Genomic DNA, 288,358 nt, shown 5'->3' with positions numbered 1-288,358 from the left:
CTCCAGAACTGTGTGAGAATAAACTTCTGTTGTTTTGAGCCATCGAGTTTGTGGCAATTTGTTATAACAGCCACAGGAAACTAAGCCTAATAGCTAGGGAATGGCCACGCCAGGATTCGAACCCTAGCAGCCTTCCAATTTCTAGCTTTACAGATGTGCCTTAACTCTTTTTTTTTTTTTTTTTTTGTCATCTGTCAATCCTAGTCCTGCAAGAAGGTAGATAAGATTGCTTAAAAAACAAACTCTGATAGGTCAGCTGGCTGTTGCGCTGTTAGTCTTTGCTGGGGGACCAGGCTCTCCTTAAGATGGTTTCTCCTCCTGCAGCTGGCTAGCCCAGGTTTGTTCTCATGGTGGCTATCCAGAGTTCCAACAGAGAGGGGAGAAATGAAGAAGACTCTTGAAGCCTAGGTTGGAAGCAGGCACAGCATCACTTCCCTTGGATTCCAGTGGTCAGAGCAAGTATCAAGGCCAAGCCCAGATTCAGATCATGTGGAAATAAACTCACACTGCAAAGGGCTCAGATGCAGGAAGGTCATTAATTACGGCATCAATGTGAGAAAACTACCCTAGTCTCTACCTCCAGATCTAGAAGTGGGAAGGCAACGCAGGCCTGACCGATATGAGCTAGAGAAAGAAGTGAAGGGACTTGCATCTGACCTTAATAAGGCCAACCAGAGTTAGTCCCAGAGTCTCCTTCTGCTGGCATCGCCAAGCTGCCAGGGCATAAGGACTGCTAAGGCTATCTTGACACAAAACAGGGAGAGGCTGCCTGAGGGAGAAGCCAATACAAAGGAAAGCATTGCTTAGAGAGAGAAGTGAGTCCTGGCAACATCCATGGAGCCCCTGGATCCTGCCATTCCTGAAGCTGTTTTTCTTCCCAGTTCCCTGAAGCCAGGATTTCCCACCACTGGACTTTCCCTGCTTGAGCCATTAAATTATTGTTATTATTATTGTCAATCAGGTAGAGAGAGAGAGAAAGAGTTTTTCCTTTTGGGATCAAGTGCCATGGTCAATTGGAGCACAGATGCCTCTGAATCTTGCCTTATGACCAGGAATGGGAATACACAGTTAATAGGAGCAGAGAAAAGGCAGGCCTCGAAGTTGAACATCCTGGAATCTAATGCTGCCTCCGTTACTTGCAAGCTCCACAATGTTGGTTAAGGGAGTCCTGATTCTTTCCATCCAGAATGGTTATGAGGATTCAAGGAGCTTGCGTACCTATACGGCTTTGTGCAGAAGGGACACTCACTAAATGACATTTCCTAACCTTGACCTCTCTCCTCGGAGCTCAGTTTCCCTGTTACGAAAGTGGTGTTCAGGCAGAAGCTTCTTGAAGAGGAGCAGAGGAAGGTGGGAAACTGATCAATGGAGTTTGTCCCTGAAATACCCCAGGGGAAGCCTGTCTTGCCTAAATAGACAGTTTAAATGATTAGCCTGGCTTAAGATTTTGTATTTCTTCCAGTGTGAGGGCTCATGACCAACATCATACCATGGACACAGAACAGTAGCAGGGACTTTTGTGGTTTTTATTAAATGCCACACCCGTGTGTACATATGTCCCTTAAAGGAAACTGAGACTCAGAGAAGTTAAGTGACCTGCCTGAGGTCACATAGTGGCAAAGCCAAGATGTAAACCCAGGTTCTCTGGCTCCAGCATGTCTCTTGCTCCTAATCACTGAACTAGATGACATCCATGGAAAATGTAAAAGGCTCATTTTTCTTTGCATATCTGAGTTCAGAGTAAGGAAAAGTTCAACTCCAACACACCAGCATATCTATGTAAACAGACCCTTAATTTTTGTGTGCAGGAAGGAGCATTCCAGGACTTATAAACTAGCTACGCTTGGGCTGCTTCCAGGTCTGGACATATTTTATTTGGTCCACACAGCGTCTTACATATCGGAAAAAATGCACATTGGAAAAATAAGCCTTTCCTCCACTAGCTTCTCTTAAAAACCATAGGGCTGGAGCCGAGCAGTGAGGTTGGATTTGAAGGCAGAGTCTGTCCACTGTAGGGGGAGGGTGGGAAGGAGGCTTCGACCCCTGAATACAGCTCAGTCTGAGGCAGTTTCCTGCGCCCTGGGGAGACCCCATCCGGGTCCTGGGTTCCCCAGGAGGCGGCCATTCACTCCAACAGGGAGAACAATGCCCTCCTGTTCCCCTGCCAGCCTGGAGTCCTGGGAGTGAAGAGAGGCAGCCTGGGCCTCTGACTGGAGCCCAGACTCCACCATTCCCGGTTCTGTGGCCTTGCCTTCTGTCTGGGCTTCCCATTCCTCATCTGTAAAATGGGCACACAGCCATCCCTGCCCAGCTTTCAACCCTCCCACCCCACTTTCTGACCCGCCTTTGGGGGATCATCCTTCCCACCTTGTTTGGTTGACCATCAAGGTCTGTGGGTGGGCACATGACCCAAACATGGCCAATCAGACTTTCTCGTGGGAGAATCAGAAACTGAAGGGGAACGAATGCTGAGATTGGAAACAGCTGGAGCCCCGAAGACCTGGCCGCTGGTTCCTGCTCCCCATACCCCTGGCTCCTGCTCCCCGTGTTCCCGGAGCTGCTTGTTCCTGTTCTTTCCAAGTCCCAGCTGGTCAACTTTTCCTTCCAATACCTCGTCCCCACCTTTTCTTTTTCTTAAATTAGCCAGGGTTGGTTTCTGAGGCTTGAACAAACCCAAGTACTCTGCCTGATGCCAGCATGGCAATTTCTGCTTCTAAAGCTGGTATGAGGGTCAAATGCTATGCACTAGAGTATAAACTGTGAAGTGCCATCCACACATGAGGAATTGTCCAGGCACTGGCACATCGCAGTTATGAACTTGGGCCTCAGAATCAGAATCTGATTCCCAGCTCCACCCCTTTCTTGCTGTGTGACCTCGGGCTGCTTGCTTCCCCTCTTTGAGCCTCAGTTTCCTCACCTGGAAAGTGGAGATGATACTGGTATTAAGACCAGCTATATATTTTGTGGGTACCAGAGTAAAGTAAAATCATGGGGACCCTTGTTCAAAAATAATTAAGAATTTCAAGCTGGTGACAGGAGAGCGCTAAGCCGAGCATGAGGCCATTCTGGGTGCAGGGGCCTATGTGAGCACCCAGGTTGCATGTCCATGAAGCTGGCCCTGACTGCATAGAGCTTGCTGCGAATGGGGCATCTTATCCAGGCTGGGCAAGGAGTGGAAAGCTGTGTCACTCTAATTCATATCTGGTTGCCTCCCAGAAAGCCCTGGAGAAGGTTTACAAAATGAGAATGTAATAAGGTTTCATCCACTAAGCACCAAGTATGAAACAAGTACTTCACATACCACTTTATTCAGCTTCAGAATGGAGAACTTTCTTCTATTGCAAGTGACAGAAACTCAACCCAAATTGGCTCAAACAAGCAAACAAAAATAATTTAATGGTTCATGTGGTCAGGAGCATTCTGGCTTCAGGCATGGCTGAATCCGGGGGTTCAAATGATATCTCAAGAAACTGTATTTCCCTATCTCTTGGTTCTGCTGCCCTGTAAGTCGGTTTCATTCTCAGACATGCTGTCTCCAGGCAGAGGCAAAAGTGGTCCCCCAGTATCCTGCCAGGTCAGAAATCACAGGCAGAAGGTCCTTCTGATCACCAAATAAATGGTTAGGGAGACAGAGAACTCTCTCCAGTGTGTCTGGTATTAGTGGAGGGAGGTTGGGAGGCTGTGAAAATAATGCTAATAGCCCACATTTATCCAAGGCTTTCCATACTTCCAGAGATTAACTCTTTTCATCCTTACAACCAACTCCATTTGACACCTGGGGAAACAAAGGCACAGATAAGCAATATGCCTGAGGCCTTTTAAGTGGGAGGGAGGGTGCCAGGCTTTGAGTTCACATAGTCTGGCCTTGGAGCCCAGGCTCTCTCACTCTAGCCCTCTGTGGACATGCAGGACATGTAGACATCTGGGCTATGTGACTGCCTGTGCATCAGAGTTTGGAGCTGTGAACCATGAGCGTGGCTGAACATCCACCAAAGATTTCTATTTTTTTTTTTTTAAAGCAGTGAAATGTTTGTGTGTTTGAGATGAGATTTTTTTTTCAGACAGCATCTCACTCTGCTGCCCAGGCTGGAGTTCAGTGGCGCAATCTTAGCTCACAACCTCCGCCTCCCAGTTCAAGCGATTCTCCTGCCTCAGCCTCCCAAGTAGCTGGGATTACAGGTGCCTGCCACCATGCTCAGCTAATTTTTGTACTTTTAGTAGAGATGGGGTTTCACCATGTAGGCCAGGCTGGTCTTGAACTCCTGACCTCAGGTGATCCACCTGCCTCGGCCTCTGAAAGTGCTGCGATTATAGGCATGAGCCACCGCGTCTGGCCAAGATGAGATCTAACATGATCTAACATGGAACAGACACAGGAGCTGATGCCTGGTGAAGCGGGGCTGGGGGATTATTGCCCTCTGGGGAGGTGCTGGGGTGGGAGGGAGAGGAATGGAGGTCACACAGGCTTGTTGCATTGCGATCTGAGACTATTGTACTTTTATTCTGCTTTTAAAAAAATTATTGCCGTGTTCTTTGTGGCTTACTAGGTAGCCAGTGTTTGTGGTTCACTATGTTATTTTGACTTTCTATTTCCTTTTTTTTTTCCCTTGGTATTTCAAGAGCTGAGAGAAGTGACTTAAAATGTCCTTGCTCTGTAACCATCTGTTGCTGTGTTATCTGGTGCAAGGATGCTCACACCTTTATTTATTTTTATTTATTTATTTATTTTTTGAGACAGAGTTTTGCTCTGTCGCCCAGGCTAGAGTGCAGTGGCGCAATCTCGGGTCACTGCAACTTCTGTCTCTGGGGTTCAAGCGATTCTCGTGCCTCAGCCTCCCGAGTAGCTGGGATTACAGGTGTGTGCCACCATGCCCGGCTAATTTTTGTACTTTTAATAGAGATGGGGTTTCACTATGTTAGCCAGGGTGGTCTTGAACTCCTGACTTCAAGTGATCTGCCTGCCTCAGCCTCCCAAAGTGCTGGGATTACAGGCATGAGCCACAGCACCCAGCCAATTTTCTTTCTAGTCTTTCTAATGTTTTCTTTATTTCTGTCTCATTTTTTTCCTCTTTTTCCATTTCTGTTAACCATGTCCTTGCTGTATTTTCTGCAGGGCCTATTTCCTTCCCCTCCAATTTTGTCTTCATTTCTGATATTTTTTTTTTCTTTCTACTTCTTTCCTGAGTGCTAACCCTTCATGTTCATTACCTCCTTTTTGCCTGCCTTCTTTTTGAGTTCTTCAGTTTCCTTGTTGTCCTCCTTCATAGAGGTAGTTGCTCCATTCAGTTCTCCTAAGATGTTTCTTTCTTTCTTTCTTTCAATTTGAGACGGAGTTTCACTAGTTGCCCAGGCTGGAGCGCAATGTCGTGATCTCAGCTCACTGCAACCTCTGCCTCCCACATTCAAGCGATCTCCTGCCTCAGCCTCGAGAGTATCATGTTGACCAGGCTGGCCTTGAACTCCTGACCTCAGGTGATCCACCTGCCTCGGCCTCCCAAAGTGCTGGGATTACAGGCGTGAGCCACCACACCCAGCCTCCATTCAATTCTTTTTTGAATTTATGCCAATATGATTTGGATGTAATTTTCATCCATTTTGTGTTAACACTTTCATCTATTGGTAGATTTTTCTGCTCTTCATAATTTATCATAATATCTTTGTATCAAGGCTTTTACACTTTTTCAAAAGCTTGTCATTGGAAGGGCTTGGTTTTCCTGGGTCAGGTATTTTGCTGATTGCTCCTATGGGTGTAAGGAAGAATTAGGGTAGCTTCCTGGGCTCTGTAACTGTGGCTCTCCTCTGCTGCCATAGAGACAGACTGCTTCCTGCAAATATGTCTTCTCTCTGTAATTCTTCACTATACCTCCTCTGTTTCTCTGAACCAAATGAGATCCAGGAGAGCTTCTGCTGCTAATCGTATTCACCCAAGCTTCTACATTCATTTTTATAAAGAAGGAACATAACTTTCATCTCATGGCAAGCCCTCATCCCTAGGAAGTGTAGTTTTGCTGATGCTTTCTGAGATTTGCTATCACTGAGCCCACTCACCACTCCCATGTGGCTTCTGCCCTGTCTTAGCTGCTTCACACGTACTCTGAAGCCGATGAATTATATGTCTCTCCTGGCTTTGCTAAAAATGGAGTTTGTGGTTTGGTTTTGTATATTTGTTTTTCCATTATTCTTGATGCTCTGGTATAATTTCTAGAAGGAGAGGGTAAATGTGGCCTTAGGCAGCCATTTTTCTACCCCCACTATCTAACTGGATCCTCTTTAGTAACTCCGAGACATAATAAGCAAAGCAGCTATGACTGCCGTTCCATTTTCAAGATGAGAAGCCAGAAGTTCTGAGGTTCTTGGGGTGCTTCAGGGTGGCAGGAGCATCAGCACTCAGGGTCTGTCTGGGTGACAGATCAACATGGGTCTCTTTTCTCCTTGCCTTCCATGCTAGGCTGGCTCTCAGGCAGGACAGCAGGGAGTTGAGGAGACTGAGGTCTGACTTCATCATTTTTTCCACTACAAAGTGCCAAGGCAGCTGGTTGGGAGCCGTGAGGCCACCTGTCCCCCGTCCTGGGAAAACCAAAGGATGAGAAGCTTGCTGGAGTCCCTCTCCTGTAGCACCCACTACCTCTGGCAGATAGCCTGGGAAGAGGGGCAAGACCACTCCAGAACATCCTCTCACAGGCTAAGACAAGGTCTAGGTGGAATTAGCCTGGGAACGCTGAACGAAAGGCCACCTAGCCCAGCCATGTTTGCATCTGGGTAGCTGCCCCACCTCTGGGCTCTTAGCCAAGCACATTGCCTACATAATCCTGGCATTCCTGGGGAAGGATGCTGGAGGATGGCTCCCCTGCAGCTGACATCCTTGCACTTTAGAGACCTTCAAATCTCCAAAGGCCCAGGCCTGTGCAAATTCTTAGAGACAGTCAGCAGCAAGGCCTGGATGGCAGAAAAGAGGTCATTTCTTCCAACCCTCTGCCTCTGATTCAGACCTGCTTTCTCTTCATGTATAAAAAAGACCAAGTGAAGAGGTTTTCTGTCTTTCATTTCTTCGGTAAAATTCTTGATAAAGAGGCCTGCACAGTGCTGGCAAATAAATACTTGGTAATATGTGCTGAAAGAATTATGCTTCATCTCTTTTGTTGTTGTTGCTGTTGCTGCTGCTGCTGTGTTGTTGTTGTTGCTAAGACAGGGTCTCACTCCGTCGCTCAGGCTGGAGTGCAGTGGCACAATCTTGGCTCACTGCAACCTCTACCTCCTGGGTTCAAGCCATCCTCCCACCTCAGCCTCCTGAGTAGCTGGAATTACAGGCACACGCCACCATTCCTGGCTAATTTTTGTATTTTTATTAGAGACGGGGTTTCACCATGTTGGCCAGGCTGGTCTTGAACTCCTGACCTCAAGTGATCCACCCATCTCAGCCTCCCAAAGTGCTGGGATTACAGGCATGAGCCACTGCGCCCAGCCTTGCTTCATCTCTCTTTTCTTTCTTTTTTTTTTTTTGAGACAGAGTTTCACTCTTTTGCCCAGGCTGAAGTGCAGTGGCATGATCAACCCCCGCCCTTCTGGTTTCACATGATTTTCTGGCCTCAGCCTCCTGAGTAGCTGGGATTACAGGTGCCCACTACTACACCCAGCTAATTTTTGTATTTTTTAGTAGAGACGGGGTTTCACCATGTTGGCCAGGCTGGTCTTGAACTCCTGACCTCATGATCCTCCTGCCTCAGCCTCCCAAAGTGTTGGGATTACAGGCGTGAGCCAGTGCAGCCGGCCTAGCATCATCTCTTTTGTTAAGTGCCTACTGCATGCACTAGACACAAGATCTTCTTGAATTCGTCCAACCACCATGGGAGGGGGGCCTTGTCGTCATCATCCTCTTGTACAGATGTACCAAGGCTCCAAGAGTAGAAAGCAGCCTATTCTAATTTAACTGGTACAAAGAACATTCAACCAAAAGGATTCTAAAAAGTTCAGAGATAAAGTATACATTAGTCAATTCTTGTTGCTTAAGAAGATCTCAAAATCTCCATGACTTGTAACAACACGTACATTTTTCTTCTTCGGACCTCTGCAGGTCAGCTAGGGGTTCTCTACTTCAGGCTGCAGGTTGAGCTCAGGTTTGCCCTGTGGGTCATGGTTCAAGGCAGAAACCAAGGTCAAGGGGAAATATGTGATTCCTCGTGAAACCTCTGCTCAGAACTGGCAACTGGTCATTTCTTCATCCTCCACTGGTCAAATTGAGTCACAGGCCCGAGTCCACCATCACTGAGTCAGGGAGATACTATTCTCTGCTCTTAGTGGGAGGCACCGCAACCCTGCAGCCAAGGGCGTGAATGTCTAATTCTGATACAGGGAGTGGGTAAAAATTGGAGACTATGATCTAATCTACTGCAGCACAGCTCCAGGGGTGGCTAATTAATTGTGTGACTTAGCAAAGATTCTCCTCAGGCTCCAAGGTGGCTGCCACAGCTCTGACCCATTCTCTGACCACTCACACGCTACGCTGAGGTGTGGTGATAGCGTGACCAACCTTCCTGGTTTACCCAGGACCGAGAGGTTTCCCAGGATGCGGGGCTCTCAATGCTAAAACTGAGAAAGTCTGGGAAAACCAGGACGCGTGGGTCACTTGACGTGTGTAGCAGATTGTTTCTGAATGTTTGGGGGTGACTGGGGCAACATGTGAGTGTGTGTGTGAGAGTAGTGCATGTGTGTGTGTGAGTGTGTACGTATATGAGTGTATGTGTGGTGTTATTCCACAGCCAAGACAGCAAACAACTAAACACTCAGTATGACACATCACCAATAGAAATGGTCATTTATTGGCTCCTAATTCCATGGAGGATGTCACACTGGGACAGGCCCCCAATCTGTGCTCATGTCGGTCTGGTCTTTGCCCCCTCTTTCAGGCTGCCCCCTAAAACTCTGTTGTCCTTCCTTAATTCTACAGAGCAATTTTGTTCAACATCCCAACTCCAAACCTATTTTGCATACCCCAAATGTTTAAACCACTGGCCCTTGGCACAACTAGACTGCAGGGCTAAAAATCAGGGGGCAGGTGTGTGCTGTTGGTCTATGCAGCGTTTTAAAATAATTGGAGCCATTATTTCTGGCTTCTCTTGAGTCTAAAGATCTGGCCACACTAGGCATGTATTTCTACGTGGCTTTAGTTGGCTGGTACTGCCAAGAAGCTGCTTCCTTTTGGATGGGGCAGCCCTCTCTAGTTTTCCACTGTTCCCATCCCTCCCTGTTGCCTTCCTGATATGACTGGCTCACTTCATTCATTTGCAATACTTGCTCGAAGACTTGAGTTTACCACTCTCTCTTTCGCAGCACAAAAACACCAGAAACGTTGCAGTTTGGGTCTCTCCTTCCCCTCCACCTCTCAACCTCGTTTAGCTTCTATAAGTGGAAGAATTTATTCTTGCATTGTTCCAATTTTAGATGGCAGCTGTGCTTCCTTTCGTGGCTGCAGCAGCCATGAAAACACACCTCTCGGACCTCCCTTGGTGGAGCCTGATTGACAGATATGCCACGCTTCCCAGGGTTTGCTCCTAGCCAATCACTGGGGGAAGCAGACTTGTTCTTGGGAGACATAGGACTCCTCAGGAGGCTCAAGGACAACCTGTTAGCCTTGAACTAACTTTCTTTCTTTCTTTCTTTCTTTCTTTCTTTCTTTCTTTCTTTCTTTCTTTCTTTCTTTCTTCCTTCCTTCTTTCCTTCCTTCCTTCCTTTCCTTTCTTTCCTTCCTTCTTTCCTTCTTTCCTTCCTTCCTTCCTTCCTTCCTTCCTTCCTTCCTTCCTTCCTTCCTTCCTTCCTTCCTTCCTTCCTTTCTCTCTTTCTTTTGACAGAGTCACTCTGTCACCCAGGCTGGAGTATAGTGGTGCAGTCTCGGCTCACTGCAACCTCTGCCTCCTGGGTTCAAGCAATTCTCCTACCTCAGCCTCCCAAGTAGCTGAGATTATAGGTGCCAGCCACCACGCCTGGCTAATTTTTTGTATTTTTAATAGAGACGGGGTTTTCACCTTATTGCCCAGGCTGGTCTTGAACTTCTGACCTCAAGTGATCCACCCACCTCAGCCTCCCAAAGTGCTGGGATTACAGACATGAGCCACTGTACCCGGCCAGACTTGACCTTTCTAAGAATGCACTGCAGCCCATGGTCCCTTCTTTCCTCTGTCCCTTCCTTCCATTTGTCCTCCTTTCTGTCCCTTTCTCCCAGCCCTCTCTGGCTCCCTCTTCATTTTACTCCCTGGCACTCCCTCAATAAGCCTTTAGTATATCTCATCTCATCTTGGCTCTCCTGGAGGACCTGCTCATAACAGATTTGGAAAAATCAAAAGGTAGAGAAAGAGAGGGCTTCCAGGCAGGTAAACAGCATGAGCAAAGGTGTGGAGGTGGGAAGGCCCAGGGTGTGTTTGCAGCACCGGGGAGTAAGTTAGCTTGTCCTAAGAAGCCATCAAATTCCCATGCTCTAGCTTATCAAAGGAAGTACTATGCGACCTTGGGTGAAGTGACTCTTTCTGGACCTTGATTTCACCATCTGCGAATTCAGAATAATTTTACTACCCATTTTATAGGTTCTTTGTGGGGAATAAATAAATTATTATGAAAAAGTGTTTCAGATGGCTTAAGTTACTAACTAAAGTTAGAACTATTGTTACAAAAAAAAAATTTAAAATTGCCCCTCTCTGTTGGTACTGGTTTTTAGCCTTGAAGAAGGCAATACACATAATATTTTCCTTTCCGGACACAGTTTATTTGTAGCCTTTAGGATGCAGACATGAATCAGACCTGATCCTTGGAAGAGAGAAAGCAGGGGTGTAGGGTAGAAGGGCTCCCTTTCCCAGGCAAAATTCCCTGTGTTCTAATTGGGTTGGGTCTTGACATTACTCTCACAACCCCACAGTGGCCACGGAAGAGAGCAGAGGCTTGGTGAGATGGGAGAGTTGCCTAGATGTCTTGTTTCTACTGGTCAGTGAACATCTGAACACACTGAGGCTCCTACAGGGAAATGTCTGGATGTTCGTCCCTGGGAGAATAAATTTTCCCGGGGGTCCAGTTTCCCTTCCCCAGAGGAGCTTCCCTTCCCCAGAGGAGGGCTTAGGTGGCACACTTGGAAGCTCTCTCGGTGGCTCCCTGCTATCACCACTACCAGCAACATGCCCATTGCACAAGTAAAGTAGTTGAGGCTCACAGATTAAGCGACTTGCTTAGGTTTATATGGAAAGCAAAACTTGCTTTTCAAATCCTTGCGTATTCCAGCCCTTTTGCCATGGGCTAGAGGGGTCTTCCTTGGGATGGTCTTCCCTCATCTTCATTCTGAGGCCATATCAGCTCTGTCCTCAGCAGGGTCCTTTCAGTCCTCCTGGGGCAGGGGAATTTGGAATTTCTGCTATTTTTCAAGGCCTGCCTGTTCCTCCAAGATGCCATAGGCAGAGGGTTGGATGTCCTGTCAGCCTGATAAACATAGAAAGCTTACACAGTAAGCAAAGTAAAAATAATAAAACAAAGCAACACTTTTGAATTCTCGCATGGGCCAGTCCTGCAGAGGTGCTCCGGATGCATCATTGCCTCATTTGGTCCTCCCTTCAGCCATATCTAGAAGGCGTCTCAGTTGGGAATGTCTTTGGCTGCAAGTATTAGAAAAATCTGACTCATGGCGTCCTAGCACAGACGTGTGGTTAGCTCATTAAATGAGAAATCTATAGGCAGGTGGTTCCAGGGATGGTGATTCCGCAGCTCTGGTTTGGGGCTCTGCAGTTTTCTTGGCCTTCCCTCATAACACTACAGGCCCCCTCAGCTCCCCCACTAATCACATTCCCACACAATTGCCCCCAAAGCAGAAGAGAAGGCAAATAGGAAGGAAACACATTTTTCTAGAAGCCCGCAACAGATATCTGGAAGGTGCCCACCTCAGGACAAATCACTAGCAAAGGTGGATTTCCTGGACCAGCTCAGACCCATGGCGGGTCATTCTCTGGGAAGGGGGCCTGGCCACCTTCCTAAACATATGCCGACTCCTGAACAAATCCAGGAAGAACCAGAGGCTCACATTCATCTCCCTTTGGTGTGTGAGCAGCTGCCTCTCCTTCCCTGGGAGGATTTTGTCTATGGGTTGAGAAGGGAAGAGAGTATCTGGAAGAGATATTTGTATTGAGGTGATATTGGTCTGCACTGAAGCCAGGGGTGGGGAGTAGAAGAACTAATATTTATTGAGCACCTATTGTATACCAGACCCTGTGCTGGGTGATTTTATTCTCTTTTCATTTAATTCAGTTCTCAAAGCAGCCCCATGAGGAAGGAACTGTTCTTCCCATTTTTCAGATGGAAAAATTGAAACCAAGCCTGATCACAGATAATGGAGAGGAGCGGAACTGGTATAAGCGCTAATTGCGGTTAACTTTCCCTGATGCTCATGGTGTGACAGGCACTCACATAGGTGTGCCCCGTGGACTAGGTCGTTTGTTCCTGACCTCAACTCCATGAGGTTCTCTTTTCCCCATTCTGTCAATGAGGAACCTCAGCTTAGGGAGGTGGAGCAGTCTGCCTGGGGTCACAAAGCTGAGGATCGGCCAAGCCCAGCTGTGAACCCCACTGCTAGCAGACAGCCCTTTGGAGCTCCCCAAATTTGGAGAAAATCCTCTGGACCCATTCTATGGCCTTCTTGGGATTGTTGGCTTCTCTGGCAGATAAGCTGGAAAAATAAACAAGAGGATCAGAAAACTCCTTTTGCCTCCTGCTGTTCTGAATCTGCTGAGGCCACAAGGGGGTCATCCAGCTGCCTTGACAGCCAACATTAAGCAGGCAAATGAGTGAATCTTGAATATGATAGCAGGACATGTGAAGTACTGCCAGAAAAAAAAACTATCAAAAAAACAAACAAAAATCAGTAAGAGGAGATGACTGTTTTAGACCAAGTGGCCAAAGACAGCTTCTCTGCAGTGACAGCTGAGCAGAGACAGAGGGACCGGGGACGTGGTGGAAAGAGCAGGCTGTGCGAAGAATGCTCCGAACAGAGGGAACAGCACGTGCAAAGGCCCTGCAGTGGGACCTCTAGGGAAAGATGCGGAGATCAGTGTGGCTGGAGCAGAGTGGGTGAGGAAGAGAGTCGGGGGCATGGGGTCAGGGAGGTAAAGGTGAGAAGGGGCTGATCATGCTGGTTCTTGAAGGGCCTTGTCAGGACCCTGGCTGATAAGGATGGAAGCCAGGAGACCAGGAGGAGCAACAGCTTCTCCAGAGCTCTGCTGGGACTACGGAATGAAACGTGCCTAAGCTCACCCGGCACTGAATGGGTGGATACGGGACTAGAACAAGACCTCCTGGGTCTTACCTCCAGGTTCAGCCCATGGTTTCATAAAACTTAGTGTGCCAAGCACTCAACAGTTTGTGATTCCTTTTAGTGTCAAGCTCTCATCACTTCCTCACAACAGCCCCAGAGGTAAGCACAACTCTGCCCTCCCTGTTTCCAGATAATGAGGCGAGCTCAGAGAGGTTGAGCTACCTGCCCAAGGCTTCCCAGGGTGGGAATGGGGATGGTGGGGGCAGGGGCATGGAGTGAGGCTGGATTGACCCCCAGTTCTCATCAGCACCCTGGGGTGGTACCTTGCAGAGCCGCGGGCACAGGGGGCTGGCACCCCAAGCACCAGGTAGCGATGACAATGGCCACCACATCCGGAGGCCCTAACGTGCACCAGGTAGAGGGTGCATACTTCACGGGCACTATCTGTCCCCAAAGCAGGTGAGGATGAGGGGACTGCCTGAGACACCCTTGTACCCCCTGCCCAGTAGTTACTGAAGATACTATAGGCGATATAATCCAGACCAGCCCTCCCAGCCCAGACCACAGAATGGAAAACTCCAGGTCCCCAGCACGCCTGGGGTGGGGGATGGGGTGAGGAGGAGCCTTGGGGGGTTTCCTCTGTCTAGGTGGAATGTGGAATGTGGTGGGAAAGCTCCTCCTGACCCCCTTACACTCCTCCTCCATGTTCGTCCCCTCCCACCACATTTTCTCCTCCCACTGTGCCCCCTCCTCCCCATACCTCCTTGGCTGTTTCCCCATCCTCCCTCCGTCTTCCCACATTCCCTCCTCTTCCCTTCCCCAAAAGTCCTCTCCCATCTTCCCCATCCCTCTTCCCTCCCCACATATAATCTCTTCCTTCCTGTACATCCTCTCCCTCTCCCCTCCCTTCCATCACCCCCCAGTCCACCACATCCCCCTCAGTCCCCCATCTATCTCCTTTCCCCTTGATCACTCCCCAGCCCACCACATCCCTTCCGCCCCCTCCCCCTCCCCCTCCTTCTCCCCTCCCCTCCCTCCCACATTTTCCATCCAGGCCTGAGCTGCGGGGAGCGGGGGTTCTCCCAGAGCGCCCCGGGCCGACCCCTGCGGACCTCGGAGGGCCCCATCCCCCACCCCCCCCCACCCCGCCCCAAAGCGGGCTGGGGTGGGCGGAGTGGGAGGGGCGCGGCGGGTGGGGGCGGGGAACTTTACCTGGGAGTGGGCCAGGCCGCCAGCCCCGCCAGCCCCGCCAGCCCCGCCAGCCCCGCCAGCCCCGCCAGCCCCGCGATGGCTTGGGCCGCGCTCCTCGGCCTCCTGGCCGCACTGTTGCTGCTGCTGCTACTGAGCCGCCGCCGCACGCGGTGAGTGTCCTGCTCCGCTCGGCCCCGCCAGACAAAGGGGGCGGCTCCCGCCCGGACTGCAGCCCAAGGGTCTCGGAGCCCGCGGCCCGCCCGGCCCGAGTCCCGCTCCAGTATCCCGGGCAAGGCGAGAGCCTCGGAGGTGGGAGTCCCGGGACCCCGCACCTGGGTGAGGGGGCCAGGCCGTGCTCCCCCTGCCAAGAAGGTGCAAGGTGGGAAGGTGCGGGGTCCGGTAGGTCCCCCGGGGCGAATCGCCCACCGCGACAAGTCCGAGTCTGGCCCTTAGCGCGACGGCAGGGACCTAGGAGGGGGTTTCAGGTGAGGACCGAGGGTTTGTGGGTGGGGAGCCGTGCGGGGACACCCTCTGCGTGGCCCGGGTGGAAGAAGCGCTCTCCACTCTCCAGCCTCTGCCTGCACCCGGCACCCACCTACGCGCTGTCAAACCCTGCCTTGCTTTCGGCAGTCCTATAGGGGTAGCCTCGCTCCTCAACCCATTACACAGATGGGAGTGTTGAGCCAGCGGAGTGTAGAGCCCCTGGGGGATGTCTTGATCATGCCCTGGAACCACCCATCCCGGGATTCCCCGTCTGGAAGAGGGGGGGTCGATGGGCTTAGTAATTTCATTTGCCAGGGAGAAACTGAGGCCTATGAAGTCTCTACCTTCCCCTGAGGTCCCACAGCCTGGACAGAACGGAGCCAGGGTCAGATGTCACAGCCTCCTGGTCCCAAAGGTTTTCCAGCTCCATTGAGCATCAGTGATTTAGGAGAAAAAGTAAAGACAGCTTCAAATCAAGGAGATAGCTGTAGCTCTCCTTTTCATAAAATATTTTTTAAGTTAACTTGAATTGCATAAGGAATAGCTGAATACATTCGACTTAACACAAATATTTATCCTGTTATAGGGAAGACCGAAGCCGCTTAACCCTCCCCCAGCCCCTGAAGTCTAGTCCTCTCTCCCTCTCTGGGCCTCTCCTGTTGCTCAGTCTGGGTAGAACCTTCCATATTTAAAAAAATATACTTTTTAGTTTAGACTAGTTTGGGATTTACAGAAAGTTGCAAAGATAGTACAAAAAGTTCCTGTATTTCTCTCACCCGGTTTTCCCTATTGTTAACATCTTACATTGTTATGGGACATTTGTCGCCACTAAAAACCAACACTGGTCCGTTACTCTTAACTAAACTTCAAACTTCACGGGATTTTATCCAGTTTCCCATTACTGTCCTCTTTTGTTCCAGGATCCGGCCCCAAGTTACCACATTGCCTTTAGTTTTCATACTTCCTCAGTCTCCCAGATGTTTTAAAAATTACTCTTACATAAAAATTACTCTTACATACATAGACATGAGCTTGTAGCTAATACAGAGCCACGTAAGAGAGAGTTAGTTTACATTCGTGTCTGAAAATTCCGGAAACCTTGGGAACTTTTTGATTTTTAAACAATATGGTAGTTGAATTTTCACACAATAAGCTCACTGTATTTTTCTTCAACCTCCAGACATCTTTTCAGCTGAAATTTACAGCTGTGTAGTCAATCATTTGCCTTAAAACAAGAAAAGAAAAAGACAGTGAATAAATGTCTCAGGGAAGAAATGAATTATTTTTCCTGTCAGGCTTTCTCAATACACTGTATAGAAATGTTTTCAGACATTATGTTGCTTGCTGTTTTCACTCCAGATTTTAGTTTTGACATCTGTTGTTTTTGCTACAAGCAGATGTTTTTGCTACAAGGAGATCGAATCCATTCTTTTGATCCTCTCTGGAGTCTTCCATCATGTGAATACGTTATGGGCTCTTTTTTTGTTTGTTTGTTTGAGATGGATCTTCCCTCTTGTTGCCCAGGCTGGAGTGCAATGGCACGATCTCGGCTCACCGCAACCTCTGTCTCCCGGGTTCAAGTGATTCTCCTGCCTCAGCCTCCCCAGTAGCTGGGATTACAGGCATGTGCCACCATGCCCAGCTAATTTTTGTATTTTTAGTAGAGACAGGATTTCTCCATGTTGGCCAGGCTGGTCTCGAACTCCTGACCTCAGGTGATCTGCCCGCCTCGGCCTCCCAAGGTGCTGAGATTACAGGCGTGAGTCACCGCGCCCTGCTGAGCCTTTGATTTTTATACCTGTGGGCACCTTGGAAGGGTCAACAGTGGGTAGTGGGGAGAAGTGTGGGAATGAGGGTCACTGGCAGCTTGAGGGTAGGTGCATGGACCCTGGGGACCCCAGTTTAGATCCCCAGTCTCACTTTCTCCTTCCAGCTCAGCTAGGGACACTCTGGTTATCTCCATTTTACAGAGGAGGAAACAGGCTCAGAAAGGCTAAGCAACTTGCTCAAGGTCTGTCTGGATTAAAACTCTGGGCTGTAAGCATTTTTAGCTTTTACTTTTAGTGATAGGATCTCACACTGTGGCCCAGGCTGGAGTGCAGTGTACAATTATAGCTTACTGGAGCCTTGAACTCCTGGGCTCAGGTGATCCTCTCATCTTAGCCTCCTGAGTAGCTGGGACTACAGGTGTGTGCCACCATGCCCAGTTAATTTTAAAAATTTTGTAGAGATGGCATCTTGCTATGTTGTCCAGGATGGTATCAAACTCAGTTGAAGCGATCCTCCCACCGCAGCCTCCCAAAGTGCTGGAATTACCGGTGTGAACCATCACACCTGGCTTTGCAAGAGTTTTTAATTCACAGGAAGAATGAATTCTCATTCTTCCCACACATTATATTGGTAATCTGAACACTCAAAAGTCTTAGAACCATGTGACTTTTAGATACTAAGAGATGCAACTACAAGCAAAAAATTCTTAAAGAAGGACAATGGCCGGGCTGGCGGATCACGAGGTCGGGAGATCGAGACCATTCTGGCTAACACGGTGAAACCTCATCACTGCTAAAAAAAAAAAAAAAAATACAAAAAAAATTAGCCAGGCGTGGTGGCAGGCGCCTGTAGTCTCAGCTACTCAGGAGACTGAGGCAGGAGAATGGCGTGAACCCAGGAGGCGGAGTTTGCAGTGAGCTGAGATGCGCCACTGCACTCCAGCCTGGGCGACAGAGCGACTCCGTCTCAAAAAAAAAAAAAAAAAAAAGGGCAAACAAGTGAAACAAGTGGGTGACCCTGATGCCGTCTGAATGGTGATTCAGTTTGGGTTAAAATAAGCAAGGCTCTCCAGCTCCCTTGTCTCATTTCTTTATCCTGACCAAGCCTTGAGGTAATTTCCATCACCCTTATCATACAGCTGAGGTTTAAAAAGATGAAGTGACTTTCCCAAGGTCATACAAAAATTATACTCCACATCTAGGCCCCTCCAAAATTCATGCTTATCCCAGTAAGACACCACTACTTCTGGGAGTGAGCAACTCCGTCTTTACCTCTAGAATTTAATTTAAAACTTTTAAATTAGGAAACATTTCAACTATACAGAAAAAGAAAAAGAATACGGTAAGAAGCCCCATGTACCCATACCTTGATTTGACAGTCATTAACATTGTTTAAAAAATATTAGACATAGGCTAGGCACGGTGGCTCACGCCTATAATTCCAGCACTTTGGGAGGCTGAGGCGGGCCGATCACGAGGTCAGGAGATCGAGACCATCCTGGCTAACACGATGAAACCCCGTCTCTACTAAAAATACAGAAAATTAGCCGGGCGTGGTGGCAGGCACCTGTAGTCCCAGCTACTCAGGAGGCTGAGGCAGGAGAATGGCGTGAACCCAGGAGGCAGAGCTTGCAGTGAGCGGAGCTTGCGCCATTGCACTCCAGCCTGGGCAACAGAGCGAGACTCCATCTCAAAAAAAAAAAAAAAATTAGATGTCATGATATTCCACCCTTGAATATTTCAGAATGCATATAAAACTGACAACTACAATTCTATTTTCTTGCCTGAGAATATAAAAAGATAATTCTTAATGTCATGTAGTTCCCAGTTCAAATTCAAATTTCTGCAATTACAGCAAGAATTTTCAAGCCCCATTCAGTGAACATGAGGGTGGTGAGCTGAGAGTTAGGAGTATGGCTTGTGGGCCCCTTGAAACTAATTGATTTGCCTTGTGAGTATCAGAAGCATCCTTCCTGCTTCCCAGGCCTCAGTTTATCTGTACTTCGAGGTGGCTCATGGAGGTGGTCTCTCAAGCCCCAGCCATATCACCAGGCTACTGCATCTCTTTCTTTGGGCTTGTGTGACCACCACAGGGAGCACTGAGAGAGATCTCTTGGTTGGGAGGCTCCTTTTCTGGGGGTCCGGAAGGCATAGTGGCATCAAGCGAGGGTCACTGTGGCCCAGTGGCTGGTCTGGGCCCTTGCAGGATGCAGAATTTGTAGGCACAAATAAATCTGTCTCATTCTAACATGCACTGACCAGAGGTCACCCAACAGTGGTCCGTGACTGGATTCAGCCCTGGATGGGCTGGGTTTGTGCTGTGTGGGACAAGGGGAGAAAATTGGGGGATTCCATACACAAAAATCTAGATTTCCAACTTCTTCTGAAAAATGGGAAGATCTAGCAATACTTTCCTGGGACTCAGTGGTAGCACTCTCTCTAAACCTTGCCACAGTCCCCACTACTCCCTATTGCCTCTCCAGCATGCAGCTACTCTAGTTACCACGGTACTTCCTCTGCTGTTTCTTCCTGTGTTGAGAAATAATTCTGTGAATTTATGTCTATTTCAAAAACCAGAAAACAAAAACTAGGGCAAGGCCATGGGCTTTTTCTGCACAGTGGTAGCAGTGCGGGGCAGGTGTGGAAGAGCATCTGGGAAACCCTGTTAATGGCAGACTGAAAACCCTGGAGGCCTGTGGGTGAGCCCTGGGGGAAGAATGGGTTAAGCAGGTTAAACAGAATTTTGGGTTGCTCCAGCTCAGCTGTGCAACTAAGCCCCCTTTTGTTCCCCATCAAATCCTCCCAGAGCTTAAGGCCCTGCATTGAGTTGAAATGATTGAACAGAGAGGTTGGGCAGTCTACCCAACATTGCACAGCTGAACCATGCCAGCCTCTGCTCTGGACAATCTAGAAGATGGGCTCTGTGTCAAGTGCTTAACCTGCATTGGCTTTCTTAACCCTCTCAGCAACTCTGGGAGGCAGGTGCTGCCCATTGAGCACCGACTGCATACATGATTCATTCAGACCAGGCACTGTTCTGAGTGCTGGAGTGAACAGCACGCCCTCCCTTCATGGCTCTTCCATCTAGTAAGATGCGATATGTCAGGGGGCATGGAGGCGGGTGACATCCCATCCTTGACTCCTTTCCCTGGTTCACAAAGGGTCAAGTGGGAGAGAGATCCAGGGCAGGCGACAGGGGTCAGTGAGTGAGGAATAGGCCGTTTTTAGAGGAACCCACGTGATGGGGCTCCGGTCGGGAATCAGAAAAGATGACTTGGGATCTGACCCAGGGTGGGCAGGAAACCGGCTGTGTGGGCAGGAGCCGGGGATGGAAAAGGTCAGGGCCTACCGCCCTGCCCGCCAGGGCCTGGCAGTACCTAAAAAAAAGTGAGAGTGTCCGTGGGTGGGGCTAGAGCCCACAGTCCGCAAAACAGAGCCTCCTTCGCCCCCGCTGGCTGCAGGCTGAGTCACCCTGGAATGTGGCCACGGCCCGAGTTGGATTGAGGGCCCAAGGCTGGAGGAGCCAACATCAGGGATCAGGCGCCTGGGCTCCGGGCTTCCTGCCTTTGTCTGCGCCTCCTTGGGACTTTTCTGGGGAAAGAGGAAAGCTGCCAGGAATAACACCTGGCTCGCTGGGGAGCTCCGGCCACAGCCAGGAGAAAGGCAGGGAAAGAAAGCCTGCTCCCGCCTGCAAAGATGTTTTAGGAGAAAATTTCAGGGCCTGCATTTGAGTAGGTCTCTGGAATATCTCTGCAAAATGGAGGTGAAAATGCCCACTTAGGGTGACTGGGGGCCAGGGTAGTGTCAAGAGGGTGGGCACTGCAGCCAGACCTGTCTGGATTAGAAACCCAAGTCCTCTATGTTGGACCCTCTGGCATGTGACTTAGCCCTCTGCACCTCAGTTTCCTCCTCTGTAAAATGGGCCTGGCAGTAATAATTGCTTCCTCATAAGGTTAGGGGGAGGATTCATTGAGTCACTGGGATAAAGTCCTCAGTGTGGTGTCTCCCCCACCATCAGGGTTCATTAAATGTTAGCCATTATTTCCAAACAAGGAAACATTTGGAAAATGCCAAGTATAGCTCCTGATGTGTAGTTGGCACTAGGTAAATGGTGCCCAGGAATCTTACTGCTCCTGCTTCTCAGCTGCTCCCCAGCTACTAGGTGCCAGGTGCTCTGTAACTCCCCTCATCCTTGGCACAGCCCAATGCAGTCAGTAGCATTATTGCTTCCATTTTACAGATGAGGAAATAGAGGCATGGAGAAGCTAAGTCACACAGCCAGCAAGAAGCGTGGCTGGGATTTGAAGCCAGGAAGTATGGTGCTAAAGTTTGGGCTCATCATGACCATGCCCTCCTGCCTCTTATGCAAAAATCACTGCTTCTGGGTCCAGTCTGCCAGGCTCTGACCTGGGCTGGAAGGGGACTGCCATGAACCAGTTATTCCAAGGCTACCTGGGCAGCACGACATGTGGAGACTTCAGGAGAAGTGGCCTTAGCCCAGGGGCTCACCAAAAGATGAGGCGCAAGGAAAGGCCCTGCACCTCCTTAGACTCACAGGGCTCAAATTTGCAAGTCTCCTCTTTGACTAGAGAAGCCGGGATGGGCTGGGGGGAGGAGGTAATGGTTGGGAGAGGCACTTCCTAGGCCCTCAAATTTCATCTTTGGTTCTGCTCCCATCTTTCCCAGCCTTGGCCCTCAAATCTGGCCATTTGCTCCTGTCCACCACCTGTCCCACCCTTTGGGTTATACTGGGGGCAGCCAGGTAGAGGGAAAAAGGGAGCAGGAGACAGGGGCAGAGGGAGGTAGAGAGGGAGGGGGTAAGGAGGAAGAGAAGTGGCTGCTTCCCTGAACTGCTGGGTGTGGAACAAAAGGCCCTGTGCTGAAAGTGGGAGACTCAGATGTTAGGTCTGTCTCCCCGGGGACCATGGCCATTGCTTCCACCACATTGCTCTCCTGGGGGGCTCACGGTAGTTCCCTGACACATCTCCTTCCTTTCTCTTGTCTTTCTCTGGTATGACCCTTTAAAGGTGTGATCACATCACTTACTGGCTCCTGCTGCAAACCCTCCAGTGGATCCCTGCCACACGTGGCATAGGAGCCAGACTCCCACCTTGGCCTTGGCCCTCGTGGTCCACAAAGTCATCTCCAGCATCATCGCCTACGTCTCGCCCCCACATTCTCCACTCCAGCCACGCTGGCTCCTGCTGTCTTGAAAACCTCACCGAGCATGCTCCCACCCCAGTACCTTTGCACTTGCTGTTGCCGCTGCCTGTAACACTCTTCTCCCTGCCCCTCCCAGAGCACTCCCTTCACATCCTTCTGGTCTTTGCTCACGTGGCATCTCCTGAGGAGGCCCTCCTTGACCACCTTCTGTAAACTAGCCCCCCTCACTGTCTCACACCACCCTGTTTTCTTTTTTCTTTAATGGAATATAATTCATATCCCATTAAGTTCACCCTTTTGGGCTGGGCATAGTGGCTCATGCCTGTAATCCCAGCACTATGGGAGGCTGAGACAGGGATTGCTTGAGCCCAAGAGTTAAGATCAACCTAGGCAACACATCAAGACCCTGTCTCTATAAAAAAATAGAAAAACAAAGTCAGGTGTGATGGCATGTGCCTATATATAGTGCCAGCTACTCGGGAGGCTGAGGCTGGAGGATTGCGTGAGTCCAGACGTTTGAGGTTATAGTCAACTATGATCATGCCACGGCCCTCCAGCTCCCCTTTTAAAGTGTATAATTCGGCCGGGCATGGTGGCTCACACCTGTAATCCCAGCACTTTGGGAGGCTAAGGCAGATGGATCGCAAGGTCAGGAGTTCAAGACCAGCCTGGCCAAGATAGTGAAACCCATCTCTACTAAAAATACAAAAAATTGGCCGGGCGTGGTGGCGGGTGCCTGTAATCCCAGCTACTCGGCAGGCTGAGGCAGAGAATTGCTTGAACCCAGGAGGTGCAGGTTGCAGTGAGCCAAGATCGCCCCATTGCACTCCAGCCTTGGCGACAGACCAAGATTCCGTCTCGAAAAAAAAAAAAGTGTATAATTCAATAGTTTCTAGTATATCCACCGGGTTGTGCAATCATCACCATCATCTAATTCCAGAATATTTTCATCACCCCTAAAAGAAACCATGTACCCATTAGCAGTCACTCCCCATTTCCCCCTCCTCCAGCCCCGGGCAACCGCTAGTCTACTTTCTGTCTCTATTGATTTCCCAATTCTGGACAGTTCATATAAATGAATTAATACAATATGTGGCCTTTTGTGTCTGGCTTCTTTCACTGGGCTTAATGTTTTTAAGGTTCACCCACATCGTAGCATGAATCAGTACTTCATTCCTTTTTGTGGCTGAGTAACGTTTCGTGGCATTGATACACCACATTCTGTTTATCCGTTCGTCACTCAATGAACACTTGAGTTGTTTTCACTTTTCAGCTATTACGAATAATGCTGCTGTCACCCGAAAGCCCTCCTGATCCACACCCCAAGAGAGGGTTCTTGGATCTCAGGCAAGAAATAATTTAGAGTGAGTTCACAGAGTAACGTGAAAGCAAGTTTATTAAGAAGGTAAAGGAACGAAAGAGTGGCCACACCATAGACAGACCAGGGTGTTTCCGAAGGCAAGAGGAGGAATGTGTCTGCCTTAGTTACAATTCTTCTTGTTTATATAGAAGATAAAAATCATGGGTGAGGTGTGCTCTTCTACCACAAGGGCTGGGGACAAAGGATTGTTACCTAACAATCTTCCATAAGAATCTATATTATTATCTTTAAAGCAAAACTTATTCTTAAACTAAGAAGGCTTTTGTTCATAAAATATCGGGACATCAGGATGTTTCCTGGGTCTGTTAAGTCCTGGATCTGTTAAGTCTTGGGTCTGTTGGGTAAGCATTATTTAACGTGTTCCCTTGATCGTAAACATCCTGCGCTTAAGAATGCCTAGCTTCCTGGCCCAGCATGGTGGTTCACGCGTCTAATCCCAGCACTTGGTGAAGCGGAGGCAGGTGGATCACCTGAGATCAGGAGTTCGAGACCAGCCTGACCAACATGATGAAATCCTGTCTCTACTAAAAATACAAAACTAGCCGGGCATGGTTGTTCATTCCTGTAATCCCAGCTACTTGGGAGGCTGAGGCAGGAGAATCACTTGAACCTGGGAGGCGGAGGTTGCAGTGAGCTGAGATCGCGCCATTGCACTCCAGCCTGGGCAATAAGAGCAAAACTCCATCTCAAAAAAAAAAAAAAAATTGCCTAACTTCTTCTTGGGATTTCAGCCCAGCAGGTCTCAGCCTCATTTTACCCAGCTCCTATTCAACATGGAGTCACTCTGGTTTGAACGCCTCTGACACTGCTTACGAATAATAGTGTATACATTTGTATAAGATCCAACGTTTTCAATTCTTTGGGGTACATTGCTGGGTCTTGTAGTAAGTCTATGCTTGACATTTTGAGGAACTGCCAGACTGCATTCCAAAGCAGCCGCACGATTTTACATTCCCACCAGCAATGTATGAGGGTTCTCATTTCTCCACATCCTTGCTAACACTTATTTTCTTCCCTTTTTTGGTGGTGGGAACAGGGTCTCGTTCTCTTGCTTAGGTTGTAGTCCAGTGGCACAGTCACAGCTCATTATAGCTTCCATCTCCCAGGCTCAAGTGACCCCCAAACTCAGCCTCCTGAGTAGCTGGGACTACAGGTGCACACCACCACACCTGGCTAATTTTTGTATTTTTTGTAGAGACAGGGTCTCACCATGTTGCCCAGGCTGGTCTTGAACTCCTAGGATCAAGAGATCCTCCCACTTTGGCCTCCCAGAGTGTTGGGATTATAGGCATGAGACACCATGCCCAGCCTTATTTTCCTTTTTTAAAACTTTTGTTTTTATTATGGCCATCCTGGTGGGTGAAGTGGTACCTGTAAACCAAAAAGTGTCTGAGACAGGTCTCAATCAATTTAGATGTTTCTTCTTCCAAGGTTAAGGACATGCCCAGTAGAGAGGTCTGTGCCTTTCTCCAAAGACGACTTTGAGGGTTTCAATACTTAAAGGGGGGAAAGGTGGGCTGTAAGAGAAAGAGGGAAGGTATGGTAATCCACATGTCACAAGAGAAAAGGAGCGGGTAGGGCGATAGTCAATGATGTATTTCTCTCATGCACAGTAAATCAGCACTTTACATAAAATAAGGTGAGCATAGAGTAGCTGCCTATGGAGATACTGAAACTTTTATCTGTAGCTATCTGCTTAGGAACAGTAGGAAAGGCAGCTTCTTGCATGACTCAGCTTTCAGTTTAATTTTTTCCTCATGGCAGAGTGAATTGGTGTCCTGAGTTTTTATTTTCCTTTCTCCCCGGTTTTCTTTTCTCCCTGGTTTTCTTTTCTTTTCTTCTTTTCTTTTTCTTTTCTTTCTTCCTACATGTTTTTTGCTCTGCAGCCTCAACCTTCCACACTCAAGCGATCTTCCTGTCTCAGCCTCCCTAGTAGCTGGGACTACAGGCATGTGCTACCATGCTGGGCTAATTTTTTTAATTTTTAGTAGAGACGGGGTCTCACTCTGTTTCCCAGGCTGGTCTTGAACTCCTAGGCTCAAGTGATCCTCCTGTCTCAGGCTCCCAAAGTGCTGGGATTACAGGCATGAACCACCATGTATGCCTGCCCCCCTTTTCTATTTAAGATCTTTTGGAGAAAGCATTTTAGAAGAAAATGAATCTCCGGTCTCAGGTTTTGTCTGATCTCTCATGTCTAGGATGGTTTATTTCTAGACGAATAGGTCCCACATTGTTAGGAAAGCTCAGTTTTAGTAGGCTGTGAAGTCTCACATCGCACAAAGAAAATAAGAGAGAAAGAAAACAGGAAAAAAGGAGGAAGTAAGCAGATAAACAAAAAAGAAAGAACGACCCTGGAAAACTGATAGAGGCCATATTACTCTCAAGTCCATATATCAGTAGGTAGGTATGAAAATGATTTATGCATATAAAGAGATTGCTTTTATTTTCTTCCAAAGTTTAAGTTCAGTTTATAGGGCTTTAAGAAAAGCACAGCTGAACTTTTAGTGATTTCACATCAGGAAAAATGAGGGGAGGAAAAAAAAAAAGAAGGGAAAACATTGAAAACATTCTTTTGGAGACTTGTAGCCAGGAGAATTTTTAGAATTCAGTCCAAATTGTAGAAAATAATAAAAATGGAAAAAGATTAGTCAAGTCTAGACTCTAATAACAGGTGTACTATAGTTAATTTTGAAACATGACTTTTCTCTCTCCAATTCCCCAATTTTATTAAAGACAAAATCATAGTAGGACCAACTTATTTGTAAAATAAGTTTTAGTTCTATTATACTTGGCTTGATTATTTTCATAAAATGCAGCAAGACTGATCATTTGCCATATGAGCTCTCTCTTTTTAAAATTGGCTTTGCTGGAAGCTTTTCCATAAGGAATCTAAGTTTAGACCTTTTTAAAAGCCTCACACCCAGCCAAGGATTTAGCTGTGCCTGCAGATACCTGTATGAACTGAGTGAATTCAGAAAGTGACATTCTTTGCTTTCCACAGGTCAGGACCCTGTAAACGACAGGGTATATGAAGCCAGTTTTTCCAAGGTGCTTTTATTAGCTCTATAGTTCAGCCTTATTTTCTCAAAGTAGTCTGAAAATATGTCATTCCAGTTAAAGCCTTGGTAAAATAACAGTGTCTCCAATTATGCCCTGTTATAAAAGAAAAAAGATACTTATGCAAATAACTACATTGCCATAAATTAAGAATACTCACAAATAGTTTCCAAGTTTTGGAAAAAATAGGTAAAGAGAAAGAAATTCTGTTTTAAATTTTTCTCATGAGAGTATACTTTACTGAATTGTTAAAAGCTATAAATAGCTTAAAAGAAGAGAAAGTTTTCTTGACTCTGTAAAACAAAACAGAAAGAATCAACAAATGTTTCAAACAAAAACTCATAAAAGATTATTTCAATCTCCTGTTAGTTCAGTTCATGCAATTAACTCCTGTTCTGCTCAAGATTGGATTAGCAGTCCTCATGAATACATCAGTTCTCCATGACAGTCCTGGAAGTTTTTCTCTCTATTCCAATGGCACAATCTCTAAGGTTGTCAGAAGCCCATATTTAAGAGTACTCCTCAGAGTTCTATAGCTGATTATAAATCACCTATAAAAAGATCAAACTAAAACAACTGTGGATGACAGAAGTCTTAGAACAGCCATAGTTAAAGACACAATTGACAAGGAAATTTGGTTACTTCTGTGGTATTCAATAGTTTTACATAATAATCATAATTACTACTGATGATGTATACTAAGTCATATCAGAATCACAGGAATCTCATACAATTTTGGAACACATACTCATCTATATAAGCAACTCATTTATATAAATATAATCCAAAGAAGATTAAACACCATTTCATATTTGACAATGCTTCCTGTATGATTTTATTTTACCAAATAAGCCGAATATGTCTCTTTTGGACTTCAGAGGACCTAATGCCAAAAACTTAATGAGGTCAAAAGGACTGAATTGACTATTTTATTTTGGAAAGTTTGTCAAATATAGAAAGTTTAAAACACTTGACATCACAAAATAGAATCACAGGTTATTGTAAAATAAGTCATTTATTTAGCCAAAGGTATAACTCAGAGATTTCAGAAAAAAGGCAAAAACCTTTATTCTTTTTTTTTTCGAGACACTCTCATTTTGTCGCCCAGGTTGGAGTGCAGTGGTGCAATCTTGGCTCACTGCAACCTCCACCTCCCAGGTTCAAGCAACTCTTGTGCCTCAGACTCCCGACTAGCTGGGATTATAGGCACCTGCCACCACACCCAGCCATTTTTTTTGTATTTTTAGTAGAAACGGGGTTTCACCATGTTGGCCAGGCTGGTCTTGAACTCCTGACCTCAAGTGATCCACCCGCTTCAGCTTCCCAAAGTGCTGGGATTACAGGCATGAGCCACCACACCTGGCCTAAAAACCTTTATTCTTTGAGAGAGGAGACTTAATTTTCCAAATAATAAGCTCTAATAAAGACAGCATGAGGCCAATTAAATCCTGTTTCTCAAATCTTATAAACAAATCTATTAAATTTTAATCATCTTGACCCTAAGATGTAAATTCCATAAACCATTTTCTAAACTTTTATAATTTTTTAAAGGGTGGGATAATGCTTCAAGAAAACCTTGTTAATCTGACACAGGAGCCCAGATGCTGGTCTTGCATCAGTGTGCCTTTGATGTTAATGTTTAATTAATAGAGAAACTCTGAACTAATTTAATCTCTCAGAATCAGCCCTTACAATCTCATATGCCCACCTCTTCCATGATAGTCCCTGGGCCTAGAGGTTGAATAGTTTTCATTTCTGGCTCCATGTCTCACAAATGCAGCTTATTTTGAATGTCATCTCCTCCTAGGTCTGAAGATGATGCTTTAACTGCTGTCAGTGTTTAAGATTTAGCAGGACTCAGTGTCCTTTTTAGACCCAGGAGTCAAAGCCCTGTAACTAAACAGCACCAGGACTTTAAAAACATTACAGAAAGTTACATGGATGTAATAAGCTTCATTAAAAATTTTTTTATATCAGCTTTCCTAGGCAAATCAAAACACAGAACAATTTAGACATATTAAGAAATGCCAGGAGCCCAGAATGTTATATTGGATGAAAACATTTCCTTTAGACCTTTATGATAAAGCATTTTTAGCATCAGGCTACAAGAGTTAGGACCTGAGGGGAAAAATTTATATGAGCTGAGGAAAATGTTGATGGAGAGAATTATTCTCTCAGTCCTTCTCAAAGAGGAGAGAAAGCTGAAAATAGCAAGATGCAATAAAAGTTGAACTTTTGAGTTAAAAAAATTAATATCTCATGTAATGTTATTAACAGTAAAACAACACCTTAAGAAAATTTTGTTCTAACCAATTCTTTAGTGTATTAGTGCATTTTTAATATCAAAACCCAATCTCTAGAAAGACTGTTATAAATAATTTCCTTTTAATTATAGTCAACTTGATCACATAAAATTTTTTTCATAAATTCTTTTTTTATAAACCTTATTATGACTTACACAAACCATTTACAACATGCTTCCTGTTTTATCCTAAACATCTCTCTTTCGTAAACGATCAATCATTTTATTTTAGGACAAAAAATTTTTACAGGATTCTTTCCATATACAATTATTTTTCTTTTAACCTTTCTTGCCAAAGATGCCCCTTTATAATTTTCTTTACATGTCTCTTATTTACTTATTCTTTTTACCGTGTTTAATAAACAACCTTTGAATTAGACAAAACTATTTCCTTTTAATAAGAACACTTTTTTAAGAAAAATGTTTTTCTGTAACTTTTTAAGGAAAAATTGGAAATGACCCAGACATTTAATGGGTATCTATTATTTAATTTAATATCACTTTAGATTCTGAATTATATGACATTTATTTATAAGCATTTATTTCATTACATTTACCTAATTAATTTTTTAAAATAGTTTACCTAGATTACTTATGAAAACTGTGATAGTCACTATTTAAAGTTATTTCCCTGTTAATCATTTTTATAGCTGTGAATTTCAGATGTTTACTTAAGTAAGAACCTTAAAGTTAAATACATGTGTGTTTTTTGTTTTTTTGCCAATAACTCAGGATTTAACTGTTTTCATTAAATGAACAATATTAAATGCCTTATTTATCAAAAAGTTACACAATGATGATTCTCTTTTGGGCTGGATTTATAGCTTCATAATCCTCATGCCAAATTTTGTCACCTTATAATATCTAGCAGAGATAAATATATAACCCCTTGACTAATAAATATAAAACAATAATGTATATTGACAATTCTGAAACCATTTCTAATTTTATTTTACCAATAATTTTAAAACCAGCTTATTTGTTAAAGATTTACTTAAGTCATGTGAGCTTGAAAAACCATTTAGGCTTAAAGTTTCTATTTTTCTGATAAAGTATTTGATTTTTTTCTTGAAGCCAATTTATTAGACCTCTTCTGTATTTTTTTGTAGTGAAACATTATATACAGGACATATAAATACATAGACATATTAGACAGGCAGCAGTAGATCTGATAAGATTCATAAGACCCCTTTTTTTCTCCTATTATAAAGCTCCTGGCTTTTCTTAATATGTCTAAGTTGTTTTATGTTTTTATTTGCCGAGGAAAGCTGATATAAAATAATTTTAAATAAAAGTTATTACCTCCATGTAACTTTCTGTATCGTTTTTAAGTCCTGGTGCTGTTAAGTTATAGGTGTTTGACTCCTGGGTCTAAAAAGGACAACTATCTTAGACTTCCAATTTCTTGATAACCTGTTTCATTACCCTAGGCAATTGTCATCCAGACTTGCATACTAAAGGAACAACTCTTGGGTGAAAATCAGATAGGGAAATGTATATCTCTAAAGAGAGAGAGAGACAGACAGAGAGAGAGAGAGAGAGAAAGAAAGAGGGAGAGAGAGACTGGGTGTGTTAGAGGGAGATGAAAAATGGATGCCAAGCCACAAGCCAAACATAAAACTATAGAAATCTACTGTAGGATTTTATGAGGAGACAAACTTTACTTAGATAGGTAGTTTTAAATTTAGTCTCTGTCTTTTAACTGGACCTCTGAGCTCTGGGCAGAGTCCACACTGAATCCTGGGTCTCCAAAAGGAGAGAGATATCATGAGACTAAGCCATGTAATGCTTTTACAGTGCACTTTGTTACAAAAGCATTTCTCTAAGTGTTTTAACCACTCCCTCTCTTAAACACACAAGAGTAGTTCCTGCAGTAATAGCTATTTTAGTTAATAAAAAAAAAAAGAAATCAGATAACGCAATACAAAAACAATCAGTTTAAGATCTGAGAGGAACTTGTCTTTTTACACTCTTAGGGTTTCATAAGGAAAAACAGAGGTTTCTCCCCAGAAGGAGTCTGGCACCTTCTCTGTTTTCTTTAAGGAATCTCAGGCTGTTAGAAATTATTTTAGGTCCCTTATGCAGCAGAGGGCGGCAAGAGGAAGGAGAGACAGGCAGAAGTAAATGGAGAAAACAGAATTCAGTCGACTGGGAAGAAAATATCTTTTTCTCAAAAAACAAGAACCTAGGAGAGAAAAAAGAAAGCATAAAGGCATACACACACACACACACACACACACACAAACACATACACATGCATACACACATACACACGCATACACACACACGCGCATACACACACACATAAACACACACACATACATAAACACTGCTGACAAAAAGAGTTAAACTCTGTAAAATATTTGAGGAGATTTATTCTGAGCCAAATATGAGTGACCATGGCCTACGACACAGCCTCAGGAGATCCTGATGACATGTGCCCAACGTGGTCAAGGTACAGCTTGGTTTGTACATTTTAGGGAGACAGGAGATATCAATCAAATACATTGACAATATACATTGGTCCAGTCCAGAAAGACAGGACAACTTGATGTGGGGGATGCTTCCAGGTTATAGGTGGATTTTAAAACTTTCTGATTGGCAATTGGTTGCAAGAGTTATTGTCAATAGAAATAAATGTCTGGGTTATAATAAGAGGTTGTGAAGACCAAAGTTTTCTCACGCAGATGAAGCCTCCAGGTAGCAGGCTTCAGAGCGAATAGATGTAAAGGTTTCTTATCAGACTTAAGGTCTGTGTTGATATGAATGCTGGAGGGTATAATGAGTCATGTCTGACCCCCACTTCCCACCACGGCCTGAACCAGTCTTTCAGGTTAAATTTTATTTTATTTTTTTTGAGACGGAGTCTTGCTTTGTCGCCCTGGCTGGAGTGCAATGGAGCAATCTCAGCTCACTGCAACCTCCTCCTCCTGGGTTCAAGCGATTCTCCTGCCTCAGCCTCCCGAGTAACTGGGACTACAGGCGTGCACCACCATGCCTGGCTAATTTTTGTATTTTCAGTAGAGATGACGTTTCACCATGATGGCCGGGCCAGTCTTCAACTCCTGGCCTCAAGTGATCCACCTGCCTTGGCCTCCCAAAGTGCTGGGATTACAGGCGTCAGCCACTGTGCCTGGACTGCACTTTACCATCTACAAAGCAGGAAAAAAAACTTCAAACTTGCCTTCCTTGTTGGAAGTGAGTTGAAACTCCAGAAGGGAGTTACCTGCTCTCCATCGTCATGGAAGCAGGAGAACTTGCCTTCCTTGTTGGAAGCAAGTAATACTCCAGAAAAGGAGTTGTACAACAAAATAAAACTTAGCTCTCAAATTGTAGCTCTCTTAGATCTCAAATTTTCAGAGATTCGGGATTCTCTGCAGTGGGGAGCTCCCAGCCCTACTGGTTTGACCAATGAAGACAGATACCAAGCTGTTACCAAACACCAACAGGAGACTTGTCAAAGGCCAGGGCCACCTCCATGGAGTCCCTTCATGGTCGCCAATTTGTAAACTAAAAAGTATCTAAGCTAGGTCTCAATCAATTTAGATGTTTATTTTACCAAGGTTAAGGACAATGCCAGGGAGAAGAAAAACCACAGAATCACAGAAACAGTCTGTGGTCTGTGCCTTTCTTCAAAGATGACTCTGAGGGTTTCAGTATTTAAAGGGGGAAAAGTGGGCTGGAGGGGAAAGAGGGAGGGAGTGGTCATCCACATGTTACAAGAGAAAAGGAGCAGGTGAGGCAATAGTCCCCGAGTGCTCCATTCAGATTACCTCCCCGACTGCTCCATTCAAAAACACACTCTGCAACCTACACTCTTTATGCCCTTCCTTGCCTTATCAAATGGTGACAAGTGCCATGGCTTCTGTAGGCGACCTGGTGAGCCTCCCCTGGACCTGGGCAGGATCCCCTGGTTGGGCTATGCCTTGGACTTTGGAAAAGATGCCGCCAGCTTCCTCACGAGGATGAAGGAGAAGCACGGTGACATCTTTACTGTAAGTGCCTCTTGTGCCTCAGGGGGGATGGGGATGAGCAGCTGGGCCTCATATCTGGTTTCTGTTGATTCCTTCAACATATGTCCCTATGCCAACCCCCCACCCCCCCATCCAACATCCATGCGAGTGGTCGAGCCAACTTTCTATCCAGCTGCCGGTCCAGCTGCACACTCAACGCTGACCTAACATCATCCCTTCAGTCTCCCTCTTGCTCTTCCCAGCGTGGAGTTATGCAGTCACTCAATATCTATCCAATACTTGTATATCCATGCAGCTGACCTCCATCTACCCATTCCATTTCCATCCGTTCAACATCCATCTTCCCATCCCATTCTTCTGCCTGTCCACCTGGTGTCTACTAAGCATCCTTCCATCCTTATATCTACTCAGCATTCATTCGTCAACCTCCGTCTATCCACTCACCCATCAGTTTTTCCATAGATTCACCTGACATCTGTCAATTCATTTATCCATCTTCTATCCCTTCATGTGTCTGCCCAGATCTACCCAGAGTTCTTCCACTCATGCATCCAACGTTCATCCAACTTTCATCTGTATACAGTTGGCCCCCTGTATCCATGGGTGGGTTCCATATCTCTGGATTCAACCAGCCATGAATTGAAAATATTTGGGGGAAAATGTGTTGGTACTAAACTTTTTTAGACTTTTTTGTTGTAATTCTTCCCGAAAAATATAGTTTAACAACTATTTATTTAGCATTTACATTGTGTTAGGTATTATAAGTAATCTAGAGATGACTTAAAGTATATGGGAGGATGCATGTAGGTTATTTGCAAATATTATGCCATTTTAAATCAAGGACTTGAGCATCCATAGATTTTGGTATCTGCAGGAGGTCCTGGAACCAATCCTCCATGGATACTGAGGGATAACTGGTCAGTTTCCACCAACTTTCATTTTTCTGTTTATCTACGCATCTTTCTGTTCATCTGCCACTATCCACCCAACACTCAGCTATATTCAGTATTCAATGTCTCTCCACTGGATATACATCTATTTATATCTCATCCATCCATCCTTACAACATCTACTCAAACGACCACCACCCACCCACCCACCTTCCATGTATCCTTCCAACTTCCATCCAATCAACATTCGTCCTTCACTTTACCCAGTATCTACCTAGCATTCTCTCATCCATGTACCCAACATTTATTGGTACATTTGGTTTCCAACCAACCTCTAGCTGCCCTTCCATCCATCTTTCCATCCAACGTAGATTCATTGATCTATCCTTCCATTTATCCATCTATCTAACATTCTATCCACAAGTATTTACCCAGCAATTTCCTTCCTTCCTTCCTTCCTTCCTCCCTTCCTTCCTTCCATTCATTTATCCATTCACCAATCCATCCATCTGCCCATTTACCCCTCTACAATCCACCCACTGGAATTTACCCAACAGCATCCATCCATCAATCCATCTATTCATCCATGTATCCATTCATTCTTCCTTCCATCCATCCATCCATCCATCCATCCATTCTTTCACCCATCCGTCCATCCACCCATCCATTCATCCATCTACTTATCCATCCATCCTTCCTTCCATCCATCCATCCATCCATTCTTCCATCCAACCATCCATCCATCCATTCATCCATCCATCCATCCATCCATCCATCCATCCATCCATCCATCCATCCATGATGTGCACAGGATCCATCTGCCGCCTTCTCTCCTGGCTACTGGAGATATGGCAATAACCAAGATAATCATGGCAGATGCTTAAGAGTGAGGTGGTAGAGAACACAGTCTTTGATTTTAAAAAGCCTCAATATTCCCAAATTCCAGTCCTAGCCCTGCCACTTCTCAGCTATGAGATCTTGGGCACATTTCATCTCCTTTCTAAGCCTCACTTTTTCAGCTATAAATGGGTGAGTGATGGTCCCTACCTCACAGGGTGGTAGGTGGTAGTGAGGCATAGATAAGAGAACATAGTGTGTTACTGTCCAGTGGGGCAGTGCCTACATAGTAAGGCCCTGACCACTGAGAGCGGCTGCTGTTCACAGTGACACTCCTCACTCTATCCCTGGCAACTTCCCACAGATACTGGTTGGGGGCAGGTATGTCACCATTCTCCTGGACCCACACTCCTACGACGCGGTGGTGTGGGAGCCTCGCACCAGGCTTGACTTCCATGCCTACGCCATCTTCCTCATGGAGAGGATTTTTGATGTGCAGCTTCCACATTACAGCCCCAGTGATGAAAAGGCCAGGATGAAACCGTGAGTGGCTGGAGATGGCACCTGTGGGAGGGCCAGGGTGGGCGACTCATTTCTACTCATGTGGCCCAAGTTATTCTTGGTTCCAAAGCAATTGTTCAGTAAAGACATTTTGTCTTGAGAACACAAACAGAAACAAAACAAAAAACAACCCAAAAGAATTGGGTGGAAGAAGAACTCTTTGTCTCTCATCTCTGGCGGTGTTTGTTTGTTTGTTTGTTTTTGGAGGCAGCCCTGATTTTAGTAGGAGGAGACCAGGGTTTGGGTCAGCCACACCTAAATTCAAATCCCAGCCCCATCACTCCCTAGCTTTGTGACTTTGGACAAACCTCTTTCCCTCTCTGAGCTTCTATTTCCTCCCCTGTAAAATGAAGGAGAGAGGTGGAATGATGAATATTTCTGAGTCCATACTCTGCCAGGCAGCATGCATTATCTCATTAGTCTTCACAACAATGCTGGAGGCTAAGTAACTTACAGCCCCATTTCATAGATGCAGCCACTGGATCTCAGAGAAGTGACTTGTCTCAAGCCACATAGCCAGAAGTGGTACAGCTCCTGAAACATATGGAGGAATCATTTTATTTTATTTATTTATTTTTGAGACAGAGTCTCTCTCTGTTGCCCAGGCCAGAGTGCAGTGGCATAATCTTGGCTCACTGTAGCCTCCGCCTCCCGGGTTCAGGCGATTCTCCTGCCTCAGCCTCCCAGGTAGCTGGGATTACAGGCACGTGCCACCACACCTGGCTAATTTTTGTATTTTTAGTAGAGACAGGATTTCATCATGTTGTCCAGGCAGGTCTCGAACTCCTGACCTCAGGTGGTCTGCCCGCCTCAGCTTCCCAAAGTGCTGGGATTACAGGCATGAGCCACCATGCCCAGCCACATATGGAGTCATCATATCAATAAGAGAACAGATCAACATGTTTGCTCTGCATTCATTCAGCAGACATCTGAGGACCCATTGTACCCTGGTCATTGCCCTGGATGTAGGGTGTGCAGAACGGTGCCAACCACCATTTGAAGGCAGCTATTATAGGCCAGCTGTCTGATAGGCTCACTTTCATATCTGTGCATTAGCCTAAAGAGGTGGGCATTTTTATCCTTATTTTACAGATGAGGACACTGAGGCTCAGAGAGGTGAAGTGACTTGCTCAAAGTCTACTGCTAGTAAGTGGCAGGACTGGGATTTGAACCCAGGTCCACTGACTTCACAGCGCATTCTCCTTCATCTAAGATACCAAGGCTGATAAGACCCTGTGTCCGCCCCTGCAGAGTTCACACAGTCCAATGGCGATCTTCAGTGATCTGTCTCCAGGAGGAATACCCTCTGGAGGTTAGGAAGAGCATCTAGGAAACTGTGTTTTGCAAGATAGTTAAGGCTGAAGCAAGGCCAGCATGATGAAGTGGATGTTGATGAGACATGATGCCTCCTCTGAACCTTGGCCTGGGGGCAGCTGCTTGGAGCCTGAGTGTCCTGGGTCCTGACATTCCAGGGGGACCCTGGGAGTCCCATTAGCAATAGGAATCCACAGCTCACTGAATCTGCCCCTGCTACCCAGGGAGGATCCCAGTTTCCTTCAGTGTTTGCCTCAGGAATTTTCTGGAATTTCTTACAAGCTGGCGTGATGTCTTCTGGGTACAGCAGCCACATCTGTTGAGGGCTTGTCTCTGCTGAGGACCAGTGCTTGGAGTGGGGTGGGGAGAAGAGCTGGGTCAGGGTCCATTAAAGGCCAGATCCCATGTATTGAGCACTTACAATGTGCCAGGCACCGTGCGGAACCTTTCACATGCATTGTCATACATGAGTCATGAGTCATGTCTGTCGTTTTTCCCACTATGTTCCAACTTGAACATCCCAAACCTTTTCATACCCAGGAGTTCATGGATGCCCTGTGCAAACCCTGCCCTGGTGGATTACCCAGGCACTTCTGGCTTACTCAGTCTAAAGGTGTCCATCCTACTTCCCAAACAGCAGGCATGACAGATCAGGGCCCTGATTGGCACTCTCCCACTGTTCTTGTTGCTGCCACTAGGTGTTGCTGTTGAACATGGGCTGTGCACCGCCCATGGACACCCCAGTTCACTTCCTTTTTGGTCCAGATCCTACACAAGGAGCAGAGAGGCCTTAGACTTACATGCAAGATACCCCTTTCTTGGCTTCTAATCATATCCTCAGTCATGGCTCAGTGTAGGCTCAGTATAGGGGAGCTTCCAGCTTCTGCCACAGTCTTCCAGACGGGGCCTCTCCTCACTCTGTGCAGGTCCACACGATGAGACCAGGTCTCCAGCCCACATCCCTTTTTCCTTGTGTCACTCTCATGTGAGGTCATGTCTTTTTTTTTTTTTTTTTTTTCTTTTTTTAAGACACAGAGTCTCACTCTGTTGCCTAGGCTGGAGTGCAATGGTGTGATCATAGCTCACTGCAGCTTCAAACTCCTGGGCTCAAGCAATCCTCCCCACCTCAGCCTCCTGAGTAGCTGGGACTACAGGCACCTGCTACACATCTGGCTAGTGATTCTTTGTGTATTTATTCTATTTTTGTAAAGGCAGAATCTCACTATGTTGCCCAGGCTGGTCTTGAACTCTTAGACTCAGGCGATCCTCCCACCTCAGCTTCTCGAGTAGCTGAGACTACAGGTGTGAGCCACCACCCCGGCTAATATTTTATTTTTTGTTGACATGGAGTCTCACTATGCTGCCCAGGCTGGTCTTGAACTCATGGACTTAAGTGATTCTCCCACCTCGGCCTCCCAGAGTGCTGGGATTACAGGTGGGAGCCACCATGCCTGGCCAGGGTCACATCTTATTGGCAGTCCTGAGTCAGGGAACACCACAGCTATTCCAACAGATCTTCCTATCTTTAGATTTCAGGGAGAGATGAGTTGCTTTTCAGTTCCTTCTCTTCCAGAACGCTATGGGTCCCTTATCTAAGCTGTGTGCCTTGGGGAGGGACAGACTCTCCTGGTTAAGAATTCAGACGCTGGAGTTGGGCAGACCAGGATTTCAGTCCCGCTTTGGCTGTGTGACCTTGGGCAAGTCACTTTCCTCTCTGTTCCTGAGTTTCTCCATCTGTAAAATGGGTGTCATAATAGTAACTCTTATTCTCAGGTTTTTCTGAAGATGAAATGAGATTAGGCTCAGTACAACAGATGGGAACTATTGTTGACGATGACAGTCATAATAGTATCCTCTTATTTAAGCTACTCTTCCGCAGGACCTCTTTGCCAATGGGGAGCTTGAGCTCTGGGACTCTTAGGTTTGGGGAGGGAGGTGCCTGTAGGTGTGTATTTCCCTTTGGAAGCCAAATTGTCATGCTTTTGTTTCCTGCCTCAGGACTCTCCTCCACAGAGAGCTCCAGGCACTCACAGAAGCCATGTATACCAACCTCCACACAGTGCTGTTGGGCGATGCTACAGAAGTAGGCAGTGGCTGGCACGAGATGGGTCTCCTCGACTTCTCCTACAGCTTCCTGCTCAGGTGAGGCTGTGCAGCCCCCACCCTCCTGCTGGGGCCCGGCACTTTGACCTGTGTCAGCCATGAGCAGTGGCCAAGGGAACCGTGAGGACTCTGTGGGTGGGGGAAGCAATTTGAGACACCCAAAGCAAAGACTGTAGGAAAGACGCCATGCACCAGGGCCCTGGCTGTTCATCTGACCTAGCTCATGAACTGTAAAAGGAGACACTGGCTGGAAATGGGACCTTACAGGTCATTCAGAGAGGAAGTCACAGAGCAAGACTTCAGAGGTCATCTTGTCCTGTGGCTTCCAGACTTTGGGATTTCACAGAACAGAAAACAAAATGTTTGGGAGATCAACTTGGGACCTTAACCTTTTATCCGGTCTTGTAAATGTATGTTAAAAACTGCACGACCGAACGTTCCTTCCTTCAGCAGTGCCGGGCACTAATCCAGGCTCTGGGGATACAGCAGGGAACAGGACAGATGAAGTCCCCAAATTCACATGGCTGACACTCCAGTGGGGGAGGCCGAATTGAGTTATGTCAGAGAGTGATAAACACGATGACAGAGATCCATGGGTGGGGTGACAGCATCTGGGGGGCTTTCTTAGGCTGACTGACGAGGCAGGGTCATGCTCTGGGGGTCTGGCTTCTGAGCCAAGACCTAACTGCAAAGTGCCCACCACGCCAACACTCTAGGCAGGGGAAACAGCAGGTGCAAAGGCCCAGAGGTGGGAGGAAGCTCAGAGAGAGGGCCAGTGTGGCTACAGCATAAAGAGCCAAGGAGGGAAGGTGGACAGGAGGTCAGAGAAGTGGGCAGAAGCAGGCCTCAGGCAGTCGGGAGGTCAGGGAAGGCTTTGGAAATTATGCTGAGTAAGATCGGGTGACATCAGGGGTTTGCACAGGGTCAGGACATGATCTAACTTAGTTTGAAAACCCCCTCTGGCTGCTGGATGGAGGATGGACTGTAAGGGTAAGGAGGGGTGGAGAGGGAGGCAGGAGGACCTAGCAGGAGGCTGCCAGGTGTCACCAAGGTGAGAGAATGGTGGTGGCCCAGGGAGGTGGTGAGAATTTGGGTAGCTTTTGGAGATAGAGTTCACTGGCTCTGCCGGAAGATTTGACTGGGGCAGCGGTGGGGATGGGGGAGCGTGGGCGTGAGTGAGAGGGATAGAGTGGTGTTAACGACAGCTCCCTGATTTTAGTGATGCCCTTAACCAACCAGAATTTAATTTAATTTAAATTTAATTTAAAAAAGGACATTTCAACCCCTCCAAGAAATTAGAGCAACATAGTTCTAGGATAAAGGGCAGTCATTCGTTGACACATATGGGCATGTGGGTATATTTTATGACATGTGTGTGCATATGTGTAGACTCGGTGTGTCTCAGCTCTTTTAATGCTCACAATCGCTCTAGGAGGCTAGGACTTTACATATTCCATTTGACAGATGAGAAAACTGAGACCTGGAGAGCCTGAGTCATTTGCCCAGAGGCCTGTGTTGGGGTCAGGACAGGGCTGGCCCCAGAGTCTGCACTCTCAGCCACAGCTCTCTGCACACGAACAGTCCCCATTCTTTTTGTTTTGCCCTGGGGTGGTGCAAACAGTGTCAAGGGCTGTAATTGGCGTGGGTGATGCTGGTCTGGTCCACCCTGTCATTGTATGATGGGGACTGAGGTCCAGAGAGGGCCAGCTGAAACCACCCAGCAAGTTCACAGTAGTGATCCTCCCAGGTCTCCTGGCTCCTGGGTCCCTGTGCAGACAAAGAAGTCAGAGAGAGGTAGGCTGGGGGGAGGCAGGCTGGGGGGCAGCTGGGTCTGGCTAGGCTCCATGGTACAGCGGCAGGCACAGGGGAATCAGCTCAGGGGGAATCAGACGTAAATCCATACCTGTAACCCGGTAACTGTGTCTTCAGGGCCTGAGGCCTGGGCTGGAGCTCCTGCCCCCTGGCTTGGCAGCTGTAGGCCTTTCCACTGCCATCAATCAGCAGCCCCTGAAATAGAAAGAGAATGGGCCAGTTGGATGGCAGGGACACAGAGGTGAAAGGGGTGCCGGTTCAGGCAGCCCGAACTGTGAGGTGCCACCTCTTACACCCACCAGCCTGGCCTGTGTTGGCCCTGGCCTCACTGAGTCACACCCAAAGTTCTCCTCTGTCCTCACCTTGTAGCCCTGGCCTCCCCTCCTCCCACCTACCTCTCTGCTGCCCCTTGAGCAGGTCAGGCACGCTCTCTCTTTGTGGCCTTTGCTGTTTCTGTTCCCTTGCCTGGGAATGCTGTTCCCCACATGTCTGCGTGGCTCCCACCCCACTTCGTTTAAGCCTTATCGCGAGCGCCACCTGCTCAGAGAGGTCTTTCTTGAGTCCCATTTTCGTGATGGCTCCCTCCCGTGACCCAGCTTGGTTCAGCTTTATTTTTCTTTGTGGCTCTAGCGCCGCCTGTGGGTCGTGTGTGTATTTACATATGGGATTATCCTGTCTTCAGCCATGCTGTTTTGATATGGAGCTGCCGGCTTCGCTTCCACAGAGCAAAACCTTGTGGTCCTCTGGGTTTACTTTTTCTCTTTGTTTTCTTTTCCTTTATTTTATTTTATTTTATTTTAAAGACAAAGTTTTGCTCTTTCGCCCAGGCTGGAGTGCAATAATGGCGCGATCTCTGCTTGCTGCAACCTCCGCCTCCCAGATTCAAACGATTCTCTCGCCTCAGCCTCCTGAGTAGCTGGGACTACAGGTGCCTCCCACCATGCCCAGCTAATTTTTGTATTTTTAGTAGAGAGGGGGTTTCACCATGTTGGCCAAGCTGGTCTCGAACTCCTGACCTCAGGTGATATACCCACCTCGGCATCCCAAAGTGCTAGGATTACAGGCGTGAGCCACCTCTCCCGGCCGGTTTACTTTTTTGGTTTATTTTTAATTGCCTGTTTTGGTAGAAGTATATGTACCAGGAAATGGTTCTCTGAGTTAGCAAAAAACAACAGTGCAAGTGTGATGATAAATGATGACCAGTGTCAACTGCAGTGTCACCGAGACCACAGGGCCTTGGGAGTACCGCAGTGGCCTGGCAAGCACGTGTCTGTCTAAAAGGGGCGGCTGCAACTCTGCTCCTGCTAGGTTTCCAGGTGGGACCGCAGGTCAGCCAGATTCCTTTTTCAAGATGAGATGAGCAGGAAATCCGGATTTTGTGTGAGTTTCCCCAAATGTTTGAAGGAAGGTTTAGTTTGTTTTTAGGAACTCCCTTGATAAAACACATTTGTGGACTGAATCCAGTGTGTGGGCTGCACCTTTACAACTTCTGCCACCACTGTGCAGGTGAGGGACAGAGCAGGGACCACGCAGGCCTCTCTCGGCCCCCACCCACCCTCATTCCTGCTTCCATTCTCTCTTCATCTGGGAAAACCCCTCTCCTGAGAGATCCTGGTCTGTGGTCTTTGTCTGCACAGGGACCGAGGAGCTCAAGGGGAGGGTGAGAGGGTGAGGCCCCGGGGCTTTGGTTGCGTCTCTTTGTTGTGACTCTCTGCTGAGGCAGAGATGACAAAATGAAAGCCTGCAGTTTCCCTCCCAGGACTGAGGTCAGCCCGTTGGGCTGAGGCTGGACTCCTGGGGCATTTAAAGGGGGCTGGAGGTGAAGGCGCGTCCTCTGAGCATGGTCCTGTGTGTGTGCGTGTGCATGTGCGTAAGTGTGCCTCAGAGCACATGAGAGCTCATGCTAGCTCCCATGTCTTTTTCATGTCCCATGTCCCATGTCTTTTTCACACTTGACCAGGCCCTGACCTCCTTCTCAGGCCTCCCAGAGCCCCTCAGATCAAGCACAACCTTCTCACTGCTGCAAATGCCTGCCTTGCGTGGCCAGCCCTGACAGCCCAGGCCCTCCCATCCTCTGCCTCACACCCCGGCTCCAGTGCCTGCACCAGCCACAGCTGGCACCTCTCCCACCAGGCGCGGTTGCATTCTCAGCTCTGGGCCTTTGCACAGGCTGTGCCTGTTGCCTGAACAAGTTCCTCTTCTGCTTCCCCCGATCATCCTGCAGATCTCAGCTCAGACCCTCCCTTCTCTAGGAAGCCTTCCCTGAATCCCTCCCTGGGAGCAGGCATCTCCTCCCCTTCTCTGTGCCCCCATCTCAGCACCGTCCCCTCAAGCTCTCTGCTGCAGCCTCATCAGCCTCCTTGCTGCTCCCCAGCACCGGGCTCCCTCCTGCCCCAGGACATCACACCTGGTGCTTGCTCTGCTTCCTACCCCTCCCTCTGCTCTGCCCATGGCTGACTCCTTCTCAGCCTTCAGCTGTCAGCTTAACACCAGTCCCTCCCTCACCTGGCACCTGACACCACAGCCCCCGCCCTCCCATCCTGCTACCCAGCTTTGTGTCTGACAGTGCCGCGGGGCACCAGCTGGCGCATTATTCATTTTACTCATCCTCTCGTCTGTTGTCTGTCTCCCTGTGCTGAGAGGTCAGCTCCTTGAGGACAGGGATTTTTGTTTTTTTTCACTGCCGACTGTTCGGTGCCCAGAATGGTCTTTGGCGCACAGTAGGATTAGTAGTTGCTCACTGGGTGTATGAATGAAGCTCTTGTGAGTAGCTGTGGCCACACATGAGTGTCCCAGGAGGACCCCTGACCCTCTGTCTGCCGCCCCCAGAGCCGGCTACCTGACTCTTTATGGAATTGAGGCGCTGCCACGCACCCATGAAAGCCAGGCCCAGGACCGCGTCCACTCAGCTGATGTCTTCCACACCTTTCGCCAGCTCGACCGGCTGCTCCCCAAACTGGCCCGTGGCTCCCTGTCAGTGGGTAAGCACCATGGGGGCCCCAGTGGGTGGGGGGGAGGATGGAAAGACCCAGAGGGGGAGCCCAACTCAAGGTAGAGGACCAGAGGCAACACAGGCAGAAAGACATCCAATGCCCAGGGAGGCAGTAAGATCCCCATCACTGGGGGTATGCAAGAGCACAATGGTGGGGAGCCAGGGCTTGGACCAGAGCTTGGGTTCCTGGTGGAAATTCTGATTCAGCACATTTAGAGTGGGGCTGGAGAATCTGTGTGTGTGTGTGTGTTCCTTTTTTTGTTTTAAGGTTTGAGTTGCTTTAAAAGTTTTTACAAGTAGTTCGTGCTGATTATAAAAAATTCAAGCCATATAGAATAATTTACAGGGAAGAATAAAAGAGCACTCCACTTTCTCCCCAGCCTCAGCCCACCACTTCCCTCTACAGAGGCAACCACCATCACTAGCTTGGAGTACATCCTGGGAGCACTTTCTCTAAACAGACACACAGATGTGTGTTATTTTTATTTTTATTTTATTTTTGAAGCTTTTAACTTCTTGTTTTTTATTGAGGTATAATTTATATACAGGAAAGCACACACATCTAAATGCACTGAGAGGCCAGGTGCAGTGGCTCACACCTGTAATCCCAGCAGTTTGGGAGGCTGAGGTGGGCGGATCACTTGAAGTCAGGAGTTCAAGATCAGCTTGGTCAACATGGTGAAACCCCATCTCTACTAAAAATACAAAAATTAGCCAGGCATGGTGGCGGGTGCCTGCATTCCTGGCTACTTGGGAAGCTGAGGCAGAATAGCTTGAACCTGGGAGTTGGAGGTTGCAGTGAGCTGTGATCACGCCACTGCACTCCAGCCTGAGTGACAGAGCCAGACTCTGTCTCAAATAAATAAATAAATAAATAAATAAATAAATAAATAAATGCACTGAGAAGTAGAACTAAACATTTTATGCTCTTTCCCAGCCAGTATTCACCCCGCGAGGTAACCACTGTACTGGTTTCTTTTACCTCCAATTAGTTTTGCCTATTCTTCAACTTCCTAGAAATGGAATCACACAGTATGTGCCCTTTTATGCCTGGCTTCTTTCACTCAACTTAATGTTGGGAGATTCATCCAGGTTGTTGTATGGATCAATAGTCCAGTTTTTATTTATTTTTTGTTTTTTGTCTTAAAAACAATTTTTTTGAGATGGGGTCTTGCTATGTTACCTATACTGGTCTTGAACTCCTGGGCTCAAGCAATCCTCCTGCCTTGGCCTCCCAAAGTGCTGAGATTATGGGAGTGAGCCAGCATGCCTTTTTTTTTTTTTTTTCTGAACCAGGGTCTCATTCTGTCACCCAGCCTGGAGTGCAGTGGTGCGATCTCGGCTCACTGCAGCCTCAATCTCCTGGGATCAAGTGATCCTTCCACCTCAGCTTCTTGAGTAGCTGGGACTACAGGCATGTGCCACTAGGCTTGGCTAATTTTTAAATTTTTTTGTAGAGATGACGTTTCACTATGTTTCCCAGACTGGTCTCCAACTCCTGGGCTCAAGCAATCCTCCCACGTTGGTCTCCCAAAGTGTTGGGATTACAGACGTGAGCCACTGTGCCTGGCCAACAGCTTGTTCTTTTTATTGCTGTATAGTATTTCATTAAAGAAATATGCCACAATTTGTTTATCCATTCCTGGTTGATAGACATTTGAGTAGTCCCCCATTTGGAGCTGTTAGGAAGAGGTTGTTGTGAACATTCTTGTACGTGTCTTTCAGTGCACACGTGCATTTCTCTTAGCTGTTGGCCTGTTTTTTGTTTTGTTTTTGTTTTTGTTTTTTTGAGACAGAGTCTTGCCCTGTTGCCCAGGCTGGAATGCAGCGGCACAATCTCGGCTGGCTGCAACCTCTGCTTCCCGGGGTCAAGCAATTCTCCTGCCTCAGCCTCCTGAGTAGCTGGGATTACAGGCACGCACCACCACGCCTGGTTATTTTTTGTGTTTTTAGTAGAGACAGTGTTTCGCCATGTTGGCCAGGCTGGTCTTAAACTCCTGACCTCAGGAGATCTGCCTGCCTCGGCCTCCCAAAGTGTTGGGATTACAGGCATGAGCCACCACGCCCTGCCTGGCCTGTACTTCTATAACTTAGATATATCACACTAGAAGAATTGTTGTACCGCTTACAGCTTTCACTCAACTCCCTGTCTACAGTATTTCCACATCGATTTGTAAAAATCTACCTCATCTGTTTTTGTGGCTGCAGAGCGTACTCAGTGTTGGTAGAGTGTCCTGGCTGATTCCATGTGCAGGGGCCGTAGGAACCACTGGGCGGCGCCATTCCCTGGGCCATGTGCCCCCAACTTCCCTGATGAGCAGAATCCTCTCAGGCACTTCTTCATAACGTAGGTCCCTCAGCCCCATCCAGGTCCATAGGAATCCAGGTCTCCAGGGGAGAGCTTGGAAAACTGCATGTCTGACAAGTGTCCTGAGAAGGCTGGGAAGTACTGTGTGTGCTGGGCTCAGAGACTTGCAGCAGAGGCCTGGATTTGAATTCCTGCGCTGCTGCTTCCTTGCTGGTGACTCGGAGCAAGTTACTTCTACTTGCCCCAGTTCCTTTCTCTGGAGGGACCGTGGAGGGGAGTGGCTAAGACAGAGTCTGGGCTCTGACGGCTTGAAGAGCTTTACCAGCTCCCCCTCCCAGCATCTGTGTGTTTTCTCTGTGCCTCAGCGATCTCATCTGTAAAATGGGGGGAACAGCAGGATCTTCCTAGAGGGCAGCTGTTAGAATTGGCTGAGGTAACAAGAAAAAGCACTGTGGCCGGGCGCGGAGGCTCATGCCTGTAATCCCAGCACTTTGGGAGGCCGTGACGGGTGAATCACCTAAGGTGAGGAGTTCAAGACCAGCCTGGACAACATGGCGGAACCCTGTCTCTACTAAAAATACAAAAAAATTAGCTGGGCGTGGTGGTGGGCGCCTGTAATCTCAGCTACCCGGGAAGCTGAGGTAGGAGAATTGCTAGAACCCTGCGGGTGGAGGTTGCACTGAGCCGAGATTGTGCCACTGCACTCCAGCCTGGGCGACAGAGCGAGATTCTGTCTCAAAAAAAAAAAAAAAAAGAAAGAAAAGAAAAAAAGAAAAAGCACTGCTTGCTGAGCACTTACTATGTGCCAGATACGAGGTTAAGCATTGTCATAGTCAGTGCTCAAACACTTCATCACCCATTTCCTTTTGCTTATATATTTTTAAAAAGCCAAACTTTAATGCATTATTGATTTGTTTACATTATGAGAGAATCATAATCTTGTGGTTAACAATTCAGAGTTACAGGTTGTATAAAATATAATACCCCTTCTTCCAAGCCCAGCTTCCTGTGAAGCCAATGTTAGCATGGTGGTATTATCCCTTCATGGTATTTTGTATGTTCTCACAACTAGAGACAAATATGCACATCTACAGTGTCTCTGTGTTTACAAAGAAAAATTGTATCTGTTATTTACAACCTGTTTTTAACCTAACAATATAGCTGTACATTCTTCTCTGTTGATATAAACATCTTTTAGAGATATTAGCTGATGCAATTAAACAAGAGAAACCGATTATAGACATCAGAATGGGTAAAGAAGTAAAACTATTCCTATTTGCAGATGATCTGATATTGTACCTGGAGAACCCCAGAAAATCAATAATAAAACAAACTCCAGCAATAAATGAATCCAGCAAAGTAGAAGGATATGAAATTAACATTAAAAATACAAGACATCTGGCCGAGCACGGTGGCTCATGCCTGTAATCTTAGCACTTTGGGAGGCTGAGACAGGTAGATCACTTGAGGTCAGGAGTTTGCGACCAGCCTGGCCAACATGGCGAAACCCCATCTCTACCAAAAATACAAAAAATTAGCCAGGCATGGTGGCAAGCGCCTGTAATCCCACCTACTTGGGAGGCTGAGGTGGGAGGATCACTTGAGCCTGGTGAGACAGAGGTTACAGTGAGCCAAGATCACACCACTGCACTCCAGCCTGGGTGACAGAGCAAGACTCCGTCTCAAAACAAAAACAAAAACAAAAAACCAATACATTTTTTTAGCCCTCACATGGCTGTTTCAGTAGTTAGCCATTTCCCTCTGATAGATGTCAATATTCTATCTTTCTTTCTTTTTGCTTTTATACCATTTCATTGTACTTGTATCTGTTCTACCATCTGGTTATTTCATTTCTCTCTGCCCACTTCTTAGAAGTGGTTTTGCCAGGTCAAAGGCCCTATACATTAAAATTTTTATCTGCTTCTGCCACATCATTTCCAAAACCACAGAGCAATTTATCCGCCTACCTAAAGGGAAGAAATCTGCTCCACCAGATGCCATGAATCTTTCCATTTGTTTGCTAATCTGATGGGCAGAGGTGGGTAACTTATTGTTTTAATTTGCATGTTACCACAACCTTGCCAGCATGCAGTTATCAGCCTTTAAATAACTGCCAATCTGATGGAAAAAAGGACATCTGGCTCTATGTGGCATATCACTGACTACTGTGATGAAACATCTCTGGGTGTGTGTGGTTTTTTTGTTGTTTTGAAACAGAGTCTTGCTCTGTCGCCCAGACTGGAGTGCAGTAGCGAGACCTCGGCTCACTGCAATCTTGACCTCCCAGGCTCAAGCGATCCTCCCAACTCAGCCTCCCAAGTAGCTGGGACTACAGGCACGTGCCACTAAGCCTGGTTAATTTTTGTATTTTTTGTGTTTCAGTAGCCATTTGCATTTCCTGTTTATGAGCCGGCTGTTTGTGTCCTTTATTATCTTTTTAGAGGAACTCATTTGAGCTTATCGAATCTTGCCATCCATGCTGGAAGGTTGTTATTCACATACCCATGTTGCAGTTAAGGAAACTGAGGCTCAGAGAGGTGAGATCACTTGTCATAGACATGCAGCTGGTAGGTGGAAACTTGGTGTGTCTGTCTGCAAAATCCTGTGCATAAAGCACCTGCCACATCCTAGCACTGATTGCTTCCCCAGGAAAAATTGGGTTTCTCCATTACCATTTCCTCCACACAGATGCTCCAGAGGAGTCTGATTAGACGCAGAGGAACTCCCCCCATCACTCTGGGAGCAGCCCTAGGCTGGCTATAGGAAGGATGCATTTCTCAATATAAGCAGCAGGTGGCAATGTGGGACAGCGATTTCTCATCTTAATTGGGACCAGAGGCAAGTGGGCAAAGCAGCCCCCGAACCTTGCTGTGGGGTGCTTGAAGCATTGCAGCCTCTTTTGGCAGAACCTGCTGAAACATAAAATAAAATGCACATTCCTTTGATCCTGTACTTCCACTTCTAGGAATTTATCCTACATAAATGCTTGCACATGTCTACAGATACACAAACATATTCATTGTCACATTGCTTATAATTGCAAATGCTAGAAACAATTTAAAGTCCATCAGTAAGGGCTGATTAAATAAATTATGCATTCATCTAAAGGCCATCTATGCATCTAAAACAGAGTGGGACATACTGGTAGTGAATGAAATCTACTGTTACAAAAAAGAGCAAGCTGCAGGCAGAGGGTATACTGTGTCACTATATATACATACATTATGTATATATACATACATATATATATATGTATGTATGTATGCTTTTGTTTTTGAGACAGTCTTGCTCTGTTGCCCAGGTTGGAGTGCAGTGGCACGATCTCAGCTCACTGCAACCTCTGCCTCCCAGGTTCAAGCAATTCTCCTGCCTCAGCCCCCCGAGTAGCTGGGATTACAAGCACGTACCACCACACCCGGATAATATGTTTGTACTTTTTTAGTAGAGCTGGGGTTTCATCACATTGGCCAGGCTGGTCTTGAACTCCTGACCTCAAGTGATCTGCCTGCTTCAGCCTCCCAAAGTGCTAGGATTACAGGTGTGAGCCACCATACCCGGCCATTTTTAAAAATGTGGGAGTATGTATGGATTTTTGCCTTTGGGAAGGCCGAGAAGGGGTGGAGAGAAAATCATTTTTTACAAGATGTGGATTTGAACTCTTAGATTCTTTATTTTTCTTCTTTTTTTTCTGTATGCATACATTATTCTTCCTTCACTTTTTAAAGTATAAATATATTTTAAAAGAAAGTTAATCCTTTGAGAACCCTTAGGCCATTGAGTCTGGTGTTTCTCATACAGTAGGGAGTTGGGGGCAGGGGACAGTTAAACAGACCCTCTAGCTAAGCATAGTGCTTCTGTCTGGAACATTTATTTTACTAGATTATTTTGGGGGGCTGTTTATTTGAACATTGTTTTGGGGAAAAAGGCATTCTTATATCAAAGAATCACAGAGTCTGCTGCAAAACTCTGATGCATTTCAAAGGTAAAACACAAGACTTTAAAGACATGTGTCTTCTGGGGGCCTCTCTGTACTATGCCCCCAAATCTAGAGGGCCTAGAGGGCTTTCCCAGAAAAAGCTTGAGAAGTACTCAAGTCTGGATCCTCATTTTTTGGATGAGGAGACTGAGGTCCAGAGATGGGCAGGGGCCCAGCCGAGGCTACATAGCATGGGGACTCTGGGATTTAAACCAGATACACCAAGCTGGTTTAAATTGGTGAGCTGCCAATCACCGTGGGCCTGGCAGCTCTGATTCATGGCATCGAGTTATCACACCAATAAGAAATACCTCGTAATAATGGAGAGAATGTAGCAAGCAGCATTTTACAAACTTCTACCGATACCAAGTGTGTTCTGTGTGTGATCTTTCTGAATCCTCCTGACCATCCTATGAGCTAGATGGCCCTCATTTTACACATGGGGGAAACTGAGGCTCAGAGATGCAAAGTGACTTGGCCAAGGTCATCTTGTTAGAAAGGGAAGAGCTGGGATTTCAATGCTCTCTGTCTTCAAACTTTGTGCTCTGTATTTCACAATTTATTGTTGTTTCTTAATTAAAGAAGCAATTCATGAACATGTTCTGCTTGGGCTAATAATTTGCTAACATTCAGTAAGATTTGTTATTTAATAATATAGCGTTTATTAGGTCTGTGTCAGTCATCTCTGTGCTTTAGATGTTAATAATGCATTCGATCTGTATATAACCCTCTGTGGTGGGTACTTTTATTATCCCAATTTACGGGCAAGAAAACTGAGATGCTGAGATGTGACGTGACTTGTTCAAGGTCAGGCACTCTGCTACAGCACTGGGCCTCTTAACTGGGCTCCTCTGACTTTTGTTAAAAAAAAATCAAATATTTCAAAAAGGAAAATTCTCTTTTGACCACATTCCCTCTAAATCTATCCCCAGGTAACTATTGCTATCAGTTTGGTGTTATCCTTCTAGAACAGTGCTGTACATAGACAAATAATGGGAATCACATTTGTAATTTAAAATTTTCTATTAGACACACTAAAAAAGAAAAATAGAAGTGAAATTGATTTTAATAATACATTTTATTTAAGCCAATACATCTAAAATATTACTAGCATTTTAGCATGTAACCAATGTTAAAATTATTGATAAGATATTTTACATTTTGTTTCTCATGCTGACTCTGGAATCCAGTGTCTCCCCTACCCTATATTAAATGTGGCTGCATTCGAGCCAGCCGCATTTCAAATGCTCCATAACTCCCTGGGGCTTGCGGCTACTCTGTTTCCCAGAACAACAGTTGGCCTTTATGCAGACATTAAAATACAGCATGAGGCTGCGCACAGTGGCTCACACCTGTAATCCAGCACTTTGGGAGGCCAAGGCAGGAGAATCACTTTCGTTCAGGAGTTTGAGGCCAGCCTGGGCAATATAGACAGACCTCGTCTCTACAAAATATAATAATAATAATTAGCCAGTTGTGGTGGCTCACGCCTGTAGTCTCAACTACTCAGGAAGCTGAGGTGGGAGGATCACTTGAGCCCAGGAGGTTGAGGGTGCAGTGAACCAGACTATGCCATTGCACTCCACCCTGAGTGACAGAGCAAGACCTTGTCTCAAAAGAAAAAAAACAACAAAAGAGCAAATTGTACTGGAATCCCAAGTAGACAGCAAGCCTCTGTTTTCCCAGTGGGAAGATTTTTTAAATTTTGTCTTTTTTTGATTTTTGGGCAAACTAAATATTGAAATAATTAGGAATGGAAGTAAATAGTTGCATTTCTCCTTATCTGTTTTGTTGAACGTCTAGTGAATTGTATAAATGTGCTGTAACCACTTTGAACATTTGCTTTCTTCCCACGACCACATTTCAGGAGGGGGCTTTATGCAGACTCCCCCTTTAACTACACAGCTTTGCTCATCTGCAGGGCCCCAGGTTGAGCCACCAAGCTCGGTTTTCCAGAATCTTCTCTTCCTCACTCCCATATGCACTGAATTCCTTGAATCTCTACAGTATATGATGTTTCACTGGAAATTATTTTTGGGGGGTTTGCCAGATTTTCTATTATTTTACTTTAAAAATTATTTCACGTGGTTTAAACATTAAAAATATAAAGTAGATTACAAACCACATACCCAATATGGGGTTAACATCCAAAATAGATAAGGAACTCATACAACTCAATACCAAAAATTCCAAATAACAGCTGGGAGCGGTGGCTCACGCCTGTAATCCCAACACTTTGGGAGGCCAAGGTGGGCAGATTACGAGGTCAAGAGATCGAGACCATCCTGGCCAATATGGTGAGACCCTGTCTCTACTAAAAAATACAAAAATTAGCTGGGCGTGGTGGTGCGTGCCTGTAGTCCCAGCTACTCAGGAGGCTGAAGCAGAATTGCTTGAACCCGGGAGGTGGAAGTTGCAGTGAGCCGAGATCACGCCACTGCACTCCAGCCTGGCGACAGAGCGAGACTCTGCCTCAAAAAACCCAAAAATCCAAATAACCTGACTGCAAAATGGACAAAGGACCAGAATAGGCATTTTTCCCAAAGAAGACATACAAACGGAAACAGGTATGAAAAGGTGTTCAACATCACTACTCATTGGGGAAATGCAAATCAAAATCACAAGGAGATATCACCACACACCCGTTAGAAATGTCAAAAGATGACAAATATTGGCAAGGATGTGGAGAAAAGAGAACTCTTTCGCACTGTTGGTGGGAATTTAAATTGGTATAGCCATCATGGAGAACAGTATGGAGGTTCCTAAAAAATCAAAAATAGAGCTACCACATGATCCAGGAATCCCTCTTCTAGGTATATATTCAAAGGAAATGAAATCACTGTCTTGAAGAGATATCTGCACCTCCACTTCATTGCAGCGTTATTCACAACAGCTGAGACATGGAAACAAACTAAGTGTCCATCAGTGCATGAACAGATACAGAGATAGTGGTACAATGGCCCCCTCTTAACCTCAGGGGATATGTTCCAAGACCCCCAGTGGATGCCAGGAACCACGGGTGGTACTGAACCCTGTATATACTGTTTTGTCTTATACATACATAACTATGACAGAGTTTAATTTTTTTTTTTTTTTTGAGACGGAGTTTCGCTCTTGTCTCCCAGGCTGGAATGCAATGGTGCAATCTTGGCTCACCACAACCTCCGCCTCCCAGGTTCAAGCAATTCTCCTGCCTCAGCCTCCTGAGTAGCTGGGATTACAGGCATGTGCCACCACACCCGGCTAATTTTGTATTTTTAGTAGAGACAGGGTTTCTCTGTGTTGGTCATACTGGCCTCGAACTCCCGACCTCAGGTGATCCGCCCATGTCGGCCTTCCAAAGTGCTGGGATTACAGGCGTGAGCCACCACGCCTGGCCTGATAACGTTTAATTTATAAATGAGGCACAGTAAGAGATTAACAACATAATAAAATGAAACCAATTATAACAATATACTGTAATAAAAACAAAATAAGGGTTACTTGAACACAAGTACTACCATACCATGACAGTTGATGTGATAACTGAGACAGTGGCTCCTAAGTGACTAATGGGCAGGTGTGGTCTACAGTGTGGATACACCGGACAGAGGGATGATTCACGTCCCAGGCAAGATGAAGCAGGGTGGCACAAGAGTTCATCATGCTACTCAGAATGGTGTGCGATTTCAAACTTAGGGATTGTTTATGTCTGGAGTTTTTCATTTAATATTCTTGGACCATGGTTGACCATGGGTGATGGAAACCTTGGAAAGTGAAACTGGATAAGACAGGACTGCTGTGTATGTAAATCCACGAAAGAATGTTATTCAGCCATAAAAAGGGAGAAATCCTGCCATTTGTAACAATATAGATGAACTTGGAAGACAATATTGTAAGTGAAATAAGCCAGACACAGAAAATCAAATACTGCATTATGTCATTTATATGTGGGAGCTAAAAAAGTTGAATTCAGAGGAACAGTAGAACAGTGGTTACCAGGGCTCAGGAGGTGGGGAAATGGGGGTGTGTTGGTTGAGGGTATAAACTTTGAGTTATAAAATGAATAAGTTCTGGAGACTTAATATACAAGTATACAATGTATTGTATACTTGAAATTTGCTAAGAGAGTGGATCTTAAGTGTTCTCACCATGCATGCACATGTGAGTGTGCACCTATGTAAGGTGATGGATATGCTAATTAGCTTGATTGCAGCAATCATTTCACACCATATTTGTGTATCAAAACATCATGTTGTACAACTTAAATAAGAATTTTCCTTTGTCAATTATACCTCAGCAAGGCTGGAAAAAAATTAAGTAATAACAGTGGTAAGTCTCCTTCCTTTTCTTGTCACACCCCCTTCCACCAATTCCCACTGCTCATAATTGATTAGTTTTATTAGTTTCAAATGGATCCTTCTAGAGTTCCTTCACACAAGTGCAAGTGAATGTGACTATATTCTTATTTTTCTTTTTTTCCACAAATGCATACTAAACACGTGGTTGCTGGCACTTTGCTTTGTGCTAACAATATATCACAGCAATAGATAACTCTTGGGTAAGGTTTAGTGTGTCCTCTACACTGCTCTAAGGGATATACAAATGTAAACTGATTTGATTCATGATCCAGTCACTGCTATATATATATTTTTTTTGTTTTTGAGACAGAGTCTTGCTTGCTCTGTTGTCCAGCCTGGAGTGCAGTGGTGCAATCTCCGCTCACTGCAACCTCTGCCTCCTGGGTTCAAGCGATTCTCCTGCCCCAGCCTCCTGAGTAGCTGGGACTACAGGCGCCCACCACCATGCTTGGCTAATTTTTGTATTTTTGTATTTTTGTTAGAGATGGGGTTTCACCATGTTGGCCAGGCTGGTCTCGAACTCCTGACCTCAGGTGATCTGCCATCTCGGCCTCCCCAAGTGCTGGGATTACAGGAGTGAGCCACTGCACCCAGCCCACTGCTATATTTTTATCCTGTGTTTTTTGCCAGGCAGGACAGAGCAGGATGGCACAAGATTTCAACACACTACTCAGAACAGCATGTAATTTAAAACTTATGACTGTTTATGCCCGGAATTTTTCATTTAGTATTTTTGGACCATGGTTGACCATGGGTAACTGAAACCTTGGAATTCAAATTCTTTTGTATTTTGAGTATCACTCTGTCACCCAGGCTGGAGTGCAGTGGCTCCATCTCAGCTCACTGCAACCTCCACCTCCCGGGTTCAAGTGATTCTGCTGCCTCAGCCTCCCAAGTAACTGGGATTACAGGTGCCTGCCACCACCCCCAGCTTATCCTTTCTTGTATTTTTAGTAGAGGCGGGGTTTCACCATGTTGGTCAGGCTGGCTTCAAACTCCTGAACTCAAGTGATCTGCCCACCTTGGCCTCCCAAAGTGTTGGGATTACAGGCGTGAGCCACTGCACCCACCCAGAATGCAAATTCTTTGTTATACAACACTATCTTTGACTCATTTTTGCCAAATGACCTTCATATGCCTTTTTAAAAAAATTGTGGTAAAATAATATATAACATAAAATATACTATTTTAACCATTTTAATTGTACAATTCAGTGGCAGTAAATACATTCACAATGTTGTATAACCATGCCATTATCTATTTCCAGAAACTTTTCATGATTCTAAACAAAAGCTTTGTGCCCGTTAAACAATGATTCCCCACCTGCCTTTCCTCCCAGCCCGACATATCTTCTATTCTACTTTCTATTCTACTTTCTGTCGAATAGTATACTTCTATTGTACTTTCTGTCTCTGAATTTCCTGTTCTAGGATTCTCATTATATGAGATTTTGGAGACAGAGTCTCTATCGCCCAGGCTGGAGTGCAGTGTCGCCATCTCAGCTCACTACAATCTCCGCCTCCCGGGTTCAAGCTATTCTTGTGCCTCAGCCTCCTGAGTAGCTGGGATTACAGGTACACACCACCATGCCTGGCTAATTTTTTTTTTTTTTTTTGTATTTTAGTAGAGACAGGGTTTCACCATGTTGCCCATGCTGGTTCTCTAACTCCTGAGCCCAGGAAATCTGCCCACCTTGGCCTCCCAAGGTGCTAGGATTGCAGGCATGAGCCACCATGCCTGGCATATGTGTCAGAATTTCATTCCTTTTTAAGAGTGAATACATTGTGTGTATATACTGCATTCTATTTATCCATTCACCTATCAACCGACATTTGGGTTGTTTCTGCCTTTTGGCTACTGTGAATAATGCTGCCATGAACACTGGTGCACAAGTATCTGTTTGAGTCTCTGGTTTCAGTTCTTTGGGCTATATACCTAGAACTAGAATTACTGGATCATATGGTAATTCTTTAACTTTCTGAGGAACTGCTAAACTCTTTTTCACAGCAACTGCAGTATTTTATATTCCCACCAGCAATGCATAAGGGTTCCAATTTCTCCACGTCCTCACCATCACTTGTTTCCTGTGTTTTAAATAGTAGCCATCCTCATGGTTGTGAATGGTATCACACTGTGGTTTTGATATGCATTTGTCTAATGACTAATGGTGTTGAGCATTGTTTCATGTGTTTATCAGCCATTTGTATCTCTTCTTTGGAGAAATATCTATTCAAGTCCTTTGCCAATTTTCGAATCAGGTTGTTTGTTTTTTATTGTTGTTGAGTCGTAGGAGTTCTTTTATATATTTTGGGTGTTAGACCCTTATCAGATTATTATTTACAAATATTTTCTCACTTTCTGTCAGCTGTCTTTTCATACTGCATTACCTTTTTTGCTTAATTATTCATTGATTGTGCAAATATCGAGTGCCTCCTGTGTACTCAGAACTGCTGTAGGCACAGGGGAAAAGTGGAGAATGGTCCTGCCTTGCTTTTTAAAGTCATCTGTAAACGCCGTGTTTACAGTGATATTCAAGATTGCAGTTGTGTGGTCAGACTTCAAAGAATGCCAGTTATTTCTAAAGCTGTGTTAAATTTCTTTGCCTCTTTTTTTAGCCATCCCATCAGATGATGCTTAGAAGTATCCAGAGTTGGCATCAACTGAGGTGGTTTCAACACTGCCCGCGCCCTGCAGGCCTAAACCTCTGGATGCCCAGTTCCCACGCACGTGATTTTGACATGATCAATCTGGGGTTGGCACCTGGGCATCCAGAGATTTAAGAGCTCCCAGGTAATTCTTCAGAGAGCCTGAAAAGTGGAGAAACATAGGAAGATAATGTATTTCAGTTGAACACTTAAGCTCATTGCTTTACATTGAAATGTCACCCGAAATTGTGACATTCATTTCAATGTAAAACAATGAGCTCAAGTTGAAGTCTAAAAGTTAAACATATTCAGCATATTATTTGAAAATGAAGCCAACATACTTTAAAAAAAAAACATAGCCTACATTTTCGACCCTTTCAAACGCCCTGTGAGGTGCAGCCAGGTTTAGAATAGCTGGTGGGGCGAGTCTTCCTGAAACACGGCTTGTGGTTCAGAAGAGTCAGTGAGGGAGTTTCCAATACTTTGAAACTTCAGAGCAATCCAAAATGACTCTCACTTTTCCAAGGGGTGATTTCGGAGAAAACCAAATTTTATATTTTATGTTTTTGTTTTAAACTTTATATTTGTGCATATAAATAGCATTACCATGGAGCTTTAAAACAATGTATATTAAGGCTCATGTATGGTTCATGAAAATATATTTTTTAAAAAAAAGAAGTAGAAAAGAAAACAATATCTAAATAGTGTCATTCTTCAGTGCCCGGCTTTATCCCCTTACCAGTCTGCCCTTGGGAACTCTCTGTGTCTGTATGTAAAATGTACTAATTCACTTTCACTGCTGTATGTTTCCAGAACATAAACACACCATTGTCTGTTTAATGGTGATTGCACGCTAGTGATCTGTGGGCCAAAGTTGACCTTCAGAGATGCTTCTGTGGTCTGCACAGTGATTAAAAACTTTTTACTTGGATGCTAACCTTAAAAAACATCAGAAGGTTATACATAATTGTCTGGATTATCAGCTTCCTTTGAAAGCACAGGCTCTCTGGCCACGCTGGGGTGTTTCTCTCTCCTGCCGAGGGCTGGTCGGTGGGCTAAGTGCCATGGCCCCTTTCTGGCCCCTCTCTCTTTTACTTGGCCTGCCTTCTCTGGAGTGAGTTGAGTTTGAGACTCCAGCCCAATCTGCCAGTTAGGTTGTTGCTGATGTCTTTCTGTGATTGCTGCTGTGCTGAGCCTGCTCACAGTGGCCTCCTCCTCATGCACATGGGCTGACATTGCTCTGGGGTTGGACCCTGGGGAGGGAGAATGCTGCTCAGTGTTTAGTGTTCCTTCTTCTGCTCTGGAAAGAACTACCATTTATTTAATGCATGATATAGTTTTGCTGTGTCCCCACCCAAATCTCATCTTGAACTGTAGCTCCCATAATTCTCATGTGTTGTGGGAGGGACCCAGTGGGAGATAATTGAATCATGGGGGTGGTTTCCTCCATACTGTTCTCCTTGTAGTGAATAAGTCTCATGAGATCTGATGATTTTGTAAGTGGTTTCTCCTTTTGCTTGGCTTTCATTTTTCTCTTGCTTGCCGCCATGTAAGATGTGCCTTTCACCTTCCACCATGATTATGAGGCCTCCCCAGCCACATGGAACTGTGAGTCCATTAAACCTCTTTTTTAAAAAATAAATAAATAAATTACCCAGTCTCAAGTATGTCTTTGTCAGCAGCATGAAAACAGACTAATACAATGCATATTTATTGAGCACCTGCTACGGGCCGGGTGATGGGGACATAGAGGTGATTGAAATAGATCGGGCTCCCACCTGCAGGAGACAAGACCCCTTGCTTCTTTTTACTGGGGGTAAGACAGATAATAAGCAATTTGGTATTGAAAGGGCTTCCCGCTGTGGGTCTGTCCTGCAGCTTCTTTCCCACAGGAACTCCCCACCCTCAACGAGTGACATTCAGAAGACCCTTGGCCTCATGGGAGGTCATGCCTGGCCAGCCCTGGGTGTGGGATGGTGAATCTGTAACCCCTACTCTCTGTGCTCTGTCCCTGCAGGGGACAAGGACCACATGTGCAGTGTCAAAAGTCGCCTGTGGAAGCTGCTGTCCCCAGCCAGGCTGGCCACGCGGGCCCACCGGAGCAAATGGCTGGAGAGTTACCTGCTGCACCTGGAGGAGATGGGTGTGTCAGAGGAGATGCAGGCACGGGCCCTGGTGCTGCAGCTGTGGGCCACACAGGTGGGTGTGAATGTGCAAGTGGGTGTGTGCAGGTGTGCATGTGTGGTTGCGATATGAACGCATGTGTGTGTGCATGTCTGTGCACCTGTGCAGGTGTGCACATGACTATGCCTGTGTGTGCATGTGTATGTAGGTGTGCATTTGTGAGTGTGTGCTGATGTGAGTGTGGGTGTGTGCACACATACCCACTGCCCAAACCAGTTCCCTGACTTCCTTTACTGTCAAACAGCATCACGAACAGAAACATTCATTCAGTATTCTTTTCTTTTTTTTTCTTTTGAGACAGAGTCTCGCTCTGTTGCCCAGGCTGGAGTGCAGTGGCTCGATCTTGGCTCACTGCAACCTCCGCCTCCCAGGTTCAAGTGATTCTCATGCCTCAGCCTCCCGAGTAGCTGGGACCACAGTTGCCTGCCACCATGCCTGGCTAATTTTTGTATTTTTAGTAGAAATGGGGTTTCACTATGTTGGCCAGGCTGGTCTCAAACTCGACCTCAAGTGATCTGCCTGCCTCGGCCTCTGGAAGTGCTGGGATTACAGGTGTGAGCCACCACGCCCAGCTCCTTTTTGTTTTTTGTTTGTTTGTTTGTTTGTTTTTAAAATTTGGAAAAATGTTAAATTTATAGAAAAGTTTAATAAATAGTTTAATGAACTCCTATATATGCCTCACCTTGATTCCCCAGTTTTAAACATTTTACCACCTTTGCTTTCTCTCTCTCTGTCTCTCTCTCTCTTATGCTCTCTTTTCCCCACTGGGATTATTTTATTGAAATAATTTGGGAATAAGTTGCAGATATCATGCTTTTTTATCCCTAATTGCTTGAGTGTAAGCAAGAACATCTCCTGCATGACCACAGTACAATAACCAATTTCAGGATAATGAGCCCAAATACATGATCATTATCTAATAAACAATCTGTATTCCAGTTTTGCCAGTTGTCTCAATAATGTCCTTTTTGGTTCATCTTGGTCCAGCATCCAATCCAGAATCACACGTTGCATTTAATCATTCTGACTCTTCTGTTTTCTTTTCTTTTAATTTTTTTATTTTTTTGAGATGGAGTCTTGCTCTGTTGCCAGGCTGGAGTGCAGTGGCATAATCTCGGCTCACGGCAACCTCTGCCTCCTGAGTTCAAGCGATTCTCCTGCCTCAGCCTCCTGAATAGCTGGGACTACAGGCGCATGCCACCACATCCAGCTAATTTTTTGTATTTTTAGTACAGATGGGAGTTCACCATGTTGGCCAGGATGGTTTTGATCTTTTAACCTCGTGATCCACCAGCCTCAGCCTCCCAAGGTGCTGAGATTACAGGCATGAGCCACTGCACCCGACCCGTTTTCTTTAATCTGGCACAGTTTCTGTGCATTTCATTGTTTCTCATGACATTTACATTTTTTGAAGTGTGCAGACCAGTTATTTTGAAGAATTGTTTAGAAGTTCCATTGAGACACTGGGCATGGTAGTGTGCACCTGTAGTCCCAGCTAGTCGGGAGGGTGAGGCAAGAGGATTGCTTGAGCCCAGGAGTTTGAGACCAGCCTGGGCAACACAGTGAGATTCCACCTCTTAAAAAAATCCTTTGAGTACTTACCATAGACCTCAAAGATTCTGTATTGTGTCGATTACCTTTTGGGGGGTCAGGGGGAGAGGGGGCAGAGAGTCAAGGAAACATATACAAGGTGATTTTAGATGATGATATGTAGAGTATGAAACAGGGCTGTGAATAGAGAGACTTTCGGGTCTGCTCTAGCTGGGGTGGTCAGGGAGGCCTCCCTGAGATATTTGAGATGAGCCCTGGATGATAAGAAAGCTAGACTCAGAGACTTGGAGAAGATATGGGGATAGAAGATTCCAAATAAGGGAAGCAGCAAGTGCAAAGGCCCTGGGGTTGGATCTTGCAGAGTAGAGTTGGATCACACAGCTGAAGCAGAGTGAGGGAGGGGGCGTGAGACCAAGGGAAGAGGTCACTGAGGGCCTTGTGGGTCCTCATAAATGAGGACTTGGGATTTTTCTGTGGGCGAGATGGGGGCCTAGGAGAGTTCTGAGCAGAGGAGGGACAGGATCTTGGGGGGAAAAGCAAAAACAGGGCAACAAGGAGGAAACTGTGGTGGCAGGGTCAGGTGGTGGCCATGGAGGTGATGAGGACGTGGATAGATTTTGGAAATTTCAGGAAGACAGAGTCAGTGGACTTGGTCATGGACCAGATATTGGAGTGAGAGAAAGATGGTAGCCTTCGATGCTGCACAGCTCCAGGCCTGGTTCCTGCCCTCTCTCCTGATCCCCAAGCCCCATCTTTCTCTTGGCCCCACTTCGACAGTGACAGTTGCACAGGCTGACATTTCTGGGTAATTCCTCTCCCATCGACTTGCAGCTTATTTTTAGTTTCCTCAGAGTCATTAACTGTCTTTGCAGGCAGAGACTGGCAAGGGGTGGGGACTGGGATCAATTGGCAGTTGTCCCCCACATCAGTGCCTAATAACATATTTATGTGCAGAGATGACTTGGAGCTCCAAAGTGTCTCCAGAACCCTCGTGGGAATGACCGGTGTCAGCAAAACTGGATGCTGGCTGAGGGGTTTGAGTGGCAGAAAGTCCAGGGAACAGCCTTTGGCAGGGCCAGGAGAGCTGGGCAGGAGCTGGGGACAAGATGTCCTCTGAGGTTGAGTCGTTGACAGCGTCCAGAATTCAGGCAGGTGGGAAAACTTTTCAAGGGCCTTTTGGGAGCGGAGCCAAGAGGGTACTTGGCCTAGGAGTTTCTGGCACAGGCTCTGTGACCTCCCAGCCTGAGTTTGAATCCTGACTTTGACACTTCCTGGCAAGTCATTCACTTAACCTCTGAGCACCTCGGTTTACTCATCTGTAAAATGGAGATGGTAGCACCCGTTTCAAGACGTGGTTGTGAAGATGAAAGGAGGCAGGAATACATGTGCAATTTTGTAACTGTGCGTTGCAGATAACAAGTGCTCCAGAAACATCTTCAACAAATATTTACAGCACCTACCGTGGGCCAGGCCCCATTCTAGAAGCTGGGGATAGAGCGGTGAGCAAAACAGACAAAAATCCCTGTCCTCAGGGAGCTGGCATTCTGGTGGGAGAAGATAGACAATTAATAAACACATAAGCTGTCATCACAGTGCTTTGGGAAGTTAGAGAGGAACATCATTTGAGGCCTAGAGTTCAAGACCAGCCTGGGCAACATAGCAAGACCCCATCTCTGCAAAAAATACCTTATTTTTTTTGTAGAAAACCTGGGCGTGATGGTGCGCACCTGTAGTCCCAGCTACTTGGGAGGCTGAGGCAGGAGCATTGCTTGAGCCTAGGAGGTCAAGGCTGCAATGAGCCATGATTGTGCCACTGCACTCCAGCTTGGGTGACATAGTGAGACCTTGTCTCAAAAATAAATAAATAAATAAACAAACAAGTAAGCATCTAAAATGTATTAGAAGTCAGGTGCAGTGGCTCACGCCTGTAATCCCAGCACTTTGAGAGGCCAAGGCAGGCAGATAACTTGAGATCAGGAGTTTGAGACCAGCCTGGCCAACGTGATGAAACCCTGACTCTACTAAAAATACAAAAATTAGCCAGGCATGGTCGCACAGGCCCGTAATCCCAGCTACTCAGGAGGCTGAGACATGAGAATCACTTGAACCCGGGAGGTGGAGGTTGCAGTGAGCCGAGACGGCGCCGCTGCACTCCAGCCTGGGCAACAGAGTGAGACTCCATCTCAAAAAAAAAAAAAAAAAAGAGTATTAGAGGGAATGTGTTCTATGGAGAAGAGATGCAGCAGGAAGGCAGGCCCAGGAAGGCCTCACTGGAAGGTGACATCTGAGCAGAGACTGAAGGAAGTGAGGGGTGAACCATGTAAATATATAGAGTGAAGGTTCCCAGGCAGGGAGCAGCAAGTGCAAAGGCCCTGAGGCAGGACTAAGGGTGACATGGTGGGGAGGCAGAGCTGCCGGACCACACAGGTCCCTGTAGGCCATGGGGAGGGCTTTGGCTTTTACTGTGAGTGAGACAGGTGCCTGCTGAGGGCTCTGAGCAGAGGAAGAACCTGGCCTGTCTTTTGCTTTAGAGGGATCATTCTGGCTGCAGCGCTGACAAGAGACTGTAGGGGGTGGGGAAGCAGAGGCAGGGAGAGCAGAGAGGAGGCCATTGCAGGATCCAGACGAGAGGGTGCTGCTGGGCCAGGGTCAGGGGTGGTTAGATTCTGAACATATTCCAAAGTAAAGCCAACAGGATCCGCTGTTGGATGGGACCTTGGGGGAGGCCATCAAGGATGAATCCAGGTTTGGGCCTGAGTGACAGGAAGGATGGCAGAGCCATGGGCAGAAGAGGAAGATGGCGGGAGGAGGAAGTTTCAGGGAGAAGATCGGGGGTTGGGCTTTGGGTATGTTGAATTTGAGATGGAGATGGGGGAGTGGACACCTGGAGAAGAGAGTCTGGAGTTCAAGTTTGAGGTCCAGGCTTGGGAGTTGTCAGCATAGAGGAGTTTAAATCCTCAGGACTGGAGGAGATACTGCAGGCGAGGGTGGGTGAAGAAGGGGGCATCCCTGAGGCTCTCCAATGGTGGGAAGGGTGAGGAGGAGGGGCCAGGAAGGTGGGAGGAGAGCCAGGAGTGGGAAGCTGGGTCAGATGCTGCAGAGAGGCTGAAAAATGGTAGCTGTGATTGCTGCTGTCAGGTCGGAGATGATGAGTCAGGAATAATAATCTCAAAAGATACTGAGCACTTACCCTGGGCCAAGCATCCTGTTGAGCACTTTGCAACCACCATCTCATAGGATCCTCACAACAGCTTCCTGAATCCAGAACCCCTGAACCTGGAATCGAGAGTGATGGAAGGGGCAGTGGGAGTCTCAGGCATCCAGGGAGGACCCTGTGGGCCGAGACCTAAGGTCCAGGCAAGGGGAAGAGGAGGCTGTAAGGGAAGGTGGGGTGGGGTGGTGGGGGGCAGACGGAGGAGAGTTTCCAAACACAGGTCAGGCTTCCCTGCCAGCTCTGAGCCCACTGATGCTGGTAATGCCAGGACTGAAACCATTGATTGACATGATGTCCCTCAGCCCCATCCATCACATCTGATCCTTCTCTTCCTTCCTGATATCTGGCTTGGCCTTCACCCCATCACATCCTCAGCAGCCACAGCCACACATCCCTGGAAATTCCTGGGTGGTCCTGAGAGGTAGGGGAGGGGGCCACGGGAGCTGCTGGGCCTGCACATAACTCCGCTGAGATAGTGATCATCGAGAAGACTCCCTGAGGCATCTGACAACGGAGTAGAAAGCAAAACCACAGTATTGAGAGTCAGACTCGGGTGGAATCTCACCTCTGCCACTAAACTAGTTATGTGACCTCAAACAAGTCACTTTTCTGGGCTTAAGTTTCACCATCTGTAAAGAGGGTTGGTTTTTTGTTTTTTTTTTTTTTTTTGTCTTCAGTAGTTTTATCTTAAAATAATTTTAGATTATAAAAGAGTTGCAAAGATAGTACAGGGGTTCCCAAATACCCTTCACCCAGCTTTCCCTAATGTTACATAACCACAATACATTCATCAAGACTAAGAAATTCACACTGGGACATTGCTAGTAACTAAAGTCTGTACTTTATTCACATTGCCCCAGTTTTTCTACTAATATCCTTTTTCTCTTCCAGGAGCCAATCCACAATCCCACATTGCACTTAGGGCTTTTGTTTGTTTGTTTTAAATAGGCTCTATTTTCACAGCAGGTTTAGGTTCACAACAAAATTGAAGGAAAGGTGCAGGGATCTCCCTCAGCCCCCTTCTCCCAATGCCTCGCCTCTCCATGGCTGGTGTCCCTCAGCAGAGTGGCACATTTGTTACAATTTATGACCTACACTAACACATCATTATCACACTTGGGATATTCTTTTATTCCGTTGGAATCTTCTAAATCATAAAAATTAAAAGAAACACAATCTGTGACCCCCATCCCTCAGGTCTCCCTTCTTCTGCCAGGCTGCTTCCTCAGAGGGTCTCCCCCTGGGGGATGACTACAATGGCCTCCAGTAGCTCTAGGCAACTTAGCAATCCCATGGAGGAGGGCTTCCCTTCCCCTAAATTCTAGCACAGCTCCCAAGCCTGATACTCACTGGCCCAGCCCACGTCATATGCCCCACTCTGCATGGATCACTCAGTGCCTCCGCCTGGGTCCCATGCCCACACTTGAAGTCTGGAAGGATGGGTCAGTCCTGGATGGCCCACATGGACTTAGACTTAAGAGGAGGTGGTTCTTTGAAGGAAAGTGGGGTGCTGTTACCAACGACAAGGAAGCGGATGCAGGCAGGCACGGGCAGCGGAAGTCCCCCACTTCTACTGATGGGCCATGTTGTCAGGAGGCAACAAGAAGGAGCACGTGAATCGCCAAGGGTGTGGTCTGGCCCACAGTCAGTGCCTCCCAGAGGTCAGCCACTGCCATTCACAGGAAAGCTAGAACAGGGGTGGCACTGCTGGGTCATGGCCTTTGGCTGCAGTAGGAAGGAATGAGGACAAACAAGAAGTGTCTTCCTGAGTAAACAGAGGCAAGGCTCCGTGGGTGGAAGCTCAAATTCCAGGGTGGCAAATTCAGGATCTCTTATGGTTGTGTGTACACACACATACACACACACTCACACATCTGTGCAGTTGGGTAAAAGGCGGTCTTGGTCACCTCCCTAACTTGCCACAGCTTTTTCCTGCAGGCAGAGATAGCCAAGCGCCCATGTGTTCCACTCCTGCTTGGTAATTAATGAGCGGTGGCCCCCATCTAACCATCTGGGCCAGATAAAATGGCCTTGGCGCTGAGCTAAGCCAGTGTTGAATTATTTATCATCCGCATTTGCCTGGCTATTTAAGTGATGGACAGCAAGTGACCTTGCTGTGTCAGCTGGACCTGAGGTGCTGGCGGAACTCTCAGAAAGGGCCGGAGGCCCCCCCGACTTGTTTTCAAATCCAGGGGAGGGGCCAGTAGGGGAGGAGTAACCACTTCTGAGCACCTACTATGGGCACAGCACGTGTGGGATTGCTTGCATTCAGCCTCACTGGACCCTTGCGGCCACCCAGGAGGTGGCAATGTTACCCCCAGTGTTGAGACCCAAAGGGGGACGTGACTTGTCCACAGTCACAGAAAGTGGGGAGCTAGGATTTGAACCCACCTCTACCTGGTCTCAGTCCAGGGATCTCCTAGCCCACCTCCCAGGCTGTCTTGGAGCTCCACCTCTAATCCAAAGGGACGCAGATGTTTATTTGACAAATATCAATGAGCCTCCACTATATGCTGGGCAGTGGGTGGCGACCAGGGAGAACTTCGTTTTTCCTTTTCAGTAAAAGGCCTAATAATGGCACCTGCATGATGGAAGTATTGAGCAGAGAAGTGTGATTCCTCCTGGCCTCACGGCCTCACAGGCACTAAAGAGGAAGGCAAAATCTATCTCACCATCACTAATGCTATGGTGCATTTCTTTCCAGCCTTTCCCCATAGGTTTTTCTTCTGTGGTTAAGATCATGCAGCTGTTTTAATCTAACCTTCTATTTGGTTTAATATTGTAACATGAGCATCTCTCATGACATTGTACATCACTATAGAAATGATTTGGATACAGCCTGGGAAACATAGTGAGACCTCATCTTTACAAAAAATAGAAAGATTAGCCAGGCATGGTGGTGCATGCTTGTATCAGCTACTTGGGAGGCTGAAGTAGGAGGATCACTTGAGCCCAGGAGGTGGAGGTTGCAGTGAGCCACGATCATGCCATTGCACTCCAGCCTGGGTGGCTTCTGTTTCACTTAAAATTAGTGTGTCCATTAAAAAATTTTGAACAGTTTAAAAGGTATTTGCAAGGAAAGTCAGCCTCCTTCCTCCCTATCCTCTTGTCTTCCCAGCTTCTGTCCCAAGGTAACCTCAGTTACCCGTTTCTGGTGTCTCTTAGAGATGGTCTGTGCTTCTTTGGGAGGCTGTGGCAGGAGGACTGCTCGAGGCCAGGAGTTTGAGATCAGCTTCGGAAACATAGGGAGACCTCCATCTCTACCGAAAAAAAAAAAAAAAAAAAAAAAACCTAGCTGGGTAGCACATGCCTGTGGCCCCAGCTCCTTGGGAGGCTAAGGCAGAAGGATCACTTGAGCCTAGGAGGTCGAGGCTGCAGTGAGCTATGATTGTGCCACTGCATTCCACCCTGGGTGACAGAGCAAGACCCTGTCTCAAGAAAAAAAAACAGATGGTCTGTACTTCTTCATGTATATTTCTCTTTAAACAAACACACAAATGGCAGCATGCTGAGCCACCACCCTGCACCTTGCGTTTGCATGCTTCTGTGTGTCTTGGCTACAGTCCCACATCAGTACACACAGAGCCAGCTTCTTTTTAATGACTTCCTGCATCAACATCCAATGGATGGATCTTCATTTATCTCATTGATCTCTTATTGATAGACATGAGGTTGTTTCCAGCATTTTTCTATTACATGAGCACCGCAATAATTATCTTTGTGCATATGCCCTTTTGCCCATGTGCAATTATGTCTGTAATGAAATTAGTGGGTAAACATGATATTTAATGATGATTTAATATTCCATTATTATGATTGAATAGGATAGTCACGGCAGACAAAAACCTTCCCCCAAATTGAGATTAGTCGGTATTCTTCCCATATCTGGATCACTAAAGGGTGCCATATACACATTTTAGCCACATACCAAAGAGCTGAGGCTAAAACGTGTATGAAAATGTTCAGCTAAGACTGAAGCCTTGAAACAAGAAATTCCACTCATTTTCCTAAGTGTTTATCTATTGGGAAGTTTAAATAATTTTTATTCATAGCTTTCAGTCATCAGTGATGATTGCAGCTTTGTTTTATACACACACAACACATACACATTTATTCTTCAAGTGACTGATAGAATTTTAAGATACAAAGCATATAGGGAACTTTTTGCTTCCCAAACTACATCAAGAATGATTATATTTGGAAGCAAATCTTTAGATATTGCACCAGTTAGCTATTGTTGCATAACAAACATCCACAACAACTCATCAGCGGCATACACCCATCAGCATTTATTTAACTCACGGGTCTGTGGGTCTGGCTCATTGGAGCAGCTCAGCTCTGTCCATGAGTCTCTCATCCTCCTCTTGGGATCAGTGGGCTTGCCGAGCAAGTGGAAACACAAAGTCTCTCGCGGCTTAGGCGTAGAGTGGCTGTTCCTTCAATTCCACCTCAATCTATTGGCCAAAGCAAGTCCACGGCTGAGCATAAATTCAAAGGGCAGGGGAAATACGCTCTGGCTCTTAAATAGGAGGAACAGCAAATTCACATGGTAAGGAGCGTGGATTCTGGGATTGGGGAAGAATTGGGGCCAACAATGTGATCATTCTCAGATGTGAACGGTCTTAACTGATACACCCTGTTCCTATTACTGACACTGTTTTGCTGATTAGCTATGAAGATTACCTGTGTGACCTAGGATTAGTGACTTTGCACACAGTCAGGGATGCCACGAGTGGCCTTGAAGTAGGTATTTTGGGCCACAGGGCAGTTTTGGCCATGTCCTGAGGCTGGAGATAGACACTGGTCATGCCTGGGTGTTTGGCAGCAGTGGGAGCCCAGGCCTACTGGCCCCTCTGTCTTGGCCCGAGCTGTGTCCCTGGCAGAGAGGAGTCAGCTCTGCCCTCATAATGGCATAACAGGGGCCCTTCTCCTTGCAGGGGAACATGGGTCCCGCTGCCTTCTGGCTCCTGCTCTTCCTTCTCAAGAATCCTGAAGCCCTGGCTGCTGTCCGCGGAGAGCTCGAGAGTATCCTTTGGCAAGCAGAGCAGCCTGTCTCGCAGACGACCACTCTCCCACAGAAGGTTCTAGACAGCACACCTGTGCTTGGTGAGATTGTCAGACCCTCCAAGATAGCCCCTAAGACTGCGTCATCATGGACCCCCAAAGCCCTCCCCAACATGGGCTCCTGTCTTCCAGGGTCCATCAGTGTCCTCCAACCTAGGGTCTCCCTAAGCCTCCTATCTTCACACACCTGGCATCTCCATACTCCAGCCTCAGCTAGGGGTCAAGTGACAGAAAACCTAACTTCAATTGACTAAGGTGAAAAGGTACTTTGAGACATGTCACTAAAAAGCCCAGAGGATTGGCTTCAGGCACAGGTGGATCCATGCACTTTAACAATGTCGTCAGGACTACTCAGTTCCTCTCCACCTCTCAGCCCTGTTTCCCACTGGGTTGGCTCCAGTCTCAGGCTGGCAGTAGCTGTTGGCAGCTCAAGGCTGACTTCCTCCTGGCTCTGTGAGACTCTGAATCTCTTACAACGTTCCCACCAAGAGTCCCAAGACTGTGGCTCATTGGCTTTCTTTGGGTCATGTGTCCATACTGAACCAATCATAGGGCTCAGAGGGATGCTCTGATTGGCCAGTCACAGCCCCATCCCAGGAGTTGAGCATAGAATCAGCAGTCTAACCCCTGAGAATGAGAGAGGGGTGGACCCTAGAGGAAAATCAGGGGCCCGTTTCCAGAAGAGAAATATATGCCGGGCAGACAGGAGCAGAGATTGATGGCCCTACTCTCTCCCCAGCCTTCTGATATCTCCCTAGCTCCCACCTTCCCTCACAACTTCTCTTGGGGTCAGACCTGGATACCCTCATGTTCAAGGGTCTCTGAGGGACCACAGAGACCACATGTCATCATGTGTCCTTTTTCACCTTACTATGTGACTGTGTGGGCGAGGCAGGCACCCTTTCTGAGCCTCTTCATCTTCCTCTGTAAAATAAGAGCTGGGGTTGGCATATGAGCAGGTGAAGGGATAGCCTGCTGACCCTTCCTTGCACCTGCCCCATGCAGATAGCGTGCTGAGTGAGAGCCTCAGGCTTACAGCTGCCCCCTTCATCACCCGCGAGGTTGTGGTGGACCTGGCCATGCCCATGGCAGACGGACGAGAATTCAACCTGCGACGTGGTGACCGCCTCCTCCTCTTCCCCTTCCTGAGCCCCCAGAGAGACCCAGAAATCTACACAGACCCAGAGGTAAATGGCAGGGGCGCCTGGTCATATGAGGTCTGTGGGAGAAAAATTAGTGACTTTGGGATGAGCCAGATCTGAGTGGCAGCCTGGCTCTGCTCTTTGTTTGCTATGTGACATTGCCCAGATTGCTTCACCTCTCTGTGTTTGCTTCCTCACCTGTGAAATGGACCTCATAATAGCACCTGCCTCATGAGATTGATAGGAAGATTAAATGGGATCATGCATAAGCAGATATTGATGGCCCCACTCTCTCCCCAGCCTTCTGATATCTGTTTGGCTCCTACCTTTTTTCACAGCTTCTCTTGGAGTCAGACCCAGATCCCCTCATGTTCAAGGGTCTCTGAGGAACCCTAGAACATGAGGGGATGTTCATTCACACTGAGTGCTTTGTGATAGCTCAGCCATTTTCCTTATTTCAGAATGTTATAATGTCAGTTTTTCAACACTTTTCCCTTGCCCCAGACTTTGAGAAGAAGTAAACTTTCATAATTACTAACAGATTGGGTGCTTACTGTGTGTCAGACCCTAAACTACATGCTCATCTATCCATCCATTCATTCATCTGCCCATCTACTCATGCATCTGTCTATTCATGTATTCATCCATCCATCCACACACTCACCTATCTACCTATCCATTCATCTATCCATCCACCCATCCATTCATCCATCCACCCACCAATTTACCCTTTCATCCACCCATCTACCCATTCATTTATCCATCCAGCCACCCATCCACTCATCTATCCATCCATCCACTCATCTACCCATGCATCCATCTGTCCATTCATCCATTCACAAACTCACCCATCCGTCCATTAATCTATCCATCCACCCATGCATCCATGCATCCATGCATCCATCCATACATCCATCCATCCATCCATCCACATACTCACCCATCTACCCATCCAGTAATCTATCCATCCACCCATCCATCCATCCATCCACCCAAGAAGCTACCCTTTCATCCACCCACCTACCCATGAATCCATCCATCTATCCATCCGTCTGTCCATTCAATCATCTACTCATTTATCCATCCATCCACCCACCCATTTATCTACCCACTCATTCATATGTCCATCCACCCATTCTTCTACTTATCCACCCATCCATCCAACTATCCACCCATCTACTCATCCATCCATCCATTTGTCCATTCATCCATTTATTCATCCATCCACCCATCCACCCATCAATCTACCCATTCATTCACCCATCTACCCATCCATCCATCCACCCCATCTACCCATCCATCCATCCATCCATCCCTCCATTCATCCATCTTTCCATCCACATTTCCATCTCTTAGTCTATCCACTGGTTCATTCACCTATCCTTCCACCCATCTTTCAGTCGGCAGCTACTCCATGCCAAGCTCTGTGCTCAGCTACAACCCTTGCCTTACCACTGTGCAGTGTAACCAAAGCAAATTGGCATTTTCTTTTTAAAACATATTTTAATTTCTTTTATTTTACATTACAAAAGTAATATATATCATAGAATATAAAGAAATACAGAGAAATATATACTTAAATGTAAAAAATATGTATTTCCCTTCCTCTCCAGTTCTACAGAGTTCTCTAACCACGGTTTGGAGTGTGCCTTGCGAATTGTTTTCATGGCTTTACAGGCATACACATAACACATTCACATGCCATGAAAAGATTGGTGTGTGTATAGGATCATGCAATATATACTATTCTGAAACTTGCTTTTTTCATTCAACAACCAATTGTAGAAATTCTTTCCATGTCAGTACACACAAACCTTTTGCCATAATTTTTTAACCAATCCCGTATCAATTGACCTGTATATGGTTTCCAGTTTTTCCCTCTTATAAACATGACTGTCATGAACATCCTCATACATTTTTCTTGGTGTGGGCTTGTTCTGGGAATGGGGTCAGAAAAGGACCTTCTTCCTATTTCAGGTATTTAAATACAACCGATTCCTGAACCCTGACGGATCAGAGAAGAAAGACTTTTACAAGGATGGGAAACGGCTGAAGAATTACAACATGCCCTGGGGGGCGGGGCACAATCACTGCCTGGGGAGGAGTTATGCCGTCAACAGCATCAAACAGTGAGTGGGGGGCCAGGGCAGGGCCAGGGTGGCTCCTGATCCCCTGGTTGGCAGGCGCCCTTCTCTCCTGGGACTGAGGGCTCAGCCAGGAGAATGGTTTGGCAGAGGCTTCACATGGACAGCCCGTGAGCCATCTCTTATTTGTGGTTTTACAACTGTGTGCTTTTATAAATCAGAAGAGCTCGTGTAAAAAAGCCAGATTTCGGATTTCTTTTGAAATAATCAGATCTGGCAGCAGGTTCTTCCCTTCAAGACTAGTGTCCAGATTCCAAATACTGGACATTCCTTTCAGCTGACCGTAGCTACCCGTCTGCAGCTGCTGCCGCATGTTCAGAACTTCGTGTTAGGAACTGGCCGAACTTCACTGTTCCCACTTGGTTATTTTAATGCCTGTGGGGCCGAGAGCCTCATAAATTATCTCCCTTGAACCCCAGGAGCTTTGGCCACCAGGATCACAAACAGATTGGACCAGGGGTTATGACATCTGCCCTGTCCTCCTGTCCAGCCCCTGTGCAATCATAAGCTGGGTTACCTTCTGAGCCTCTGTTTCCTCAACTGTAAAATGAGGGTTCTGATTATAACTACACCCCAGGAGATATGAATTGGATCTTTCTAAGTTCTTAACCCACTGCCTGGCTCATTGTAGGCATTTGAAAAATGTTAATTATTACCATAATTATTAATATCATTATTGTGCATGCATTATGCTAAGTGAGTGGGCACATTACATAAACCTTTAGCCTCAGTTTCCTCAAGAAAATGGAGTCAATTATGAACATAATACAGCTCATATGCATTCCTTAAAATCACCTTGCTGTGTGAAATCATGCAACAAAAACTGCAGGGATTCACGCCTGTAATCCCAGCACTTTGGGAGGCTGAGGTGGGCAGATCATTTGAGGCCAGGAGTTTGACACCAGCCTAGCCAACATGGTGAAACCCCGTCTCTACTAAAAATACAAAAATTGGCCGGGTGTGGTGGAGCGTGCCTGTAATCCCAACTACTCAGGAGGCTGAGGCAGGAGAATCTCTTGAACTCAGGAGGCGGAGATTGCAGTGAGCCAAGATCGCGCCGTTGCACTCCAGCCTGGGCGACAGAGTGAGACTCTGTCTCCAAAAAAAAAAAAAGAAAGAAAGAAAAAACTGCAGGGATTGAGGGAAAAGGGGGACTGGGGCCCAACACTCAAAAACCTCATCAGTGACAAAATAAAAAAAAAAAGAGAGAGAAGAACCCAGTAAAAAAAATGGTAGTAAAGTTTTATACATGTTACCTGGCTAAGAACTATGTAAGTGCTGTAATATCTGTGGCTGTAGATCGATGCTTAGTTGTGTGCATGTGTATATTTTATGGATTTCTGCACACCCAGGTTCAGCTGGGTGCAGTCTTTCATATTCACCTCATGTTTCTCACAAGTGAAATTGCACGTGAGCAAATGTGAAACTTGCATTATATTCAAATGGTGCCCTAATGTATCAATCCTATTGGAACAAATTCACCTGTTCAAAACAAGTGTTAGAGCAGAACCGACTGGCATTCCTACCTCATCAATTTTTTGGACAGATAAAAAGAGATAGCGGGTACTGAATGCTTAGATGGTGCCTAGCGCACAGTGTTCCAATAAATTAGCTAATTTGTTGTTATTTTTATCTCACTGAATTGTCATGACAACCCTGCTGGTCCATCTAAAACTGAGTCTAGACAGGTCAGACCATTTGCCGTGTTCCCAGGAAGTGGAGGTGCAGGAGTTCAAATCCAGGGGTGGGCACAAAACCACCATCCCTTAGAAACTCACCCTCTAGTTTCCTACAGCCTCAGAGCTGGAAGAGACTCAACCTGCCTTTCCCCTCTTTGACCAGATGGGAGAACTGAGACCCAGAGTGGGTAAGAACTTGGCAAGGGCCACATTCCCATAAGCGGCACAGCCCAGATCTGTCCAGAGTGTTAACTCCCCTCTCTCCTCATCTGCCCTCTTCACTCCTTCAGTGAGACAAAAGAATCCCCACCATGTGCTCAGTGCTGCATCGGGCACCTGGGTTGGGGTAGGGAATAGTGGTGGGAAAAGAGTCATAAGATATTCTCCTGACCCTTACGAACATGGGCATTGGTAAGATGAGGCAGGGAGGCAGCAACCGTTGACATCCCCCGTAGGGCTGCCTCCACATTTATGGGGGCACTGATTACATCATAGGCATGGCAGCTGCAAATAGTTATTATGACAGTTTTCCCAGAAGATGGCAGTAGAGAGTGCTTGTTCTTGCAAAGTTGGTCTATTTAGGACAATTTTCTCAGATGGCAGTAAAATGTTTTGAGAGCGATGCCTGTTTCTAATCTCACAAAGACACCTAAGGGTTAGCAGCAGCCCTGGCCAAGATAGACAGTGAGGGTTCCAGGAGTGTGGAGAAAGGCGGGGAAGTGTGTGGGCTGGAGGATCCAGAGGAGTCGCCGTGTTAATCAGCACAGGCTCAGCTCTGCACCTGCCGAGTCTCAGTGGCTTTTACCAACAGAGGTGTAGTTCCACTCACACGGTATCAGCTGTGGGATTGGAGGGCTTCACCACTCTGTGCACAGACTCGGGCCAGGCTCTTTCCCTCTTTCGGCTCCACTGTCTCAATGTGAAGCCTGCATGGCTGCCAGGCAGGAGGGACAGCAGGAGAGCCACACACTGGCTCGCGAATGCTTTGACACAGGAGTGACACAGGCCACTTCTGCACACAGCCCATTCACCAGAACTCATCCACGGGCCTGCCTAACCTTACAGGGGGCTGGCAAATGTGGTGAGCAGCAAATGCGTTTCTTCTACTTCCTCACTCCTCTCCTCACTTTACTCAAAGTTGGAGTCAGACTTAGGAGGCAGCCATGGCTCCCCTGCCTTGTTCCCGATAACCCCCTGCCCTACTCCTCTCCTTCACACCTTCCATGCCATCTCTCTGCAGATTTGTGTTCCTCGTGCTGGTGCACTTGGACTTGGAGCTGATCAACGCAGATGTGGAGATCCCTGAGTTTGACCTCAGCAGGTACGGCTTCGGTCTGATGCAGCCGGAACACGACGTGCCCGTCCGCTACCGCATCCGCCCATGACACAGGGAGCAGATGGATCCACGTGCTCGCCTCTGCCCAGCCTGCCCCAGCCTCCCAGCTTTCTGTGTGCACGGTTGGCCTGGATGCAGGTGCTAGCATTACCACTTCCCTGCTTTTCTCCCAGAAGGCTGGGTCCAGGGGAGGGAAAAGCTAAGAGGGTGAACAAAGAAAAGACATTGAAAGCTCTATGGATTATCCACTGCAAAGTTTTCTTTCCAAAATCAGGCTTTGTCTGCTCCCAACTCACCTCGTTACTCTCACCTCGTGATATCCACAAATGCTATTCAGATAAGGCAGAACTAGGAGTCTTCACTGCTCTGCCCCCAACTCCCGGAGGCGTCACCTTCCTAGTTCTTATAAGCTAGCATGGCCCGGGCCTTATCCAGTCAAAGCAGATGCTGGCCACAGAAAGGCCACTCAGGATGTCCTTTGTGTCCATTGATGTCATTCAGCAGTCAGTCCCCCAATAATCCTTAAACTAGCTAAAACCAAAGGAGTCCCTTAGAAGATCTGCTTCCCTGGGGCCCCATTTGCCAGATTGCCCCATTGCTCACGCTACTTGAGAAAATGCAGGAGAGCTTCCCCCAAGGCTGATGCATTCCCGGTGCAGAACAGGGGCACCCTCCAAACACTGGGCTCTGAGGAGTGGAGTTCTCTGTTCTAGAATGACAGGCACCAGATGGGATGGGCTTTCTCAGTGTCAGCACTCAGGTAGGGAGCTAAGGAAGACACAGCCCAGACAAGATGGCTGGAAGGAGCCAGCCAGGACTCCTTAGACTGGTCAAGCCAAAAAAGAAGGTGCCAATTTCATGCATTCTAGTGCAGAAGCCCCAACTGTGGTCACGATCCAGTCTGCAGACGTGTTTTGTTTGGACTTCACTTAAAAAAATGCCTTAGTTGTTATCATCTTTGGGAGAGTTCATTCAAAATATCCAGCTTCTCTTGAAAACTTGGTATATCTGGCCACACTGGGCTCACATTCCCAAGGGTAACTCTTGGCCAGAGCTGAGTGGCAGCTGCCTCCCTTATGCAGGACATGTGCTCTCAGCTTCACCAGGGTTCTGACCGGGTCTGCTTCTGCATTCACAGCGCCTCCTGGACCTGAAGGCATCTGAGTGTGAGACCCTGTTCTAACTCTTAGAAGTGACATTGTAAGAGGTAGTGGGGACTAGCTAATTGGTCCAACCCAGCCTGAGTGCACCACCCTTTGAACAAATGTATCAGTGATGAAAATTTGCCTTTGCCCCGGCTTGCCTGTAATCCCAGCACTTTGGGAGGCCGAGGTGGGCGGATCACTTGAGGTCGGGAGTTCAAGACCAGCCTAGCCAACATGGCGAAACCCCATCTCTACTAAACATACAAAAATTAGTCAGGTGTGGCGGTGCGTGCCTGTAATCCCAGCTACTCAGGAGGCTGAGGTACCAGAATTGCTTGAACCCAGGAGGTGGAGGTTGCAGTGAGCTGAGACTGCGCCACGGCACTCCAGCCTGGGCGACAGAGCAAGACTCTGTCTCAATAAATAAATAATTAATTAAAATAAAAAACAGCTTGAAGAGAAAAATGGCCTGCAAACCTTTTTTATGATGCTATTTTTATTAATATAAGGTCCTGTTTATTGAGACCCTTTAAATGCCTGCGAGAGACCCTACAGACAGTATGTCTACTCCTCACAGCATCTCTGTGAAGAGAAGGAGGGTTGTGCCCACTTTATAGATGAGAAAACTGAGAGGTGAGGTGACTTGCCTGGGGCCACATAGCTCATAAGCTGTAGAACTCTGCAGGCAGATTTACTGTCCCAGGAGCAAATGCTGGATGAGCAACTCCTGTTCTTTGGGCTCAAGGGGACTGGTGATGGGACAATTCTTCTCGAATTCAGGAGCTGACAGAGCCAGAGGCACCTAAACATGGGTACATCTTGTAAGACACATAATGAGGTCCCTCTAGCTTTAGCTGGAGGGAGATAAAAGAACCCCAGACCTCTGAATGTCCCAGAGGCTAGTCTCTTCTCAGAGCAGCACTGGGGTTTGGGGGCTTCCCTGGGCCTCAGCCTCCAGGCACCCCCAGGAGTCCCAGAGAGACGCTGTGATTGGCAGGAGGCAGGATATCCCCAGGGAAACCCATCTTCACGCCTGGGTGACCCCCACTGCCGCCTCCTTCTTAACTCTGCAGGAAATCAGAGCTGGCAGCCTCCAGTGGGAGGACAGAGCCGGTTTCCGTGGCAACCCTCAGCTGCCTCATCGTGGCTGGGAAGGGAAGGAAGCAAGCCGGCAGAAATAGCTATGGAAGGTCTTGCGCAGGCTGCAACCCTGGTGTGCTGGGGGAAAACCCTTATGACTCCCCCCCTTCCAAATCAGGCTGGGTTGTCACTGAGACTAGATTCTCACCTGCCTTCAAAGAAGGGCCAATTCCCTTTAAAGGTCGCACCTCCTTGGAACCACAGTCATTAGTGAATTACACTCAAGGAAAAGACGTGCTCCCACCAGGCAGCTCCAGCTGTTACCTGAGATACTGAAGTGCAGCTCAGGAGACGATTATTTAAACCTGCCCTTGTTTTAATCGTTATTTTTCTCTTTAAAAAAAATAGAAGCTATAAAGAAAAGAGGGAGAGATGAGTGGGTTAGCTACCTGCTATGCGCTAGTTAGGAAGTTACATGGATGCCATTGTATTTCTTCATCCCTTGCTTAAGAATCAAAATTACTGGACATATGTTAGGAATACCCTTTCTTTCTTTCTTTTTAAGCTCAGTGGCAAGAATGAAATACTCTTTTTTTTTTTTTTTTTGAGATGGAGTCTCGCTCTGCTGCCCAGGCTAGAGTGCAGTGGCGCCATCTTGGCTCACTGCAAGCTTCGCCTCCCGTGTTCACACCATTCTCCTGCCTCAGCCTCCCGAGTAGCTGGGACTACAGGCGCCCGCCACCACACCCGGCTAATTTTTGGATTTTTAGTAGAGATGGGGTTTCACCGTATTAGCCAGGATGGTCTTGATCTCCTGAGCTCGTGATCTGCCCCCCTCGGCCTCCCAAAGTGCTGGGATTACAGGTGTGAGCCACCGCGCCCAGCCAAGAATAAAATACTCTTAAATTGATCTAATGAAGTGTTTCCTTACCATTGTGATTATTGTTACTATTATTTGCTGTATTTTAATATTGTTGTTTACCAAATATTCTCCTTTAAACAGACTCACTTTTTAAAATTTTTTTTTTTTTTTTTGAGACGGAGTTTCGCTCTTATTGACCAGGCTGGAGTGCAATGGCACGATCTCAGCTCACCACAACCTCCACCTCCTGGGTTCAAGCAATGCTCCTGCCTCAGCTTCCCAAGTAGCTGAGATTACAGGCGCACACCACCAAGCCCAGCTGATTTTTGTATTTTTAGTAGAGACGGGGTTTCACCATGTTGGTCAGGCTGGTCTCGAACTCCTGACCTCGTGATTTGCCCGCCTCGGCCTCCCAAAGTGCTAGGATTACAGGCATGAGCCACCATGCCCGGCCTAAACTTTGTTTTTAAAATGAACTTTTTCCCCCCAATTGCTGCCAATAGTGGATAACATGTATCACTCACTGCCAAAAATAGAAAGTGACCATGAAAAATAAATTCGCTGGGGAGGGGGGCTCCATGCTGGTGTGGCCAAGGCTGAGAGCTCTCTCTTCTCTGATACAAAATGAGATAAGCAAGTGTTAGCATTGCCTTAAGGCCACACTGGCATCTCCCTGACCTTCTCCAGGGACAGAAGCAGGAGTAAGTTTCTCATCCCATGGGCGACCAGGGCCATCTCCTCCCACCAGTGGCCCCCACTCACAGGGAGCTGGCAATGCCCTACCTGCCTGTTCTCCAGATGGAGAAACAGGCTCTGAGAGTTCACAGGTCTTGCCCAAAGTCATTGATTTTGATGATTAAAAAGAATAAACACAGTGTTTCCTGAGTAGCAGTGATTGTTATGCCTTGCTATTTTAATAAAGATTCTATTTTCGTATAACATTGTCAAGTGGAAACATGCTGAAATCTATTAAACCATCTTTGTTTGTGGAACTGCCTCTGAGTGTGATTCTGATGGAGGGCATTGGCCGTGCCTGGAATGGTGAGGTCAGCTCTTGGGACAGGAGAGCATAGAGCATCTACTCTGTCCGTTGCTGTGGGCCCAGGCCTCTCACAGACAGAACTGAGTCACACCTTTACCTACCCTCCAAGGCATAGATGAGTATCCCTGTTTTTACAGAGAAAGAAACTGAGGGTCAGAGAGGTGAAGTGGTTTGCCCAAGAACGTGTGGCTAAGAGGTAATAGACCTGGAATTCAAATGCAGGCCCCTCTGCTGCCTGAGACAGTGTTCAGGATCTTTCTTTCAGTGATCCTCCGGCTGGCAGCAGAGGGACTGGGTACCCATTAGAGCAGGGGTCCACAACCCCTGGGCCACGGATCAGTATAGGTCCTTGGCCTATTAGGAAATGGGCTGCACAACAGGAGGTGAATGGTGAGTGAGTGAGCAAAGCTTCATCTATATTTACAGCCACTCCCCATCACTCACATTACTGCCTGAGCTCCACCTCCTGTCAGATCAGTGGCGCCATTAGATTCTCATAGGAGGGCGAACCCTATTGTGAACTGCACAGGCAAGGAATCTAGGTTTTGCACTCCTTATGAGAATCTAATGCCTGGTCATCTATCACTGTCTCCCATCACCCCCAGATGGGACCATCTAGCTGAAGGAAAACAAGCTCAGGGCTCCCACTGATTCTACATTATGGTGAGTTGTATAATTATCTCACTATTTCAAACAATGTAATAATAATATAAATAAAGTGCACAATAAACGTAATGCACTTGAACGATCCTGAAACCATACCCCCCACCGCCACCCCTGGGTCGGTGGAAGAATTGTCTTCTATGAAATCAGTCCCTGGTGCCAAAAAGGTTGGGGACCGCTGCATTAGAGGACTTTGGGGCAGACCCTGGTAACAAGCAGACAACACAAAAGCTCTCTTTAAAATTCACCGGATGCTGCCCATCCTTCGCCAGAATGCATGCATTCATGTTAAAATAAAAAAGAAGGGGTGAAATGGATTAAATAAGCCTTGGAAGAAATAAAAAGGGAAATTTGGTTTTTTCTCTCAAATCTTTGTATAGAAATAATATCCCAGGGCAGATGTGCCTCACGTCAGTTTCCTCATCTGTGAGGAGGTCATGGAGGCACATCAGGTGGGATGGGATTTGGCAGTGTGTGACAGACTTCTCAAAGTAACATAGCAACATGTTATATATTAACATGCTTTCATTCAATACCGCAGGCTTTTTTTTTTTTTTTTTTTTTTTTTTGAGATGGAGTCTTGCTTTGTCTCCCAGGCTGGAGTGCAGTGGTGAGATCTCAGCTCACTGCAACCTCCGCCTCCTGGATTCAAGGGATTCTCCTACCTCAGCCTCCTGAGTAGCTGGGATTATGGGCATGTGCCACTACACCCAGCTAATTTTTGTATTTTTAGTAGAGACAGGGTTTCACCATGTTGGCCAGGCTGGTCTTGAATTCCTGACCTCAGGTGATCTGCCCACCTCGGCCTCCCAAAGTGCTGGGATTACAGGCATGAGCCACCATGCATGGCCACATTTTTTTTTCTCTTTCAAGCAGATACAGGAGGCCAGAGGTGGTGTGACATCTCCACAATCATGAGGTTCCCTCCTTTCTGGACCCTCTAGCATCTGTAACCAGTGGTTTCCACCTCAGGGGCCATAATGGCTGCTTAAGCTCCAGCCATTTTGTCCACATTCCACCCAGCAGGAAAGAGGGTGAAGCAGAGAAAAACCCCTGCATTCATCCCATTGGTAAGAACTCAATCACATGACCACATCTTGCTGGACAGATAGGAGGCTGGGAAATGTAGTCTTTCTCTTCAGGACATCAGTGTGTGCCCTCAGAGGGGTACCGTACCCCAGTTTGAGAAGTGCTGTGTTATGTTTACCAGTCGTGGTCTGAACCACATGGCAGGGCCGGAGGGACAGGGCTTGGCTTCTCTGAGCCACTGACCTAGCCTTTGTTATAGCCCAGGTCCTAGTGATCTGCAGCTCCAAGACATTGGCCTTTCATACCCTTGTACCATTAAAGTCAACAGAAAGACCCAGTGTTTTATTTTGCCAGGTAAGGACATTAAGAAATATATTTACTCCTACTGTCAGCTTATGAAAGGATATTTTAATACCCCTAAAGCAGAAAGGTAGGTTTTATATTGGAATTAACACAACCACTCACTCAAAAGTCTATATTGAATAGCCCAAAAGGTGGAAACAATCCAGATGTCCACCAACTGATAAATGGATAAGCAAAATGTGATGTATCCCCCATTCCAATGGAATAATATTTGTCAATAAAAGGGAATCAAGTACTGACATATGCTACAACACAAATGAGCCTTGAAAATATTATGCTAAGAGAAAGAAGCCAGTCACGAAAGGCCACTTATTATAGGACTGAATGTATATGAAATGTCCCAGAATAGGCAAATCTATAGAGACATGAAGTGGGCTAGTGGTTTCCAGGGATGGGGAAATAGGGAGAAGTAGGGAGTGACCACTAATGAAACCTACTAAAATGGATCACTGTGATGGTTGTGAAACTCGGTGAATGCACTAGTAAATGGGCAATTTTTTTTTTTTTTTTTTTTTGAGACAGAGGTCACACTTTGTCACCCAGGCTGGAGTGCAGTGGTGTGATTTCCGCTCACTGCAACCTCTGCCTCTCAGGTTCTAGCTATCCTCCCACCTCAGCCTCCTGAGTAGCTGGGACTACAGGCCTGAGCCACCATGCCTGCCTGGCTAATTTTTGTTTTTGTATATTTTTGTAGAGGGGGGTTTTGCCATGTTGCCCAGGCTGGTCTCAAACTCCTGGGCTCAAATGATCCTCCCTCCTCAGCCTCACAAAGTGCTAGGATTATAGGTGTGAGCTGCTGTTCCTGGTCATGTGGGCAAATTTTATGATATATGAATTATACCTCAAGAAAGCTGTTATGCACTTTTTAAGTAAATATTTTGAGCACCTCTCATTGTACCAGGCACTGTTCTAGACAACAGGACCCGGCAGTGAGTAACACAGACCAAAAAAATGATACATCCCTGTCTTCACGGCGCTGACATTCTCATGGGAGAAACTGTAAGAAATGAGGCAAATAAGTAAAATATAAAGCAGTTCAAATGGAGATAAGTGCTTTGGAGAAGAATAAAGGAGTCAGGAGATGGGAAGTGAGATTTGAAAGAGAGTGAGCAGGAATGGCCTCCCTGGGGCAGCTTTGAATAGAAACTCGATGGAAATGAGAGGAGCAAACCATTGGGGCATCTGAGGAAAGAATGTTCTGGAGAGATGCAATGGCAAATGTGAAGATGGGAAGCTCTGGGGCAGGTTCTAGGAGCAAGAGGGAGGCAGTGTGTCCAGCAGCCACGGAAGGCTCTGGGCAGAGAAGGGCCATGGTTTAACTTGTATTCTAGCAGGATCCATCTCACCGTGCATGCTGAGGGCTGGGAAGCTGGAGACCAGGGAAGAAGGGACTGCACTAGTCTGGGCAAGGTCTCTGCCCTCATAGATTTCACATTTGGGCAGCAGAGGCCATCCAGTAAAGAAACAAATCAGCATAAATACAGTGTCAGATGCTGAGGACAAGCAAACAGCAGGAGGTGATGGATGCTGACAGGGAGGTGGATGTGCCTGTGGCCTTGGAGGCAGTCAGGAAAAGTCTCCAGGCAGGTGGCTATAGGAGTTGAGATCAAGATGAGAGATAGCAGCTTTGTAAAGAACTAGGGGAAGAACATTCCAGGAGAAAGAGACTACAAATCCAAATAACTCTAAAGAGGCAAGGGGTTTGGTGTGCTGGAGAAAGAGAGCATCCCAGGAAGGCTGTGGCTGAGTGAGGGGGTGGCAGGAGCCACTCTGGGAGCAGACCTTGTCAGGAAGAGGAGGCTGGGCTTTATGCTAAGTGCCCTGGGAAGCCATGAGAGAGTTTAAGTAGGAAAGTAAATCACCATCATCCTTTAAATGGAATCAATTTAGCTTTATACAAATCTCATTCCATTGTCCCTATTTTTTCTCATTCATTTCATGATGGACCAGTGAAAATGCAAACACGTTATTGGTCTGGCATTTGGGAGTCATGGCCGTTTGAGACATGGTTCAGGGTGTGTGTCTGCAAGGATGGGAGGGTGATGAGTTGGGGAAGAGCTGGCAGTGTGCTATCTTATTGCCCCAGGACCTTCCGTGGAGCTTCACAGTGGCCTGGGAGAGACAAGGCAGGTGCACCCATGCTATAGTTAGGATGTTTGACCTTTGCAAACCTCATGTTGAAATTTGATTCCCAGTGTTGGAGGTGTGGTCTAATGGGAGGGGTTTGGGTTATGGGAGTTGATCCCTCAGGAAAGGCCTGGTGCCCTCCCCATGGTAAGAAGTGAGTTCTCACTCTAGTAGTTCCTGCAAGAGCTGGTTGTTGAAAAGAGCCGGTGCCTCCCTTGCCTCTTTCTTGCTTCCTCTCTTGCCATGAGGTCTCTGCACACACGGGCTGCCCTTCCCCTTTCAGCATGAGTGGAAGCAGCCCGAGGCCCTCACCAGAAGCAGATGCCAGTGCCACATCTTGTATAACCTGCAGAACATTGAGCCAAATAAGCCTCTTTTCTCTATAAATTATGCAGCCTTAGGTATTCCTTTATAGCAACACAAATGGACTAAGACAACTCACATCATGCAAATCTGGGAGATTGACCTTTGGGACATCTGGATCCTTGGGATGAACAGGGTCTGTATGTGACTTTATTTCAGGTGTTCTGAGAGCTGACCACTGCAGAAGAGACACTAATTGATTGGCCAACTTCCTCACTAGAAGAAACCCTGGCTTTCTTCAGATATTAGGCAGCCTTGTGCTCAAGAAAATGGGCCCAACCTCCAAATCAAGACAGGGCCAAGCCAAACATGGATATCAGGTTCCCCTTGCCAGTAACTGGGCTAGTGGTGGTCATGTGATCCAGTACTGACCAATGAGATGGCTGGGAAAATCAGTGGGGAGCTTCTGAAATATGGGTGATGTTCCTTCTTCCTCCCTCTCTGGGAGTTGTCATGTGAGAGGCTGAGCATGGCAGCCATTTTGTGATGATGTGGACAAGAGACTCTCACAGAAATCAAACAAGGACCCTGAGACAGCTAGGCTGCTGCTGGGACAGTTCCTGGCATCACCTACTTCTGGATTTTGTGTTAAATGAGACCCATAAATGTCATACCTTTTTTATACTTTACTAAGAAGCCACAGTGGACAAGAGCTTGGGTTCTGAGTAGGCTTAAATCTCTGCTGAGCCACATAATACCAGGGTGATTTGGGGGCATTTCTCTGTGCCCCAGCTTCTTTACCTGTAAAATAGGATAATGGATAATAATACCGTCTCCCTCATAGGGTTCTTGTGAGCATTACATGAGTAAATATTGTCATTCATAGCCAGTGGAAGAAACGGAAAAATGAGTATTGTAGGTTAGTCTCATACAGTTTCCCAGAGGAAAGAGACATTAACTCAGACTATGGGAGGCAGGGAAGGTGATGCTGAATATGGGCTCTGAAAGGTGAATAGGAGTTCACCATGTGGGGTAAAGAAGATGGCTGGGGTTGGAGAAACATTCTAAGCTGTGGAAATAGCAGGAGCAAGGCCACTGTATCAGATATCTCGTGCTGTGTAACAAACAACTCCAAGATGTAGTGACTTAACACAAAACTATTTTATTATTTCTCATGGCTTTGTGGATTGGCGCTTTTGGTTTGCGTTTTGAGATGGAGTCTCACTCTGTTGCCCAGGCTGGAGTGTAGCAGCATGATCTTGGCTCACTGCAACCTCCACCTCCTGGGTTCAAGGAATTCTCCTGCCTCAGCCTCCTGAGTAGCTGGAATTACAGGTGCCTGCCACCACGCTTGGCTAATTTTTGTAATTTTTTTAGTAGAGACGGGGTTTCACCATGTTGGTCAGGCTGGTCTCAAACTCCTGACCTCAGGTGATCCACCCATCTTAGCCTCCCAAAGTGCTGGGATTACAGGCGTGAACCACAGTGCCCAGCCAGGTTGGCACTTTCTAAAAAGCTCATGAGAATGAATAGCTCTCATAAGAACTAATAGAAAGAGAATGGGGCTTATAGCTGGATGGTTCTGCTGCTGCTCTCACTTGGGGGTCTCTCATGCAGCTGCAGTCAGATGTTAGGTGAGGCTGGGATGTCCACGATGACTTCATTCATATGCCTGGTGCCTTGGTAGGGATGGCTGGAAGGCTGCATTCAGCTGTAATATTGGGAGGGCTGAGCCTCTGTCTCTTTCCATGTAATTGCAGGGCTTCTCACTTTCCATGTGGTTTTTCCACGTGGTCCCTTCCGGCAGGGTAGCCTGGCTGCCTACACAGTGGTTCAGAGCTCCCAAGAGCACAAAAGCAGAAGCTTCCCGACCCTTTCAAGGCTTAGGCCTGGAACTGGCATTACTGCCACCACATTCCACTGGTAAATGCAAGTCACAAGGCCAAGCCCAGAGTCAATGTGGAAGTGAGCTGAGCAAAGCATGGATACTGACAGCAGGTTCCCTAGGGACTGGCTATCACTAAGCCAGAGGTTGGAAAGTTTTTGCTGAAATGCAGGAATGTGGAAAGGAGTGGTGGGTAAGGAAGCTGGAGAAACAGGGCAAGGGTCAGAAACTCGTTTCTGTGTCCTACCATCCCCAAGCTTGTGAGAGAGGAGAGGCACTGAGGGAATCTGTGTTAAATGAATGAACGGCCTTTGCCTTATCTTGGGAGTTTGCCCTTTGTCTCAGGCAATGAGTGGTGAAGACTTATAAACAGGGAGTGACATGGTCAGACTTGTGCCTTTAAAAGTCTACCCTAGTAGCTGGGGGGAGGTTGGATTGGAGGAGGGATAAGACTTGGGGAAAGATCAGAGCGGAGGCAGATGAGATCAGGAATGGGTGGAAAAGGGCAATGGAGAGGCAGTAGGAGAGATATCAGTCCCCACAGAGCAGAAGAACTGGATTTTAATGAAACATTATCTTAGGAGGATCAGTTAATTAGCTCTTGATCTCTGTGGCTTTGATTTCCTCCTTTTGCTGACTCGCCTCCTTTCCATCGTGTCTTGGAGTTCCCAGGCTCCTCTGTGGGAAAGAGATATTAGTTTACCTCTAATTGCTCTGCTGGAAGCATGTGCCTCCATCCATCTCCACCCTATGGTGGAGTGGCTTGGTAGGGATGGCTGGAATGCTGCATTCAGCTGTAACACTGGGAGGGCTGAGCTTCTGTCTCTTTCCATGTAATTGCAGGGCTTCTCATTTTCCATGTGCATTTCATCATTGTTTGGCCACAGACCCTGGAAGTCAGTGGCTTTGAAGGTCCAGGCCACAAAGAGGCTCACTGGCTTATCTGTCTTCCTCTGTGGGGACCCTCTGATGGCACTCACCTTTCCTGCCAGGGAGGGAGCCCAAAACAACAAGCTAGGGATTAGCACAGAGCATTACTGCAAATGTTAGGTGGTAGATGGGTGGAGATGGCTGGGTGGGCAGATAGATACATGGATAGAGTAGAAGGGTGGACGGATGGATGACTGGCGAGTGAGTGGTGGATAGATGCATGAATATTTGGGGTGGATGAGGGAGTAGTTGTGTGGGTGGGTGAATGGGCAGATGGATGGGTGGAAAGACAGATGGTGTATGGATGGGTGGATAGATGGATAAATGGACAGGTAGGTGGGTGAGGAGGTAGCAAGATGGATAATGGATAGAATATATGAATGAATGTAAAGAAAGATGGATGAGTAAGTGGGTGAGTGAACGAATAGATGAGTGAGTGGGTAGATGGATGGGTGGGTATGTAGTTGAATAATTTGGTTGCTCAGTATATAGATGGATGAGGGGATGATTAGGTTGATGGATAGGTGACAGGCAAAAGAAAGGAAGGAGAGATGGGTAAATGTTTGGGTTGGTCAGAAAACCAGGCTCAGTCAGGCACACTGGGTATGTGCCTATAATTCCAGATACTTGAGAGGCAGAGGTGGGAGGATCATTTGAACCCAAGAGTGCAAGGCCAGCCTGGGCAACATAGACTCCAACTCTAAAACAAATTTTATTTAATTTAGAAAATGAAAATGAAGAAAGAAAAGAAAACCAAGTTCATCCACTTACCAGGAACTTGGGCCAGGAAACCCAGGGCTTAATAAAGACAATCAGGCTAGGGGAAAATAGAACAGGCACTAGAATCAGACATCTGTTCACTCAAGTATCATCTAACATTTAATAGGTCTTGTTTATATCAGAATATTCAGCCTGAGAGTGAAAGAGCTGGAAAGAATCTTAAATAAGATCAGACGCATGCAAAGCATTTAGAACAGGGCCTGGTATACAGGAAGTGCTCAATCAATGTTAGCTGATATTGTCATTGTTAGCATTGCTACCACTCTTCCCTTAATGAGTACTTACTACTTTTAGGCAAGGTGTGAAACACTTTATATGCATTATCTTTTTACTTCTTTCAGCAACCCTGAGAGGAAGATTCCACCATTATCCTGTTTTTAATCATGATTATGATTATTATTTTGGGGTGTGACAAAAGAGAGATGGGTGAGAAGACTGGAGTCCAAGCTGATGGAAAAATCCCTCAGGCTGCTGGTGCTTTGTCTGGGCAGGGCCACAGCAAAGACCCGTTGTCCTGAGTGACATCGACTCAGAGATGTAATGATTTTCCTTGAGGCTTCGGGTACCCCTATAACCACCCTCATAAAGCAATTATTCTTACCCAGGAATTCATGCGGGAAGGGGGATTAATTAGCCTTGCTCAGTGCCCGGATGTGCCAAAAAACCTGAGTAGGATACTCAGTGGGATTATAAATAAATGATGACAGGTATTATGGAGTCCAAGAGAAAGAAAAAAGCTTGACTTCAAGTGAACACGTCTCTTGCCAGCACCTTTTAAAGGCTATATCACTTGTATTTACATGGACGAATTGGGTTGACTTGACCTCACTCAGCCTCTGAGAAAAATCTGAACACTTCTCAGCAGAAGATATCTGCAGAGAGGATTGAGCAGAAAACATTTTCAGAGGGCCTTGGCCTGGAAGTCGGGTGCTCGGGTGTTGGTACTTGCCTCCCCACTCACTGGCTGACCACTGGGATCCTGTTCCCCTAAATCAGCTTTTTATTTCCCTGTCTTTAAATGAGATGGCTGTACTTGAGATATTTTATTTTTTTATTTTATTTTTGTTTTTTTGAGACAGAGTCTTGTTCTGTCACCCAGGCAGGAGTACAGTGGTGCAATCTCCGCTCACTGCAATCTCAGCCTCCTGGGCTCAAGCGATCCTCCCACCTCAGCCTTCCAAGTAGCTGGGACTACAGGTGCACACCACCACACCTGACTAATTTCTGATTTTTTGTAGAGATGGTGTTTCACCATATTGCCCAGGGCTTAATAAAAAGTGGGCTCAGCCATCCGCCCACTTTGGCCTCCCAAAGTGTTGGGATTACAGATGTGTACCACCACAACTGACCTGTACTTAAGATCTCATTGGGATGGGGTGTCCCTTCTCTAAAGAATATTCTGCTTTTTATTACTCTTTTTGCCTTGTTTCCTATAAGTATATATAAATATATATAGGGCTCAAGTAGATTACAACTGCAGTGGCTCATGCCTGCAATCTCAGCATTTTGGGAAGCTGAGGTGAGCAGATTTCTTGAGCCCAGGAGTTTAAGACCAACCTGGGCAATATGGTGAAACTGCATCTCTATTATTATAAAAATACAAAAATTTTCCAGGCATAGTGGTGTATGCCTGTGATCCCAGCTACTCAGGAGGCTGAGGTGGGAGGATTGCTTGAGCCCAGGAGGTCAAGGCTGCAGTGAGCCGTGATGATGTCACTGTACTCCAGCCTGGGTGACAGAGTGAAACCTTGTCTCAGAAAAAAAAAAAGTAGATTATAACCTTCTCGTCAGTGGAAAGAGGATTATATCAGTTGAGCTCTTTTGGATGTAGATGACACGATGACAACTCAACTTGGCTTAGGTAAAAAGAATTTACGAGCTCACATAACTGGAAAATCCAGAGGCACCCAACTTTCCCCTCTAATGGCTTTATTTCTATGTAGTCTCTCCTCTTATGATGGCAGAAAATTGTTAGAAATGAAGGCTATGTGCCTTCAGATAACTTACAGTCTTTTCATTCAGAAAGTGAAAATTCTAAATCACGCACTGTGCAGAGTCTGGGGAAACAGAGAGAGGCAAGACAACCTCTTTGGAGTCCCTTGGCCTTTGCATGCAAGAAGCACAGACTCACATTTATACCAGGACCAGGCAGGTAACATAAATAAGAAGAGTGAGGCCGGGCACAGTGGCTCACGCCTGTAATCCCAGCACTTTGGGAGACCAAGGAGGGTGGATCACTTGAGGTCAGGAGTTTGAGAACAGCCTGGCCAACATGGTAAAACCCTGTCTCTACTAAAAATACAAAATTAGCCAGGCTTGGTGGCATGTGCCTGTAATCCCAGCTACTTGGGAGGATAAGACGGCAGAATCACTTGAGCCCAGGAGGTGGAGGTTGCAGTGAGCTGAGATCACACCACTGCACTCCAGCCTGGGTGACAGAATAAGACTCCGTCTCAAAAAAAAAAAAAAAAAAAAAAAAAAGAAGTGACTTGAGTGAGGGGCTTTAGGGAAAGGTGGAGATTGTAGCAAACAGGAGAGCATGTCCTGCTTTAAAGGAGCAGCTGTGACTCAAGGGCAGCCACGACTCTGTGCCAGCCATAACTGCCATGCCATGCAAGAATGTGGTTCCAGTGTTAATCAGATCCTTTAATTTTTCAAGTGACGCTGCAAATCCATATTTTATGTAAACTCTTCTGATGTTTCACTGTTGATTACAATTTTAAAAAATACTCTCATGGCCAAACGACACAAGTCCAGAGTTCACCAGCTCATGCCCTCTGCTATTTGGAATAGGGATTGCCTAGAGGGCTGGAACACTGCTTACATACCAGCCATTTCTGGTTTTTTTGGTTTTTTTTCCCCCCCCCGTAACTTTTGCAGAATAGCCATTCTTTTTTTTTTTTTTTTTAAAGATATATACAAATGTCAGTTGAGATACTGAGATCTTAAATGATCTCAGGGGGTTTCCTCATCAAAGCCTTGGAGATGGGGAGGGGCCAATAAGAGAGATCATTGTCAAATTTATTTCTGTATACCTTATCCCAACGAATAGAACTGGATACCCTTTGAGATCAGAGATGTGTCTTATTCATAAGCTTCTTTATTTATTTTTAATTTTTGTGGGTACATAGTAGGTGTATGTATTTATGGAGTACATGAGATGTTTTGATAGAGGCATGCAAAGTGAAATGAGCACGTTATGGAGGATAGGGCATCCATCCCCTCAAGCATTTAGCTTTTGAGTTACAAACAATCCAACTGCATTCTTTATTTTAAAATGTTCACTTAAGTTATTATTGACTATAGTCATCCTCTTGTGCTATCAAATAGTAGGTCTTATTCATTCTTTCTATATTTTTATCCATTAACCATCCCCACCTCCCCCTCCCCAAGCCCTCACTACCCTTCCCAGCCTCTGGCAACCATCCTTCTACTCTCTCTGTCCATGAGTTCAATTGTTTTGATGTTTAAATCCCACCAATAAGTGAGAACATGTGATGTTTGCCTTTCTGTACCTGCTTATTTCACTTAACATAATGCTCTCCAGTTCCACCCATGTTGTTGCAAATGACAGGATCTCATTCTTTTTTATGGCTGAGTAGTACTCCATTGTGTATATGTACTACATTGTCTTTATTCATTCATCTGTTGATGGATGCTTAGGTTACTTCCAAATCTTAGCCATTGTAAACAGTGCTGCAATAAATATAAGAGTGTATATTTCTTTGATATACTAATTTCCCTTTTTGGGAAGTATATATCCAGCAATGGTATTGCTAGGTCATATGGTAGCTCAATTTTTAGTTTCTTGAGAAACCTCCAAACTGTTCCATAAACTTCTTATATGCCCTCAAATAAGAGGGTTTATTTATTCATTCAAAAACATTTATCAAACGTTACTTTGTAATAGGGATTGTGCTGGCCACTGGTGAACAGTATGGCGGACACTGTGGCTGCCCACCCACCTTCTGTCTTAATTTCTTCCTTATTAAAGGAACATGAATTTTGTTAATACAGGAATAAAATCACCCTATGGGGTGAATCCTGTTCCCTTTGCTAGTGATCAGCCTAGGGGTGGCTATATGACCCAGTTCTGGCCAATGAGGTGGTAGGGGAAGTTGATAGTGGGTGGCGGGATTACAAAAAAAGAGAGAGAGAGTGAGAGAAGCAAGAGTTATTTTGGCCATCCTTGTCACCTCCTCCTTCCTGCCTTTGAATATGATTTTATGAAGATTGATGCCTGGCATAACAGCAGCCATTTTGTAGCGATGAGGCAGTAAGCCTGGGCATGAAAAGCCCATACATATAGGGAGGCAGAACAAAAGGGTGGAAGAAACCTGGGTCCTTAATAACAGGGTTGAGCTGCTGAATCAACTTTCATGCCACCCTCCTCTTAACTTTTTATGTGAGATAAGTAAGTATCTGTATTCTTTAAGTCTCTATTATTTAAGCATTCTGTTATATGAGATAAGCAAGACAGACCAGCTCCTACCCTTAGGTAACCTGCAGTTACCAGACAATGAGAGCTGGTGATGACTGAGTGCTTTCTACAAATTCCTTATAATAACCCTGTAAAGCAAGTGCTCTTTTTATTACCACCCTGTATTTCAGATGAGAAAATTGAGGCTCAGAGAGGTTAGGGCACTTGCCCAAGGTCACTGTAAGTAAGTAATAGCACCATTCTGACTCCAGAATCCTTCCTCTGAGCCACAGGTCACACTGCCATCTGAGTCATTTTGCACTGAATCCTTGCTGAGTAAATAAATGGACAAGTAGTCACAACAGGGCTGTTAGCTGAAAAGTGACAGAGTCATTCCCACTGCCTGCACTTGCAAGCTCCAGGCATACCCAGATGTTCTTTATCTGAATCTGGAGCCACACTTTGTAAATATCGGGCCACTAGTGGGGAAGAATCTGAGTGATGTGGAATATCTAGTACTGGCCTTGGGCTTGGGGACCTTTGCCTTCCATTTAATTAATCTAAGGTTTCTCAATCTTGCCACTATTGACATTTGGGCTGGATTTTTTTTTTTTTTTTTTTTTTGAGACAGAGTCTTGCCCGGTCGCCCAGACTGGAGTGCAGTGGCGCAATCTTGGTTCACTGCAGCCTCCACTTCCCAGGTTCAAGGAATTCTCCTGCCTTAGCCTCCTGAATAGCTGGGACTACAGGCATGCGCCACCACACCTGGCTATTTGTATTTTTAGTAGAGACAGGGTTTCACCATGTTGGCCAGGTTAGTCTCAAACTCCTCCTGACCTCAGATGATCTGCCCGCCTCAGCCTCCCAAAGTGCTGGGATTACAGGCATGAGCCACCATGCCCAGCCAAGAATTCTTTATAGTGGGGGGCTGTGCTGAGCATTGCATGGTGTTTAGCAGCATCCCTGGCCCCCACCCACTAGATACCAGTCTCCCATCAGAGACTTGTGGCTGTGAAATTGCCCAGCCATCCTTGCCACTATCATCGAGTCCAAATCTCATTACTTTTGCCCTGGACAATTGGAGAAATCTTATCGTGGGTTTTCCTGCCACCATTTTTTATCCTCAAATACTTCATAGTGCACACCAGCAGCTGGAGCCATCGCCTCAAAACATATCAGTGCATGGGACTTCTTTGCTTAAAACACTACCATGGCTTCCCATCCCAATTAGAAAAAACTCAAACTCCTCCCTTAACCTTGAGAATAAAATCCCAACCAGGCACTGCATGGCTTGGTCTTGGCATCCATCTGTTCTTAGAACACACCAAGCTCATTCCCACCTTAGGACCCTTGCTTGTGCTGTTCCCTTGCCTGTACCTCCTTCCTCAGAACTTCACATGGTTGGCTTTTCCTACCCACAGGTTCTCAGCTTAGACATATTGCCTCCTCCAGGAAGCCTTCCCTGACTACTCTATCTAAAGTTGCTGATGTCTCTCTCAGTTAGGTTCTATCGCTTCCATTTACTTTTTTTCATTGCATTTATCACAAGCAGAATGACTTATTTACTTGATTATTAACTGTATCTCCCACAAGAATATAAGTCCATGAGCGCAGTACTGTCTATTTTATTTACACTGTAGCTACAGTGTCAAGAGTAATGCTTGGTACATAGTAGGTGTTTATTAATGGTTGGTTGAAGAATGGCATTTCCAGACTGGGAAACACCTTTGCCTTCCATCTAACTCATGCAGGGTTTCACAATCTTGCCACTGTTGAGATTTGGGGCAGGAGAATTCTTTACAGTTGGGGCTGTCCTGGGCCATGCATGGTGCTTAGCACCATCCCTGGCCTCTACCCACTAGATGCCAGGACAACCACTCTCTCTCTCCCCTGGAGTTATGACAATCAAAAATATCTCCAGACATTGTAACATATCCCATTTGTTTAACAAACAAACAAACATAATAACATCAAAATATCTGTCTCACTCATTTTTGTGGGGAAATTGCTTTCCTTGGCTTTCCAGCTGATTGGAAGATTGGCCCCAGGTTTCTTTCCAGGGACCTGTCTGTCCACATTTGTATTAATCAGGGTTCCTCAGGGGGACAGAACTAATACGATAGATGTATATATGAAAGGGAGTTTATTAAGGAGAATTGACTCACACAATCACAAGGTGAAGTCCCACAACAGGCTGTCTGCAAATTGAGGAGGAAGGAAGCCAGTAGTGGCTCAGTCCAAGTCCCAAAACCTCAAACGTAGAGTAGCTTACAGTGCAGGCTTCAGTCTGTGGCCAAACACCTGAGAGCCACTGGTGTAAGCCCAAGAGTCCAAAGCCAAAGAACTTGGAGTCCGATGTTCCAGGGCAGGAAGCATCCAGCATGGAAGAAAGATGGAGGCCAGAAGACTCAGCAAGTCAGCTTCTCCCACCTTCTTCTGCCTGCTCTATTTCAGCCACACTGGTGGTTGATTGAATGGTGCCCACCCACATTGAGGGTGGGTCTGCTTCTCCCAGTCCACTGACTCAATTGTTAATCTCCTTTGGCAACACCCTCACAGTCACACCCACGAGCAATACTTTGCATCCTTCAGTCCAATCAAGTTGACACTTAGTATTAACCATGGCGACATTCCTCAGGGGTTTCACTGGGTAGAGGAGCTGTGGGTAGGCTTTGGTGGCAAATTGGTGATCAGGATTAGGAAACGAGTGCAAGGGAAAAGAAACTGTCCCATAACAAACTTACTAAAAAGTTTGTAGAGAGGATTAAAGATCCACAAATAGCCAAGTGTGCCCTAAAAAAGAACAAAGAAGAGAGACAAGGGCTACAGGCACTAAAGCACACTATAAAGCCATGCTAATAAAAACAAGACCACAGTGACATAAGCACAAGAAGCCCAATGGAGCAGAGTGGGGAGTGCAAGAGGCTTCATATGACAAAGGTGGCTCACAGATCAGCTGGGGAAAGGACAAGTTATTTCATACGCAGTTTTCAGAAAACTAGCCAACTATAGGGAATGAATGAAGTTGGCTCCCTACCAAATCTCACACACACACACACACACACACACACACACACACACACACACACACAATCGGTTAAAGACCTAAAGTAAAAAATAAAAATATAAAATTAATAAACAAAACTGTTTGCAACTTAGGGGCAGGGGAGGACTCAAACAAAAACTTTAAAAGCACAAACTATACAGCCAAAAATAGATTATCTTGATCACTTTAAAAAGATTTCTGCTTAATAAAGGACACCGTAGGCAAAGTTAACAGGTAGGTGACAAAGCAGAAGAAGATATTTGCAATGTCTAAAATCCACAAGGGACTTAAAATCTGCATTATACAAAGGAATCCTGCAAATCATCAAGAAAAAACCAGGAATCCTGATAGAAAAATGGGCCACTATGTGCACAGGCAATATTTATACAAGAGAACAATAAGCATATGAAGAGAGTCTCAGACTCATTAGTAATCAGAGAAATGCAAATTTAAATATACTGAGATGTTACCTTGTACGTGTTAGACTGTCAAAACCTACATATCTGGATAATACCAAATGCTGGCTGGGATGTGGAGCTGTAGGAACTCTCAAGCACTGCTGGTGAGATGCAGCCTGGAACAGACATCTGTAGGGAGACTTGGGTGTGCTTAGTTAAATTAAGTGCATACATACTCTGTGATGTGTCAATTCTGAACCTGCAGGAAATGTTTTTTTAAAAAATCATCACCCTGGCTCATAAGCAGACATGTGGGAGGATGCTCGTGGATGCATTCATTGTGGTGGTGGGAGTTGGAAGTCTTCTGGGTGACCACATAGCGGGTGGACAGTGGAAAGGGGACCTGTGTCATCGTGAACAACTGTGCAGCTATTATGAGCAGCAGGCTGGGTGTACCCACAGCAACATGGATGGATCTTAGAGAAAAATAAATAGAATGTGATGTATAACACAAACCATATATGCAAGTTTTAAAGTGCACACAAAACACCAAACACAGTTTTCAAGAACTCATACAAACAAAGCAATATACAGGCCGGGCGCAGTGGCTCACACCTGTAATCCCAACATTTTGGGAGGCCGAGGCAGAAGGTTCACTTGAGCCCAGGAGTTTTAGGTTGCAATGAGCCATGATCATGCCACTGCACTCCAACCTGGATGACAGAGTGAGTCCCGATCTCTAAAAGCAAAAGCAAAAACAAACCCAAACAAAACAATATAAGGTTGACGCATGACAACCATTTCCTATGGGCTAGTGGGAGGGGAATGCAGATAAAAGGGAATTTAAAAATGAAAAAAAAAATACAGAAGAAAAACAAGTAACAAGGTTTTCTGTATGTTCCTGGCCTTGGCAAGAGAGGTGTGTAGCTCCACGAGGACAGGGACCATATAAATTACTCACCCTCAATTCCCAGCACCAACACCCATGCTGAGGCACACAGTAGATGCTCAGTAAACACCTGGAATGATTCCATTAATCAATAAATGAACTGATGGAGAAAGGACTTTTCAGAGAGGCTGCTCTGGTATTTGGATAGCCCGTTGATTTTGGAGTCAAACAAGAGATTCCCATATCTGGTTGTGCCAGCACTTGCCAGCAAGATATTGGGCAAGACACCTTCTCTCGGAGCTTTAGCTTCCACATCTATAAATAACCTCATCTCTTATTTACAGATGTGGAAGCTGATGGATGTTATACCTTCAGAGGACTACTGGTAGTAGGTGCCCAACAAACATGCATCTCCACTCCTTGGTTATATGGAGTAGAGAAGAACCACACTTCTAGGTGTTATTTTAGCTGTACCTGGAAGGCACCGTAATGCCTGCAGTAATGCCTGGAAATTTCACCATTATAGAGTCATTTTTTCCCTCTCATCAGGAAGGATTTATTGCTTTCTGAAACCTCCTGTGGGAATGCCCAGATCTCTGGGGAAAAGTTGCCTTCAACAGATTAGGCTTACAGAGGGGCCAGCTGAGAACCCTTTCTGACCCTAGGAACACCAGACTGAAGCAGGAGGGAATGTGATTGTTCACTGTCTCTCACACCCCAGGTCATTTGCACTTGCTGTTTCCTCCACCTGGAATGCCCTTCCCTCATTCTCCCCACGGCTAGTCCCTTCTTATCTTTCAAGTCTCTATTAATCTCCTCTGAGACACCCTTCCTCACCACCCTGTGTAACACTAGCAGCTTGGTCTCTCTCTTTCCACCCCATCATGATGTTCCATTTCCTTTATAACAATCACCGTAGCCTGAAACTCTCTCTTTAAAAATTTACTTTTTTAGTTACCTGTCTTCCTCCAGTGGTCTACAAGCTCAGAAAGGGGGGCAGGGCCGAATTAGGGCAATAGGTCAGAAGTTTAGGTTTTAGTCTAAAGCAAGGGAAAGTCTTGGGAAGGTTTTAAGCAGATGAGAAACATGGTCCAACATTTCATGGTCCATGAAATGTAGCAGTTGTTTTGGTGGTCACGGGGAGAATGAACTGTAGGAGGCCAAGATGGGAGCCAGGCATGGGAGCCAGGGATGAGGCCAAGATGGGAGCCAAGTTGCAGGGAGGTTGCAGGGAGACAAGATGATGGTACATTGGACAAGTGTCATGATGGTGGAGATGATAAGTGGACAAGTAAAAAATATATAATAATATTATGTGCAACTCTATGGAAATTATGGAAATGAACCCCTTAATTTTAGAAAGGAAGAAAAGGGCCAGAGAGGAACCTGTGTTGGAACACTGTGTCTTGTTCAGTTTTTGTCCTCCAGGGCAGGGGAGCTCACTGCTGTACCCATCCCCGGCACTTTTTTTTTCTTTGCAACAGGGTCTCACTGTGTTATCCAGGCTGAAATGCAGAGGTGCAATCACAGCTTATTGTGGCTTTGACCTCCTGGGCTCAAGTGATCCTCCTGCCTCAGCCTCCTGAGTAGCTGAGACCACAGGTAGGCAGCACCATGCCCAGCTAATTTTTTATTTTTTGGCAGAGACGGGGTCTCACTGTGTTGCCCAGGCTGGTCTCCAACTCCTGGGCTCAAGCCATCCTCCCGCCTCAGTCTTCCAAAGTGCTGAGATTACAGGCATGAGCCACTGTGCCCGGCCCCTGACAGCTATTTACTTATCATGCAGTAGATGAATATTTGAAAGAATAAATGAGTAAACACAAGGCCCATCTGTGGCATCCTTAGAGAACCCTTGCCTGCCTCTCCAGGTACCTCCTCCAGTTTTCATTTCTGGGATTATGTGATGGGTTTTGCCTCCCCCACTGGATGGGGAGCTCCAGGGGGAAGACTTTCCCTTCAGGGAGCCTGGCATTCTGCTTGCACATAGGAAGCTGTCAATAACCAGATGTCCAACTTAACATGAATAAATGAATGAATGAATGAATGAATCACCAGACTATATAAACCAGCTCACTCTTCACCCTGTCTTCCCCATACCTCGCTTTATTTTTCTTCTTAGCGGTTATCACCACCTGCCACATTGCATGTGTACTGATGTGTTCGTTGTCCGCCTCCGCCCCCCACCCCCGACCCCCCGCTAAAATCTAGAATGGAAACTCATGAAAGCAAGGGCTATTTACAGTTCCGATCTGCCCCCTCCCACCCTCTGACCCTTCCTCCTGTTTCATTATTTCCCCCAGCGCTTGTCACCGCCTCATATATCCTTTCGCTTTTTTGTTTATGATCTGTTTCCAACCAGCTCCACGAGGGCCGGATGTTTGTGTTTGGTTCACAGCTGTATCTCAGACGCCTGTCACCGTGCCCTGCACCGCGGCTCGCGCACAGGAGGCGTTCAACCCACGTTGTTGACGGGACGAAGGAAGGCGGGATCGCGAGGCCAGCTGTGCAGGTGGCCTGGGTGGAGAGGGATGCACAGCCACGCGCGTCTCCTTGGCCCGAGCCCGGAGCCCGCCCCCGGCCTCCCCGGCAGGCTGGGCCGGACAGGCAGGAGTTAAGCCGCGCGCGCTTCCGACCCGCAGGTGGCGCCGTCCCGCCTTGGTGCCCGGCTCCGGGCGCTCCGAAGTGCGGGACAGAATAGCAGCGAGCGCGGAGCCGAAGCTCAGCCCCGACTTGTTGATCTCGCCCAGGCAGCCGCCGCCGCCGCCGCGGGAGCAGGAGGAGGAGGAGGTGCCGCGCGGCCGCGGTCCTGCCCCCGCGCCCCCGGCGCCCGCCTGCGTCCCCCGCCTCGGAGAGCGCGCCCCGGCCCCGCGGCGCCTGCAGCCCGGGCGCGTTGCCTGCCCGGCCGGGGTAGGCCCGGCTCAGCCCGGCCCCGGGACCGCCGCTGCCCACGGGCGGGGGCGCCCGGGCGGCCGGGACGATGCGCGGTCCCTGGCCCCAGGAGGCGGCCGCCCTGGGGGTGAGTGTTGGGGCGTACGGCCTTCCGTGGAGGTGCATGGGGACACGGACAGGGGGTTTGCCTGCCGCAGCTCGGCCTGTTGGTCTGCTCGGGCTCCGCAGTCCAGGCTGGAGGAGAGCGGGGTGGGAGGCAGGCAAGGGCTGGGGGCCTGAGGGGGCGCGCAATCCCCATTCTGGGGCTAAGGCGTGAGCCCTACATGCAGGGGGTGCTCAGGGAAACCCCCCGAAATCACCAGTGCGCGGTAGGAGGATGGCACCTTTTGAAAAGGCCAGAAAATTTAGCTCATTTCCCCGCCTCCCACCTCCCCCACCCCTTCCCTTCCAAGCCCGGGGAAAGGCGCAGAACCCGGAGTTATAAAAAGCCATCGCAGGAGAGGAACGAGGAGGAGGAGGAGGAGGAGGAGGAGGAGGAGGAGGAGGAGGAGGAGGAGGAGGGGGAGGAGGAGGAGGAGAAGGGGGCGGGGAAGGAGCGAGGGGAGGACGGAGCAGGCGGATCCCGAAGACTCTGCCCGCCCCTCCTGCGGTAGGGTTGGGGGCTCAGAGGGAGAGGCGAGAGCGGGCTTTTCCTCCTCGCGGCTCACCTTGTCGCTGGAGCAACCTCAGGAGATGCTCCAGTGTTTGGGAAGAGGGGTCGCTCCAGGACAGAGGGGCTGTTGTGCACACCCCGTCTGTTGTGACCTCGGACAGGTGGGCACCTGGAACCCCCGGAATTCCCCCAAATCTTTTAAGATTTGGAAAAAAGCCCGCTGCCATTCCCCCACCCCCAAAATCTTGATTATCTCGAGCAGGGGAAGGAAAAGAAGAGAACTCGTTAAAAAAAAAAAAAAAAAAAAAAGGAAAGAAGAAGAAGAACGAAAGAAAGAAACAGATAAAGAAAGAAAGTTTTCATGCAGCTCCCCCTCTCTCCCCATGACGGGGCCAGGTTCGGGACTCGATCGGGAGACCCATAATGAAGAGAGTTTCAGCACTCTAAGGGGCGGACAGCGCCCCGGGCGGCTGGGTCGCGCCTGGGCCGCAGAAGCCCAGGGTGGGGCCTCCCGGGCTCCAGGGGCATCTCTTGGGGCCCTCTCCCCGCCCCGAGGGGCGGCCCCTCCCTCCATCCATGGGGTGCGGCGGACTTCAGCACCGGCAGGAGGGACAGCGACCATCCGTCCTACCCCACTGAGCCGCTTAAGCGCGGGGGAAGGTCAAGGCCGGCTGGGAGCCTGGTGGAGAGGTGGGGGGCGGGGGGACAGCATGCCCAGCTCCCCGTTTGCTGACCCTCGTCCGCTTTCGCTTTCTGCCTCGCAGCCGTCGGGATGGAGGTGAGAAGACGGCCGTGACGCGCGCCCGCGGGGCCCCCTGCACCCCCAGCAGCCCACAGCGCTCCCTGCCCCCCTCCCCCGCAGCAGCGGGCCTTGCCGTCGAGTGACAGCGGCCTGGGGGGGCAGGGGGGGCGGGGGCGGCCGGATCAGCGATGCCGGCGGGCATGACGAAGCATGGCTCCCGCTCCACCAGCTCGCTGCCGCCCGAGCCCATGGAGATCGTGCGCAGCAAGGCGTGCTCTCGGCGGGTCCGCCTCAACGTCGGGGGGCTGGCGCACGAGGTACTCTGGCGTACCCTGGACCGCCTGCCCCGCACGCGGCTGGGCAAGCTCCGCGACTGCAACACGCACGACTCGCTGCTCGAGGTGTGCGATGACTACAGCCTCGACGACAACGAGTACTTCTTTGACCGCCACCCGGGCGCCTTCACCTCCATCCTCAACTTCTACCGCACTGGGCGACTGCACATGATGGAGGAGATGTGCGCGCTCAGCTTCAGCCAAGAGCTCGACTACTGGGGCATCGACGAAATCTACCTGGAGTCCTGCTGCCAGGCCCGCTACCACCAGAAGAAAGAGCAGATGAACGAGGAGCTCAAGCGTGAGGCCGAGACCCTACGGGAGCGGGAAGGCGAGGAGTTCGATAACACGTGCTGCGCAGAGAAGAGGAAAAAACTCTGGGACCTACTGGAGAAGCCCAATTCCTCTGTGGCTGCCAAGGTGAGTCTGGGATCTGGGGGCTGCTGGTCTGGGGGGATCTGCTTGCATCCCCATATTGAGGACCACTGCTGGAGGACTCTGGCTTTGTTCCCAAAGATGAAGATTAGAAATGGGGAGGGGCTAGGACTGAGTCCCCAGAGGTGAGGACCAACCCGCTCAGACTTTTCCCATGTGGCACTGGTCACTCCATCTTTTTATTATCCAAGACGTTATACCCCTGCTTTGTTGGAGAGGTTTTACAGGGACCCATAAAAAGCCACAGTAAGAAGATGGACACTGACGAATAAGAGAGAGAGCACAGAGAGACAACAGTGGCTTGCTGGGGTGGAGTAGGGTTTGCTTCCCTGTGAAGTCCCAGACCTAGGCTGGATTGGGTCACCCTGTGATTTTAATATCTCCATATTTATAACCTCACTCTGCCCCAGCAAGGGAATAAAAGCAGCTTACAGACATGCTTACAGGACATTGAGATACTGTCAGATAGTTTAAACATAAGTAAAAAGGGACCCCGAGGGGTGGGTGTGGACCCACATGACACATGCAGTTGGTTGTGGATGCTTGTGGGTGAGGGGTCACCCCCTGGTTACTTATTTATTTGGTGAGTTTATTTCCAGAATGGTTTGATGCAGCTTGTAAAGATGCTTCGGCTCTTGGAACAAGATGTAAATTTCAAAATAGGAGAGAAAAATGAGGCAATGTGAAAAATAAAGGAGGAGGAGGAGGAGGCAGGAATGAGTTTGAACACAAAGAGTGGGCCAGAGAGTCTTTGGTGCTGCTGGGTAATGGCAGGGGCTGTAGGGGACTGAGGAAGGCTTGGGGTGGGAGCCAAGGCAGGGCAGGAGGGCACTGATTGATCAGCAACTTCTCTATATCAGGCTGGGATTCGGGGTTGCCTGGGAAAGATGGGGCCTGTCTTCATGTGCCCGAAGTGCTGGGTGCTGGGAGCAAATGACAAAACAGTGTGCGCAAGGCTATAAAAGAGGTTCTGTGAGGTTCACGGAGAACCCAGAAAAGAGAGATGTTGATGTTGAAATCCAGCAAGACCAACTTGGGAAACATGGGGAGAATGTAACTGAGTGTGGGGCCTAAAAAAAGGGGTCAGGTATATAGATTTGTGGCAAAAGAAAGAGGAGAGGAGGAAGCCTAAATATCCAGCCACATCTTACTAGCTAGGGCTGGCTCCTGTCCAGCCCAGCCTTTCATTGTGGGGTCTCTGGCTCAGTTCTCACTGAAGGCCCACCTGCAGGTCCCAGTCTGAAGGGAGACTCCGTGGGGTCCTTCCTCCAGATCTAGCCACCCAAAGAGAGGCCCCTGAGAGTGGATGGAGAAGGGGTGGCTGGTAAGAGGGTGGAGGGAGCCCCCACGTGTTTTTTTCGTTTCCCTGTTGGCCCTAACAAGGATGTAGAGGCTCCTGGGCCTGGCTTCCTCCTCTGAGGCTGTGGGCTGTCTCTCTCCATAATCCCGCCCCCAATTTTGTGTCCAAAAAGCCTCCTCCTAAGACAGAGTCACTCACCCTTAATCAGCTTAGGATCAACAGACTTATTTTGCTATTTCCAGGCATGACACAGGTTCTCCCACTCCACATCCCATTTAGGCCCAAACGTGACTCTCCCTCCCTGTCCCATCCCTAAGACATGAGAACAAGGTACAGGGAACTGGACAATTTGCCCTCCCAGAGAAGAAGCAGGCACAGGGCCATGTTTTGCTCTGGCAGCAAGACCCAAGCACCGGGGCTTGCAAGAGGTGCTGTTTGGGAATAAAGAACCTCTCCTCTCCCTTGGGTTAATCCGCTAGCAGGGACAGCCTCGTGACCTCTCCATGATCCCAGTCTGGGGCTGCCGGCTCACATTCCTGGCAGATGGACCATCTAGGATTTTCTGTAGCCAGAGCTGAAATGGGGAGGGAGGCAGGCTCACTGGCCCTCAGAATAGAAATCCTGGGTGCCAATGATCAAACACCTACTGTGTATGGAGTGTAACAACGCAGCTCTGTTATTATCCCACCTTTCGCAAACAGTGAGGCTGAAAGAGGTTAAGTAACTTGCCTAAGGTCACACCGCAGGCAGTCAGGAGTAGCCAGAAATCCAAACCGAGTGTTCTTTCTATAATGATCAAGTGCCGCAGCCTCCTCCCCAGTCTCCCGGCTTCCACTTTTGCCCCTGCAATCCATTCCCCACATAGCAGCCAAAGTGAGCTTTTCAAAATGTAAATTGGATCACATTATTCATCTGCTTAAAATCCTCCAGAAGTTTCCCATCACACTCAAAATAAAATTCAGACTTTTCATCCTGGCATACAAGGCCCAGGCAGAATCTGGCCCCCATGACCTCTCTGGGCTCATCTCTTTTGATCTCCTCTGGTTCACTTGGCTCCAGCCCCACTGGCCTTGCTGTTCCATAAACAGGCCAGAGTTTATCTGACCTCAGGACCATTGCACTTGCTGTTTCCGCTGCCTGGAATGCTCTTCCCCAGATTCCCCCGTGGCCAGCCCCTTCTCCCCCTTCCTCATTTGAGCAGGTCCCTGCTCACATGTCCCCTCCTCATACAGACCTTCCTTGACCGCTGTTCTAAACAGTTTCCCTCCCCTCACTCTCTGCTGCGTCATGCAATGCCTTTCCTGCAGAGGCCTTAAACGCCATCTGAAATTATATTTGCTTCTTTGTGTTTCTCTGTTTCACACCCACAAGAATGGGAGTACCATGAGTTGATTCACTGCTTGATTCCCAGCATCCATGATGGTGCCTGGCACTGAGGAGCATGTGGAATGAATAAATGAATGAATGAATGAATGAATGAACGAACGAATGAATGAATCAAGCAAGCAAGCAAGCAGTCAGTCACTGTGTCTCAGGGTTTGGGGACCTGTCACCCCTTCTCATTGCCCACCTGCAACCCAGGTCCCTGTGCCTCTGGCCTCCTTTGAGTCATCTGCACCTTGCCCATCCCATCCCCACCCATCCCCCCAGCTTGGATGCCTTGCTTGTCAAAACAAGCAAAGCCTGTGGAAATTGCTTAGAACTCACAGAGTGACAGGACCAAATGGAGGATCATTTCTAGGTGATTGTAAGATACAAAAGTGGCCATATCTCATATGCTGAAGAGCAAGGATGGATCTGGTTCTGTGCCACTCCCCACTTCCATAGCTTTTAGCTTTAGGTAATTTCTCCAACTTTCCAAGTCCCAACCTTCCACCTGTAAAATGGAGATAAAAGGCTCACCTTACAGGGTCTTCATTAAATCACATTTGTCAAAATTTTGCCCAAAGCCTAGCACATAGCAGGTGGTGATTGTTGTTATAAATGCTAAGGAAAAGAGTCTTTTTTCTAGGGCTGGGTGGGCCGAGTTGCTGCAAACCCTTTCCTTCTGAGAGCAGCAGGGCCAGGGAGACTGAGCTGACACTGTTAATAATTGATGGGATGTTCTGGCAACTCGGAGACAAACCAAAGCACAGACCCTAGGCTTTGCCATCAGGGGAGCGAAAATCAAAACCCATTAGGCAAAAGGCAGTGTGATTGATTCTTGTTTAGAAGATGGGGACAGCCCCATTGGTGTGGAAGGGTTGCAGTGCTGGGGCTACCACGGGGCTTTGGCTTTCTTGGAAAACTCGACAGGCTTTTCTCAGTAGGAGAGACAGGGAACTGATTTGCCAGCCCAGGAGTGTCTGTGATCCCTGGGATAGTCTCAGGGTTAAAGCCCTGAGATAACTTCCTAATTTCCAGGGTAGCTTATGTTTGTTGTGCCCAGCACTGATTAGTGGTGCTTCATATCTGCTATCTCATTGAAATTCCTCCAACAGGGATACAACCAGGTAGTATGCCAGTTAGGGATGCTTTGGGCCGCAAGTAGCAGAATAGAAAACTCAAAGCAGCTTCAATAAGGAGGAAGATGCATCATTGAATATAATATGAAGTTCCAAGGCAGTTGGTTTTAGGTTGAGTTAATGGCTCAGTGATGCCACCAGGATTCTAGATTCTTTTCATCTCTCTGCTCCTCTGCTCCCCAACCCCTGCAAGTGGCTTGGTCCTCATGCTTGATGCTTCATATCACAAGATGGCTGTGCAGTTCCAGCCCTCAGACGTACATTCAGTGATGTTTAACCCATGAAGAGAAACATTTTCTCCTATGCTCCACTTTCTTTCTTTTGTTTTTGAAATGGAGTCTTGCTCTGTCGCCCAGGCTGGAGTGCAGTGGCGTGATCTTGGCGGCTCACTGCAACCTCCGCCTCCTGGGTTCAAGCAATTCTCCTGCCTCAGCCTCCTGCCGAGTAGCTGGGATTACAGACATGTACCACAATGCCTACGTAATTTTTGGGTTTTTAGTAGAGACAGAGTTTCACCATGTTGGCCAGGCTGGTCTCAAATGTCTGATCTTAAGTGATCTGCCCGCCTTGGCCTCCCATAGTGATGGGATTACAGGTGTGAGCCACAGTGCCTGGCCCACTTTCTTTTTTTCTCTGAGAGGAAACCCTTTCCCAGGAGCACCCTAGCAGACTTATTTTAAAATCCCATTGGCCAGGACAGGTCACATGCTCATGCTCTAGCTATGAGGGAACCTGAGAAAGCAAGTGTCTGGCATTTTCAGATGAGAGAGGGAATGGATTTGATGAGTGGTATGAAGACTCTTTTACAGAACAGGAAATGGAGGCTCTGAGAGGCGAAGTCACTTGCCTGAGCCCACACAGCTAGGTTCTCAGTAAATATTTATCAAACGAATGAAAATTGCAGAGCCAAGGATTGAACCCAAGTTTGTCTGGTTCCCAAGCCTATGTTTCTAAATCCTGGGACCTTGGGTGGATCATTTTAGCTCTCTGAGGTCCAGTGAATTCATCTGCCTGATGGTGATAATAGTCATAGCTCCCTTTCAGGGCTCTTTTGATGATTCAGTGAGATTTCAGATGTGAATGTAATTTGTAAATGGAAAGTACTTTATAAGTATGAAGTATTATTGTATTCAAAAGTGGGAGTGGAATTTATTTATTTTAAATTTTTTAACTTTTTTCAGAGACAGGGTCTTGCTCTGTCACCTAGGCTGGAGTGCAGTGGTGCAATCAGAGCTCACTGTAACCTCAAACTCCTGGGCTCAAGTGATCCTCCTGCCTCAGCCTCCTGAGTAGCTGGGACTACAGGTGCACACCATCACTCCTGGCTACATTAGAAATTTTTTTTTGTGGAGACAGGGTTTTGCTACATTGCGCTGGCTGGTCTCGAACTCCTGGGTTCAAGTGATCCTCCCATCTAAGCTTCTCAAAGCACTGGGATTAAAGGTGACAGCCATCATGCCCAGCTTAGAGTGGCCTTTCTTTAGGAACAGTGGTCAATATTTTTCCCATCACAGACTTGATTAAGAATCAGCTCTGGAGTCCAACAGATGCGGTTGATTTCTTGTCTCCATTGCTTACCATGACTATGACCTTGGGCAAGCCCCCTTCCTTCTCTGAGTGTCACTTTCCTTATCTAGGAAATGAGAATTATAACAGAGGCAACCATGAAGAGCTGTTAGGAGATGCCCCTAATGTAAAGAGCCTAGCCCAGCGCCTGACTCATGGGAAGCATTCAGTAAGTGGCAGCAACAATTGTTAGTGTTTTCACGGAATTCCTCTGCTCCAGCTACATGTCTCTAGTGTAATGAGGTTCCAGCTTCCTTGACCTGAGCCACAAGGATCTGTGTATTATCATCAAAAGAAATACGGGAACCAACTCAGAATCTATGGGGCCCCTTCAGTGTGATGAGTCATCGACTTAGGCTCTTGCTGGCCCCAGCTTAGTCAACCCAGATGCCTGTTTTTATCCTGGCAGATAATATGCCAGCAATTCTGAATCCTGATTGTGGGGTCACACAGACCTGGCTTCGAATCGCAGCCCAGCCTTGTCCTAGCTGTGGACTTTGGCCAATTTTCTTCACCTCTCATCACTTCCATTTCCTAATCTGTAAGTGAGGGCAATAATAAAACCTACTCCACAGGGTTGTCTGAAGGATGAAGGATGATAGCGCATGCTCAGTGTTGAAGCTGTGCCTGAGAAATCCCACATCCCCACAGGATAAAGAAACCCAGAGACCCAGGATGCTCCAGTGACCTGCTGAGGATCACACGGCCCATCATAGCCTTTCAAATCTCCTGAGAGACCAGCTGCTAAGAGATGATCCTGGTCAAACATCCTGGAGTAACAGAAAGATCCCTGAGCCTCAGTGGGTATGGGTGGCGGGGCCAGAAAGGCCTGGGCATGGCCCCTGATCTTTCACCGACTTGCTGTGTGAATGTGAAATGCTAGGAAGAAAAAGAGATGGTCAAATGAACGGGGTGGCCAAAGCTTAACTAACTAGAAGAGAACAAGAATGCATTAGGCACCAACTCCATACCCAGCGCTTTGTGTACTTCCCGTACTTGATAACGTCATCAGGATGGGAAGCACTTGACCTTAGCACTGGATTGCCCAAGTTCAGAGTCTGGATTCTCTACTCACTAACCATGTGATTTGGGGTCAACTATTGCAGCCCTCTGTGCCCTGGTTCCTTCAGCCAACAGCAATTTTGGGCCAATCACTGTGCCTGCCTCATTGGATTGGGTTACATGCATTAATGTATGCAAAGCACTTAGACTAGGACCTGGTATGTAGAAAGCTCTCAATAACTGTTGGGTTTTTTTGTTTGTTTGTTTGTTTTTGTTTTTTTACTGTCCTCTCATGTAATCCTCCTGACAATCCTGCAAGATAAATAAGCTCCTTTTCAAAAAACTGCTCTCATCAAATGACACCTGCTCATTGTAAGGTTAGAGGCTTTCTCTGGCCACTGGAGTCCAGTAAAGGCAGGGCACTAACACCCCAGCAGGAACTAGTGCGATACTCACCTGCCGGCTGATGGGGAAGGTGTGTACGTGCTTCTCCCCTGGCTGGGGGTATAACTCAGAGGTGTGTGTTCTACACTGGTCCCCAGGGCAGCTCCAGTTGCTCACAGCAATTACTTGTTTGATAACAGTCCCTGTTTGACCTCTTTCCTATCCCTGTCTCATGTTCCCTCCCCCCTTCCAGAGTTTTCTGGGATCACTTATCATATAAGCCACTTGTACACAGAACCTTGTCTTAGGATCTGAGACTCTGGGGAAACCAACCAAAGCTCTGTAGGACATATCATTTATTCAGAATGACCTGGTGTTGTATTATAGACAGCCCATCCCCGATAGAGAGAACCTCTCGGAGGTTGTCATAAAAGAAGAAATTCTAGGTCTGGCAGGTCACAGTCAGCCTCATCTCTGTCTCTTAGATAAAATGAAAACCACAGTGGTGGCAGCAACAGCTAACACTGAGTGCTTACAATGTGCTTGCCTGGCATAGTGCAAAGGGCATTAAATGCCCCATCACATCTGATTTTCACAGCCCCCCCATAAGGGAGGGATAACTACCCTCATCTTACAGCCGTGGAAACCGAGGCTCAGAGAGGGGAAGTGTCTGGCCCAGGGTCACACAGTGAATGGAAGGCTGGGACAGATCCCACCCAGGACTCCCTGACTGCCCAGCCCATGACTTTGATCTCTGAGTTGTATGAGTGACCTTCAGAAAGTGAGAAGCAAGATCCCAGTATTCCCTTCTCATGCTGGGGCAGTGCTGAGAGGAGAGAGATTTGTCCAGAATCACCCTATGACTTGGGAGTGTTCCTAGCTCTGGATCTAGGATGACTTTACCCCCAAAGGCTCCTGGATGGGACTATGGGAGAGACAGATTTAGCATTAAGCATTATTTTAATAGATAAACTAAATGCATAAGGTCCTACCTTCTCCCTGAGGTGAAATCAACTTGATTTTGGTGTCTCCAGCAGGAGTGGGCATGACTAGGTGGGGCCAGAAATGGGAGGAATCTCTCAGCCCCCGTATTGGGAGTGGGTGGGGTGGGAGCTAGAATTCTCTTGTTAATATCCAGGGCGCCAATGCTCCTTAAATGTTTTCTCTGATGACATAAATAACAAATAAGATGTAATGTTGCCACGTGAGACACACTTCTGTGGACCTGGGTACAGGCCTGGATTCAAATCCCACCTCCTCTGCTTCCTGGCTATATGAGCCCCCAAGGCGCCTCACCTCTCTGAGACTGGGAGGTGGGGTACACCTCACAGAGTAGCGCTTCTCCATGCTGGCTGCACATAAGGATCACCTGGGCTTTGCAAAATACTCATGCCTAGGCCCCACAGTTGAAACTCACCCCCTAAGTGGTTTCTTTTTAGTTCTGGTAAAATACACATAATATGAAATTTTCCATCTTAACCGTTTTAAAATGTATGGTTCAGTAAAGTATATTCACATTGTTGTCCAACCAATCTCCAGAACTTTTTCATTTTGCAAAACTGAAACTCTGTGCCCATTAAATTCTCCTGGGCCCACCTCCTAGGCCCTGGCAACCCCCTTCCTACTTTCTGTCCCTTTGAACTCAACTGTTCTAGGTACCTCATATAAGTGGAATCATACAGTATTTGTCCTTTTGTGACTGGCTTATTTCACTTATCATGCTGTCCTTCAGCTTCGTCCATGTTGTAATGTGTCAGAATTTCCTTCCTTTTAAAGACTGAATACTTTTCCATTGTATGTATACACTACATTTTGTTTATCCATTCATCCATCGACAGACACTTGGTTGCTTCAGCCTCCTGGCTATTGTGAATAATGCTGCTATTCACATGTGGTACAGATATCTCTTAGAGTTCATGCTTTCAATTCTTCTGGGCATGGATAAGCAGAGACCAACTAGAATTTTTAACAATTCTTTTGGGTATATACTCAGAAGTGGAATTGCTGAATCATATGGTAATTCTATTTTGAATTTTTTGAAGAACTGCTGCTCTGTTTTTCATAGTGACTGTTACCATTTTACATTCCCACCAATGGTGTACAAGGGTTCCAATTTCTTCCTATCTGTATTAGTCCATTTTGCATTGCTATAGAGAAAAACCTGAAGCTGGGTAATTTATAAAGAAGAGAGTTTTATTTTGGCTCACAGTTCTGCAGACTGTACCAGAAGCATAGTGCTGGCATCTGCTTCTGATGGGGCCTCAAGAAGCTTACAGTCATGCAGAAGGCAAAGGGGAAGCACGCGTGTCACATGAAGAGAGAAGGAGCAAGAGAGAAGCCAGGCCTTTTTAAACAAGCAGATCTCACATGAACGCATTACCGTAGGGAGGGCATCAAGCCATCCGTGCGGGATCCACCCCCATGACCCAAAGACCTCCCACTAGGCAGGCCCCTCTTCCAACATTGGGGATCACATTTCAACATGAGATTTGGAGGGGACAAATAGCCACTATATCAACATCCTTGTCAATGCTTGCTATTTTTTTGTTTACGTTTTTTTTTTTTTTAGTAGCTATCCAAATGGGGTGATGTAGTATCTCATTGCAGTCTTGGTTTGCATTTCCCTGATGATTAGTGACGCTGAGCATCTTTTCATGTGTTTTTTGGCCATTTGTATATACTAGCATCCCCTTATCAGGATGCCTAAACCTCAGATAGTACCAAACCCTGTATATTATATGTTTTTTCCTACACATCATACCTATGATAAAGTTTAATTTATAAATTAGGCACGGTAAGAGATTAACAACAAAAACTAATAATAAAATAGAATAATTACAACAAAATACTATAATAAAAGCTATGTGAAAGTGGTCTCTCTTTCTCAAAATATCTTATCGTATGTAATACTTTTGGACCACAGCTGACTGCAGGTAACTAAAACCTTGGGAAGTGATATTGCTGTGATAAGGGGGGACTACTGTATTTTCTTTGGAGAAATGTCTACTCAAGTACTCTTCCTATTTTAAAATTGGGGGTTTTTTTGGTTGTTGTTGTTATTGAGTTGTAAGAATTCTTTATATATTCTGGATAGTAATCCCTAATAAGATATACGATTTGCAAATATTTTCTTCCATTCCATAGGTTGTCTTTGCACCCTGTTGATTGTGTCCTTCAATACACAGAAGTTTTGTATTTTGTTGAAGACCAAGTTGTCTGTTTTTTCTTTTATTGCCTGTGTTTTGGTATTATATTCGAGGAATCTTTGGCAATAGGGGGAAATCATAAAGCTTTTCCCCAAATTTTTTCTGAGAGTTTGACAGTTGTAGTCTTATTTTAGGTCTTTGCATGTGGTGTGTAAGATAAGGAACCAACTTCATTCCATTGCATGGGGATATCCCCATTTTCCCCACAGCATTTGTTGCCCTGGGTGATTCTGCACACGGCCAGGAAGCCCAGCCACAGAAGACAACATGGGATGGCGGAGATCAGAGGTGCTAAGCTGTGGAGCACCATGTGCAGTGCTAGGAACAGAGGGAGTCGCCATCTGGGGCAGCTGCTGTTATCATTGTTGCCAGGATAAGGGGCAATCTCTGACACACCCAGCATGGCTCATCCCTTCCTCTTCCACTCAGGACAACTTGGCAGAATGCAAGTGAGAGAGTGAGATGCAAGTGTGAGTGACGTGTCTAGGTTGTGGCCACTTCTTGCCACCCCACTGCTGCCTTCCTGACCCTATCCTCTCCCTCCTGGACCATTGCAGGAGCCTCTAGTCCCATCTGCTGCCTCCAGCCTCCCATCCCCAGTCTGGTCTCCACACACAGCAACTCACGCCCCCACTCAAAACCCTTCTATGGCTCCTGCCTCACTCCGAGAAAAAGCCCAACTCCTCAGTCCCACTCACAGGGCCCATTATCTGGCATCTTCCCCCTTTTCCCAGCACCCTTACAGCCTCCTTCCCTACCACTCTCCCTCTCCATCAATCTGTTGCACCCACAGAGGCCTCCTTGCTGTTCTACGCACCCTCCCACCTCAGGGCTTTTGCACTTACTGTCCATCCCTTCTGCCTGGTACGGTCTTCCTGCTGATGCCACGAGACTCACCCCTCACATTGTTCAAGTTTCAGCTCAAATGTCATCTCAGCAAGGCCATCCTTGACCACCACATATAAAATAGCACTGTTCATTCCCCATGGCTGCTTTATTTGTTTCAACCTGACATATAATTACTTAATTATATGATTCCTTTCCCTCTCTCCCACTTTGATATAAGCTTCAAAGGGCAGGGATTTTGTGTGCTTTGTCCACTGTTTTGTCTTCAGTGCCTGCCATAGAGCAGGCATGAAATACATGCGTTGAATAAATGAATGAATGATGTTATCCTAGAGATAACTGAGAATACTAATTGATGAAAAAGGAATTTGTTTACAAACTTTGGGACTTTCACTCTTATTACTAACACATTGCTAGAAGTCTGACTCTCAGCTGCTTATGCCAGGCTCTGGATGAAGAATGTGTCTGGTTTTTCAACCAGAGCCCAGTTTCTCAACCTTAGTGCTACTGACATTTGGCGATGGAGAATTCTTTGCCGTGGGGCTGTCCTGTGCATTGGAGGATGTTTAGCAGTGGAGAATGGACATTAGAGAAAGAAGGGATAAGACGCTGCCAGGAGGATATTGCATTATTCCAGGAAAGAGAAGAAAGATGACAGCTCAGAAGAGGGTGGTGGCAGGGAAGATCGGTGAAAAGTGGCTGGACTCTGGATATAAGGTGTGGAGGCAGCTCCTGGGAAGCCACAACGCCCCTGCCTCCACCAGTGGTCACAGACCCTCAGGCTGTGCAATGGGTCTTAAGCCCTAGCCTTTTTTTAAGCTGTGAGTCCTTGGGTCACGTAGCTGTTTCCTCATCTGTAAAATGGACCTAATCACAGCACGTACCTCATAAGGAGATTGTAAGGATTTGATAATTATGGCAAATAACAATAACAGACACATAATGCCCAACAGGTCAATAACAAACTTTTATTATCATGATTGGTTGTGTATATTCATTCAGTGGAATTTATTGAGCACCTACTATGTGTCAAGCATTGTGCTGGGTGCTGGGGACAAAGCAGAAATCAAAACAAAGATCCCAGCTCTCATGGCACTGATATTCCAGTAGAAGAAGGAGCAAGACTATTAAAAAAATAAACATAGATACTGATTGGACCAAAACAACCATGCAAAATAAATCATGAGACTGTAAGACAATCAGGGAAAGAAAGATGAATGCTAACTGAATATTTGATGATATTGAGGAATGAATGCTGTGTTTTTAGATGTGATAATGCTATTACGACTATGTTTTAAAATCTTTATCTTTTAGATACACATACTGAAGTGTTTATGGATGAAATGACAAGATCAAATAATTATGTAATTTTTTTTTTTTTTGAGACAGAGTCTTGCTCTGTCGCCCAGGCTGGAGTGCAGTGGCTCAATCTTGGCTCACTGCGACCTCTGCCTTCCAGGTTCAAGCAATTCCCCTGCGTCAGCCTCCCAGGTAGCTGGGATTACAGGCACCCGCCACCATGCTCAGCTAATTTTTTGTATTTTTAATAGAGATAGGATTTCACCATGTTGGCCAGGCTGGTCTCAAACTCCTGACCTCAAGTGATCTACCCACCTCGGCCTCCCGAAGTGCTGGGATTACAGGCGTGAGCCACCGTGCCCGGCCTGATATAATATTTTGGATGGCACTGTGGAGAAAGTTCTGCAGGGAAGGAGGGGAGTGCTGGGGCTTAACCAGGCTGGTCAGGAAAGGAGAAGGTGCCAAGTAGAAAGGGAGGGAGACAGGCATGTGGGCATGTGGGGGAAGAGTGCTCTGGGTGGAGAGAAAAGCAGTGCTAAGGCCCTGGGACAGGAACGTGCCTGGGGCACTCAAGGAACATTCAGGTATTAATGCGGTTGGAGCAGAGTGTACCGGAGGCAAGAGAGTAGAAGGAGGTGAGATCAGAGGTGTGACCTTGTGGGTCACTGCTGAACTCTGACCCTTCCTGGGAGCCTCTGAGCCCCAGAATAGGCTCCCTGCTTCCAGCCTTTCCCATCCAGTTCAACCTCTGCAGAGCAGCCAGAGCCGACTTTCTCAAATGAAGTCTGCTCAACTTCATCACCCCCTTCCCAAAACTTCCATAGTTCCCACTGCCCCCAGGATAGTCCACACTCCTTAGCCTGGCTTTCAACATCCCAACCCAACTCTCCACCTTCATCTCCTCCCCGTCCCTTCTTCAGACACCCTCTGCGACCACCACACTAACCTTTCTGCATTCCCCCAAAAGCTCCAGCCTTCCTCAGCGCTGGTCACCCTCTTGCCCAAGCTGTTCCTCTGCCTTGCACCCATTTCTTCCTCTTCTCTGCCTGCAGCCTCTCTCTTTCCACCTTCAAGGCCCAGTTTCCCCACCACCTCCTCTGTGAAGCCTTCTTTAACCACCCCCCGCCCCCCTACCACCACCTACACTTCCCTTCAGGCAGCACTGACTGCTCCCTCCTCTGTGCACCGGAAACCTGACGTTCATACCTTCCTCGCACAAAACATTGTGAAAATTCACTTGTGGGTTGTTCTGTGGATGCCAGGCCTGGCCTACAGAGAAATAGGAAAGCTTAAGCATGCAGGCTGTGCAGCCTGACTGCCTGGGTTCAAATCCCAGCTCAGCCACTTTTGAGCTGTGTGCCCTTTGGGGAATTACATAACTTCTCTAGGTTTCAATGTCCTGATCCGTAATTTGGAAAGCCTCATAACAACCAGGGTTGTTGGGCAAAGTCTATATGAAACACTCAAGCCGTGCCTGGCACTCAGCAGGTGTTCAGCATATTTCACTATTACTATTGTTACTGCAGGTAGGTGTTAGTAAATGTTTGTTGAGTGAATAAATGAGCAAATGTGCATGATCTTGTGATGACTGATCAGAGGGGTCTTCCTTAAAAGGTAAGGGTCTCTTCCAGGTACACTCCGCTCCTTCCACCTTTCTTGTCTCTACCTGCCTGCAGAAAGAAGTGGCCTTTTGCCTTCCATTTACAGAGAGGAGACACACAATTAAGTTAGACACTTGAGGTGTTCCCTCACACCCTGACTGTTTTTGAGACAAGGTCTCACTCTATTGCCCAGGCTGGAATGCAGTGGCGCGATCATGGCTCACTGTAACCTTGACCTCCTGGGCTCAAATGATCCTCCCACCTCAGCCCCTTGAGTAGCTGGGACTACAAGTGTGCACCACCGCCACACCCGGCTAATTTTTGTACTCTTTTTTTGTAGAGAGGGGGTCTTCCTATGTTACCCAGGCCAGTTGCAAACTCCTGGGCTTCAGCAATCCTCTCACCTTCGCCTCCCAAAGTGTTGGGATTACAGGTATGAGCCACTGCACCTGGCAGCTGCTCCATTTTTGCTCTGAAATGAGACTGGTTTCTACCACAACTGCCCACCATGGGCTGGCAGGCAGACACTGTCTTTGAGAGAATAATATTGCATTTGCCAATTCCACACCATCACTTACATCCACCAGGTAATGGGCCTAGAACCAAACAGTTTCTAAAAACAGATCATCAATTGTCACTAATCACTCCCTACAGGCCATCCCTGAGTCTTTCTAAGCTTTGTGTGATCCTTGGAGCCCTTGAGCTTGGCCAGCCCCACCTCTCAGAGTCTTTGTAGACTCAGTTGTACTGAAGAGGCAGCCGATGACTGCCCTGTCAGGGGCATATGAGAGGCAAAAGGAAAGATGGAGACAAGACAAGGTTGAACCAGCCTTTCCTTTGCTTATCACTTGTCTGGAATTCCCACTGTCTCTGTGAATGGATCGAGTTTCTTCTATCTCTTTTCAGTGGATACATTTGCACATCCTTTATTGTTTCTTGAAATAGTGACTGTAATTCGACTCAGTCATTCCTCCTGTTTCTAGATCGTTCTTTCTGTTTCAAGGTGGCTTCCATTCTAGGCTTCTCTGGTCCTTCTAAGTTTAGGTGGGAGTATGTGCAAGCTTTGAGGACCTGTTTCAATCCTACCTGTGGTTTGTCTGATAAACAATTTAGTGCATGTTACTGTGGGCCAGGCAACCTGCTGGGTGCTTGAGAAGCACATGTGTATCTATTTGTTAGGATTCTTCTAGCTGCAGGTGACAGAAAGGTAGCTCCAATGGACTTAAGCAAAATGTTAAAAAAAAAAAGTCTTGGGTTGGGTAAGGTTTCCAGCAAGGTTGGATCCAGGGGCTTAAATATGTCATCAAGACTTGGTATCCTACATCTCTAAGCTCTATTCTTCTTTGTCATGGCTTCTCAGCAGGCTGCACCAACATGGCGGGAAAGATGGCCCCCCTCAATCCAGGCTTTCTTCCTGGGGCAAAGCAAGTCTCTTTTCCAATAGGCCCAGCAAAATCCCAGGGCTGATTTTCATTGGCCCAGCCCTGAGCCAATCACATAGCTGCGTCTGGGTCACATGTCAATCGCTGGAGCTGGGATGGGATTGAGAATGGGAAAGAGGTGCTTTCCCAAAGAAAAATTGAAGTCCTCTTACCAAGAGTGGGGAGAATAAATGTAAACCGGCAGAAATAATCCATGGCCATCATAGAGTTTATAACCTACTAGAGGGAGATACGCATTAAACAAATTAAAAATTAAATGAAAGAATAATCACAAAGTGTAATATGTATGTTGGAAGGAGAGAAACAAGGTGTTTTGACGGAGATTAATGGGGCAAGGTCAAAGAGAACCTCTCAGTGTATGTGAACTTTTCTGAGAGCGTGCACTTTTCTGAGAGCCTGAACTTGATGTCTGCCCTGCTGAGCTACAGGAGTGATCTTTCTCCTATAAGATCGCCATTCTGCTTATCCTGCACTGTTCGGTATGCTCTCTCTCGTATTCTATTTTCTTCTTAACTTGTTTCATCTCTCCACATAAAACAGGATGTTCTCAAAGTCTAAGACTGTATGTTACTCACTTCTCTAAAGCAGGGTGGGTGGGCTGCCTGTTTTGTAAATACAGTTTTAATGGAACACAGCCAGGCCCATTCATTCACCTGCCATGTACAGCTGCTTTTGGATGTATGGCCATAAAGCCTAAAACGTATTTATTATGTAAACCTTTACAGAAAAAGTTTGCTGACCTGTGTTCTGAAGTTGCATCAGGGCCTGGTGCAGAAGAGGGGCTTATTGGGTGTTTGTGGGTGGATTGGTGGGAAGGAAGATGCAAGCTAGCTGTGTGACCTTGAGTGAATCACTTAACTTCTCTGGGCCTCTGGCTTCATATCTTGCAGTGCCAGCCAGCCCCTTCTCCTTCTTCAGAGCTCAGCTCATAGGTCACCTCTTCAGAGAGGCCCTCCCTGACCTTGAATGGCCAGTATGGACTTGGTAATGTTTAGTCTTCCCATCATAACATGTTTCTCTGGTTTATTTTGAGATTATGCCCACTTGGGGCAGGCATCTTTCCCTTTCTCTGCACCAATGTTTTTCCTCCTCTCACGTGCCATCTCCCTGGCAGGGTAGGTGGAAAGAGCTCTGGTTTGGAACTCTGGAGGTCTGGGTTCATACTCCCCACATATGAGCAATGAGACCCTGGGCAGACCCTTCTTCTCTCTGAGTTTCCATTTCCTTGGCTGGAAAACGGGTGTGGTGACTTTACCAAGCAAAGCTACTGGAAAGACAGGTGTACTTACCCGTGCCAGAGGGCCCAGCACTGTGCTGGGCTGAGCACAGGTACTTCATTCGTGTTAAGTTGTTTTTCCTTCTCTCCTTCCTCTCCTCAAGAGAGTCTACCCCTGACCTTGCTTTAGTCCTGCCCCTGATGATACCCTTGCCTGCTCAAACCCTTCATGCAATGACTGTGCCAAGGAATGGTTGGAGAGGAAGTGTTAGATACTTCCTCCACCTCCCACCCCCAGGCCCCATCACACTCCCCCATTCTTTGATGGAGCGTCCTCCATGTTACATAAAGCTCTATGCAAATACAACCCACGAAAAGTCCCCTTGTTCCCCTCCCCACCCCAGGTTACTGTCCCCAAGCCCCTCTTGTATAAAAATTTGGGACCCTTGCTGGTCTCATGCCTGGGAGAACTGGCCAATCCAAAGAGGTGGTTTTCTAGATGGATGAGAGCAGTCCTTGGGGGCAGGGTGTGTGGGGGACTGGGTGTCCCTAATTACCGAGTGACCTACTGGCAGGGCCAGCTACAGAATTCGTGGGGTGCCGTACAATATAAAAATGCAGTCCCCTTGTTCAAAAGTAAGAAAGAATTTTGAGATGGTGATAGCAGAGTAGCAAACCGAGCATGAAGCCCTTGTGAGCGCAGGGCCCTGTGCAACTGTGCAGGTTGCACACCCATGAAGCCAGCTCTGCCCGCAGGGCAGAATGACTCAGAGGTCCTTATAGGTTAGGAGGAGAAGGCCTTAACCTCCCTGCCTAGGCAAGAGCCGGGGCCTCAGACTCTGATGGCTACCGGAGCTAGGTAGGCCTTGTCACCCAGTGAAGCAGTTGCTGGAAGAACTGTAGGAGGGCAAGTTCAAGGAGGACACTGGTCAACACCCAGCCTAACATGCCTATTCCATGGCCAGCCACTTTTCAGGCAGGGAGTGGAGGGGGCTAGTGGTGAACTGGAGCAGAAGCCTGCCTGAGAAGGCAGCAGCCATTCAGCTCCAGACTGGGTCTGGACTTAGCCAGAAATTTTAATTTTCATGGGAGCTATCCCGGTTTTTCAACGTTGGCAAATCATTTTAAAAGTGAAAAACATGCCCAAGTGCAGTGTCTCATTCCTGTAATCCCAGCACTTACAGAGGCTAAGGTGGGAGGATCCCTTGAGCCCAGGAGTTTGAGACCAGCCTGGGCAACTTAGTGAGACCCCATCTCTACAAAAAGTAGCCAGGTGTGGTGGCATGTGCCTGTGGTCCCAGCTACTCAGGAAACTGAGGTGGGGGGTTTGCTTGAGCCCAGGGAGTCAAGGCTGCAGTGAGCCATGATTGTACTACGGCAATCCAGCCTGGGTGACAGAGCAAGACCCTGTCTCAAAACAACAACAAAAGGCCAGGTGTGGTGGCTCACGCCTGTAATCCCAGCACTTTGGGTGGCTGAGGCGGGCTGCTCACGAGGTCAGGACATCGAAACCATCCTGGCTAACACAGTGAAACCCCGTGTCTACTAAAAATACAACAAAAAAAAAAAATTAGCCAGGTGTGGTGGCAGGCGCCTGTAGTCCCAGCTACTTGGGAGGCTGAGGCAGAAGAATGGCGTGAACCCAGGAGGCGGAGCTTGCAGTGAGCCGAGATCACACCACTGCACTCCAGCCCGGGCGACAGAGCGAGACTCTGTCTCAAAACAACAACAACAACAACAAAAACTCCAATACTGTGGTGACTGTCTTTGCACTTAACATCTGTGTGTGTGTATGTGTGTTGTCTTTGCACTTAACATCTGTGTGTGTGTGTGTGTGTCTGTGAGTATATCTGTGGGAGAAATCTCTGGAAGTCAGATTTTATAACAGATTTGTGCATTTTACATTTTGATCCATATGACCAAACTGCACTTTGTAGAGGTTGTACCAATTTATTCTCCCACCAACGACGTGTGAGGGTGCCTGTTTCCCCACAACTTCGTCAGCACCATGTATTGTGAACTTTCTGATTTTTTTGTCACTCTAACAGATGGAAGCAGGTATCTCGATATGGTTTCAATTTCTATTTTAAAATGAAGAGTGAAGCAGGTACCTTTTGCTTGTTGAGTGAAACAGCATCATTGTCACATGTCAGGAAGCTCCATTGTTTTCCTGTCTCAAAAAAAAAAATTGAAAACAATTTGAGTGGGCCAAACAGAATATGTTTGGAACCATATGCAGCGCTCGTGGCTCTAATTTTTGACCTCTGGAGCATAGAGCCTTCGCGTGGCTGGAAATGTTGGGGTGCATTTCCTGCCTCTGAGGCCCCCACCTGGAAGGGAGGAAAGAGACAGAGCTTGGATGACAGAAGCAATAGGTCCCCTGTATTAATTAAGGTTCTCCAGAGAAACAGAACCACTAAGAGATTTGTTTATTTATTCATTATTTATTTGAGAGACCAGGTCTCGCTCTGTCATCCAGGCTGGAATGCTGTGGCACAATTATAGCTCACTGCAGCCTCGAACTCCTGGCCTCAAGCAATCCTTCCGCCTTGACCTCCAAAATAGCTGGGTTACACGTGTGAGCCCCGATACCCAGCTTCCCAGTAAGACATTTATTCTGAGGAGTTGGCTCACACGAGTAAGGAGGCTGAGAAGTTCCACAATCTGAACATTCAGGAGAAAGCTGGTGATGTAATTTGGTCCGAGTCCCAATGCCTGAGAACCAGAGAAGCCGATGGTATAAATCCCAGTGCAAAGGCAGGAGAAGACCCATGTCCCAGCTCAGAAGGCAGGCAGGAAGCAAAAGGGGCAAATTTCTCCGTCCTCTGCCTCTTTTTTTTCTATTCAGGCTCTCAGAGGCTTGGATGATGTCCATTCACATTGGGGAGGGCTAAGTACTTTTCTGAGTCCACCGACTGAAATACTAATCTCATCCAGAAACACCCGCACAGACACACAAATAAATGTTTAATCTGGCCACCCCATGGCGCAGTCGGATTCACACATAAAATCAACCATCATATCCCACCTTCCCTCTTCTTATTTCTGGCATCAAGCACAACCTCAGGTGGCAAATCTTTGTTGAATGAATGACTGTCCCCTCAAGGCGGGACTTGGCTCCAAAAATCAAGGCAGTTCATGCCTGATGGATGGCAACACAAGTCGGGGAAATTCTCAGGCAAATCGTAAATCGATTAGCTAATGAGTTACAACTTCCCACACCCAATCTCCAACCAGGGCAGGAAGAAACAGCTACTGCAGTGGCTAGAAAAAGCTCTCGATGTCACGTCAGCAAACTGAACTGGCTCTAGGCCTCAGGTTCCTAATCTGTAAAATGGGAATAATAAGATCCCTGGGGTGACCCAGAGGATGGATAAGATGAAACATGTAAAGTGCACAGCAAAGTGCCTGATGTGTAACAGATGTAAGCCAGTATTATTTGTGTTGTTATTATTATCATCATCATCATCATCATCATTATCATCATCGAAGCATTTGGCTTATTTCTAGGGGCTGTGGGCCTGTGGGAAAGCTTATTGTGTAGAATTAAACTTTGTATCCTGTGGAGTAATGTCAGCTCTACTATTTCAGGCTGGAAAGCTTGGGCATTGAGAGATTCAGTAGAGATTAGGGGGCCCAGGATTGGGATTCTGGTGCTCAGGATTGCTGCTGTTGTGTCCAATATTGGAGCAACATCATTCAAGGTCACAACTCTGAAGTTCAAGATCAGACAACTGCCATCCGAGGTCAGAATCCTCTAATCCATCATTGGAGCCAAGGAGTCCATGGCCAGAGAGTTGCTCTTCATAATTAAAACTCTAGCGGGCAAGGTCAGAATGCTGATGTCCCAGGGTTGGAACTAATGTACGGGGTTGGAATTCTGAGGTTCAAGGTCAGAACACTTCAGCAGTGTTCATGATCAGAATTCTGGCAGGCACATTCAGAAGACTGGTGTTTGGAGTTGGAAGTCTTATTCCCTGCTTGTTATATTGGGAGTCTCATCTCTTCTGTGTGTCCTTAACCCTTCATCATCCGTCTTCCTGGCAGCAGTTGTTGAAGAAATGCAAATCACAGAAGATCCCCAAACCCCCATTTATCCAGCGGGGTCCTGATACATAGGCCTCTCTCTCTTACTGTGTCTGACGCCCATCCACTCAGGTCATGCTGATAAGGGCGACAGGATCCTCAGGAAGGTGACCAAAGTGTGGCCCCCTTGCCCCACCCCTGCCAAAGACCCTGGAACCTGTTGTCAACTCTGTTTAAATCCACCCTTAAATCCATCTTGTTGGCTGACCTGGAGCAGATCCAAGTAAGCAGCTCTGCCAAGCCCCTGGGGGGCACCTGGATGATCTCACTGCTCCATCATCCAAAGAAAGGCAAACACTGTCAGGCAAGGGGCAGAAGAAAGTGCCAAGGGCTTGCGGCTTTCCAGCCCGGGAGATGGGCTGGCAGCAGAACGTGGGGAAGTGCAACAGTTTGTTGGTCACTGCGGTCACCACAAATGTACTGTTGATGCCAACTGGAGAGGGAGGTTTATTGCTCATGGGGTGGAGGGAGCTAAAAAATAATCTTTAAACTGTATTTATGATTGTGCAAGTAATGAGTGCTCAGTGGAACAAGGGCGGGCAGGAAGGATTGGCTGGGTCATGTTCCCAAGGAAATTGTTGTAACACACCTCCCCTCCCTGCCTTTATGCTCCATTTCTCGGCCTTCCTTTATTTTTTTCATAGCCCTTTTGCCACGTGTTATCTTATAGGTTTATCTGGCTCTTATCTGTCTCATTTCACTACAGTATCAGCTCCATTAGAAAGGAACTTGGTCAAAGTTTACTGCTCACTCCCCAGTGCCTAAAACTGTGCCTCACATAGAGCAAGTAATAAATATTTGTTGAATGGATGAATGAATGGATGGATGGATGATTATTACCCCTTCAGAGACAGTATTAGAGTTTTCTGAGCTCCCAAATCATTCCATGCATGGCCCACCTCCAAGCCTGTTCACTCTGTCTCCAGATTTTGTGGATGGGGGTGAGGGGAAACAGCAGGAGGGAGAGGGATTGGTCACTCCACGGCTTCCTGTTGCTCTCGGGATAACTTCCAAAATCTTTTTCTGGCCACCAAGGCCCTGGAAGGTCTACCACCCTACCTTCCTATCACATGCCTGTTATCTTGCCCCCTTTTTTCTTCTAGCTGTACTAGATAGCTTTCTCAGAGCGTCAGCACGTGGTGCTGGGTCACAACTCAGGGCCTTTGCACATGCTGCCATCTGACTAGGATGATCTTATGGCCCCTACCCTGGCTCCCTTGGCCTCCCTTACTCATGCTTCAGGGCTCTGCCTAAACATCCCACCCCTAACTTACTGAACGTGATGTCATTCCCTCCATGATAGGCCCTGGTATTTCTTGCAAGAGTTTATCCATAGATACCCTTGGTCACTGCTTTTGGGTTCCAGTGTTCATCACTGTGGGGATAAATCTTCCCTGAATTGGAGGTTCTTTATGAGGGAGGTAGCCAGAGCCTTTTCCCTGTCACTAAGAAAAATGCAGAAACTCGCTTCTCCTCCCAGAAATGAGGCATTCTCGCTCTAGCAGGGAGGAATTTTGGTCTCCCAGGAAGATTTCTTAGCTGCCTCTCCAAAGCCTGTCCCATACTAGCCCCATCACAATGGGGTTCTCTGTTTCCCCTCACCGTCCAGCTGTCCAGGCTAAGTCTATGGCTTCCCCCAGGACACTGCAGAGGTTAGAGGGCACAACCCAGCCTCTGAAGACAATGGCAAAATAGCTAACACTCATATACCACGTTTTACACACATCGCCTCATTTAACCCTTACGACATCCTATAAGGAAGGTATTATTATTATCCCTATTTTACAGATGTGGAAACTGAGTCCCAGAGAGGTTAAGTAACACATGCAAGGATGCAGCTAACAGGTGGCAGGGTAGCATTTGAACCCCAGTTGTTACCCCCAGAGCCCAGGCCCTGAACCACTACACCCCCTCCCCTGTCCACTCCGTTTCCTCCCCACAGCCTTCTCCTCACTTACTTCTTCCTTTTATTCTTAGTCTTCTTGCCTTTCTCTTTGCTCTTCTTCCTTTTCTCCTTAAGTAACTCAAACTCCCCAAGTTATAAGCAACCCCAATTGTATGGATGCGTTGTTCTATTTTTCAAATTGCAAAAATCATAAGAGCAGTGGAATTTTTTCACATCCTTATGCTATAAGCGAGGGTGGATGGAAAGGTGGGAGTTTTCTGTTTGATTTGCTGCAGAACGGGTTGGGAGGAGAGGGTAAATTTCCTCACAGTGGCCTATAAGACTCCATGAGGCCAGAGTCATTTAACACTCTCTGACTTCATCTTCCACTACCATCTCCTGCCTCCCTGTGTCCAGCCATGCTGATCTCATACTTACTATTATAAATTCCTTCCTGCCTTGAGTCTTTGCACATGCTGTTCCCTCTGCCTCGAATGCTCTTCCTCTCTTCTTCATCCAGTTATTTGCCTCCTCACCCTAGAGCTCCCAGATAGAATGCCACCTCCTCCTGCAAGCCTTTCCTAATCTCTCAATAGGTCAGATCCCCCAGTTATGGATTTTCAAAGTTCTCTGTGTCTCTCTTGGGTGGCCTCCATTCCAGTTGTAATTTCACATAGGTTTAAGCAACGATCTGATTAGCGCCTGCCTCCCCATCTGGGCTGTGATCTCCCCAGTAGTAGGACCTTGTCTGCTATAGGCATGTCTCTCCTGCATCTAGCACTTTGCCTACCTCCATGCAAATCTTCCATAAAATTTTGCTGGATGAATGGATGGATGAATTCAGAGGTTAGTCAAAGTTGGCAGAAACCACAATTCACCTTCCTTTGGTTGAGGAGCGGTGAGATGGTCTGAAATGTTCAGCTCGAACTCCAGCCAGAAGTTTCTTATCATCCACTGAAAGCACAGGGCACTAAATTCTTTACAAGTGGCCAAATACCTTCTCCAGTGCCCAGAATGTGTTGAATGATCATTACAGTGTCTTCTATCAGCTTTTCAAAGGTACCTATTTGGGTTATATTTTATGGGGTGTCATTACATTTTACTTACGTAAACCCTACGTATGAAGACTCAAAACCCAGGAAACAGAAGTTCTGAGGGAACTATAGGCAGTGGCTCACGCCTATAATCCCAGCACTTTGGGAGGCCGAGGCGGGCAGATCACGAGGTCAGGAGATTGAGACTAGCCTGGCTAACAAGGTGAAACCCTGTCTCTACTAAAAATACAAAAAATTAGCCGGGCGTGATGGCGGACGCCTGTAACCCCGGCTACTTGGGAGGCTGAGGCAGGAGACTGGTGTGAACCCGGGAGGCGGAGCTTGCAGTGAGCCGAGATTGGGCCACTGTACTCCAGCCTAGGCAACGGAGCAAGACTCTGTCTAAAAAAAAAAAAAGAAAAGGAAAGAAATAAAATGAAGAATCCCAGGAAATTCACCAGAAATGTGGTTTAGCGGGAAGTTGTACTACCTTTGTGGGCAGGTAGGCCTAGTTCAAATCCCTGCTCCACCACTAATGCCGGTGGCCTTGGCAAGTCATTCCTCATCTCTCAGCTGACATTGCCTCCAGATTCCATCCTCCCAGCATGAAGGCCAGCAGATAAAATGGTCATTTTTTTCCAGACTCTTCCCATGAAGATTGCCTCTGACTGGACAGACTTGAGCCACATGATCATCTCTGAGCCAATCCCTGTGGCCAGAAGGGATCATGAGTGAGGGGACCAGTTTGGGTCAGAGACCACCATTAGGTCCAGGGGAAATACCTGAAATAGGATTTGCTTAATAGTCTTCTTTAGATTAAGTCATTAATTTTACTAAATCAAGTTGTTTTAACAGGAAATTTGATATTATGAAGAACTGGTGCCATTTGCCATAAATCATGTCATAAAATTCCAGCCAGATGCTGAAGCCTGACACCTACTCTCTGGGTTAAAAGGGAAGATGTGTGTTAGAGAGGTGTTAAAATGTCACTGGCTTCATACTGGGACTTTCCACTTCAGGGAGTCTGGGGGTCTGAAGACAATTGGAAAGGGTAGCACCTTCTCACTCTGTGAATCAATGTGATTCTGATGGCTTGTCCCTGGGCAGCTAAACCAGTCTTGGCTGCACATGAGAATCAGCTGAGGATCTTTGAAAAATCCCGATGCCAGACCACCCGCCAGACCTGTGAAATCGGGATCTCTGGGGATGGGACCCAGGGATTGGTGTTTTTCAAAGCTCACAAGGTGATTCCACTGTGCAGCCAAGGTTGAGAAATCCAGATTTCAATGTATCTAATACTGGTGGTGTGTGCCCCACATTGCTACCCACAAGGGTTCAGCAAGTCCACTGGGCTGCAGGAAGGGGCTTATTGGAGACTGGGGTGGCCTGGCTGGCCAAAGAGTGTCACAGAGAATGGGCTCCTGTTTCTCCAAAGCATTAGCTGAACAGGAGTCTGGGAGAGTCATTTAACACTCTCAAATGGGAAGAAAACAAGTCTATCTCCCAAGTCCAGAAGGATTTGATTCCCAAAATGAAATTCAACTCTGACCTGGATCCTACCCGCACTGTCTGGATCCAATTGCTTGTTACCTGAACCAGCTGTTACCTTTCCACCTATCCATCAACCATCCCAGACCCAGCTCTGCTGCTTCCCAGCTGTGTGGCCTCAGGCAAGACACTCGGCTTCTCTGGTCTTCAGGTTTCTCATTTGCCTAACGGGGGTAGGCTGCCAGGCTCTGTGATCTTTAAAGGCATTTCCACCTGGGAACCTGCAAGTCTTGAGAGGCAGCCACAGGCTCTTTAATTGGACACCCAAGCCCTAGGTCAGGAGTTCTCAAACCCCAGGCAGTTCAGATTCCGGGTCCATCGCCCAGACCACAGAATCAAAGTCTCTAGAGGCAGCCCAGGATCTGCATCCCTAACAAGGATCTCAACTGATTCTGATGCAGGTGATCCTCAAAACACTTTAAAAGCATATTGCCTATGCCTCGGTGTTCATCATAAAAGCCCCTTCCTTATCCAGAAATCCAGCCCACACGAAACATGCCCTCCTTTTTGCAGGTGAGGAAACTGAGGCTCAGAGAGGCAAGTCCTTCTTTACCCGAGGTTCTGCAGTGAGTCCACGGCAGAGCTGGGATTCAAACACTGACCCTGCCTAACTCCAAAGCTGGTGTCCTTCCCCTGTCTATGTGACATTCCTCAAACTTAACATCTCCAAAACTAAGCCCCATGTCCTCCCACTGCGAACTCGCTTCTGCCGATTTCCCCCCATCTCAGTATCTCTTTCCAGCCACAGAGGCCAAAAACCTGGGAGCTACTTATGACTCCTCCTTTGTTCACACTCCGTGTGGGACTCTGCATAAATCCCAAGGCCCTGCTTTCAAAGTGTATCAGGCTCCAACCCCTTTTCATCACCCCCATGAACACTCCTGACCAAGAGTCGGCACGCTTTTCTTGAAAGGGCCAGATAGTAAATATTTCAGGTTTGCAGGCCAAGAGGCAAAATTGAGGATATTCTGTAGGTACTTACATAATCACTTAAAACGGAACCATTTAAAAATGTGAAATCTGCTCTCAGCTTGCTCTCAGGTTGTACAAGCAGGTGGCAGGTTGCATTTGGCCTGTGAGCCATAGTTGGCTGACTCCTGCTCCAGACCAGAAGTTCTCAACTGGGGGTGATTTTTGCCCCTCAGAGGACATTTGGCATTGTCTGGAGATATTTTTGATTATCATACCAGGTGGGATGGTACTATTGGCACCTAGTGGGTAGATGCCAGGGATGCTGCTAAACATCCATAGTGCACAGGACAACCCCACAACAAAGGTTTATTCAGCCCAAATGATGATAGTGCTGAAGTTGAGAAACTCTACTTTAGGACCAGGTACGGTGGCTTGTGCCTGTAATCCCAGCACTTTGGGAAACTGAGGCAGGAGGATCACTTGAGCCCAGGGGTTCAAGACCAGCCTGGGTAACGTAGTGAGACCCCATCTCTACAAAAAATAATTTCAAAAAATTAGCTGGGCATGGTGGCACATGCCTGTGGTCCCAGCTACTTGAGAGGCTAAAATGGGAGGATCACTTGGGCCCCAGAGGTTGAGGCTGCAGTAATCCATGATTGCACCACTACACTCCAGCCTGGGTGAAACAGTAAGACCCTGTCTCAAAAAAAAAAAATTCTACTTTAGAGCAAGCCACTGTCATTTCTCACCTGGACTATTACAGTTACTTTCTCACTGCTCACCTGCATCCACACTCACATGCTTCCCTGAAAGCCAGAGGGATCCTGTGAGAACCCAAGTCAGGTCATGTCACCTCTCACTCAAAGCCTTCCAGTGGCTCCCATATCATTCAGTGTAACAGCAAAGTCCTCATGGCCTTGCAGGACCTGCCCCCGCAAGACCTCTCTGACCTCATCTCTCCGTCTCCCATTGCAAATCTACCTGGGGGAGCTTAGCATCGGCTATTCCCGCTGTTCCCTGCACGACTTCCCTCACCTCCAAGTTCTTATTCAAGCATCATCTCTTTAGGAAGTGACACCTTCCCTGACCCTCTATTTTCAAATGGCAGTTTCCACCCCCTGCCTTCCTTTTTTTTTTTTTTTTTTTTTTGTTTGAGGCAGAGTCTCACTCTGTCGCCCAGGCTGGAGTGCAGTGGTGCCATCTCGGCTCACTGCAACCTCCGCCTCCCGGGTTCAAGCAATTTTCTCGTGCCTCAGCCTCCCGAGTAGCTGGGATTACAGGCAAGCACCACCACATCCTGGCTAATTTTTTTGTACTTTTAGTAGAGATGGGGTTTTGCCATGTTGGCCAGGCTGGTCTCAAACTCCTGGCCTCAAGTGATCTGCCTGCCTGCCTCAGCCTCCCAAAGTGTTGGGATCACAGGTGTGAGCCACCGCGCCCAGCCCTCCTGCCTTCTTATCTCCCTTCCCTGCTTCATTCTTTTTCTCCACAGCAATAATTACTTCCTTCCCCAACCCCCTCCTCGCCCACCTGAATATGTGCTCCATGTGGGCAGGGGTTTCTCTTTTGTTTACTGAAGTATCTCAGGACCTGAATTACTGCCTGGCACAGAGTAGGTGCTTCATCAGAATTTGCTAATGAAGTAAGTTAGTGCACTTCTCTAGGCCTCAGTTTCCCCCTGTGTCAAATTTAGCCCCCAACTCACCCACCTCCAGATGCTGAGCTATTAGATTGTTTGCTCACTGTAGAGTGCTGTACCCAGGTGAGAGGGGTTCAGTTTGGCATGGGTGGTGTTGAAGTGTGGCCCTGCTCTAAGCGCTGCTCAGAGCCGAAGCATCCAGGTCGTTTTGCAGCTGGGGTCAGGGCTGCAGCCAGGTCCTCAACTACCCCAAGGCTGCTCCACTGGTACCTAATTTCCTACACCTTCTCACAATCTCAGGTCTCGTCATCCTCTCCACGGCCTGTCGTGGGGCCTCCCGTGAGACCTGGTCAAGGCACCTTGTCTTTCCTCACCTTGTAACTTCATCTGCCCAGCCTGGTCCTCGAGCCAGGCCCCATTCTGTCTTCCCCTGGGGAGGCCCCCTTTGTGGGTACGTTAGCTCAGAGAGCCTGAAAGCTACAATTCTGAAGTTCTGCCCTCAGTGTCTTGAAGGTTCTAGAGTCCTACAACTGGAATAGGCACAGCTTGCATGCTGTGAGCCTAGATGTGTGAGCAGGGCTGTTGTTTTGTTCGTACACTGGATGCAATGGCCTGTGATGGAGGGTGGTGGAAACTGTATCTTGGTTCAATTCAGTCTCCCTTTTCTTCTAAGGGTTGACCCTAAGTTTGGGAGGTTTAGGTAGTGATGAATTAATACAATAAGAGGACACCCAACATTTTAAAATAACTAAAAGAGTGTAACTGGATTGTTTATAACATAAAGGTAAATGTTTCAGGGGATGGGTACCCCGTCCTCCATCATACAATTATGAGGCATTGCATGCCTGGATGAAAACATTTCATGTACCCCATAGATACCCCTACTAAGTACCCACAAAAATAAAAAATACACACATTTTAAATTTAAAAGAAAAGAGGACAGCCAATGTGGTGGACACTGTGAGTTCCTCACCTACACTCCATTTACGAGCTGGTGCACCCACACCCCAACTGCTGGCAGTCCCCGCTGCTAACAGCTCACCACTGCCCCCTTCTCACGACTCCTGCCTCTCACAATTGCCTTTGGCCCATGGGAGTCACCTGCCAGGGGATTTTAACCTGTGGCAGCTCTCCCCTCCTCCCACCAGGCCGACTGTGGACTCATTGAGTCAGGGGTACAAAAGCTCAGCCCTCTTTCTGCAAGGTGGGATCAACACCTGGTGCAATTCAGGCCGAAGCTAGACCTCAGCTGAAGCTATATCCTGGCTTAGCTCCTTCCCTATCCTGTCCTGCTTCTCTCTCTCCCCCATCTCCTAAAGGAGACGTGGAGCAAGAATGAATCACGTGCCTAAGAATCCCTGTCTCGGCTCTGCTTTTAGGGATGCCCTGACATGAAGGGAGGTGATCGGTGTTATTTTTTTTTTTTTTTTTAGACGGAGTCTTGCTGTCTCCCAGGCTGGAGTGCAGTGGTGCAGTCTTGGCTCACTGCAAGCTCCGCCTCCCAGGTTCACGCCATTCTCCTGCTTCAGCCTCCCGAGCAGCTGGGACTACAGGCGCCCGCCACCAAACCTGGCTAATTTTTTTGTATTTTTAGTAGAGACGGGGTTTCGCCATGTTAGCCAGGATGGTCTCGATCTCCTGACCTCGTGATCCGCCGGCCTTGACTTCCCAAAGTGCTGGGATTACAGGCGTGAGCCACCGTGCCCGGCCAATCAGTGTTATTTAAAACTGACCTCCATGCCCAAGGGCTGGGGACTGGCAACTAAGAGTTACCCTCAGGATGGGATGGTCTCCCCCTACCTAGCTTCACCATCTTCCTGCCTTTTCCCTTCCATCTTCAGGGTGGGCTCTCATTGGCACTGTCCCCACACCCACAGACTCCAGTCCATTTTCCATTTTCCCTGCTAGACTGAAGAGTTTGGCTGTTTCTGCTGACTTGGAGGGGACAATGACCAGAGCAGGCTGCAGTCCAAGCATTTGTTCACGAAGGGCTTTGAAAGGCTGGCCCGGTCCTCCCTCCCCACCTTGTTTGCCAGGAATGGTCCCCATCCCGGCGCAAAAGCTCTGGCAAGCCTTGTTTCCTTTCAGCCGGCGTTTTCTGAGGTTTAGCTTGGCAGGCTTCCGTGCTGACCTTGGATGGCTTAATGAAGTTGGGAGAGGCTCCATGCCAGCTCCCCATTAACGTGGCCTTTGAGAGAGCCTCAGGGGCTCCCAAATCTTTTGGCTTGCTCAGGTCCAAGGGTAGAGGAGGTGAGCCAGGCAAGGGAGAAAACAATAGCTTCAACGGCACCAAGATGCTGTGTGACCTTGGACAAGTCACACCCTCTCTACAGGTCTTGGGTCCCCCAGCTGTAACGGGAGGGCATTGGGCTGGGTGATTCCTCCCAACTCCCTGCTGTACTCATTCATTGGAAAACATGTATTGAGTGTCAAGTATGTGCCAGGCACTCTTCTAGGTGCTGAGGACATAGCAGCAAACAAAACAAAGCATCTGCCTTGTGGAATAGAATATCCCCAGCTGGGGGAATAGAAAGAATGTGGGATTTAGAACCAGAAGACCAGAATCTTTTGCCACTGACTTCTGAGCCTCAGTCTCCTCATCTGTAAAATGGGGCTGTTCTGAGGCATCAGTGAGATAGTGGATGTAAATGTTCTTGGTAGTAACCTTATGCAATACTTATTTAGCACCTACTGGGTTCCAAGGCATGGACATAATCAATAATTCTCATAATCCCTTCATAAAGAGGGATAATGGTGGCAGGTGAAGGCTCTGGAGCTGGACCGGGTCCAAATCGCAGCTCTGCCCCTTCCTGTGTGACCTCAGACAAGCTGCTGGGCCTCTCTGTGCCTCAGGTTCCTTTCCCATAAGACAGGTAATGATGATACCTGGATTATAGGGTTGCTGGAAGGACAGAGTGGACTCGAACTTGCGCAGTCCTTAGAACAGTGCCTACTGCATAATAAGTGCTCAATACAGGGGAGTTATGAGCTGTATGTTATTATTATTCATTTCATTTCACAGGAGAAAAAACAGATTTTCAGTTCTTGTCTGAGGTCACTCAGTAAGGGAAGCTGAAGAAGATGTGGAAGGAGCCCCCCACGGTGGCTGGACCCAGCATCAGGTGCTCTCCTCATCTCCCTTAGTCCTCTGAACCCAGAGAGGCTTAGCTGAGCTGCAAGCTGAGGCCAAGGGATTTACAGCTCAGAAATCCCCATTTCTGAATGAGTCTGACTGAGTATCCATGCACATGTGTGTAAGTGTGAGTGGCTGTGCACATATCTGAGCATCCATAATAGGCATTGCCAAGAAGGACACACCATATGATTCCATTTATATGAGGCTCAAGAACAAGCAAAATTCAACTATAACAAGAGAAATCAGAACAGTGATTGCTTTTGGAGGTATTGACTGGAAGGGAACCCGAGAGAACTTCCTGGATGATGGAAATGTTCTGGACCTTAACTGAGTTGGTGGGTACACAAGTGTATCTATTTATCAAAAGGCACTGCACTAAACACTTAAAACTTGTGCATTTTATTATGTGTAAGTTATACCTCAATAAATAAAGGAGCACTGGGAAAAAATAATAAGAGATCTAATTTACTGAGGAGTAATTAACCACATGCCGGGCGCTGTTCAAGACGCCTTACAGGTGTTCTGTAATGTAATCCTAACACAACCCCATGTAGCATTGCCTGTTATGTACATGCATGTACTCCATCCTGTGCGTATGTGTCTGAGGCTGCTTCTTAGCCGGCGTATGAGTAGTTCACAGAATGCATATGCACACGTGACACTGACTCATTCCTATACTTGGGGGCTAAGGGGGCACGTATGAGGGTGCACGTGTCCACAGATTTGTCCACGGGAATAGATTTCTGCCAGCACCTGTTTGCTCCCCTCAAGAGCATTAATGAACCGTGCTTCATGCGCCGTGCTGGCTGGTAGTTAGATGCTAACAGCATGCATGCAGGGGCCCTGGTCTGTGTAGACAAATCAAGCACTGTTATCAGACAATAATGGCAGGGGATCGACAGCCAGCCGCCTGTGCCAGGGAGGGGTGGGGACGCATGAGCACTGGGCAATTAGCATCTCTAAAGGGTGTCTCTGCTGAATGGTGGCTAATTTGCCGACATGGCCCCATCAGTCAAACTCAGCAGTCACTGAGTGGGGAATGCCGGGCCTCTCCAAAGATTTGTGAGTTGCTGGCTGTTGGTGCCAGCTTTTGCACTGGGAGCAACTCATACCTTAAGACCTCACCCTTAAGAGGATAAGGGTGAACAGAGCCTGCCTGCCCTCTGACCTCTCCCCACCTCTGAGGATGGTTGGCCTTGTGAGCTTGGGATGATGTGGAGGCTCAGAGAGGGCAAGCAACCTGTTTAGAGTCAAACGGCCAGTGGGCCACCAACCCAGGAACTGAGCTTGGGTTTCCAGACTTGCAGGCATTGTACATTTCTCAACACGATCACTCACTCACATGACACAGTATTCACAATATTTTTGCCATTTCTTTTCACCAAAGGTACTATTAGTTTCTTGGTATTTTCCCTCAAGTGGCTCTCTTTTTAAATTTTTAAAATTATTTTGTTTTATTTTTACTATTGTTATTTTGACGCGGAGTCTTGCTCTGTCGCCCAGGCTGGACTGCAGTTGCACGATCCTGGTTCACTGCAACCTCCGCCTCCCAGGTTCAAGCGATTCTCCTGCCTCAGCTTCCCGAATAGCCGGGATTACAGGCGTGCACCACACGCCCGGCTAATTTTTGTATTTTTAGTAGAGATGGGGTTTCGCCATGTTGGCCAAGCTGGTCTCAAACCCCTGGCCTCAAATGATCTGCCCGCCTCGGCCTCCCAAAGTGCTGGGATTACAGGCGTGAGCCACTGCGTCCGGCCCCTTTTTAAATTCAAATGTTTATTTTAAAAGGAAGCTGCCATTAATGGAAAACCAGTATCTGATACCCATAAGTTGAAGCAGGGGTGACCAACCACCCTTGCCTCCATTCACCTGTGAACTTTCAGTTTTAAAACCTAGATGGTTCTGGCAAACTGTATGGAGTTAGTCACCTTAAATTGAACACAGGTTTAAAAATGAATACCACGAAAATAAACTAGGTTATTAAACTCGAACTGGCAGCTCTGAGCCTGGAGCCTGTCCTTACCTGTGCTGAAGGTGGAGCTCCATTAGAATGCTGGAGCTTTTCTTTCCGGTAGTCCCATGACAAGTCCCAGGGTTCACTCTGATTGGCTTGATTGGGGTCACATGCCCAGACTCGGCCAATCGTTGTTGCCAGGGGAATGCACAGTTCTGATTGGCCAGACCTGGAGCCAGAGGTGAGGCCAGGCTCCAAGCCACGTGGCTTGAGAGTGGGGAAGGGATAGTTCCCCCAAAGGGTGAGATGGTTTGTTGCTAAAAAGAAGCCCCCTCTTCCTCCAGGTATGAGCAGCAGGTGACTCCTCTGCCCTTGCAGGATCAATGTCCTCTTGCTGTCCCAGGCTCTGGCTCCCAATGTGCCTCCTGCTGCCTGTGTCTCTTCCCCGCTCTGGTCCTCAGTCTCCTCATTTGTGAAATGGAGGGTTGCCTGAATGATCTCTAAGCGTCTTCCAGGCTTTGATGTTATGTGATTGGTCTTCCCTGGGATGATTATTACTGGAGTTTGGTGGTGGCTGTTACTGTTTTACTCCCTCCCACTTGCCCAGAGATAGATGAGAAAAGAGAAGGTCTTATAACATGGTGAGAAGAGCATAAGGCATTTCCAGGTTCAAATCCCAGCACTGACAGTTTCTGGCTGTGTGATTTCAGACAAGTCACTTCACTCTCTGAGCCTCAGTTTCCTCATCTCTAAAATGGGAAGAACAATAGTATCTATGTAGAAGAGTCACATTGAGGATTAAAACTGGCAATAAGTCTAGACTGTTGGGGTGTATTTGGGTCTTTTGGGGTGTATTTCATTTGAAAGTCAAATGAAACTGGCATGTACAATAAAGGGCATTTATTGGATAGTGCAACTGAAAAGCCCAGGCAGTGTGTAGCAAGGGTAGGGAGGGGATCATGATGTCATCATTGTGTCAAGGATTTACTCTGCTTTGTCCTCCTCTGTGAGCCAATTTTTCTCTTGGGCTGGCTCCCCTCATGGAAGTCCCAAAGGCTGCAGCATTTCTAGGCATCACACATGCACTCTATGTTATCCAGAAGAGAAGGGAACTCCCAGCATTCCTGGCCAAAGCTCAGAAGTCAATAAATTGGCTTAGTTTGAATCACATGCCCCACTCAGCAAGCTCTCTAGCTGGGGGATGCCATGTGCTGACTGGCTTATCCCTGGGGCAGGGGGCAGGGTCAGCTTCCTCAGAACCACAGGGATCCCCAGGGAGTGGTTGGGAAGGGCACCTGCATGCTGGGAATGATGCAATCGAGCATTGAAGATTACCAGCGACTCTAGCGCTGAGGCTCTGAAAGGGCTCTCCAGACATCTCCTGTCCCGAGCTATCATTTTACACAAGGGGGACACTGAGGCTAAGAGACAGGGGCTGATTTCAGGAGGGTGTCACTTGGAAAATGACGATCAAGATCTGCCTTTGGCTAATTGCTGTAAGACCCCAGTGAGATGAAAATAATGCTTTGAGAAAGAAGGAAAGAAAGGAGGAAGGACTCAAATAGATCACAGACCTACTAGGTGCTAGATTTTCTGTACCTGTCATGTCATTTAATCCTTGTAGCCACCCTGGGAAGCGGGTTTTGCCATTACTCCCGGTTTACACAGGGGAAATGTGAGGCTGAGAGAGCTGAGGTGACTTGCCTAGGGTCACACCCTAGGAAGCAGTGCCAAAGGGCTGCGAAGCTAGTTGTGTACGATTCTGGTCCAAGGACACTTGCAATTAGTGTGCACCTACTGTGTGCTAGGTGCTTCCCAGGCCACCATCTCTTATGTGAGTGCTCAGTGGGTCTGCCCATAGCGGGGGATGTGTTCTCAGGAGAGAGCAGGGATCCCTTCTTGGCCACCAGAAATGGTCCATTTTTCAAGTTGTCTTTGCCAGTGGAGACTCTATGACTTCTTTCTTGTTCTTTCTGTAACCTGGTCCCCTCCCCAATCCCGAACATTTTCTGGCCTGGCAGCTTCACTAAGAGTCTCGAATCTTCCAGGTACCTGTACCCAGCCCTGGGACTGGATGAGGAGGTTCTTCTGGAGACACCCAGGCCTTTGTATCCCTGGGCCCCAGGGCTCCGTCCCACCCCTGGCTGCCCCCTCCTGGGCCCCTCCCCAGCACTGGTTTTGTGCCAATGTTTGGGCTGCTACAGCCCTGGCCACGCTCGAAAAAGGAATTATTTCTGTCTCTTGCATAGTTCTCAGCCCAATTCCCAAAATGGGAAGTGGCCTGGGAGGGCCGCCCAACCCCCACTCCAGTGGAGGAGGGAGGCGAGGAGAACTTGGCAGAGCTGAGACACACACATACACACACACACACACACACACACACACAGCTCCTTCTCTAGGCCTGTGGCCTGTAGAGGGAGGCCAGGCACTTCAGAGGGAGATGAGGGATGGCTCTTGGAGTGGGGTGCCTCTTCCCTCCTCTTCCAGAATGCTTTCCCTGATTGTTGAGGGGCTGTATCAGGCTCTTGAGAGGGGTGTTGGGACCCCCGGTTATTCTGTGAGCTTAGGACCCCCGGTCCCATTTCTTAACATTCCTCATAGCATCCAGTGTTTGTCTCTGCCCAGCCTGGATGTCTGTCATAATGGCCAGCTGCATCACTGGCCAGAAGCAGGTTGGTTCTGACGGACACTGACTGACTTGTCCACCGCAAGTCTGAGAGCCTGACAGACAGGATAGCTGACTGACTGGATGAATGGCTGTGCCTGCCTGCCTGCCTGCCTGTCTCCATGTCTGACTGAATGTCCCTCTCTGAGACAGAGAGACTCTCTCCCTGTCTACCTGGCTGCGGCTCTTGTACCTAATTAGATGCAAAACAAATTGCCTTTCTCTCCATCTCCTCATTCAAATGCCTGTTGGAGTGTGTCTGTCTGTCTTCCTGGGTGTTTGGCTGGCTGTAATTAGATGAGTAACTAAGACTAGCTGTCCATCTCCTGTCTGACTGACTGACTAGCTGTCTCTATAGCTGACTGACAAGATGGCTGATGGACAGCCTATCTGTCTGTCTGTCTATGTCTGTCTGCCTGTCTGTCTACTGGGTATCTATTGTATCTGACTAACAGATGAAGAAGCCTGTCTGTTCATCCCTTCTCTGACTGACTGACCATCTGTCTGTCAGCCTGCTTGTCTGACTGCAGGCCTGATCAAATGGCTGAGTGACGGCCTGCCCATCTGCCTGTCTCTACGTCTGGCTGACAAGATGGCTGTCAGGCTGATCACCTGTTTCCCACCTTGGTGTCCGAATGACCAGCTCACTGGATACTTGACTCTTGACTCTCCTAACTAGACACAACTCCCAGGCTGTCCTAGATGGTTGGAAGGGCATGGGTGACACCCATCTGGAAGCCCCCACCCAGCCTCAGCAACCATGCCTCTCCCCTCCCTCCAGGGCTCCCTGGCCCAGAGGAGCAAAAGTCCTTTCCCTGCCAGAGCAGGGAGGGGGAACTGAGTGGAAACCTCCACGCCTGCCCATGTGTTCATGTTTCACATGTTTGCACTGCCTGGAGATGGGGGTGGAGGGTGAGCCCTGTGTTCCTCATCCATCCTGCACCCCTGTTTTCAGGGGTCTTAAGGGGGAAACATCCTTCCCCGAAGAGGCCACAAGGACTCTCCCAATATGTAAGGCCCTACCCAGGCCCTGCAATCCTGGAAAGCACCTTGGGGAACCATTTCAAACTCTTCACCCCTGTGTTGCTCAGACACTGGGGCAGATTCCCAGAACAGGGGCCAGGTCTGGGGCAGCCAGCCACCGGTGGGAGCACGGGCTCCCTGGTCAACATCAGCAGACGTCCACCACCTCCACCTGTCAGGAACTCCACAGCCCTTCAGAAGGAAGCCAAGCTGCGGAGAGTGAGTAACACTTTGCCGGGAGGGAGGGCACAGTCCTTCCTGCTGGCTGCATTTCCTCCTGATAATAGAATTCTGCCCAGCTGCTGGGCCGGCTGCTGTCTGACCTCCCTTCTTAAAGACAGAATTTGCTGATGAATTTTGTTTCAGGAGAAATATGTGTGTGAATGGGGGAAGAGACGAGACAGAGAGAAATAGGAAGAGTTTGGGAGCCTCTAGATGAAAAGCAGCATCTCGAGAATTTAGCTCTGTCTAAATCATGCCTTCCCTGTCTTTTTTAGAGCCCTGTAGGTCCCCCAGATGGTTCCCGGGGATGACAGGCTGGGTGACCTCTGCACAGGCCAGTGGAATCACTTTAAGCTCTGGGGAAAGGTGGGAAGAGGGCATTCTGGGAGTCTCTGGATCCCTGGGCAGTAGACAGCAGCAATTGGAGATGGCTGGGCATCTGAGGCCAGGGCTGAACTCAGTGTATGACTAGGGTTAGAGATCAATATGTGACAAAGATTATGGTTCACCCTAGGACCAGATTATGGTTGACTCTATGGCCAGGATCAGGGATCAGTCAGTGAGGAGTGCCAGGACTCAGTGTCTCTCCAGGGTCAAGGCTCAGTCTGTGTCCTGCATCAGAGCTCAACCAGTGAGCAGGGTCAGGACTCAGTGTGTGATGAGGGTCAGGGCTTATCCTTGACAAGGATCAGGGTTCAGTCTGAGACTGAGGTCAGTACAAGACCTGGGTCATAGATCACACTAGGAGTTAGTCTGTGATCAGAGTCAGGAATCAGTATGTAACTAGGGTTAAGGATCAGTGTGTGACCAGGGTCAAGGCTTAGCCTAGGACCAGGGTTATGAAGGAATGTGCGGCCAAGGTCAAGATTCAGTGTGACCCGGGTTAGGACTCAGTTTGTGGCTCATTCAGGGGCTGGAGTTAGAATCAATCTGGACACTTGGGCTCTAGGAGTAACCCAGATTCTTATGCCTGAAGGACAGGCAGACGGGGGACCAGCGTATACCTGGCTGGCTCCTGCTCTCCCTCGTCCCCTCTTCTACTTGGGCTCCAAGGGCAAAACCAGGACACTTTAGGAGCCCCTGGGACAGGGGAAGATTGGAGAGTGTCCTCCAATCCTTGCATGTTCTGCTGCAGCTGGGGCCAGAGAGGGTCATCCTCATGTCTGGGGAGGACAGGGAGACAGAGGACTGGCTCTGATAAGCAGGGAAGAGGAGAAGAAAGTCATGAAAGGAAGTAGTTATAAGTATGGCATCTGTAGCAGAATACCTGGGTTTGAATTCTGGTTCCGCCACTTACTAGCTGTGTGGCCTTCAGCAAGTTACTCAATCTCTCTGTGCCTTGACTTTCTTATCTCTAGAATGAGCATAAAAATAGTATCCATAGGGTTGTAGTAAGGATTCTAAGTAAGTTAATACATGTAAAGTATTTACAGTGTGCCTGTTGGCTGTATGTATTCCATCAATTTTAGCTGTTTTTGTTTGCTCTGAAGCCATGGAGGGGTCCAACCTTGTGAACTGCCCAGGCTTGAGGATAGAGGGCTAGAGCCCAGGCTCCGATCCCTGGGCAACTCCCTAGACCTGCAAGCCTCCCCTCTGTTAGGTTCCGATGCCATCATAATCCCCAACTGTTGTAACACTAATGACATTTGCAGTTACTTCTCTGATTCCTGTGTCCCCCCACCTAGAGCACCTGCTCCTGAGGACCAATATTTTTATCTTTCTTGCTCACTACATATCTTCAGCACCTAGCAAAGTACCTGGCACACAGTAGGTGCTCCAAAGACAGTTAATAAATGTTTTATTACTATGATAATAATAAAAGCAACCATTTGCATTGAGCCAAACACTGCTCATTGCTTTCTCTCTCATTTTTTAAATCCAGTCTTTTAAAAACTGATCATTAAAATAAATGCATTCAGCCGGCCACAGTGGCTCACACCTGTAGTCCCAGCACTTTGGGAAGCTGAGGTGGGTGGATCATTTGAGGTCAGGAGTTTGAGACCAGCCTGGCCAGCATGATGAAACCCTGTCTCTACTAAAAATACAAAAAAATTAGCCAGGTGGCGCACACCTGTAATCCCAGCTACTCGGGAGGGTGGGAGAATAGCTTGAACCCGGGAGGCAGAGGTTACAGTGAGCTGAGATCGTGCCACTGCACTCCAGCCTGGGCAACAGAGCAAAACTCCATCTAAATAAATAAATAAATAAATAAATAAATAAATAAATAAATAAATGCATTCAACAGTAAGACTAATTCAAATACCAGAGGGCATACAATGGAAAGACAGAAATCTTACTCCCACATCTCCAGGCTCAGAAGAAGCCATTTTCTTGCACGTCTTTATATTAGGTTGATGCAATTGCTTTTGCACCAACCCATAGAACCTCCATGTGTTTGTATATTCGTCTCCATATTCCACCAGCTCCATGGAAATAGGAGTTTTGTTTTATCCACACTGTATTCCTCCTGCTTACTCCAGTGCCTGGCAAGCAGTAGGTGCTCAATAAGGCTATGTAGAAAGATTATTTTTATTTCTAATACCAATGGGATTATGTCATATATACTGTTGGGTACCTTACTTTTTAACTATTAATAAATGAATAAGCCACCGGGCGCGGTGGCTCACACCTGTAATCCCAGCACTTTGGGAGGCCAAGGTGGGTGGATCATGAGGTCAAGAGATTGAAACCATCCTGGCCAACATGGTGAAACCCATCTCTACTAAAAATACAAAAATTAGCTAGGCACGGTGGCATGCGCCTGTAGTCTCAGCTACTTGGGAGGCTGAGGCAGGAGAATCACTTGAACCCGGGAGGCAGAGGTTGCAGTGGGCTGAGATTGTGCCACTTCAATACAGCCTGGGCAACAGAGCGAGACTCCATCTCAAATAAATAAATAAATAAATAAGCCTTAGAGATCTTTCCATATCAGCAAAAACTAGATTTACCTCATTCATTTTAATGGCTGCATAATCTTTCATGGCTTAGATGTACCATACATTATTTAACTAGACTCTTCGTGGATATAGTTTTTGGTTTTGTTTTTCTTCACCCATCATGACAATACTTTATTTAAGCTTCACACCTCAACTCTGCAAGGGTTAACTCTGATTTTGGCTGAGAAGACTGCATCTCAGAGAATCTAAAGCACTTGCCTAAGGTCAGAGAATCTCAGCACTTGCCTAAGGTCACTCAGCCAACCTCCAAGCCCATTCCACCACCCAAGCTTTTTCTATGCTGCCCGCCAATGCCCCTCGCTGAGTTGTCCCATCGCCAGCCTCAGAGAAGGCTGCCCTGCGACGCTTCTATCACTTGCACAGGGCATGGCTCTCTGGCAAGGTTCTTCTCTAGGCCTTTGTCATGTCTTTCCAGAGCCTGAAGCAGGCTCAGAAGGGTTAAGAATCAGCTGGGTGCGGTAGCTCACATCTGTAAGCCCAGCATTTGGGAGGCCAAAGTGGGTAGATCACTTGAACCGAGGAGTTCAAGACCAGCCTGGCCAACGTGGCAAAACCCCGTCTCTACAAAAAATAAAAAAATTAGCCAGGCGTGGTGGTACATGCCTGTAATCTCAGCTACTCAGGAGGCTGAGACACGAGAATTGTTTGAACCCAGGAGGTGGAGGTTGCAGTGAGCTGAGATCGCACCACTGCCCTCCAGCCCGGGCAGCAGAGCAAGACTCTGTCTCAAAAAACAAAAACAAAAACAAAAAAAACCCAAGAGTCCCCAAATGGGCCTAGAATCCACATCTCCAGAGCTGTGTTAAGATAGTAGTTCTCAGCTGGAGAGCTGGAAGTGATTTTGACCTCCAGGGGACACTTGACAATGTCTGGGTCATTTTGGTTGTCATACCCAGGGGGCATCTAGTGGGTGGAGGCCAGAGATGCTGCTGAACATCCCAGAATGCACAAGGCAGCCCCCTACCTGAGTGAGCCAACCCAAAACGCCAATAGGTCAAGGTTGAGAAATGCTCGGTGAAGGGCACAGATTCTTGCACAAGACTTCCTGGGGCCAAATCCTGGCTGCTGCTTACTGGCCGAATGACCTCAGACAAGTTGATCGATCTCTCTGTGCCCCTGTTTCCTTATCTGTAAAATGGGGATAAGAGTAGCTCCTCTCTTCCAGATTAGATATGTAAATCACTTTGGAAAATACTCAGTATCTGAAACCATAACTGGAATATTTGTCCTCAGAATCTGGCTGTCAGAGCTGGGAGAAGATGTACCCTACAGAGAAAACAGGGCAGCAGACTGCTGCCCCACCATGGCCCAGCCTCCCCCAGGGAATGTGACCTCAGTCCACAGATAGAAATAGATGCCCCTGACGCTGCTGACCTCTGCTCAGTCAGGAATAGAGGAAAAATCGCTGTTTCCATTTTGAGGTCTGAAAAGCAGCTCCCAAGAGACCCTCAGACTTGGGGATTTTCAAGAAGCCTAACATTAAAGGATTTTAGGAACCAGCAACTCCAAGCCATCCATTTGACAGGTGGAAAGACTGAGGCCCAGAGAGAGGGTAGGGGGCAGGACTTGCTCACACAGCAAGGCCATGACAGACCTGAGCTGGGACGCAGCCCAGGACAAACACGGGCCTCCCCACAGCCCAGCCCAAAGGCTCTTCTCAGGTACAGAGCAGCGCCTGGGTCAGATTTGTTCTTCCCTCTTTTCTGAGAGTCTCTGGAATCCAGCCTGCCTGAAAAGCAATGTCATGTGTTTACAAGCACAGCTTTGACATCAGACAGACCCTGGTACAAATCCCCATCTCACCAGTTGCCTGTGATGACTTTGGGCAGGCCATGTACAATTCTCTGAGCCTCAGCAAAATGGACACCATCTAGTTTGTTGTTGAAAGGATTAGAGACAACGTGTGGGTACACTCCCACATTGCTGGTGGAATGCACGTCAGCCAGACTTCTTTGCAGGGAAATTTGACAAAATCTAAGAACACTGAAAAAGCATCTGCCCTTGCATTCAGCAATTCTTCTGAAGACAAACCCTCACATGTGGGATATGAACAATGTCCTTGTTTTGTCTCTGCAGTATTATTTGTGATAGCGAGAAGTTGAGAACGACCCACACCAAGAGGCACTTGGTGGAACACTCTAGGGAGCATCTGTACAAGGTCTTAGACACATTCATTTAAAAGTTCAGGGCAGCTCTGTGTGTACCTATTTGTAACAACCTTCAAGATATATTGTTAAGTGAAGACGTAAGATCCTGAAGGGTAGGTGGAGTATATGCTACCATTTTTGTGGGGAAGAAAGAACATAGGTAAATACAAATGCTTATTTAGGCACGGTTTCAGTTGAGAAGGCATGTAGCTGCAAGGATGAGAAAAATCCAGCAGACGATGGCTTGAACAAACACAGTAAGTCCAGAGCCAGGCGGCGCAGCACTGGTGCAGCTGCTGAAGGACTCAAGCATCTTTCTTTCCTTTCCCCATTCTGAGTACGTGTCTCTGATCCTTACGGTCTCAAGGTGGCTGCTCCTCCACCTCCAGGTATCAAGTCCACATTCCAGGCAGAATATATATATATATTTTTTAATTGAGATGGAGTCTCACCCAGGCAAGAAATTTTTTTTAAGGGCAAAGGGCAAAAGCAAAACAAAAACACAAAAGTCTTCTTTTCCAGGCACTTTGACTTTTGAGGGAGTGAAAAGAAATTCCCTGCCCAGGGACTTCCACCTACATCTCGCTGTACAGACCAGGTCACATGGCTGCCGCTAACTGCAAGGGAGTCAGGAATGTGAGTGTTTTTATCTGGGCATATGGCCACCTGTGAGCAAAATTGGGGTTCTGTTAGCAAGGAGGAGGTGGAGGATGGATACTGGGTGGGCAACTAGTAGGTTCTGCCATTCTTAGTCCGTCACTGGAAAGATCCCTAAGAAACAAAATAGTAGTCACTTCTGAGGCAGAAAGCTGGTTGACAGGGGACAGGGGCGGGAGGAAGATCCCCCTTTTTAACTGTGTACCCTTTTGTACCTTTTTGATTTTCAAACTGTGTGCAGGTACTGCCCTTCAAAATTAATATAATTTATATAAAAAGTGAAATTTTTAAAAACTCAATGCAGGCTGAGCACAGTGGCTCACGCTTGTAATCCCAGCCCTTTGAGACACCAAGGCGAGCCAATCACCAGAGGCTGAGAGTTCAAGACCAGCCTGGCCAGCATGGTGAAACCCCCGTCTCTACTAAAAATACAAAAATTAGCTGGGTGTGGTGGCGCATGCCTGTAATCCCAGCTACTTGGGAGGCTGAGGCACGAGAATCACTTGAACCTGGGAGGTGGAGGTTGCAGGGAGCCGAGATCGCGCCACTGCACTCCAGCCCAGGTGACAGAGTGAGACTGTGCCTCAAAAAATAAATAAAATAAAATAAATAAATAAATAAAAGCACAGTGCATACAAAGATGCCTGGAATATAACATGCACTCAATAAAACTGGCTTTCCTTCTTTTATCACCTGGCTTAGCATCAAATGCACATTGAATTCTCAGCTCTGCTACACCTAAGTTTTGTGACCTTGGGCCTGGTTCTCCAGCTGTCTGTGCTTTCATTTCCTCCTGGATGCGTTATGAGATGCAGGTCAAGCATACTGTTTTAGTGGCTGTCAGGAGAATTCCTCCCAGGGGCCCACTTTTGTTGAGGAGATGGCTTCTTAAGACCTGTTAAAATGGGAGAGCCCCATCGGATGTGGGTGGATGGGGCCAATGTTTCCCAGAAAGGGAGCTACCTACCCAACACCCCTTACACTAGCCACGTGATAATAACAGAAGCCAGGACGGGGCACGGTGGCTCTCACCTGTAAGCCCAGCACTTTGGGAGACTGAAGCGGGAGGATTACTTGAAGCCAGGAGTTCAAGACCAGCCTGGGCAATATCACAAGACTCTGTCTCTAAAAAAAAAACAAAAACAAACAAACAAACAAAAACTTAAAAATTAGTCTGGTGTGGTGGTGCGTTCCTGTAGTCCCAGCTACTCAGGAGGCTGAGGCGGGGGGATGGATTGGGCTCAGGAGTTCAAGGCTGCAGTGAGCTATGATCGCACCACTGCACTCCAGCCTGGGTGACAGAGCGAGATCCTGTCTCTAAAAGAATAACAATCTGCAGCCATAAAAAAGAACGAGATTACATCCTTTGCAGCAACATGGATGCAGCTGGAGGCCATTATCCCAAGCGTATTAATGCAGAAACAGAAACCCAAATACCACATGTTCTCACTTATGAGTGAGAGCTGAACATTGGGTACATACGGACACAAAGATGGGAACGATAAACACTGGGAAGTCCAGAAAAGGGGAAGGAGGGGAGGGAGAGGGGGAAAAGGATTGAAAAACTACCTGTTGGGTACCATGTTCACTGCTTGGGTGATGGGATCGTTAGAAGCCCAAACCTCCGCATCACAAAATATACCCGTGTAACAAACCTGCATATGTACCCCCTGAATCTAAAATGAAAATAAATAAATAATAGGAGTGAACATTCATTGAGTGCCAACCATGTGCCAGGCACTGTTCTAAGTGCTTTTACATACATTAACTCATCTAACCTGGAGAAGAATCTTACAAGGTGTTTACTACTATTGACTCTTCAGTTAAGTCTGCCAGAATGATAACATGTTTGATGGGTTGAGTTTCTCATGGAAATTGGTGGCAGAGGCTGAGACAGCATCCAGATGGATTCAGGACATTTGAACCCAAGGGACAGAAGAAGCAAGGACCCCGGCATTTATAGAGTTCTGGGGAGGGGCTATGATTGACCTTGGCGATTGGGAGGCATTCAAAGACTGTTCATCAGGTAGGAAGCTTTTGATCTCAGCTGACATCTGGGTCAAGTTAAATGGCAATAAAAATCCCTGCAAATGGAGGTTCCATGGATAGAATTGCTAGTCCACAACTAGCATCTGACCACTTCACACCTCCGCCTCCACCCCCTGGCCAAGCCCCCTTTGTCTCTCGCCTGGTCTATTTCAGTAGCCTAGTCACTGGTCTCCCGGCTTCCATCCTGCCCACATCCACCCCACAGTCCATTCTCCACTCACAGCCAGAGAGATTTGGTGCAAACCTAAGTCAGAGCATGTCCCTCTTCTGCTCAATGCCCTCCATGGCTCCCACTTCACTCAGAACCAAGCCATGGGTCTTGGCAGAACCTCCCTGGCCCTCCAGGGTCCAGCCCCCATCAGTTCTCCCTCCTTACCTCTTAGCTTCCTCTGGCTCAGTGCTGCCACCCCAGGGCCTTTGCACTTGCTATTTCTCCTGTTGCAAATACTCTTCCACCCAATTTCTGTGCCCCACCCCACCCAATCTCTTCATTCAAGTCTCTGTTCAAAAGCTACCGCCTCAGTGTGTCTTCCTTGGACCACAGTGCCTCTCCTCCATCTGGAGCAACTCCAGTCCTGGCCAACCCTAACCCAGCCCGCTTTATTTTTCTTAAAGTCAAATTGCACTTTCCATATTTCGAGTCAAATTGCACTTGTATCTGTTCCTCTGTCTCTTCATGGTTAGCTTCCTGAGCAAGCAGAGATTTTGTGCTCTTCACTTGGCTCATATTAGATGCCCTATAAATATATTTTATTCAAATCCATATACACATATACATATAACAGCTTTATTGAGATATTATTGAGATGTACAATTTACCCATTAAATTAAAGCTACAATTTACCCCCATTAAAGTGTACAATTCGATGGTTTTTAGTACATACACAGAGTGGTGCAACCATCATCATAATCAATTTCGGAACATTTTTATCATCCCAAGAAGAAACTCCTACCCCTTAGTAGTCACTCCCCATCTCTCCCCACCTCCATCCCAGCCCTGGGCAGCAACTAACCTAATTGTTATCTCTCTACATTGCCCTATTCTGGACATTTCATGTAAATGAAATCATACAATAAGTGACCTTTTGTGTCTGGCTTCTTTTGCTCAGCATAATGTTTTCGAGATTTTATATCCATGTTGCAGCATGCGTCAGTACTTCATTCCTTTTTATGGCTGAATAAGCTTCCATTATGTGGATATACCACATTTTGTTTATCCATTCATCAGCTGATGGACATTTGAGTTGTTTCCACTGTGGGCTATCATGAATAATGCTGCTATGAACATTTGTGTACAAATTTTTATGTGGACATATGTTTTTCTTTCTCTTGGTATGTACCTAGAAGTGGAATTGCTGGATCATATGGTAGTTCTGTGTTTAACCTTTAGAGGAACTCCCAGACTGTTTTCCAAAGTGATTTTGCCATTTTACATTTCCTCCAGCTATATATGAGGGTTCCAGTCCCTCTACATCCTTGCCAGCACTTGTTCTGTCTTTTTTATTCTAGCCATCCTAGCGGGTGTGAAGTGGTATTTCACTGTGATTTTGGCTTGCATTTCCCTGATGGTTATCATAGTATTTCTTGACGGAGTGGATTGAATGACATGCTGTCAGGTGAGAGTCCACACAGCAGTCTGAATGGCTGAGCCCCCTCCACCGCCCTCCAGGCCAGGACCAGGCTGAGGTCTAGAGCCCAGGTGATTGCTAGGAAGGATGCTCTCTGAGGCTGGGCAGCCTCCCAGGTCAGGCCAGGTGGTTGGACTAACCTTCTATGCCATCTGGTGGCCAGTAGCCAGCTGGGTGTGAAAATCCAAGGTGGGCACCAAGTTATGGCACCCTTAGCCGAGCCTGGGCTGTTGACTGGCAGCTGTGGCCAGATTTGCAGGCCGGGCTCTAGGAACCGTGATATCGCTGCACTCCCTCACCAGCTCACAGTGCCTTTGCAGAGTGTGGCCTCCTTTCATCTGCTCCTCAGCCTTTGCAAGAGCTGCTGTTACCTCTTTTTTACAGGTGAGGAAAGGGAGACTAAGAGAGGTGGCTTCCTGGCCCCAGGACACACAGCATCCCTGCCCACCTTTCCAAGATTTGTGTGTACATTCTACAAATACCTATTGAGTGTCTTTGATGTGCCGAGCCCTGTGCTAACTCTGGGGTTCCAGAGTGAATAAGACAAAGTCCCTGTCCTCGTGGAGTCCACCCTTCGGTCTGGGAGACAGATAGCACACAAGCAGATAGATATGCACTATAATATCAGGAGGGGACAAGGGCAGTAAAGAAAAGTAAAGAAGAAAAGGGAGGAGCTGAGTAATAGGAGGGGGCAGAGTTTGCAAATTCAGATAATAAAAATAATAATAATACTCAATACTTCCGCAGTGTTTAGTTTGGAGGCTATGCTGGCCATAAGCACCTCCACTTCTGCCAACACAAAAACCATAGGCCAGGAGTAAAATAAAGGATCACTCTTTCTGGGGGAAGGTGGAGGAGGGAGGAGAGAGAGGATCCAGGGCACAGCCCCCTGGAGAGGGATCGTTACCAGGTGCCAAGCCGGGCCCAGTGATCCAGCTTCCACCCTGGTGGCGACAGGCCTCATCTGCCATGGTAGGCCCTGTGTTAGGGGAATGAGAGAATGAACTAGAACTTCTTAGGCACCTACAACATGCCAGGCACTGTACTAGGTGAAGGTGGAGTTGGGGGAAATCAAACAGCATCATCATCATTGCTGTCCCCTCCCCGGCCACTGCCACACCCATCCTCCCAGCTGCAAGCTAACAACAGGCTTTGTCACGGGTGTGCAACCAGTGCAGTAGCACCAGACGCCACTCTCAGAAGGGCCCCACACTTTGTTTGAGGCTCTGCTGTCACTGTCATGAAATCCATAATTTTTGAACAAGGGGCCCCGCATTTTCATCTGCACTGGGTATTGTAAACCCCAGTGTGTCCAGTCCCAGCAGTAAAGGAACAAGGAGGCCCCCAGCTCCCTCCCCTTGCTGGAGCCCGTCATAATGGCTGCTTTCTTTCCGTTGGAATTTAGAGGCATTATTTGATCCATCTAGTATACTCAAGTGCCTTGTGAGTTTTCTCAGAGGGTCAAGAAAAGCATTTGCTCTTTAGAGAAACCAGGGAGCCCAGGAAGATTACGGGTCAGACCCCAGAGAAGGGTCTGACGGTGCATTTAGCTTGGGGAGCCCATAGGGAGCATTACCAGGGACTCCATCCACTGAGATTTTCAAATACATCACCCGCCCAACTCCCAGGATCCCAGAGCCTCCTGAAAAGGAGGCAAACACCACTTTGTGGCCAAAGCTTTTTCCAATATTATTTTACTTCATCCTGCTTGGGAAGGCATCACCATTATTAGCCCATTTGCAAAGGATGAAACCGAGACTCCATAAGGCAATGCTAATTGCTTAGGGCCCCATGGTTAGTGGGAGGAGGGGTGGGGAGCAGAAAGTAGGGCCATGTGATGAATTTTGTGGCCCCAGGGCACTTATGCCTCTCTCCATGAAAAAAAAACAAACATGCTATATTATGGCTGCATTGGTATAAAGATTAATATATTAATATCACATACAGTATTACAACATTTTCTTCCTGCTGAAAGTTCTTTTTTTCTTCTAATTATAAAAGAAATTAAAACATTGGAGAAGGGGCCCTAGAGGTAGTGTGAACCCCAGGCTGTGTCTATTGGGCCTAATGGAGAAGTCAGCCCTGGCAGGAGGAGGAGAGGAAGAGAAGGAAGATGGAGAGGAGGGAGAGGAGGTAGAGGAAGAAGAGAATGTCTGTGTCGCTTAGCAAAGGCGCCAAGGTCTGCAGTGAAATGCCACAGGCAGCAGCTCAAAGCATGGCCCTCTGCTCTTAACCCGAGTGTCTGAAGTCTTGGTGCCACCTCCCTCTGAGACACCCTCTCCCTACCCACCCGGCCCCATCTCTCCACTCCTACCTACACCTAGTGACCCTGGGAGCTTCATCTGCCCCAGACATCACCTGTCTAAAGCAGGTCCCTGTTAGATCAGATCGGCCCAAGGGCCTTGCGTGGGATGTGTGTCTGCGGCCACACTCTGCCCCGTCACTCCACCTGCCCCCATGCCACTGCCTGTCTTCACAGATTGGACCTGTCCTTCCTGATTTATACTGTCATCCTGGCAGGCATCAACTGGCACGCAGCCAGCAACGCCGTTACCTTTTGCTGCCATTAACGCAGCTATTTACTCCACGGAAAATGACCTTAATTTACAAGGCATTATAACTAATACTGGATGATTACGGTTATTAATATTTATGGATTGACACTCCCAGGAGGGGACCTGGGTGCTAATTGGCACTCCTCTCTGTGCCTCTTTTCTCAATGAGATTTCTTCTGATTTCTGCTGCTGTTCCAGCTCTCAGCCTCTTAGTTTCAAAGGAAAATACCGCACGGTGCTGTGCCTTATTTCTGGCTGATTCTCTTATTTCCTTCCCTTACTTCCTTCAGGTTCTGTAGGTAGCCTAGAAACAGGCCTGCTGCCCTAGGGGCTCCTGGGTATTGGGAAAGGTCTGGGGTCCTGGCTGAGGGGAATTTGGCTGTGAGGAGTGGTAAGGAGAGGGAGTCTATGCTTCTACTTAGAGGACGTGGAGAGAAGAGAGGCATCAGGGAATGTGTACATTTACCCAGAAACAAAGCACTGTCTCAGACTCCCACACCTTCCTCCATCGCTAATCAAAAATGTTCTGGTCTTTTTATATAAGATGGAATCTAAATCAACCCCTCCCAACGCCTCATCTCTGGGTTGGTTGAACAAATGGGGGTGTTTGGGGCATCTGCATTTGGGGCCCAGATTGGAGAAGACAGATCACACTCCCCCTTCTCGCTCTTAGGTTTTGGGGGGTGCCAGGAGCTGATGTTGCCTGGGCTGAGAAGAGAGATGTACTTGTCATCTCCTCTCCTTTTCAGGTGGAAGATGTGTTACAAACAGCAGCATGTTGCTATGGTAACCAAGGTGCTTCCTTCCAAGAGAGAGGGAGAGTGTCCTGCTTGTGGTCCCTGCATGGCCTCACCACTCACGCCTGTGTCCCATCAGCTGGGGCTGGGCTGCAATCTGAGACTGTTTCTTGGGGGCCAGGCAGCCCTGTACGAGAGTGATATAGCCAGGAGGGCACTGGGATGAAATGGGGCACTTGTATCCTGACAAAAGGAGCAGCCACTGCCCAGCTCCTGTAAATAGCTGCCATGCAGAAAAATGGGCACAATGCTGTCAAACCTTCTGATTACCGAAGAGAAGTGGGAAATTTGGATTAAGGCACACTGTCCCAATTATTTTTATTGTTGGCAAAGAATGCAAATAATAATTTTTTTTTAAGAATTAAACAAACATGGGCCAAACAAAACGTGTCCATGAACCGGCCATTTGGGTTGGGCAGTTTGGTAGCCATTTTGCCATCTGAGCAGAGTACACACTCACAGAAGGTGGCCCCACTCAGCATCCTTCTGGGGTCCCAAGGTAAGCGAATCCAGGAAGAAAGCTTTCTAAGGAGATAAGAGGTGGGAAACGCCCAAATTCAGGAACTCGGAACTGTGTTCAGCTGGATCGTGAGTCTCTAAACAATTGTTCAGGATCCACCAGTTGATGTTGATCACGGGATAAGAAAGGGGCACATGGGTTCTGGCTGTGTCTGCCCCCCTTTCTGAGTGACCTTGAACCATTTTCTCCCCTTTTGTGTGTCTTAGTCTCCCCATCTGTACAATGATAGGACTGAACCAAATGTTTTCTTGGGGTTTCCTCATGTTGACTGATATCCTCCTATACTTATTCCAGAGTCATTGCCCCCAACATTCACTCTGTGTGACTCCCAGGAATTTTCAAAGTTGGGGCTTCAGTCTCCAGAGAGGGTTTCTCCCCATTTTAGTCCCTCATTCTTTGACAACAATGTGTTGAACAACTATGGTAATGGGCATCAAATGGGAATGGGGATGGAGAAGTGAATGGGTCAGGTGAGGTCCCTGACCATATGGGGCTCACATCGACTAGAAGAGGCAGAAAAGAGGGAAGGGTTGCATTTTTGCTCATCCACATGGCCAGCTGGTTATTACCTGGATTGATTTAGCCAGTGTCCATCTTTCAAGACTCAGTTGAGCTATTACATCATCCAGGAAAGCTTTCTTAAGCAATTCCCCTATGCCTTTCTACTGTGTGCCCCATGACTCAGGATTTTGTTCTAACTGGTCTAAAGCAGGCGCTATTGACATCTGAATAATGATCTCTCATGGGGTCTGTACTGTGCACTGTAGGATGCTTAGCAACATCCGTGGCCTCTACCCACAAGATGCCAGTAGCAATGCCCCCAAAACACACACATAATTATGCCACTGAAAATGTCTCTAAATGTCCCCTGGGGTGCAAAATCAGGGCCAGTTGCAAACAGCTGATCTGAGACAATCATGGTGGCCCCATTCCTTTTGCTCGTGATGGTCTGAGTATGAATGTGGGCATGTCTTCACCTGATGGCCAGAGCAGAGGCAGCTATCTTGTGTCCATGAAGTAAGCCAGCCTGGGAATGAAGCCAGTCCTCTGAGGGTGGTAGAGTAGATGGTAGAGAGTCTGGACACTTAACTATGTTGTCAAGTCCCTCAGTGATGGGGTAACCCTATTTCAGGACTTTTGGTTATGTGGGATCATAACCCTAACTGCTGGAGCCTCTTTTGGTTAGCATTTTCTACTTCTTGAACCAAGAGCATTCCTAACTGATAAATCATAAATCATACTTCAGATCTCATCTTAAATGTCAACTTTCTCAGAAAAGCCTCCCCCATCTCCCAATGGAAATTAGGCATCTTTATCATTCTGGACTTTTTTTTGGTAGCATTCATCCCAATTTATGCTTACATTTTGTGTGTCTATTGAGGCCTATCTTCCTTCAGTGGACTGTGAGCTCCATGAGGAGAAGAACCTCATTTTGTCTTTTCTTCCACTGTATCCATTGGCCAACACGGTGCCTGGCACCGTGGCTTTTGGTAAATATTTATTGAATTAATGAATGAATAAAGCAAATGGGAAAATAAATGAATGGGTAGATAGATGAGTAGATGAATATATGACTTAATGGATGCATGAGTGGATGGATGAATGAGTGGATGAATGGATGGATTAGTAGATGGATGGATGGGTGGATGGATGGGCAATTGGATGGGTAGATGAGTGGATAGATGGATGGATGGATAAATGGATGGGTGGATGAGTGGATGGATGGATGATGGATGGATGGATGAGTAAATGGATTGATGGGTGAATGAATGGATGGATGGATGGAGATATAAAAGGGTGTGTGTTTGCATCTCTGCCTGTACGCTTTGATGGAAAATTCTCTGCAAGTCTACAAACTCCAAAGTTGAACCTAAAGCATCAGAAGTAAAGGAAGGGCCCCACAAAAACACCTTATTTAGTGCTGAAGAAGAAAGCCTGTGAAATCACATCATCTACCTTGAACCCAATGGCAGGCAACATCAGGGTTTTTTGAGAAGTGGCGCAGCGTGCCAAGCACTGGAAGGACAGAGTGGAGAAAAACAGCATAGATGTGGACTAGGATCCCTGGGCAGGTGAGGCACTGAGAAAAGATGTTTGGCTTTGTTCACATGAAATCTGATGAAATGTGAAGCACCATTATATCAGAGGCAGGTGGTGGTGCTCTGGCTGAAGCCCCCACCAGGACAATGAAGGAGTAAGCTGGGATTTAATGGAACAGATGGGGAAACTAAGGCCCACAGTGTCAAGGAACTTGCTTGGGTTCCCTCGGAAAGTGGCCTCAGGCCTTACTCTGGGTGTGTCCCACATACTATGATGTAGCTGAGAGAGCCAAAAGCTGTGTGACCCCAGACAAGTCATTTTATCTCTGTGAGCTTCCATTTCTTCACCTGGATAACAAGGGTGATGGTACTACCTCACATTCAGCAAGGTTGTTGCATGGCTTCAGTGAGATATCACAAGCAGAGCACCAGGGCACTGAGTGGTGCCCAGTTATCATAATGAGTTCGTTTTCTTGTCTGTGGTTGGGATATCTGGGAGAGTTACCTGGAGGAGGTATCCTACAGATTCTCAACTCCATAGGAACAAGCCCTCAGGTGAATCCTTGGAGCTGGGGGTTGAAATACTTTCTTGAAATTCTTCCTGGGACATCCAAGAAGACAGCATGGAGCTGTCCATGCTGGGGACCCTTCCTCATTTGTATGTTCCCCCTTCTAAAACTCCCTTGCCATGGAAATGCTCCTCTTGGTCTTTTTTTTTTTTAAGGGTTTGATTGGGGTATAATTCAAATGCCATAAAATTCACCCATTTAAAATGTATAATTCAATAGTTTTTAGCATATTCAAAAAGTTGTGAAGCCATCATCACATCTAATTTTAGAACATTCTAATCACCCCAAAAAGAAACCCTGTACCCATTAACAGTCACCCCCCATTCCTTCCTCCCCTCATCCCCTGGCAACCAGTAATCTATACTTTCTGTCTCGTTAGGTCTACCTATTCTGGACATTTCTCATAAATGGAATCATACAATATGGGGCCTTTTGTGACTAACTTCTTTCACTTAGCAAAATGTTTTCAAGGCTCGCCCACAGTGCAGCTTGTATCCGTTTTTGTTCCTTTTTATGGATGAATACTACTTTATTGTATGGATAGGCCACATTTTATTTATCTTTCATCAGTTGATGAACATTTGGGGTGTCTCTACTTTTTGGTTATTATGAATAAAGCTGCTATGAACATTCATGTATAATTTTTTGCACAGACATAGGTTTTCAATTCTCTTGGATATATACCTAGAAGTGGACTTGCTAGGTCATATGGTAACTCTTTTGAACATTTTTGAGGACCTGCTTTCTTGTTCCCCTCACTCCAAATGTTGTAGTATAATTAAAGTCAGAGTTGTCCTTGTAGACCAAGGCTTTTACCTCCCAGCTGGACATTTCCAAGGTCTCTTCCTCTACCAAAATTTAAGGGATGCCCCAGCCTGCATCAAGATGACATGGATTCAAATTCAGTCTCTACCTAGGCTGTGTGATCTCGAATAGGCAACTAAGCCTCTCTTAACTTCCATTTCCTCACCTGCAAAATAAGGACAAAAGCAATTCTTCGCTACAAAGACAATCATGACGTTGAAATGAGGGAATGTTTGAGAGAATTCTTTGTGAAAGCTGAAAACAGCAGTAGAGATGTTGTTCATTCATCCAACGTATATCAAGGGCCTATTATTTGCCATGTACTATGTTTTGTGATGGGACACAACGTTGACCAAGACAGATAAGGTACATGCCCTCCGAGATTTTATGTTCTGGTCTTTTTGGTCATAGATTGCCACCAAATGTTCTATAATCCTGAGCAAACTATGCTTCCTCTTCAGGCCTCAGTTTTACCATCTGTAAAATGGGTGGACTGGATCCACCCATTTGCCGTAGAATTTCTACTTCTGCTTTCAGCCCAACAGTAAAATGAGCACAAGTGTCTCATACAATGCAGACTTCTAAATTCTGTCCCTCAGGGGATAGCAAGGGTGGGCTCTTCCTAGCTGCTCAGGATAGTCGAAGGGGACAGATCAAAAAAGGCAGTCCGTCTGGGACAGGCATGTGGACGGGAATGAGCTACCTTCCCCCTCACCTCCACGTCTTCTGGAACTTAATGATAACATCATCCCCACGCAGCTCCTGGCCTAATTGGCATGATTCCATTACATCTGCTGGTTCTTTCCCATAACGGAACCCAGCCTGGTGGTCCAGACCCGACTGCCGGGCCACAGCTGAGAAAAGGGCCCCCCGGGAGTGTGTGTTCCTCACGAAGAACAAAGATGTAGGCAGCAGCCTAAAATAGACACGGAAAAACACTGCTTTTTGTTTTCTCCCTGGAAGGGTGGCTGAGTGATTCGCGGCAGGGAACCCAGAAGGTCTGCATTGAAAACACTGTTATTATAAGACAGTCAGGAGGGACTGGAAGCTGCGGGTGCTGAGGGAAGACACCCTCTCTCACCACTGCATGCACTCTGGGCTGGAGTTGGATCCCAGGAGAACCCTGAACCAGACTTAATATCCAGAATAATCCTCACTCCCACTGCCCCACACCATTGCCAACTCTGGCAGGTCCTTTCCCATGGCTCCCTGTTACCCTTAGGATAAAGTCAAAGTGACTTAGCAAGGCATTCAAAGCTCCCCAGGTTCTGGCTTTAAGTGAGTTTACTGGCCTCTTCCCACTGCAGGTTATTCATTGGAAATCCCAGAACTTGTTCTGCATTTTCCTGCTTCTGGGCCTTTGCTTACCCAACACCTTCACCTACCATGCCTGGATGAATCCAGAATCTTGATTCTAACTGATCGTAGCAAAAAAAGAGGAAGGCAGAAGGGACTGATTGGCTTATGTAACTGAAAAGCCCAGGGGTACACGCCTTCAGGCTCAGCTGAATCAAGGTGCTCAAATTATGTTCTAAGGTTTCTGTTTTCCTCCATCACCTGGACCTTTTTTCCTTTGTGTTGGCATCCTCTCAGGTAGCTCCCCAAGTCATAGCAAAAATGGCTCTCAGCAGCCCCAGGCTTGTATCTAACCAGCCCAGCAGCTCCAGTGGGTACCAGTAGTTCCTAAGAGCTCTGTGGTTGACATGCATTGGCCTGGATTGCATCATATGGCCATCTCTGAGCCAACCACTGTGGTCATGAACCACATGCCCACACCTGGAGCCATTTCCTGGGGATCAGAGGAGGGATGGTGCCAGGGAAAAATCAGGGAGCTGTTACAGATAAAGGGCAAGTAGATACTGGGCAGTTAAAAGCAAGTGTTCACAACAATGCCCATAGCTCTGGCCCACACTCAGCCAATTCCAACTTTAAGCAAATTTCACCGGGAAACAAATACCCGGGGGAAGAATGGTTAGAAACTCTTCTGGGCAAGACTCATCCTCTGGTCTTGGTTTACTCACCCGAGAACAAAAAAGGTTAGACTTGAAGCTTTGTCCAAGGTCTTTCCTGCTTTGACATTAAGTGAATTGCAGCAAAACAGCCCTTCCTTGTCTCCCAAGTTTCTGATCGAAGAGACCTAGTGAGTCAGATCAAGGAATGGACTGTCATTAAAGACCAGAAAAAGCTTTTTTTTAAGTTTCCACTTATTGTGTTCTATTTCCTAGGCTCTGTGTTAAGCATTTTTCCAGGTACATTGTTTTGTTCAGTTCGCACATTAACTCTCTGAGATTCCATACTACGTGTGAGGAAACTGAAGCTGTGATCACTGAAGTGAGTGAGGATTGCAGCCCCATCGGCCTGACTCTTAACCACTATGCCACACTCTTTCCATCCCAAACCAAAGACCCTTAGAGACCTCAGATTAGAGACTTGGGCTGCAAGCCCAAAGACTGCCATAGGTAGAACATGGCCACAAAAATGAATGAAGAGGGCCACATAGGGCCTTTGGCGCTGGAATGCTCATGCCTCAGCCAGTTGCTTTTACAGATGCAGAATGCACAGCTTAATATTTTTCTTTGTTTTCTTTTCTTTTTTTTTTTTTTTTTTTGAGACAGGGTCTCACTCTGTCTCCCAGGATGGAGTGCAGTAGCATGATCATGGCTCACTGCAGCTTCAACCTCCCAGCCTCAAGTGATCCTCCCACCTCAGCCTTCCAAGTAGCTGGGACTACAGGTATATGACCCGCCACACAGCTAATTTTTGTATTTTTTGTAGAGACGAGGTTTTGTCCTGTTGGCCAGGCTGGTCTCGAACTCCTTGGGCTCAAGTGATCCCTCCTCAGCCTCTCAGAGTGCTAGGATTACAGGCATGAGCCACCACACCTAACCTTAGTTTTTCAAGATAAATTGAAAATTAGCATTCTAAAACAAAATCTCTCAACTTTATAAATGTTAGCAACTTGCTCAGTTCTTGAAACACTATGTAGACCAAACAAAACAGGTCTGTGAGTTAGATTCAACTTACAGGCCACCAATTTTCAGCTTGTCTCTCTTTGCTTCGTACGGATAGGGGAAACTAAGTCACAGATATATGTCATATTATACATATATATATATATAGATATATATATATTTGGCCCTATCACTGAGGCTGAATTAGGTGCTTTCTCCTAGGGTGGTCTTGGTAGTGTGTCTCTGAGAAGGTGACATATGAGCAGAAACCTAAAGGGAGAGCTTCCCTTCTGGGGGAAGAGCTTTCCAGGCAGATGGAGGAGCAAGTGCAAAGGCTCTGAGGCAGAAAAGCACCTGTATGTTTGAGGAACAGCAGTAAGACTAGTGAGCTAGAGTAGAATAAGAGAGGGGGAGTGAAAGGAGATGAGGACGGGATAACCAAATCCACTTCTACATAGGGCCTGTAGGACCCAGGTTTTAATTAAAATGAACAACTGAGAGGACAAGGTGATGAATGGATTTATGAATGAATGAATGGATTCCAAGCTGCTTTCATGGGATATTGGTATTTGGTGTTAGTGTGTGGGTGTGGCTGATTCGCCCTAGGTTCTGAAGTCTTCAGAATTATCCTGGAAGATGATCTTGGTTACATTCCCAAGTTGCTGTCAGTCTTCAGAGGTTGTGACACTTGGATAGAAGCCTCAAATTGGGCAGGGCCTCTGGGAGAGCAACTGTGAGAGAGACAGACAAACCAAGAGGAACCAAGGCAGGAAGAGATGGTGCTCACCAAAATACCCATCACGCCAAGTGTGCTCATTCCCACCAGCCAGGGACCCCAGGCTTCCATAGAGTACTGTGACCTGGACAGTGAGCCCATGAATCTCCCTTGTCACCAAGTCCTCACATCCCTCCCATCAATCCCTGGCAAACCCATTGGGGATGCCGTGCAGGGGGCCTGCTCCTGTCCTCGGCCGCACTCAGCCTGTGAGACTATTTTGTGCCTTGGTTCAGGCACTGGCATCCCAGCTGCTGGCAAGCTACTCAGATGGCGTTGTCATGGCGACCCTCAGGCACGGATTTCCAGAGATGCTCCCTGCATCCTCCCGAGCCTGCCACTGCTGATTGCTGGGGGAGAGCGTGACTCACCGTTAAATATATCACGGTCGTCCCAAATTGGCTGCTCAGCCCCAGCAGCCGGATGTAGGGACAGGCAGCATCTGGGGGTGTGTGGGTTTGGGAAGCTGAGAGGCACGACCTTCTGTGTACCTTTGGGGCCTTCAGCTCCTGTCATTTCCAGCGGTTCTCTTCTCCAATCCCCTACTCATCTCTCCTGCCTTTCCCAATCAGTCTGGGTAACAGTCCTAGCTTTGTTACTTGTTAGCTGTGTGATCTTGAACAAGAAGCTTCAATTCTCTGGGCCTCAAAGTCCTCATCTGTAAAACAGGGGTGATGTGAGTATGACGGAAGAACTATGAAGGGTCCGAGATTTTGCACTGCTCACAAGCCAATGAGTTAGCCTGCCACAATGCCATGCATGACGGCAGAAGACACGAGATCCCAGGTCAGAGACAAAGGACTTTATTAGTCACAGTATAGCAGGCAGCACAAGCTTCATATTTGCGTCAGTTCTAATTGTCTCCCAACTTCCGTGAGAGCAATGCAAAACAACCCAAATGGATTCTGCACACACAGCAGCAGATCTGTGTCACAATGGAGGATCCCAGAGCTTAGGAAACCTGCAATCTTATAAAGGGGCTATTGCCAAACCTGTCTAGCCTTTGCCTCAGATGGAGACATTATTGTACTGGTTGGGAAACAACTCTATCCTCTTCTTTCTGCTCCAGAGAGAGATATTGTCTCTGTCCTCCAAGTGTGTTGGAGGACACAGTTGTCCTTGAGATGACAGTCTAGAACAAAGGTCTCAGTGTCTTTTGAGCTGAAGACATGCAGACCTTGGAGAGACCCATGGAGAATTATCTCCCAATACAACTTCAAAGGGCTTCTTGGAGGAGCAGATGGGTTCATACCTGTAACATGCTCTGCATAGTTGCCTGGCATGTGCCTGGCACTTAATCAGTGTTAGCACTTGTCATTATTACTCTCAGCTTTTATCACTTGTCAGCTAGTAGGAACTCAGAGGCCTCCTGTTCTGGGATTTCCCCAGTTAGGTGACTAAGAAAATCACAGCTTCTATCCTTTCCAGCCAGTACATATCCATTTATCTCCTATGCCCCATGAAGCTCTAACAACTCCACCCTCCACCCCTTGTCTCCTCCCTCTGACTCCCCTCTGTTCTTTTTTTTTTTTTTTTAAATAGCTTTATACCATAAAAATTTTTAAACAGCCTTATGGAACTTTATACCATAAAATTCATTCATTTTAAGTGTGCAATTCAATAATTTTTAGTAAATTTACAGCATTGTGCAGCCATCACTACAATCCAATTTCAGAACATTTCCAAAAGAAACCCCATGCCAATTTGCATTCACTCCTCACACCCCTTTCACCCAGGCCCAGGCAACCACCAAGCTGCTTTCTTCCTCTATGGATTTGTCTCTTTGGGACATTTCACGTAAATGGCATCATACAGTGTGTGGCCTTTTGCATCTGGCTGCCTTCACTCAGTATCATGGTTTTGAGGTTCGTCCATGGTGTGGCATGCATCAGTAGCTCACTCCATTTTATTGCTGAGTAGTATTCCTTTGTACAGGCATACCATAGTTTTTGTCCAGTCACCTTCACTGGGTTCCTGAAAGGATATTCCAAGGTCATGAGAATAAAAGCTCTTGTGCACCATCAAGTGTAGAGCAGACGTTGACTGCTATTGCCCACATCACCCCTTGGAGCTTGTCCTGCAATCCTGGCCCCTTGGGGTGTTCTAGCTAACATAAAATAAGACAGATGGATACTTTGGCAGGCAGAGTTTTAGAGACTTTTAAAATCACATGACAAACCCACTTCGATGAAAAGCAAGCAAAGAACCAGTCCAAACCCTACTCCAACAAAAGGAGGCATTCACAATTTTTTTTAAGAGAGGGGAATCTCAGGCTGGGCACGGTGGCTCACACCTGTAATCCCAGTACTTTGGGAGGCCAAGGTGGGCAGATCATTTGAAGTCAAGAGTTTGAGACTAGCCTGATGAACACGGTAAAACCCCATCTCTACTGAAAATACAAAAATTAGCCAGGCATGGTGGCATGCACCTGTAATCCCAGCTACTCGGGAGGCTGAGGCAAGAGAATCACTTGAACCTGGGAGGCAGAGGTTGCAGTGAGCTGAGATCGCGCCACTGCACTCCAGCCCGAGCAACACGGTGAGACTCCATCTCAAAAAAAAAAAAAAAAAAAAGAGATGGGGTCTCATTCTCTCACGCAGGCTGGAGTGCAGTGGTGCAACCAGAGCTCACAGCACACTTGATCTCCTGAGCTCAAGCACCCCTCCCACCTCAGCCTCCCGAATAGCTGGGGCTACAGGCATGCGCCACTGCACCCAGCTTCACAAAGATTTTGTAGGCTGAACTTCCCCTGTCTCTTCCCAGCTCCATCTCCATGGCAGCCCCACACAATAAATAAAACAGGAAAGGAATAGAAGGAGAGGTTTCTGATGCTTGCCTATAGCGGCCTTATTTCCTTTGATAGTCCAAGTAGGACGATAGCCACCAGGTAATTCCACATTCTGTGAAAAATATATAAGATCCTGAATTAAGGGAAAACATTTGTTCTCCACTTTTGCCACCTCCACCCTGGCCATAGAGGATCCCGAGGTGTGTTTGATTAGCAGAGGATTCTATCTCAAATAGGGAAGACTCCGAGACTGTTCTCAGCTATTCTCATTGACAAGGCTAGGGAGTGCCAGAGGGAAGTCAGCAGATGATGTTTCCTGACCTGATTTATTGGTCTTCCTTAAAATAACCCCAGGCCTCTCTGTTATTATTAAAATCCTACATCTGGATTGGGTTCCTGCAGGGCCCAGGAATTTCCTTCCCAGTTGGGAAGATGTTCTGTTTCTCTACAGCCACATAACACACCACCCTCCAAAACTTAGTGGCTTAAAACAAAACGTTTATTTGCTCGTGAATCTGCAGTGTGGGCCAGGATGGACAGGGCTGGTTCATTTCTGCTCTGCACACAGCCTCCACTGGGGCAGCTCAACTGGGGCTCACTTGTTCGCAGGGCTGGAAAGATGTTGCTGTCTGACAGTTCCCCTCCATGAGGTGGCTTGAGTTTCCTCACAGGAGGCATCTGGTTCCAAGAGTGATCATACCAATGAGCAGGAAGTGAAAGATACCAGTTTCTCAAGGTCTGGGTCCTGAAACTGACACTGGGTCATTTCTGCCATATTCTACTGAACAAGCAGTTGCAGAGCCCAAACTCAAAGGGAAGAGACAAAAGCCTTGTCTCTTGATGGAGGAATGTCAGAGAATGTGGGAATTATGTTTTGAGACTCACATGGTTGGCAAGTCCATGGCATGTCAGTAGGCCAGAAGGTTTTGGAAGAAAATGCTCTGCAGGACTGTTACACCATAAGTGCTCATCCCAGAACAAGATATTTCTTAGAACTTCACATTGGCCAAAGTTGGTTTCGGCCAAATGTCACGTTGCCTAGCAGGCCAAATGTGAAGTGGTTCCCCAGCTTGTCTGTTCTCTGTCCTCAGGCCAGTGTCCCTACCCCCCACCTCCTTGAAGGGCTGTGCAGGAAATCCAGACCTTCTTGCCCAGCCTTGGTCACGTGTTTTCTCCGAACTGGGGAGACCCACAGGTGAGTCAGCAGGACATCATGCACATGGTGGCCTGGGTCCCGAGAACATCTGCTTTAATGGAGTCCAGAGAATGTTTCCAAACACGTCTTCCCTCTCCTCTCACCAAAGCTTTTAGGAGAAAATGTCCAGAGCTCTCTGGATGTCTTCCAGGAACACATTGACAATGAGTTGTAACCTCACCCTGAACTCATGGTGCTGCATGACTGGCCACCTTTGTCGTTTGGAAGACCTAGAATCCTTGTTTTTTTCAGGCCCTGGCCAGCAGGGCTGTGCTTATCTGCATGGTTGTCTTAACAACAAATCACCAGTGCCAGTGTCCTCTGAGGATCTTTTCTTGGCTTCATGGTGAGAAGACCAGAGTTTGAGGGCTGACTTTTCCTCTTAGTGGTGTGAGACATTGGGCAAGGTATTTCACTTCTCTTAGCCTTGGTTTCCTTTTCTGGCAGGAAAGTTTGGAGCTCACAGTTTCCTTCGAACTCCACATAGTTCTCATGGTGTTTGTTTGACTACCTTGAGGAAACAGAGTGTACCTTGCCTTCAACCACAAAAATACACTGACTAATGAGTATTGTTGCTACAGCCACCTGGACATGTGGCCATAAACTGCCCAACCCATGGTGTAATGCTGGGTTTGCCTTTCATGGAGAGAGAGATTCATGAGACATTTCAGAGGACTCTCTGTTGTCCCGGAGTCCTGAGGAGTCTGCCTGGAGACCTGGAACTCATTTGTTTGTTCTTTAATTTGTGTCTACTGTATGCCAGCCCCTTGCTAGGCATGAAGGACACAACAATACAATCAAGAAAAAGAACAAAGACCTGTGGCTCTTAAAGCTTGCATTCTAGAAGCAAAAGGAGAACACTAAAGAAATAAGAAGACAATTAGATATAATATCTCTGCATATATGTAAAATGTCAGGAGTAAGGGGACTGGTATTCATGGGGTGTGGGTGCCATTTGAAATAGAGTGGTCAGGGAGAGCCATTCTGGGGATGTGAGATTTAAGCAGAGACCTGAAAGACACAAAGAAAGGAAACAGGCCTATATATGGGGCTGGAGTGTTCTAGGCAGAGGGCACAGCAAGTGCAAAGGCCCTGAGGCCAGACCATGCCTGTTGTGCTCCAGGAACAGAGGGGAGTGAGCAAGGGGAGGAGTAAAGGGGATCAGGCCAGAGAGATACGGAGGGGCCAGGCCCTGCAGAGCCTTGTGGGCTGTTCTAGGGACTTTGGCTGTTGTCCTGAGTATGCTGGGAGGTAGGGAGGTGTTTTGAGCAAAGAAAAGTGCCCTGGTCTGGCTTAGGTTCTAACAGGATCCATATGGATGAATCTGGAGAATGGACTGTGTTTTATCGTACAGGCCAGGATGGAAGCAGAAAGACAGTGAGGAGGCAACTACAATCATTCAGGTAGAAGAGGATGTGGCCTGGCCCAGGGCAGATCTCTGGGGGTGGTGAGAGGTGGGCATGTTCCAGGTGCCTCCTGCAGGCAGATCTGGAAGGTCTTGCTGATGTGGTAGATATTCTGAGACTCCCTGTAGCTGGTCGCTCAGTGAGCCTCCCCCATCACCAGCCTCAGCAGGACAGTCTAGACTAGAGTCATCCGCCTCTGCCCTGCACTCTGCCTGCCTGGTGATGAGGGGCCTCTCCCATCCATGCCGTGGGCACTGAGGCACCGAGCTAGGCCCACCCCAGGCTTCCCCAGGTAGTGAATCAGAGGGAGCTCTGGATTGGAGACTTTTACTCTATGCACGACACTCCTTAGCTCTGTGACCTTAGACAAGTTCCTTCCCCACTCGGAACCTCAGCTTTCTTGTCTGTAAAATGGGAATAATGAAACCAACACTGCTACCTCCTAGGGTGGCTGGGAGAATCAAGTGAGATACAGGCTGGACATAGGGTTTGAAGACAGCGCAGGGGGATGGTCATGAATGAGTTAAGCGTGTGTACATTATTAACAGTATCATTTCATCCTTTCTACCATCTCATGGGCTGTTGGGAAACTTTAACGTTGATTCAGATCAGGCCATGGCTACACTAAGTCGACATCTCTCACTTTGATTTAGTGGCTAAAAAGCCTGAGCTCTGGAGTTGTTCAGAACTGGGTAGCACTCCTAGCTTGGCGCTGTGAGATGCTGTTTCCAGAGGAGACAGCTTAAAAACCACAGACATTCCCCTCCAGTCCGCAGCAAGACCAGCTTCACAGGCTGGGAATTTTCTCTTGCCCATGTTCAGCAGAGCTACATCCCCAGGGGCAGGCCTGGCCCTGCCTGTGTGCCTTGGTCAGCCTGTCCCCATCCCCTGGGAGCACCTAAATTGGGACTGTGGGCTGCTGTTCCTCCTGAGAACTCGGGTTTACTGTCCCTGTTCTCGGGCCTCCCTTGTCTCTCTCGCTCCCTAAGGAGAATTGGGACAGGGTCCCTCCAGCGGAAAGAAGCCTGGAAGACTTCTACTTTTTGAGACTCCTGGAATATTAATTTATAAAGAAAACAACAACAAAATGAAGACATCCCTAAAGTTGTGGTACATTTAAGATGTAACATTGAGCAAATCGTGACAACCTGCATAAAATCACAACATAATATAAATGTGTAACTCACAAAATAACCCCAGGATTTATTCGATTTGTTTATATATTCGTATTTTAAACCCATGGCATTCTCTAGGAGTGGTTCAGTAAGGGATGCAGGAGTAGCGTTGTTTGAGGAATGCAGTCTTTTTTCATTGTTATCATTCTGTCCCTGTTTGTGTACATAACCCATTTACAGATAAGGTCAAAATTCTAAAAATACTGGAATGTCAGTTTTCTGAATAGCTACTATATTTCCCTAGTATGAAAGCCAAAGTGTTCAAAAGGGCACACAGTGAAAAGTTATCTCCCTCCCTGTCCCCCAGCCACCCCGTCCTCCTCCCCAGGGGCAGCCACTGTTACCAATTTCCTGTGGTCGCTTCCACAAATAACATATCCATATATAAGTGAATGCATATATGTACATATTCTTTTTTCCTTGTTTTATTGAAATGGGAGTTTGTTATACATTCTGTTCTCGAGGTGCTTTGCTTGCTAACAGCATACCTCGGGGACTGTTCCCTATTTATGCATATTGAGCCATCTCTGTTCTTTTTTACAGCTGCATAGTGTTCATATTTACAGCTGCATATAAATGACCCTCTGTTGAGTTAACTTTTCCCTGTTGATGGACATTGAGGTTGTTTCCAAATTTTTTGATCGAATAAACAATGCTGCAGTGAATAATCTTATACCTATATCATGAAAACTCTTGTTTAAGATCCTTAGAAGCCAGGCACCTGGGTCCTGCCCATAGTCACATCTACTCAGGAGGCTGAGGCGGGAGGTTCCCTTGAGCCCAGCAGTTCAAGGCTGCAGTGAGCTATGATTGTGCTACTGCACTCCAGCCTGGGTGATGGAGTGAGATCCTGCCTCTAAAATAACAATAATAAAATAAAATAAAGATCCTTAGGGATTGTGAGGTCTGCAAGGAATGGCACTCCCTTTTGCCCACACCAACCCCTTCCTGGGAGCTGAGGCTTGAATGAGGAGGGCAGTCCCAGAGTGGGGGAAGAGCATTCCAGGCAGAGGGAGCTACAGTGCAAAGGCCTGGGGTAGAAATGAGCTCAATCTATGGGAGAACAGCAAGAAGGCCATTGTGGCTGCATGGGACCATGTGAGAGAAGGGTAGTAGGAGATGAGGTTAGAGAGGACTTTGGGGGACAGGTGAGATTTGGTGAGATGGGAGGGAATGAATGAATGAAGCCTCCAATACGATAAGCGAAAAAACATGATATTCCAAGAGATAGGCGTGGTCCTCCCCCAAATTTTGGTTGCTGGGAAGACTGGCAGTCCCTCCCCAGCTGGATCCTCTAGGCCTTTTGCCAGCATCACCTGCAGAGAGGAAAGAGCCGTGGGCTCTGTCACAAGGCTGGGGCTCACAGCCTCACAGCCCCCACCCCCTGCAACACCCCAATAGCTTCCTTCAGTGGACTTAGCTATGGCCTCTCCCAATACCCACGCTGGCCTGGGCCAATCACATTTTAGGTGGATGGGAACTCGCGGGACCACCACTTCAGCCACCTTGGGCTCTTTGCCGTATTTATATTCTCAAGGCGTCTGCTGCTTCCCTTATTCCTCCCCCTGTCCTTACATGGCCAGACCCCCTGTTCAGCTCACAGGTCACCTTCTCAGGCCACTGAATATCAAGTTGCATCCCCACCTTCTTTCTCCCACCACCTACCCAGCCTGTCCCATCCCCTCGATGTTTGGAGCCACCGTGAAGGGCGATGGTTAACAGCTTGAGTTCCAAAGCCAGGCTGCTCAAGTGGAACCCAGGAGAAGCTGTGAGCAACCTACTTTTCAGCTCATCCCCTCATGAGGTGGAGGTGATAGAGCTTCCATCTCTCAGGCCGGAGCAAGATTCAACAGGTAAATGCATGCAAGCCATTCTGAACAGTGCCGGGCAGATGGTCCTCAAAAAGCTTAGTCCTTTGCCTTTCCACCTGGTGCTGATCCCTGTCTTAAATGATCTGTCTTGTTTTTTAGTAGAGACAGTGTCTCACTGTGTTGCCCAGGCTGGAGTGCAGTGACACAATCATAGCTCACTACAACCTCAAACTTCTGGGCCCAAGTGATCCTCCTGTCTCAGCCTGCCAAGTAGCTAGGACTACCGGCGTGTGCCACCACACCTAAGTGTGTTTTGTTTTGTTTTGTTTTGTTTTTAGAAATGGGGGTCTCACTATGTTCCCCAGGCTGGTCTCGAACTTATGGCCTCAAACAATCCTCCTGCCATGGCCTCCCAATGTGCTGGGATTACAGGTGTGAGCCACTGTGCCCGGCTGATCTATCCTTTTATGCATTTATGTATGTGTTGTCTGTCTCCCCTCCGAACCATGAGCACAGGAAGCATGTATTATCATTTGGGTTCAGCTCTATGTCCCAAGTGACATTGAAACAGGCCTTCAAGGAAGAGCTGGAGTTAGCCCAGGCAAGAGGAGTAGGGAGAGAACACAGCCCATGTGAGACCCCTGGGATCGGAATGGTGTGGGAAGCAGGGAGCTGCATGGCAATAGGGGTGCCATTAGTAGGACTCAGATCCCGTAGGGCCTTCAAACCTCAGTGAGAAGTGTGGATTTATTCTGAAGGCACTGGGGAGCCATAGAAGGCTCTAAAGCAGAGGAGCGACAAGATTAGATCTTATAGAAAGATCCTTGGGATTCTCTGGAAGGAGGAGTCAGAGGAGACAAGAGTGAGAGCAAAACCACATCGAAACATTATTGCCTTTCTAGAGTCAGACAGACTCTCTCCCTCTGCTCGTGCTCTCCCTCCGCCCCTCTCCATGAACAAAACCGTAACTCATTTGCTCCCTCTGGCTGGCCCTGGCGCCCTTCCTCTAATACCACTCATTATTTTAATTAAACTCCGGGATCTGTTTTACTAACCTGACATCTTGCTTAGGAAAACCAAAAGAGGAGTTGCCCGGAGCCAAGGAAGGGAAGTTGCCAGAGGATCGAGGAAAGGTTTCCATCTGCCCTGTGGCAGGAGGGGGCCCCTCTTACCCAGGTCCAGCACTTAAAGGGGCAGCCATGCACCATGCTTAAGGATATGAGCACTGCGGTGGCCTCTGAGCTCCATCACTTACTGGGGAGAGTGACGCAACCTCTGAAGCTGCTTCCTCATCTATAAAATGGGGATATTAATAGTTCTTCTCTTATAGGGTTTTGTGAGGTTTAAATGAGTTAACACAGTGCTTTTCAAACTGATGGTCATAAAATCAATCTAAGGGATCACAACCACCACTGAAAACCCAAGAACAGAAAGTATCAGAGTACATTATCATCATGAGGATACGTCTTGTGGGTGGAGCGTTTATTTCAGGGTATGTGTACTCGCCGGGTTTTTTTTAGAACTATATTTATTACTCTGGTCCCCAGTCCAGAAGGCTTGAAAGCTACAATTAAAGTACTTAGACAAGTGCATGCAGCAGGTGCTCAAACTGTGGTTGCTGATATTTCTTGTGGTAGCAAGAAGATCTTCTTTTTTATTTCCCTGCAATGTCATTGGGTTTTGCTCCATCTTAATCATGGGGAGACTGAGGCTCACAGAGAGAAGAAGCCATTCCAAAGCTACATGACCACACTGAGCTGTGAACTGTGGCCTGACCCTGCCTGAATATGGCCTGAACTCCCATCCAGAATCTTCGTGAGGTCGAGGGAGGGTCATGTGGCTGCCAATGGCATAATGAGAGCTCCGGGCAGCCAGGGTCTGGCAGGATGCAGGACAGAGGCTGGTAGGGGCATCTGGGGCTGGGCCACCCTTGGCTGTGGCCCTGGAGGCAGCACAAACCCCTACCCTGGAGATCTCTCCTCTCCACACCCCCACCTGCCCACAGCCCATACCCCACAGTTACCAAGGGAAACAGGCGCCAGAGGAGAAAGGCTGCATTTCCCTCCTTCCTTGTGGGCTTTCCAGAAACCAACCCATCTAGAAGAACTCTCCACATGGAGCAGGGGAAGATGAGCGGCTGAAGTAGGGCAGATCTGCAAACTTCAGGGGCTTTCAGGAAGATTCCATGAGGCAAGGACTGGGAACCAGTGCCTGCCTGAGAGGCTGAGGGGCAGAAGATCTGGGTCCCAGCCTTGGTTCTGCTCTGGCAGGGCTATGTGCCTGGGGCCCCATTCCTTCCCTTTCCTTCTGGACCTCAGCTTCCATATCTGTACAGTGGGTGTGGTAGTTCCCATGATCTTTAGGGGCCACACCACTCAGAGGTCTCGAAAATGCTCCCGTTGAGTATGTTTCTAGTTATGAGAGGTCGCTTCAACATCCCCACTAGGGAAGGTATTGTGTATTCATTCATCCAGCAAACATTTATTGAGTACCTACTGTGTAACAGGCAGCTAGTGTTGCACAGGGATCAAGACAGACATAGTTCCTGTCTTCTCAGGGAAACTTCATTCTAGTGAATGAGACAATTACCAAGTCAAGAAGGAAGTGATGAGTGCTTCCAAAACCCTGAAAGAGGGTCATGGGATAATAGATGAGGATAAAGTGGCTAGGGTGGCCAGGGTGGTCCCTCTGGGGATAACACATGAGCTGAACGCTGAAAGATAAGAAAGACCTGCAGAGATCTAGGAGAGGAGCATTCCTGGCAGGAACTGTAAGTGCAAATGCCCTGAGGCTGGACCCAGTCTGGGATATTGGAGGAGCAGCAGGGCCAGTGGCTGCAGCAGGTTTAGCTCAGCTGGTGGAGGTGAGTGGAGAGAGGTAGCCGGGGCCAGATCAGACAGGGTCTTGAAGGCTGTATGAGGCGCTGGCTTTCATTCCAGGTGCACTGGGACTCCACTGGGGGCTTTTGAGGAGGGCAGTGGCAGGATCAATGCATGCTTTAAAAAGAGTGTTCTGATTGGAAAACAGACTGCGGGGGTGAGGGAGGACATAGGGACAGCACAGGGACAGCAGTGAGGAGGCCACTGCAACAGTCCTTGTGGGATACATCAGGGGCCTGGCCCAGGGTGATGATCCGGGAGGCAGGAGAAGTGCTCAGACTATTTTGAAGGTGGAACCCATGGGATTTGCAGATGAACAGAGAGGAGTCGAGGAGGGCTCTTGGGTCACAGCCTGAAGATCTGGGAGGATGGAGGCACCATTTGCCAAAAAAGGCAAAACATAGTACAGAGCAGGTAGTGGGGGATCAAGAGCTCTTTGGCCTTGTTAAGTTTGAGAAGCCCAAGCGACATCCAAGTGTCAAAACAATCTTCCTCCCACCCAGCAAGGCCTGAGAGCCCAGATAGAGGGTGGAGGGGAGCCTGCCTGGGGTGGAGATTAATGCACATAACCCAGTTCTGTCTGCCCGTGGCTATTTGGGTCACTTGGACTGCAGGTCCTCACCCCTCTGAGCCTGTCAATCACCCCCACCCCACCCCACCCTGTCCCTGTCCTTTTCAGTCTCTGGAACCTGCTGCCAGGAGAATGCTCAGGGAGGGAAATGCTCAGGGAGGCACACCTCTCCCACTGGCTCCTCGATGAACCCTAAATTTCCCTGCCCCTTTGCCTTTGCTCTTACCGTACCCTCTGCCCAGAATTCCCTTTCTCCTCTTCCAATCTCACACATCCAAATTCTTTTCATCCTTTTATGTCAAGCCCAGAAACCTCCAAGAAACTTCCCCAGTTCCCACGTAGACTAATAAGAAGAGTATTTTGAATGCCTGCTGTGTGCCAGGCTCTCTAAAATGTGCTCTACCTTTCTGATCTCATCGAATCTTCAGAGGCAGAGATTATCATCTCCATTGTATTCATGAGAAAGTTAAGGTTCAAAGGGGTAAAAAGTCACTATCTTGAGGTCATATGAGCAAAGTGGCAGAGTGGAATTTGAACTCTATGATTTCTGTTATGTTTCATAAAGCAACTTGGGTGCTTACTCTGCTGAAGGGGCTCTGGGCTTCTTGAGGGGATAGATTGAGTTTACTTCGTTTTTGCATCCCCAGAATCTGCCACAGGCTCTCCATAAATGCTTGCCGAATGGATGGATGGATGGATGGATGGATGGATGGATGGATAGATAACAGATGAACAAATGGACAGATTACTGAACATATAGATGGTGCATAAGTAGACAGATAGATGGATAGAGTAGGAAAAGAGAGATAAGAGAGGTATGAGAGAGAGAATTTCTAGCTGGTGGAAGAGGGAAAGAGCAAGTGCCAGGCGCACGCTTCTATGCCTGTGGACACGTAAAGCCCCAGGCATCTGCTCACTTCTACCATATCCATTGGCCATGCCTAGCTGTAAGGGAGGCTGGGAAACAGTCTTTATTCTGGGCAGTATGTTTCCCAATGCACATCAGTGGATCTATAACACTAAGAAAAGGAGAGGATGGATAACAGGGACATATTCTGCCCCACTTAATATCCCATCTCAGTATCTTTTTTCCTTCATAGCACTTATCACAATCTGCTATTGCCTTGTTTATTTGTTTATTGTCTGACTCCCCTACTAGAAAGTAAGCTTCATTGTGGTAAGGAATCTTGACTATCATGTTCACCACTGTATCGCCAACAGTACAAATGAATGAAAATTAATTAACTAATTAATTAAGGCAGCTTGAGCTTTTTCCTTCCACACTAAATTTTTTCAGAGTTTTCTTTTGTCAACATGTAATTGCACCCTGGGGGAGATGTCAGACATGTGGCTGTCATCATGAATGCAGCAGTGCCGAGAGGGTGGCAAGTCCCTATTCTACAAAAACACAGTTTAGCTGAATGTCACTTAGGGAATGTCATGTCAAAATAATGTAATAAAAATACCAAACATGAATAAGACGGAGGAGAATGTTGGGAGCGTGAAGTCCTCAGCGGGCCTGCAGCAGTCAGACCTAATTACTCAGGCAGGCTCACCCCTACCAGATAGGGTCAGCACAGGAAAGGGGACTGCAAAGCGTGCCCGGGGCTGCAGCTCAGGTGGCCAATGGCCCTAGAAGCCCCCTCCACCCTCTAAGCTCAAAAGACTGTCTTTCCTGCCTGACCAGCCCGGCCTTTCCCACCTAGGCTCATATGAAGGCAGAGATTCTGGTTTTAAGAGATGAGGTCACTGGTTCTGAAATGTGGTGTATCTGTGGCCTGTGTGGCTTCCACGAGACAGTGTACTGTGATTAATAACAGGGGCTCTGAACCCAGCTCTGCCTGAGTTCAAATCTCACAGTTATCTCTTGCAACAGAGACCAAATGGTGCACAAAGACTAAAATATCTACTATTTCTGCTGTGGAACCTTGCCCAAGGATTCCAGTCTCTCTGAGACTCCGTTTCTTCATCTGAACATAGGGCTGCCTATCTCCTCAGGGTCCTATGAGCTAAGACATGTGAAGCCTCCGGAGCGGGGGCCAGCAATCCAGGGCCTGTGGGCCACATCTAGCCCACCCCCTGTTTTGGTACAGCCCTCAAGCTAAGAACAGTTTTTACATTTTCAAGTGGCTGAAAAACATCCAAAGAAAAATATTGTTTCGTGACATGTGAAAACCATATAAAATTTAAATTTCAGGACCATCAGGGTTTTTGGAACAGAGCCATAACTCACAAACTCATTTCTGTTTATCTGTGGCCGCGTCTGTGCTGCCCTGCAGAGTTGAAGGGTTGTGACAGAGATCATGCGGCCCCCAAAGCCTAAAATATTTACTCTCTGACCCTTTTACAGACAAAGTTTGCTGAGCCCTGGTTTAGAGAGCATTGGCTTATTCAGGCCCTTAGGGAAGCAAGTGTGGAGTGGGCCCCAGGCTGCATTTATTAAGCACCAACTGTGGGCAACCTCTTGGGTTAGGCACATTATATTTGTCATCCCTTTCACAATACTCTGAGGTCAGTGTGACTGTCCCCACCTTATAAATGAAGAAACTGAGACTCAGCCAGGTGCGGTGGCTCACGCCTATAATCCCAGCACTTTGGGAGGCCAAGGCAGGTGGATCACCTGAGGTCAGGAGTTCCAGACCAGCCTGGCAAACATAGTGAAACCCCATCTCTACTAAAAACACAAAAATTAGCCAGGCATGGTGGCAGGCACTTGTAATCCCAGCTATTCAGGAGGCTGAGGCAGGAGAATGGTGTGAACCCAGGAGGTGGAGGTTGCAGTGAGCCAAGCTCACACCACTGCACTCCAGCTTGGGTGACAGAACAAGACTCTGTCTCCAAAAAAAAAAAAGAAAGAAACTGAGGCTCTAAGAGGTGGTGGAAGCTCCTCACCCTGGCCTTCAAAGCTCTGCCTGATTTGCCCACAGTCGCCCAGCTGGGTAAGTGTTAAAGCTGAGATGTGAACCCAGGGCCTTCTGATTCCACTGAGCCCCCTGCTTCTCCCCCTCACACATACTGCGTGCCCTGCTGCCTGAAGTAGCTCTGGAAACATGCCAGCAGCTATGTCTCTCCAATGCTGGACAGAGGAATCACGTGGAAGTGTTTGTAAAGATATGAACTCCTGGGTCCTAGCACAGGCCACCTGAATCATTATCTCTGTGGAAGACCCTGGGATCTTCATTGCCAGCAAACTACCCCAGTGGATTTCAACGCCAGGAGGGTGGTTGGGAGGAGGAGGGCCCCAGAGGCTCTAGCTGCCAGGGAAGGTTTCCTGAGGAACAGTGGGCAAATCAGGGAGAGGAGAGGCCACCCCAGGCAGGGGATCCTGTCTGAGCAAAGGTAGGGAGGCAGGAATGAGGCTGCTGTGTGCAGCGAGGTGTCGCTCGGCCCCTCCTGATGCGGGGACAGGCTGCATACAAGCCAGCCAGGTTTTGGGGGTTGAGTGACGGTCAGGTTCTCCCATGAGCCCTGGTGCTTCCAAGAAGTAAGGCAGCTCATCCACCCAGGGCCCAGAGCCTCCTCTTCCTCTAGGTCCTTAAAATAAATTGCAAGTTCCTCACCCCGGCCTTCAAAGCTCTGCCTGATCTGCCACCCGCCTGCCTCTCCATTATCATCTCTGGCCACTCTTTCCTTTGCTTCTTCCACACCGGCCACACTGGCCTCCTTTCTGGTGCCCAAACACGACCGTTCCTATCTCAGGGCCTTTGCACACGCTGTATCCTCTTCCCCACAGTGCTTGGCCTCAGACCTCTGCTTAGCAGGCATCCTCAGAGGGGCTTTCTTAACCCTCTGCCTCCCTCCCATTGGCACTCTCTCCATCGCCCACTAACTCCCTCCCTGCCATTTCATCTGTTTGTTGGCTCCTCTGCTGTCTTGGGGACAGTGACTCCCAGAGCCCAGCACAGTGCCTGGCACACAGAAAGCACTCAGGACATGCAACTGAATGGACATGCAACGTGGAGTGTGTCCAAGCCAGAGAAGGGCTGAACGGCGGCTCAGGACTCCCCTCTTGGTTACGTACTCAGCACCCAGGGGACTGCTGGTTAAAGGCTTGGGGTGATAACTGTGGCATGAGAGTGGACAGAGGGGCACTGGGGAGAATTCTCCAAGGATAAAGCAAGGCAGTCAGAGAGGCGCTTGCCTTCGTCCACCCTCCAGAGAGGAGAGCCCACTGTCACCTTCTGGAATCCACCAGAGCATCCCCTGCCTCCACGGACCCAGGAGCTAATGGCCACCCCAGGTCCCCTCATTGAACAAGCCCTGGGCCAGCCCGCCACATCCATGTTCCCATTAAATATTCACAGTTCCGCGATTAAGGAAGTCTCACTGTCTCCCACTGCAGATGGGGAAAGCGAGGCTTGGAGCGGTGAAGGAATTTGTCCTGGGTCTAGCATGAAGCTCCAATGCTGGAACCCAGTGCGGAGCCTGTTTTTCCCACCATTGTGTTGTGGCTGCCACCTCAGTTCCCACCATTCATACCATTCTTCCATCCTCCCTCATGTGACATTGTCAGAGAGTCCTTCTGAGACCGCAGCACATCACCCTGGGAGAGGATCTCAAAGACGCCTTCTGTTTCCATTTCCAATGTAACTTTGTGGCTCAGTTCAAACCAGGAAGGCAATGAATGTTGAGGAGAGGAGGCATAGAAAACCCAGACCCAAAGGAAGTCAATTTTCAGAAACAAAACTGCAGGGAGGCCGGGCGTGGTGGCTCACGCCTGTAATCCCAGCACTTTGGGAGGCCAAGGCGGGCGGATCATGAGGTCAGCAGATCGAGACCATCTGGCTAACATGGTGAAACCCCGTCTCTACTAAAAAATACAAAAAGTTAGCCAGGCGTGGTGGCAGGCGCCTGTAGTCCCAGCTACTCCAGAGGCTGAGGCAGGAGAATGGCGTGAACCCAGGAAGCGGAGCTTGCAGTGAGCCGAGATCGCGCCACTGCACTCCAGCCTGGGCGAAAGAGCGAGACTCCGTCTCAAAAAAAATAAAAAAAAAATTTTAAAAATTGCAGTAAATGGGCTGGGGGGCGGGGGATCAAGGTATCTGGGTTCAAATCCCAGCCCCAACACTCCCTTTGCTGTGCGACTTTGATCAAGCTAGTGACACTCTCTGTGCATCTGTCTGCAATTGTGGAAAACAGGAGTCTTAACAGACAGGCGCCTATGTCCAGGGTGCTATCAGGTTTGACCCAGTATAGTCAAAATGTGAGCTGGAGAGGCAGGCCCTGCCCTGGAAAGCGGAGGCTAGAGGGAGCCAGGGCCTAGTGGGGAGAAAGCATGGTGACGGTGCAGTCAGAGGACAGCTCCAGACAGCCGCAGGAAGGCTGGAGATCAGTCACCAAGTACAAAGACCACGGGGTCCTGGGGCCTTCCCAGGAGCCAGAGTGGCCCAGAAGGACTGGACTTTTAGGCGGGGCTTCTCAAACCTCTGCACTGGTGACATTTGGGGCTGGAGAGTTCTCTGCTGTGGGGCTGTCCTGTGATTGTTTAGCAGCATCCCTGGCCTATACTCATTAGAGGCCAGTAGCAACCCCACACACAACCCCCACCCAGTGTGACAATCAAAAATGTCTCCAGACATTGCCAAATGTCCCCTGGGGGGTAAAACCGCCCCTGATCAAGAATCACTGCTTTTAGGTGGCATCTAATTTACAAAGTTGGTAACCTTCACACAGGTCTCAGCTCAAACACCTCCTGGTCTCTGGCAGGTAACAGCCAGGAGCAGGAGAATTCAGCCCAGGAGCTGCCAGTTTGAGACTTCTGTCCCAGAAGGTGAGGCTGACCCTAGAGGTCATCTCATTGTACAGATGGGAAGACTGAAGAAGAAAGACTTGGCCAAGGTCGTACAGTGGGACGGTGGCAGAGCCGGGCCTAGAACCATTCTCAGTTTCCCCACCAGTCTCAGTTTCCCCATCTGTAAAATAATGAGCTGGACCGTGTGGTCGGTGGCTGCTTGGCAAACTCTTCTCCCCACAAGACTCAAGTGGTGTTTCCTGCAGGAAGTCTTCCCTCACCTGCCCCCAGCTAACGTAGACGTGTTTCTCCCAAGCAGTGGGAGGGTCCCTGTCTCCCTTGCCTCAGCTTTGCATCTGTCTCTCCGCTGCTAGGTGGAGGAAGACTAGGTCTTACTTGCTTTCGCAGACCCTCTCTGTGCTGACCCAGGGCTGATCATCTTTTAGCCTTGCCATAAATTTAAAATTTATTCATTTTTATTTGCCTATGATGTATATGAAATATACAGCCCTTCACTCATTCAGTCAGTGACTAAAACACACCAGGCACTGCGCTAGGCACGGCAGATATAGCAATAAATGCAGCAAGCACAATCCCCGCACTGGAGCGCCCAGCTTGGTTGGGGAGATGGGCATTACAGCTAATTCTACAAATAGCTGAAGCTAGTTCGCAGGACCCAGAAGAGGGTGGAAGAGTGAGGTGCCCAGGATGCAAAATTGAAGGAGGAGCTCGCTCTCAGGGTGGTGCATGTGCACTTTGGTTCTGATAAGTGCCGCAAAGAAAAAAAGTGCAGACGCTCTGAAAATATGAGCAGAGAGTTGGAGCCTAATCAGGGAGGTAGAAGACAGCCAAGGAAGGCCACCTTGCATGGGTGAGACGTATAAACACGTGCACCTTCCAGGGTCACAGTTTTCCACTCCCAGAGCCCAAGTCCCCTTTATAAATAACAAATATTTTGTTAACTTCTCCCACCACTTCGTACTCTAAAATGAAATTCACAGATAATATACTATATATGTAACTTCAAAAAAATCAATATCATTCCCTAACTTTAGAACGAATAATTACAAGGACGTTTGTATTAAACTTGTATGTGTTTCAGTATGCAAATGCCTGGTCACAACAACGACACCAGAAAACACCATGAGGTTGTCAGATGCTTCCACTACCATAAAAGCACCGTGAGTGTGACCGTGACAAAAACAGAGGTACAGGTGTGCTGGCAGCTCTGATATCCCAAGCAGCACTGACATCAGCTGCATGACTTTTCCAATATGATGAATAACTCCTGGTAAAGTTCTGAACAGAAGAAAGTCCAGTTCTTCCCTTGCTTCACCAAGCGTTGCCATTTCTGGAAAATTCAGGGTAGATTAAAACATTGGCAAAACATATTTGGCGGGTTTATATATAAAATGAAGTTAGAGTCTAAAATTAATTTAAACAAGTTGTTGTTCACCTACCTGAGTATCCACTGGGACACTCCAACATTGAGCAGAACAAGAGAAGTTTATCCATGAGCAGGGCTGTCTCATGCATTACAGGTCACCTGGTGTCCTCAGCCTCTGCCCACTTCATGCCTGTGGCATCCTCTCCCATCCTTGTGACACCCTCGCACATTTTCAGAGCATGTCCTTATGGGTAGTGCCACCCTGCTGAGAATCACTGGATCCAACCTCCAGCTAACAGTGGCTCCTGCTGAGAAGATCTTGTTTTTTGTTTGTTTGTTTGTTTGAGACAGAGTCTCGCTCTGCCACTCAGGCTGGAGTGCAGTGGTGCGATCTCGGCTCACTGCAACCTCCACCTCCCTGGTTCAAGCAATTCCCCTGCCTCAGCCTCCCAAGTAGCTGGGATTACAGGCACCCACCACCACACCCAGCTAATTTCTGTATTTTCAGTAGAGACAGGGTTTCACCATGTTGGCCACACTGGTCTCGAACTCCTGACCTCAGGCAATCCGCCCACCTCGGCCTCCCAAAGTGCTGGGATTACCAGCTGTGAGCCACCACGCCTGCCCACGGATCTTGTTTGTTACCTGCTGATCTTTGCATTCCTAATGGTTTGTTTACTTACACTGTCACGATCAGGGTCCTTTGCACACTACGAGTGGCTTGTCTTTGCCTCCAATCTGTGCACCTCCCTGTTAATTATCCTTGGAAGTAGAGGAGGCAACACAAGCACAGATAAAGATTCCCAAGGCAGCAGCCCCTGGCTAAATCCATGGTGATTGTCTCGGCCACTCCAGCCTGACTCCGGGGACATTAGCCAACTCCCACGTGTGATTACAGCCAGAAACAGGCAATTTGTGTGGTCTGGAACCCCTGCTGATTGTTCCTTGGAAAACCTGAAGCAGAATGAGCTCTTCTACATGCCAGAGAATTTTAGCTAGAACAGAGTTTCACACCTGAGCATCTAATGTATGAGATTTGAGAAGGAAGAGAGACAAAGAAAAATTCTTTTATTTTTCTCCTTCACCTGTTGGCCTTTCCCTAACCATCCCCACCCTACCCTCTGCATTAGCTGGTTACCTTCCTGCCTCAAACAGAGAGGCCACATCTGGGATAAAATGCATCATTTCCTGGCTTCTGAGCTTCCAGTTTTCAGGTCCTCACAATATAAAGGTAGGGATTTTCAAAAGTAGGTGATAGATATTCATCTTACTGGTTATCGTTGGAACCAAACCCATGAGGATATGACTCTACTGTCCATTAATCCTAATCTTCCCCATCACCAGCAAGGTAGGTGTTCTCATTCCCATTACACATGAGAAAGCAGAGGCTCAGAGAGGGCCGTGACTTGCTCAGCCCCACACTGCCAGTGAGTGGTGGGGTGGGGTTTGTCCCAGATCTGCTGCCACCAGAGCACACCCTTGTCATAGCCACCCCACTGTAAAGCCATTTTCCCTCTCTTAGGGTACAAATAGCTGTTTACCCTATTTTCTATGAACAAATTTCCAAAGATGCCTCCGGGATGTGTGTGATCAAGCCAGTGAATTCAAAAATACAGTGCTTATTACGGAACTTAGTATTATGGAACTTAGTATTAGCTGGCCACCCACCCACCTGGCTCTAATTAAAGGCCTGCCCGTCTTCTGCTTTAGAAATCATGGCTTTCTGGAGCCTGTAATTTCACCATTCGTGCTGAAGTCCTAGAGCACTGGGAGTGGAAGAATGGACTCCCCACATCTTATTGAGGCTGGTGAGACAGAGACAGATACAATTAGCATGGCCTGCCACTCAGGGACAAGACTAAAGTGAGTTAAGCGAAGCACTCACCTTGGGCACAAAAATCCAAGATCAGGCCAGGCACAGTGGCTCACGCCTGTAATCCTGTAATCCCAGCACTCTGGGAGGCCGAGGCGGGCGGATCACCTGAAGTCAGGAGTTAGAGATCAGCCTAGCCAACATGGTGAAACCCTGTCTGTACTAAAAATACAAAACAAAAAAAAATTAGCTGGGCATAGTGGCGCATGCCTGTGATCCCAGCTATTCGGGAGGCTGAGGCAGGAGAATCACTTCAACCCGGGAGGCAGAGGTTGCCTGCCATGAGCCGAGCTAGTGCCACTGCACTCCAGCCTGGGTGACAAAGCAAGACTCTGTCTCAAAAAAACGAAACAAAACAAGATCAGTATTAATTTTTTCCTTTTCCCTTACACTCCCATATGGCTTAGCACACCACTGTTGCTGATCCTGTCTTTATTGAAAATATAGATATTTTGTTCATCATGGGGGGTTTTACATTAAGTTTGATTTTTTTAAATGTTACGTTAAAGTAGTATTTATCTTGCTTACTGAGTTATTTGGCAATGCCTTAAATTTCACACCCTTAATTTTTTTTCACCCTGGACTCAGCCCTGCTGCCATTTCCCAGTTCATGTGACCTTTGTTAAGTCACCTCCCCTCTTTGAACTGCAGTTTTCCCATCTGTAAAATGGAGATACTAAAAGTACCTACCTTATTGGACTGCTGGATCTAAAGTCCCTGGCATACACTAGGCACTCAATAATGGCTGCCATTGTGGGGGAAGAGGGAAAACTGTGGTACTATTAGCATTGGGAACAAGACAAGACTTCACGACACAGGACTGTGCATTGCAAGACGTCTCTTATCCCTGGGTCCCACTCACTGAATGCCAGTATCACCATGATAACCAGAAACACCTGTCCTCCCTAACATTTCCAAAATGCCTCCTGCAGCAAAATGCCACCACCACTGGGCTAGATCACTGTCTTTGGAGTCACACAGCCCTGGGCTCAAATTCAGTTTGTCACTTAGCTGTGTGACCTTAGGCAAGTTCCTTAACTTCTCTGAGCCTTTTGTTTTCTTCATTTGTAAAACAATGATAACAATAGAGGTGACTTGAGTACTTGGATGTTCAGTTTTGGGTAGCAGCTATTATGAGTAGTATTTTGTTTGTATTCAAAGCAATAAGCTCTTCTTGGAGTTGAGCTCTCTTGTGGCAATTTGCAGGGTAGGGAGGGAAAGAGGGGGCCAGTGACCAGAGGGGTTGTAAAGAGAAGAGAGGCAGCTCTAGCCTGTAAGCATGTATTGTTTGAACTGAACTGCATTTACATATTTTAATTAGATACCCACATTAACAAATTGGGAAGAGTTCACCAAAAGAACCCCTAGACTTTCACTTGTTTGTTTCTACTGAGAAACTGGAAAATTAGACCACTCTGGGCCACATCTATTCCCTCTTGGAGCTGGTAGTGGCCGCCCACTTGAGAGGTGGCCCATGCACTCCTTCCTGGAGTTCGATATCCAGTCTGCTTTGGTCATTTGCACTTCCTGCCTAGCCACAGTAGCTAGTTAGGTTTTCTTTTCTTTTTGTTTGAGACAGGCCCTTGTTCTGTCACCAAGGCTGGAATGCAGTGATGCAATCATAGCTCACTGCAGCCTCAATCTCCTGGGTTCAAGCAATCCTCCCACCTCAGCCTCCTGAGTAATATTAGAAATAAGTTTTCAGTGCCGCGAAAGAAACAGCACTCAAACATAAATTTAATTTTCTCAGCAAGGCAATTGTACTTCTATAGAAGGGTGCATCTCGCAGATGGAGCAACGGGGAGAGCACACCAGACAAGGGAGGGGAAGGGATTCTCATCCCAACGCAGCTAGTTCCTGCTGCTGTGTCTTTCCCCTATTGGCTAGCGTTGGACTGCACAGTCTAAGGTAATTCCGACTGGCTATTTTAAAGAGGCAGAGGTACAAGCTGGAGTGGCAGGGTGAGTAGTTTGGCAGGAAGGATGGTTACAGAACAGGTGACTCGGGATGATTAAGAACAGAGCAGGTGACCCAGGATGACTAAGAACAGAGCAGGTGACCAAAGATGACTAAGGTCAGAGCAGGTGATAGAGGCTAGGAGAAGATTGTTTGCTGAAACTAGGGGCAAGGAGACGTAAAGAACGAGGAAGTTAAACTTTAAAATGAAGAACAAAGAACAGGGGAGCTGAACATACTGATACATTGGTTCTTTGGAGAGGATCTCAGAACTCATTGTACTTAACAATTTACAGGCTAAAACCTTTGAAGAGGAATTTATTATATTCTACAGTAGCTGGGACCACAGGTGTGTGCCACCACACCCGGCTACGTTTTTAATTTTTAGTAGTGACGGGATCTCACTATGTTCCCCAGGGTGGTCTCAAACTCCTGGGCTCAAGCAATCCTCCTGCCTTGGCCTCCCAAAGTGTTGGGATTACAGGGGTGAGTCACTGCTCTGGCCTGGTTGAGTTTTCAATCCCAAACTGGCAGTAGAGGGGAGGAGAGAGAGCACACTATGCAGGAAACCAGAAAAAAGAGTTTTAAAAGTAAGCATAGGATTGGGACTGGGTTGTCAGGAAAGATAAGAAATCTAGTAGGAATTCGGAGTGCCTCAAAAAGTGGATGAAGGCTGGGTGCAGTGGCTCATGCCTGTAATCTCAGCAGTCAGGGAGGCCGAGGTAGGAGGATCACTTGAGATCAGGAGTTTGAGACCAGCCTCGAAAACACCATCTCTACAAAAAATACAAAAAGTAACTGGGCATGGTGGCTCATGCCTGTAGTCCCAGCTACATGGGGGGCTGAGACAGGAGAATTGCTTGAGCCCAGGAGGTGGAGGTTGCAGTAAGCCAAGATCACGCTACTGCACTCCAACCTGAGTGACAGAGCAAGACTCTGTCTCAAAAAAAAAAAAAAAAAAGAAAAGAAAAAAAAAAAAGAAAATAAGCGGTTGAGAGAATCCGGATTTTTGTTTGTTTGTTCAGTCTCCCAAGCTCTTTGCAAATTGCTAAGAGCCAGGAAAATGTTAACATCCTGGGGAAGGAGCCTTCGGAGTAGCCACAGCAGGAGCAAAAACCTGGAGGCTGGACTAATTCTTCATTGCCCAAGGAGAACAGGGGAGGGACGGGGAGAGAAGGAAGGAGGGAGGAAGCAAGCTAGGAAAATGCACGGATGGACAGATGGACAGGTGGATAGGTGGGTAGGTGGATGGATGGATGAATAGAAGAAGGAAGGAAATTGATAGATACTAGACAAATAGAAGAACAGAAAGTTGGGTAGATGGAAGGAGGCCTAGTTCTGCCTCTGAGCAGCAATCCATTAATAAGCACTTACAGAGTGCCTACTCTGTGCCCAACCCTGTGCCAGGCACTGTAGCAGAGACAGAAAAATTAAGTCAGGACCCTCCTTGCCAAGGAATTCACTGTCTTGTTGGAAGGCTCAAAGGCTCGGTCTGTTGCCCAAGGCAGCTCAGGTAAGAAGTAAAATCCACAGCAGTGCTTCAGTTCTGCTCACAAACTGGGCTCCTCCACTCTGGTCTCAGAATTCTGAGGAGAACAGAACGATCCTGGCCTGGCTTCCTGTGGGGCCTGTGAGGGAGGCTCTTGGAATGTTCTGGAGCCCACCCAAAGGGCAGCTCAGCGAAGGCAGGAACCATGTCGGTGTTGTTCACTGCTGCGTCCCAGCATCTAGCAGAGTCCATCCTCATACCGAAGGCGTTCAGTGCCACCTCGTCAATAAATGAATGAGTAGGTGGGTCTGAGTCCCATTGGCTATGGCTGCAAGCAGTTCCTCTCACTTCTGCAACCTCGATTCCCCTGCCCCTACGATGGAACTAACAGTAGTGACCGTGCCCCACTCATGGGGGAGTGTGGTGAGGTTTAGAAGAGAATGAGAGGATTTTGAAAGTGCTTTGTAAACTCAGGAGAGGTTTACAAATGGGAAGTGCGATGCTAATAGCAGAAAGAGTAGTAGAAACAGCATCAGTGTAGCAATAATGGCCCCTGTGGTAACTGTGTTAAAAGTAGGATGATGCTGTCATTCCTGGCAGTGGCAATAGAAGTATTCATGAGAATAGTCGCTGTACTGGCGATGGCAGTGATGGTCATATTAATGGTGGTCATAAGAATAACATTACTGGGGCCAGGCGCGGTGACTCATTCCTGTAATCCTAACACTTTGGGAGGCTGAGGCGGGCAAATCACCTGAGGTCAGGAGTTCGAGAACAGCCTGGCCAACATGGTGAAACCCTGTCTCTACTAAAAATACAAAAATTATTCTCTGGTTTCTCTTCAGATCATATAAACATTTTGCCTTTTACTAAAAATACAAAAATTAGCCTGGCATGGTGGTACACTCCTTTAATCCCAGCTACTTGGGAGGCTGAGGCAGGAGAATCGCTTGAACCTGGGAGGCAGATGTTGCAATGAACCAAGATTGCACCACTGCACTCTAGCCTGGGCAATAGAACAAGACTGCATCTAAAAATAAAAAATAAATAAGAGTAACATTAATTGGTAGCAAGAGAGAAAAGAAGGAAGAACATTCCAGGAGGAAAACAAGGTTCTGATTGCAGTTATAAGAGACAGAAATCCAATTCAAATTGGCTTAAGCTTGAAAAAAATGGGAGGGGTGATGCAACTGCGAAGTTCAGAAGTGGTTCTGGCTCTGGCCCAGATACACAGGCCTCGAACAATACCATCAGTGCTTGTCATTGCAACTCAGTCTCTCTCCATCTTTTGTCTCTGCCCTCCTCTATGAGGGCTTCACTCTCAAGCAAGCTCTTTGGGCTCCAGGCTTCCTATCTCCCAGCTGGACAGTTTCCCTCAAAAGAGAACTCCTGGCCGGGCACGATGGCTCATACCTGTAATCCCAGCACTTTGGGAGGCCGAGGCAGGCAGATCACAAGGTCAGGAGATCGAGACCATCCTGGCTAACATGGTGAAACCCCGTCTCTACTAAAAATACAAAAAATTAGCTGGGCGTGGTGGCATATGCCTGTAGTGCCAGCTACTCAGGAGGCTGAGTCAGGAGAATTGCTTGAACCCAGGAGGCAGAGGTTGCAGTGAGCTGAGATTGTGCCACTGCACTCCAGCCTGCACACAGAGTGAGAACCCGTCTCAAAAAAACAAACAAACAAAAAACAAAAAAACAAAGAGAACTCCTCCTCCCCCATGGTTGCAAAGTTCCAAGATCCACTCTCATGAAGCCATCTTGTGTCACATGCCCATCCCTCAGTCAATCACAAAGGCTGGGAGGGTTGGTCTATGCTGATTGGACCAGGCAGAGCCACATGGCCACTCCTGGAGCTGGAGGTGGCCTCAGAGTAGAGACATCAGAAGAGGGTGAGAGAGAGGTGCAGGGCAGAGGACCAGCGGGTGGCCTTCAGAGGTAGGACCAGATAAAGACGCCATGGGTCCCAGGACCTGGTGCTTGGTAATGCTCAACAATTAATGTTTTTAATTGTAAAACATTAATGTGCTGTAAAGATAGGGAACAACCCATAGGTTGTGAGGTAGAGCAGCCCTGGGTTCAAATCCCAGCTCTGCTACTTGTTAGCTGTGTGGCCTTGGGCAAAGCACTTGACCTCTCTGTGGCTTGGTTTCTTCATCTGTAAAATTGGATGACAATGATCGATTGTTTTGAGTATTAAATGAGTTATTGCATTCAAAGCGCTTAGAAGAGGGCCTGACACATTGTCGGTACTCAGTAAATGTTAGTTACTATGTTCATTATCTATTCAGTGTACTCAATGGTGCCAACTTATATGACTCACTAGGATTAAAATCTCTTCCCTCCACCTGGATGCTCCTTTCCCAGATCTTCATACAACTCGATACTCCATCTTTGGGTCTCAGCTCAGATGTCACCTCCTCAGAGAAGCCCTCCCTGACTACCATAGTTGATGATGTCCCTACAGCCAGTCTCTATCCCATTAGCCCATTTTCTTGCACCTTGAAGAGATCCTTTTTAATTTACCTATTTCCTCATTTCATGTCTGCTTCCCCCACCCAAATATCAGTTCCCTGAAGACAGAGTCTGTCTTGATCACTGCTGTGTCCTCAGGATCTGGAAAAGTGTTTGGCACATAGCTTGGCTCCATAAATGTTTGATGAATGAATGCCCCTTTTCTTCCCCGATAGTATTTCTGTGCCGCATCATCCATCAGGGAGGACACTGGGGCAAAGATGTAGCAATGGGGGAGGGGTGCAGAGATGCATACCCCAAATAGCTGGGTTGGAGCTTCGGGGGGAGACCTAGGTGAGCCTGCCACCCTTCTGTCCCCCAAGAAGGGTCTTTTAGATCCCTGTCCCCGGTTGTGTAGAGGGTCTCAGCTCTGGGTGGCCTAAGAGGACAGGAGCGTTCTTCTTGACTTGGGTCATCCTAGCCAAGGTCAGGCTAAAGCCAGCAGGCCTGGGATTACACACCCTTGCACATCCAGCTGCTTAGCCGGATTAGTGCAGACGCCATGCCCACAGGCCTAGGCCCAAGACAGGGGCCCCGGGAGGGTGAGTCACAGGCCACCTCACCCTCCTACTCCTCTGGCCTTTCCTACCCTGGAGAAGCCTCAAGACCTACCAGGGACCTGACAGAGTGGCTGTATTTTCTGTGTATATTTTCATTACTGTTTATTGAATGTCTACTGTATACCAGGCCCTGAACGGGGCACTTTACAGGCTCTCAGTCAGTCCTTCAGTCTGAGAGACTAGGGCTCATTTATTTATTTTTAAAATTCAGTTCCTCAATAGTTATTAAGCACCTACTATGTACCAGACACAGGTCTAGGCATGAGAGATGCTGAAGTTACAAAGATGGTCCCTGCTTTCATGGAGCTTTTAGAGGAAAAGACAGGCAGGGAGTAAATAAATATTTTCATTTTTTAATTTTTTTTTTTTTAGAGATGGGGTCTCGCTCTGTCACCCAAACTGGAGTGCTGTGGCGGTGACATGGTTCACTGCAGCCTCGACCTCCTAGGCTCAAGCGATCCTCCCACCTCAGCCCCCCAAGTAGCTGGGACTACAGGTGCACGCCAACTCACCCGGCTAATTTTTGTATTTTTTGTAGAGACGGGGTTTTACCATGTTGCCCAGGCTGGTCTCAAACTCCTGAGCTCAGGCGATCTGCCTATCTCGGCCTCCCAAAGTGCTGGGATTACAGGCATGAGCCACTGCACCTGGCTAGAGCTAGGGGATCTTTAAACCTACATTAGGCCATGGCCCTGTGGCTCCCAGGATTCTCAGGTTAAAAACATCCTATCAGCTCTTAAAGGCCTGCCTCTCTTCTCTCTTTGACCTCAACTCTCACGCCCTTTGTCTTCCTCCCTAGCACCAGGGACACTGGTCGCCTTTCTCCTCCTCTTCTTGCCAATCTCTTCCCTGCCCCAGGACCCTTGCACTTGCTGTGACTGCTGCCCGGACCGGCCTTTCCCCAGATCTTTGCGAGCTGGCTCCTTTGCATTCCTCAGATCCGCACTCACGCATCACCTCCTCAGTGAGGCCCTCCAAAGCCACTTGAGCTAAAGTAGTCCCCTATCTCCTGCCCGTCTTTTTTTTATCCTCTAATTCTGCTTTACTGAGGTGTGGTAGGATGAGCGGTGGGGACTAGGAGGAGCTTCAGAGCAGTCTAGAAGCAGGAGAGAAGAGAGGAAAATGCAGCCAGGGGCTCTAAGGAAGCAGCAACATGGCTTCTCTGCAGCCATATACGGATGGATGAGGGGCTGGCCCAGGCAGGGATTCCATCCGCATATTCCTGATCCAGGGCATCTCGTGGACCCAGCTCTTGGCCCAGCATTCCCTAAGGAACCCATGACTGCTTCTCTGGCACTGTTTAATCTTTTCCCTCATCGCTGGCTACACGTCTAATGATTTATTCCTGGGCTCCCAAACCAGATTCCTGCAGAAGCCAAGCGAGCCTCATAAACAACACGCACAGGGTGCACGTGAGATTTTAGAGTACAGGACTGGACTTAACACCGCGCAGCGGCAGCCTGGGCTTGCCACGGAGCAGCGTGGACCAAGAATACCCAGAGCTTCAGATTTTTCTTGAGAAGCTCAAATGTGAATTCATAGGGAAAATAAATATTGGCAACGAATTCACTGTGTGGGCCAAAACTCCCTGCCGGTGGATGAGGGGGGAGCCGTCCTGCTGGCAGGGTGTCCTCGGTTCACATGCGTACCCTGGGGTACGCATTTTCCATGCTGCCTGACAACCACCTGTGCAGGGGGTATTATTCTGAGCCCCATTTTACAGATGACGAAGCTGAGGCTCAGAGAGTTAATGTGATCATCCATGACAGAGTTCAACCTATATCTAGAACTAATCTGCTTGCCCAAAAGCTGAAGAGTTTCCAAACTCTGTACTAAGAGTGTCTACCTGTTTTGTCTGACTTCATCTTCTGATTCTGCCTGTTTCACACAGGAGACTCAGAGAGGTTAAGTAATGTACCGAAAGTCACCCAGCTGCCAAGGGCCAGGATTGGAACCCAACTTTGTCCAAAGTCAAAGTTTGTAGGCTAACCCCTTACTCTCTATCCAGTTTCAATATGAAGGAGCTTTGAGAAGTTCAAGTGACCACAGAATCCTTGGTGGTACTGAAACAATTATCTGTACAGGATCCTACTAAGCGTAAGCCCTGGGAAGTGCTAGGACTTATGGCCCTTCTATGGAAACCCTGTGTTGCAGCCAGGACTCTTAGATGACACTTTTTTGGAGAGAGTGGGATCCTCAGGAATTTTGTTCAAATGCTGACATCTGACCCCTGGTTCACTTTATGTGTCAACTCCTGGGCTTTGGTTGCTCCTGCCAGACCCCAGTGCAGGCTGGGAGAGTTTGGAGGATTCCAGATGCAATCTAGAATCTGCCCAGAAGCTTGCGGCTCATGGGGGAGCTTCCACCAGTGGGTATACCTCCTCCCATCCTTCTCTCCACCACTCCTTGATCTATGGAAGAAGGGAACAGGCGTTTCTTGAGGACCTGGTAGGTGCCATGCACTTTCTTTGTGATATCTCAGTGTGATTCAGCCCCTTCCTTCCTGTGGATCCTAAATGCAAGTCATTTTACCTCTGTGAATCTTAGCTCTCTCACCTGTAAAATTAAGATAACAATTTTGTTAAGTCAGATCACTTTTTATTTGCAAGGGTCAGAAATCCAGCCCAACTGGCCTAATCCAAAAAGAGCATTCATCATTTCATATTGTTGGAAAATCCAAAGGGATGACTTCAGGGATGGCTGGATCCAGGTGCTCAAATAATGTCATTAGAAACCTGTCTTTGTGTCTTGGCACACAGTCCCTCTGCTTTGGCTACACTCTTGGGCAGATTTTTTTTCCCCAGAGAGCCAGAGTTGACCCTCCAGCCACTTCTGGTTGATATCCTGTTAACTCAACAGCCCCTGATGAAAGAGAACACCTCTTTCCCAATAATTTGAGAAAAAGTTCCAGGATGAACCCTGATTGACCAATTTTAGTCATGCCCACACTACTAAAGTAATCCCTGTGGCCAGGGAGATGAATTATCCTAACTGGTAAGCTTGGATCTCACTCTTACCCCCTGAAACGGAGAAACAGGGTCAACTTCACTTAATGCGTGATTGTGGAGGAGGAAAAATTCCCAAAAAATGATGCTAAACTATCCAAAAACATATCTACCACACTAATACCTACCTCTTGGGTACTTGTGAGGATTAAATGAGATAGTATGCTGTGCCTGGCTCCCAGTACCTGCTCAGTTACTCCATAGCCAGCCTTGTCAACTCCTTCCTGAACCTCTGACTATCCATCTCTGACCCAGCCTCAGAGTGAGACAGGCATGAATTCAAGTCCTAATCCTGCTGTGTGGCTCTGGGCATGTTATTTAGTGGCTCCAAGCCTCAGATCCATCCTCTGAAAAATGAAGGTGAAAAGAGGAGCTACTTCCTGGGGTGATGGTGAATAAATGCTTTGGTACCTCACATGTCGCAGGTGTGCAGTAAATGGTGGTCTCCCCTCTTGCCAGTTTTCTCTCTGTGTGCACACCTGCCCTAGCCAAACTGGCTTGACTGTTATTCCCCACCTCCAACCCTTTGAATATGCAGCTACCTCTGCCTAGAACACCCCTACTCCCATCTCTGCCTGCTGGAATCCATCTCTAGCCCTCAAGCCCCAGCCCAAATGTTTCCTCCTCCAATGGAACCTCACCTTTTTGAGGCTTGGTTTTCACAATTGCAAAGCAGGAATTACGAGAGTATCTACCTCCTGGGGTTGATATAAGGAGTAAATGAGATCGGTCATGCAATGCAGTTGGCGCAGTGCCTGATTTGGTGAGAAATCAATAAATATCAGCTGTTATTATATCATTAGTATCAGGCATTCAGCTGCTAATTCAAGCTTGCATTTTCCAATAGTGCCTTGCATAGGAGGGGTGCTCAGTAAACATATTGCATTTGGGTGATCCGATTGGGGTCATGGCTTCTAAACCCATCCATCCAACCTTCCATCCATCCATCCATCCCTCCATCCAACTGACCAACTCACAAACCATTCACCTATTCATTCATTCAGGCAGTCATTTAGTGCACCAGTATTTGTTGAGTGCCAACGCCATATCTGGCTCTGTGCTGGGCAGTGGGGATCCAGCCTTGTGAAATAGACACAGTCCCTGCCCTTGATGTGCTAACCTGGGTTGGTGGAGAAGCGGAAAATAAATGAGTAAACAAACAAATAAACAAAATGATTTGGCCAGGCATGGTGGCTCACATCTATAATCCCGTCCCTTTGGGAGGCTGAGGCGGAAGGATTCCTTGAGCCCAAGAGTTTGAGACCAGCCTGGGTAACATAGTGAGATCTTATCTCTACAAAAAGAAAAAAAGTAGCTGGGCATTGTGGCGCACATCTGTGGTCCCAGCTACTCGGGAGGCTGAGGTGGGAGGATTGCTGGAGCCTGGGAGGTCAAGGATGCAGTGAACCATGATAACATCACTGCACCCTTTTGAGACCCTGTCAAAAAAAAAAAAAATGACTGCAGATTGTGACAAATCACCAAGGAGGTAAAACAGTGCAGCAAGAGTGAGTGACTGAGGAAGAGGTTATTTTTAATCAGGCAGTGAGGGACAGTCTCTAAGGAGAGACTGTGAGGGATAAGAAGGAGCCAGTCACAGACAATCTGGGATGAGGATGTTCTAGACAGAGAAACAGCAAGTGCAAACGTCCTGAGGCAGGAGTGGGCTTGGCCTGTGGAAGAGCAGACAGGTGGCCAGTGTGGCTGGAAGGGAGTGACTATGTGCAAGAGCACAGAGAAAAAGAGATCAGAGAGGTCAACAGGGGCCAAGTCAGGCAGGGCCGTGCAGCCTCCATAAGAGTTTGGACCTTGTTTCAAGTGCAGCAGGACACCACTGGAGGACTTTAAGAAGGAGAGTGATGAAACTTCACAAATACTGCTGTGACAGGGCAATGAAAGGGCTGACTCAACTTAATTCAGTCTAGGAAAAGCTGGTGACATTGCTACTGAGTCCTGAAAGAAGGAAGTAAGCAAACTGGTGAAGGGGCAGGGGAGGTGGCAGGAAAAGGTCTCTCCAGGCCAGGCCCAGGGAACAGCAAATGAAAAGGTGCCGAGGTCTCTGTTGACCTCCCTCTTAGAACAGGAAAATGAGAGGCTACTGAGAGTCCAGAAAGGGAAGGAAGGAAGGGTGTGAAGTGGAGCCGGTTAAGGACACAGGGAACTACTCAAGTTCCACGGAATGGAGTTGTTTTCAGAGCAACTTGTTCCCAGTCCATTGCTACGTTATTCTGGGCAACCGGTGTCTTTTTGCCTTTGTTACTATCAGATGGGTTGGCAGTCCATGTGTAAGTTGTACTCCATATTCTCCATATACTGGAGAATTACTGGGCTAACCACTGCAGTGCTGATTAGAATCTAGGCCTGGCTCTATAACAAAGTGAGACCCAGGGAGAGAAGTATATTTCTCTCATCAGTCCAGATGAAAATAGTCCACGACTAGTACCATGGCTCTATAAAGTCATCATGGCCCCAGCCTCATTCCACCTTTCTGCTCTGCTTTTCCCAGAGTGGGGTTTTCAGTCTCATGACTCTCAGTGGCTGCTAGAGTTCCAGCAATCATGTAATCATCCCTGGCAGCAGGATGGAGGAAGATCTAAAAAGAGGAGGCAGCCTTCCCTGCTTTAAAGAGATTCTGGGGCTGGGTGCAGTGGCTCATGCCTGTAATCCCAACACTTTGGGAGGCCAAAGCGGGCAGATTGCCTGAGCTCAGGAGTTAGAAACCACCCTGGGCAACATGGTGAAACCCCGTCTCTACTAAAATACAAAAAAATTAGCCGGGCATGGTGGCGCGCACCTGTAATCCCAGCTACTCCGGAGGCTGAGGCAGAGAATCACTTAAGCCTGGGAGGCAAAGGTTGTAGTGAGCCAAGATCGTGCCACTACACTCCAGCTTGGGCGATAGAGTGAGACTCCTTCTCAAAAAAAAAAAAGAAAAAAAATATGAAAAACAAAAAAGAAAAAAGAGATTCTAGAAGTCCCACACAACACTCCGACTCCCATCTTATTGACCAGATCCAAGCATGTGACCTCCATCCAGCTGCAGGGGAGGCTGGGCGGTGTGATCTTTAAGCAAAGTAGTCACGTAAGCCAGTTGTAAATCAGGATTCTGTGAAAGAGTAGAAAATGGATACCTGTCTCTTGCACACATGGCTTTCCTCAAAGTGGCCCAAGGCCCATAGAAATCTCACCCCTGAGCCTTAAGAATTGAGAGAATGGGAGGTGGCAGTGCGAGGCCCCCAAAGGTTGAAGCCAAAGCTCAAAATTGCATGACCAGAGTCACCTCCTTGTCACTTTCCTGGACAATTAATGCAATTATTACTTACACTCTAGTGAATCAACCTCCCCTTCAACAACCAGACCAAGGACTTGGAGTGTTGCTGCCCTGAATGTTTTCATGTGGGACAGTTGAATAACTGAAGGGATCTTCCAGGAGAACCACAAGAATGGATGTCCTTGTTTTCCAAAGCAGGTCCTTAGTGGGGGACAAACAAGGGAGTCAGAGGAAGACTGCTGCTAATGATACTAATAATAATAGCATGTTCTGCACTCATTGTGTGTGGCCTGGAGGCGCTCTAATGTCTGCCCCCCTTACCACATTCCTTACTCTCCCCTCCACTTAACCTACTTCAACCACACTTGCCAAACACGTTCTTACCTCAGGACCTTTGCATTTTCTGTTCCCTCTGCCTGGAATGCTTTTCCCACTGATGGTCATGTGGCCAGCTCCTCTTTATCATTCAGGTCTCAGCTCAAATGTCACATCCACAAGGAGGCCCTCCTTGATCACCCCAGCTAAAGTAAACCATCTCATAGTCGTTCTCTTTCCCCTGACCAGCTTCATTTTTTCATAGCCGTTATCGTAGCCTGAAATGATCCTGTTGACTTATTATTGTTCACTGTGTGCCCCTTCCCTCTACAAAACCATCAGCTCCGTGCAAACTGGGATTTTTGCCTGAATTGTTTACTGCAGTATCACCAGGGCCTAAAAGATTACCTGGCACATCCCCACATGAATGAATGAATGAATGAATGAATGAGGTAAATCCTTATAAGAATCTGACCATGTGGGTATTAATAGTCCCTTTTTATAGATGAGGAAACTGAAGCTCATGGAGATGAAGTTCCTTGTGTAAATTCAAACAGCTGGTAAATGTCAGGGGCAAGATTTGAACCCAGATCTTGCTGATTCCATCCTTCTCTTTGGCCTCCCTCCATTGAATAATAACAATAGCTCATTGTAACAGCTCCCACCATTAAAACGGTCTTCCTTATATTGAGGCGAAGTACTCCTCGCAGCTTTAAAACAAATGAACATCTAACATTCATCGAGGCCTTACTGCGTGCCAGGCACCCCGCGCATTATCTCATTGAATTCCCACATGACAACACAGTGAGGGAGGAACTCTGGTGATCCCCATTGCACAGATGAAGAAATTGAGGCTCAGGGAGGTTAAGAAACTTGTCCGAGGCCTCACAGCTGGAAAATTGAAAACAGATTAAAATGCAAGTCCTGGTTCTTAACCAACACATTCTAGTGCCTCCCTCCCCCTGGATCTAGCTCGTTCATTCCTTATCAAATTTCATTTATCCTGCCTTCTTTCTTTCTTTGATGAATGAATGAGAATAGGACTCACTGTAAAAGAGAGTAGATGAAAATTCACATACAAAGAGTCTTCCTGATCATTTCAACCCTTTTCTGGCCAACCTCTTGTCAGATCTGATGAGATCATCATTATTTTTAACTTTGTGTCGTCACTGCCAAAGGGCTCGGACCACTGGGGTGGGGGAAGCATCAGTTCAGCCACTGTCTTGATGTTCTCCTGTGTTTCCATTACTAATACTACCCCCAAACCCTTGTGGCTTTACCAAGATCTTTATGTTTTATTTTTATTTCTTTAGAGACAGGGGGGAGGGAGGGTCTCACTATGTTCCCCAGGCTGGTCTCAAACTCCTGGCCTTAAGTGATCCTCCTGCCTCAGCTTCCCAAAGTGCCAGGATCATAGGTGTGAGCCACCATGCCCATTTTCCAGGATCTTTGTAAGCCATTCATCTTTGTCTGAGAGGACTAGTTAGCTTAAAATCAGAGAATTGAATCTGTAACCTGACTCGACCAGATGAATTAGTGAGAAGATGCTAGATTGTGCTACAGTAATGAAGAAATCCATAATCTCTTGACTTTACCCATCAAAGTTTGTGTGTGAAGAACTCACACCCACTCTTAAATGCCTCTGCCAGTACCCACACAGAGCCCATGCAGAACCAGATATCCCCGCCCCACTGCCTCGAGGAAATAGACATTATGCCCAGGAAGAAGACTGGAACCAGACACCCATGAGTGCTAGAAGTCTCTTCACCCCAGACACACATACATGGCACTGCGGCCATCAAACAAAGATGTGAGGGCTTCCTTGCCAACCCCGCTAAGCTGAAGCACCCCTACTCTCCCGCCAGGGGACTTCTCCTTTCTCCATGGCTGCCTGACGTACTGAGTGAACAAGGATCCCGATGTTAATTCATGGACTTAACATCAGGAAAACTTGATTTCTTGGTTTGTTTGTTTTTTTTTTTAACAGTAAAGGGTAGAAATGCCAGTCACTTGTTTCTGCACTCCAGTGTGTCATATTGTGCACACACCCATATTGGGGACCATCTCCTTAGCCTGTTATAAAGCATTTTGTAAGTTTCAAAGCACTTACTGTGTCCCCCTGGAGGACACAGTAAGAGACCAGAGGCCTCACTGTTGAGGGAGGGAATGATGTGTATCACTTTTGGGTGCGGGCATTTAAGAGCAAGTGTGACTTGTCCACACTGTCCCTTCCTCTGCCTTGGCAAGACTGGAGGCTACCAATTGAGATGGTAGAGCCACTAGGTTCTTGAGTCACCACCTAGAAAGGAACTGTACTGGAGACCCATTAGACTCTCAGTGGATCCTGCATGAGAAAGATCAGAGATGTGATGACACTTGCCGAAGGATGCCCAGCCAGAATTAAAAGTAGGTCTCCCGACTACCCACGTGTCTATTTCACCTCAATATGAATCTCTGGTGAGACTAAACTGCTATAATTTCATAATAGATGAGAAAGATCTATTGTTAAGCCACCAAAATGTCTCTTTCAAAAAGTAGATTGGACATTAACCAGTAAATCTGGCTATTGTCAAAAAAAGACCACTCACAGAGCCATTATTCTGACATTAGCCAGAGTACTACCTAACCCCAGCATCTCTCCAGACTCATATAATTAGCTTCCATTAGCAACCCCAGCCACCTTGGTCAAGCTCTCAGAGACTACCCTCCCCAATCCCCTCCAGCCAGACTCAGAGGACAAGGAAACCGGTTTGTGGCCAGCAGAACCTGGGGACACTGTCCTTGCCTAACACTTCCTGCGCTCCTCATTTTTCATTCAATACATTGCTCTCTACAACAGGAATGGACCCGTGCCATTCATCACGGTTAACACTGACAGTTCCTCCCCCACCTGCTCATGTCCTCAGCAAATATAGGGAATTGGCAATCACCCAGGCAGGGAGCACACTGTCTCGCATTTCTCCCCTTCAGAGACAAGCCTCCTCATCCCCTCTTCCCTCTGCAGGGATCAGTTTTGAGTCCCTCCTCCTCCTCCACCAGAGACCATTGTCCTCAGGTTGGCAGGAGATGGTGACATCACCATCTCCCAGAATTCCTGCCTTTGGAGAGGCTTTTGGGAACCTGGCTGGCCTGTTAGGAAGAGGTTGCCCAACCCAGGGCTTGTTAAGAAGAGTGCAGTTACCTCAGGGAGACGGTTCAAGTGAAGGCATAAGTTAAAAACCAGACCCCAGGATACTAGGATAAGAAAGGTCCCAGGTATATATATTTTTTAAAATAAAGAAGGGCATCAAAGTCTAGTAGACATCAATTTAAACTCTCCCTCTACTACTTTCTTCTTCTTTTTTTTTTTTTTTTTTTTTGACAGAGTTTTGCTCTGTTGCCCAGGCTAGAGTACAGTGGCACGATCTCGGCTCACTACTCTGCCTCCCAGGCTCAAGTGATTCTCCTGCCTCAGCCTCCTGAGTAGCTGGGATTACAGGCATGTGCCAACACACCTGACTAATTTTTGTATTTTTAGTAAAGACAAGGTTTCACCTTGTTGGCCAGGCTGGTCTCAAACTCCTGACCTCAAGTGATCTGCCCACCTCAGCCTCCCAAAGTGCTGGGATTACAGGCCTGCATCACCATGCCTGGCTGTCTACTATTTTCTTAATTGTTCCTCTGGACATTTGTTCTTAAGCCTCAGTTTCCCCAATTATAAAACAGGTGGAGGCACAGCACAGCCTGTAGGATTGTTATCAGGATGAAATGAGATCCTTTGTTCCATAGATGTGTATTGAGCACCAACTATGTGCTCTAAGGATTCAAGATTGAGAAAAATCAGATATAACCCCTGCCCTCACACTGCTTACAGTCTGCAGAGGTGGACATTACTGCAAAATTGCAACTTGAACAGTGTTATGAGGAGAAGGATAATAGTACTATGAGAGTCTGTGATTGGGATTTGACTTGGTCAGGAAGGTCAAGGATGGCTTCCTTGAACAGGTAATCTTGAGCTAAGAAGGATGAGTAGGAAGTAACCAGGCAGAGTGAAGGGAAAAGCACTCCGGGTGGAGGGAACAGTGTGGGAAAGGCCCCGTGGCAAGAAGATAGTGAAGACTATGAACGACCAAAGGAAGGTTACTGGTTAATGTACCTGAGATGAGAGGGCAGAGAAGAGCATGGAACAACAGAAGGCTGGAGAGTTAGTCAGGCAGGGAGAGACTAAGCGGCTCTAACAATGAGACCCCAAAATACAGTGAGTGGCTTCAACAAGATGGATGTCATGAGATAGACCAGGAGCTGGCAAACTTTTTCCATAAAGGGCCAGTCTAGCACTGAGATTCGCTTCCATCTCAGATCCAAGACAGTTGCTCCAGCTCTGCCCAGCACATCTGCCTGCCAGCCAGCCAGCAAGGAGGAAAAGGAGACAGGGCTTCTATTATTTCTGCTCACCTTCCATTGGCCAATGTTAATCACATGGCCACATCTAACTGCAAGGGAAGCTGGGAAATGTAGTCTTTATTCTGGGCAGCCCTGGGTCCAGCTAAAACTCTATGACAATGGAAGAGGGGAAGAATAGATGTTGGTGACAGCTAGTGGTCTTTGCAATAGTGGGCCAGAGAGTGGTTTTGGGGAGGCCAGAAAGAAGTCCTGATGCGGGAGGGTGGGGACTGTGCAGGTGGAGAGAATGGAACAGATGCGCAGATGTTGGTGAACTTGAATTGATCAGACTTAGCAACCACTATCTTCTTGCCATGGGGCCTTTCCCACACTGTTCCTTTCGCCTGGAATGCTTTTCCCTTCACTCTGCATGGTTACTTCCTACTTATCCTTCTTAGCTCTTAGCCTGCCCCCTGCAGGCTCCTGTCTCCTGACCCCTGGGTATGGGGATAGGGCAGGGTATAGCAAGTGTGACCCCCATGTTCCTGGCTTGTGGAGTCCGATGCAGATCTTGTCTGGAAAGTTCTTCATACCCTATGGCAGGTGTTGTCTTCATTATCGCCTCAGGTGGGTCAGTGACTGCAAACCCAGGTGCCTGCAGAGACAGATCACAAAACAGGTGAAGGGCCTGTGGCACACTAGGGAGCTGGTTCACTCTCCCAAGGAGTTGCTGTTCCTTAGCTCTAGCCAGTGGTTGCCACTGGGAATGCAGGTTGAGTGAAGACGAGCATCTAATTTTCCAAAAGAATGTGAAAATCTGGATTTTTATGTAAAATCTCCCAATTTTGAAACTCGGTCAACCAAGTAAAAATAAACTTCCCAGCAGCAAAGCCTCTGGGTTATAAGGGCTAGGGCGCCCTCCACAGTGGCCCTCCATCCTCTTTCCGTCTTTGTGACTGTTTTCTTCTCATGGCAAAGCCCTCTGCTTTCATCCTTTGTTGTACACGCACAGGATTCCTGTCCCTTTGTGCCCACGAGCGCCCCCTGCAGGCTTCTGACTCCAATGTCTTACCAATCCTCTGCCAGGGACCCCTGCCTGTAGGGGATGCGGGCAACCCCATCAGCCTGCTCCCAATCCCCTTAATCGGATCTGCACCAGTGACCCTTCTAATTAAAACTCCCCAGCTGTAATCCCCCCTTAAAGCTGGGGGAAGCGGAAGCACCATAAAAGGACCGAAGGTTTGATGGGCCAGCAGCCGCCTCCTCCTACGTCCTTGAAAACATCTTGGGAGACCCACAGACCTGAGATCAAGTCCATGGGTCTGGAACCACCGCTTACAAGTTGCGAGACTCTGGAAAAGTCACTTCATTGTCTCAGCCTCCATTTTCTTTATTCGCTTGTTCATTCATTTGTCAGCTATATAGAAAGCTCCCATCTGTACCAAGCACTGTTTCAGGAGCTGAGGACACAGCACTGGACAAGACCGACCCAGTTCGGGCCCTCATGGAGGTGACACTTTAGTGTGGGACAGAAAGGAGAAAACAATTTCAGCTCAGCAGCACCAGGGCTGTGATCAGAGATGCGCAGGGGCTGTGTGAGCTCAGAAAACTGATGTACCTAATGCAGACCGGGGGCCCAGAGAGGGCTCGCTGGGGCAAGTGGCCCCAAAGCTGAGGCCTGAATAGGCAGTAGGAACCAGCCAGGAGAAGTGGGTTTGGAGTAGGAGGAAGGGTACTCCAGGCAGAGGGAACAGCAAAGATCTAGAGGTGGAAGCACCCATGGTGGTGAGTTTGGGAACTGTAAGTGGTTTCTCCAGGATTCAGTGTGGGATACAGTGGGAAATAGGGGGAATGGTCAGGAGAGAGAAGAAAAGTGATCTTAATATAAAACCCAGATCTCTTCATCAGGTCTCATCAGGCCCACCCCGCTCTCCCGCTCTCGCTCATGCAGCCCCAGCCACGCTGAGCTTCTTTGGGTTGCTTGATATACCAGGCTTATTCCCACCCAAGGCTTTCATACGTGCCGTGCCTTCTGCCTAGAATGTTCGCATCTTTGAATGACACACACTCCTTATTTTTAAGTCTCAGCAACGAGACACCTCCTAAGAGAGGCCTGCCCTGACCACTCCGCCTTCCGTGGACACCCCTAGTGCTTCTGCATCGATCCCCCTGGTTTGCTTTTCTCAATAACTCACAGCACCTAACACTATCTGACATCACCTTGCCTCTTTCCTGGTTTACATTTCTGGGTTTTTTTGGTCTGCCTCTCCCTGCTAGCTCCATGAGGCTAGGAAATTTTCTTCCTTATTCATGCAGCACCCTCAGCAACTAGCATAGCACTTAGTAAGTGCTCAATAAGCACATGCCAACTAAAGGCACAGGAACTGGAACTTAACTGGGAGAATGGGGAGTCGCTGCAGGGCTTACAGCAGCTCTGTGGCTTGCTCAGCTTATTCTCTCCTATGAACTATCCATATGTTGTGGGGATGGAAAGCAATGGGCTAACATGGGCAACGTGGCAAAACCCCATCTCTACAAAAAATACAAAAAGGGAGGTTGAGGCTGCGGTGAGCCAAGATCACATCCCTGCACTCCAGCCTGGGCAACAGAGTGAGATCCTGTCTCAAAAGAAAAAAAAAAGGCCCGGTGCGGTGGCTTACACCTGTAATCCCAACACTTTGAGAGGCCAAGGCGGGTGGATGACATGAGGTCAGGGGTTCAAGACCAGTCTGGCTAACATGGTGAAACTCTGTCTCTACTAAAAATATAAAAATTAGCTGGACGTGGTGGCCTGTAATCCCAGCTACTCAGGAGGCTGAGGCACAAGAATCGCTTGAACCCGGGAGGCAGAGGTTGCAGTGAGTCGTGATCGCGATACTGCACTCCAGCCTCGGCTACAGAGCAAGACTCCGTCTCAAAAAAAAAAAAAAGAAAGAAAGAAAGAAAGAAAAGAAAAGCAATGGGCTGCCCTTTATGGAAAGCAACTTTTTATATAACTTTATCGAGGCTTACTTTACGTATCATATAATGCACACCCATTTCCAGCATACAATTTGATAATTTTTATTAAATTTTACCAAATTGTGCAGGCTTTGCCCTAAATCAGTTTTTAGAACATGACATCCTTTATGATCATTAACTGTTAATCCCTATCCCCCACCCTGGCAACCACTAACCTACTTTCTGTCTCTATAGATTTGCTTTATCTGGACATTTCATATAAATGGAATCATATAATAAGTGGCTTTCTGTGTCTGACTTCTCTCACTTATCATAATGTTTTCATGGTTCGTCTGTGTTGTAGCATATATCAGCACTTCATTCCTTTTTATGGATGAAGAATATTCCATTGTATGGATAGCTGCATTTCGTTTATCCATTCATCAGTTGATGGACATTGGGGTTGTTTCCACTGTGGGGCTATTATGAATACTGCAGCTACAAACCTGCATGTTTATGAAGAGCAATTTGCAAGCCCTAAACACTAGGTGCAGCTTCCAGCTTGCCAAAGCTTCTAGTGTTACTGAACAGTGTTGACCGCAATGGGCTGTGTGACCGTGGGCAAGTCACTTCCGTTCTCTGCTTGAGTTTCCCCATCTTCCCAGCGGGAAGCTTGAGCCCTTTTCTGCATGAACAGTCTGTGCCTCATCCACATTCCTGGAACAGCAGGGAAGTGTGCAGAGGCCACAATAAACAGTCCATAGGCCTCTCTGTGATTAATTAACCACCAGAGCCGACAATTAGGATGAGGAGGGCCTGGCTCCAGCACTCCTGAATTCCACCCTGGGGATCCCCACCTGCCAATCTCTTCCCCCAGAGGACCAAAGCCCCCTCTCCCATTTGGTGCAGACAGGTAGGCTCCAGGATCCAGAACCTCTTCACAGGGAATTTGGGGACAGCCTCCCAGTCTCTGGTGCTGGCTCCTGCCTCTGCTCCCCGGGTTCCTGGAGTTCTGCCAAGCCCAACTGGGCTCAGATCCCAGAAAAGCAGAGGCCTGTCCAGGCCTGAGCTGGGGCCAGGAGGACTCCCAGGTGGTAGTCGGTTCCCCACTCCTGGGGCTTATCCCAGAAACCAAATCAACACAGTCCATCTGGGTCCACGAGCTGTTTAGAGGACGCATGCTGCCTTAGGCAGTCACTGGGGTCTACACAGCTACCCCTGGCTTCCAAAAGCAACCAGTACAGAGGTTAGGGATGGGGTTGACCATAAATTACCTGCATAATAATTTATTTATTTGAGACAGAGTTTCCCTCTTGTCGCCCAGGCTGGAGTGCAGTGGCTCAATCTTGGCTCACTGCAACCTCCGCCTCCCGGGTTCAAGCGATTCTCCTGCCTCAGCCTCCCAAGTAGCTGGGATGAAAAGCACCCACCACCACACCCGGCTAATTTTTGTATATTTAGTAGAGATGGGTTTCACCGTTCTGCCCAGGCTGGTTTCGAACTCCTGACCTCAGGTGATCTGCCCACCTCGGCCTCCCAATGTACTGGGATTACAGGCGTAAGCCACCATGCCCGGCCCTGAATAATAATTTAATAACATTATATATTAAGTGGCTTTTAGGTGAGTGCTCAGTTACCTTCATCTTCATTTCAGAGAAAAGGAAATAGAGGCTCAGAGAGGGGGAGTGGCTTGTCCAAAGCCACACAGCTGGGGAATAATAGCCTTGGGACTCAAACTCATGTCCAAAACCAGCTATAAATAAATGTAAAGAAATGTGGAGAAATAAATACAATTAAAGTTTAAAGTGATTGTGCCACTAGCTAAGGGCATTTTGAGTTCATTGAATTTTCATTGCAGTCTTGCAGTGATCCCCGTCTTACATATAGGGAAACTGAGGCACAGAGGGCTTAAATCACGTTGGGAAGTTCCCCAGGCAGGAAGTGTGGCCCTGATTCTAAGGGCCTCATTGAGTCTGGGAAAGAAAAAGTTCTTGCAGGTGGGGTCAGGAGGGGTGGGGCAGGGGAGACCCCCCACACTGCATTACCGCATATGCTGTGTGATGCACATTCACACAGACCGATGGCAGGTGTGCTCCGACCCTCCCAACCCAACCCTGAGCAGCAGGCACTCCCCCACACCCCCCACCTTGGAGTCCAGTGGAGCCCCTCCCCCTGCTTTGCTCGTTTCCTAGGCTTCCTTGGGCTGAGGGAAGGGGAGAGGGAGGGCACAGTCTCAGGTACAAAAGGGGTGCCTGCTTTAGGTCTGTACAATAGCTGGGTGCATAATTCATGCATCTGTCGCCAGAACATCAATTATGTGGGCCTTCCCTGGAGTTGTCTGGGGGTTAGAAACCAAAACAGGCTTCCCCTGCTAGCCTTTGGGGGAAAATAAGACCACCCAGCTCTTAAAGGAACAGACTCCCAGGGAACCCATTCCTCCCTGTGCAGGCGCCCTCCTGCCAGAAGTCACCAGACGAGAGCAGCTTCCTGTAGGGCTCAGCCCAAAGCCCACTGGCTGCCCACTCTGACCCACTCTGTGTCCCCAACTCCACAATTGTGAGGGGCTGACTATTGGCATGTCCCAGAGTTTCTCAGTCTCAGTACTGATGGCATTTCAGGCTAGATCATTCTTTGCCGTGGGAGCTGTCCTGTGCCTTGTAGGGCATTTAGTGACATCCCAGACCTCCACCCCCGAGATGTCAGGAGCACCCCTCCCACCAGTTGTAACGACCAAAAATTTCTGCCAAAATTGCCAAGTGTCCCCTAGGAGTAAAAATCATCCCCTTAAAAACCACTAGTATGTCCTCATTTTACAAATAAGGAAACTGAGGCAGTGAACATTTGGATGCCCAAGGCCATTCCACCAATGAATGGCAAGAGCTAGAATTTCAACTCCAGGACCCACACTCCTCAGCTCAACACAGGAGCACCAAAAAGTGTGCTGCCAAGATGTTATTCCAACAATCACATGTTCATTTTGGTGAATATTTAATACCTATAGCCCTGGCATGAAAAATCAGCAATTTTGCATATGATTTCTTAGAATAAAGCTAAAATAAAATAAAGAAGGTGAGTGGGCTTTTTTGATTTTTTTGTTTTTACCATTAAGGAAAGAGTGATACAAGTAGCAAAATACATACGGTATAACGTCAAAACTGAGCAAAGTCCAGGTGCGGTGGCTCACACTTGTAATCCTAGCACTTTGGGGGCCCTGGTGGGAGGATTGCTTGAGGCCAGGAGTTCAAGACCAGCCTGGGCAACATAGTGAGACCCCATCTCTACAAAATATAGCCAGGCATGGTAGCATGCGCCTGTAGTCCAAGTTACCTGGGAGGCTAAAGCAGGAGGATCGTTTGAACCTAGGTATTCGAGCTGTGATTGCACCACTGCACTCCAGCCTGGGCCACAGAGTGAGACTCTACCTCTTAAAAAAAAAAAAAAAAGCAACAAAATGACAATTTAGGGACCCATATATTCTTATTGAAAAGCATACAGAGAAATAAAGGGACGAAAAACTGCACACAGAGGTTATCTCTGGAGTGGGAAAGACACAAAGGAAGTGTCAGTGTTACTGCTGCCTGCTCTGTCTCTCCATTTGGGTGGCGGGTTCTAGGTGTTCATTTGATTATGGTTCATAAATTATATATAAATTAGGTCTATTTTTGTTATATCAAATGTTTTATTTTCTTTATTTTATTTTTGAGACAGAGTTTCGCTCTTGTTGCCCAGGCTGGAGTGCAATGGCATGATCTCGGCTCACTGCCACCCCCACTTCCCGGGTTCAAGCAATTTTCCAGCCTCAGCCTCCCGAGTAGCTGGGATTACAGGCACCTGCCACCACGCCTGGCTAATTTTTTTGTATTTTTAGTAGAGATGGGGTTTCACCACATTGGCCAGGCTGGTCTTGAACTCCTGACCTCAGGTGATCCACCTGTCTTGGCCTCCCAAAGTACTGGGATTACAGGTTTGAGCTACTGCACCCTGCCTCAAACATTTCATTTATAAAGTATTACAGAATCTTTCTTTTTCAATGGGTGCAAATCAAGAAACTCAAACCTATTTTTTTAAAAAACGTAGGATGTGTCAGACTTAACTATAGCAAAAAAATCAGAAGTTATGGAACCCCTGAGGCTGGGGAGGCACCACACCTTGGAACATTCCCTTTCATCTTCAGAGCTGGCCCATCAGGGCACTGGCACTCTCTTGCCCCCTGTGGCATCCCCAATGTCTGGCCTAGTGCCTCATGCAGAGTAGATGACCAAGAAATATTTCCCAGGCCAGTGCAGTGGCTCACACCTGTAATCCCAGTGCTTTGGGAGGCCAAGGCAGGAGGACAGCTTGAGCCCAGGAGTTCGAGACCAGCCTGGGCAACAAAGTGAGATCCCATCATTACAAAAAAGGTTAAAAATTAGTTGGGCTTGGTTGTGCTGTCCTGTATTCCTAGCTACTTGGGAGGCTGAGGTGGGAGAATTGCTTGAGCATGGGAGTTTGAGGCTGCAGTAACCTATGATCACACCCTTGCACTCTAGCTTGGGCAACAGAGAAAGATACTGTCTCTAAAAAAAAAAAAAAAAAAAACTGAATTCTGGTCCTGACCCTTCTACTTCTAACTCCATGAACTTGAGCAACGGCCAACAAATACTTGGTGAGCGCCTGTCAGGTGTCCCACCCTGGGTTAGGTGCTGGGGGCACATAGATAAACCTCAGAACCCATCCCCATCTGCCCAGTACTCACCAATTCTGGGCAGCAATAAGCACACTCACTCACATGCACACACACACACACACACATACACACGCATGCACACACACACTCACGCACCTGTGATGGGATATGAGTGGTAAGTATCCCCAAGGTACGGTAAAATGGTGAGGAAACCCCAGGATGGAGCAGTCAACCCTGCCTGGGGAAAGCAGGGAGAACTCCAAAGGGAAGGGGTCACATGGGCTGGATTTGAAAAGATGGATTGGAGTTCACCAGACAGCAAGCAAGAAGCTCGGACGTGCAGAATTGACCAATGATAGTGTGCGGCTAGAGGAGTGTGAATTTTGAGAACCGATGGCAAGAGTGGCCAGAGAGAGAGGTCAGAGTCAAAATGAGAAGGACGTGACAACCATGTGTCCTTACTGGGAATTCATTGCAGGGCCAGAAACCTCCCACACTCACCCATGCAGCAATTGGGTTGACTTACAGGATACAGCCGACAGTCTCAGAACAAGGACAGGAGGCAAAGACTGAGACCGGGCCACCCCGAGGCTGGTGATCTGAGTGGGTGGGGTGATGTGGGCTGAGATTTCCCCTGTGATGACAGCTGGCATCTATTAGACACTCACCGTGTGCTGCTGGAAGCTGTCCTAGCACTTTGCCTGTGCTAACACATTTCATCTTCGCAGCAGTTCTCTGAGGTAGATACTGTTATTATCAGCCCATTTTCTAGATGAGGAAACTGGGGCTTAGAGAGGTTAAATAACATGCTCAATGTAAGGAAATGGCAGAGCTGAGGCTCGAACCTCAAACAGGCTGACACCAGAGCCTCAGCTCTTAACTGCTGCCCTCGGCACCCTGCTATGACCCTCCTGCGGTCCCCACTCCTCCTTCATCTGCACCTTCCCTTCATTCTCTGGCTTCTCTTGAAGGTTCAGCTGCCTTTGTCTTTTTCTTTTGTTTTGTTTGTTTGTTTGTTTGTTTTTTGAGATGGAGTCTCACTCTGTCGCCCAGGCTGGAGTGCAGTCGTGCAATCTCGGCTCACTGCAACCTCTGCCTGCCGGGTTCAAGCCATTCTCCTGCCTCACCTGCCAAGTAGCTGGGAATACAGGTGCCGCCACTATGCCAGGCTAATTTCGTTTCTTTTTTTTTTTCCTTTTTCTTTTCTTTTGTTTTCTTTCGAGACAGGGTTTCTCTCTCTGTCACCCAGGCTGGAGTGCAGTGGTGTGGTCATGGCTCACCGCAGCCTCAACCTCCTTGGGCTCAAGAGATTCTCCCGCCTCAGCCTTCCAAGTAGCTGGGACTATAGACATGTGCCACCACACCCAGCAGATTTTTTTATTTTTTATAGAGACAGGGTCTCACTGTGTTGCCCAGGCTGGTCTCGAACTCCTGGGCTCAAGCAATCCCCCCACCTTAGCCTCCCAAAGTGTTGGGATTACAAATGTAAGCCACCATGTCTAGGCTAAGGCTCAGCTTTCTCTGATGTTTTTATGGCATCTCTGTCCCCTACATTTGGGAGACAGTTGCTTGAGGGTTGGGCTTATCATGAAGCTGACTCAAGCCTGGATTCTACTTAACATTTAATTCAGGGACTCACCCTCCCGTAACCCACTCACAGCCTAGGTTCCTGAGCTCAAATTTCTCAAAGGTAGGTTGGCTAAGCCCCAGTGTACGGATTGGCTTAACTTGGATTTTTTTATCCAAACTTCATGCTCTGATCATTGGCAGGCAGGATCAAATGATACAACCATGGTGACCAGGCCCTCCCTTCCCACTTAGCAGGGGCAGAGGAAGAGAAAGGGAAAATCTACAAAAGCAAGACAGGTATAGGGGACCCAATAGACAGGTTTAGGGGTTTGGATTTTTTCATGAGGAGCCCTGGAGATTTATTAAGCAAAGGAGTAATGTGATTGGATTTGTATTTTTGAAAAAAAAAAAAAGAGACTGAGAGCAATTGATTACATCTGTTTGCTTTTCTGCATAGTCTGTAGACTGGCCTACTGGCCTAGATTCCATTAATTTCAACATATATCCATTGAGCCCTTTCTCTGGGCCAAGCTCTCTTCTTGATCCAGGGGACTCAAAGGTAGTTAAGCCAAGGTCTTTAGCCCCCAAAAGCACATAGTTCCAATCAGGAGTTAACATGGGCCCAGAATGTCTGTGCCTTCCTAGGAATTACCTGCAAAATCTTGAGTGTCTAGGCATTTTTCTAGCAAAAGGTTAGCTTTCATCTGATTTTTTTTCCCTTTGTTCTTCTATAGAGACAGAGTCTCACTATGTTGCCCAGGCTAGACTCGAACTCCTGGCCTCAGACGATCCTCCTGCCTAGGTCTCCCAAAGTGCTGGGATTACAGACATGAGGCACCATACCCAGCCGAATCTGATTTTTAACACAGCCTTAAGAGCTCATGTTCTTGGGCCACACAGACCTGGGTTAAAATGCTGGCTCTTCCACTTACTAGCTGTGGAAACCCAAGTGTCCGCATCTGTTCAATGGAGCTAATAGCACTGAACGGGGTTATTATAAGAATGAAATGAGCTATTTCATGGAAAGTGCCTAGCACACAATGAACACTCAATCAAGGATAGTTATTATCATTAGTATCATCTCTGTGAAGGTAGTTCCCCATCCAGTGTGAGCCACTGGTCTAGATCAGAAGTCAGCAAATCATGGTTCACAGGCCAAATTCAGTCCACTGCCTATTTTTGTAAATAAAGTTTTATTGAAACACAGCTATGCCCATTCATTTATGTATTATCCAAGGTTGCTTTTATGCTACAGCTGCAGAGTTGAGTCATTGTGACAGACAATGCAGGGTTTCAGGGCCTATAAAATGGTTACTATCTGAAAAAGTATGCTTGAACCCTGGGCTTGCTGATAGCTTTAAAACATTTCATTTCTCTGGGCCTTGGTTTCTACATCTAGACAATAAATGGATTACAACAAATTCTCTTTTTGGCTCATTAAATGACTAGTGAAATGTGAAAATGCTCTTGAACACTGAGGAGTGCCCTGTAGATCCAGGATATTATGATGATCATCCTGTGGGGTGGTTGATAACTAAATCCCACTCTCTTCTCCTCACAGATCCTTGCCATAATTTCCATCATGTTCATCGTCCTCTCCACCATTGCCCTGTCCCTCAACACGCTGCCTGAGCTACAGAGCCTCGATGAGTTCGGCCAGTCCACAGACAACCCCCAGCTGGCCCACGTGGAGGCCGTGTGCATCGCATGGTTCACCATGGAGTACCTGCTGCGGTTCCTCTCCTCGCCCAAGAAGTGGAAGTTCTTCAAGGGCCCACTCAATGCCATTGACTTGTTGGCCATTCTGCCATACTATGTCACCATTTTCCTCACCGAATCCAACAAGAGCGTGCTGCAATTCCAGAATGTCCGCCGCGTGGTCCAGATCTTCCGCATCATGCGAATTCTCCGCATCCTTAAGCTTGCACGCCACTCCACTGGCCTCCAGTCTCTGGGCTTCACGTTGCGGAGGAGCTACAATGAGTTGGGCTTGCTCATCCTCTTCCTTGCCATGGGCATTATGATCTTCTCCAGCCTTGTCTTCTTTGCTGAGAAGGATGAGGACGACACCAAGTTCAAAAGCATCCCAGCCTCTTTCTGGTGGGCCACCATCACCATGACTACTGTTGGGTATGGAGACATCTACCCCAAGACTCTCCTGGGGAAAATTGTTGGGGGACTCTGCTGCATTGCAGGAGTCCTGGTGATTGCTCTTCCCATCCCCATCATCGTCAATAACTTCTCTGAGTTCTATAAGGAGCAGAAGAGACAGGAGAAAGCAATCAAACGGCGAGAGGCTCTGGAGAGAGCCAAGAGGAATGGCAGCATCGTATCCATGAACATGAAGGATGCTTTCGCCCGGAGCATTGAGATGATGGACATTGTGGTTGAGAAAAATGGGGAGAATATAGGTAAGAAAGACAAAGTACAAGATAACCACTTGTCTCCTAACAAATGGAAATGGACAAAGAGGACACTGTCTGAAACCAGCTCAAGTAAGTCCTTTGAAACCAAGGAACAGGGATCCCCTGAAAAAGCCAGATCGTCTTCTAGTCCTCAGCACCTGAATGTTCAGCAGTTGGAAGACATGTACAATAAGATGGCCAAGACCCAATCCCAACCCATCCTCAATACCAAGGAGTCAGCAGCACAGAGCAAACCAAAGGAAGAACTTGAAATGGAGAGTATCCCCAGCCCCGTAGCCCCTCTGCCCACTCGCACAGAAGGGGTCATTGACATGCGAAGTATGTCGAGCATTGATAGCTTCATTAGCTGTGCCACAGACTTCCCTGAGGCCACCAGATTCTCCCACAGCCCTTTGACATCACTCCCCAGCAAGACTGGGGGCAGCACAGCCCCAGAAGTGGGCTGGCGGGGAGCTCTGGGTGCCAGTGGTGGTAGGTTTGTGGAGGCCAACCCCAGCCCTGATGCCAGCCAGCACTCTAGTTTCTTCATCGAAAGCCCCAAGAGTTCCATGAAAACTAACAACCCTTTGAAGCTCCGAGCACTTAAAGTCAACTTCATGGAGGGTGACCCCAGTCCACTCCTCCCCGTTCTAGGGATGTACCACGACCCTCTCAGGAACCGGGGGAGTGCTGCGGCTGCTGTCGCTGGACTGGAGTGTGCCACGCTTTTGGACAAGGCTGTGCTGAGCCCAGAGTCCTCCATCTACACCACAGCGAGTGCTAAGACACCCCCCCGGTCTCCTGAGAAACACACAGCAATAGCGTTCAACTTTGAGGCGGGTGTCCACCAGTACATTGACGCAGACACAGATGATGAGGGACAGCTGCTCTACAGTGTGGACTCCAGCCCCCCCAAAAGCCTCCCTGGGAGCACCAGTCCGAAGTTCAGCACGGGGACAAGATCGGAGAAAAACCACTTTGAAAGCTCCCCTTTACCCACCTCCCCTAAGTTCTTAAGGCAGAACTGTATTTACTCCACAGAAGCATTGACTGGAAAAGGCCCCAGTGGTCAGGAAAAGTGCAAACTTGAGAACCACATCTCCCCTGATGTCCGTGTGTTGCCAGGGGGAGGAGCCCATGGAAGCACACGAGATCAGAGCATCTGAACTGCCCTGCCTTGGAGGAGAGACTTTTGGGTGAGGTCCAAAGAGGAGAGCTGTTCAGCTTACCTGCCACAGAGCTTTTCTGCATGAACTCTGGAACAGAAAGGCCCTGTAAAGCCCTCAGAGAGAAGAGAGACTCCAGAGAAGGCTCCCTAAGACCTTGAGAGCCACGACAGGTCCATCAGCATGAAGTTGGCCAAGCCATAGGGCACAGCACCTCCTTGTAACAACTCTATTGCCCTCTTTGGGAAATGACATGAGTGGAACTCACAGCCACCACTACCACCACTTTAGACAGGACTGAGGCCACATACTCCCCATTCTCTCATGGCTTTCCATCTCAGCCTCGGAGGGCAACATTGACACTCCTCCTGGCTTCAGCTAGAGAAGGATGCTGGAACAAGCGGCTGGTGTTGAAAGAGTGGGTTGACCAATTTGGTATTGAATGTTGCCCAGCCACCCCTAGGAACACCTGTCCATCACCTCCTGGATGGATTCCACTGTTAGACAGCTACAGGGAATGATTGGTCATGGGGAAGTCTCTGCGCCATAAGCCACGATCCCAGCGCAAAACCCTTACTCAAATGTCTTCATTGACTTCGGTATTTCGTAGTACCTGAGATTTTATTTTGAGATACCATCAGGGTGAGTTGCACCACTTGTACTCAATTCTAATTGCCCCCTGGCAATCTGGGAAGGGTTCAGAAGGTGGGCACCCAGCCAACAGCATGAACTCAGAGCATTGTTTTAGGGTTGGAGGAGGAACACGCTTTCTTTACATCACTAGTGTAGACTCAAAAGATATGCAAGTGTCAAATATGCAAAAGAAATAGTTTATTCAAAGAGACTGTGTGTTACTGAAGAACAGCATAAAAATACGATTTTTTTTTACTTGCAAAAATGAAAGGAAAAAAATACCCCGCATTGAAATGCCCAGTTCAGACTGAATAATTCCTGCTGCAGCAAGGAAAGTACCTACTACAATAGAAATTCTGTTTTGTTTTCTGTGGTTTTCAAGTTAAAAAAAAAAAGTTAAAATAAAAAGCACTTTATGTTTTTCAAAAATAGGTTCTGCCAGGGACAGTGTCAACATCTTGCACTTTAAAACAAGCACTATTTCCCATGGCCCAATTGTTGGGACTGTAGTTGGATTGTTGCTACCTGCCTGTTTCTGGCCAGCATGGGTAATATTGTGCTGGTATTACTGTCTGCCATATCAAAGTCTGTGGGCTCCTTCCCTGCCCCTCTGAAGCCTTCCCTTAACCCTCATGGGTCAGGAGGGGTTCTTGCCCCTTGGGTGGGGCCTCTCATGAAGTCAAGTATACAGGAGACATGCACATCTCAAAAGGACACAGTGACAGTTGGACATTGGCTGTTTTACTCTGTTCTCTTTCTTGTCAACCAGCTATTGGTTTTTCAGTGTCACTGTCTGTACTAAAAGCTCAACTCTCCTTCCTGCAGCCATCGATGCAGCCAGTACAGACAAAAGCAATAAGTATTTGTGTGCATCCTGAGTGGTTCTGGTGTATTTCTTGGTGTTGGTTTTCCTGTCCTAGTTTGATGACCTGGCATTGTCCTGCCTGCTTTTAGTCCAACAGCACGGTGTTGTTGGCCGTTCCTCAGTACAGTGGCATTAGGTTGAACCACTGATGAATACAATGCTATAGTGTTGGCTCACCTGTCAGTAAAGATGACATGTTATTGGTCTGCCTGTCTGTAGTACGATGGAACAATGTTGTTCTCTTAATGTAATGTTGATGGATGATGTCCCAAGTACAATAGTGTAGTTCTGTCTATCCTCAATACAGTAACAGGCATATGTCTTCCCAATGGAAGAAAGATATGGTATTGGTTCACCTAGTCTTAAGTCTCAATATCATCTGTTGCTGGTCTGCCTGTTAGTACAATGGCATGATCCACCTCTCAGTACACAAATATCATGGAGCTGTTCTGCCTGCTCTTCATACGTAAGGCATAAGGTTGAGCCACCTGCCACACATACGATGAGATGGGATCATTCCACCACCCTTAAAAATACGTCTTCTCTGCTGTATACAAACCCAATTCATAACACTTCTCAGCATCTCCAGAGACTGTAAATCCCCCCAAGAGGGTGCAGTCCTGTTCTTTGCCGCATTAACAGAGAAAACGAAAACGTCACTCTTCCTAGGTATCTTCAGAGTATTCACGCAGCAACTGCAGAGGGACTTAGGGGCAGGGAGAGTGTGAGGTCATCCCGTGCCAGGCAGAGGAAGCAGCACTCCCAAAACACTTTGCTGAACACGCAGTCTGAGCTGGGGACCTCTTGAGGAACGACTGTGGGACAGTTCTCCGCCGACCATCTCACATGTCTCTTCTTTGTTTTCATCACCATTAATGTCCACCATCAGCACAAATGTGAAAATTCAGGGAAAAAAACAAATGCTTTTTGATAAAAGTAAATAGTTGTGATTTCCAATTCAGATATTTTTAGAGCTGATGCTATCTGTAAAAAATAATAATAATAATATAGTCTATTTTACATATCAGGAAAGTGAACATGTTTCAATATAGCCATATATATTGAGAAGGAACTTACCACCCCTTCTTCCAATCGAGGCATTTCATTTGTTGGTTGAAGCAGATGAGAAGTGTACAGATTGAAAATGATTTCTTTGTTTTTTTTTTTAAAAAAAACGAAAACCAATTGGTGCAACTCTCCTTGTAACCAAAGGCCCTTTCTGCCTTCTGTGGTCATGTAGGACCTGGCCCTTCCTTCCTTGTGTATTTTGTCCAACCGTAAAGTAGCATTTTATTGAGTCACTTTTGAAGGACGAATTCAGAAGTATCATTAAGAACCTACCTTTTCAGGCTTCATAGCCAGAGTCCTATAGAGTTCTTATAGAAACAGAATAACTGAAATTCAGCATATACTATGCTTAGAAAGTATTCCGTTTGGGTTTGATTGGGTTTTTTTTTCTTTTACTTGTGTGTGTATGTATTGGGGGAGTATAGCTTTTATTCTGTGCTCAATTCGAAATAGAGTATTATAAGTTTTCCCAGCCCATCCACCTGCTAAAAAAGAACATATCCAAATTTTAATATGCATACACCCAACCTGTACCTATGTATGTGAATATACATGCACTGGGAAATCTACCTAAGAGTCTTCACTGAGAAGTTCACTCGATAGAAAGGTCTTGATAGAGAAGAGAAGAGGAAAGCAATGGTCTGAAGGTAAATCCTGCTTTAACTTGGTGGTCCATTTCCCATTCATTCCTGAACCAATGAGAGCAGAAAGAAACAAGTCAACCCAAACAAGCAAACTAGGGGCTGGACGCGGCGAATGGATGCTGGTCAGTTTGGCGAATTCACTGAAACTCATCAAGAACTCAGCTGAACTTGCATTCCAACTTCCACCATTATCAGAAAGGGCTAGGGACCAGGTAGCCATGTGTCCCAATCACAGGGGGAGAGTCTGCCACCGGCGGTGAGAGAGGTGGGGAAGCTTTGGAGGAGACAGTATATTCACCTTTTTATCTTTGGGTAAAAGAAACCAACAGGACTTTGGTGCAGTAGATTTCTCAGTGCCTTCTTTAGGAATTCTATCTTAAGCACACTTCAAGGGGAAAGAAAAAAGGAGGAGAGAACATTTGTTCCCGTGAAGTCCCGTTCTCCAAAGGACTGGGGATCAAGAAGGAAGAAGAGTAAGAAGGAAAAACAACAAAATCCTGAGGAGGCCATTTCTTTTAACCCACCCAGCTTGTCCCTGAAAACTGCTGGTGATACAAACTTTTTCAAACTGACTTCCAGCTTCTCCATGTGTCTTGGTAACTGTAGCCTCGTCTCTGCCCTTTCTCCTAATAAGATCCATGTTTCTAAGGAGAAAAACAAAACAGTATTCTCTTCTGTAAAACTGTAATGTATTGTTGATATTTGTAACTATTGTATATTTCTGTCTTGCTCCAGTCCCAGCTGGAGTGTCTAGTTCCATGGACAAGGGGATATTTAAAATTCACCACGGACAAGGGCCACTAAAGCCAGGTCTCTATCACTAATCTCTCTCCTATTCTTATTTCTCTACCAACTAATCTCAAGTAACAATACCCCAGGCTTTTTTTCAGCCTCAATTCAAGTAACTTTGAATCAAAAGAGAGCAAGGCAAAAAGCCTCCGGACATGCTTCTTTGGGAAAGGACTTTTTCTGTCGCTGCAGAGTGGGCAGGAGGGAGAAGGGGCTCCCCTGAGACCCCGGCAGGACAATGGAAAGCTTCCAGCCCCGAGCTGATGTTTCCTCACCTATCACTGCTTATAGGACAGCATCCAAATGCTTTCATGTCACTCAGCCCAGGCAACCCAAACCAGTCCTGGCTACACCCAGAAATAAGAGTTACCTCTGCATTTTCTGTTGCCATTTTTCTGGCTCTAGAAGTATCTGATGCGCGACTATGTCATAGAATGTCCACGCATCTCAGAGTAGTCTATTTTTCTGTTCAGATAAAATATATATATATGTATTTTTAGCAAATTTATAATAGGGCAATTGAGTCTAATTTCTTCTTTTGTAATACAGAACAATATCTTAGGAGTTTCATTGTTGGTCATTATCGTAGCTGATGTTTTCTGGTCTTTCGCAGTTCCTACCATTGTCCCTTGGGTTGTTTGGGTTTTCTTCCTTTTGATTCTGATTTCTTGAGGGTGGGGAAAGACTTTGGGGTTTGACTTCCTTGTGTAGGCATTTCTTGACACTAGGCCTGGACTCTGTCAATGCTGTGACTTTCCTCATTCATTTCTGTGTGTTTCTCCCATTCGTTGTTCTTAAGAATCCAGGGCATGAATGCAGGAATGAGACCCAGGGAAGCAGAGCTACAGATGGCCCTCAAAATCAGGATGGGATGTGGGCTGGTTTCGCTTATATCCCACACCCCTTTAGGGATCTGAAGGGACTGAGTTTTCTTATCCCCAGAGATCTTGGAACCAAAAATCTCATGCAAGCAAACTCATCACTGGCATTTCTGAGATCCAGAACACATGTGAGTCCCTCCTGGCTGGGCTGCTCCCACACGTCCAGCACCCTGTCGGCCTGTAACATCAATCAGATCTGAAGGTCAGAGCTTTTTCAGGTTCTCGTGAACCTCACAAGAACATGCTGGGCCTCCGATCTCACCAACTTGTTTATCAGTTCCTTGTTTCAATCTGTTTATTTATTTATTTTTTGTTATTATTATTTTGAGACAAAGTCTTGCTCTGTTGCCCAGGCTGCAGTGCAATGGCGCAATCTCGGCTCACTGCAACCTCCTCCACCCAGGTTCAAGTGATTCTCATGTCTCAGCCTCCTGAGTAACTGGGATTACAAGAGCGCACCATCACGCCCAGCTAATTTTTGTATTTTTAGTAGAGGCAGAGTTTCTCCATGTTGGCCAGGCTGGTCTTGAACTCCTGACCTCAGGTGATCTGCCTGCCTCGGCCTCCCAGTGCTAGGATTACAGGTGTGAGCCACCACTGCACCCAGTCCATTTCAATCCATTTCTAACAGCTTCACCAAAAAACAGTGGCCAGACACCCTTGCAGCCAAACCCTGAGAAGAGATGTGCCCGAATCTGCTAGCTCATCTCCCCTTCCCTTGCCAGCTGCCTGGCTCCATAGAGCAGGAGGTGTGTGGCAAGGACAGGGGCAGTTTTCCAGCTTCCACCTATCCACGCCTGGGGGAGTTTTTGGGCTGTCCTGATAATTAATTCCAGAGGCAGTTTTCAGTCCTGGGTGGGCGGAGGACATCTCACTAGGCAGGATCTTCAGCAGAAAGTGATTCTCCATCCGTCAACTCATGCAGGAAGATGAAGAAAGCCCAGATAATCTCCAACTTGCATTTGTTTAGGTTTTGGTATACCACCCACCTCACTGTCAGCTGCAGGGCTCGGGGCTCTGCCCAGAATCAGAAATTTGAGCCAAACTGGGACCCTCAGATGGCAGTGAGCCATCCCATCGGATAACTCCCAAGAGGAAGCCAACTCAAATATGAATTGTATTATTCTGGACTATGACCCTGATCAGAGTTCTCCCACCCCGAAAACCTCTGATAGTCTGGTTTGAACCAGAGTTAAATAAAACAGACAAGATTTTTTTTCCTTTGCACAAGAGCAAAAAAACAAAACAAAAAAAAGTCTGCCAGTAGTTTCCTGGGTTTGATGCCCAGATAAGCAAACACTGTTGCCTATGGCTGTTGCTGTTTTCATCAAGAAAGAGGTTATACAGTTTGCATTTCCATCCACTCTCCCTGATTTTATCTTAACCTAGAATTTCTCCTGAACTTCCCCAAATGCCAACTTGAATTTGGGTAGGGCTCTGTTAATCGAGGGAACCCTCATCTTCACTTATAAACCTAATTCTCTGTTCCTCCCTCCAAAGATCCTGAAAAGATCTCCTAAAGGCTGGCCAGGATGGGGTGGAGTGGGGCAGTGCACCTGAAGAAAAAAACCACTTAGCTGCCAGCTGGCTGTATGCAAGTTCTCCGAAAATTTCTATTGTATGAAAGGGATGGGGTCAATTGCAGCTCAAATTAAGGAAGCCCTCCTAACAGGCTGGGTTGTCTGAGCATGGAACTCAATGCCATGGTGGACAGTGAGCTCCCTTATATCACAGGTGTTTAAAGAGAGGCTGGCTAGATGGTGTAAAAAATGGGCATTGCAGAGGGGCCCTAGCATTGCATGGAAACTGGGCTGAACAACCACAGAAATTCCTCTTTGTTTCTTGGGGTGTGTGTGTGTGTGTGTGTGTGTGTGTGTGTGTGTGTGTGTGTGTAGGTGGTTTCAACACTCTGGATATAAGCTCAAGCCACTGAGGCAAAAGCATGCAGCACAATTAGCAGGAATGCAACTTCTGGGCTTTGGAGCTCTCAGAGGGGGTGTCCAAGAGACAAGTCTGCTTCCTTCTGGCTCCGTCTTGGAACATTTTAATGACTGTCAGTCACCAATCCAACCCATCCCCAGTGGCTTACCAGGTACCACATTGGGATGAGACTCATGCTACCCTTCCCCAGGCCAGCCAAGGAGCAATCCACGCTGTCCCCCATCCCTGGCTGGCTGTCTTATGGTGCTTCAGCCCCTCCACCCAGCTCCTGTGCCCTCATGAGCCTGGGGCTTTCTGTACAAAAGATGCAATGATATCTGTTCCCCACTAGCCATCCCCACAATGAACAACTTCCCAGGCAATAGCAAATGGCTCCATTCCAAAAGGGCTTGTTTTTTTTGGTAAATCAAATAAGAGATCCCACTCAAGACCTTTGAAAGTCCCCGTCGATGAAAAAAATCCAGAAGGGTCAAAAAAGAAAGGCAGCTTTTAATCCAGTTTCACAGCAAAACCAGGCTCTTGGCTGCCTCCAAGCAGAATGCCCACTCTCCTGCAGCTGTGGCCTCCATCCCAAATCATCCTGCATACTGCATTCTCCAAGGAAAGCATTTGACAAGAGAGGGTTTATGTATGGTGGATTGGGAGGAAGTGAGACTTCAACCTCAGGGTGAACCGAAGACTGGTTTGTCTTTGGTTGTTTTAGTATGAGTTTGGGCAGGATGATATGTTTGGATGGGTAGAATGAGCAGCCGCCTTCCTTTGAAACCAAAATAAAATAAAAACCAGTTTTCAAGATTCCTCCCAACTCCTCACTGGAGGCTCTGCCCTGCAGAATCACTCAAGTTGCAACAACACAAGGAGACAAAAATAGGATAATTCATGAAAATATAAGAAACTCCCAATTCCATCCCATTAGGATGCCCTCAAGGGGCCATGCAGGGATCTTCCCGTACTTCCTGCTTCCCTGATCTGAACCGAGATTGGAAAGAGGCAGGCAGCAGAGAAGATGCCCAAGAAACTCTGACATATCCACAGCTTGGCTCCGCCCCTTGGGCTTCACTGGGGTTTGGGCCTCCCTCTTGGTTGAGCTGAGTGTGCCTGAGTGGGTGGGGACAGGGAGGATTCTCCAGGTCTATCTTGATTTCAATCCAAGGTCAAAAATTGAGAATCTTATTTTCTGCACCAGGAACTCAGGGTTATCCCCAACCTATGCCGTTGGCACATGATGGTCATCCAACCTGTGTTTTTGTGAGTGAGTGAATGTGTGACTGGTTGGCCTCTGAGAGGATGACTGGATGCGTGAATGTGTGAGTGAATGGGGGAGTTAATGAATCCCTACCTAACTGTGAAGAGAAGAAAAATGAGGAGCCCCTCTCCTACTGAAATCCATAACTGCCCCATCAAGGTCATCTTTCTTTGACTCAAGATGACATCTCAATTTGATGCTTGTAGGCCCCAAGCTGATAAGGGCCACAGCCCTCACAGAGCCACACTTCCTGGGGGCCCACAGGGCAGCTCTGCCCTCCTTCCTCTTCCCCTACCCTGCATTTCTCAGCCTCATGTTCTATTTTAGCTCACACACGACCCATGGGGGGGACCACCAAGTGGTTTTCCAATGGACTAAGCCAAGGGTTCGAAGTTGGGACTTCCCTTGGTCTGGTACTTCCTGGGGCAGAAACATAGGAGCCAACATCTGGAAACTGGATCGCATTCCCTGAGCCATGGGAGTCCAGCTGGATATTAAGGCCAGCCTGCCCTCCAGCTTTTAGAGCCGAAGATCTTTTTTCTGAGCCCCAAAGCCGTCATGATAGTATGCCCCCAGATCCCATCAGCTAAGACCCTGTCTCTCCCAGGAACCCGTCGTGTGAGGTTGGGGCTTTTCTGCCAGTAAAGCCATTCTGATCACCTCACCCTTGACAGGGGCCAAGCCAATCACATTAGCCATAAATGACCAATGTCCTCAGCCACTCTTTTCTCGGGGGTGCATTCGTGGGTCCTATTCATCTCTCGTCAGTTAACGTCTCTAGTCCTTCCTGTAAAGGTGAAAATAAGCATTGCGCATGTGCGCAACACACACACACACACACACACACACACACACCCCAGTGTCTTTTTATGCATGTGGTGAGATGAAATTGTGATCTTTGTGTGACCTCCAGCTGCTGTCTTGTCTTGTAAAATATGTCCAAATGTTTAAGAATTTCTAAGCAAATGGTCCCTTAATGAAGTCTGCAGAGTTCAATAAAAGGTATGGAAAAAACAAGCCTGGTGGAGTTTATTTTTTGGAGGGCACAGGGAGGCGAGATGGGAAGCGCTGTAAGGGGACTTGAATCACGAATCCTGTCTCCAGGCGGCATCAGCTTTTTCTCTTCCCCCCAGAAGAGGAAGGACATGAAAATATAACTGGCTTTTCACCCCCACTATGCAAGCCAGTGGTAACCCATCCTACACGATATTCATGAATCAAAGTTCCAACTCTGGTCATTTAGTTCTCATGTCAACTATGCCTGGGCATCTCATTAAAAACTGTCTCACCATAGAAGGCATAAGCTCAAATGACTACTGGGGCAGAGCAGGTAACATAAATGAGTAAAGCAACTTAACTAAGAGACATAAGGGGGTGGTGGTGAGTGCGATAAAAAACAGAACACACACCCTGTCTAAAGGGGTGAACACCATTCATCTCCAGCTGGTTGTTACCCCATAGGGATGTGGGCCCAGCATTATTAGATCTTTCTAAGAGAAGTCAGAAATCTGGATTTTTACAGGAAATACCCAACTTTTAAATGTTAGCAACTATGGCTGGGCATGTGGCTCACGACTGAAATCCCAGGACTTTGGGAGGCCAAGGCGGAGTTCGAGACCAACCTGGCCAGCATGGTGAAATCCTGTCTCTACTAAAAAATTAAATAAATAAAAAATAAAAATAAATAAACATTAGTGATTAATTCCATTTTTTGTAGTCCTGTACTGGCCAAAGGAAATATATCTGTAGGCAGACCAGAGCCCATAGGCTACCTTTCTGTGATCTCTGCCTTACTGATAGGGCTCAAAGATTTCTATATTTGTTTTTGGGAGGTTTTTTGTTGTTGTTTTTGAAACATAGTCTCACTCTGTTGCCCAGGCTGGAGTGCAGTGGCACAATCTCTGCTCGCTGCAGCCTCCACCTGCCGAGTTCAAGCAATTCTCGTGACTCAGCCTCCAGAGTAGCTAGGATTACAGGCACATGCCACCACACCTGGCTAATTTTTTGTATTTTTTAATAGAGACAGGGTTTTGCCATGTTGGCCAGGCTGGTCTTGAACTCCTGGCCTCAAGTGATACACCCACCTCAGCCTCTCAAAGTACAGAGATTACAGGCATGAGCCACTGTGCCCAGCCTTCTGTATTTATCAACTGCTGTGTAACAAATTACCCCCCAAACTCTAGCAAGTTGAACCATTTATTATCTCATGGTTTTTGTGGGTCAGGAATTCAGGAACATCTTTAGCTGAGTGGTTCTGGCTAGGGGTCTCTCACAAGGTTGCAATCAAGACACAGCTGCAGTCCTCTGCTTGACTGGGATGGAAGACCTGCCTCTAAGTTGGCTGAGGAGACCTCAGTTCCTTACTGGCTGTTGGCGGGAGGCCTCAGTTGCTCACCATGTGGACTTCTCCATAGGGCTCTTGAATATCCTCACAGCATGGAAGCTGGCATCCCCCAGGGGCAGTGGTCCAACAGAGAGGGGTAAGGAGAAAGGCACAATGCGTCTTGTGGCCTAGTCTCAGAAATCAGAAACCATCACTCGCACCAAATTCTATTTGTTAGCAGTGAGTCACCAAATCTGGTTCACACTTAGAGAGAGGTAATTCTACCTCCTGGGGAAAAAGGATCAAATATTTTGTGGACATATTTTAAAATCATTACCTTTCAAAAGCCCATTGAGTGAAAAGGGTAGTTTCCAGACTTTAGGATTTCATAGCCCAGTAAAAAAAAAATTTATTCTTATTTGTCTAGAGATGTGGTCTCACTCTGACACCCAGGCTGGGGAACAGTGGTGCAGTCTTAGCTCACTGCAGCCTCGAAATCCTGGACTCAAGCCACCCTTTTGCCTCAGCCTTCCAAGTAGCTGGGACTACAAGTGCCTACCACCATGCCCAGATAATTTTTTATTCAGCTTAGGGAAGTGTATAAGCCTTGCTGACATTTTATTTTGCCAAGTAAAGATGTGGAAAAAATGACTATCATGTACTATATATTATCTTAGTAAAACAAAGGATATATCAAACCCATAAAATATACAACCTCAGAATAAAGACCATCCTGAAAAAAACAAAACTTCTATTCTTTCTTTCTTTCTCTCTTTCTCTCTCTCTCTCTCTCTCTTGCTCTCTCTCTCTTTCTTTCTTTCTTGAGACTGAATTTTGCTCTGTCGCCCAGGCTGGAGTGCAGTGGCACGGTCTCGGCTCACTGCAATCTCTGTCTCCCAGGTTCAAGCAATTCTCCTGCCTCCTGTAGCTAGGATTACAAGCACCCGCCACCACACCTGGCTAATTTTTGTATTTTTGATAGAGAGGGGGTTTCACCATGTTGGCCAGGCTGGTCTCAAACTCCCGGCCTCAGGTGATCCGCCCGCCTTGCTCTCCCAAAGTGCTGGGATTACAGGCACAAGCCAACACACCCGGCCTTATTATGTTTTTTAATAGATCAAACCTTCTCAAATTCAGCACTACTGACATTTAGGGCCAGCTCTTGCTCTGTTGTGGGGTCTGCCCTGGGCACTGCAGGGTGTTTAGCAACATCTCTGACCTCTACTCACCAGATGCCAGTAATACCTCCCCCCATTTGCAACAACCAAAAATGTCTCCAGAAATTGCTAGATGTCCCCTGGGGGACATCACCTCCAGTTGAGAAGAGGCACAAAATCTCAAATCCAAAAGATGCAATGAAAAGTGAAATTTCCCTTACACCCCTGGACCCCTGTCCCCCTGTCCCTAGAGGCCACCAGTTTCTCACGTATCCTTCCAGAGATCATTTTTGCAAACACACACACACACACACATACATATAACCGATGTGTAGCGTGCGTGTGTTGTTTTGTTTTGCTTTGTTTTATTTTACCCCATACAAATAGTAAGAGTGCCATATACACTGCTCTGCATCTTGCTTTTTTCATTTAATGTATCTTGGAAATCATTCTGTATTAATACACGAAGAGCCTCCTCATTCTTTCATAAGCCTATGTTGTGTTCTATTATACATGGTAATTGCCAGTCTCCTACTCCTGAACGTTCAAGTTGCTTTCAACTTCTGCTATAACAAACAGTGCTGAAATGAATGGCCTGTCAGCCGTTCCTCTGGGCTCTGCCTTCAAAATAGATCTGGGATCTGCATTTCTTGCTCCTCCACTGCTGCAGCTTGGGGCCAGGCCACCATTGTTTATTGCCTTCATATTGTACCACGTCCAGACCAGCTTCCCTATTTCTGCCCTTGATCTTTCAGGTTCTTCTCAACATAATGGCCAGAGGGGTCCTGTCAAGCTGTCAGTCTGATCATGTCACTTTGCCATCAAAACCTTCCAAAGGCTTTCTGTCACATGTTAAATAAAGTCCAAAGTCCCTGGCTTGGTCTGCAAATACTTACATCCACTGGCTCCTGCATGCTTCTCTATTTCATCTCCCACAGCTCTCACCCAAGGGTGCCTGCTCTAACATCCCGGTCTCCCCACTCTTTCTCAGACACACCCACAGTGGACCCACCTAATGGAGTAGCCACATTCTGATCCCCTTCCAGTCCCCTCTGCCCTCTTTAATCTGTGTACAGAGCATTGAGATGACTGGCCCAAGATCACCCAGCTAGGAAGGGGCAAAACTGAATTTTTTTTTTTTTTTTTTGAGACAGAGTCCCGCTCTGTTGCCCAAGCTGAAGTGCAGTGGTGTGATCTCGGCTCACTGCAATCTCCGCCTCCTGGATTCAAGCAATTCTCCTGCCTCGGTAGCTGGGATTACAGGCATGCGCCATCATGCCCAGCTAATTTTTGTACTTTTAGTAGAGATGGGATTTCGCCATGTTGGCCAGGCTAATCTCAAACTCCTGACCTCAAGTGATCTTACCACCTTGGCCTCCCAAAGTGCTGGGATTACAGGCGTGAGCCACTGCACCCAGCCAAAACTGGGGTTTTAACTCAAACCTATCTGATTTTACCAGTTTACTGCCTCTACCAAAAAGATCAAGCATGATAATTCATGAGGCTGGCTGTGCAGGGTTTAAGAAAGATGGGGCTGGAACTCAATTGCCTGAGTTCAAAATCCTAACTGCTCCACTTACTGGCTATTGGCACCAAGGGGGTCTTTAGCATCCTTGCTTCAATGTCCCCATCTGCAAAATGAGACTAATTCACTTTAGCAACCGTTAGGTTTTAAGCCCCTCAGGACCAGTAACAGGATAAGGAGATCCAGGCAGTAATGTACACATGCAGGAGGTTGGATCCTATCTTTACTTGAAATGTTGATATTTTGTTTATGGGTTTGGGGCATTATTTTTTATTTTTTTAAATATTACAGACAGGGTACAGTGGCTCATGCCTATAATCCCAACACTTTGGAGGCCAAAGCAAGGGGATCACTTGAGCCCAGGAGTTCAAGACCAGCCTGGGCAACGTGGTGAAATCCCATCTCTATAAGAAATACAAAAATTAGGCTGGGCGCGGTGTCTCACGCCTGTAATTCCAGCACTTTGGGAGGCCGAGGTGGGCAGATTACGAGGTCAAGAGATTGCGGCCATCCTGGCCAACATGGTGAAACCCCATCTCTACTAAAAACACAAAAATTAGCTGGACATAGTGGTGCACGCCTGTAGTCCCAGCTACTCGGGAGGCTGAGGCAGGAGAATCGCTTGAACCCAGGAGGCAGAGGTTGCAGTGAGCTGAGATCGCGCCACTGCACTCCAGCCTGGTGAAAGAGTGAGACTGTTGTCTCAAAAAAAAAAAAATTAGCCAGGTGTGGTGGCATGTGCCTGTAGTCTCAGCTACTTGGGAGGCTGAGGCAGGAGGATCTTTTGAGCCTAGGAGTTCAAGGCTGCAGTGAGCCATGATCACACCACTGCACTCCAGCATGGGTGACAGATCGAGACCCTGTCCCAGAAAAAAAAAGGCAGTAAAATGTTCCTTATTTCAATTTCTGAGGTTGTGGGTGTGTGTGTGAACATGATATGTGACATGGCATGATTCCTGAGTTTTTGGTACCCCCTTAAGTCTTGCATATTTTGATATTTTGGAGATGAAGCACTCAGCAAAGCAAATCCCTGCCTTCAAGAGACACACATCCCAGTGGGGGAGGCTGCCAATAAACAGATAAAAATATATGACACTTCTGGTGCTAAGAAGAAAAATGAAGTTGGGTAAAGAGACAGAGACATGGGGCTAAGAATAGTACCCCTCACACAAGAGTTGGTGTAAAGATTAAAAGAAATAATCCATGCGAAGGGCCTCGTACAGAGGCTGGCACCATATGTGCTATGGAAACATTGGCCACCGATGTGATTTCCATGCTGGGCCCGAGGTTCAAGACTCCGGAGCTCTGCCCCCCAGGAGCTTTCAGCATGGGGTAGCGTTTCATGAACTGTGTATCAGGACCCACTGGGGCAGCAGCTCTCAAACTCTGTGTGCCATGGACCCTCTCACAAATCCAGTGAAACCCACAGACCCCCTTCTCAGACTCAGAATAATATTTAAATGCCAATACATAAGGGTTTTTTTTCCTCACGCTCTTTTTTTTTCTTTTTTTTTTTTAAAGAGACAGGGTCTCACTCTGTCACCCAGGCAGGAGTGCAGTGGCATGATCACGGCTCACTGCAGTCTCGGTCTTTCTGGTCAAGCGATCCTCCCACCTCAGCCTCCCAGGTAGCAGGGACTACAGGGGCTTGCCACCACACCCAGTTATTTTTTAAAAGATGGGGTCTCTTATCATTTTTTATAGAAACGGGGTCTCACTATGTTGCCCAAGCTGCTCTCCGAACTCCTGGCCTCAAGCAATTTTCCTGCCTCGGCCTCCCAAGTGCTGGGATTATGGGTGTGAGCCACTGCACTTAGCCAAATACATAGGTTTACAAAGGAAACCTACTGAAATGCAATTATCAAAATATTTTAGATGTGTGATGTAGTAATACAAGTGCTTCTTTATTAACAAATTAAATAACAAGATCGGGCCAGGCCTGGTGCTCACACCTGTAATCCTAGCACTTTGGGAGGCTGAGGCAGGAGGATCACTTGAGGCCAGGAATTCAAGGCTCCAGTGAGCTATGACTGAGCCACTGAACTCCAGCCTGGATGACACAGCGAGACCCTGTCTCAAATAAATAAAAAGTTCCAGCAAAAAGTATAGTAACGACCACAATTTTGAGGTAGTGAAGATCATAAATGTTATTTTGAGACATCTGCAACAAACATACTGAGATACAAAACAATCTGTGATTTTTCTTCTAGAGACAAGATCTTACTCTGTCACTCCAGCTGAAGTGCAATGGCGTGATCATAGTTCACCGCAGCCTTGAACTCCTGGGCTCAAACGATCCTCCCACCTCAGCCTCCTGAGTAGCTGGGACTGCAGGCGCATGCCACCACTCCCAGCCTGTGATTTTTGTGTGTGTGAAACATAATTACTATGAAACATATTACTATGATTTGTTGCCTATATTCATACCTAAAGGAAGTGCTGTATTTCAACTAGAGGTCAGTGAAAATAAAATTATATCGTTTTGTTCTATACAAGTTTGTAGACCCAGATTATGAACTCCCGCATTTGGGGGTTTTGACATATTTCATGGGTCATGACTAGCAATTTTGTAATGAAAGAATAAAATAGACTGGAGTAGAATAAACTAGAATCGAATCGAAGTCAGCATGCATTGCTCATAAAAGGTAAGTACAGATTCATGAAACTTTCATGTCAATTGTGTGTGCGTGTGTGTGTGTTACAGGTCATGCTGCAAAATATACTTCTTCCTGCAACTTAACAGTCAAAAATATCTGAAACACAATGGTGTACAGGCACACAGGCCCAGCTCAGCCACTGCCACATTGCAGGCACCCGCAAACACCCCTGTCCTTCCCTCTGATCCCTGTCAGCCTTGGCTTGGTCCCTGTCTGCTCTCCTGCCCATGCACAAGTATGCACATCACATTCAAGCTTATAAAAGGCCACGTTGTCTGTGACTGCACAGCTTTCCCCCCTCCTTGGGCAGAGGAGCAGGTGTGGCAATGCCCATGTCCTGAGCTCATCGCCTGTTTGAGGACCTGTCCCTCCTGATGACCACATGGCCCCACAGCAAATATTAGGAGAGCCAGCTGGTGGCATGTCTGAAGGTGCCAGGCTGCAAAGGGTTGGAGCTAATGAAACCACCTCTGATGAGACACTGTAGGGAACTAAGGCAGGGCAGATGTTTCTGTGCTTTTCTGTACATGTGTGCATTCTTATTCCCAATCCTAGCTATTGAAGGGGATAGCCTGGGAGAGGGAACGTGAATCACAAGAACAAACTTCTAAAGGAATCTACTCTCCAGTCTCCCGAGTGCAAAGGAGTTTGACATTCTGCAGATAGGAGGTGAATGAACTAATGATTGCACTCAGATGTGTGGGCAATTAACTCTGTACTAATAAGCAGGAAATTGGTAAAGGGAAAAGATAAGCTTTGTGTCAGGGGTGGGCGTGGGGGATGGGGAGCCAAGCTGCAGCTCAGCCTAGTGGTTCAGAATAGAAACTTTGGGGTCTGAAACATCTGAGTTCAGATCCTGGCTACCCCACTTCTTCGGTGTGTGATTTAGGGCCAGTCATTTTCTCTCTCTGCACCTTGATTTTCTAGTCTGTCAAATGGGGAAATAATAGCATCTACCTCAAAGGGCTGCTGCTGAGGCTTCGATGGAAGGATATGAAGTGCTTATGAACAGGCATTGAGTGAGTGTTCAATAGCGGTAGCTCTCATCCTAACCATCTCTATTATCCCACTGCAGCCTGGGGCCTAGCTATGTTCCTTAATGGGTATCTATGCCAGGTGCTGTGGCTCACACCTGTAATCCCAGCACTTTGGGAGGCCGAGGTGGGTGGATCACCTGAGGTCAGGAGTTTGAGACCAGACTGGCCAACATGGTGAAACCCGTCTCTGCTAATAATACAAAAATTAGCCAGGCATGGTGGCACATGCATGTAATCCCAGCTACTTGGGAGGCTGAGGCAGGAGAATCGCTTGAACCCGGGAGGCGGAGGTTGCAGTGAGCCGAGATTGTGCCATTGCACTCCAGCCTGGGTGACAAGAGCAAGACTCTGTCTCAGAAAAAAAAGGGGGGCGGGGAATCTATTGTTCAGGCTCAGCATCTCACAGTGCCAGAAATAACAAAGAACATATAATCAAACCAGTTAACATTTACTCAGAATCTACTGGGTGCCAGACACTGCTCCAAGCACTAATTAGCATTTGCTAATTTCTTAGCAACAACCCTATGAAATACAACCTATGAAGTCATCATCAAAGGAGTCATCATGAAATTATTATCATCAATGACACTGTGAAATTACCACAATATTTAGTTTACAGATGAAAAACTTTATTCATTACCTATTGCTGTGTAACAAATTATCCCAACACTTAGCAGCTTAAAACAACAATCGTCACTTACATTTCACATGGTTTCTGTGGCTCAGGTATTTGAGAGTGGCTTAGCTGGACGGTTCCTGTACAGACTCTCTTGCGAAGTTGCAGTCAAGACAGACGTCAGCTGGCGCCAGGCACAGTGGCTCATGCCTGTAATCCCAGCACTTTGGGAGGCTGAGGCAGGAGGATCACTTGAGGCCAGGAGTTTGAGACCAACCTGGGCAACATAGTGAGACCCTGTCTCTACAAAAATAAAAATAAAACTAGACAGGCATGGTGGTACACGCCCGGAGTCCCAGCTACTTGGAAGGCTGAGGTGGGAGGATAGCTTGAGCCCAGGAGCTGAATAATATTCCACTGTTAGAATATCCTTTATTATCTAGCTGTGGAAGTCACACACACTGTCACTTCCAAAATACCCTGTTGGTCCCACAGGTCAGCCCTATTCACTGCCAAAGAGGGCCACACAAAAGAGTGAGCGCTGGAAGGTGAGAGTCATTGGAGCCATCTTGGAGCCCAGCTATCACAGAGCCAAGGCCCAAGAGGTTTTGTGATTTACCTAAGGTCATGCAGCAGGCCAGGGACAGCCCCAGGATTTGAGCCCAGATTGTGTAACACCAGTGTGACGTGTGACCACCCTACTGTAGGTGATAACTACAGAGGTATCACCACCCCTCTGTCCACACCTCGGCATGGCTTCCACCAGTAAAGGAAGAGGTACCTGGAGAAGTGGAGACCCCCTGGACAGGTTAGAAGGCCTGGAGTAGAGTCTCAATTCTTTGTTTGTTTGTTTGTGATAGAGTCTCGCTGTGTCACCCAGGCTGGAGTGCAGTGGCTCGATCTCGGCTCACTGCAACCTCCATCACCCAGGTTCATGTGATTCTCCTGCCTCAGCTTCCCAAGTAGCTGGGACTACATTGCACGCCACCATGCCTAGCTAACTGGTGTATTTTTTATTTTAGTAGAAACAGGGTCTCACCATGTTGCCCAGGCTGGTCTCAAACTCCTGGGCTCAAGCAATCTACCTGCCTCAGCCTCTCAAAGTACTGAGATTATAGGCGTGGGCCACTGCACCCAGTGAAGTCTCAGTTCTGGCACTAATTCACCATGTGACCTTGGGCAAGGCACAGCCCATCTCCAGTCCTCAGGCTTTTTTTGTTGTTGTCAGGCAGAGGCAATAATAGCTACTTCCCACATTTGAGGTAAATAAAGAGAATGAATGCATCGTATAAAGCTTAGTCCACAGACCGATATGCAGAAATAATACATTAACTTCTACGTTTTTAAAAAAAAAGTTTTTTTTAAACTCGGTAATAATTTCACGTGGTGCCCAATGGGAAAGGTATAAAAGGATCTGCAAAGAAAATCTCCTTTTTTTTTTTTCTTTGAGACAGGGTCTCTGTCACCCAGGCTGGAGTGCAGTGGTGCAACTACAGCTCATTGGAGCCTCAAATTCTCAGGCTTAGGTGATCCTCCAAGCTCAGCCTCCTAGGTAGCTGGGACTACAGGCATGCACCACCAGAACCAGCTAATTTTGAAGGGCTTTTTTGTAGAGACAGGGTTTGGCCAGGTTGTCCAGGCTGGTCTCGAATTCCTGGACTCAGTTCAAGGGATCCACTCGCCTCAGCATCCCAAAGTGCTGGGATTACAGGTGTGAGCCACCGCGCCTGGCCCGAAAATTTCCCTCTTACCCCATCCTTTGGCCACCCAGTTTCCCTCTGCAGAGGCAACTGCTGTTCCTAGTGTCTTGTTGAAATATCACATTTCTTTATTTCCTTAAAACAACCTAATTTCCAAGGACCTGCTGAGCTGGAGATAATGTAAGCTCAGCCCTTCTTGGGGCAGAGGAGCCTGGATCTCACATGGCATCAAGACAAGGATGGTGGACGGGAAAGGCACTTCTAGTTATCCCTTATCTAGCCACGTTAGTGACTTTGGAGATGTGCCTTGTTCCAGGCATGTAGAATCCTCAGAGCCAAGTAAAGGGAGGAGCCGAAACCTGAGCGCTACATTACTCCAGTAAGTCCAGGGTGTTGGTCCTCAAAGCATTAAAGAGAACCTCAAAATTGCAAGCATGAAACTCCCCAACAGTGATGGATGGTGCTGCCTCTCACTGGAATAATACACATTACTTAAAATTTTAACTGTGGACAGCATGGAGATATTAAAAGTTCTTAAGCTATAATGTAAAGTTAAAAATAAATACATTCTAGACACAGCTAAGGTACTGCATCTTTCAGGACGCTTTGCTCATCTTTTCTCCTATCAAAAGCTATTAGGTTGTGAAAAGCAATTGCAGTTCTTGCCATCACTTTCAATGGCAAGAACCGCAATTACTTTTGCACCAACCTAATAGGTCAGGTGCTTTTTCTGGGCTCCCACAGCCTTCAGAGCCTCCCCCATCACAGGTTTCACAGCACAAGGCTTTAACTCCCAGTGGCTTCAGTGAGCTTGTTAAACCAGCAGAGTGGGGAGCCGGATGGCCTGGCCACAATCTTGGCTCCTCTGTTTTCTAACTGTATGGCCTTGAGCAAGCTATTTCACCTCTCTGTGCCTCATGAACTGGTACAAATAATAGTTCCGAGGGCTATAGTTAGGATTAAATGTGATGTCTCTTTGTAAAATCCTTGTCACACTCAATAAATGTTCGTTACTATGGTGTTTTCCTCTCTGCGCCAGACCACGAGTTCCATGCAGGCAACAATCTTGTCTTGTTTTTGTTTTTTTTTTAATTGAGACAGAGTCTCACTGTGTTGCCTAGGTTGGAGTGCGGTGGCACGATCTCGGCTCACTGTAACCTCCACCTCCCAGGTTCAAGCAATTCTTGTTCCTCAGCCTACTGAGTAGCTGGGATTACAGGCACGTGCCACCACACCTGGCTAATTTTTGTATCCTTAGTAGAGACAGGGTTTCACCATGTTGGCCAGGCTGGTCTTGAACTCCTGACCTCAAGTGATCCGCCCGCCTTGGCCTCCCAAATTGCTGGGATTACAGGCGTGAGCCACCGTGCCCTACCTCTTGTCTTTTTCTTAGCTGTGTTCCCAGCACCCAGAATAGAGCCTGGCACCAGGCAGGCACTCAGAAAGGGTTTGCTGAATGAGTGCAGGCATTCATTCCACAAATATTTATTAAGGTGCTTAAGAAATCTGTCTCTCTGAGCCAGATCCTAGGGGGACAAAGCTGAAGGAGACACGTAGTCTGTGCTCTAATGGGGTTTATACTCTCAGGGGAAAGACAGCCAATAAATAAATAGGCAAATAAGTAAACAAGAAAATACAAACTACTGCTCAGTGTGATGGAGAAAATGAAATGGGTGTGATACAGAGTAACTGGAGAGTGTTTCTCCAGATGGGCAATCAAGGAAGGCCTCCCTGAGGTGGTGTCTGTGAGACAAGACACGGAAGGAGCTAGCCACGTGATGAGCTAGGAGAACAACCTTTCAGGCAGAGAGCATGGCAAGTGCAAAGGCCCTGAGGCAGGAATGCTCTCAGGAGGCCAGCCAGACTGAAGAAGAATGAGGGAGGAGAGTGGTGGGCAGGAGCAGGGAGGTTAGCAGGGGTCCATCACGCAGCCCCTTGTCAAGCAGGATAAGCAGACTGGAGTTCCCTCTGAGAGAGTGAGCAGCCATTGGGAAGTTTCAGTGGGGGAGGGGTGCCAACACCGCCCTTGCATCCAGGAGCTCCCCACACAACGGGAACAGTCCCAGCCTAAATCTGGAGGCATCTGCTTCTCGAGGCAGTGTCTGAGCTCAGCCTGGAGGGCTGGGCCTAGGAGCTGCTGCCATCCATCCTTGTCTCTGCCACGTCTCAAGTCAGGCTCGAGTCCCCATTAATATAAATGAGGCCCTTTGCTGACTCGATTTCCAAATGAGTCCAGACGTTCAAGCTCTCTATTCCAGGAAATGTGAAATTTATGTAACGAAAATTAAAAGAGAAAGCAGGGAAGCGCCTCCTTAAGTGCCTGCTTCCTGGGTAAGAGAGCCAGTTCTGTGTGTCTGGCAGAAGATGGATGAAGGTGCCATCAAGGGCTGCTGGGAGCCTGTGGCCATCGGGGAGGATGGGAGCAGGGTGGCCGGGGAGCCCCCTGGGTCCCCTTTCTTCCCTCAAAGAGGGAGCCATGGTAGGAATGGAAAACCGACATTATGTTCTCACTCATAAGTGGGAGCTAAGCTATGAGGATGCAAAGGCATAAGAATGATACAATGAACTTTGGGAACTTGGGGGGCAAGGTGGGAAGTGGGTGAGGGATGGAAAGCTATAAATTGGGTTCAGTGTATACTGCTCTGGTGAAGTGTATACCACTCGGGTGATGGGTGCACCAACATTTCACAAATCACCACTAAAGATGTAACCAAATACCACCTACTCCCGAAAAACCTATGAAATTTTTAAAAAATTTTCTGAAAAAAAAAAAAGAGAGCCATGGTAATAATAGTTTATGTTCATTGCTGCATGTCTAGCCCTGTTCTGAGTACTTTACTTTCATGGATCATCTCACGACAGCATGATGGGGTAAGCACTACCATTTTTCCAGATGGGAAACTGAGGCTCGTATTGGAGAAATGACTTGATCAAGGTCACAGAGCAAAACAGTGGCCATAACAGGACTCGGGTCTATGTCACTAATACTCACACAAACCCTCTTGTCCAGAGCTCAGACCACGTGGAATGGCAGAAAGGCTCAGGAGTAGAGACCTGGGCTTGAATTCAGGCTCCAACTACCAACCTGCTGTGTGACCTTGGATAAGTCACCTCCCTCCCTGAGGATCAGTTCTTGTACAATCAGAGCCCCTTCCCCATGGGATTCATCTCTGAATTAAAGGAGATAATGTACAAAGATGCCAAGCACAGGATTTCCGCTTCCCTCTCAAACTGGCTTTTAAAAAGAAAAACAAGGCCAGGCGCGGCGGCTCACGCCTGTAATCCCAGCACTTTGGGAGGCAGAGGTGGGCGGATCATGAGGTCAGGAGATCGAGACCATCCTAGCTAACACAGTGAAACCCCGCCTCTACTAAAAATACAAAAAATTAGCCGGGCGTGGTGGCGGGCACCTGTAGTCCCAGCTACTCGGGAGTCTGAGGCAGGAGAATGGCGTGAACCCGGGAGGCGGAGCTTGCAGTGAGCCGAGATCGCGCCACTGCACTCCAGCCTGGGCGACAGAGCGAAACTCCGTCTCAATAAATAAATAAATAAATAAATAAATATAAAAATAAAATAAAATAAAAAGAAAAACAAGTATAAACTCATAGAATTGAAAAATCTTAGGGTAACTGACTTCAGGTGTGGCTGGATCCAGGGGCTCTAAAGATGTCATAAGGGATGAGTTTTTCCTCTCTCTCTCCATGTAGTAGACTCTCACTGGGAATTCCAGGGTTACAGAATTCTCACAGCTAGAAATCCTGATGAAAAGAGAGCTCTTTTTCCCAACAGGGCAGCAAAAATCCCAGGATTCACTCTGATTGAACCAACTTGGGTTAGATACTCATCCTATAACTAATCTCTAGAGCAAAAGGGATGGAGTATGCTGATTGGGTCGCCTGGATCACACCCCCATCCCTGGAGTCTGAGGGAGGGGTACAGAAAGCCCAGGTGAAACCACTTGGACAGTAAAGGGAAGAGGGTAGGTTCCCTAAAGGAAAACTGGGGTGCTTTTACCAGAAAAATCGGGAGTGGCTGCCAGACCAGCACAAATGCCAGCTTATACTCTTGGCACATAGTAGGCCCTAAGCAAATGTCTGTTCAATGGAATGAGCAAATATCTACCCCCAGAGATGGTGGTAAGGATAAAATAAAATAATGTATGCAGAGTCCCTGGCGCACAGTCAGCACTCAATAAATCTTGTTTTAAAGGAACAAAATGTGTTCAGATTAGGTTTGGATTCTAGTCATGTGCTGATGAGCCCAGATGCTGGAAGGAGCCAGAAGGAGAGGCTTCCCTTGCCTCATCCCTGCCTCCCGCACATTCATTGCCCAACTCCAAGGCAGGGCGAGGACCAGCATAAAGAGAGTGAGGCACTTGCCTCTGATGCAAATGTAAGATGCACCCAAAAACTGAGTAATCAAGAGAAATAATATCTTAATGCAATATTTTTTAAAAATCAATACTGAAGCAAAAGTCCATGAGGAATGAAATATCAACATCTTAAAGACATTCATATACACATATTTGCATATCGTTATATTTAAATATCCAGACTCATACACATGTGAACATTTTCACAGACATTTTACATTGATTTCCTTATATATATGCTCGGGGCCACTGCGCTGCACTACACCAGGGGGGTCCCATTTCATGGCAATCAGTGTGAATGTCACTCCCTAAATTGTTCAGGCACAGCCTCTGTGACTGAACACAGCAGCTCTGTACATGAACAAACATGTATGTGCATTGCCACCCATGTGGACAGGCATAACCACCTATATGCCACCAATGTGTGCCACATAACATCACACACACAGACTTACCAAGAGATATGACTACACGATACAGTCACATACATGCTCATGCTCCTGCCTCAGGGCCTTTGCGCTTACTGTTCCCTCTGCCTGGAATGCTCTTGCAAATAACCTGTGACTCCCTCTTTTACCTTCTTCAAGTTGTACTCAAAGGTTACTCTCTCAGTGAGGCCTTCCCTGACACACTCACATCCCCATGCATCAATTTTTCTAAAATTGCAACAGCTCCCCTGCAGTTGGAATCCTCCAGCCCTGCTTTCTTTTTCTTCTTATTGTCATCTGATATAATATCTATTTTCCTTTTTGTTATATTTAACATCTATCTATCCCTACTAGAATGTTAGCTCTACTCTGCCAGGGATTTTTGTTTGCTTTGTTCACTGCTGTGGTCTCAAGCCTCTAGAACAATACGTGGCATGCAGTAGGTGCTCAATAAGTATTTGTTGAATGAATGACAAAAGCCAGGGAAGTAGGGATCCCTGAGGATGATTGAGACCAAATTTCCCACTACCCCAGCAAGAAGGCAACCTAGAGTCAGATGTAGATTGATGTCAAGAATTAAGGCACAATGCAAGGTGCGTTGTAAGTGCCGTGAGAGTATTATCTCATTTAATCCTCATAACAGTCCTATGAGGTACTACTGTCCACCTTATTTTACATTAGAGGGAACTAAGGCACCGAGAGATTAACTCACTTGCCCAAAATGCCATGGCACAGAAGAGGCAAAGCTGAGATTCAGACCCAGGCAGCTTGGCTCCACACAGCCCAGACACTACACACACACACACACACACACACAGACACACACACACACACACTTAGGTAGCATCACCAGGCCCTCCCAGCCTTCAAGCAACTCTCAGAAATGAGAACTCCTGGCCGGGCATGGTGGCTAATACCTGTAATCCCAGCACTTTGGGAGGCTGAGTTAGTCAGATCACTTGAGGTCAAGAGTTCCAGACCAGCCTGGGCAACATGGTGAAACCCCATCTCTACTACAACTACAAAAATTAGCCGGGCATGGTAGCGCACGCCTGTAATCCCAGCTACTCAGGAGGCTGAGGCAGGAGAATCACTTGAACCCGGGAGGCGGAGGTTGCAGTGAGTCGAGATCGCACCACTGCACTCCAGCTTGGGCGACAGAGCGAGACTCCATCTCAAAAAACAAAAACAATAACAAAAACAAAAACAAAACAGAAATGAGAACTGCCTCCCCCCAGACTGAGTGTTTAGGGTCCCCCCATTTCCCAGCCCCCACTCCATTGTCCCCACTGCTTCCCAGCCAAGAGCAAACCTGCGTCCCTGGTGACGCAGGAAGCTGTAGGCTGTCCGGTTGTCATGGCGACAGCCGCTAGCCCCTGTAAACAGTCTCGCCTCCTGGCTGCCTGGGTGAATCGCTCTCACCACCCTCAGATGCTGTGCTCTGGGCCTTGCTGCACACTTGACCCGTTCTTGGTGGCTGGGCGAGCCAAAGATCCAAATGTCCCTGCTGCTTCCCACCTGGGGGGTTGCGGGGACAGGGGGTGTAGAAGCAGAAAACCTAGGTCCTCATCACCCTTTCTGCCCCTTCTGGGCTGTGCGACCTTGAGGAGTCCCTTCTCTTCTCCATGACTCAGGTCTCTTGTCCCCGCTTTACAGGGTGGTCATGAGGAGTTGATGAATTCTTTTCTTCCTTCCTTCATTCATTCAATAAATAATTATCAAACATCTACCATGTGCCAGGCAATGGCCTAAGTGCTAGGGATATCACAGTGACCAAGGCAGACCTGGTCCTCTGGGAGATACACAACAAACCAGTTCTGGGAAGAAAATAATATAGGCGAATGTGTATGACGGGGGAAAGAAAACAGAGCTACTTTTCTTAGGCGATCAGGAAAAGCCTCCCTGAGGAAGTATCATTTGAGCTAGACCAAAATGAGAAGATGGCCAAGCAAAGCGATGGGAAAAGAAGTATTCGAGGAAGCAAGTGCAGCGTGTGCAAAGGCCCTGAGGCAGGGATGACTCAGCCTATTTACAGGACAGAAGGCCCTTTTCTCAAAATAATGCTAGGAGGGCGGGCCCAAGGTGTGAACTCTGGTGCTGCAGGTGGAGGGAGAGAAAGTGGACATTGACAAGGGTTGCTGTGTGGGACAGCGGAAAGAGACGCTCTCACAGCCAGCTACCACAGGTGCAGCTTCCAGCTCCCGGAGGGGCAGCCCTCAGACTGAGGGTCTGAGCTTCTACACCAGGATAAAGCAGAAAAGTGGCAATAACAGTGCAACATATTCCAGATGCTTTGCCTATATTAACTAGTTTAATCCTTACTACTCTAAGAGAGAGGTTACTGTGATGATTAACAGTAAAGCTGAACACATACCTGGCTGCAAAGCCCATGATTCCAGCTATCATGCCGGAAGCTCTATAAATGAGCAAAGAGACTCAGTCCAAAGCCTCCAGGAGTGGTGGGGACAGTGGTGGATGTGGCCTGTATAGAGGACTCCAGCTCCAGCCCATGTGGCAGTGTGTGGGAATGCAGACTCACAGTGGCAAGATGTTCTAATTTTCTAAAATAAGCCAGACTGTTGTGTGAACTCTCCTGATTTTAAAACGTTGACTCTATTGTTATTTTAAATATCAGACGGTCAAATAAGACATAGCATCATTCTAGACCTCGAGATGAGACCGGCTGCATAATTTGTGGGGTCCAGTACGAAATGAAAATGCAGGGCCCCTTGTTCAAAAATTAAGAATGTCAAGCCAGCGACAGCAGAACGCTAAACCAAGCTCAGCATGCTTGTGAGTGTGGGGCCCTGTGCAAATGGCTGTGCATGTGCATGATGCCAGCTCTGCCTCAAACGTGGGCACTTCCTAAGAACTTGTTGAATTAAATGGAAGGAAGGGGCCGGGCACGGTGGCCCACGCCTGTAATCCCAGCACTTTGGGAAGCCGAGGCTGATGGATCACTTGAGGTCAGGAGTTCCAGACCAGCCTGGCCAACATGGTGAAACCCCGTCTCTACCAAAAAAAATACAAAAAATTAGTCAGGCCTGGTGGTGCATGCCTGTAGTTCCAGCTACTCAGGGAGCTGAAGTGGGAGAATTGTTTGAACCTGGGAGGTGAAGGCCGCAGTGAGCTGAGATTGCACCACTGTGCTCCAGCCTAGGCAACAGAGCAAGACCCTGTCTCTAAATAAATAAATAAATAAAGGGAAGGGAAAAAGGAAGGAAAATGAACATGTGTTGGCACCTACTATGCATCAGACATAGCTTTATAAAATAGCAACACTTTATAAAGCACTCACCACGTGCAGGCACCGTAGGCATTAATGCATTTAAACCTCACAAGATGGTGCTCTTGTGAATCCCATTTTCCAGATGAGGAAATTGGGACTCAGGGAAGTGAAGCCACTTGGTTACTGCTAATACTGGGGTAGCAAGGGGTGAGGGAGAACAAATGGAAAAAATAACAGGAAGACCAAGGCAAGAGGAAAAGAAGCCACCCCAAGCCTGTCTCCCAAGCTGGGCTGCACTCAGGTCTCTGCCAAGACCGCGTGGAATTTGGGGAGGCCGCCACGCCCCGGAGAAGGGCCCGTGGCATTTCTGAATCACGGTGCCATCCGCCCCGGTTTGGCTTCTCTCCGGCGATCCAATTACTAAATGTAGCCGCATTCTTTAAAAATGTCTTTCCTCTTATGTAATGCAATAGTGACAAACGCCAAACAGATGGTGCTGTGACAAGCTTTTTAAAAGTTGATTAGGAGCTCATCTTTCAAAATTAATGTATGGGCATTTAAACAAGCTTCAGCTGGCCACAAAACTCAATCGAGAATCCATATGGGACAAATCGCTTGATGGACTGGCTACATTGACCACCTTCCCGGCCAGGGTTTGATGTGAAAAGTTTGGGGAATGGTAATAGCATGGGTCATGTTGACTTGTGAGCAATGGGCAAAAGATACCTGGTTTGGGCAGAGAGGAAAAATGCCTTGGGCCTTCCAAAAGCCCAGGAGGCTGGAGCCTCCTCAATCTATTTACCAAGACTTTTTTTTTTTTTTTTTTCAAAATTGTACATTGTCTTCGAGAGAGCGGACCATCTCTCCCTGCCTCGGGAGGGAAGCGGGTTAGTCATAAACTATGTCAGATGCTGCCAGCGAGCAGCTTCACCCCCACCCTTTCTTCCTCAGTGTTCAGGGATGAGATCATTTCATTTGGAGCCAATTATAGATGGAGAATGCTGGGGATGTGCAAAGAAACCTCCTCAGAACCCTTCCCTCCCACATCACAGGCTGTACCCTGCCAGGATGGGCAAGAACAAGAGGCCAGGCGCCCAGCCCCAGGTTCGACCCCAGGGTTTCTGAAGGCCATGCATTCCTAAGCCTTAGCTTGGGCCTGTCAAGCTAGAATGCCAGGCTGTTGGCTAGACAAACCCTGTTGGCCTCAAAAGTTCAGGGCTGTATGGGCCCTTAAAGATCATCGCTGTTCAGATGAGGAAACTGAGGCTCAGAGAAGGGAAGTGGCTTGCTCAAGGTCCCACGGCAAGTTGGCAGCAAAGCCACAGAGATGAATGGTGACTTCTCTGCCACCCACGAGGAGGACGTCTGTGGCCTGAAACATTCCCAGCATGCATTCCCATTGCTTCTGATACAAGGGTCCTGAGTTTTCCTTCTTGGTTCACGTGGTTCAAGTAGGACTGACCATGCCTCCACTTCCAAGGATATGTACCTGACCCAGCACCGGCCAATCAAAACAGTGCATTCCCCCACCCTCCCCCCACCCATTGATTCAGGAATATGAACCAGGGGTGTGAGATGAGCCTGGTCAATAAGCAGCAACCCCAGACTTGTAGCTGAGACTGAGACCACTGGAAGTGAGATGCTGTCTTCAGCTTTGTGATGCAGAACGGGGAGGAAGAAAGCCTAGAGCTGCTGGCAGCCATTAGTGCCACCACAGGATGCCTACCTAAGCACAAAGTCAACAGAGAGGAGAGCAAGGCCAAAAGAAAGTGAGGCAGTGGCTTCAACCTTTAAACCCCTGGATCCAGCCATACCTGAAGGCAGTCTTATCCTGGATATTTTCTTGACATGAGTCAATAAATTATCCTTGCTCGAGCTGGTTGAGTTCTTTCACTCATTTCCCAAAGGGCCTTGACTGATAGACTTGGAGGTCCTCAGGTGTAGGACAAGGCTCCAAAACATAACACTGAGTGTTCCTCGTCTCCATCCCCAACACATTGCTGGCCTCTTCCCCAGAAGATTCCCTAAGTCCCTGCACAAGTTCCAGCAACACACTCCAAAGGGAGTACCCAAGGTAAATGTCCCATTTTACGGTACGCAAGAAACAGCTCTGCCTTCTGGGTACCCATAACCAAGCTGCTCCCCACCACAGCCTCTGCCTTCCTATTTCGTCAAGAGCACAAGCTTTGCAGTCCAGTTCAAAGCCCAGCTCCAACGTTTCCTAATCATGAGAACTTGGACAAGTCATGTGACTATCCTGAAGCTCAGTTTCCCATCTGTGAATGGTGAAAAGATCACCTACTTTACACGATCCATGAGAGGATTAAAACAGGCACCACCACTATTTAGAGGCTGAAAAAATGGGTAGCTACCAAGAGCTACAAAAAGTCTATCCTGCAGAGCTGGGGCAATTGTCGAGCACGGTGTGTTTGGGAAGACAGCACCTACACACATCAAATGATTTCCACCTAAAACAGCTTCCTGCAGCCAAAACAAGTGTACGGGTAGAGGCAGGGAATGCTGGCTGCGGGGTACGAGTCGGACAGCCCCTTGCTGGCCTCGTGGCCATCTGCTTCTTTCTCCCCTCCGCTGCCCCTTGGCCCAGGATTCTCGCCCCAGACCAGCACACACAGGTGCTACTGACATTCTCACCCAGTGATTCATTCACACTCCCAGACAGCAGGAACAGACAGTGATTCCCAGGAGCGTCCAGCGTCCTGATTTAGGAAGGAGGATAGAGTAGCAGTAACATTTGAACAAGTTCCTGCCCAGTCCCAAGGACAGCTGAAAGATAAACCTCCTGCTCCAACCCCACCTCAGGGAAGCCTGAACCTGCCCACTTAGAACCAGGAAGAGATTGAGCTATGATTCCCCCAAAAGGTTCTTTATTCATTACAGCAGTGCTTCCTGAAGCGGGGGACTCACACTTTAGGTCGTTCTACCCGAACCCAGGATGTAGCATTAAATAACTGACTCCAGTACTGATCCAGGCTACAAGATGGGAGAACCTTGAAAACATTCTGCCAAGTGAAAGCAGCTAGTCACGAAAGACCACATATTGTGTGATTCCATTTATATGAAATGTCCGGAATAGGCAAATCCATAAAGACAGAAAAAGATTAGTGATTGCTGAGGGCTAGAGGGGTCGGAGGAAGGAGAGGCTGCTAACGAGTACAGGGTTTCTTTCAGAGGGGGATAAAAATGCTCTAAATTGGACTGTGGTGATGGTTGTACAATTTTTTCTATATACTGAAAAGAATTGAACTGTACACTTTAAATGGGTGAATGGCGTGGTACGTGAATTCACTGTTAAAAATGTTTATAACAACTGACTCCTAAAGGAAAAAAATTAGCCTCCTTTTAAGCCTTTTTTTTTTTTTAAATTTATTTTGAGACAGGGTTTCCCTCTGTTGCTCAGGCTGGAGTACAGTGGCCCGATCTCAGCTCACTGCAACCTCTGCCTCGCAGGCTCAGGTGATCCTCCCACCTCAACCCCCTGAGTAGCTGAGACTACAGGCACCCACTACCACACCCAGCTAATTTTTGTATCTTTTTTTTTTTTTTAGAGATGGGGTTTTGCCATTTTGCCCAGGCTGGTCTCAAACTCCTGGGCTTAAGCAATCCTCCCACCTAGGCCTCCCAAAGTGCCAAGATTCCAGTATAATTTTTCTGATTTGTCAAGGAGTAAGTCTCCATTGGCTATGAGTGTGTTCTTCCTATCACTCCACACTGGCTGGTTTCTTGTCTGAATCAGGAGAACAGGCTTCATGCTCAGCATCTTGAGCAGGCAACAGTGGACTTCTCTGGTTTCCATTGTATTTATTTTTCTGACTGTCTTTTTTTTTTTTTTTTTTTTTTTGAGACAGAGTCTCATGCTGTCACCCAGGCTGGAGTGCAGTGGTGGTGCCATCTTGGCTCACTGCAACTCCATCTCCCGGGTTCAAGCAATTCTCCGCCTCAGCCTCCCGAGTGGCTGAGATTACAGGTGCCCACCACCATGCCTGGCTCATTTTTGTATTTTTAGTAGAGATGGAGTTTCACCATGTTAGCCAGGCTGGTCTCAAACTCCTGACCTCAGGTGATCCACCCGCCTCGGCCTCCCAAAGTGCTGGGATCATAGGCGTGAGCCACCACGCCCAGCCTGATTGTCTTCTTAGTATAGCAACTGATCATTCATTTATTCATTTGTTTTTATCAACAAGTATTTATTGAGCATTATTGTGTGTCAGGCACTATTTTAGGTCTAGGGACACAGAAACCAAAACCCCTGCCCTCATGAGACTGATATACTGTGCAGGGAACCTAAGCAGTAGGTGCAGCTCCTGAGTTCGAATCCCCACTCTGCCACTCACTAACTGTGCAACTTCCAGCAAAGTGGCCAAACCTCTCTGAACCTCAGTTTTCTCACATGTAAAATGGGGATAATCATTGCATCTAACTCAGAATCCAATGAGTGAGTACGTGTAAAAGGCTGAGACAGTGCTTGGCACTCTTATGGGTGCTTAATAAATGTTTGCTATTATTGTTTATTTTCTTTTATAATTGTGATAAAATGTTTCCTCTTTAAACATTAAGTAGTTTTCTTTTAAAATAAATTTATTTGAGTAAAGAAAAGGCTGGGCATGGTGACTCACACCTGTCATCCCAGCACTTTGGGAGGCCGAGATGGGTGGATCACTTGAGGTCAGGAGTTCGAGACCAGCCTAGCCAACACGGTGAAACTCCATTTCTACTAAAAATACAAAAATTAGCTGGGCATGGTGGTGTGCACCTGTAGTCCCAGCTACTAGGGAGGCTGAGGTGACAGAATCGCTTGAACCTGGGAGGCCGAGGTTGCAGCAAGCAGAGATTGTGCCACTGCACTCCAGCCTGGGTGACAGAGGGAGATTCTGTCAAGAAAGAGAGAGGGAAGGAAGGAAGGAAGGAAGGAAGGAAGGAAGGAAGGAAGGGAGGGAGGGAGGGGGAGGGGGAGAGGGGAGGGAGGGAGGGGGGAGGGGAGGGAGGGAGGGGGGAGGGGAGGGAGGGAGGGGGGAGGGGGGAGAGGGAAGGGGGGAGGGGGGAGAGGGAAGGAGGGGAGGGGGGAGAGGGAAGGGGGGAGGGGGGAGAGGGAAGGAGGGGAGGGAGGCGAGGGAGGGAAGGAGGGGCTGCGCACGGTGGCTCATGCCGGTAATCCCAGCACTTTGGGAGGCCAAGTTGGGCACATCACCTGAGGTCAGGAGTTCAAGACCAGCCTGGTCAAATGGTGAAACCTCATCTCTACTAAAAATACAAAAATTAGCCAGGCATGGTGGTGCACGCCTGTAATCCCAGCTACTCAGGAGGCTGAGGCAGGAGAATCGCTTGAACCCCGGGAGGTGGAAGTTGCAGTGAGCTAAGATCACCCCACTGTACTCCAACCTGGGTGACAAGAGTGAGACTCCATCCAAAAAAGAGAAAAGAAAGAAAGAGAGAGAGAGAGGGAAGGAAAGGGAAGGGAAGGGAGAGAGTTCATTAAAAAATTAAGTATACAATAAGGAGAATAGGGCAAGGGCCAGGAGAGTGTGTCTGGGAGATGAAATGTGGGAAGCCCTGAATGGGCAGGAGATGTCGGTAGGACTGTGACTCAGCTGGCACTGAGTGGAAGCATAAAGCTATTTTCAGTGTCAACATAACGACAAGGCTTGTTCCTTCAGTCTCAAAATTGCAGATTTCTCCCCAACTCTTTGGTTCTGCGGGATCCCAAGCCCTGCAGTTTCCCTGCCATCCCCGAAGCTTTGGAAAGAGGGGTTCTGGACAGTTAGAGGGTGCAGACGCTAGATGAAGACGAGGCTGTGGACCGCAGGGCAGGAACAATGCCGGAGCTGCCCTAGCTTCTCCCAGGTCCCTCGGCACCCGGGATGGCTGGCCGCTTGCCACAGCCACATCTTTTTCCTGCAAGAGATGGGGCTGGCTCAGTCGAATGATGGCTTTCCTGGGCTCCAGGGATGTTTGCTTTCAGGGACCCTCCCTCTAGCTTGTGACTGCACTGTATAAAGACAAGTAAAATCCAGGCTGGATTTGTGATCCACTAATATTATTATTATTATTATTATTATTATTATTATTATAGCATCAGTTTTTTTCTTCTGGTTTTAAAAGAAATTAAAATTAAAATGTCTTTGTGGGCCCTAAAAGTGTACGGGCACTGGGCCCTCGTAAGTCACCCTGGGGATGGCCACAGAGCCAGCGACCCTCAGAGGCCACAAGGGCATTCCAGAGTCAGTTCTGAGGGTCTGGGGAGGTGGCTCGATCACGTCCCTGCTGGGCAAGGCTGGGCAAGTTGCTTAACTGCTCTGTGCCCCCTTTTCCTCCTCTGTTGAGGGGCCACACCACGGAGCGGCTAAGAGCACGGGCTCTGGAATCAGGTGGGGTTTGGGACCTGGCTCCTAGGAGCCTCTCTCTCCTCAGTGGAAGATGGAGATATCAATAATCTTTGCCCCTCTGAGGTGTTGGCGGGGAGGTCATCTGAGATGCTGTGTGCAGAGAAAATAAAAATGATCATAATAATAGCTAACCGACTGGGCATGGTGGCTCATGCCTGTAATCCCAGCACTTTGGGAGGCTGAGGCGGATAGATTGCTTGAGGTCAGGAGTTCAAGACCATCCTGGCCAACATAGTGAAACCTCACCTGTACTGAAAATACAAAAATTAGCTTGGCACAGTGGCACTTGCCTGTAATCCCAGCTACTCAGGAGGCTGAGGCATAAGAATCTCTTGAACCTGGGAGGTGGAGGTTGCAGTGAACTGAATCCGTGCCACTGCACTCCAACCTGGGCAACAGAGCCAGACTCTGTCTCAAAATAATAATAATAATAGCTAACTATTTCAGCAACAAGAATGAACCAGCTAATGCTGCAAGTGCAACCACGTGGATGAACCTTGGAAACCTCATGTGGAACAAAGGCAGTCGAATTCCAAAGAGCACATCCTGCGTGGTTTCGCTGATGTAAAGTTAGAAAGAAACAAAACAAAACGAAATGAAATGGAACTATAGTGTTGAGGGCTCCACATCGAGTTCCTAAAGCTGGCAAGGATGTCGCACAATGGATCACCAGAGAAGTCAGGGCAGAGGCCTCCTTTATGGGGAGGGAGGGACAGAGGGAGGGGGCGTGTGCAGGTCTGGGGGCTGGCCAGGCTCTGTTCCTTGCCTGGGCAGTGTCTACCTAGGTGTGTGACCTTCCCAAATGTTTGTGAACGTGTTCATATATTTTAAAGCCAATTTTCTGTAGGTGTAATCCAAATCTTTTTAAAAAATGCAAAATAATATCAATAATGACAAACACTGGGCCTGGTGCAGTGGCTCACACCTGTAATCCCCACACTTTAAGACAAGGCAGGCAGATTGCTTGAGCCCAGGAATTCCAGACCAGCCTGGGCAACATGGCAGAACCATGTTGCTACAAAAATACAAAAATTAGCCCGGCATGGTGGCATGCACTGTAGTCCCAGCTACTTGGGAGGCTGCGGCAGGAGGATGGCTTGAACCCAGGAGGTGGAGGTTGCAGTGAGTTGAGATTGTGCCACTGCACTCCAGCCTGGGCGACAGAGCAAGACCCCCGTCAAAAAAATAGAAAAAAAAAAAAAAAACACTGATTAAGTGCCTCCCACGTGGTGCCAGGCACCGTTGTAAGCCTCTAACCCCAGTACGTGGCAGATAATAAGTGTTTTACAAATGATAACATTTAAAGTTACTATTATTATTGCCATCATCATTATATAAAATGGAGTTCATGTCCCTTGTCTAAAAGTGCCCCTAAGGCCTAACTGTGAACACACGTGTGAAGCACCTGCTTGGTGCGTGCCCAGCACGCAGTAGGTGAGTGGCTCATGGCAGATGTTCCTTATGCTTGACCCAAACTCAGGGATACTTCTTAAGCTAAATAAACCCTCCAAAAATTCCCAACTGATAGGCTAATCCCTCTCCAGGCCCATGCCCTTGGCACGCCCGCTCTCACAGCTGCCCGTGGAAAGAATTCGGCTGACGGCTCATGCCTCTCCTCTCTTGGATCCCCCTGCTCCGCCAGTCCTTCCTGGTGAGCTCATGCCCCCATCAGACCTTCCGTCACCTGCTCTGCCAGCCTGGCCCCAGGTGGGGAGTGTGGAGAGATGTCTGTCTCGGACACAGCCCTGGCTCTCCTTTCTGTCCCTTCCCATTCCTGGTGGGGACTGTGGCCCCTGGGACCCACATCTCAGCCTTGCCAAAGTGCCATGTTTCACATCCCAGAGTATTTGTGTCCAAAAAGAGAAATTTGGGATTAATCAGAGTCTTAAGACTAGAAAGTGTTTCCAAAAATTGATGAATAAACTGAAGCTCTAAAAAGTGAGCGCCTATCCCAAAGAATGAATCTCTAACAGTGGAATCTCAGGTCTAGGACAAGTAAGCGGGAGGGAGGTTGGAAGGGAGGCTAGCAGGAAGGGCCACCCTATAGTGTGATAATATTGTTGGACGTGTATTTACTGGGAACCTACTATGTGCCAGGTTCATCACATCCATTACATCTCATTTTCACAAAATACATCTTATTATATCTATTCTGCAGATTAGAGATAATGACAGCAGCCCCCACTAATGGGTATCTACAAGGGTCAGGTGCTGTGCAAAATTGTGGGTGCTCCCCACAATCGTACGTGGTGGTGACTGTCCGGGTCACGTGCAGGACTTGCCCAGAGTCACATAGCCAATCAGGGCCAGAGGTGGAATCTGAACCCAGATCTGTGTAATCCAATGCCTCCTGCCTAAATGCATTTCTCCCTAACACCCTAACTGGCCTTGGCATTCCCTGTTCTAAGTTTACAGTGATCAGGGCTGCTTAATTTTTAAAAGAAGGAAATTAACACCCTTGGAAATGGTAGAACTCCCTGTACAGACCCCAGAGAGAGCTCATATTCCAACAGTGTAATAATCCCTGCACCGGAAAAGCATGTTCAGTAAGAAACAGTCTAGACTAGAGTTTAGAGCTTCGCTTGGGGGTCTGAGCAGTTCAGGGTCAAATCTCATTTCTGCCATTTGCTAGGTGTGTGACCTTGGGCACCTCTTTGTATCTCAGTCAATTCATCTGGAAAGCAGAGATCCTAAAAGTATCCATGTTAGATTCTTGCAATGTTTCATTGGCATACGGTGTGTTAGTGTGACTTCACCTCCTTCTACGCTCTCCCTCACTCACTCTGCTCCTGCCCAATGGCCTCTCTTGCTCTTCAGTGCAGCAGGCACGCTCTACCTCAGGGCTTTTGCACTCGCCGTCCCTCTGCCTGGAAAGCTATTCCTCCAGAGATCCACATGGCTCCTCCCTCATTTCCTTTGGGTGTCCGTCCAAATATCACCTCCTTTCTGTTACCCTCCTTGATCAGGCTTTTAAAAATAATGGCCGGGCACGGTGGCTCACACCCATAATCCCAGCACTTTGGGAGGCTGAGGCGGGCAGATCGCTTGAGCCAAGGTGTTCAAGACCAGCCTAGGTAACATGGTGAAACCCTGTGTCTACAAAAAATACAAAAATTAGCCAAGCATGGTGGCGCATCCTGTAGTCTCAGCTACTCGGGAGGCTGAGGTGAGAGGATCACCCGAGCCCAGGAGGTTGAGGCTGCAGTGAGCTGGGATTACACCACTGCACTTCAGCCTGGGCAACAGGGCAAGACCCAGAAAAGAAAAAAAAAAAATTAACAACCCCCAGGACATCATCCTCACTCTGCTTTCTCTCCTAACATTCATCTCCCATCTGACAAATTATAGATTTATTTGCCTGATGTCTGCCTCCTCCCAGCAGAAGGGAAGGGACCTTACTGTCTGCATAAGGGAAGGGACCTCGGCTGTTTTCTTCACTGCAGAATCCCTAGTGCCCAGAACAGTGCCTAGCACATTCTCAACACTGAACGAATGAAGGAATATAAAGAGCTTGGAATAACCCTCAACTCATAGGAAGTGCTCAATCAATGTAAGCCAGTATTATAATTAGTATGTGAGAAGTGCTTTCCAAGATACCCTCACCCCACGGGAGGCAGTCTAGAGAGATAATGTAAGCCAAATCTGGGTCAAACCCTGCTGTGTGAACTTGACTAAGTCACACTGCCTCTCTGAGTTGGTTTGCCCGTCTATAAAATGAGAGTAACCAAATTTGGCCTTTAAGGGACTCGTGAGGGTTCAATGACCATGCAAGCTCCCTTTTCTTGGATACTCTCTGGATGATCAGAAACTGTCCTAGGTCCTCACCTTGCACAATCTCACTTAGCCCTCACCCCTGACCAATGGGGAAGTCCTCTCATTATCTGTATCTTCAGATGAGGCACTTAGTGATCCGAGAGGTGATGAGATTTGCCCAAGTTTACACCACCGGAAGTGGCAGGAGTCCGGCTCCTAACTGGCTGGTCTCTTTGGACCCTGGGATTGGGACCCTGCTGGCCCCCACCCTGGCCAGGGAGCAGCATCTCTCTCCCAGGGTGCTATCTCAGGCAGCAGAGATGCCCTGGGCTCTACAGCCACACCTGCCCATGCCCGAGTCCTGTCGCTCACCCTTTGGCCCCACCACCGTCCCCGTAGCAGCACCGGCTCCTGGTGTCCTGGGCAGGCCATTCACTCCTCACACAGACCGTGTGGCCCTGGCTCAGATACCTTGTCCACTGGGCATGGGGTGCCCTCGCCTGCCCGCAGCTCCCTGGAATGGACCCCAACTGGAACTGGACACAGTACCTGCAGCCACACAGGGAGATACCACCTCAAGTACCCATGAGCATTTATGAAGCACCTACTGTACACCCAGTAGGTGTACAGTACAACCTATCTTAGGCCCAGGTTGGTACAATTTCTCCCTGATACAGGAATCTTTTGTGCAACCCAATTGGCCTCAACGGGTTGCATACAACAAGATTCAACTTCTGCTTTTCAAGTTAACATTATTCAGGGTTTACCATGTACCAGGCAGACCCTATTCTAAGCACTTTATCCAAAAGACTGAGTGTTTTATTTTTCATCTGTTTTCCCCATTAGAAGGCTGTCTCCATAATGCCAGGAATGTTCATTTGTTTTGTTTACTGTTGGGTCCAACTCCTAGAATTATATCCAGCTCAGTTTTTAAAATGTTAAATAAGTCATTGGGGCCGATGGAATATGGAACCCCTGCAAGGTAGGTGTTTCCCCTAGTTTACAGATTAGGAAACTGAAGATCAGAGAGAAAACTCGCCCAAGGCCACATACCTAATAAGCAGTGGGATGTAAAATGGAACCATCTCTGCTGAAAATAAGCCTAAATGGATATTCTTAAGCACTCCACTGCGTTTTTTCTTTTCTTTGTTTGTTTGTTTGAGACGGAGTTTTGCTGGTGTTGCCCGGGCTGGAGTGTAATGGCGCGATCTCGGCTCACCGCAACAAACTCCACCTCCCTGATTCAAGTGATTCTCCTGCCTCAGCTTCCCGAGTAGCTGGATTTACAGGCATGTGCCACCACGCCTGGCTAATTTTGTATTTTTAGTAGAGACGGGGTTTCTCCATGTTAGTCAGGCTGGTCTTGAACTCCTGACCTCAGGTGATCCACTCACCTCAGCCTCCCAAAGTGCTGGAATTACAGGCGTGAGCCACCGCGCCCGGCACGTTCTTTCAAAAGATCCTATTTTATTACAAAGATTTGCCAAAAAAAAAAAAAAAAGAAAAGAAAAGAAAAAGAAAAAGAAGAGAAAAGAAAAAGATTTGCCTCAAAAAAAAAGAGAGGGAAAAAAAAAAGGCCAGGTGCGGTGGCTCACTGCAGTGGCCAACTTGATGAAACCCTGTCTCTACTAAAAATACAAAAATTAGCCAGGCATGGTGGCTCACGCCTGTAGTCCCAGCTACTTGGTAGGCTGAGACAGGAGAACGGCTTGAACCCCGGAGGCAGAGGTTGCAGTGAGCTGAGATGGCGCCACCGCACTCCAGCCTGGTCAACAGAGTGAGACTCGGTCTCAAAAAACAGAAGAAAAAAAGATTTGCAATGAGAATTCTTTAAAAGGAAAGCCCCCCCATTCAAGGGTATCTGAAATAAGACCCACAATTTGCCAAATTTTACTTCCACCCAACTTTTTCTACAAGGAGCAGTAAATAGCACCCCCTGCTGGAGGAGACGCGGCGTGTCAAGGACTTGTGAATGACTCTGTGTGAATCTGCTGCCCCCTGGTGGCCAGAGGAGCCCACGGTTTTCTTCCAGGTGCAGCCGAAAGCCCATCCCCAGTCCTTCCCTCTCTGATCTGCCCCTATATTCCCTCGGGAATCTGTCCCCTACCAGAAGTCTGTGATAACTAGAAATTGCGTCTTCCCCATACAATTTCTCTTCCCCTTTTGGCAGTTTGTTTGGAAATTTCTTGCCCTCGCCCTATGGTCTTGGAGGGGCCATCACTCAGCTGGCCTGGCCGTGGCTCCCACAGCTGCCACTAAGGCGGGTATGTGATTGGAGTTGACCGACCAGAGTTCCCCATCTTCCTGGCCATGACGACTGGTTCAGGGATGGGCCCAGGATCCAAGGAGACCCAATCGGGGTCTCCTCCAGATATGATCCGCTGAGACTTCCAAGAGGACACCTTTGGGGTTACTGATCTGGGAGGATGTGGGGCTGCTTATCCCCACAATCTCTGCAAGATGCCCATCTTGACCACCACAGGGAAAGAGCCTACTTGAGAATAAAGTCAACCCATGGAGCGAGTGACAGAAAGAGAGGGGACGAGAGCCAGCCCTGACGGCCTTACACACACCGTTCGCGCCAGCCCTGCTTGAAGTAATGTTATTTCAGAACTTCCCTCCCGGTTATCTAAACCAATACTTCACCTTTTCACTTGACGCAGTCTGAGCAAAGTTTCTGTCACTTGCAATCAAAAGAATCCTAACCCTTTTAGTTCTCCTGTCCATCTCCATTGCCACTGACTTAGTTCAGACCTTATTCTTTCAACTGATATTTACTGAGTACCTATCATGAGCCAGGCACTGTCCTGGAAATTTGACCTCAGCTCCGCGATCCTACAACACGCTGATCTGTCACCAGTCCCCACAATCCATCCTTCACAAGGTACGACGAAACCACCCTGGTCCAAACCACCTTCTTCCCTCACCTGGACCGCTGCAATTGCCTCCTCATTGGTCTCCCGAGTTACCCCCTTGCTTCTCCTCTATCCATTCTCCAAGTAGGATCCCAAGGAATCCTGTGAAGGCTTAAGTCAGATCATGTCACTCCTCTGCTAAAAACCCTACCATGACTCCCACCTCATGAGAGAAAGTGCGCAACTCCTCAACACAGCCTACAGGCCCCACAGGATCTACCTCCTACCCTGTTATCTTTTCAACCTCATTTCCTACTCTCTCCCTGCACTCAAACTATACCCGCCTTCTTGCTGATCCTTGAACACACTAGGCATGCCCTGCCCCAGAACTTTTGCACTTGCTGTTTCCCTCTTCCAGGCACACTCTTCCCCCAGATCTCCTCCTCCAGATCTCAGTTCAAATGTCACCTTCTCAGGGCACCCCATCCCCTTCCCTGCTTTATCTTCTCCATGGCACTTAGGCTCCAACATGTTATTTGTTTTTTGTCTCTCTCCTCCCACTAGACTGTCCACTCAATGAGGACCAAGTATTTCTGTCTTTTTTGTTCCTTGCCATAACCCAAGGACTAGCACAGTACCTGTCACATAGTAGGCACTCAATCAAAGTTGAATGAATGGGTGAATGAATGAAGTTGAATGGAGACCAATCGTTGGGGACTTTAAAATCCATGTTAATGAGCTCGCAGGTGTAACAAGGTGAGAAACGGGGAGATATGGATGTTGCCAAAGTAAGAGAAAGACGTGATAAATGAAATTTTGGGCCGGGCACGGTGGCTCACGCCTGTAATCCCAGCAATTTGGGAGGCTGAGGCAGGCAGATCACCTGAGGTCAGGAGTTCGAGACCAGTCTGGCCAACATGATGAAACCCCGTCTCTACTAAAAATACAAAAATTAGCCTGGCGTGGTGGTGTGTGCCTGTAATCCCAGCTACTCAGGAGGCTGAGGCACAAGAATGGCTTGAACCCGGGTGGCGGATGTTGCAGTGAGCTGAGATCACACCACTGAGCTCCAGCCTGGGCAACAAAGCAAGACTCCATCTCCAAAAAAAAGAAAAAAAGAAAAAGAAAAAAAAGAAACTTAGTTCAAGGAAACATGTTCACAAATTTTAGTTTGACTTTAGGTTGATTGATTTTCACTTACCCTGCTGTTGCCTGTTTCTTGGGACTATCTCACTTTTCCCACTCTTTCCGTAGCTGCCTGTGGTTATCAAAGCAGGGACTGTGGGTCAAGGAGAAAACAGAGTTAGGGCGGACCACATCCCAGGCTATGGCACCATAGGGACACTGAGCTTGGTACCTCTGGTATCCAAGTCACTTACAAGACAGCCCTAAAGAGACTGTAGGATCTTTGAACTGGGTAGATAATCCCTACCAGTGCCATTTATAGTGCTGAAAGCAGGATCATAGTTATCTCTGAGACTCCAGGGCCTGGTGTGGTCTCAAAAATTCTTTTTGAATGAATGATTTGCTGAATGAATAAGTGAACGATTTTTTTAAAAGAGTAGATAAAAGAGTTAGTCAGCCAGGAGCAATGTCTCATGCCTGTAATCCCACCATTTTGGGAGGCCGAGGGAGGAGGATTGCTAGAGCCCAAAAATTTGAGACCAGCCTAGGCAACATGGTGAAACCTCATCCTGCAAAAATTAGCCAGATGTGATGGTGTGCACCTGTAGTCTCAGCTACCTAGGAGGCTAAAAGGGGAGGATCACCCGAGCTCAGAAGATCAAGGCTGCAGGGAGCCATGATTGCATCACTGTCCTCCAGCCTTGGGCAATAGAGCAAGACCTAGTCTCAAAAATACAAAAAAAAAAAAAAAAAAAAAAGACAGAAAAAAAAAACAAAGAAAAAAGAGTCAATAACTATCAGCACCATAGGAAAGGCAAAAAATTAATTAAATAATTTTAAAAGAAGAAAATAAAATGTTTAAAGTCAATGACTAAATGAATAAATGGATAGATAGCTGAAATGATAGAAGAAAGAAAGAATGGATGTATAATAGGTAGATAAATGGGAAAATGAGAGGCTGGAAGAAAAGGAGAGACAGAGAGATGAGTAGAAAGATGGATGGGTGGAAGAGAGGATGAATGGAAAGGATGGATGGAGAGTTGACAAGTGGATGGATAGGTGAATGAATAAAAAATGGATGGGTAGATAGATGGATGGATAGCTGGATGGATGGATGGATGGATGGATGGGAAGATAGAAGAATGGAAGAAGTAGAATGGAAGAAGATAGAAGAATGCAGAGAGATGAGTGGAAATGGCTAGATGAACGAGTAGATGGATGGATGGATGGATGGATGGATGGATGGATGGATGGATGGATGCGAGAATAGATGAATGAGTGAATGGAACAATGGAAGGATGGAAGAAAGGAGGTATAGGGGGGTGGATTGATAGAAAGACAAATGAATGAATAAAATTATTTTACTTGGCCAGCTTCCAAGTTTCTTCCTTTCTAGATCAAACAGAGGAGAACATAGAAGAGAATTGATAATCAATTCACAAGAGGTTCGTGATTCCTTAGGAATCCCTAACACACAGCCTCCCTTCCCTCTTCCAACAGCTGTAGTTGTACTTTTGGTGTCACCTAGAGCAGTAAGGAGAGCCCCAGCTAAGCCCAGGCTAGTCCCAACTCCCCTTGTTATAGCTGAGTGACCTTGATCAAGTTACTGCACCTGTCTGAGCCTCATTCTTCTTAACTGCAAAATGGGGATAACATCAGTATCTACATCCTGGTGTTATTGTCACAACGTAATGTAACATTGGTCGAGGGTCTGGCACAAGGCAGGTACTCAGTGAGTGTTTCTTCCCTCTGTAATTTGCTTGACATTGTTAGCTACTGTGATGCAGCTGTTGCTCTCATGCTATGGTGAAGGGACAAGCCCTCAAATACAGAGGTGAGATGTTTTGAAAGAAGATTCAAGGGATCAGTCATAAAGATCAGAGCCTCATGGCTGTAACGGTGAGCAAAGAAAATAATTCAGCTGCTGTTTATTGAGCACTATGTAGTAGGTGCTCATCATGTATCACCTTACTACATTCTGACAACACTTGGGGAGGCCGAGGCAGGTGGACCACCTGAGGTCAGGAGCTCGGGATCAGCCTGGCCAACACGGTGAAACCCCGTCTCAACAAAAAATACAAAAAATTAGCCAGGCATGGTGGCGGGTGCCTGTAATCCCAGCTACTCGGGCTGAGGCAGGAGAATGGCTTGGACCCGGGAGGAGGAGGTTGCAGTGAGCTGAGATTGCACCATTGCACTCCAGCCTGGGCAACAAGAGCAAAACCTTGTCTCAAAAAAAAACAAAAAACAAACAACAACAACAAAAAAAACAGTACAACGAAAAGATTGTAGGTGGGTGATATCAAAGGTCAGAATGGGAGGGTCCTGGTCCTCTAGTCAATAGCCATGTGACTTGGACAAGCTTTGTCACCTCCTTGAGCCTCAGTTTCCCTGTCTGTAAGAAGAGAATAGTAACACTGATCTCACAGAGTCAGGTCATGTGGTGAGGCACTTGGCACATATTAGCAAGTCAGGATGATCTTCCCGATCTTCCTCAGGGAAACTGACAACTTTACAGGAAGTGATGACCAAGGAATGGCTGGATGGGAGTGGCTGGGGGTAGGGAGAAGGATTTCAAGCAGAGGAAACAACACTCCCACTTTTCATCACCCCACTGCCACCTCCCTGGTCCAACCACCTTAGTCTCTGGCCTGAACCATTGCAGCCACCTCTTCCCTAGGCTCCCTGATTCCCTCTGACCCCTCTCAGTCTGCTGTCCACATAACAGTCAGAATGACCTTTTGATTGATTGACTGACTGATTGATTTCTAGAGACATGGTCTTGTAGTGCAATCAGTTCACTACAACCTCAAACTTCTGGGCTCAGGTGATCCTCCCGCCTCAGCTTCCCGAGTAGTTGGGACTGCAGGTGTGCTCACCACCACAAATATCCTAGGATATTTGCTGGAACTATGGGGAAAGAGGCCTTCTCTTCAGCTGCTAGGCTGGTTAGAGGGAAGCCTGAAGCTGTCAAAGACCATTACAGGGAAAAGCCTGCCTGAGAATGAGGCCAACTGAGAGGAAAACAGAGCTGAGACATGGAGAGAGATTCCTGGCAACATTGCTTGAGCTCCTGGATCCAGCCATGCCTGAATGCAGCCCCTGGAATTTCAGTTGCAGGAGCCACACAGTTTTGCTCAGTTCAGGTTAAGTTGGGTCTCCTATCACCTGCATACAAAGTCCTGACTGATTCACACAGGGAGAGGAGCAGAAAGAAGACTGAGAAGCCCAGTGGAGTTCGGAGCTTCTGAACTCATTCACAAGATGAGAAGGGGGATCAGGGCAAAGGAAGGCAAAGCCCCATTCCAAACTCAGACCCTACCCAAGAACTCATGGAGGGCCCTGCAGTCCAGCCTGACTGTTCCCACTGAGAGCCACCCCTGGGGCCCATCCCCACTCATGCAATGACTGCTGGCACTCCACTCCCTGGTGGCTCCAGTACTCCACATAGCCAGCCCGCTCTTACAGCAGGGGGAAGGGGACACCCCCATTCCTCGGCTCCTGCAGGACACGCCTCCGGTGTACACGGTAGGAGACCTGGCTGGTTTCACACAGCGACTGCAGCCACTCCACTGTGCCACAGTGCAGGAGACTGCTGGAAGAGAAGGTGGTGTCTGCAAGGGAGACCTCTGTGGGGTTTGGCTAGCCAGCATCCAGGTCTTCTCCACCTTCCCCACAATCTGAACCCCCAAAACACCACACCAAGTGCTAGAACTCTTGCAAACCTCAGTCTATGCCTTCCTTGAAAGTTTCCCTATGACAACTCTTCACATGTTCACCTAAACTTAGAATTCCACCTTTATCCAATCATCTTATTGATGATCACTTAGGTCGTCTCCATCACTCATTCCTTCAATAAACATTTCCTAAGCACTTAGGGCAACTGATGCTTCAATTTCTTCTTTTGTCAAATGGGAATAAGAATAGTATCTAACTGATAGGGTGGCCTTAAGGGTTCAACCAAATATGAAATATAAAGCATTTGCTCCCAGCACATAGCAGGTGTTTAATAAGCACTAACTATTCCTCTACATCAGTGAAAATGAGCCACAGCTACACTGTCAGTAACCTGAAGGGGAAATAAATTACTTGCAAAAGGATTCACATGTCTAATGTGATGCTTTTTATATACAGTCTTGTTTGTTTGTTTGTTTGAGACGGTGTCTAGCTCTGTTGCCCAGGCTGAAGTGCAGTGGTGTGATCTCGGCTCACTGCTACCTCTGCCTCCCAGGTTCAAGCAATTCTCCTGCCTCAGCCTCCTGAGGAGCTGGGATTACAGGCACCCACCACCATGCCTGGCTAATTTTCTGTATTTTTAGCAGAGAAAGCGTTTCTCCATGCTAGCCAGACTGATCTCAAACTCCTCACCTCAAGTGATCTACCCACCTCGGCCTCCCAAAGTGCTGGGATTACAGGCGTGAGCCACTGCGCCTGGCCTATATAGTTTTTTAAACCTGCAAAAGGGTACTATAAAGTATTTAGGCATTCATACAGGCATACTAAATACATATATATGCATCCAGTCCTCATGATTTACAGATTCTGTATTTGCTACTTTGCTTATTTCCTAAAATTATTTTTAACCCTAAAATCAATACTTGCAGCACATTTATAGTTACTCACAGACAAGCGAAGATTAGTGAAAAATTTGAGTCACTCAATGTGCAGGTTCCAAGCTGAAGTTAAACAGGGCCCCACTCTGTCTTCTTGTTCCAGCTTCATACAGATGTTACCAGAGGACAGAGACAGTAGGGACAGGTCTATGTAGTGCAAGAAGCTCCAGCCCTGGGCCAGTTGGATGGGGTTTGAATCCCAACTCCAGCAACTGTTAGGGAGGCAGCCTCGGGCAAGTCTCTTAACACTTCCTAACACTCTTTGGTAAAATGAAGAAAATGGAATTGACCCGGATGAGTTGCTTTTAGGATCTAAAGTATAAACTAAGTGAGATATGTGTGTACATATTTCCCCTAGGGGCCATTGGTTAATTCAGTATTGGTTAATTCAGTCTTTGTGGCAACTTTACAGAACATAATTACTGTGAATCACAAGAAAGTCCTGTAGCCAGGCGCTATTACACCTGTAATCCCAGCACTTTGGGAGGCCAAGGCAGGAGGATCGCTTGAGCCCAGGAGTTTCAGACCAGCCTGGGCAACATGGTGAAATCCCATCGCTACCAAAAAAGAAAAATACAAAGACTAGCCAGGTATGGTGGTGCACGCCTGTAGTCCCAGCTACTAGGGAAAGTGAAGCAGAAGGATCACTTGAGCCTGGGAGGTGGAGGTTGCAGTGAGCCAAGATTGTGCCACTGCATTCCAGCCTGGGCAACGGATCGAGATTCCGTTTCAAAAAAAAAAAAAAAAAGAATATACGGTGTATGTTTATGTACATAAACACACACATACCCCCATATATGCATGAGAATTTTAAATGTCAAATTCAGCATTGTGACAATCTCTGGGGAGAGTGGGACAGCAGGTGACTGCAGGAGGGAAACAGACACTGCAGTGGCAATTGTCAAGGTTTGTTTCTTAGCTTTTCCCGAGGGTTTGTTGTATTATCTCTCTACATTGGTGGTGTATGTCGGAAATATTTCATCATCACAAAAGGAACGTGCTGGGTTCCCCCATCCTTGAGGTGCTTCACATGTCTACCACAGGTGGTATTTCTAATGATGTCCCCGCTGGGACCAACACTTCTTCATTCCAAGTCCACACTCCCAGATCAGGACCAGAGCAAATCAGACAGGGAAAGGCAGTCTAGCAGAAACGGAATCTGGGCACTTCCCCAGCGAGAGACTTTCTACGGATGTGCCAGCAAGTTTTGTCAGCGGCACACACACATTTGCCGCACATGCAAGGCGGCTACCACCATCAGAATTAATTCACTCATACCCCAAATATTTACCAAGCATCTGCAGCGAGCCCAGAACTGTCTTGGGTGCTGGAGACACAGCGTTTAACAAGAAAGATGAGGTCTGTCTTCAGAAAAAGCCCTCCCAGCTATGAGACATGTCCTAATTCAGCAACGTGAAAATGTGAAGGGGGAAAAAATCATGTGCATCCTTGATGAAGGAATGGCGTTATTGTGCTGAAGACAAGCAGCAGTGCCTCTGGAAGGTCAGGAAGTCACATATTCTTTGCATAAATCTCAGAGGTTTAAAATTTTTTTTCTTGGAGCAAACAATCCTTCAATCTGCCCACCTTAGCAGAGTTGAAAAGCTCAGAGGGAAGGAAGGAAAAAGAAAGAAAGGAAGGTAAACAAGAGAAGAAAGGAAACAGAAAGAGGGAGGGCAAGAAGGAGGAGGGAGGGGAGACACCCAGTGTGGCAACCTAAGACTGATCAAGTGCTTTCATCATCCATCTAGTAACCCCGTTCATTGTGCTTTGGATGCTAAACCAAGCAAGTCCCATACATGACTTCATTTAATTCTCACAACATCCATCTAATAACCCCGTTCATTGTGCTTTGGATGCTAAACGAAGCAAGTCCCATATATGACTTCATTTAATCCTCACAACAGTCTCCTGAAACTCTGTACTCCCTCTCCGTACTCAACCCCCAGCAAGCGTGTGCATCTCCCAGCCTCTCCCTGGCTGCCAGTAGAGTTGAACCAGCGGGGAACACCGGCGGGGATGAGAGGAGCAGAGGGCAGGAGGAGAGTGCACCCAAGGTGTTTATTGTCCCCCATTTTGGGGAAGGGGGCCCTTGGCTGCGGATCCTACTCTCACAGGCTCCAATAACACCTTTTCCTCCTGTCCTGTACTGCTGCCCCCACCTCTGTGAATAGAGCCCTTGTTTTCTATTATACCCTTCTGGGGGTACCATCTGTCACTTGCCAGGTCCCCAACTCCTACTGTGTTTGCACTATTGTCAAACCCAGCTCAGGGATGAGGCCACTGGAGCTTAAGAGGCAGAATCCCTAAGTTGAGCCAAGGATGTAGAGTCAGACAAACCTGGATTTGAACCACAGTCTCGGGTTTGTTGCAATGGCGAATGCAAAGCACTGGCCATATTGTAAATGCCCAGTTCAATGGTCTTTATGCATTCGTTCAACAACAATTTAGGATATACTGTGTGCAGAGCACTGGGCTGGGTGCTGGGAACACAGATGACCAAAACAGGTACAGCCCTGCCCTCAAGGAGCTGACATTCAGTGGGGGAAACAGACAATAAACAATAACATGCAACCATGTAATTTCAACTAGTGATCTGTGCTTTGAGAAAAAACAGCAGGTCAAGAGTGGCCAGGGTTGAGGGAGAGGCAGGGAAAAAAAGAAAGAGTGCCAAGGGTGGTGTAACAAGAAACTATTTTAGGCAGGAGTCAAGGAAGTCCTCCAAGACAAGGACATCTGAACAGAGCCCCCAAGAAAGTGATGAAGGGAACTGTGTAGGAATCTCAGGGAAAGTATTCCAGGCACAAAACAGGCAGTGCAAAGTCGCTGAGGCAGGGTAAAGGTAGGATATCAGAGGGACAGTGAGGAGGCCAGTGTCGCTGCAGGAAAATAAGCCAGAGGAAAAGTGGTAGGAGGTGACATCAGAGAGGGAGGGGACAAAGATAGCATATAGGGCCTTGAGGACTGTTGTAAGGAGTTCAGATTTTATTCTAGGCATGACGAAAAGCCATTGCCGAGTTCTGAGCAGAGATGTGATGTGGTGATGCCAAAGGTTTTGAAAGGATGACTGCCCATCTCTCTGGGTGGGGGGTGAGGGCAGAAGCATGATGGCTCCTGCGGTTTCCCAGGAGAGAAAGGATTATCTACAGTAGAAGAAGCTGCTAGAAGAATGAGTTCTGTGTCACTGAAAGTGTTCACAATGTGGCTAAAATACCTGACAGGAAGACTGCAGACCAGATTCAGGCACTGGCTGGACAGCTGGACCAAGGGGGATCCCCAAAGTCCACCACGATCTCCTGCCCTGCCTGCCAGGCAGGTGAGAGATTTTGCAGAAAATTAGGCAGGCACCACCCTGCACGTGTTCTACCCGTCTCACTGGCAGCACGCACACAAGAGGGAACCATCATCACCCCTCGCATAGGCCCAGGATCACAAACTCAGTACATCTGTGGTTATTCTCGTAGTATCTGCCTCCTCCGTTAGAGTGTCAGCTCCACAACAATAGGGTCCTCATTTGTCATGTTCCCTGCTGTATCCCATCACCAAGCACAGGGCCTGGCACACAGCAACTCAGGAAGTGATGTGCCACTGAACACTGAGTGAGCAAATCTTGCCTTAGCAACAACAAAGGAAATATAACCACAGGCTGACATTGCAAAAAGGCACCACCAGATAGCGGTGTTTCTCAAAGCAAAGCCCAACCCACTTTTCCTGACTAAAGGAGAAATTCTAGCTTCCCAGCCTTACAGAAAGGGGGAGGGCGGTGGTAAGGCTGCTCAATGAGTCCTGGATACCCAGATAACATCGTGCCAGCTGACCCTGCCATGGCCAGACCACATTTCCCACAGACCCCTTAGAATCGCTGCACCCCACCCTTACAGACCCAGGCTCATGAAGAAACATCTTTTTTTTTTTTTTTTTTTTTTAAGATGGAGTCTCTCTCTGTCGCCCAGGCTGGAGTGCAGTGGCACCATCTCCGCTCCCTGCAACCTCCGCCTCCCAGGTTCAAACGATCCTCTTGCCTCAGCCTCCAGAGTAGTTGGGACTATAGGCACGTGCCACCACACCCAGCTAATTTTTGTATTTTTAGTAGAGACAGGGTTTCACTATGTTGGCCAGGCTGGTCTCAAACTCCTGACCTTGTGATCCACCCGCCTCAGCCTCTCAAAATGCTGGCATGAGCCACGGGGCCCAGCCAAGGAACGTCTTTCTGCATTATCCAAACCCCGCTTTCTCCTCTGAACCACACTGCCCAGCCTCCTTACCATCTGCCCTCCTTATTGTCTACCAAAAGGATTTTCTAGAATACAGTTCTGGCCTGTTCCCTGAAATCCCTCAGTGGTTCCCATCTCCTATTGAGGGGGTTCACGAAGGATCTTTTTTGACAGTGGATCATAGATGGAGACCCCCAAGCTCAGCAGCTAAAAATCTACATTTTCCTGCAACTCATCCACAGTCATTTACCGTGCCCTCCTCCTATTCAACATCTCAGCACACTTTACCCAAAGTTTCCCAAAGCACGTGGTGTCCCACAGCTGAGTAGTACCCTCCCAGCCTCCTTTCCCCCATCTTCTGGGAACACCACCTCAGTTTTCTTCTGAGAAACCAAAACTCCCCACTCTCAATCCACATGGTTTGGACAGGGCTGATCTCACCCTCTCATTCCTGGTATGAGGCAGGTGACCCCGACATGGCCAGTTGATATATTCCTTCTCCCTAGGCTCAGTGATTGATTGGGTCAGCAATGACCATCTAATCCAAACTGAGCCCATGAGAACCAGTCCTGGGATTTTGGCTGGAACTGGGGAAAAATGCTCTCAATCCATTAAGGATGGCAGTTTACAGCTACTGTCTTTGACCACTAGCTTTGCTACCACTTGGTGACAGCATGCCTGTGAATGAAGTTAACACAAGAAAAGCCGAAGAATGGAAAGAGATAGAGTCCTGATGACATCCTTGGAGCCCCTGGATCCAGTCATGCCTGAAGCTCTGGAATCCCTGGGTTGTTCTTTAGTTACCTAAGCCAATAAATGTCCTTGTTAACTTAAGTTAAATTGTGTCACAACCCTAAGAGTACTAAGTCTACAGGAAACACATAAGTGTATATGTAGGGACATCAACCATACAGGGTTGAGATGATATTTAAGAAGTATAGAATACATGGAAACATTCTGTAAATAACTTGGAAAATACAGTGGTGTCTATCTTTCAAGGCCTTACTAATCACTCCAACCCCACTCTCTCCCTGCCTCCACGCCATCCTCACCAATCATTTCCAAGCTTCACCTTGCTCAGATTGAAATTATTTATTCCTTTCCCAGCTACCTTGTCTCCCAAAAATAGACAATAAGCTTGAGGGGTACCAGAACTCCAGCCTTGCTTCCATCCCCCAGTGCTTCTAGCTGTACTGGGCACACAGAAGGCGGCCACCAATTTTAATTGAGGCTGGGTGCGGAGGCTCATATCGGTAATTCCAGCACTTTGGGAGGCCAAGGCTGGAGGATAGCTTGAGCCCAGGAGTTTGAGACCAGCCTGGAAAAGACGGTAAAACTCCATCTCTACAAAAAATACAAAAAAAAAAAAAAAAAAAGCTGGGTGTGGTGGCCCACACCTGTAGTCCCAGCTACTCAGGAGACTGAGGTAGGAGGATCACTTGAGCCTGGGAGGCAGAGGTTGCAGTGAGCCATGACTGCACCAGTGCACTCCAGCCTGGGTGACACAGTGAAACCCTGAAAAAAAAAAAAAAGAAAGGAAGGAAGAAAGAGAGAGAGAAAAAGAAAAGAAAAGAGAGAAGGAAGGAAGGAAGGAAGGAAAGAAAGAAAAAGAAAAAAAAGAAAATTTTAATTGAACTAAATGGCGAAGATGTCAAGGGGTCTCCTTACACCTGTAGACTCAAGCTTCCCTCTCCTAACATTCTTGAGTCTCTGCCACCCTTGAGCTGCTATACAATATTGAGGTCTGGAGTCAGACTGCTGGAGTGCAAATCCCAGATCTGCTGTTTAAGAGCTGTGCAACCCAGAACACGTCACTTAACCTCTCTGTGCCTTAGTTCCTCATCTGTAAAACAGACATGATAACACTGTTCCATAGCGTTATTATGAGGCTTAAATGAGACAATTTACTTCAAGCACCTAAAACAGTACCTTCCTGACATTTGGTATTTCGTAAATATTAGATTTGCTGTTTGCGGATTTTGTTTGTTTTTTAAGTCATCTTCAACATCTCCCTCTATTACAATTGATCACTTAAGGCAGTTGACTTTATCTCCTAAAAATAGCCCATGAAAAAAGCAAATACCTCTCTACATCTTTTGCCTCCTAACTAGTCCCCTCCTGCCTGCTCCCCTGGGAGGTGGAAAGTGAACTTTTCCCTGTGTCTCTTCACAAGACCCTGCTCCAGATAAGGAGGCAGACCCCAAAAGAGCAAAACAAAGGTGAAAGCAAAGCTTTGAGGCTCCTGGTTCCTCCAGCCCCCACTCCGTATAGAAAGGACATCTCTTGGGATGGGCTAACATTGTGTGATTCTGCGGGCGTCGGTCAGACCATGAGAAAGTATCACTGATGCCTTTGCCTGGACCCGTCCTGGGCCCCCACTCCTGCGCTGTGGCAGGGGAGCCCCTGTGAGTGGTGCTAACCTGGGACTTCAGCTCCAATCTGTACAGACCCGCGGCTGCATGAACTCTCTACACAGAAAACCAACCAGTACAAAAGCACCCCCAGGCAGTCCTTCCCCAAATTTAATCTGGAAGGAGTTCTCTTTTGCCTATGGCTTGAGAAGACACCACATCCAAAATTACTTTCTCATCTCACTGCTGCCTGAATTTCCAACGTTGGCCACTCCTGGCAGCAAGGAGCTAGAAGACTCAGAATCAGACCCAGCTCCTCTACTGGCTGGGAATTCTTGACTGCCCAAAGCCCTCTCCTCTCTGAGCCTTGCTTTTCTTGACTGCTAAACAGGGACGTTATTCCATACCTGAACCCCAGAGGGCAGGGAGAATGTATTTGGGTTCCAGGGGACATCCAGCCCAGCTTCTGGGCACAGAGAGATAGGTGATTAATGGATGTTAGGTCCCTTACATTTTTATTTATATAGATATATTTTTTTTGAGACATGGTCTCGCTCTGTCACCCAGGCTGGAGTGCAGTGGCATAATCATAGCTCACTGCAGGCTCAACCTGCTGGGCTCAAGTGATTCTCCCACCTCAGCCTCCTGAGTAGCTGGTGCTACAGGCAGTCATCACCATTTGGGGCTAATTTTTTTTTTTTTTAATTTTTTGTAGAGACTGGGTCTTCCAATGTTGCCCAGGCTGGTCTCGAACTCCTGGCCTCAAATGATCCTCCCGCAGCCTCCCCCAAGTGTTGGGATTACAAGCATGAGCCACTGTGCCCGACCCATTATGCATTTTTTTAAAAGCGCCCTCTCTGTCTTTTAAAACAAATTTCTGAAGGAAGCTCTAGTGATATCACACGGTAGAGGGGCCCAATCAATCACTTTCCTCCCTGACATAGGAAAGTTGGGTCATAACCGTTTCACAGGGTGACAGAATTTAGATTTTTTTTGTCTCTAGTGGGTGTGAAAACTTTACTTCTGGGATTTAAAAAGGATAGAGAGCCAGACATGGTGGTGCGTGCCTGTCATCCAGCTACTTGGGAGGCTGAGGCAGAAGAATCGCTTGAGCCCAGGAGTTCGAGGCTGCAGTGAATGATGATCGCACCACGGCACTCCAGCCTGGGCAACAGAGCAAGGCTCCATCTCTAGAAGAAGGGAGTGGGGTGGCGGGTGGGGAGGGGATAGGCAGCGTCCTTCCCACTAATGACTCAACTAAAATAGCCCTTAATAGAGCGCTGTGGGTACCACTCTGGAGGAGCCTTTACCAGGAATGCTTGGACTAGCCCGGTGGCCACGCCCAGCACGCGGACCACAGATGGACTTCACCTGCGTATCTGTCAGGCCCCTCGGCTTCTGGACCCGCCTGCCTGAGTTCTAACCAGCTTGGACACACTAGTTTTGGAATCACTCAGACCGTTCCGCCTCCGCTTTGAGGGTCCTTCCATCCTTGCTCTCCAAGCGTTAGCCCTTTTCTTGGTTTCTCCATTCGCCTTGTCACCTTCTCCATTTGCCTTGTCACCTTCTCCATTCGCCTTGTGACCCCTCCTCCCTCGCAGCTCTCTGGCCCCGCGCCCGTCCCCAGCTAGGGCTCTCAGATAAAATACAGGACTCCGAGTTAGATTTCAATTTCAGAAAAACAACCAATAATTTTTTAGTATAAGTATATCCCATGCGATATTTAGGACATATTTTTCTCTAGAAAGATTTGTTTATCTGAAATTCGAGTTTAACTGGGTGTGCTGTATTTTGATTTGCGAAATCTGGCACCCTACCTCAACCCAAGCGCCTCCCTCCCCTCGAAGCCCTCCAAGCTTCATGACCCTCCCCCCACCCCTTACCGGGTGCGCTCCTTCCTCCCTCGCACCAGGCGCTCTCCTTCCTGCCTGCGACTCTTGTGCTCATTTCCCTTCCACCCCCTGCGTCCCGCACCTGGGCCGAATCCTCCACCTTCCTGCCGCCCTTCAAGTCCTGTGAGCAGTCCTTGCGCCCCTCCTCCAAAACACCCCTCAACTCTCCACGAGTCCCTCTCCTTCAGGTCCCCCGAGATGAACGCACCCAGGTTCATAACCTGCGCGTCTTTCTCGGCTCGCAGCTCCACAGCCAGTGCTTCCCCTTTAGGTCCTGAGTGTCTGCGTCCCTCCTTGCCCGCGCGACCCCCTGCACGTCCCGTCTGCCCCGCGGCGCACCCTTCCAGTCCCCAAGCGCCGCACCCCGCCCTCGGCTCGTGTGCCCCCTCCAAGCCCAGAGCCCCCTAGGTGCTGGGCTCCCTTCCTCCGCTCATCCCCCTCCCCAGCTCCCCTCCGCTCCGAGCGTTCCGCTAGTGCCTTGCCTTTCCCCGGGTGCACCTGGGCAGACCCGCGTATAGTCTGCGCAGCAGTCCCGCGCCGCGCCGCACGCTTGGTCGCAGAAGCAGCGCGGGGGCCCGCGGGCGACAAACATTGGGTCACGGCCAGGACAGCAGCGGCCCAGCGCGGCGGAGCCCTGCCAGGGCAAGAGCACGCCCAGCGGCCCCCGCTCCCAGGCCCCCGTGGCCACCGCGGCCAGGACAAGCGACAGGGACAGGATCCGCGCCACGCCACGCATGCCCATGGTCGGGCTCAAGCTAGGTACCGGGACGCCAACGGAGACAGATCCTGTGTAGTCTGCCTTGAGTTGGGGGCGGAGGCTCCCAGACCCGACCCCTCCTCGGACCCACCTCCTACCTGTCACCCAGCTGATGTCCACCCCGATTCGTACAGTCCAAACTTTGCGCAGCTCTTTGTAGTGGTGAAATACCCAGATATGGTCATAATAATCTCAACAACTTTGCAGAGCTCCTCATTGCCTCCAGGTTCCAGGAAGACAGGGGCGATACAGCCCCTATGCCATAAATTGTAATAGCAAAAATACCAACCGTAACTGCTAATATTATTAAAATAGTAGTAACCGCCATAATAATTGCCAGGGAACCAGGCTCTATGTGTCATCAGTATTGCCCAAACCTGAGTCTCTTGGGTGCCCTTTCATTTTTTCACCATATTCTACCACCTTGGCTATTATTTCCTGGGTGTTTCTCTTTAAATGGACTTGCTTTTTAAACTTAAAGTAATTTTATTTTTTTAAATGCCACATCACTCAAGAGAATGAGAAGACAAACCCACCAAACCCACAGAATGGGAAAAATTATTTGCAAAAGACACACCTGATAAAGAACTGCTGTCCAAAATATATAAAGAACTTTTAGAACTCAATAACAAGAAGACAAAAGACCTCATTAAAAAATTGGCAAAAGAGGCCAGGCACCATGGCTCAGGTCTGTAATCCCAGCACTTTGGGAGGCCGAGGCGGGTGGATCACCTGAGGTCAGGAGTTCGAGACCAGCCTGACCAACATGGTGAAACCCCATCTCTACTAAAAATACAAAAAATTAGCCAAGTGTGGTGGCGGGTACCTGTAATCCCAGCTACTCAGGAGGCTGAGGCAGGAGAATCCCTTGAACCCAGGAGGGGGAGGTAGCAGTGAGCCAAGATTGCACCATTGCACTCCAGCCTGGGCAACAAGAGCAAAACGCCATTTCAAAAAAAAAAAAATAGGCAAAAGAACTGAGCAGATACCTCAACCAAAGAAGATATACAGATGGCAAATAAACATACGAAATGATGCTCAACATCACATGTCGATAGGAGATTGCAAATGAAAATACTAATGAGATAACACTACATGCCTATTCAAAGGATTAAAATCCTAAACGCTGGTGAGGACGTGGAGCAACGGGAACTCTTTTTCATTTCTGGTAGGAAAACAAAATGGTATAGCCATTGTGGGAGACAGTTTGGCAGTTTCTTACAAAATGCAATGTACACTTACTTACCATATGATCCAATATTCATGCTCCTTGGTATTTACCCAAATGAGCTGAAAATTTATGTCCACACAAAGACCTGCACACAGATGTTCCTAGAAGTTTTATTAATGATTCCCCAAACTTGGGAGCAACCATGATTTCCTTCAGGAGGTGAATGGATAAATATACTGTGGTAAATCCAGGCAATGGAATATTATTCAGCACTAAAAAGAAATAAGCTATCAAGCCACGAAAAGACGTGGAAGAAACTTAAGTGCATTTTATTAACTGAAAGAAGACAATCTGAAAAAGACTACATACTGTATGATTCCAACTACATGACATTGTGGAAAAAGCAAAACCATGAAGACAGTAAAGTTGTCAGTGGTTTCCTGGGGTTAGGCTGGAGGGAGGGATGAATAGGTGGAGCACGGAGGATTTTTAGGGCAGTTAAACTATTCTGCGTGATACTATAATGATGGATACATGTCATTGTACATTTGTCCAAACCCATAGAATGTGCAGCACCAAGAGTGAACCCTAAGGCAAACTGCGGGCTTTGGATGATAAGGATGTATCAGTGCAGGTTCATCGATTGTAACAAATGTACCACTGGTGTAGGACCTTGGTAGTGGGAAAAACTGAGGGGTGGGAGGAGCAGGGAATATATGAGAACTCTGTACTTTCTGTTCAATTTTGCCGTGAACCAAAAACTTCTCTAAAAAATAGTCTATTTTAATAAGAAAAGGAAAGGAAAAAAATATATCACTACTATAAATGGAAAACCAGCAATATTTTTCATAAATAAAGAGAAGAGACCAGGCACGGTGGCTCATGCCTGTAATCCCAGCACTTTGGGAGGACGAGGCGGGTGCATCACCTGAGGTCAGGAGTTCAAGACCAGCCTGGCCAATGTGGTGAAACCCCATCTTTACTAAAAATACAAAAATTAGCTGGGCTTGGCAGTGGGCGCCTGTAATCCCAACTACTTGGGAGGCTGTGGTAGGAGAATCACTTGAACCTGGGAGGCAGAGCTTGCAGTGAACCAAGATTGCACCACTGCACTCTACCCTGGGCAACAAGCAAGACTCTGTCTCAAAAAAAAAATAAAAATAAAAAAGAGAGAAGGAAGGAAGGGTAGAAAGATAGAGGAGGTGCAAGGATGACACTGTAAGTGAGCTAAATCCTCATGTATTGGAGCAAAAATCAATAGATAACACCTAAAGCTGATAAATCAATGAATGGCTACATTCAAACATTATTTAGCTCTATGGAAATAAACAACTAGAAGAAATCGCTACAAAGGCTAGAAGTGGTTGCCATGACAATTAAGCATATGAAGATGCTCAACCTTCTAACAATATATTTCAAATGTAAAAGTACAGAGATACATTTCTTACCAATTCTACAGCACAGATTAAAAATGTTGATTTTTATTTGAATAGAATTGGGGAAGGTGTAGGGAAAGGGGCACTTAAGTATGAAGTCTGCAAACAAGAACATCAATACAGTCTCATTTTGTCAATACCTATTAGAAGTACAAAAGCACAGCCTATAATCCCAGTATTTTGGGAGGCTGAGGCGGGAGGATTGCTTGAGCCCAGACGTTTGAGACCAGCCTGGGCAACATAGGAAGACCCTGTCTCTACTAAAAATAAAATTTAAATATTAGCCAGGCATGGTGGCACACACCTGTGGTCCCAGCTACTCAGGAGGCTGAGACAGGAGGATCACTTCAGCCCGGGAAGTCAAGCTACAGTGAGCCATGATCGTGCCACTGCAATCCAGCCTGGGTGACAGAGTGAGACCCTGTCTCAAAAATAAATGAATAAATAAAAATTTTAAAAATGACAAAAGCACACATCTTTTGATTCAGGAATCTTTACTGAGAGAGGCATACATGTGCAAGAAAACATGAGTACAAGATTATTTGCTGTTTCACTGTAATATCAAAAGGTTGGCATCAACCTCAGTGTCCCTCAGTAGGGGCTGGTTACATGAATTATGGTCCATCCCTACAGTGGAATATTGTGCAGTCCCCTAAAATAATAAAGCAGTTATTTACCTACTGATATGGAAGACCTTCAAAATATATTGTTAAGTGGAAAAGCAAGGTGCAGAACAATATTTGTAGCAAGTTGCCCTTTCTGGGTTGGTGGTGGTGGTGGTTGTTTTTGAGACGATGTTTTCCTCTTGTTGCCCAGGCTGGAGTGCAATGGCACAACCTCAGCTCACTGCAACCTCTGCCTCCCAAGTTCAAGCAATTCTCCTGCCTCAGCCTCCCAAGTAGGTGGGATTACAGGCATAAGCCATCACGCCCAGCTAATTTTGTATTTTTAGTAGAGACAAGCGTTTCACCATGTTGGTCAGGCTGGTCTTGAACTCCTGACCTCAGGTGATGCACCCACCTTGGCCTCCCAAAGTGCTGAGATTACAGGCATGAACCACCATTCCCAGCCCTGTTTTATTTTTTAAGGCTGTTTATATTATATGCTGACATATGCATAGCATATCTCTGGAAGGAGATGTAATACACTGGTAAAAGTGGTTGTCTTTAGGGAGAGGAGCTGGGTGGGGAGAAGGAAGGAGGGGGACTTAATCTCTTTACCTTTTTTGTACCTTTTGAAATTTTTAGCACACGCCTTGTGTTACCTATTCCAATAAATGTGAAAGAAATGTTAAGCAATTGCCTCTGGGGAACTGAACAGGCAGTGGGAGAAACGGACAGGTTTTTTTCTGTTTTGTTTTGTTTTGTTCAAGACAAGGTCTCACTGTCACTCAGGCTGGAGTGTAGTGGCACAATCACAGCTCACTGCAGCCTGGACCTCCCAGGCTCAGGTGATCCTCCCACTTCAGCTTCTCCAGTAGCTGGGACTACAGCCATGTGCCACCACATCGAGCTAATTTTTGTATTTTTTGTAGAGATAGGGTTTCACCATGTTTGCCAGGCTGGTCTCGAACTCCTGGCCTCAAGTGATCTGCCCACCTCAGACTCCCAAAGTGCTGGGATTACAGATGTGATCTCAGCTCACTGCAACCTCTTTCTCCTGGGTTCAAGTGATTCCCCTGCCTTACCCTCCCGAGTAGCTGGGATTACAGATGCCCACCACCATGCCCGGCTAATTTTTCTATTTTTAGTAGAGATAGGGTTTCACCATGTTGGCCAAGATGGTCTTGAACTCCTGACCTCAAGTGATCTGCCCGCCTCAGCCTCCCAAAGTGCTGGGATTAAATGCATAAGCCATCGTGTCTGGCCTGATTAATGCGTACTTTCCAAAATGTTTACAAAGAAGATTTACAAACATTTACAAAGAAAGAGAGAGCTCTCTAGAAGAGAGGAGGTCCCTATGACATAAGGGTCCAGAGAGGGCAGGCAGCCACTCTCTGGTGGCTTGTCATGGTGTGTCCCCATGACAAGGACCAGCAGCTTCCTATGAAGTTCCCAGTCTCCTTTATCTGATGTTTCTCTGTTCTGCCAGGTTTGAAGCATCTAAGTAACCGGTGACCCAGTTCTCAGAAAAATCTCCCCTGCAGTCCTTTTGTAAGGGCCCTGGGGACAGCAGGGCACTTGGCAGTTGCCAGCTCTCTGGGCACAAAGAGAAAATTATTCTTCTTGCCACTAAGGCAGGAAAGGGGGAGCCTTCAGAGTGTGGAGGGCTGCCCAGCTGAGGTCTGCTCAGCCACCTCTCCATGGGTCTGGGTGAAGAGGGCTGTGCTCTCTTGCGGGCAGGGGACTGGTCAGTCTCCCTTTGCAATGAACTCCTGTCTCCATTATCCACTGTAGAATGAGCCACCCCAGAATACAGAGCCTTAAAACGACAGTGTGTCACTGTCTCTCCTAGTCCTGTGGGTTTCTCCCTTAGGGTTTCTTATGCTGGTGCAGCTGTAGCCAAAGTCATGGCAAGGTTTGATTGGACTGGATGTCTAAAACAAATTCTTCACTCCTGTGGCTGGTGCCTCAGCTGAGATGGCTGGAACAACCATGGCCCTGGTTGGCCATCTTTTCCCTCCATCCTGGGCTTCCCACATGCTTAGCTTGGGCTTCCTCACATCGTGGTGGCTCAGAGTAGTCAAACTTCTTTAATGGCAACTGGCTTATCCCAGAGCAGCATTCAAAAACACTAAGGTAGAAGCTGCAAGATTTCCCGTGACCTGGCCTCAGAAGGCAGGCTGCCACTTCTGCTGCTTTTTATTGGTTCTATGGTGCCAGCCCAGAGGAAAGTGGCTGGGGCCGAGCAAGAGTGTGAACCGCAGTGTGCAGTTTTTGGCGGGCCATTTCCCATGGCCAGCTACCATGATGCTGCTTGTCATTCAGCACTTTCTTCTCTTAGTTCTCTTCCTACCTCACTGTCCACAACTTCTTAGTCTTTTCAGGTGGTTCTTCCTCATCTTGTGGCTTTGAATTAATCAAGTGCCCAAAGCTCAGGCTTGGGCCTCTTCTCTCTCTCCCATCTCATCCAGACTCATGGCTCTAAACACTAATAAGCTGACAACTTCTGAGTTTACATCCCCAGCCTGGACCTCTCTCCTGAAGTCTAGACTCTAGTCTCCAACTGCCATCTTGGCATCTCTGCTCGGATGTCTCACAGGGACCTTGATGTTAGCAGCGCCAAAGCCACCTTTCAGCCAGGCGTGGTGGCTCACGCCTGGGATTCCAGCACTTTGGGAGGCCAAAATGGGAGGATCACTTCAAGCCAAGAGTTTGGGACCTGCCTGAGCAACATAGGGAGATCCTGCCTCTACAAAAAAATTAAAAAATTAACCAGGTGTGGTGGCATGCATCTATAGTCCCAACTACTCAGGAGGCTAAGGTAGGTGGATCTCTTGAGCCTGGGAGGTCAAGGCTGCAGTGAACCATGATTGCGCCACCACACTCCAGCCTGAGTGACAGAGAAAGACCCTGTCTCAAAAAAACAAAACAAAACAAAACAAACAACACACATACACACACACACACACAAATAAAATAAAATAAAATAAAATAAAATAAAATAAAATAAAATAAAAGGGCCTTTCATCCTTTGCTCCCAGTCAATGTTTGCCTTACAAAGTTTCCCCAAATCAGTTACTAGCAGCTCTATCTTTCCAGTTGCTCAAGCCGAATATCTTGGAGTTGGCCTGGATTCCTCTGTGTTGTCACCCTTAGCAAATTCTTCAAATATCCATCATGGCTCACTTGAACCAGGTAAAAAAAAACCTCATAATTTGTTTTCTTCCACCTTTGTCTCCCAAGGTCTGTCCTCCAACCAGCAGCCAGGGACTCTATTAAATTTAAGTCAGGTCACATCCCTTCTCTGCTCAGAAACCTCTAATGTTTTCTCATCTCACTCAGTGGCCCTACAAGGGCCTACATGACCCGACGCCCTGTTATCGCTTTTTTTTTTTTTTTTTTTTTTTGAGACAGAGTCTCTCTGTGTCACCCAGGCTGGAGTGTAGTGGTGAGATCTCAACTCAATGTAATCTCCGCCTTTTGGGTTCAAGCAATTCTCGTGCCTCAGCCTCCCGAGTAGCTGGGACTACAGGCACCCGCCACCACACCCGGCTAATTTTTGTATTTTTAGTAGAGACCAGGTTTCACCATGTTGGCCAGGCTGGTCTCGAACTCCTGACCTCAGCCTCCCAAAGTGGTGGGATTACAGGTGTGAGCCACCATGCCCAGCCGCCCTGTTATCTCTCTAACCCCATGACTTGGTACTCTCTCTCTTGCCATCATCACTGGGGTCACACTGACCTTGGCTGTTCTTAGAACACTTCAGGCAGGTTTGTGCCGTGGGGCCTTTGCTCCTGCTGTTCTTGCTGCTGGAATGCTCTTTCCCGTATCCTCTTGGCTTGTTGTTTCATTTCCTTCAGCTCTCTATTCAGAGTCTCCCTCTCACCGAGGTCTTTGCGGACCACTTGATATAAAGTAAGAATGCTTAGTCTCCTCCTGCCCCCAGCCCTTCGTAACCTCCTCCACATGATTTTCTGCAAGCATTTTAGCTTCATCTGATGTGTTATGTTTTTATTTATTTGTTTGCTTTTTGTGCACTTCCCCTGATCAGAAGTTAAGCTACATGAGAAAGAGACTTAGTTTAAGTGGTAGGCAGGCTTCTCAGATGACTCCCACTGACCCGGGCATTCACAAACTTGTTTTCACTTATGTAATTTCCTTCCCTGAAGTGTGGGCTGGACCTAGTGACTCACTTCCAATGAATAGAACAAGGCAAACATGATGGGATGTCACTTCCATGATGAGGCTACAAGATACCATGACTTCCTTTCTGCTCACTTTTTCCCACTCACTCACTCCTTTGATAAAACCAGGTGCCATGCTGTGAGCTGCCCAAGGGAGAGGCCCATGTGGCAAGGAATGGACCTCAACCAAGAACCCTCAGAACTGAATCCCTCCAACAAAAAAGAGAGAGAGCTTGGAAGCAAATCCTTCCCTAAGCAGATCCTTCCCCAGTCAAGCCTTAAGATGAGAATGCAGCCCCAGCCAACACCTGGATTGTGGCCTATGAGAGGTCCCAAAGCAGAGGACCTAACTAAGCCACACCTGGATCCCAACCTACAGAAATCATGAGTTAATAAATGTTGTTTCAAGCCACCAAGATTGGGAAGTAATTTGTTATGAAGCAATAGATAACTAACACAGTTTATTTCAGAGGTATCTGCCATGCCTAAGCAGTGTTTGTTGTGGAAAAGTTACGTTCAGTTTGCAAGGAAGCATTTAGGGTGGTGAGGAAGAGCACAAGCTCTGAAGTTGGACAGCCCCGAATTCACATTCCAGCTCTGCTCCTGACTTGCCGTGCGATTTGGGGAGAGTCATTTCACCTCTCTGGACCTCAGTTTTCTCATGCACAAATGTAGCTTCCTACACTCACTCAACAAGTATTTATTAAGTCTCAAGTTTCTATTTCTCCCACATCCAGCATGCATCCAATTCCTCAGCAAATCCTGTCATCTTCACCTTCAAAATATACGGACAGGCTATACCAATGCTGGGGACTCAAGAGTGAACAAAAGAGATGCAGCCCCAGTTTCATGGAGCTTGCAGTCTAGAGGGCAGAAATTTATTACACAGATAATCACACAAATATTTAGTTAATAGCTGTGATAAGTGCTGTGCATGAAAGATCAGCGAGCTAACTGAGCACATCAGAGATGCCTCATCTCTTCTGCAAGTCAGGGAGGGCTTCTCTGAGGAGGTGGCTGAGGAAGGAGGTGGCTGAGGAGGAAGCTGAGACCAATACAAAGAGTCACTCCAGCAAAAGTCCTAAAGTTGAATCCCATTGGATCCATCTGAGTTACATGCACATCACAGAGCCAGGAAGATGAAAATGCTGATTGGCCAGGCCAAGGTCATACCCCTCCCCAGGAGCCAGGGTTTAGGGTGAGCTTCACCCAAACCACAGGTACTAAAAATGGTGGAAGAATGATTCTCCCTCGAAAACATTGGGGTGAGTTGTTATCAGAAAAGGTGTAAATGCTGGGCAGAAAGAAACAACAGCCATCCACAGCATGACTTAAAATTTTATCTAGAGTTTTTATCGTAGAGTTTGAACCTCACCTTCCCCATGGATGGGCTTCCAGAGCACAACTCCTCCCCTGACCATGATAAAATTAGATAAAATTCATCACTCCCACTTTGAGGACACCACTATATTAAAATGTAGCATTTTAGACATTTAACATATATAAAGAACCCTTATTACTCAACAATAAGAAAACAGCCCAATAAAAGAAAGAGCAACAAAATTTTCAACAGACACTTCACAAAATAATACATGCAAATGGCCAATAAGCACATAAAAAGATACTCAATAGCGTTAGACATTAGGGAAATGCATGTTAAAATCATAATGAGATACTGCTTCACACTCATTAGAACAGCAAATATTAGAAAGACTGGTCATCACAGGGTTGGTGAGGATGTGGAGCGTATAAAACTCTCACCCAGGGCTGGTGGGAACACAAAATGAGATAAACCACTTTGGAAAACAGTTCGGTAGTTTCTCGAAAAGATAAATGTACCTACCATGTGACATGACTCAGTCATTCCACTCCTAGGTGTCTGCCCAAGAGAAGCTAAAATATCTGTCCATACAAAGATTTGTACGCAAATGTTCAGAGCAGCTTTATTTGTAATCACCATAAATTAGAAGCAACTTAAAAAGTCCATCCACAGATGAATGGATAGACAAATTGTGATATATCCATACCATGGGATATACTCAGCAATTAAAAGCAACAAATTGTTGATTTCTACAACATAGATGAATCTCAAAATCATTACGTTGAGTGAAAGAAGCCAGGCAAAAGCATATATGTATGCTGCATAATTCCATTTCCATAAAACCTACAAAATGCAAACTAATGTATAGTGACAGAAGTTGTTCAGTAGTGGAGGGGATGCAGGTAGGAAGGAATCACAAAGAGACACATGGAAACTTTTGGGGGTGATGGATATGTGCTCTATCCTAGTTGGAGAGATGGTTTAATGGGTCTATGTCAAGAGTAATCAGGAGAGTGGCGTGAACCAGGGAGGTGGAGTTTGCAGTGAGCCAACATCGCGCCACTGCACTCCAGCCTGGGCGACAGAGCAACACTCCATCTCAAAAAATAATAATAATAGGCCGGGTGCAGTGGCTCAACCCCAGCACTTTGAGAGGCCAAGGCAGACGGATCACGAGGTCAGGAGATCGAGACCCTCTTGGCTAACACGGTGAAACCCCGTCTCTACTAAAAATATTAAAAAAAAAAAAAAAAAAAAGTAGCCGGGCGTGGTGGGCACCTGTAGTCCCAGCTACTCAGGAGGCTGAGGCAGGAGAATGGCGTGAACCGGGGAGGCAGAGCTTGCAGCGAGCCGAGATCATGCCACCACACTCCAGCCTGGGCGACAGAGTGGGACTCCATCTCAAAAAAAAAAAAAAAAGTAATCAAATTGGGGCTGGGCTTGGAGGTTCATGTCTGTAATCCCAACACCTTGGGAGGCCAAGGCAGGAGGACTACTTGAGCCCAGGAGTTCCAGACCAGCCCTAGGCAACAAAGTGAGGAAGGAAGATTGTTTTATTTATTAAGGAAGATTTATTATCTCTGCAAATAATAAAATAAAATAATTTTAAAGACCAATCAAGTTATATACTTTAAATATGTGCCACCATCCAGGCACAGTGTCTCAAGGCCTGTAATCCCAACACCTTGGGAGGCCGAGGAGGGCTGATCACTTGAGGTCAGGAGTTCAAGACCAGCCTGGCCAACATGGTGAAACCCCATCTTTACTAAAAATACAAAAATTAGCCGGGCATGGTGGCAGGTGCCTGTAATCCCAGCTACTCAGGAGGCTGAGTCAGGAGAATCACTTGAACCCAGGAGGTGAAGGTTGCAGTGAGCCAAGATTGTGCCACTGCACTCCAGCCTGAGCGACAGAGTGACTCCATCTCAAATAAATAAATAAATAAATGTACTATAATTATGCCCCAATAAAATTTGGGGGAAAACTTTATCTGGAGAAGAAAACAGAAAAAGAAATATATTTGGAAGACTATACGCCAAAGAGTTAAGTATAATAGTTACCTTCAAAGAGTGGGAAAGGAGACAAGAGCTGTCACTTTAAGTTGTTTACAACAGGCACGTATTACTTAATGAGTTTAAGGAAACAAGCAATATTGGTTTTGCCAGCAAGCCTTGGCCCAGCCTTTAGGAGACCTGTCACATGCCCACAAACGACCAGGTTATTCTGCCAAAAAAAGATACTTCCCGAATTTGAGTCAAGGGTTTCTGGGGGCAAATTCCCATCTGAAGACAATGAAAAATGTCCTCCCTCAGAACAAGGACTTTATTTACACCTTATATCTACATTCCGGACTGGGGCCCGCATGGGATGATAGCCTAGGAAGATAATGGAGTCATTAATCTCTGTCAAGGTTAGGCTCCACCTGCCAGCTTCCCATCTGGGTAATTAAACCAGCTGGCAGCCCTGTTATCAGTCTCCGTGGTGTCTGCAGCACACTGGAGGGCACCTCTGGACATGGCACTGGCTTCTCCAGAAAGACAGGTTCCTGAGTAACCTCAGGAGAAGCAAACTAAGCCCACGCTGGGTATTCAGGCCTGACTCTGGCTAGGAAGTAGAGCCAAAACCTAGGCAAACATGGCCCTCCTGGCACATCAGGGAGTTGGGAACAGATGTCTGAGCTTTTGCATTTGTATGGTTGCCCAGGTGTAAGCTTCTAACCTCACCCTAACCTTTAATTCTTTGAATGCCACGGGAGTTGCCTACCCCACAGCTAGTCCCCAATGAGCCCCACTTTCTTCCTTCCTCACTAAGACCACCAAGATGTTTCAGGGGAGCACCCCTCTGCCTGCCCCAGAAGGTAAACAACGTTAACCAGGCCTGGCCCTCACTCCCTAGAGCATGGTCCAGCATCAGCATCCCCTGGGATTGTGGTGGAAATGCACAATTTCAGGCCCACCCAGACCTGCTGAATCAGAACCTTCACTTTAACTCCCTGGAGATTTGATCGTATTCATTCACAAATCTGGCTGAACGTGAGAAACGTCTGGAGAGTATTCCATGATACCAATGCCTGGGATCTTCTGCTAGAGATTTTGACTTAATCAATCACTTAGTAGCACGTGCACTTAGTAGCACGTGTAAGGTGCACAAACTTTAAACAGATAGCTTGATTTTTTTTTTTAAGACAGTCTCACTCTGTTGTCCAGGCTGAAGCACAGTGGCGCGATCATGGCTCACTGCAGCCTCTACCTCCTGGGCTCAAACGATCCTCCTGCCTCAGCCTGCCTAGTAGCTGGGACTACAGGCATACATCACCATGCCTGGCTAATGCTAAAGTTTTTTTTAAATTTATTTTTAATACAGGTGGGGTCTTGCCATATTGCCCAGGCAGGCTGATCTCAAACTCCTGTGCTCAAACAATCCTCCTGCCTTGTCCTCCCAAAGTGCTGGGATTACAGGCTCGAGCCACAGTGCCCAGCTCAGCTTGATATTTTTTACACATGCGTACACACATGCAACCACCACCCAGATGATGGGATAGAACATTTTCAACACCCCAGAAAATTCCCTCTTGCTCCATCAAGGTAAGGTGACAAACCATCCTAATTTGCCCAGGATTGAGGGGATTTTCCGGGACAGAGGACTTTCAGTACTAAAACCAAGAAACTCCCAAGCAAACCACAAGTTGGTCACACTACTTCAGGGTCTATACTCCAGTGCAGCCTGCAGAGGTAACCACCATTCTGACGTCTATCTAGCGGTAGCTTTAAGAGTTCCCTGGATAATTCCAATGCGCAGCCAGGGCCAATTCTAGTGTGTATCACAATTATCTGGAGCCCTTGTTAGAATCCACTGCTGGGCCTCACCCCTAGACTTTCTAATTCAGTAGGTCTGGGGTGCAGCCCCAAAATATGTTTTTGTTTTTGTTTTTTTTTGAGACAGAGTCTCGCTCTATTGCCCAGGCTGGAGCGCAGTGGCATGATCTTGGCTCACCACAACTTCTGCCTCCCAGGTTCAAGCAATTCTTCTGCCTCAGCCTCCCAAGTAGCTGAGACTACAGGCATGCATCACCATGCCCAGCTAACTTTTGTATTTTTAGTAGAGACAGGGTTTCACTATGTTGGCCAGGCTGGCCTTGAACTCCAGACCTTGTGATCCACCCGCCTCGGCCTCCCAAAGTGCTGGGATTACAGGCGTGAGCCACTGTGCCCAGCCTAAAATATGTATTTCTAACAAGCTTCCCAGGCGATGTGATGCAGGTACAGCTGGTCCCAGCACCTCACTTTGAGACTTCTGGCCTGAGCCAGTCACAGTCATTCTACTCTCCTTGCCAATGACTGGCTTAAGCTTGAAGCACACGACACACATCTGGCTAATGAGATGTGAGGAGAAGGCTGCTAGGACTTCTGGGACAACATTCCCAGAGAGTCTATTAAAATGGTACTCCTGGCTTGTGCCACACGGCAGCCATTGGCTGGGGTGAGGGGTGAGGGTCGGAAGAATGGGCTCCTGGGGAAAGATTTCTCCACTGATAGAGAGATGCCTGGAAGGGTACATGCTCCTCTTCCTTTGAAAGTTCAGTTATGTCTGGGTGTGGTCGCTGGCATTGTGTCCTTGACCTTGTGACCTTCACACAACAAGCCTGGGGACAGCACACCACCCATCCAGGATGGTAGGGAGAAAAGTGGGAGAGATCTTGAGCCCTTGAAGAACTTGTTGAAATGGTGGATCAGCCAACCCTAAATGGTCCTCCTTAGGAACATCTCTCAAGCTCCACCACAGACCTACTGAACCAGAATCTGCATTTTAGCTGAGAAGCATCCAAAAGCACTGCTCCAACTTACACAGCAGAACACATGCTTTGGATTTGCTGGGCCTTTCTATTTAGCCCCATGTACTTTTTTTTTTTTTTTTGAGACAGAGTCTCACTCTGTCACCCAGGCTGGAGTGCAGTGGCGTGATCTCGGGTCACTGCAACCTCCACCTCCCAGGCACAAGCAATTCTGCCTCAGCCTCCTGAGCAGCTGGGATTACAAGCGTGTGCCACCATGCCCAGCTAATTTTTGTATTTTTAGTAGAAATGGGGTTTTACCATGTTGCCCAGGGTGGTCTTGAACTCCTGACCTCAGGTGATTCGCCGCCTCAGCCTCTCAAAGTGCTAGGGTTACAGGCATGAGCCACCACGCCTGGCCCCATCTACTAATAGCTGCATGAAATCATATTATTAATCATGTGAAAACAAAAAAATCACAGGCACTACATACAGAAGCTCCCTAGCCAATTTTTCCATGCGTCTCATTGGCCAGAACTAGGCTGCATTCATTAGCTGCAGAGGAGGTTGGGAAGGTGAAGGTCTGGCCTCATCTGCTTCTGTCATGGGAGAAGGAAGCAAAGACTCAGGAGGGGAAAACAACTGTTGGGTAGAAACCATCAGTGTCTACCACAAATAAGTATTATTAATGCCCATTTTCAGAGTAAGTCAAGGCTCAGAGTTGTGAACTCACTTGCCTAAGGTCACACAGCTAAAAAGTACCTGCCACTTTGTAAGAAACTGGTGTAAATTTTTACAAATGAGAGGGCTGAGTCAGTTAGTGCATGAAATGGGCCTTGAACCCAGATTCTGTGAAGTTCAATATGGTGATCTAGCCACTTCATCAAGTTGCCTTCATTTTGCCTTTTGTGTGTGTTTATATCTTAAGGAAGATTTTTTTGGCCGGGCACGGTGGCTCATGCCTGTAATCCCAGCACTTTGGGAGGCCGAGGCGGGTGGATCACCTAAGGTCAGGAGTTCAAGACCAGCCTGGCCAACATGGTGAAACCCCACCTTTACTAAAAAAATACAAAAAATTAGCTGAGCATGGTGGTGGGCACCTGTAATCCCAGCTACTTGGGAAGCTGAGGCAGGAGAATCGCTTGAACCCAAGAGGCAGAGGTTGCAGTGAGCCAAGATGGCGCCATTGCACTCTAGCCTGGGCAACAAGAGCAAGACTCCATCTCAAAAAAAAAAGAAACATTTTTATATATTTTTTTAAAGACAGAGCTAAATCAGGGAGCAGTAAGGTACCCATGTGACTTCCTGAGTGGCTAGCCACAGAGAGAAGAGATGAATGCCTGATACAACTGGAATTTTCCCAGCTGCTTCTGGATGCCACCCAACCCAAAACGCATATGGAACCATTAGACACACAGGCAAATGTTATTTTCACCGTTTTCTGCCAAATGTCTAGCTGGCTCCACTGATAAATGATAAAGCTCAGGGTGGAGCCGGGTGCTTAACTTTCTCTGATGGTTCACTTTCCAGCTCAATTTCCCTTCCTGGCAGAGAGTTTGGGAAACTGGAACCCCATGATTTAGAGATGAGGAAAATTCCTCCTAAGCAAATGAAGCATGTTGAGTGTTTATGGAAATGTCTGGAGTTTGACATTTTTATTCTACTTTAACATGAGTCCAGCTCTGATAAGTGTTTAACTGATGTCTGTTATATGTGTCTGAGGCCCAAGTTTATCATGAACAAGTTTTTCAGCAGCTGAAGAATGTTGGACACAATTCTGTGTAGTGTTGCCGAGTTCATTCTCATCTCTGAGCCTTTGCACTTTCTGTCTCCGCTCCCAGAATGCTCTTCCCTTTCAGATTTTCTTGTGCCCAGCTCCTATTCATCCTTCAGATCTTGGCTCACATGTCACATCCTCAGAGAGGCCTTCCCTGAATACTGTAATCAAAGTAACCCTCTAGTAATTTTCAATTTCCTTTCCCATCCCTTTTTTTTGAGACAGGGTCTTGCTTTGTTGCCCAGGCTGGAGTGCAATGGTGCGATCTCAGCTCACTGCAACCTCTGCCTCCCAGGTTCAAGCGATTCTCATTCCTCAGCCTCCTGAGTAGCTGGGATTACAGGTGTGTGTCACCACACCTAGCTAATTTTTGTGTTTTTCGTAGAGAAGAGCTTTCACCAAGTTGGCCAGGCTGGTCTCGAACTTCTGGCCTCAAGCAATCCACCCACCTCGGCCTCCCAAAGTGCTGGGATTACAGGTGTGAGCCACTGTGCCTGGCCTGTAAATCTCTTTAATGTCTGGGAGGCTGAAACACAAGAATTGCTTGAACCCGGGAGGCAGAAGTTGCAGTGAGCTGAAATCACACCACCACACTACAGCCTGGGCAACAGAGTGAGACTCTGTCTCAAAAAGAGAGAGAGAGAGCCTAAGGAGAGACGACATCTAAATAGAACATGTTTCGACGTTAGCTCTTCATGCACATATATGTTCATCACAGCACTGTTCACAATAGCAAAGACATGGCATCAACCTAGGTGCCCATCAGCAGTGGAATAAAGAAAATGTGGTACATATACACAACAGAATACTACACAGCCCTGAAAAAAATGAAATCCCCAGGCACAGTGGCTCACACCTGTAATCCCAGCACTTTGGGAGGCTGAGGTTGGTGGATCACCTGAGGTCGGGAGTTCGAGACCAGCCTGACCAACATGAAGAAACCCTGTTTCTACTAAAAATACAAAAATTAGTCAGGTGTGGTGGCGCATGCCTATAATCCCAGCTACTCAGGAGGCTGAGGCAGGAGAATCGCTTGAGCCCAGGAAGCGGAGGTTGCAGTAAGCCGAGATCACCCCACTGCACTCCAGCCTGGCGACAGAGCGAAACTGTGTCTCAAAAAAAAAAAAAAAAAAAAAAGAAGGAAATCATGCCCTTTGGAGCAACATGGATGCAGCTGGAGGCCACTATCATAAGCAAATTACCACAGAAACAGAAAAACAAATACCATATGTTCTCACATACACATGGGAGCTAAACATTGGGTACACGTGGACACATACAGATGAAACATTAGACACCAGGGACTACAAGAGGGGGAAGAGAGGGATGGGGCAGGGGGTGAAAAACCCCCTACTGGGTACCTTGCTCACTACCTGGATGACAGGCTTGAGGGGGAAGAGAGGGACGGGGCAGGGGGTGAAAAACCCCCTACTGGGTACCTTGCTCGCTACCTGAATGACAGGCTCAATCATACCCCAAACCTCAGCACCACGAAATATATCCTTGTAACAATCCTACACGTGTACCGCCTGAATCTAAAGTAAAAGTTGATTTTTTTTTTAAATGTGCTCTTGGGTTAGATCTTAGACCATAACAAGGATATTAGTAGGAAAATTGGCAACATTTGAATGAAGTCTATAGAACATATTGGTGATTCTTAAAGTATGGTGTTTAAGACACTTTCAGGGGGCTGCAAGGTCAAAAGAATTTTCTTTTTTTTTTTTTTTTTTTGAGGTGGAGTCTCGCTCTGTCACACAGGCTGGAGTGCAGTGGCGCCATCTCGGCTCACTGCAAGCTCCGCCTCCCGGGTTCACGCCATTCTCCTGCCTCAGCCTCCTGAGTAGCTGGGACTACAGGCGCCTGCCACCATGCTCGCCTAATTTTCTGTATTTTTAGACGGGTTTTCACCGTGTTGGCCAGGATGGTCTCGATCTCCTGACCTCATGATCCACCCGCCTCGGCCTCCCAAAGTGCTAGGATTACGCGTGAGCTACCGCGCCCGGCCAAGAATTTTCATAATGATAGTAAGACTTTATCTTTTAACATTCCCCTGTGACATTTGCGTTAAATGGTACAAAAACAACAGAAGGCAAAGCTGCTGGCTCCTTAGCATGAATCAAAGTGGTGGCACCTAATTCTATTAGTAATCACTGTATTCTTCACCCCTACAAGCCCACAGTAACAAGAAGAGAGCCAGTTTCACTTAGGAATGTCCTTGATAAAGCAGTAAAAATTGCTAATTTTATTGCATGTCAACCCTTGAATACACTTTTAAAATGTGTTTTTAAAATTCTGTGTGAGGCCAGACATGGTGGCTCACACCTGTAATCCTAACACTTTGGGAGGCCGAGGCAGGTGGATCACTTGAGGTCGAGAGTTGAAGACCAGCCTGGCTAACATGGCGAAACCCCGTCTCTACTAAAAATACAAAAATTCGCTGGGCGTGGTGGTGGGCACGTGTAGTCCCAGCTACTCAGGAGGCTGAGGCAGGAGAATCACTTGAACCCAGGAGGCGGAGGTTGCAGTGAGCCAAGATCCCGCCACTGCACTCCAGCCTGGGCAACAGAGTGAGACTGTCTTAGAAACAGTCTCAGCTGAGCATGGTGGCTCACGCCTGAAATCCCAGCACTTTGGGAGGCCTAGGCAGGCGGAGATCGCTTAAGCCCAGGAGTTCAAGATCAGCCTGGGCAACCTGGCAAAACCCATCTCTACAAAAAAATACAAAAATTAGCCAGGCGTAGTGGTGCATGCCTGTAGTCCCAGCTACTCGGGAGGCTGAAGTGGGAGGATCACCTGAGCCCAGGAGGCAGAATTGCAGTGAGCCGAGATCATCCTGGGCCACAGAGTGAGACTGTCTCCAAAAAAAAAAAAAGAAACAAACAAACAAAACCAGAATCTCATTCTGTTGCCCAGGCTGGAAGATATCACTTCTATGTGGCATCTACACATATAAGTCAAAGTCATAGGAGAGAAGCAGAGAAAATTGTTTTCAGGAGATATTGATCAAAGGGTACAAATTTCCAGTTAAACCAGAGGAATAACCTCAAGAGCTCTATTGTACATCATGGTGACTATAGTCAATAAGAATATACTGTGTACTTAAAAATTGCTCAAGAGATTTTGTGTTCTTATCACAAAAAATATGTGAAGTATCATGCCTGCAATCACAGCACTTTGGGAGGCCAAGGGGGGCAGATCACCTGAAGTCAGGAGTTTGAGACCAGCCTGAGCAAAATGGTGAAACCCGTCTCTACTAAATACAAAAAATTAGCCGGGCATGGTGGCAGATGTAATCCCACCTACTTGGGAGGCTGAAGCAGAAGAATCGCTTGAACCCTGGAGGCAGAGGATGCAGTGAGCCGAGATCATGCCACTGTACTCCAGCCTGGGTAACGAGAGCAAAACTCTGTCTCTTAAAAAAAAAAAAAGTGAAGTAATGCATATTTTAATTAGCTTGATTTAGCCATTCCACAACGTATACATATTCCCAAACATCGTGTTGTATACCGTAAATATATACAACTTTTATTTGCCCATTAAATATAAAATGTGATGTCACCTGATGTGCCCAGCATCATCATGTATGACGCTTTCTTGCCAAAATATTTAACTTGATCTTATCAAAACTTTAGATTGACTCTCCAATTTACAGGGGATGCAGGATACAGAGGAACAAATGAAATGACACCCCCAGAAGGCAACACTCAGATGAATCCAGAAGGTGAGATGTTCTCTAGGACAAGCCCCTATAGTAAAGGGGAAGAAAGGGTGGTGCTAGGCTGGAAGAACCTGAAGGACCTAATGGCCTCCAGTCACACATATCCTCTGCCAGCTGTACAGGACTTTTGTGGACAAATGGGAAATTTATTGATGTGAAAAAATGGAGATGGTTAACTGACAGAGGTTACAAAACAGCACTATAGGCCGGGCGTGGTGGCTTACACCTAGAATCCCAGCACTTTGGGAGGCCAAGGCAGGTGGATCACATGAGGTTGGGAATTCGAGACCAGTGTGGCCAACACAGCAAAACCCTGTCCCTACCAAAAATACAAAAATTAGCTGGGCGTGGTGGTGGGCACCTGTAGTCCCAACTACTAGAGAGGCTGAGGCAGGAGAATCACTTGAACCTGGGAGGCAGAGATTGCAGTGAGCCGAGATCACACCACTGCATTCCAGCCTGGGCAACAGAGTAAGACTGTCTTAAAAAGAAAAACAAAAAACAAAACAAAACAAAACAAAACAAAACAGCATTATGGTATGATCCCACTTTGGTAAAGAATACATAGAGTGTATATATAAACATGTAGAAAAAGACCTAGAAGTGGCCTGACGCAGTGGCTCACACCTGTAATCCCAGCACTTTGGGAGGCCGAGGCGGGCGAATCACCTGAATCAGGAGTTCAAGACCAGCCTGCACAACATGGTGAAACCCCGTCTCTATTAAAAATACAAAAATTAGCCAGGCATGGTGGCAGGCGCCTGTAATCCCAGCTATTCGGGAGGCTGAGGCAGGAGAATCGCTTGAACCCGGGAGGCAGAGGTTGCAGTGAGCTGAGACTCTTCTCAAAAAAAAAAAAAGACCTAGAAGTATATAAAATAAAATAAAGTTCAACAGTGGAGTCTGAGTTGTGTCAGTATTTTCTTGTTTTTATCCTTCTGTACTTCCCTCAGCAGTGCACCACATATTCTGCTTTGGTTTTTGTTGTTGTTTGTTGTTGTTTTTTTCTGATTTAGTAATAAAGTTTTTTTTAACATTTTATTTGGAAATAACTATTGATTCACAGAGAACTGCAAAAATAGTATGTAGAATATCAAGTACACTTCAACCAGCTTCCCCCAAGTGTGACATCTTTTTTTTTTTTCTGTTTTGTAATTTTAATTGAAGAAATTGCTTTTTTTGTTGTTGCTTTGTTTTTAACAGGGTCACCAGCCTGGCAGTCACAGAAAACGCATTTGGCAACTTCCTGCAACTGTTGTGGAAATGACAGCAGGCCACGGTCCAAGCCAAAATGGAGAAGCCAGGCCTCGCAGAAGAAACCAACAGGCAGCTCTGGGAGGCCATTTGCACAGAGCTTATTTTGAAGTCTTGGGGTTCAAATCCCAACTCTGCCTCTGGATAGTCACAACCCACTGGATAGAGAATAGTTCAAGCAGAGTGTAATTTGAGACTAACAAAGGTGCGCCCAGGATATAAGGAAACCACATAAGCTAATGTTGACCCATGAAGCACCCCCTACACCTGACGGGGCGGGCAGGAAGCGGTTACCAGAGCCCAGAAAGTCAGGTGGGGAAGCACTTGAGGGGCTGTGGCCTTAGACAGAGGCAGCCAGGCTGAGGCATGTGCCTTAGGGGAACACACATCTCAGCCTCACCCTCCCTGCCTCCTGGGGAACCTTGAGGCCACCAGACAAGGAGCCATTAATGCAGTTCACGCTCCCAGGAGCATTGAACAGAGAGGAGCAGGGAGGACAAGGGTGAGAAGGGGATCAGAGGCGCTAAGGAAGACACTGGTAGAGCCATTTATTGTGCATCTGAGGCAAGTCACTTCCCCTGCCCAATCTGTTTCCTTGTCTGTAAAACTGGGATGTTACCTCACTCACTTGAGGTGAGGAATAAATTATTTAAAACATATAATGGTGGCTCACACCAGTAATCCCAATACTTTGGGAGGTTGAGGCAGGAGGATCGCTTGAGCCCAGGAGAGATCAGCCTGGGCAACAAAGGGAGACACTGTCTCTACAAAAAAATAGAAAAATTAGCCGGGCGCAGTAGCACAAACCTGTAGTCCCAGCTATTTGGGAGGCTGAGGCAGGAGGCTCGCTTGAGCCCAGGAGTTTGAGGCTGCAGTGAGCTGTGATCACACCACTGCACTCCAGCATGGGGGACAGAGTGAGACTCTGTCTCAAAAAATAAATAAATAAATAAATAAAAATAAAACCTGGAAAGTACCTAGCATGAAGCCCAGTAGGAAATTTTTTTAAAGGCAGTTGTTGTTATTATAACTCAAGTGGGGAGAAATCAGGCTGAGAGAGGTACGTTAGAGTTGGCTGAAAGGTACGACAGCGAGGGATGTTTGAGGCAGCCTAATATACACTATGATAAATACCACCACACTCAACAAGCAGCCTCTCTCCCTGTAAAAACATCAGGTCAACCTGGGCAGAGGCAGAAGACTGCACATGCTGCCATTTTAACATCAAGGCAAAAAAAAAAGTTCTCGCTCACTTGGCCCACTCCCATCTCAACCCTTCCTACCCACACAGTGGGGCCAGTCTATTTTAGCAAAAGACCATTTAGTTAAAGGAGGCTGACAAGGAAAGGATCCAGATTTCTCCTTTTCTGTCTTTTAAAAAAAGCCACAGATATAAATAAGCCCAAGACCGTCTGTTTCTGCCACCTTCTAAACAGACCTGTGATGAATTAATATCAGGACCATGGGAGACTGTGACCGAAGGATGGGTTAGGCTGGCCGCAGACCCAGCCAATTCCACAAGCCCAGGCTTTGAAGCCAGTTTGGAAACTAGCCATCGGGAAACTCCACAAACCTCAATTTCTCCCAGACAATTTTGGAGGAAAAACCCAAGTCAGCAAAGAATATGGAAATTACTGAGAAGGTACGAGGTCCACGGAGGCTGCATCTTAAAGAATGATTGCCATCGGCCGGGCGCGGTGGTTCACACCTGTAATCACAGCACTTTGGGAGGCCGAGGCGGGCGGATCATGAGGTTAGGAGATCAAGACCATCCTGGCCAACATGGTGAAACTCTGTCTCTACTAAAAATACAAAAATTAGCTGGGTGTGGTGGTGCATGCCTGTAATCCCAGCTACTCGGGAGGCTGAGGCAGGAGAATCACTTGAACTAGGGAGGTGGAGGTTGCAGTGAGCCGAGATCACGCCACAGCACTCCAGCCTGGCGACAGAGCGAGACTCCATTTCAAGGAAAAAAAAAAAGAAATTCAAATTTAACTGAGCATCCTATGTTTCAGCTGGCATCCCAGCTCAGGAATGACAAGAACAGTGCTGAAAGGGACACAGCTCAAGCTACAGAGGTCTCCAACTGATGCATGGGCCTCCAGGCCATATGAGGCCCATGCATGTGTGTTGCTCAGTCTTCACAGTTTATAAAATTGGAACAGGCTACAAACCTTTCAAAGAACTTTAAAGGATTTCTTGCCTCTTTAAAAATGGGAAGCTCCAACCATGCAGGTAGAAGCTGCCCCACTATGGGAACATAATGGGGACAGAAGGGAACGTGGAAAAGTGAAAACTGATCACTGACTTGTTAGGATGGAGAAATTGTGAATAAATCTGTTTAGGGGTTGTTTATTGCATAAGGAGTCTGGAAGTGACAGTGGCAGTAGCCCATGCCTGGAGAACTGGCCCTCTGCAGGCTCCACTGCTGCAGTCCCAGAAGTGCTGGCTGCAGTGTCTGAAAAACTTGCCCATCTGCACCATCTCTGCCAGACGGACTTGTACTTCCCTCTTTCCAGGCACAAGATGAAGGCCTCTTGCCATGGGCTGGAGAAATCAGTCCCTACAACACCCCTTGCAGACACAGGCTGGAGCTGCAAGTCCTGGGAGAGACCTGCTCTATCTTCTCTGGCAATTGTGGCCACTACTAGAGGAGCTCAGGCAGGCAAAATCTAGGAAAAGAAAAAGAAGATTGAGCCAATGGCTAATACATAACAGAGCCGGGATTTGAACCCAAGTCTAGCTCCAGAGCCTATGTTTGTTTTTAACATTTTCAAAAAGCACTTTCGGAGGGTGAGGCAGGAGGATCACTTGAGACCAGGAGTTTGAGATCAACTCCAGCAACATAGTGAGACCCCATCTCTAAAAAAATTTAAAAATTAGCTGAGTGTGGTAGCACGCACCTGTAGTCACAGCTACTCAGGAGGCTGAGGTGGGAGGATTGCTTGAACCTGGAAGGTGGAGGCTGCAGTGAGCTAAGATTGCACCATTGCACTCCAGCCTGGGTGACAGAGCAAGACCCTGTCTCAAAAATAAATAATAAAAAAATTGTCATACAATAAAACTTTTTTTATTTTGCTGTACAGTTCTATAAATCTGGGTTTTTGTTTTGTTTTGAGACGGAGTCTCACTCTATTGCCCAGGCTGGAGTGCAATGGTGCGATCTCAGCTCACTGCAGCCTCCACCTTCCAGGTTCAAGCGATTCTCCTGCCTCAGCCTCCCAAGTAGCTGGGATTACAGGCACGCGCCACCACGCCTAGCTAATTTTTGTATTTTTAGTAGAGATGGAGAGATGGGGTTTCACGATGTTGGCCGGGGTGGTCGCAAATTCCTAACCTCAGGTGATCCACCCACCTGGGCCTCCCAAAGTGTTGGGATTACAGGCGTGAGCCACCATGCCTGGCCCAGTACTATGAATCTTAACACATGTACACATTCATGTAACCACTACTGCAATCATGACACCCCAAACACTTCCTTGTGCGATCCCTTTACATCTACATCCGCCACCCATCCTAACTTCTGGCAACACCATCATCTCTTCCCTTCATCATACCTTTGTCTTTTCCAGAATGTCAAATAAATGGAATCACACAGCATGTAACCATTTGAGGCTGGCTTCCCTCAGTCAGCATCACATCTCTGGGGTTCATCCAAGTTGTTGCACAATCACTAGTTTATTCCTTTTCACTCGGATGAAGATGACTATTACTTATCGGGGGACCTGCCCTGACAATCACGTAGGTTCTTTTCTATTTTCCTAAGCATCGGCTGGCTTGAGAAATAAAGGGACAGAGTACAAAAGAGAGAAATTTTAAAGCTGGGCGTCCGGGGGTGATATCACACGTTGGTAGGATCCGTGATGCCCCACAAGCCACAAAAACCAGCAAGTTTTTGTTAGGGATTTTCAAAAGGGGAGGGAGTGTGTGAATAGGCGTGGGTGACAGACATCAAGTACTTAACAGGGTAATAGAATATCACAAGGCAAGTGGAGGCAGGGTGAGATCACAGGACCACAGGACCGAGGTGAAATTAAAATTGCTAATGAAGTTTCGGGCACCATTGTCATTGATAACATCTTATCAGGAGACAGGGTTTTGAGATCAACCAAAATTTATTAGGCGGGAATTTCCTCTTCCTAATAAGCCTGGGAGCGCTATGGGAGACCGGAGTTTATTTCACCTCTGCAATCTCGACCATAAGAGACAGGTACGCCCCGGGGGGGCCAGTTCAGATACCTACCCCTAGGTGCACATTCTCTTTCTCAGGGATGTTCCATGCTGAGAAAAAGAATTCAGCGATATTTCTCCCATTTGCTTTTGAAAGAAGAGAAATATGACTGTTCTGCGCGGCTCACCGGCGGTCAGAGTTTAAGGTTATCTCTTATTCCCTGA

The 288,358-nt window shown here is 47.4% G+C and overlaps 2 protein-coding genes across 4 annotated transcripts; both read left to right on the top strand.

Moving 5' to 3' along the window:
* The first annotated feature begins 14,308 nt into the window (after positions 1 to 14,308).
* PTGIS (prostaglandin I2 synthase) lies at positions 14,309 to 78,767 on the top strand. 2 transcript variants are annotated; one of them, XM_031005027.3, is made up of 10 exons: positions 14,309 to 14,637; positions 32,494 to 32,617; positions 34,688 to 34,866; positions 38,197 to 38,340; positions 42,943 to 43,094; positions 58,392 to 58,573; positions 68,261 to 68,429; positions 69,393 to 69,574; positions 71,507 to 71,658; positions 74,593 to 78,767. In XM_031005027.3, the coding sequence occupies exons 1-10, from the start codon at positions 14,564 to 14,566 to the stop codon at positions 74,735 to 74,737; spliced, it is 1,503 nt and encodes a 500-aa protein (XP_030860887.2). In that variant the 5' UTR covers positions 14,309 to 14,563; the 3' UTR covers positions 74,738 to 78,767. The 2 variants fall into 2 exon arrangements, with proteins under 2 accessions (XP_030860887.2, XP_055229162.1); XM_055373187.2 differs by lacking the exon at positions 14,309 to 14,637 and adding an exon at positions 14,687 to 14,952.
* Positions 78,768 to 98,277: 19,510 nt separating this feature from the next.
* KCNB1 (potassium voltage-gated channel subfamily B member 1) lies at positions 98,278 to 224,029 on the top strand. 2 transcript variants are annotated; one of them, XR_008674593.2, is made up of 4 exons: positions 98,278 to 98,666; positions 99,956 to 100,688; positions 206,648 to 209,299; positions 223,940 to 224,029. XR_008674593.2 is itself a non-coding variant. In XM_019017497.4 (3 exons), exons 2-3 carry the CDS (start codon positions 100,122 to 100,124, stop codon positions 208,655 to 208,657), a joined length of 2,577 nt encoding a protein of 858 aa, XP_018873042.1. In that variant the 5' UTR covers positions 98,278 to 98,666; positions 99,956 to 100,121; the 3' UTR covers positions 208,658 to 217,741. The 2 variants fall into 2 exon arrangements, 1 of the variants encoding a protein (XP_018873042.1); XM_019017497.4 differs by lacking the exon at positions 223,940 to 224,029 and having other exon boundaries at positions 206,648 to 217,741.
* Positions 224,030 to 288,358: the final 64,329 nt, after the last annotated feature.

Source organism: Gorilla gorilla, chromosome 21 (assembly GCF_029281585.2).
Source record: "Gorilla gorilla gorilla isolate KB3781 chromosome 21, NHGRI_mGorGor1-v2.1_pri, whole genome shotgun sequence".
In the NCBI taxonomy this organism is placed as follows: domain Eukaryota; kingdom Metazoa; phylum Chordata; class Mammalia; order Primates; family Hominidae; genus Gorilla; species Gorilla gorilla.
This window is presented reverse-complemented; position numbering and strand designations above follow the sequence as displayed.

Coding starts and splice junctions, on each gene's coding strand:
- PTGIS (XM_031005027.3), top strand. CDS start 14,564: ATGGCTTGGGCCGCGCTCCTCGGCCTCCTGGCCGCACTGTTGCTGCTG. Junction 68,430..69,392: donor AGACAGCACACCTGTGCTTG/GTGAGATTGTCA, acceptor TGCCCCATGCAG/ATAGCGTGCTGAGTGAGAGC. Junction 69,575..71,506: donor AAATCTACACAGACCCAGAG/GTAAATGGCAGG, acceptor TTCCTATTTCAG/GTATTTAAATACAACCGATT.
- KCNB1 (XM_019017497.4), top strand. CDS start 100,122: ATGCCGGCGGGCATGACGAAGCATGGCTCCCGCTCCACCAGCTCGCTG. Junction 100,689..206,647: donor ATTCCTCTGTGGCTGCCAAG/GTGAGTCTGGGA, acceptor TTCTCCTCACAG/ATCCTTGCCATAATTTCCAT.